The sequence below is a fragment of the Grus americana genome, chromosome 1 (assembly GCF_028858705.1).
Source record: "Grus americana isolate bGruAme1 chromosome 1, bGruAme1.mat, whole genome shotgun sequence".
Taxonomy (NCBI): domain Eukaryota; kingdom Metazoa; phylum Chordata; class Aves; order Gruiformes; family Gruidae; genus Grus; species Grus americana.
This window is the reverse complement of record NC_072852.1, coordinates 204,596,163-204,884,520: the sequence shown is the minus strand read 5'-3', so window position 1 is coordinate 204,884,520 and position 288,358 is coordinate 204,596,163. Positions and strand designations below refer to the sequence as shown.

At 39.7% G+C, this 288,358-nt stretch overlaps 1 protein-coding gene across 3 annotated transcripts; it reads right to left on the bottom strand.

Annotated features, from left to right (window-relative positions):
• Positions 1-80,124: 80,124 nt before the first annotated feature.
• TRPC6 (transient receptor potential cation channel subfamily C member 6) lies at positions 80,125-186,488 on the bottom strand. Of its 3 annotated transcripts, XM_054801520.1 has the most exons (13): positions 186,097-186,229; positions 125,767-125,853; positions 122,530-123,304; positions 113,910-114,095; positions 111,620-111,784; positions 106,097-106,310; positions 104,052-104,279; positions 99,148-99,412; positions 96,122-96,317; positions 94,270-94,473; positions 85,857-85,940; positions 83,939-84,014; positions 80,125-83,226 (listed from the first exon to the last, which is right to left on the bottom strand). In XM_054801520.1, exons 3-13 carry the CDS (start codon positions 123,214-123,216, stop codon positions 83,075-83,077), a joined length of 2,457 nt encoding a protein of 818 aa, XP_054657495.1. In that variant the 5' UTR covers positions 123,217-123,304; positions 125,767-125,853; positions 186,097-186,229; the 3' UTR covers positions 80,125-83,074. The 3 variants fall into 3 exon arrangements, with proteins under 3 accessions (XP_054657495.1, XP_054657486.1, XP_054657504.1); XM_054801511.1 differs by lacking the exon at positions 125,767-125,853 and having other exon boundaries at positions 186,097-186,488; XM_054801529.1 differs by lacking the exons at positions 125,767-125,853; positions 186,097-186,229 and adding an exon at positions 146,067-146,142.
• Positions 186,489-288,358: the final 101,870 nt, after the last annotated feature.

Here is a 288,358-nt window from a genome sequence, read left to right as displayed (position 1 = left end):
ATGACCTGCCAAATACATTCAGTTCTTTAATGGTAACAGTAATTATGCTGAATTGTCATGGCTTTAGGAAAACATTTTGGGTTCTGTATCTTTGGGACATTTATTGGACTTTGATTTACATTGGCTTCACATGATTTCCATGAACTTTCACTGGAAATTTTTGCTATTTTCTTCATATTATTCTGTCCATAACCTTCATGCCTCCTCCCTGGAAGTGTTCAAGGCCAGGTTGGATGGGGCTTTGGGCAACGTGGTCTAGTGGAGGGTGTCCCTGCCCATGGCGGGGGGGTTGGAACTAGATGATCTTTAAGGTCTCTTCCAACTCAAACCATTCTGTGATTCTGTGATCCATTCATTTCCTTTTGCTGTCACATTTTCTCACGTCATTTGGATGCTTTCCGTGCTATTGCTATGGTATCACAAGTTTTTCAATAAGAGCATTTCACAGTATGCCCTATCAAATTTATTGACATTCTAGTGTTGTTATTTATTCATTTTGTTGTTGTGGCAATCACCATTACAGAAAAACAGGTTTTCTTATGGTATTTCCCCACCTAATTTTCATTTACTGACATCTTCAGATCTAAAAATGACATTTGTTTATATTCAGTAAGCTTCTACTGAATAAAAAAAATTTGAAACCCAAACAGTATGAATAGATTTTTACTTCAGAATATACCTATTTTGAACCAAACAGTAAAACATTGGAGGGTTTGATTGACACCATTGCATTTTTAAAAATTCAACCAGAACTTGCAAATATTATATTTGAGAGCTCAAATTATTTTTGTGTCTCTTTCCTTGCTCTGTTCAAAATCTACGGATGGGTAAAAGCTGCACTTAATACTTCTCAGCTGTCTTGCTTTGCAGCACAATTCCTGTATAAAATGTCAACAGGAATAGTAATAGAATTTTACTGAGAACTCTCATTGTAATGCTGTAGATTTGCATTTATTTTTTTTAGTAGTTCATGAGCATTTGTTTGACCATGCAAACATTCAGCTGTACACTTTAAACAGTAAAAATTTTTGATAGATCCTTCAAAATATTTTTCATGTTGTTGGTTTAAGTAAAAAGAAAAAATGCTGTATGAGAAACAAGACAAATACGCAGCTGCCTCAAACACTACAAATATCAAAATCATAAAGCTTTTCTAGGACCACCTTTTCTTAAAATAATCTTGAAGCATGGCCTGAAGGTTGACAAAATCTAAGTTCCATTTCTTAGACTAATATGTTCCATTTGTGTGTCAAGAGCGCTCCATATAAACAGTGCCATAAAGTTAGTGACTTAATGGTTAAATCTGGGAAAGGACAGATTGATTACACTACAAAACCTGAATTAATGTCTTAATCCATACAGTACAAACCTTTCTTAATAGTGACCACAACACTGATCTGCACAGGCTCTTTGAGAACAGAGCTTAGAAGTTAAAAATAATATTTTATTTTTTCACAATCAATGCCTGACAATTTTGTTCTATCATTGTTTAGGATATGATACAACCAAAAATATGATTCACCTTTTATAAACAGAGGAAGAGAGACTATCTGCTTCAAAAAGCTTATGAGCTCATGGTAAAAAAAAAAAAAGCAGCTTGCATAAGGAGAGGCTTAGAGGCTGTTGCTTCTGTCACAAATATAACATTTTTGAAAAAAATTTAAATAAAATTAGACCTCTGTAGCTGCATTTTGCAATTCCTACCCTACAAAACTCCCCCACATTTTCAGCATGTAGTGGAGAGGATAAAAAATAGTAGTGTCATGCAAATAACAGCACATTCTTGGTATGTTACAGTTTCTGTGGTTGCATCCCTATTCTCTAAATATGCTAGTTAACTCCTAGTTAGCATGCTAAATTTCACTGACATTAGGATGCCAGCAGACATTAAATACGTATTTCTCAGGGGTCACAGTTTTGAAGTACCAGCTAAGTCCTGAAAGCACTTAACACTAGGGATGAGGTCTAATGGTAAATGTTCCCATCTAGGCCAGGTGATGAGGCTTCTGTAGTCAGGTAAGAGTCATAGACATCTGTGGGGACAGTTGAGTTCATCTTCTGGAGCTCTTTGGAGACACTTAATGTCTTCGTATTAAAGATAAAAAGGACTGCTGTGATCTGAAGCGCTCTGATTAAGAGCCATGATTTTTTTGGCAGTGCAATGTCTGAGATCAACGCTTAAAGTAAGGGGTCTGAAGAGAGTCCTAAATCCTTAAAATACAGTATCGAAGTGTTCTACTACAGTAATTAAAAACATTATAGGAATCATAGTTTTGGAAACTGCACTGTAAGCATACTTACTTTTCCCCTAAGCAAGCACATGCCACAATGTAATTGATCTCTGTCATCTGTTATCAAGTGTTTTGTTAGCTTAACCTAAACCATCAGATTAAAAAAAAAAAAAGCTATCAAAATTATTAGCTTATTATTAGCTTATTATTACTAAATACAAGGGTGCCTTGAAACAAATTTAAATGCAAAAGGGATCTGCAAACAGCAAGGTATGCAGGAAAGAAAGTAAGCAATAGAGTTATAAAAGGCGATCACAGTGCACATTACGTTATTTCTTGCTCTCAGGTCTAAAGTTGCCACAGGGATAATATCGATACAGGAGGTGAAGTGGGCTCTGAGACACTTTTATCTTTATAAATTGTCCAAAGGGGGGAAATAGATGGGTACTGAGTTATATTAACAAAAGTGATAGCTGCTCCTGGGACAGAAGTCATATATTTTATTTTATTGTTCTTTGTCTGTTTATAGTTTGGCTAACGTTCACTGAACTGCAGAACATAATACGCTTGTAGCTGACAAAATAAGCAGGAGCATGAGAAGTGAGAATAAAAGAGGAGAAGAGAGATGCTTTCTGGTTTTATGCTCTGCAGAGAATATCATTGCTTGCTGGACAACATCCTCAAAAAATTTCTCAAATATTCTGTCCTGTGGCTTTCAATGAATGCATCACCTCAAGGTGTCAAAGGGCACACGCTATGCATCCCTCAAGGCCTAGCTAGGAGACCTTTACCCAAACCCACCATCTTCCTCAAAGTGGCTTTGTTGCTATATTGTCTAGCCTCAGGACAAAGAAATAAAGGTTACTTTGTAAAAAATATGATATTCAATTATCTGTATATATGAAATAAATACATATTTCATATAAATATGTAAAGTGGCTGTATACAGACAATTGAACCCAGTGCTGCTAGGTGGAATGAGATGACTCCCAGCAGTTTAACATTCATGATAGTCAATGTATTGCACCATGTCTTTTTTGCTGGCTGGAGAGTAGGAAGTTGCAACGAGTGATACTAAACAGATGTTAGCATCTCTGAAATTCAGAAAGAAGTAGTCAATAATTCTTCAGAAGTATTAAAACTAATATCCTGATTAAATTTTGAGTCCTAAATAATCATAGAAAAGAAGATAAAAACTGGATAGAACCTGAGGAAATTTACAAGTAAATTTGGAGATCCAAACTGATGTGAAAATGCTGTTCAACACAAAGATACAGCAAGGGTTGAACCTAACTATGACACTTAAGAGTTCATAAGCTAAATGAAGTAGAGCTGACCTTGGAGTTGAGCCACACCCTAAGTGGAAGTAGGCATGATTTTCTTTTACTTTTGTGTAGCTTTTGCTGCCAACTTTAATTCCATAAGAGACATCCTTCCTATGTAAATCCAAATTGTCTTAGCAAGGGTTAATTTGCATCTACTTAGTATATTCCCAAATTTTTCTTCCTGTTTCTACTCACAGTCTGATTCCCCACCTGGAACTTGGTTGTCCCATGAAGTCTCAAAGTTGACTCTTCAGCCTTAGAATATTCACAAACTCCTCTGAATTTTCAGTTTCTTTTCATAATCTTGGGTTAAAGGCATGTATTCATTTTTACATGAAATACAGTATTAGTCAGTTGCATCATATTTAGCTATCCCAAAATTATTTGGAAATGGCTAAATGACGTCATATCAAGCATGTAAAAATAATCTGAGTTTCTTATCTGTGTCCTAGGTAAAGACTAAAGCATTGATTAAATCCCATCTGCTTTATAACAAATTTCCAGAGAGTTTTGGTTCTTCTGCAATTGCAGGTAATTTTATTTACTCTTTACCTCTTGTGCTATGTGTTGTTCTTGGTCCAGCTCTGTCTACCTTGCAGCTTTCCACAGATGTACTCTAGGAAAGCCGAGAAGGCTGATGTACCTGTACCTAGCTGTGCGCTTCTCACAGGTGCGTTTGTGCAACAGGAGGCAGGGAATAGTAAACTTCCTGTCTCAAAACAGTGGCACAGGCAGGCTTAGTTTATACTCCAGAGTAGGCTGGCCTAAGCACTTATGGTGACTTGAGTGCCAACATTTGCCTGATTCAGCTGTAGCTGGTATTTAAGTGATCTGGGTGCCCTGGTGCGGGCACAATATTTTTTCACATTTCTGTAGATGAACTGACTTCAATTAGATTACTCTTAGGTGACAAAAGAGGGATCAAAACCAAAAGCTCCATTCAACTTTTATTTTAGAAAAATCATGTGAAGTCAATAAGCATAATACTACTACTAGCAAGAAAGGGTGCTGCTTTCTTTGCATTGATGTCACCTCAGCTCTAAATCTTCCCTTTTTTTCTTCTTTTGCTTTTGCTTGAATCAGAAGGTTCTTGGATACTTCCTGTAATTACATCCTTTATAATTTTATTTCCTAATTAGAGGTCAGCATTAAAATTATTCAAAGCTTTCAAAACATAACTTCACTTTTCCAAAATATAACTTTACTTTTCTAAAATATATATGCCCCTTTGACATGATATAATCTATATAATCAATGTAATAGAATAAATCTTAAAAAATCATTCTAGCATTCTGCAAAATTCGGTTTTGTAGTAAAAAAATATACTGCCATATAATCCAGGAAAGAGAAGCACAAATAGATATTTCAAGGCATTCTCTGTGTATTAAGTTATACCATATTATACCTCTGCTGTAAAACTTTGTTGCATTAGATGTCAGCCTGCTCCATCTCCTAATTGAGAGAAAGATTCTACACAAATATGTCAATTTTAAAATGGCATAAATATTTTCCATGTCTGCTCACCTTTAACAGTTTCTATATCAAAATTTCTTAGTTTAAAAAATTAGGGGGTTTTGCTGGTCATCCTGTCTTCCTAAAGGTCAGACCAAGCTACTTTCTCCTGAATGAATGAGCTGCATTTATAAAACTTCTGCTGTGAGAATATCAACAACAGGAGTTAGGCTCCAGACTCTGCATCGAATGTGTCATACTTGCTATGTATATAGACTCTCCTTAGCACACATCAGATCTCAATATGATGCTTATTAAAGCTTTCTGTTGTAGCACTAGTCCCCATTTAGCTTTTATTTGTGCTTTTTAGGACATATTGTTATCTTAAATTTAAGCCCAGAATGTAATCTCTGAGTCTTACTGAGTTATTAATCATCATTAAATTCTTCAAAATCAGAAATTATCCAGTTTTCCTTCATGACTCCTTCACAAACAGATGCTGATTTCTCACCAGTTTACTTGGTTAAAGTACACTGAATTAAAGAGCAGCTAAATCAAATTGTGATATAGTTACTCATTACTATGAGAACTTAAATTTCTTAAGATAGAACATAAGGAATTCTTATTGTGTAATAGTTAACATCTTACATATATGTGAATTATTTGCTCATTGAAAACAGGTATGTCTGTGAAAAATCCATTTTCCTAAAAAAAACCCCTATAAAAAACTGTGCATGTGCAAATATGGAACCTCTTGTGTGTGGATAGTAATTTTGTAATTTCAGCCAGGTATATAACTATGTTACAACCAAGCTTTCATCTAGACATCCTTTTGGTCTTTTTGTGTTATCATAAAATATATTACTGTAGCAAAATAGTTCTTCAATTTTTTTTAGTGTTGAAACAACTCCTATCTTTCCCTCTGCTGTGTGTTGACAAGCTCTCCATGAGCCAGCAATGTGCCCTCGTGGCCAAGAACGCCAATGGTACCTGGGGTGCATTCAGAAGAGCGTGGCCAGCAGGTCGACGGAGATTCTCCTCCCCCTCCACTCTGCCCTGGTGAGGCCACATCTGGAATATTGTGTCCAATTCTGGGCTCCCCAGTTCAAGAGAGTCCAGCGGAGGGCTACAAAGATGATGAGGGGACTGGAGCATCTTTGCTATGAGGAAAGGCGGAGAGAGCTGGGGCTGTTTAGTCTGGAGAAGAGAAGACTGAGAGGGGATCTCATCAACGTTTATAAATATCTAAAGGGCGGATGTCAAGAGGAGGGGGCCAGACTCTTTTCAGTGGTGCCCAGTGACAGGACAAGGGGCAATGGGCACAAACTGGAACACTGAACTTCCATCCGAACATGAGGAAAAACTTCTTCACTCTGAAGGTGACCGAGCACTGGAACAGGCTGCCCAGAGACGTTGTGGAGTCTCCTTCTCTGGAGATAATAAAAATCTGCCTGGACGTGATCATGTGCAACCAGCTCTGGGTGATCCTGCTTTAGCAGGGGGGTTGGACTAGATGATCTCCAGAAGTCCCTCCCGATCCTTACCATGCTGTAATTCTGTTATTCTGTGATTTTTGGCTGGACTTTACAGATCTGGATAAAATAATTTTAAGTAATAACTTTTGATTTATACCATGCCATTTGAGGAAAACAGTTATCAAGAGGAAGATTTATTTTGCCCATTTTCTAATTTTAAGTTTTGGGTAAAATAGTGTTTATGTCTTCAATTAATATTTCCAGAAATTACATTAGTTTATTAAGAGTTAAACCCTCCTCAGTCTTAATCACTGTGCATGTGGTATAAGAGGAATCTAAGGACGAAGCCAGGAGGCACGCATTACTGCTGCACAGCAGAGTGAAAGTGTGCTGTTGAAAATGGCTGAGTTACCTGATTAAATTAAAACCAAATTATTATCCCGTGGTGCAGCAAGATAGTGTTTTTCCATAATTTATAGAGAACAAGACAGGTAAGCACATGTGTGTGAAAAATTTAGCTGCATGGTAAAAAAATGAGTGCAGTGTATGTGGATTAGCTTATGAAGGGTGCATGAGTTAGGCAGTTCTGCAGTAGAAATGCTAAGATGTGAAGGAAGGTGCCCTGCGATGCTAAAAGTAAGCAAAGACCAAGGCAGAATCACAGAATCATAGAATGGTTTGGGTTGGAAGGGACCTTAAAGATCATCTAGTTCCAACCCCCCTGCCATGGGCAGGGACACCCTCCACTAGACCAGGTTGCCCAAAGCCCCATCCAGCCTGGCCTTGAACACTTCCAGGGAGGAGGCATTCACAACTTCTCTGTTGTGAGAACCTGTTCCAGTGCCTCACCACCCTCACAGAGAAGAATTTCTCCCTAATACCTAATCTAAATCTACCCTCCTTCAGCTTCAGGCCATTACCCCTTGTCCTGTCACTCCATGCCCTTGTAAACAGTCCCTCTCCAGCTTTCCTGTAGGCCCCTTCAGGTACCGGAAGGCTGCTATAAGGTCTCCCTGGAGCCTTCTCTTCTCCAGGCTGAACAACCCCAACTCTCTCAGCCTGTCTTCATAGGAGAGGTGCTCCAGTCCTTTGATCATCTTCATGGCCTGCCTCTGGACTCGCTCCAACAGCTCCATGTCCTTCTTATGTTGGGGGCCCCAGAGCTGAATCCTCCACCTTTTGAAAAGTGCAGTTCTATCCAGATGATGTATGACAGTAAAATCTACTCAAAGTATTGCCAGTTGTTTCTGAGTAGTCCAAGCATTATGGAACCAAAATATTAGACTCTACATTTTGCATGAGATACTCAAATGCCATAAATCAGCACAGCTGCGTTAGATCCAGTGAAGGTATTCAACTTAAAAGCTGTCAAGGGACCAATATTCTTTCATTCTCCCAGTTCTAAAGTTCCTGTAAAGCATGTCATTTAAGGATGATAAGTGCCATGTCATTGTTCCCCAAGAAGCCTAGAAGACTCTCACATTTGTACCTTTGGGTCTGGATACTTGTCTTAGTAGTAAACTGGTGTCAGACACATTTGGCTGACCAAAAAGGACTAAGTTACTCCAAATTCTCAGGAAAGGGAGCATGACCCTGTATTGCAAACAGCAAAAAGATGGAATCCACAAGTGGAGATTTGTCACACAAACACTCAATTTAAAACTGAGCAGATTTTAATTTATTACTCACTATTAAAAAAAAAAAAAAAGCCAGAGTTAAGCTACAAGCGTGCTAGGCACTGATTTGGATGTGCGATATTAAACAACAGAAAGTGAAAGGAAGATATCCCCCTAAGACATGATGACTGCTCAGCTTCTTAAGTGAATCAGAGCAAATTAAATTTCATCACTGAAACTTAACATTACTACATGCCCTTTATAAATGAAATCAATAGTGAAACTTGTATGGAATATGAAAAATAAGAGGTCACCACTTGAATTAAATGGGATCTTCTAAAAGATGAGAAGGCTGTCTAAGCTGAACTGGTATAAATTCTGGGCTGTTTAACAGCTTGAGAAAACATTATTTGCTACAGAGTGAAACCTTCAAATTGCACAAACTATTTTTATGTTCACCTGAAATGACAATTTGAAAATGAATCCCTTAACTTGATATGGGAAGACATAAAAGACCTGGTTCCTTGTGTTTTATACTAATTCCAAAGCAGCAAATTTTTTCATGTCAGTAAAGATCGCAGACTTTCTAGTCCTTGATTATGAGAAAGTCTGGCTAAAATATTCCTGTGTCAAATAGCCTCGTTAATTCTGTTATTAGTTGTTGCTGGAGGCGTGTTCATCCCTAGAGGCGCCTCTCATTGATCAAAGCCCCCAGTACTTTGTTAAGTATTTAACAGAACAAGAAATGCCCTGAAAAACTCTCACAGTAAAAGGGATTCAGTTAATCTCATATAATGCAAAAGATGAATGTTAAGATGATGGTGTGGTTTATTGTACAAATATAGATACATATGAAGAAGACGTTCTTTTTAATCACAACTCCAGAAGCCTGCTACAACTGTTAATCACTCTGCCCTAAAATTTATCTCCAGATATGCTGGTTTTGAAATTCTGGCCATAAAGCATCTCTACAGGGGTATTGCAAGGTGTGATTTTCTCATGACTTCTTCAGCCATCTTGTTATTGCCTTAGGCTAAAAAATAATAACTACACTTTCACTTTGAGAGGCCAGTGTAACAAAAAAAAAAAATTGCATAGTGAGGCGCTATCTGTAGTACTGTTTGCCATAAAATTAAAAAAAGATTATCACTGGTAATGAAAAGTAGCTTAATGAGGTGGGAGCTAGGTTATCAGAGGTATCCCCGGAGTGGGTGGCAAGGGGGATGAAGGGCGTGATGAACAGAAAGGAGAAGGCCTGCAGTGACATCAATGCCATGGTTACATTTTGGGCACCAGTGGGAGCCTTCGCTGCAGAGGCAGAAGCCTGGCTGGCTTTGCGTTGTCATTGTCTGTGCTCTTCTTCATCATTTATTCACAACAAAACTCACATTAAGTCACAACTCCTAGATTTCTGCAACATTTCCCATAAATAGTCCACCAAAAATCTGCTAACATTAGCATACAAATCTGAATAAACAGATTAGATATAAAATCTGTCTGATATAGGATGTAAACTCAATTCCTAATAGAAGACAAATCGATAAATGACTATGGCACTTGTTCTGAGCTATGGGAAGTCACCAGAAAAAAGTGGAGGGGGATGAATAGTTTTAATATACAAATATTCTTAGATTTTATAAAATTTTTATAAATTATATATTATATAAAAATGTCTATTATATAATATATAGTTTTATGTAACATTTTATAGAAATTATATAAATGTATTAACCCCCCCAAATTATTACTTTGGATTTAAGGAATGTTACTACTACCCAATGATGTCCAAACTGTATCATTCTTCTCTGACCTAGGAGAAAATTTCCCTCCTAGTTCCAAATCCAAAATTCAGAACATGAGCAATATATGCCAACTGGGTATGTTAAAATCTACTAGCAAAACAGGGTACATTTAAGGTTAAAAAATATAAACCAAGCTTTTCCTATTTGACTTCATATCTGTTCTTAGATTTGCACATTTTTCTGGTCAGTAAATGGCATCTTTTCCTTTAGTCTTTAACCCTAGATCAAGTATGTTGCATGACCATTCTGTCATGAGTTACATTTGCCCAATTACATTTTTAGCATGTGTGCTTTCTGAGCTCACTTCTCTTTCTCTGGTCTTTCAAAACACAATGTTCAGTCCTGATTTTTAAGTAATGAAAAGTGGTCAACAGTATATTTGTGTGAAAGTGCTCTATCACAACAGATGGAAAATAAAAAAGCATGATGAGAAGCTGATGCGTTTGGTATGACAGTTCTCTAAAAGTCATCTATATTCTGGAAAATGAAGTACTGCAATTTCCAGGGTAATATATTATGTTGTTTACAAAACACTTTAATTACCGTGTTCTAGTTATATTCATTTTACAAGCATAAGGGGAAAATGAACATGACCAAAGCCACCATGTCTGATCAAAAAGGAAATCTGATTTGGAGCCACAGCTCTTGCTCTGGGCATCATTATAAAATCAAAGCAAAAGCAGTTTTTGAGTAAACAAAGCATAAATGCAAAATCAATCTTAAAACAGCAAATGATACTGTCTTATATTTAGATGCCTCTTGCAGAGGCATTTAACGTGCTCGTTGTTACTAATGCAGGACTTTGCTCTTCAGAAAAGGTTTCTATATCCGGTATAAACCTCAGTCAGTAAATGTTCCAAAGAGTTAGCAGTTGTTCAGAAAGGATATGAAGAATGTTCCATTTCACCAGAACATTAAAAAGCTTTCAAATAGTACAGAATGCAGTCACCCAAATAAGAACCAGGTCACAGCACTAGAACTGCTGTCCTGACCTGTGCAAAAGCAGCAGTTGTGTTTTTTGAAATCGTGACTGATACTAAAGATGTGACATAGTGACTCAGTAGATATGTGCACTGTGCAGGAAGGAGATGGACAGGAGAATCAAAAGTCATTTTTATGGAGAAAATTAAAAACGTGAATTAAAGCTCACAGTTGTTTCTTATATATTTATCACTCTCAGGCCCCATACAGTCAAGAATGCAAGAATCATGAGGACAAGGAGCAAGTAATGAAGAGGTTATTTAGGCTATCATAACAGTAAGGATATGTAGCAAAGAGAGCAAACTTGGAAGTTTTCCCTTGTTTTCCTTTCAGTCTAGTGATGGTTCAGCATAGACCATGGTCTGAGTTTTTAATTTGTGACAGTTTGTGGCAATTGTGAAGTGACAATAGTTTTTTCTTAGACTGATCTTATTATTATAAAAAGACAAGAAATTAATCTGACTAGAAATTGCACTTTCTCATCAAAGATGATTGTCTCAAAGGTTGATCTGAACAAAACCACCCACCTTTGTTGGAGGCCGTAGTTTCCTTTTTCTTTTAAATGTTTCATGGTGTAAAGCCTTTGATACGTCTCACCCACTCTGAGATGTGGAAAAGCAGCCTGCTGGTTCTGGAAACATAACTCATCAACCAATGATGATGTGGCAGGGATCACAATATATGTTGAAATACATGTACTGTAATGCAAATTATGTTTCTTCCTTTTTCAGTGACTGTGTGGTTTACTCTCTTAAGGAGTACTATATGTTTTATTGATCAGGTGAAAAAAAAGAGAAGAAAAAAAAAAAGAAAAAGGAGATCTGTCCAAACTGGCAGCAGTTCTGGAATCTTACCAAAGCATACTGGGAGCTGAGGATGTAGACTGAGCTCCAGGAAACTCCTCCACAAATCATAGAACCAGGAATATTTATTAAGTAAAATCTATTTGGTGAAATAATAAGTAGAAATGTGTTCTCTTTGTTTTCTTTTTTTTTCTGCAAGTGTCCTGAACAAATTGGAGAATTTTCTAAATGTCTTTGCTCTCCTCATATGAGGATGAATGCCCCCTCTGAACTCGTGTATAACTTCATTTCGCCTAGGCTGGGATAAATATTTGATGAAAAAACAGGAAGACGCACTGATTAATTAAAACCAAAACCAAAGCTACCTCATTAAAAAAATGTGAATTTTCTTCATGGAAGATATTATAAGGATGTCCTGCCTTAAGGGTTTGTATTTTGCTGAATCTTTCATTTCAGGTTGAACAGAAAATTAAAAGAGCATGTTCTCACAGATACACAAAAGCAGTCCAGCCAGAATCAGATCAAGGTGTGCTCATGAAACGGTCCCCTAATTGACAGGAAAATATGAGCGAGGTCTTGAAAGAAATCTGACCTTGTGAGATGCAGCCTTGCATAGATGGAATAACCCCAGGCAACAAGTCAGCCTGGGGGCTGTCTGTCTGGGAAGGAGCTCTGCAAAAAGGACCTGGGTCCTGCTGAACCACAAATTGAACAGGAGCCAGCAGTGTGCCCTTGAAGCAAAGAAGGCCAACATCATCTTGGGCTGTATGAGTGTAGCAAGCAGGTACAGGGACGTGATCCTTCCCCCTGCCCTGGTGAGACACATCTGCGGTGCTGTGTCCAGTTCTGGACTCCCCAGTACAAGTAAGACATGGATGTGCTGGAATGAGTCCAGTGGGGGCCATCAAACCGATCAGGGGGGCTGGAGCACAGAACATACAAGAAGAAAGCGCCCAAGCTGTGTTTGTTCAGCCTGGAAAAGAGAAGGCAAAGGGGAAGCCTTATTGCTGTCTATAATTACCTGATCTGAGGATATCAAGAAGACAGTCACACTCTTCTTGGAGGTGCACAGCAATAGGAAGAGAGGCTGCAGACACAAACTAGTACATGGGAAATTCCAGTTAGTCTTTTTATTTTTTTTAAATACCAGAAGAGTTTGCTCTGAGAGGCTGTAGGATCTCCATCCTTGGAGGCGTTCAAAACTCAACTAGACAAGTTGAGGGGCTTGGATTAGGTGACCTCCAGATGTGCCTTCCAACCTAAATTATTGTATGATTCTATGATTCTGTGCTGGAGCTGGCACCTAACAGGTGGGGATGGCCACTAGATACACTTGAATGGAGATAAATGAAAGCTTGTATGTATTTAAAGAGATTCTAATGTGTTTATCTGTAGCATATTTGCACAGTTTATATAGATGAGCATATAATACATATATTTAGGCTACATATACATATATGTATACAGATATGTAGGATAGGCAGAATTGCAATACATTGCAAAAGCAATGGCCACAGTATCACTATGATGGAGACTTTCTTTCTCTTCATCATGTAAAATGAGTCTAATGCCATCAGATGTCTGTTATTTCACCTGAAGGATTTCTGTGTGAAATCCACAGTATAGAGAGCATACACCCAAGTTATCGGACAGAGGGAGATGGGTCAGGCTATGGTGAGAGGTTAATCAGCTGATCAGCCAAGATACACCTAACCTGTGGAATCCAGAATAACCTTCAGGGTTCTTCTGTGCACCCTAGAGACATCCTGAGTTCATGTCAGGATGAGAGCATGTTCCATGACGGACCTTTTTTCTATTGGAAAGAAAGAGGAATGCGGGCAGAGAGGCAGTGACAGTATGATTCAGAAACTAGGGCTGGGAGGCATCCCATAGCACACATCTGCCCTGCCGTTTCGATACAGTGCAGGGACCAAACCTGAGTACAAGTGCCAGAACTGCCAGGTCTAAGTCAGCACTAATAGCCCTTTGTGACTAAAGTCATGCCTGCACTTCCTAGTGATTTTGGGACTTAAGGAAATTGTGAGAAGACAGAAAATAACTCCAGAAAATTTATTTCACGACAAAGTTTTATTAGGGTGCTTATGTTTAATAATGGGACAGAGTTCCAGTGTAGAAATCTATTCTTGATATTTTCACATTAGCATCTGCTGGTCCAGCCTTATTATTTGTCATTTTGTCTGTCCTGAATTAGCCTAGTGCATCCTTCATTGAATCTCTACTCAATGATTCTCACCTAGGTATCTCTCCAAAATGTGCCACAGCATTTAGATACATTTGTAGGTGCTAAATTATTATTTGATTTTTTGTCTCTGAAGCTAGCTGGTGACCATAGGAGTTTTTGACTGCTCCTTTGATTCTCTCATCCCTGAAAAAGTAAGAAATACTGAGTGCTTCTTTTGATTCTAAAAACATCTCCAAGTAAAAAATTGAATTAGAAATCCATTTTCAACAATACCTGCTGTATACGGCTTGCTAGAAAAAGCAATTTTCTATTTTCTGTTCAGAAACAAAATGTAAGGGTAGAGGTGTATCTAACAGAGGAGCACAAAGGAGAGGGAAGTTAGAACTCAAGATGTCAAAAGGAAAGAGATCTATCAATGCATATCCAGTAAGATCCTGTTCTTTCTGACATCTAAATGAATGGTCCTTAGTTAAATTCTGCTGGCTGTGTCTGGTTATTCAGGTGAAACCCAATGGTCTGGTTTCACTCTGTATTGTTCAGAATCTGTGAGCTATCCAGATGTTGAAGATCCTTGTTCTGGGAGAATTACGTCTAGTGATACTATTAGTGTGGCTATTTTCTACTACCTTGTTGAATGATAAAAGGATTACCACCCTTTGACGTGGACTGGGAGAAAAGTTCAAACCTCTTCCCTTTTCCAGAATGGAAAAGCACTGGGAAAATAAGAAATTAAAATTCTGTAATTAAGCTCCTGGGAAGAATTGAGCCACCAAATTAATTAACAACAATTCTGATGGATGAACCTTGGAGTTTGCAGAATTATTTATGACTATAAATCATACTGGATGTTCTTCCTCATAGTAATATTTCATTATCATTTTACTTTTTGAAAAGTAAATTTACAGACAAGTAAATTTAAAAACAATTCCAAAAAACATCCATTAAAAAGGTCTCTTAAATATTTGATTGAGATATTACATTGAGAAATAGATGATTGGGCAAAGGATTTAATAGTATTACTAAATAATAAGACTTTTTCAGAAATATGTTCCCTGACATTGATAATGATTATTGCCTCTTTCATTTGATTTTTATAAGTTACTTCCCAAAGTGAAGAAATATTGTATACATCATTTAATTTTTAATACTTATATTAAAGAGTCTTTAGTGACTTACCAGGCAGTTTAGTTCTCCTTTCCCTTCTTTTGCCAAAGGAAATACTTGGAATTTTTTTCTTCTTTTGCTTCTTCATACAGATGACCTGTTTTGGCTGTTGCACACTTCTCTAAGTTAAATTGTGTGTTAGAGAACAGTGATTCCTTTAGCTTGCAAGAGCACAGGACAGAAGCCACCAGAAAAAACTATTTTTTCACAGTCTGAGACTGCACATATAGAAAATCAGTAGACATATTAACGAACAGGATGAGTTTTCGCCTTTATAAAATCTTGAGCTATCTGTAAGGACTTAAATACTGACAGTAAAGAAAAGATAAGGGAAGTATTAAGTTTTATGCAAACTGCTTCACTTCAGTCATGTCCATAAGACAGCTTAGTTCTGAGAACTACTGTCTGTGCCTCAGCTCACGTGTAGTCAAAAAGATCTTTTATTGCTAGAGATTTTCACAAAATGTACTCTAAATTAATGTGCAAACTCTGTCTGCTATTCAAGATTCCAGAACGTGCAATATCAGCTAATGCACATCGTCTTCCAAAATTCCTCGGTTAGATATTCATCTTGTGAACGGTAAGACTTTCCGAAGCTTACAGATGAAATGCTTTTGCAATTTGCTATTGCCTTCATTCTGTTAGCCACCGGAACGATAACCTGGTTAGACTGTAGGCAAAAATAATAAAACCAACAAACAAAATTATGCTCACAGCAGAAGCTGTGGAAGTCATCAGTTCAACAAATGCTACCCATAGCTGGGTAGCCGGGTTTGCAGTCTGTCTGTATGTGTGTAATTAAGAGAGTATGTAGGTGTTTTGAACACTGAGAAGATAAAGTGAGCCAGTCAAGTTTTCCAGTTTTGAATCTGAAAAAGGTGGGTTGGGAGTCATTAAAAGTTATTATTTTTTTCCATTTGTACATCTGGCCAAATTAAGGATCTTCTGCTTTCAGTATCTTTTCCATAAGTAAGTCTTATGTGACTCACATCCTCTCATCTGTTAAGTGGCATGATCCTGGTTAGTAGGTCTCTTATTACACGGGCTCAAATCTTAAAAAGATGGCTCTGTGATGAAACAATTATATTTGTTCTTGCCCTCATTTCTCATTAGTCATAAAAATAAGATTAAAGTATGCCAAAGACACACTCTTTATGATCAAAATATGTCCCTGCTTTGTTATTTCTTTATATTGATTCAGGTTTGTTATTTAAGGTTGATCTTAAGCTTTTACTTTCTTAATTTTTAAATATGTCATTAGTCTTTGCGTATTGTGCAATGTGCTGTGAGCTACAGCTAAAATGCTCTACAGCCATCCATCAGATCTTCTAAGGATGGGATGTTCAGCTCATGTGTTATCCATGGGCAAGGGCAGAGGTGCGATACCAAGTGAATGCAATTCTCTACCTCCTGGAGCAGGAGTACCACCAGGTCCATCAGCGTGAAGCCCAAGGCCATAAACCCTCCCAGGACTTACCTGGCCCCACACAGGCAATGGAGTTTTAGTAACTGAGGAGAAAAGATGGGAGACTATCAGAGCCAAGGGAGGAGGAGTTAGGGTTTCAGGACATGCAGGCATCCCTCTCTCCTGGGTGTCAGTAGCATTAACTGGGAAAGCTCTGGACTATCTGCTCCTATGTTTTAACCCCTCAGACCACTGCCAGGCTGTGTGTGAGTCCACACAGCAATTAGTGTTGCACTGTTAAAAAAACAGGCTTCATCTAGTTCTCTTGAGTGTAAACAACATACAAACATTGTAGTAAAGATCTAACGTACTCAACACCACCTAGTAACTAACCTTGGCCGTCTTGGCAGCTGTCACTCTCGTCTTCATTATTATTGACACAAGCTGGATAGGTTGTGTTGTTTTGATTACACCTGCACAAGCCGTAGTGAAATCTCCATAACCACATACACGGTATGAACATAGCCACACAGCTTGGGTAGGTGCCCTTGTTCATTTTCACCAGCCGGAAAGACAATATGCCCTTGTCTTAGTCATATAGGAGGGGAAATAAATGTTTAAATATGTTTAAGTTTATGATTTGGAGAGCTTGGCAGGCTATATTTTGTGATTTTGGAGACTGGACCTTTCTGGGGAACCTTTATTCACCAAAATGTGTGAGGTACATTTTAGGTCCAAAGATATGGTGTGTTTTCAGCTGCTGTATTAGAATTGCTGTTTTCACTGTTTCTTGATGGCAACGTAGTCTGCCAAACTCTTTGGATCTGATAACACTAACTGAGAGATTGAATAGGGCAGCTAGGTAGGAAATGAAGTTACAAATATTTGCAAGGTACATATTTGCGAGTAAGAGCAATGCTGACTGCTTTGGAAGCGGGGTAGGCAATACACACACAATGAAGCATTCTGTTTTCTTAATGGAGCGTTGCACATACAGAAATCAAATCACCCATCCCCACTTTACTATTTTTGCACCAATCACTCCAAGTCGCTTATATTTTCACTGCATTTTGAGAAGCAGAACGAAACAAAACAATCTGATTGCTATTAACCAGGTCATGCCTTCATCTCTGTGTCTGCCAGAACATCAGTATCATTCTGATGCTCCGCTCAGGCCTGTATGATCAAAATATTTAATAGTATCAGAATATATTTCCAAATGTAAGTAATGCTTATATCTGAAAGAGTCCCCAAAAGCATACTAAAAGCCTAAACATCTACAAACGCATGAAGTCCATGTACAGACTCCATCATCACATACTGCTTTGCAACATCCCCCTTTTGTGAACATCCCCATATCAGACTGCCTCCATAATCCCCACTGTATTTGCTTATTTATTTATTTAACAGTTGCCTTAATATCCCGATTTGAGCTGTTGGGGTGTCTTGTACTTGTTTTCTTTTCTTTCCAGCATTGGCCTTGTGCTGGTTTTGGCTGGGACAGAGTTAATTTTCTTCATAGTAGCTGCTGTGGGGCTATGTTTTTGTGCTGAAAACACTGTTGATAACACAGGGATGTTTTTGTTGTTGCTGAGCAGTGCTTACACAGAGCCAAGGCCTTTTCTGCTTCTCACCCCACCCCACCAGCGAGTAGGCTGGGTGTGCACAAGGAGTTGGGAGGGGACGCAGACAGGACAGCTGACCTCAGCTGACCAAAGGTATATTCCATACCATATGACGTCATGCTCAGCATATAAGGCTGGGGGAAGAAGAAGGAAGGTGAGGATGTTTGGAGTGATGGCGTTTGTCTTCCCAAGTCACCATTACACGTGACGGAGCCCTGCTTTCCTGGAGATGGCTGAACACCTGCCTGCCATGGGAAGCGGGGAATGAATTCCTTGTCTTGCTTTGCTTGTGCACGCGGCTTTTGCTTTACCTATTAAACTGTCGTTATCTCAACCCACGAGTTTTCTCACTTTCACTCTTCTGATTCTCTCCCCCATCCTGCCGGCGGGGAGCGGGCGAGCGGCTGCGTGGGGCTGAGCTGCCGGACGGGATTAAACCATGACAGGCCTGAGTGGGGGATCTGATCCTGAGAGGGACCAAATTCTCTGTGCTTGTAAATGATTAGGCCTCATTTTAGACAAATTTGCTGTTAGGTATCTCTTTGAAATTGAGAAGAACTTCCTCATATTACTTATTTTCTTACTTCATACAGTGTATTTGTTATTTTGTGTATTGTTTTCCAGTGACGTAAGTCCTGTGCCATCTGCCATCTCTCGTGGACAAACGATTGTATTTTATTTCTTGTTACTCATTCTTTGTTTCACTGTTCAGTCTTCCTGTGACCTTAGAAAAAAGTTTTTCCCTCCTCATTAATTGCTCCAATAAAAATACTGCTCCCATAAAGAACAGTAATAATTAGCACTTTTACGTATTAGTTTTCATAAACTGACATTTCATATTTGGAAAATGTGAAAATTGTGACTGAATTTTGTAGAAAGGAAAATACAGACAGGAGAGGTTTGCAAGTAGCTTTTTGCCACTAATGGTAGTACCTGTCAAAACCAGGAAACTCCTGCTACAGGCAAGTTTGTTGAGGTTGCTATAATTTTTTACCTCCTGCTACCTTGTTCTGAAAAAGTCTTTTTTTTCCTTTCCTTCTTTCTCTCTTACCTGATCTTCTGGCTGGTGCTTTTCCCAGCCAGCCAGCTGGCCCTTTGCAGCAGCAATGAGCAGCTATCCCTGTGACTGCCTTTGGATTTAGTGGAATTTTTCAGGCAGTCATAGTGATTTCCAAAACCTCAGGTATTCTGAGCAGGAAATGACAAGGAAAGTGTGTGCAAAGAGAAAAGTATTTGAGAAGGTGGATCACAAATCTGACTGGGCTCTGGATTCTCTTAAATATTGGTAGGTATGTTGCTATCTGCCTCTTCTGTATATCTCTTTCCTTTCAGGTCAGCCCTTGGCATATGGCCTTTCAGTGTTGTCTCTGCATATACACGAGAGTTACACACGCTGCTCACATTTCACTATTTTCTCCATTTCACAGCTGCGATCTCATATTATTCCAACTAGTGTTGTAACAGAAGCAGATGGTGATAGCATGGATGTTACTTGTTAACAATCATAGAATCATGGAATGGTTTGGGTTGGAAGGGACCTTTAAAGGTCATCTAGTCCAACCCCACTGCAATGAGCGGGGACATCTTTCACTTAGATCAGGTTGCCCAAAACCCCATCCAACCTGACCTTGAATGTTTCCGGGGGGGGCATCTACATCTTCTCTGGGCAACCTGTTCCAGCGTCTCACTACCCTCAGAGTAAAAAATGTCTTCCTTATATCTAGGCCGAACGTATGTGTTGTTTTATCAACAGTATTAAAAGAAGTGCCACATAAAGGACATCCCTACTGTTGGCTACTGAGATGAATGGGACTGTCTTGCACACACCCTGGAGCAATGCGAGCTAAGTGTGGCCTGGCTCCTGGCACCCACCGGCAACGCAGGAAAAGGTGTCAAATATTACCACGTACACAGCACAAAAAAATCAGATCACTTTTTACAGAAACAAATGCTATTATAAGAAGTCTTTTCCTGCTTTCTGACATCCTCCTTGTTCGCAGATCGGTGGTAACATGCATCTTGCAGCACCCATTGCTATAAACCCATTGTTTACACTTGGTACCATCCAGGTGGTATCTTTTGCCTAGCTGATGCTGTCATTTTTCTGAGGGTGAGGGAATTCCACAACAACACCCAGAGTAAAGATAAATGCAGACTCTACACTCACCCTGTCCCCATGGCCAGCAGCACTCCGCTCTGTGCTCAGAAGCCTGAATGCAACGTTTGGTCTCTATGGTTTGTGTACTTTTCCGCTTGGCAGAGGAGTGAGCTGAAGCACTGGCCAAGCTGGCTTTGTTGCATTTGCGGGCTTGTCTATGCACTAACAACATTGATAATGTCGACATGGCTTTAAGAATAGTGTTTGCTAACTCGTTCTGGCTCTGAAACAACAGATTATAAAATACTGTAGCATTTTCATAAACTCGTATTTCCTCATTCAGCATTAGAGCTAACATTTTAAAAACAACAGGGACATTCCTCACTAAACCATAGCAGTGTTGAAGAAAACTTGGTTAATTGTCAAAAGCAGACTGGGGATCTCTTTGAATCTTTGAATCCATGACTAGCTCATATATTGATTATTTTTTGTAAGCTAGGTATAGTTATATCACTTTTGTTCACTCATTCCAGAAGGCAAAAAATATCAGCCCAGAGAGGACTGCAGGTAGGGGAAATGTATATTTAACAATTGCAAGAGTTTGTGGGAAAAAGTGCTATTGATTTGCAAGATATTATTAATTTTTAATTATTATCTGTATAAAGTGTCAAGATATAATCAACTTAGGCCTCTGTTGGTAGTTGTCTCCTTTGTGTTTTCACAGGACAATAACATCTACATACCTACTTCCATTACCTTGACCTTGGCTGTTTATTATATATATAACAACAACAGTGTAGTAAACCAATCTTCAGCCAGCAAGGAGGGAAAACATTCTGTAAATTTAAGCACACAGAACAACACTGAAATTAGTTATCCTATTTTTTTCCATGATCAAATGAAAGCAGGACCCTAGGAAAAATTCATAACACACTAATTTTTGTTGTCATTGTTTTAAAGTTTTTAGTATTGTACATATGTGCAAGCACATTTTATGTGCTTTGCTTTACAGCAATTGTACATAGATGTCATAAAACATATCAAGTGTCCTAATTAGTTTTGTGAATCAACAGCACACATTAAACCAAAGGATGATATTAGTTGTATAAAGCAAAAAAGATCTTAAGGTTAGTCAGTTAAATGCAGGTTTCAAGAGTGTTCAAAACTGCCAATTCCTGTTCCTTATTATTTCTGATTAATATCCTAGAGTTTTGATATGATTTAAAAGTACGAAAAAAACCCCAACCAACCCCAAAATCAAAAAAACTGAAAAGGACATTCCTTTATGGTTGGTTTTGGGTTTTTCTGGGGGAAAACACCTAGTCAATTTAAAATAGTTTGGTGTTCAAGTGTCATCTGCCTATTTGAACTGGACATTTTGAGGTAGACCCCGATTAACAGAGGTTGTGGGAAATTTTAGATAAGCATGTATGCTCTGCATAAATTCTTACTGGCTAATGTGTATTTGTACAAGCAGGAACATGATGAGCTAGTGGAAGATAATCTGTAAAATAATTTGATAATTCTACTCTAATTTGTTCATCCAAAAAAACTACAGAAATTCTAACAAACCTCTCAAAATGGTAAATTTCTAGATGGACAGTAATTTTATGGATACATTCACATTAACTGAGCAGTCACTGCTCTATGTATGTTAATGTTCTCATGTGCCTGAGAAAATGACGTGTTCGGATGTGTCCTTTTTGACACTCAATATAAGCAAGTGTAAACTGAGGTACTCAATGACTTTTTTGCCTCAGTCTTCACCAGCAAGTGCTCGAGCCACACTGCCCAGGTCACAGAAGGCAAAGGCAGGGACTGGGAGAATGAAGAACCGCCCACTGCAGAGGTTTGAGAATATCTAAGGAACCTGAAGGTGCACAAGTCCATGGGACCTGATGAGATGCATCTGCGGGTCCTGAGGGAACTGGTGGATCAAATTCTGGGCTGCTGTTCACCGTTGGAGCTTTCAGTTTCCTCAGCAGTAAGGGCACTGCTTCTACATCATCTTAGTCTTCTGGGAACAACTTCTGGGAACTTTGGAGAAGTTCTGGTGCAGTTCTAGGAACTCTGAGGTGTTCAGGGGAGGCCACCAAAATGGTGGGGCTGGAGCACCTGCCCCATGAGGAGACACTGTGGGAGCTGGGCTTGGTCAGCCTGGAGCAGAGATGGCTTTGGGGACACCTAACAGCAGCCCGACAATACCAAGGAACAGATTACCAAGAAGACAGAGTCAGCCTCTCTATTCAGATGCACAGTGGGGGAACAAGAGACAATGTTCTTAATGCAGACAGGTGGGCATAAAGAAAACCTTCCATAAGAATAGTTAAGCACTGGAACGGGTTACCCAGTGAGGTTGTGCAGTATGCATTCTCAAACATTTTCAAGACCTGACTAGAAAAAGCTCTGAGCTACCTAGTTTGAATACAGTGTTAAACCAGCTTTGAGCAGGAGGTTGGACTAGAGGCCTCTTAAGGCTCTTTCCAACTTGAATTATCCTATGGTCCTAAGAACAAGTCTGTTCTGAAATCTCACCAATACTGTTAAAATTTTTCATGTATGTGTGGATATAGTCATATTTCAAATGAGCGAGTGCCACACCCAGTGTCTTCCAGGCCTAAGATCAGGGGCAAAAAAACCCGAGTGGCTTTGCAGCTGAAAGTGGCAGTAGGTTCAAAAGGATGAAGCTGACAAAAGTTTTATTTTCCATTCAGAACAAGACAATTTTAGGTATATAGGTGCTCAAGTAGTATAACAGATGTAACATGGAAATCTGAAGAAAAGTAGGCTGAAGATACAGAACACAATTAAACTGGCTCAGACCATATCCTGTTATGCAGACTGCAGAGGGACATTTGGAAGCTCAGCCCTACATCATTTGGAAAGAATTTCCATTTCCCTCTCAAAGAGCTGGAGCTATTGTCACACACAGGTAATCTGCTCTCTGAGGCAATTACTGTGTTCCTGAAGCACTGAACGAGGTCTCAGGGACCCAGTGCAATATTAAGTAAATATAAATGATGTCGCTAGACCGTGCGATACATCCTTGTATCATCTCAGCATGTTTGGATGAATGGCTACTATTATAGTGAATAGCAAACAACAAAGAATGTTGTAAAAATGTACAAATGTGCCTCACAATCACATAAACTGCATTGGCTGGATTTTCTTTTGGTGTAAACTAATGTAATCTACTGACTTCTTGAAGTGAGCCCAGTTTGCATTCATGGTTTAGCCTTGGGTTTCCACATACTCGGCCTGTGCCTTGTCCAACTCTCTCCAAATCTAGAAATGTTTCTAACATCTGTACATCATCCCTATGACCTCCCTACTTGTGTACTTGATGGATAATCCTTTTTTTTTTCCAGGTCACTTCTCAAAACTAGCTTTTTCCATGATGCCTTTTCACAAACCAAGAAACATTAATACACTTGGAAGAAACTACATGCATTGTTTGAATACTATGCCTTTGATCTGTGGACCTTGTGCTTTAGTAGTCTTCTGGGAACTTAAACACACTAACATGTTGACAGCATTCAGTAAATAATTCAGGTGGAAAGCTTCCAATTAATTATTTTACTCAGTGAAATATCAGCCTTGAATTACAATCAATTTCCTTTTGGTTAGGAAAAAATAGACCACATATTAGTAATTTTCTGACATCAGATGATATTAATTTACTCTGGTCTCTAAGTGTCATACTTCAGCAATGGCCTTCTATTTAAGCATATATGTGAAGGACTGCACACTATGTGCTTATGGAAGGATTAAGATAGGAAATTTTTAGTGTGCAAAAGGAACCTTTAAGTTTTATGTTGAATTCTGATTAGAGGGAATATTTACATTGCTTGTGAAGTTACTCCCAACTCATTTGTTGCATAAAAGCTATCTTGAAAGAGTGTAAACAAGACATAAAAAACTGAACAAAGCAATTTCTGTTTGTTTTCTTGTTTGTAGTGTAAAAGGAGTACATGTAAAATCACCCTTAGATTACAAGTGGACATTTTAGTTATTAATATGTTTTCTATAAACAGAATTAATGTTAGTGATAAAATTACAGTGGTTTTTTCACTTGTGAAAATGAATAGTCTTCATCAAGCATGATTCAAATGCAAATTTCTTAGTACTATGTAATCTGCTGGCATACTATCTTGTACTAAAGAATCCTGCTTGTCTAACCTTGATTTAATTGTGCTCTGTGCATAAGCAATGACCTCACTTGGGTCATGAATTGCTGAATCAATGGAGCAAAAAGTACCATGTTTGACCTTGCCATTAATGGCAAAGCCTTAAAGAGTGCTGTATTATGTTCTTTTATGTAATATGTATATTTTCCTGACATTATTAGGCAGTTTTAATTTACAAAAAAGAATTAAAATAAATACAAGTGACATTCTAGGTACTGCCCTCTCTACACTATTTAACTGCTAATAGAGTTGTATGTAATGGAAAGATTTTTTTTTTTTATAAGGAATTAATGATTTTTAAATTTAACTTAGTTCCAGTCTGGGAAAAAAAACACCACTGACAGATATATAAAGTGTACATAAGTGAAATTGCAGAACTGTCGAAGAAAAACTAGCTAATGATTTTAGCTTAATGAAAATGGATACATTTGACAAAATTGAAATTGGATCATATTGCTTTGGCATTACATTACAGATAAAATAAAATTTTAAAATAAACCTTTAAATATTTTAAAATAAATTTAAACATGAACAATATCTATCTCTTTTCCAAAATGTTATGGTTTACTTCAGCAAAATTTTCAGTATAAATTGCAGATTAAATTAACACAGTTATTTAGATGGAATTAAAATTTCTAAAGGAATTCTTTTCTACTGCACGTTCTTCCATCGCCTTTAATGATTAAGCCTGATCTGATTAAATGGTCCAGAAATTTCAAGGGCTATTTCATTACTTAGGAAAAAACTTTAAAAAAGTAGTAAAATCAGAAAATTTCTTCTTGCCCTTGAGATTCATAAAACATGATCTCGAAGTGCACACATAGATGCAATGGGTTTGGGAAAGACAGATAAGCAGAAAGATATTTCATTCATTCATTCATTCAGAAAAAATAAACTTTTTCATCTATTTTTGGTGTATTGTAGTCCAGTTGCTAATCCCAGGTCCAGGGGTAGTAGAAAGCAAATGGAGTGTGCTCAAATCATAGAAACATAGAATCATAGAATGGTTTAGGTTGGAAGGGACCTCAAAGATCATCTAGTTCCAATCCCCCTGCCATGGGCAGGGACACCCTCCACGAGACCACGTTGCCCAAAGCCTCATCCAACCTGGTCTTAAACACTTCCAGGGATGGGGCATCCACAGCTTCTCTGGGCAACCTGTTCCAGTGCCTCACCACTCTAACAGTAAAGAATTTCTTTCTAACATCTAATCTAAATCGACCCTCCTTCAGCTTAAACCCATTCCCCCTTGTCCTGTCACTACACTCCCTCATAAACAGTCCCTCACCAGCTTTCCTGTAGGCCCCTTCAGGTACTGGAAGGCTGCTGTAAGGTCTCCCTGGAGCCTTCTCTGCTCCAGGCTGAACAATCCCAACTTTCTCAGCCTGTCCTCACAGGAGAGGTGCTCCATCCCTCTGATCAGCTTCATGGCCTCCTCTGGACTCTCTCCAACAGCTCCATGTCTCTCCTGTACTGCAGCCCCCAGAGCTGGATGCAGTACTCCAGGTGGGGTCTCACAAGAGCAGAGTAAAGGGGCAGGATCACCTCCCTCGACCTGCTGGTCACACTTCTTTTGATGCAGCCCAGGACACGGTTGGCTTTCTGGGCTGCAAGCGCACACTGCCGGCTCATGTTGAGCTTCTCATCAATCAACACCCCCAAGTCCTTCTGCTCAGGGCTTCTTTCAATCCAAATGTTTCTTTCTTTTCCAGAATTAGTTAATAATAATATGCTGGAGCATCAGTTATTTGCAATTCAGATGCTATGGCAATATGGGGAAGCCTAGTAGTAACAACATACCTAAAATCAGAGAAAAAAAAAAATCAGAAAATCAAGATCTATCAAAATTAGGAAAGCATAATATAACATACCAAACAGTATTGAAAATTCTCAAGTGAAGATAGTAGGCTTCCACACTAGTAGCTTCATCACTGATTCAAACTTGGGCTATGTATGAATGTTTCGCCACGTTTTTTAATATGCAGGGAAACACAAGCATTGCTGTGAGGGGGAATATCATCACTTCTGGCAGGTAAGGAGGAACGCATAGTGAGCAAGTCCCAGGTCTTACTGCTGCTAAAGCAGGATCTCATGTCTCTGCTGCTCTGACACATCAGAAGAATACCTACTTACTATCTGTGGAAAACGGTCTAAACGACCACAGGTTTAATACACTATTTCTAGAACCATAGAATCATTTAGGTTGGAAAAGACCTTTAAGATCATCAAGTCCAACAGTTAACCTAGCACTGCCAAGTCCACCACTAAACCATGTCCCTAAGTGCCACACGTCTTTTAAATACCTCCAGGGATGGTGACTCCACCACTTCCCTGGGCAGCCTGGTCCAATGCTTGACAACCCTTTCAGTGAAGAAAGTTTTCCTAATGTCCAGTCTAAACCTCCCCTGGCACAACGTGAGGCCATTTCCTCTTGCCCTATCACTTGTTACTTGGGAGAAGAGACCAACACCCACCTGGCTACAACCTCCTTTCAGGTAGTTGTAGAGTGCGATAAGGTCTCCCCTCAGCCTCCTTTTCTCCAGGCTAAACAACCCCAGTGCCCTCAGCTGCTCCTCATAAGACTTGTGCTCTAGACCCTTCACCAGCTATAAGCCAGTGTAGGTATAGATGATTGCCTGTAGTGCTAGGCCAGGCATTATGGGCTTTGTTTAACTGCAAAAACATTCACTCCAGGTAGAGATTTCCCCTGTGGTCAAGAGGTGGAAAGTGTCCTGTCCACACTGTTCGGGGATAGCTGTACTTGAGAAATTTAGCTGTGTCTACACTGCATGCCACTTGACCTTCATCACTGACTATCCTGTGGCATACCAGGGACTCAAAGACATCATTTTTGTTGTTTGGTTTTTTTGTGGTTTTTTATAGTTCACAGTAAATAATAATGTGAGAGCATTTACTTTGTATAATCTGACCCCGAGAGCACATCATGTGCCTTAGAATATGGCATGAGAGCCTACTGAGATGTCTGATGTGTTTGGATAAGGCTGGAGGACTTTGTATGGGCAGACAGGGCCAAATCTGTCAGAGTGAAGTGCCCTTAAACCACCCCTAGATTTTGCACTCTGGGGAGCTAGAGGTTCACCCTAAAAGAGATGCCACGGTGTGCATGGTCAGGAGATCCCACCCCAGAAACCAGCATGGGCGTTAAGTTATTGATGCCGTACCTGCACCTGACATCCATCCTGCATCATGCTGTGGCATATTTTGCTTCGTTTACCAGAATTGGATGCAGGGCTGAAAGTAATAAAACAGAATGTGTTGTTATTGGTTTAAACTTATCTGATAACTTCCAATTGTGTTTGTTATTTTGGTTTTGGATGACCCAGCAACATGTTTGGGAGCTGTGAGGACATTCAGGCTGATGTGACAGTGACACAACTGGTAGGAGACACATTGTATAAGCATGCCCTTTCCTATCAATGTGCAGTTGGTCAAAATTAATTCCCCCCCAAGTGTGAGTAAAGGTGGTTTTTCTTTGACAGGACACAAAGCAGGAAACTGTATGGGTTTTGCACTTCCATCTTGCATGTGGACAAGGTCGGTGTCAAGTGACCATCAAAATGGATATCTAAGTGAGCAGCTTCAGAGACCTTCTCTGATTCTTATACTGAAGCCTAGTAGCGAAAGTAAATTTAGAGGCTTTCAGTCATTTAGAGAATTCAGATAAGATCTCTCTTTCCTCTGGAAAGAGTTTGGTCTGTAGGCACAGTCTTCCACAGATATATCAAACAGCAAAGGGTCTCGGTGCTGGGCAGCTCGTGGGCTTCCTGTGTGTCATGACTTAAACAACAACTTCTAATCTTTGCCTCCTTGTCACGTGGTTGTTTCCAGTACCAATCTGCCCTGCTGATTTTATCAGCTGAAGTAGTTATGTTAAAATATTTGGACCAAAAAAGGTAATAAAATAGCTCTCTGACTATTTTTCAGGATTTTTAGCCAGAATGAGATGTCGTGTTCTTTTATCTTTGTACCCTCACAGGACTTGGATGGCACTCTGTGGTGAGCAGCCCATCTGAGAGAAGGTGCTGTCTCAGAATAACATTTTTGTGCCACGCCAAGAGAATGCATAGTTCTTAGCAAATTAAAACCTACTGAGCTGAAAATGTACTGCTGAGAGGCAAGAAAATAGAAAGGTTTTCTTCCTCCATTATTATTACAGAATATTAGCTGTTACAAAGGATTCTTTGTAAGCATAATACCCCCAGCCCCTTCTATGCCATCTTATCACTTTAGAAGAGTGGAAATGAGTAGAATTTTTCTCCAGTAGTTATGGAGAACGGTTCTATTTTGAGGATTTTTACTGCGTTGTAGAGGTCATGCTGGCATTTCTAAGAGCTACTTCAGACTTCTCCAAAAATTTTTCATTATGTTGTTTTCTATTGGGGACTATAATTCTTCGAGCTAAAAACAGGCTGACATTAGTGCTCAAGAAATAAAATCATGGGCACAAAATTCGTATTCTTATGGTAGCTCCCCGAACAGTGGAGTGCTCCACTGTTATCATCTGAAATGTCATTTAAAAGAAGTTTACTGTTATTCAGTTCAACTTCTGCAAATGTAGCTGTCTGTACTGTAATTTTGTTGTGAAGTTCTTGTTAGGTTTATTGTAATTATCACTACTTGCATCACTAAAACAGAAGTGATTGATAATGGCATTTTTACATTGAGCTGTACATAGCAATTGGGCAATCATGCTGTGTAGATGGAATATTAAATTCACTGGAAACTGTTTCTTTTCAAAATGAGTTCAGAAAGGAAACTTCAGTAATTGCTAAAAGCATCATTAAAATTTTACAGACAGTCTGGAACCCTAACATTATTTTCTACAGAAAGACCAAGTCATTTTCCCTCACCTTCAGCCTCTCTTTTTGTCTAAGAGTATCTGCTAATTCATCTGTTCTGCCAGGTAAGTAGAAAGTTAAGGCTTCAGGGCTGAAGAGAATTGAGCTACACTGTATGGGTTACAATTGCTGGTATATATTTCAATAAGAGTGGAACACAGGAGCAGAGGGACTTTTTCAGGTCATCCAGTCATCACAAGCACTTGATGATCACAAGCTAATAGGTCATTCAGTTTAGTGCTATTGATACACACATCAAATTCCCTCTTTGCATTGCTATGCTTGTATTAAAAACTTTTCCAGCAACCCACTTATAGCTTCTCCATGTTTATCTAGCAATTTCCAGCAGTGATAGCTATAGTTTTATTCTTAATATACACACTATATCTAAGCTGTATATAGATATACACCTGTAGTATATAGTTGTCTGTCAGGAACTTATATAGTATTCTCTTGAATCTATATTATTAACTTTAATGATCTGCTGTCTCTTCAGACCTAAATTCCACAGGCCTATTACTCCTTGTGTAAAGAGCTAGTTCAGTTCATTTTCAATGGGTATCCTTCTAGCTTCATTTGATGCCCCTCTTATTCTTGTACTGCAAGAAAAAGATAACCAGTGAACCTCTGTCCCTCCTCCATGATGCTCATCATTTAATAGACATCTATCACACACCTCTCTTCCTACACCATATTTTTCTCTGTTTTAGTAATTCCTTTGATGGGAACTGTAGGATCCCTTCACAAAACCAGCTGTGGTAATGGTTATGTAGTCATATTTTCTATACTGCTCATTTTTTCCTCTTTGTTAGCCTGACAAAAACTTTGAGTGCTGAATTCCTGCATTCCAAGTTCCTTTGTGCTTCTTTCCAGCTTCTGATTACTTCAGTATATGTATTTCTGTATTCTGATTTATTCTTTTCATACAAAGAAAGCAAACAGTGCTATATATGGGGTTTTTACCACCAATTAAACCTGGAAAAAACAATAAATCAAAATGAAACCAAACCATAAAACTCAGAATCCAAACAAACTTTTTCATATGCCCACCTCCATTCCAAAATAGCAGTCCATTCCTGTGTACTTTCCCTATAATCATCAGAAGATACAAGGAATAGTAGACCAACAAAATCAGAAGTTTTCAAACTCAAATCAACTCCATAGCTATTGCCGTGGCACTTTCCATTTCCAAAACTGCTATTTAGCTAAACCAATATAAGGGAGAAAAGGGAGGATCCTTTCTGAGAGGTTTTATGACCCAAACCCTGCCCTTACATTCAGAAGTGTAATTTCAGTGGCAGTGAATAGGCTCTCTCATTTGTGAACTAGAAATCAGCATTAAGAGTCATTATCAGAGAGTGCTTAAAAATGTAGTGTAACTGAGGGAAAGACCTATTTTTTATTTGCCCTTTGTTATTTCAGAACTGAATCCAAGTTCTTGAGCAAGCAAGCCCCTTGGAAGCGCCAGCGGTTGATGAGCCTGGAGTTGAGCTGCTGGCCCCACGTTTTGGGGTCATTTCCTGTGGCTTTCGCAGAAGCTACGTTCTGGTTCTGCATTAGACGTGCAACCTTGCATTGCCTGAACTCCAGCCTACTCTGCAGAGGCTAAATAAAGAACTTGGAAAACATCAGATGATTCACCATTGGTTTCCACAGGCCCGTTTACACTTCAGATTCGCTGGCTGGAGGGTGGGTTTAATACGTGGTTGTAAAAGTCACATCCTGGCCCGAGGCTTCCCTTTGGCATTTGTAGTGCAGCAGAGCTGTTGCAGCACTGTATCACTGAAAATGTCCTTGACCTCTGGGATTTACAGCACACTGAAGTGTGCTTTTTTATCTCATTTGATTAGTCATTTCAGATAATGTCTCTATTCTCCCCTCCTTTTCTTAGAAAGGAGAATTTAGTGTGGTAATTTAAGTACTGCATCTGTGACCTCTGAGTTACAGGAAAAAGTAGGCATTGCCAAGAGGCAATGACAGAGAATCATAAAAGAAATGGTGTGGCAAAGAAAAACAATACCATAGACAAAGTTATGCAGTTTCGCTTTTTATTTGTGCCTCTTCCAAAAAATTTCTTTAGTCCTGTCACACAATACCTACTCCCATGGCTTTAGGGAAGCAGTGCATCTCTCACTGAGGAACCACCTCAGTTTTCAGTAACAATGATGCTGCGGGCCCATAATATTGTTATTGCTAATAGATTTTGATTAGCAATGATAATAATATTACTAGTAATAATTATCAACAGATTTTGCCCTATGAAACCATTAAATGGCACAGAACCTAAATCAGGATGGTTTTTATTGCTTATGCCTTTAGAGGGGGTTTGTTTTTGCCTGAGCACTGAACTGTTTGGTGTCTGGCCCTGGAGAAGAATTCCCTGTCCAGGAGAAAACTAACTCTGTGTTCGGGTTCAGTGTCAGGAGAAGACAGAGGTCACTCAGAGACGCTCTCCAAAACACTCTCACACTGAAGTGTCCGCTACGGTTGACTTTGCCGGGTGCAAATCTACCTGATACAAAATATACTAATACAGAGGAAAATCTTGGCTACTTCTTCATATTAGAATAAACCAACAAAATAGGCACTTGAATGCACTTGGGATAAAATGGCACTTGGCACAGAATATAGGAGATAAATAAATAATATAAGTATAATAAATAGCCATAATAATAAGAAAATGGAATGACATTACAGTTTTCTAATGTCTGTTTTCAATTTCTTTTTTTCTTTTTCATATTAATATGTTTGTGATAAAATAACACTTTATTACAGTTAAATTGCGCTCTGTTAATTTAAGCTTCTTGCCACGGTGATGGTGGAAGAACCTTTTTGTCCAAAAGAGCACCTACTCAAATTAATAATGATTGGGCAAAAAGAATCAGCATATTACTATTTTCCTCTAAATTAATCATTAAATTTAATTGGAGTGGAGTAAATAATCAACTCCTGTTTAGAATGGATTTGCCTTTGAAACCTGCTGGGATTAACACTTGTAAGAACAACTGGCAACTCCTGTAATAATTGATTACATGCAGTGTATGAAATAATTGTAATAATATCCAAATAATGAGTAGCTCTTTGGGCAAAGTCTCTTCTGGATTTGCAGAGTATTCACCAAGGAAAGTCTTCTTTTAGAGTCTAGCAAGGCTGCTGGTCAGGACTGCAGGTTTTATCATCAGGACTGCAGGATGGTTACAGCTTCACGCAGCAGGATGATAGTGATCCTTCACCGAATCCTTAATTGGGTAGCCTAGCTATATAAAGTATTGATTGCTGCTTATATGACTTCCAGCATTTTATGTGTGTACTGTAGGCTGCTGAAGTCTTAGCCAAATTAAATTACTTTCTGCCCAGCTGTCCTTATCCAAGTGAGAAATCTGGGGGTTTGCCATTCTCTCTTTGCGACAAAAAACCATGAACTGGATCTGAATCTCTTCTGAAACATTCGCCTGAATAAAATAAAACATCACTGGCATGTTGCAGCAGTCTGCAGTGGCAGCATTTACTACATTATCTGCTGAGAATCATAACCCCGAATCTAAACATTCATGAAAAACATGCATTGATAGTGCAGCTGATCTTCTAGATATGAAACCCGCATACACTAATGATTATTTTTGTTCTACATGATAGCCTGTAGCAAAACCACTGAGATGTATAAGTGGTTGCTCTTAACAAATCACGAACACTTTTTTTTTTCCTGTAATTTTTAACTGCAGTATAGTTTTGCAGAAAATAGAATATTCTTCTGTGATTTCTTGGTGCAGATGCAAACACAGGGATGGGGGTTTTTTGCTTCAGGTGATTCCTAGCTAAAAGTGGAGAAGTAGCTCAGATATGAGGACAATCATATTTCTGGGTAAAAGGAACAGGAGCATAGAGAGAGTGTGTATGTGAGAAAAATATTTTCTTTTTCATCGAAAATTTAAATACTGTATAGCTTGTGCCTCAGGGTTAACAGGGGATGTTCAACAACTGTGGACACAAATGGTAGAGTATATGCTTGGTAGAAGATAGGAATTGGCGCTTCTGAAGGCATGGTCTTTCTGGAAATGCCTGCCTTCCTTCAGAGACTGCTTTCCGTGCTGTGCTGCCTGTTTTCTGCCAACCCTAAAACAACGCGGAGGACTTGATTTAAAATATTTTACAAGGGCATCTAGAATTAAAAAGAAAAAAATGGATTGATCTGTTCTTCCCAGGACTGAGTCGAGATAAAGGGTCAGGGAAAATCTGCTGTTTGATTATTCTGTATCAATCTATACAAAAGTAAATCTATCCTCAAAAGACATTTTAATCTCAAATTCCAATTACTGAGATTCTAAGGCTATCAGCCAAATTTGAGTCAGGATTGGAAACCAAGAACAAGATCTATTTTTTTCCTCTTAATTAGTCAAGAAGAAATTGATAACAAACTGATTATGCATATTTCCTATATGAAATACATTCTGAATTCCCAGATAATATTACAAAACAACAATACTTTGATGCTGATGTTCCAATCTATGTATTAGTAACACTCACTTTCCCGAGACATATTTTAACTACAACTCTAGCTGAATACCACCACCAGTAACCTTACAACGTTCAGCTGTAATACTAGGCAGGCTATTTTTTGTTTGCACAATTACTGAAATTAAATAATCCAATCAACAGACAGACATAGGCCAAAAGTAAGAAAAATTTATGTCTGCCTGTCTGTTTTGATGTAGGACTGCAGCTTCGGTGGCTGAAAGTTGTTCAGACCATCAGTCTTACAATTTCTCTCCCTGGCTATTTCTCAGACATTTAATTGCCCGTATTCTGAAATTAGATTACAATCACAGGTCCCCTTTTCCTTTTCCTCCCTCCTCATCACAGGCCCTCATTCATATCTGAGTATTACCAGGGTTATTCTCATTTAACAAAATTTTCATCCTTAAAGAGCTTTAAAGTATTTTCACTCCTGTTTTGTTACCTGCAGCTGTTTTGTGGGATGAGCTCACTCTGCCTCACCGTCTGGTGAGATCAAAGAGTTAAACAATTCAGGAGTCGATTTATTTTTTCATACTTTCCCATCCATCAAAAGGCTCCTCTTAGATTCAGCCAGTATGATTGCTGCTGCCAGATGTTTTTAGAGATTTATTTTAGAGCTACCATCTCTCTTTTCTTTGGTGGCATTTCCCAAGTCCAGAAAATGTAAGATTAGGATGATTCATCAAAAGTTTAAAAGTGTTTTTGAAGGGAATTTCATAGAAACTAGTATTTGCTAAAGGCTGTACAAGGCAGAGAATAAAGGCAGATCCTGCCTGAAAGACCTCAGTTTACAAGTCAGAGTGAAGAATCTCAGAAAAGCCTGGAAACCTTCTGATTTTAATTTTATATATCAACTGTCAAACTGCAATGCCTTAGAAACCTGAAGCGAGGAGGGAGTTATGCCGCAAGCGTATGTAAAGGTAGAGCTTACCTGTTCAAATGCGAATCGCAGGCAGTTTTATCTGAGCTGCTGAAACTGCGATCTTGCTATGGTTAAAGGAGAGTAATAAGTACTTTTAGGGCACAAGTCTTCTCATCCTAATGATGAGAGGACTTGTCCTAATCTGAAACAGGACAACTGAATCACCCCCCAAGGTGCCAGCTTCTCTCTGTTGATTATGGAGTGAGCCTGGGGTGGCTGCTCAGGTGTCTCTTTTTCCACCTCTGCCATGTGAAGCTGAGAGGAATCCCACCCTAAACGAGGACCTGGTCCTTGCAGACAAAGCGTGGGAAGGGACACAAAGATGTAGAGCAGTGAAGTGATTTGCCCAAGTCATGTGGGACATCAGAGCCAGAAGGAAAACCAAGCTTTGCCTTTACCTTCTCTTTAATGCTCTGGTAACTAGCCTATCCAGCAAACTCCACACGTCACTTGTTTCTCCTTTCTTGCAGATGCTGGGAAATACTTCACTTTTTAAAAGGGGGGTTGGTGATGGATGATGACTAAAATAATTGAATCAGACCATGGTCATGATTCATTTCTTATTCTCCATATCGCAAAAATCTTGGCCTATAGATCTGAAGAGATATTCCTCTTGCTATTTTTCATTTTCACCTTAGATTCTACAAGAGATTTTACATGAATTTGTACAAAGTAGAAATGTATATCATCTCAACAGCATTTGGTTATCATTTTCTATACTATTCCATTTGCATTTTTTACCCTTTGGCTAATCTTCTCCCATGCTTGCCTTGGAATATGCAACAGTCCAGTATAATCTCACCATTAATAGGCTCTACTTTATGGCTTGCATCGCCTCCCGGTGAAGATAATGTAAATCTTAACAATGCTTTTGAGAAGAACCTTTACATACTTTCCCTTCAGATAAATTGATACTTTATTTTAAATTCTATGCCTTCAGACATAAAAATAAGTTTATATACCTGAAGGTTTACCATTTGAAATAATGATTGTGTCCAATTGCAATTGGATCTATTTAATTTCTTGTACTTGTAAATTGTATTTAACTGAATTATCTTGTGAGCTTGGTTTCCATGAAACAGTTATAACCTCAGTATTCTTTTAAAAACACATCCTAATTTGATCTGTAACCATCTCCTAATTCCACACACTAAACAAAACTAAAATACTTGTCTTTGAGCGGAATGTTGAAAATGTACAGTTGGGCAGAAGAACAAACCAGAAAAAATGTACTCTATAATTTACTACTTTGTAGTTAAAGTCTCAATAAGATTTGAATCAGGTCAGTAGTATGGTTTAGGTTGACAATTATTTTTATTACAATTTATGTTGTTTTAAATGAAGAATTGTTTTGAAAAACACCCTGTAAGGACCTTAAATCACCTGTCCTAAACCAGCTTATATCAGTTTGCTTATAAAATACCCAGTAATGGTTTTAACACTATGTTATTTTTGATCTTCATCCTTACCAAGTACTTGCTCAAAACTCTGTGTTCTGCTTTTTTTATCAATTTGTCACTATCCAAAGGTAACTTAACACTTTAAGCCTTACAGTCATATTCACTTATTTGGGAGAGGGAGAATATGCAGCACGGTTTGGAGGAAGAGAAGGGAAGAAATGTAGGAATCATAGAATCATAGAATGATAGAATAGTTTGGGTTGGAAGGGACCTTTAAAGTTCCTCACCTGGTTTTGCAGCTGTAGAAGGTACAGGTCCCTGCGCACACTTCTCCTAAGCTGGGACAGAGAGGTTATTCGGGCACCAGCCACTGCACACAGGCAATGGAAAACTATTTTCTTTTTCTGCACTCCTTTCTACGCTTGCTCCAGCATGAGGAACACTGAGGACTGATCAGGCACTTGGAGACTACGCAGACAGCATGAGCCCATTGCTAGGTCAGGAGTGGGTTTGTGGACGGAAAAGAAGTTTTCCCCTTCTTCCACTTATTTCTGAGGGTAGGGGCTGCCTGCGTGGTGAGATAGGTTTTGTCCCGGACCACCCACCCCAATATATGTGACTCCCTCCGGGCAGCAACCGCAGAAGCCATGCGTTGCCTCTTAGAGGCGGAGGTGGTGAGAAAGGGAGAAATCTCCTGGGTGGAAGATTCTGGCGTTATATTACTGTCACAGGTGTCACAGGTGTCACATAAAGTGTCATGAAGGGTGGGAGGAAACACAATGATATCATGGAGCCTTTCACAGGGGGAAAAAACCAGCTGGCAATGCCCAGTTCCACTGCCTGCCAGCTGCCTGCTTTCACAGGCAGCTGCTTATATTACATGCACCCTAAGCTGTAATTATATGCAAATACTTAGTAATTTCCCATCTACTTCCACCAATTTCTGAAGGATATTAATATAATCCATTTCACTCCTGTATATATTAATAATAGTCTGTAAATACAAATGGGAAAATTCAATTTTAGAACAGCAACAGAGCTTTTCATATAGTCCATCTTTAGAAGGTTATTGTATGTCTTGAGTGGTTGATGTCACACTGCCATCAACTTCAAAGCTCATAAACCTGCCAGAGCTGTAATTATCTAAAACTGTGCCACCTGTGATTTCTTTTTGTTTCCCAACACCTCCATGCACAGGCACCATCGTGGCAGCTGCCCGAGCATCCTGGGTGACTGGTCCAGGGGTGCTTGCGGGCACGTGGACACCAGCGGGGAGCCTCGCCTGTGCTGTCCCGCTGCCTAGCAACGGTCACGCTGACCGCCTCAGGTTGCCATGGTAACACCTCCAGCATGAGTGTCACTTGATAGGGGATCTGAAACAATTTGCTCTTGAGAAATAAAGTTCTGGTAATGCCGACCTCAAGAAATGGGTAATTTTATTTCTGTCATCAAGGAACTGTGCTTTTTAGAGACAAACCAGCTGACTGGATTTCTTGGTAAGAAGTTATTAGATTTTTAATAAAATTGGATTTGGGGTATCCCTGCTCTGCTGAGCATGGCCCATGGCCACAGTCCCTCAGGGATGTCCCTGACTGGCACGGGTCACCTTTGGCCACAATCATGTCCCTGTTCCAGTGCAGGTCACCCACAGCCACAGTCCCTTGGGAATATCTCTGTCCCCTTGGCCTGGAATGTCCTCAGCAGGGTGTCTGCAGCCCTTCATGGCTGTCCATTTCTTTCTGAAGTCTGAGCAGGGGCACTGTGTACCTCTCTGACTGGCTGAAGTTCAGCATGTGATGTGTTTTGTTTCTGTAGGGTGCAGACCTGGCTAGAGTAGCTCTTGACTGGCACCCGGTGGATCATGACGTCTCAACCCATATCAAAACTGCAGTTCCTGTCTGCAGTAACTTTTTCACCTTTGCACATTACAAGTGCAATGCTTTGTGTCCCTCCTCACCCCAAAGCCTAGCACCAGGCCATTGCCTTGACCTTCACTGAGCCTTCTCCAAGTTCCCAGCCATGGCACTCTTGAACAAGTTCTCAGGGCAGATTTCTTCTAATAGCCCAACCCTTGCTCATCCCCTTTGCAGACCTTCTCCAACTGGAGCCCCAGGATTTGTTGTCCTCCAAACTGTAACCCTAACAGTGGTCTGAATCTGATTCTAACCCTGACATAAATGCACAAAAGCTGCATAGGAAAAGGGTAGGCTGCAAAAAGTATTCTCTCTTGAGAACTAGTTTATGAGGGCTGTGGCTGAAGGATTGATGCTAAGGCTCAGCTGTTGTCAAGAATTAGGTTTACATGCAAGGTTACAGTAACAGAAGCTGCAAAGGGGCTGGAAAGGAAGGAAGGATCTGCAACAAGGTCTCAGGAGAAATCTCATCTGACACCTTGGTCAAGAGGGCCAAGACCTAGGGTGATATTTACTTACAGCTTTAGGAGAGAGAACACGTGTAGGGTTCCAGTTGAAGCATCAGTGCAAAGGGGATGCTAAAGAAAGAGCTGGGCTGCAAAACCAATCTCCCCAGAGAACCTGTACAACAGGGCAATGGCTCAGTGGTGTTGGGGTAGGATTCAGCCCAGGTCAAGATCTACAGTTAGTCTAAGGGTTAGGACTAGGATAGAGACAAAGCCTCAGGCTCCAGTTGGAATGGGACTGCAAAGGTGGCTGTCCAAGGAAGGGGGGACACACAAAAAGAAGTCTACACTGATAACTTGTTCAAGAGGCCCATGACTGGGGATCTTGGGATACAGCTGACCCGAGGCCCAGATCTTGTGACCTTGGTTTAGGATTAGTATTATGAGAGAGACAACGTATATGGCTTCAGTTGGAGCGTTGTTTCAATGGGGCTAATCAAGAAAGGATAGATTGCAAAGTCAAATCATTCATCGGAACTTCTTCAACAGTGCCATGGGTGAGAGTCTTGAGATAAGGTTATACTGAGGCCAAGGTCTTAAGGTCAGAGTTAGGTTTAGGATTAAGTGAGAGAAAAGCCTAGGGCTCCAGCTGGAGTGAAGCTGCAAAGGACCTGCTTAAAGAAGGGGTGGGCAGTGAAAAAAAAGGTCCCCTTAGAACTTTGTTAAAGCAATGAAGTCAGGGGGTCTTGAGCTAAAGCTTAGCTAAGCCCAAGATTTAGGATTACATTTAGGGTTGGAGTTATGAGAAACCCAAAGTCTAGGGCTCAAGTGTGGGAGGGACCTAGGGCTATAGATAGAGTGGGGCTGCAAATAGGCTGCCAAAGGACAGAGTGAGCTTCAAAAAGAAATCGTTCTTCAGAATTTGACTGAGGGTCTTGAGGTAAGGCTTAGTCACTGACATATCACTGGATTATATTTAGACTTAAGGTGTAGGTTAGGGTTATGGTTAGTACAGAGACAAAGCCCAGAGCCCCACTAGGTGCAGGGCTGCAGCAATGTTACCAGGGGAAGGGGTAGGCTAAAGGCAGAATCATTACTGACATCTTGTTCAACCCTATAGTGCTGGGCATCTTGGGCTAAGGGCACAGCTGAGACCAAGAGGCCTCTGGTCTCAACTGTGCACTACTTCAAATCCCACATGATATTGCTCTTGAAAGAGTTCCCAGAACTTTTGGAGTGCTTTTGAAGCCCTCCCCTCCCTTTGGCAGCCTCACCCTCACTGGAGCCTCAGGTTTTGTCTCTCACTAACCATAACCATAGCCATAGCCATAGCCATAGCCACAGCCATAACCATAGGTCCTGGCCGCCTGCTCAGTCTCAGCTGAAGTTGCCCAGCCATGGCCTTGTTTAAGAAAGTTTCAGAGGACTACTGCAATGCTGTGCAGCAGTATTTCTGTTTTCTGAAGACTGTATTCATGGTATTCATGGTATTTATAATGGTGTATACCTCACTGTGCTACTTTATTTTCACCAGCATAAAAGAAGTGTCTCTGAATACGTCTGTGATCCCCTCATTCCAGTGGTGTAAGGGTACAACTTTTGATGAGTTTTTACCTAGTGCAGTAATAATAAAATACATAGCATTCCCATAGCAGTTGGCAGCTTCACAGAGCTCCATAAAGATAAATCGATTTATATCTGTTGTGCTAATTTTCCTTTAGTGAAATATATTTTAATGATTAATCTGATCAGCACTTTTGCATCCTGCGCGCTTACTTTGAAGAACATGAGTGTAACTCAGCCACCCCTCTTGTAATGCCAATGGGTCTCTTCAAGGTGCTGCTGCTGCTCTGGACACTGAATGTGCAAAGGGGCCATAGGTCTGTGGTGGCAGCCAGGGCAGACAGTGGTTGCAGCAGCTGGAACAAATCTAGGAAGATAGGAAGCGACTGGAAAGGGAGGGAGAATAATTCCTGGATAAAAGGCGATTGAGAGTTTGCGGGGGAGAGAGAGGATCTGTGAGAGTCATGAACTCTAAACTATCTCACTGAGGTCCTGGGCAGTTACATTCTCCTCTTGTTTCCTCTTACAGGAAAGTACTGAGTCCAAATATAGTTGTTTCTCATCTAAATTAGGTCTTCTTTCTTGACTAGGAGATAACATTTTTTAATCATTCAGTTACATTCTCTTTTTTTGTTTGTTTTGGTTTGTTTGCTTTGTGGTTGCTCTGAATGTACAACGAAATATTTCTGAATATTTCAGACATTTGCTTTGCCCCAAAAGCAGATGATCACTCAGTGAAGCAGTGTGCTTCTACTCACACTTCTGGGGAAAATGCCTTGTTTCTACCACATATTTCAGGAAAAGTGCCAGTGAAATAGCTTGAAGAAGCATAATCATGTGTGTTACACATGGGTAAACATGTGTGCTGAATTAAAAAAGATTATAAGCCAAGACAGGAAGAAGATAGAGAAAACAATAGTGAGAAAAAAGCAAAATGGCAAATGAACTAAAAGAAATAGGTTAATTCTCTGTAAAAAAAAGAGAACCACAGAAAAGAACATTCTGAAGAGACAGAAGTGGAATAAAAAGGGCAGTGACTAGCTAGCAAGGGAGTGGGATGTGAGGGAAGTAGGCGGTTGACAGAATAATCGAACTACATAGGACCAAGTCACGGTTAAGAAATAAGAAGAGAGACAGCCATAGGAATGAGGAAGACAATGCCAGGAAGAAATTATTTAAGTGAGAAAATGTGATCACACAGAAAAGATGGGTTGATTATTATACTACCAAACAATTTTCCCTTGACTTGGACATTTGCATCATCATCTTTGATATATTTGCATAAGAACTGGCCCTAATTTAAATTTTATGCGTATCTCAAAAATACAGTTCTTATCTGCAAGTTCTTATGTTAGATTTTTTTTATATTTGCAACAAAGTTAAAAGAGAAATCCTGGCTTGCAACTCTCCAAAACCAATGCTTACATCAGTCCATTGTTTACACTTATCACGTAAGGGATTTTGATGCCCAACATCACCTCCAATATGAAGTTACATTTTGTTTCTGGAAAGTCATATGTGAAGCAAGGATATTCTTCTCAGCCATTGATTTCCTCTTCCACTTAGAATGATAGGTAGAATGAAAAAAAAATATGACGCTTTCTGTCTCAAAGGCCATTCCTGAGAAATCAAAGTGTAGTTCCAGTAAAGCTGAAAAGATCAAAGGCTGCCATTTTTAAATGTCTGTGCCCAAAGTCCACAGATTGAAGTCATTAAAAACTGATAGACACTGATAATTCTGACAATCTCATTGTTTATTTAAGCTGCTAAAAATGAAGATGTCTGACTTAGTCACCAAGTTTAGAAATGTCAATTTTATTCTTTTTTTGCTTATCACAATATTATAATTATACTGCTGTGGCACATGCCTGTGTAAAACTAATCAAATTGAAGCTAAGTTCTGTACACCAAACTGTGTTTTATGAAGATTACAGCATAGCAAAATAATTGACACATAGTATACAGTGCATTTTATGGACAGATTACTGACACAGATTAATAACTCTCGTGTCTCGAACTAAATTATTTTTAGATTGATTTGTGAATTCCTTCTTTTATAGAATTAATGTTTTAATAAAACTAAATTCTATAGTAGTTAGAATACTTTGTATTTTGATAATATTCTCTCACTTATTTCTGTGAATCCAAAAGCAAGCACCCAATACACATTTTAAATCCAATGCAAAATCTTAGCAAGTTCCTGTGTGATGGTAGAAATTTTATGATGAGATGTACCCACAACTCCGACTCTGATGATCAGCTTCTGCAAATCAGATTCTTCAAAGTATGTGTAATGTTTATCTCAAATACTCCTACATGGATCAATACTTTTAGGAAGCAGTTATTTTCTATTGCCTGATGAGGACTATTCTGGCAGGAAACTAGAAAGTTAAGTCAAACCGTGCACAGCTCAGTGCTGCTGCAGCAAGAATGTTTCCAGCACACGAGCTGGTTTGCTCGAAGCTCTGTCACACACCTCTGCTGTAGCCTGTGGCTTGCAGGATTAGCACACTCCTAGCTTCACGTGGTAGAGGAAAAGGAAAGGAAAGAGGGAATGTGTGTGACTTCCTGAGAAGGTGACACTGTGGGCAGTGGAAGCTGGGAACAGTCCTAGCACAGGGGAGGTTTGAACTAATCATCTATTCTGTTATCTTTATATGTTTTATTAACAAGTACCAGTAAAAACTGGGGGGAAAAAAGGTCAGGATGTGAACGAGTTGGACTTCAACTTAATGTGTGGTCCGTGCTTGTGAGTTTGGACAAGTGCTTGAATTACTGTTTCTGGACTGTTCCAAATTCAGCTTTTAAGATGTGAAACTGAAGAGAACCTGACATGGGTGATGGAATAGCAACAACAAGTTTACTGAAAGTTATAAAGCAGCTGCAAATATTGGCTTCAGTCCTGTAGACACAGCAGAAACCGTTCCAGCAACAGATGGTCTAGGGGCTCTCATTTATTCAGGGACTGTTAGCGTGTACTTGCCTGTTTCTGTCTGCAGTGGAAGGATGTCATGAGGACACAAGAACAATTGTACCGGGTCAAAGATACATCAGCCCTGTATCCTGTCTCTGACCGTGTCCAGTGCTATCTCAGAAGAAAAGCAGCAAGAGCAGTTCCGGGGTAGAGCCTTTTCTCAGTAACCTAGATCTTGGCTGTGCCTGCTGCAATAATTTGCCTTGAATATGTGCTGTCAGTTCACTCTACCATCTACGCTGCTCCAATTCTTAAAGCAGCTTTTGTGCGGACAAGCATATTGTGTTCCAGTGGAAAGCACAATGGGTCTTTATGCTAACTGCCCTTCTACACCAGTGGAGATGGCAGTGCTGAACTCACTTTTGATCCCCGGACTGTGTAAAGGACCACCTGGGAAAAAACTATGGATCTTCAGCCATCACGAAATGCTGTAAGTGCTCTGAGAAGCCCAAGAGTTTGCCCACTTTAGCTATCACCCCAGCTAGCTTCTCAGGAGATGTGCAGCTCACAAGGAAGGATGCAGATCTTGCCAAGCCCATACATCTGTTCTTGAATTGTCCTCAGCTAAGGGTGAGCTGACATAATTTCAGTTGGTCTGACCCTATAAATACTACTCTGCAAGAATGAGAATTGTAGAATCAGATGTGTAAGCTCCCATTCAGCCAAGCATTTAAGGATGAATTTAAATCATGTTGACTTACATGAGAAATAAGTGTATGTTTAAGAGTGTTGCTGAACAAAATATGGTGTTATCATTAAGCGATATTCTACTTTCAAACTTTTTAGAGGTGACATACATTGCCTTGATATTATATTTTATGTTTAATGTAATTAATATTATTAATTCATTTGATCAGTTGAATAAGCTGTTCTCTGCAATTCTTCCTAAAAGTAACAGTTATCAAATTGGCAAGGCAGGCAGGAGATTAGTGATCAATATCAAATTAGTCTAGGTGACTAAGACTGCAGCTTACTTACAACCTGGAGAAAAGAAGGCTCTGGGGAGACCTAATTGCAGTTTACCAGTACCTCAAGGGGCCTACAGGAAAGATGGTGAGGGACTGTTTATGAGGGAGTGTAGTGACAGGACAAGGGGTAATGGGTTTAAGCTGAAGGAGGGTCGATTTAGATCAGATGTTAGAAAGAAATTCTTTACTGTTAGAGTGGTGAGGCACTGGAACAGGTTTCCCAGAGAGGTTGTGGAGGCCCCATCCCTGGAAGTGTTCAAGGCCAGGTTGGATGGGGCTTTGGGCAACCTGGTCTAGTGGAGGGTGTCCCTGTCCATGGCAGGGGGTTGGAACTAGATGATCTTTAAGGTCCCTTCCAACCCAAACCATTCTATGATTCTATGATTACGTAAGGGAGGATTTGACTGTTGCTGAGTCAGAGCGTAGTGGTTTCAGCTTGATGCAGAGTCATTAGTTGTTGGGTTTTCAGTGTAAAACCATCCTATGAATGGATTTTAACAAAAGGCCTCATAAAAACTTGAAACATTGTTGCATTATATTTAAGTAGAAAATTATGAAAACTTTCATCATAGTTCAGCTCGAAGTGGGTGAAACACCTTCTAAAAAGCTGTGTTACTTCAAGCTCAGTCAGAGAACACCTGAACTTGCAGACAGCAACTGATGAAAGGGAAACGCAAGAAACACCCGGGTATTCTGCAGCTGGGCAGCTTGCAAGAGCTGTGCCTCTCGTGCAGCACAAGCAGGGCAGTAAACCGCCGTCAGGGACTAAGAGCTATTGAGTGGAAAGAAGTGGTGTAAACAGCTCAGCTTATCCCAGGGGTGGGAAATTGGTGGTGGTGGTGGACAGCCAGGCAGCCGTCAGCACTGCGTGCAACCTCTGCCCAGGGAGGTTCACCAGACTGGCTGGTGAGGTGCCTGCCTGGTTCCTTCCTGAAGGATGCCAAAGAAGTTGTCCTGCTGGTCCCATGTGTGGGCCATTAGTTGCACGTCCTTCTATCTGATATGCCTGTGGAGCAGGGCAAAGATCCCTTGATGGACCGTGGCTCAGTGGCAAAATATTTTATATGCTGGGCAAAGTGCCCTGTGTTTGTAGTTAATACTGAACAATCACCAGGAAAACATACCATGAGTTATCACTAACAGCTTTTCTCAGTGTGGGAGCTAAACGGCAGAGGGGGAGATTGGCAAACCACCCAACATATATGTAGGGCTGGTAATTTATCACTCTGTATCAAGAATCAAACACAGGTTGGAACCAATGGTCAATAGGCAAATTGCTATAAATGCAGTCCAGTCAAGCTGTACTGGACACCGTACTGGAGAATCCGGGCTAGCGTTGCAGAGGGAGAAAAACTAAAGGGAGCAGCTGCCATCCCTGTGCTACTGAGAGGATTTCTAAATTACTGGAATAAGGATAACCCAAACGGTGGTGTAATCCTCACCTTGGAGTCAAGGTGGTGAAAGTAATGCAGAAGGAAACAAAAATTATGGAATTATCAAAGGCTGAGACTGTGGAAAGCTAAGTGTTGGTTTTTTTAATTCAAATGTCCCCACAGTATCACTGCCACAGGGTCAAAATAGGCGGGAGGTTTATTTGTCAGTCCTGTTATTAAAAGGACTGAGCATCTCACAAACCAGCCTGATACTATCAGGTCTACATACAACCTGGCCCAAACTGCTGATTTATGCTGTAATTTAGTTTCTCTTTCTCCTGATGGATAGCCTTATCCCAGGTTGAATCCATTGCAAACAGCTGCTGGATAGTGGTTAATATTTGGGTTTTTTTTTTTTTTTCTTTGAATTTTTGGAGTTTAACACACATATCAGCTTGTTAATTCTTCCCTGTCCTGCCGGATCCACATCCTGTGCATCCTCTTCTACCCTTCACAAACCTAATGGCTTTAGACAATTTCCGTACCATCCATTTTATTGAAACCTCTTTTGGTGCTTTTTGAGGTTATAAGACGACTCTGGTTCTGCTTTGACTGACATGCTTGGGTGGGGTTCATTTTGCTGTCAGAATACCAAGACGTGGGTGTATGCAAGTAGGTGGCTACAGATCACCTAGGTGGCTAAGCTCCCCTGACAGATGATGGAGATAGAGTCAAACAGTCAGTGTAACTTGGAGGTAATTCAGTTTACCCAGAAAGTTTGCCCATTGGGTGTTTCTATAGTAGACACCTTATGGCTGGGCAGATGAACTGTTCTCTCAAGAGCAAAGAATGAGCAGATTGTTCATCCATTAGCTAGGTGCCATCCATAGGTTGTGCTGTGCCTGAATAGGATCATGACAGAGGCATAAACTTTCCTGTTACAGACCCTTTTTTTCCCGGTAGGGATTACGTCAAATACTGATTCACCCTCACGGGGTTCTTTCAACCTCATTTCTGACAGTGGATTCAATCACAGCACCATCTTCCGTTCATGCTAATGTTACGCTGATCTTTGGCGTTTGCTGCACGACGTGCTATTCCTGCCAGATGGGCTCAGCTGATTCGATGTTTCGATGACTCTAGACAAAGTGGTTTTTTCTATGTTTATACAAAACTTTGCAAGTGCAATGCTTTTTTTGGCCATACACTAATGCTTTGCCTGTTTTAAAAGTATATGCTTTAAATTAATCACATCCTTCCAAGTAATAAATATTTAAAAACTTTCACAGCTCCCCTATTATTTCTAGCTCATTCTATTATATTTTATAAAATATTTGGTGAGAGAGCAAGGACTCTTGGCTAATGATTAGACAGGATAGCAAACATGTTTTGGGGGAGTAATAATGTGTTTGAAGTAGGTGATGCCTAAACATGGTTTGCTGGACCTAGGGCACAATGACAAATACTGTACTTTGAGGTTGAGCAGTGGTTATAAATTAGCTATACCTACTTATTTTAAGATGTTTCTGGTGTATGAGTATTGTTGGTTTCCTAAATATTCCCGTTCCTTTTCAAGGTAGCTTATTCAATGAAAACAGAAGCACGTGGTGGGGTCAGTACACCCTCAATTTTTTCTCTTAATGTACATTGAATTTAAAAATATTTGTTCTGGCTTCCATTAACTATAAATGTCATGCTGCCCCTTAAAAATATGCCATAAGCCATTTCTTAACCTTCTTACTCAAATCTTATACCTGTTCAGTACAGCACATAGAAATGTTTCATTACACACAGTTTACATCCATGAGGGAGTACTGCATCCTCTACTCTGACCTGTATCATTGCAAGTCATTAAGTTTTGTACAAATATTTTTTTTGTAAAGACTTACACAGAGCAAAGTTGCGGTCATGAGGATGAAGAACTGCATGCTACTGGCCGACAACACGAATGCATAGGGTGCTACTAATCTGGGGCATCGAAACAACAGATATGCTGTGCCTTGCTCATCACAGATGAAGCACAGAGGAAAACAAAAGTACCCCAAGATCTCAGATCTGAGGAAAGAATTTTCCCAACCACCAAACCTAACAACTGGTATAAGTTGTTGTATCAATGCTCAAAACTTAGAAACGTGTTTTTAACAGAGAGTTTAACAAGCATTATTTAACCTCAGGTAGCCTGCACACACACTTGTGTGGATACGCATTAGACATAGAACTTTTTGCAGAAGAGTCTTCTAGAAAAATCTGACCTTATTTTAAAGGTTAAGTGGTGGTAAATTCACCATCCTGGTCTTATTGTGTATTACTCTGATAGGCAGAATTACCTGTCTTCGACATCTAGCAACAGCATTTTGTTACACCTCTATTAATTATGTTGGGGGAAAATACTTACAGAGTAGGATCCAAATCATTTCTCAACCTTCTTTTCAAGAAGCCAGATAATATTATATTCTTCAATATAAGAAGTAATTTTCTGTTTGTTTTCCAATGTGAATGTATTGCTTTGCTAAGGGAGATTAGAACAAGGCGGTTTATGTTATTTCTTTTGCTTGTTTAAAAAGTTTAAAAAACCAAAAAGTGTACTTACAAAAGTTTTCCCCTCTTTGCCTCTTGCAGACTCCTGAGTAAATTAGAAAATTATAACAATAATAAACAGTACATAAATTTACCTTATGTGTGGCAGCTATCAAATGTGTGTTTTGAGATGAGTCAGACTTTAACACGAAGCCCTGCTGCGTGACCTTTCAGTCTGATTGCAATCTCTTCTACAGGGTTTCACTAACACTACATACGGCCTTTTCCCAAATTTCTGCCTTCTAAACCCAAGTTTTTTAAAACTTGCTGGTATAACTTGTGTGCTTAGTTTTCAGACATTTTCTCTGACCTCACACTGAAATGCATTTTTTTTTTTGCGTGGTCACTGTTTGGATGGTAGCATAACAGTGCTGTCTGCTCTGTTGTCTAGTCATTTCCAGCTAACCCCTCCCAGACTATCGTGGTTCTGACAGCTGCTGAGCAGATATCTAGTACAATAACACAATTATTTGTTTCCTCTGTGGTTTCTGCTTTCAAAATTGTATCAATATAAGCCGCTGTTGTTGCTTCCCTATGGGTATGACTTGGTACATACGTTCAATGAATTTTTTTGGGGAGTCAATCTTATCCTTTTGCATATAGAGGACTCCCTCTTGAATCCCTAAAGCTGTTCTCTCTTGGGCTGTGCCCGAATTCCTGGATTCTGCTGAGTTAAGACGCCAGCAAGTGCTGAGGCATGAACATGGAGGAAAGAGAATAGCTCCAAGTCATTATGAAAAAAAAGGTCTGGACATTGACAGTGATGGAAGTCAGCAAAAAGGCTTATTCAGTTCTTAGGTGCAGCAGTCTGCATATCCAAATTACATTAAAGCACAGTCATCTTAAACTGAGTGTAGCTGTGATGTCATACCTTTACTTTGCAATTTCCCCAGGGAGAGATGATAGACCTGCCTTATCTCAGATTATGATGGTGCATCTGAAGTTGCTTTATCTGTGGAGAAGTGACTCACTGATTTTCTAATTTATGAGACAAAATAAATACATGCATCAGCTAAGAACAAAGTGATTTCAAAGGCCTTTGCTATGCAGAGTGAACAGAAACACGATGGTTGTGCTTAAGCTCGGTGTTGGGTAATCTCAAATATTTTGCAAGCATCTTCAAGAGATGCTGAAAAGTATTACCGAGGTAAATGATGAAAGAATATTTTCTCCTTTGTTGGAGTTTTTCTTTTCTTTAATGACAATGAAATCATGGCACTTATCTATGCTAACTGAAACTGATCTAAGAAAAGAAAAAAAATCCCAAACAGCTAAGTTTCTCCTTCCAAATCTTTACAAGATTGTTTTAATTTTTTTAAACACTTAAAAGCTTTCAAAAGCAAACATAAAATGCAGAGGTTAGGTATGCCTCCAGAACCGAATTCCCCATGCATCCCGTGTTACAGATGCAGTTAACTACCCGTGCAGTAGCACCTCCTGAGCAGTCATTTAGAAAGTAGGTTTAGATCCCCTAAAGGTCATTAGGCTGGCAAATCCGATAGCTACATTTCATGTAGCGCAAAGACAAAAGTATATGTCAGTAGCCAGGAGCTGATGAGTCAAGACTGACATTAAAGGTTTTACCCCACCCCCCCCCCCCCCAAAAAAAAAAAAAAAAAGCTGCTGTTCTTTCCAAAAATAAGGCAGCCATTGCCTGGTCATCCACTTTTGAGGTGAAAACCAGATATACAGAGAACTCTCCAGTCTTACCTTGTGACAGGTGAGGGTGCTGCATACATCTCTGGGAACCAGGGTTTGCCAGAAGAAGGGGAAACGTGAGGATGGAAGCTGTGTGCAACATCTCACGTAGCAAGACCCATCTGGACGCAGCCTGAGTTGTGTCACCTGAAAAGGCAGGGCTTTCCTGAGCCCAGCGGGCTCGTCAGGGTATGACACCAAAAGGAGTGTGATGGACTCACAAATTAGTAAGTGAGGCACAGGACGAAGGCTTCAAAGATCTTGCAAAAGGCCTGTGTGATAGTGCCATGTCTTCCGTATGGAGAAAAGCACAAATTCCCATGGGAATGAGTCAGCTAGCCCTAGGGAATGAATTCACAGTGCGGTCTAGTTATGGACTTACCCAGACATAATTAAAATGTAATAGCAGTATGTAAGTAATGTATATTTAAAGGATAGCAGGGCTGAAATGAAAAGATAGATTTCAAAATGATGTGTTTTTCATAATCATGTGGTTGGAAAGGCAATGGGAAGAGAAACCAGGAGTGGGTCTTATCTCCCTGTGCAAACAGACGGGCTCCTGTCCAAATGCAGGCATTGCATTCTCTTTGTAATACATCAAGGTATTCAACTCCTTGCGTGCCTTGACTTTGCATTTACAACCATCTTACTTTCGTAGTATAGGTGCTTATAGTCATATAATTAAAAATAACACATTAAACCAATGAATTACAGTGGCAGCTCAGTTTTCTGAGACGATATAAATTAATCGTTTTCTCATCCTTCTCTGACCTTGCTTCAGTAAGTAGGTAGGATGAATTCATTTGACATTTAATCTTTGCCAACTTTACTTCCTGAACATCCTCTGCAAAGCAGCAGGTTAATTCTTCAGGGTTAACTGTGATGTAGACAACACAGCTGTACAAGAGATGAAGAGGATAAGAAACCCTCTCACCACACACTCTACCATCCACCAAGAAATTAGCAGCAAGACCCAGCAAACCCTCTTCCTGCCAGCCTTGATCAGATGGGAGAGGGGATGACAGCTGATTTCAGTTCTGTCCCTGAAGTATCATGGCTTAGCAAGTGGGTACATTCAACGGCACGTCGCTGCATTCCTCCCCATGGCTTCACCGTGGGGTGGGGACAGGGTGGCAAGGGAGGGCAGGGCCCCTGAAGGGTTGTGCAGTTATGCACAGATCATTGCTCAGCGCTTTCCCTAACCTCAGAACAAAGTGTTCACATGAGCATGACTTGAATACAACTTGAAATAAGTAAAAAATGACAAAAGAGGATTAATAGAAGCTGTTCTAACAGAAACAGCAATTCGATGCCACTTTAAAATTGCTGAGACTCATCATTTTGTCTTTCTGATACTGCTTGGGAGAGGAACTGCAATCAGTAATAAACTATTAACAATACAGAGGAAAAAAACAACACCCACTCTGTCTGATGTTTTGCCATGAGGATCTACTGGCTACCAACACAAAGCTTTTCAGGTCACTGTGTTCCATATTTTCCTTTTGAAATGTACTGTGCGCTTCGGTCACTTGAATAAATCCCTGTATGCAGTTTCCTAATAAATTTTTTATTTTATTGCCTAATAAAAGGGACTTTAAAGACCACGTGGATCTGTAATTGAAGATTCTAGGCTTAAAGAGAAAACAATTTTATAGGAGCACAAGGGACATGGTATTTGTTATGAGAGTAGAGCTTACCCACATCATAATTTCTGCACAGCAGATGTGGAACAAAGAGATGCAGAGAAATGGTTGGAGACAGACTCCAGCTAGCCCTGGATCGGTGCTGGAGGAGTTGGAACAAAACCAAGTAAAAGGAGCCTTTCCCAAGTTTTGCTCTGTGCGAGGTCATCTTGCCTCCAGCCCCCTGCTCACCAGGGTCACCCGGACTTACCGACCCCTCTCCTGCAGCACGAGCTCTGCTCACGGCTCTCAGCAGCCGTGCTGGGGCAGCGCAGGCACCTCCCTGACCACCAACAGCCCCAAATGGCTCCTCTCAGCCTCAGCTTTGGCAAACTGAGCCGAGCGGCAGCTTAAAGCTGTGCCCTTTCCCCACCCCGCGGGTGTCCACCTTCACCCTCTTGCTCCAGCAGAAAGAGAAGGGGGGGTCTATGGAAAAACCCCGGCATGAAAATGATACCCTGCTACAGGCAGGCTGATTGCAGGTGTAGGGCTTGAAATGAGACTGTTCCAGAGGTGTGCGGTGCTTGGCCAAGTGATGATGGTGCTCTGCACTATGTTCATAGAAATAACCCGAGCGATGCTCCCTCGCTGCGTCTCCCCAAGCCTGAAGCCTGCCTGCCGAGGGCGATGGGTTTCCCCACACCTCCTGCTCCTGGGCAGAGGCTCTATTCTGGCTGTGGCCTGCCCAAGGCAAAGGTTTAAGAAAGGCTTTATTTAATCATGGACTGAAAGTGTGTGGATTGCAGAGTTCATTCGATATTTTACTTAAAAAAATGCATGGAAGCCAGTCCATACTGGTTCTCTTCACTTATGAGCTTTCAGATAGATGTTTTAAAAGTTCTGCAATCCAGTTGAGGCTGGTTAACTACAAAGAACATCGGTTAACTACAAAAATAAAGTATTCCTCAAGTAATCTTCTGTCACTGATACCTAATTTTGTAAATTAAAGTATACTACACAGGTTTGTGACTACAGTAATGAGGAGAGTTAGTGTTGTTTCCCTTTCAGAAAATGGTTTGGTTTATAATTTTTTTTTTCCTAATATCATACTGTGCCATCCTGCGTTTATTTAAACAAATATGGACAAATGTACTTTGGGGAGGGAGTAGATTTATGCCTGTCATCATATATAAACAATACATTTCCTATCAAATCATACTTTATTAGTTTGTATTTCTCCAGAATTTCCTGATCTGCTCCTGTTCTGGAGGAATCCTGACTGATTTACCCTCACGGGCTAAAAGATCACAAGTTACAGTTTCATGGTGACTTAAAATGTGTGGAAATAGGAAAATTTCAGCTAGGTCTCACTTTCTTACTATTTCAGTCAATAGTTCAAAGGAAATAGTGGAAGGGAGAAGATTGTTGTAATCTCCTCTGCATCAAAATCTGCCAGCCTGGTAATGCTATCCAAAGTCAAGATGATACGGTGCCACAAACACAGGCTCTAATCTGGAAAAGATGGACATCAGATCATAGATTAGAAAATGATCAAGAACTAACTGAAGGGGAGACTTTATGGACTGGGCATCAAACAGAAATGCAAGATTAAAGACTAAAGGTGAAAATCTTGAAGGAGCTATTTTAGGATCTTTTTTTATCAATGTCTTGAATGATTTGTCAAAATACAGGAGAATAAATATATGAAGTAGTACCCTGAGGACAGGAAGAAAATTTACTAGTAGAAAAACACAGAGTTGGGCATGAAAAGGTTAAGCACACAAAAATTTGCTGGAAACTGGAAGCACATTGATTTGAAGAGGAGGGACTTCAGAATATTACACTATTTTACTAATTCAGTAATGTGCTTTGATGGCGTAGAAAGCAAAGGGTGTTCTAGAGCGTATGAAAAAGTAGAAATTTTCAATATCAACTGAAATGTGTGTTCCAGTGTAGAAGGCAGTGCTATTATCTGGGATGAAAACTGAATTTTCACCATGACTGGAAAGGATTATGAAGCTGATCTAGGGAATGGAGAGCCTTGCAGAGATCAGAAACTAGAAGGGATTAATTTTTTTAACACAATTAAACAAAGGAAGAGGGAATATGTTGTTGTTTTTATCAATATAGTCTGGGGGGGTGTGTGGAAACAAGCTAAATGGCAGTATTGGCACAAGAATGCATAGGTATAAATTCACCAAAGAGAACTATAGTCTTCAATTTAAAATAATGTTTCTGATCATAAGAGCAGTTGAGGATGTGGAGTAACCTGCCATTTGGAGTAGTGGAGACAAAAGAATATACACATCTAACATTTTAATGCTATTTTAATAGATTTTGTCTTCTGTCACCCTCAGTAAGTGAAAGTACCTTACCATCTAGAATGGTATACAGCTGCTTCTTCCCAGGACCAGAGCAAGATTAGTTGCTGAGTGGTTTGGGGTTTTTTGGGGGGGCATTATTCATTACTGACTTTTTCTGACAAATATTAGCATTAGGATTTCTTCTATCCCTTGCACATTTAAAAAATGGACTTAGGTTGTACTCAGCCCTGCCGGCACATTTTTCTACCTGATATCTTGTTCCCCTTCATAATTTCTAATTTAGAACAATCATGACATTCATTGAGTCATTGTACTTTATGGACCAGGTTCTCCTTTCACTTTGCACTTGGTTGAAAAAAAGAATCCCCAAACCTCTGTTTTGATAATCCAGTTTGCTTCCTAATAAAATAGACGGGCAAAACTGTAAAAGTGGGACAAGCTGGCCGGGGCAGAAGGAGGAACAAGCAGCCAGAGACTAGAACTTCTGGTAACATTGCTCTGCAGGTGGTATGTTGTAAAACTGTTTGTGGGTATTGGTTGCTTTTACCATGTTTTCCCTGTTTCTGTGCCAGGGAGATGTATAAAGACAACAAACTGTCTCATCTTCACCTGCCACTTCACAGCAAATCGTTATGCCTGCCTGAGCACTCAGAAAATTAACATAATTCATCTCAAGTCAGAATAACTGTTTCCAAACTGTGCTTGGTGTGAAAGTTACCGCTCCTGTTTTAGGCCTCACAGAGTCCTTGAGTGAACGCTTGTCTGTATTTACAGACTGTGATAACTGCTGAAGTACAAGTATTACCTCCCGCTACAAGCCTTGTCTTCCTTAAAACTGTCTCTGGGAGCCTTCAGAAGGCAGCTAAAGGGAGCAGAAATGTACTTATTTGTGACTATGCAAAAAACCAGACAAGAATCAGCACTTAAATAAAAAAGCAGTTAAATAAATCAGCACCGGTTAAAATACTTTGCTGGTTATCCCAACTGCCCCCCTTCCCTGGCTCACAGCTGGCAATGCTCTGATGGTAGTTACTAAGTCCCTGCTCCTGCTCGCCGTTTGCAGCGACGTGCCGCCCTTCCTCCCTTTGAATGAGAACAACCCAAGCTACAGACAATTTTGACCTCGCGCATGGTGCATGTGCTAAGACTCTATAGCCTCACATTGGGCTGTGAAAAATGCCTCTTATGAAGAACTAGAGGGACAGCTCGGATCTCACATAATTCGTGCAAGTTTTCCCTAGTGCTGGATTCACCTGTGCATCCTTCTCACTCACCTGTGCCATGTTTCATACCCGTAGGAGTCTTTGCAAAACAAATTGGCTCAGTCACCCACATAAAGTGCTTATCTGTACTGCTAGCTTCAACATCTCCTGGAGGTTATTTCTTTAAAAATACTTCAGTCGTTCAGCCTGAGACCATCAACTAGTTTAGTCATCCTACGAAATTATTCTCCAAAACTCAGGAAACTTGAAATGCTGACCATGAAACAGAAGAGCCCTTAAGAATTTCTGTTCAAGGAATCAAACGTAAGAAGATGCTTTGTCCAGGTGCTGTAAAATGACTTGCCCTCACTGAAACAAGTAATTCGGCGTTGCTTACGTGACTGATGTGCCAGCAAAACCATATTACTGTCTTTGCCTAGTGAGCTGTGTGACATCGATGTGGTGAGTCAAATGTGAGGGACCTGCAAAAATGTAACACCTTCTATTGAATGAGCTGTGAAACTTTCCATTTGTTCATCTATATCTCTGGCATACGCTGTAGCTATAACTTACAGTCAATGATCTGTCTGAAGCGTTAAGCTGTACATCCAGGTAACTCGCCATAGGGAAGAGATTATGCCACTGAAGCAGCATTCCCAGAAGACATCTTGTGTGAAACAGATATTAATCAAAGCAATTCCAGCAGTTCCTGGAGGGCAGCAGACTATATATCATCAAGTGTTGCTCAAACCAATACTGGCCTGTGCACACTCTCAGCTGTGTACATAAGGGCGGCTCTTGCAGCTAAGGAAATGGCCAGCTGCACAAAAAGACAAAGCCAGGGTGTTCTGATAAAATTTCCAGCGAATTTCAGTTTGTCAGAGATGTTCTCCCTTTTTCCTTCCAGAAGTATTATTTGAAGGCTAAGAAAAATGCTTGAAATCATCACATTATATGACATGAGACATAAAATGGAGAATGTGGAAATCAAACTAGATTTGTGGCTCATTAAATGCCATTCACCTTAAAATGCACATGCTCCTCTCATTCTGGTTTTGCTGCCTGACTACACCTCTGTGCATCACTGTCAGCCAGAGGATGAGCTTCCTGAAGCATCCATAGGGCATCCACTTTGCTCACTTGGCAATAATTTCAGAGGTTATTGCCCAGCAATAATTTATAGTAGTCATATACAATAAGCTAAGGAGCAATGAATGATATTTTTACAAGCCAATTTTTCATTGTCGCTTTGTGTTTCTGTGGACTGTTATGCATTTGGCAAGCAAGCATTTACCCTTAAAAATGTTTCTCTCCTCCACCCACAGCAGGACAGAATGATAAAGTTTATGGATTCCTAAAAATGCTACACTGAAAGCTGTGAGGAACCTAAATTGTCCTTATTTACACTCACCCTCATCCTTTTGCAGTAGTGTGATGGAGACAGGCATTGTTCAATAAAAGCCAGCAAACCATGGTTTATCACATTGAGGTACACGTGACTTATTCAGCTGTGCTCTTTTTTGTCTTTTCCTGGTTGTTTTCTACATGGAAATTATAAAACTACTTATGCTTTGTTACATCCCTAAATTTGATTTTTTCATAAGGCTTTAGAACATTTAAGTACTTTAACAATTCGATTTAACTTCAGTTTAAGTTGTATTTCTTTTCTGTGTTAGGTGGAAAGATGGAAGAAAGGCCGAGTTAACTTGTTGGAGCCTTACTCCCACTGTGGATTTAAGACTTACAATTTGGACCCTCAGATCTCCACCCGCTGCTGTGGAAATCTGCAGACAGAAGGCACCTTTTCCAGTGGGCATGTCTCCTGATCACATCTGTCTTTGAGGAAATATTTTGGGGGTGGGGGGATTATACTGTTATATGTGGGCCCAAACCAGATAGTCTGCAGAGCAAATCACTCGTCTATATTTCATCAAGGCCTTGAAAAGTGCCTCACAAAAGGTGAGGAACAAAACCAGTCCCACTCCGACTTCCAGAGATTTGTTCAGAACTTTTTCAGGCTCAACCACTGATACCATAACAAGTATTCTAAGGTTAATTATTCTTGCTTGGCTGCCTGTTGCACTCAAGTCACCCTGTTGGATCTGCATTTTGTAGATTCAGCTCTGTGAAGCACAAATTATGTCACATTTGCCTTTATCTAAAGATATTCTTAGTCTGCAGCTCAAATTTTTGAATCCTATATCACTGCTCAAAGGAAAAGGGATTGTCTTGGAAACAATTCTATTGTTTCTGGGCCTAATCCATACAAAACCCCCACTCTTGACACTTTTTCATTTTTCATTTATTTTTTCTTAGCATTATTTTCTTTCCAATTTCTACCTGAAGCTTGCAGTCATGACAAGCGTAATGTCTCACAGTCCACTTTTGAGATTCCAAGTACCTGCTGCTGTTTTTGTCAGTCTAACTTTCTTCTAAGAGCTTCCTAAGTATCTTTTGTTGTAGCTGATCTGTATACATTTTTCCTCTGATTTCTAGAAACTGTGTCAAGCTGACCTAATCAAATACAAAACTGGATTCTTTTCAATAGCTCTCTCTGTTAGCAAGTTCTGCTAGACTTTTCATAGGTATGGTTTCAACCTGTTTTACCCTCAAATAAATTAAAGTGCTGTTTAACATGTAGGCAGTGCCCTGTGCTATTGGGGTAGATGGCTATACAATATTTGCCCATCTGTCCACTTTTATCTCCATTATTACACTAACTGAGTTCTTCACAAGCGCTGAAGAATGCATTGCTCCTCAGAACACCCTGTCGCTTTGAAGTAGGAACTTCATTATGTCTGTGGGGAATGAATGGACAAGACAGATTAAGGGCTAAACCCTAAAGGTACTTAAGGCTTGCAACACTGAGATGAACAGCATCTAGGGGCACTGAACACAGGGTATTCTTGTCTCCAGGTCAATCAGCCCTGGGGAGAACCTCCTGGAACTGATCCTGAGAAACCTCTGAAGCTCTCAAAGATTTAATTTCAGAAGGAGGTGGAACTTAAATGCCTCTGTGGGTTCCTGCTCTCATGAATATCTACACTTGGTACAACAAAAATAATAGAAATGATTGGAAGGCACTTATCAAAAATACCTAAAAAGTTAGGCTATACCTAAGGTGTAGGAGGGGCAAACCTGGTTTGAAAGCACCCAGTTAGACAGAACAGAGATCTAAACCAAGTCTCCTACATATCACACACAGATCTACCCTAACTACATGTAGACCCTTGTTGTCCCCCAGTGCTCACCCACTTGTTCTATTTAGTAGGATTTTCAGTTAAGCATTTCTGAAGTCCACAGTAGCTCATTGGCTGTAGGACCGTATCAGTGCTTATAGCACGGTAGCTTTGTACAATCTTAGATATGTGGGATGCTCAGGGACCTAAGCGGTTTGGGGACTAACCAGTGCTTCCTCAGATCATCCATGGCACCTACCTGGACTTTGGCCTTTATTGTCTAAAAAGAGGTATCAGATACCCCTTGTCTACAGAAACTGAACCGAGTCTTCTTAATGCAACCTGCCTGACTCCTGAGCACACTTACCTAATCATCTGTGCCACGAGAGATCATGAAAAGGAGAATACAGTTTTCCTTGAACTTTTGATTGTCTTTCCTAGTATTAATTGGTGTGAACCAATAAAGGCATGATTTCCAGTTGCATATTTCTTCATTAAAATCTAGGATAGAAAGCTGAGAATATGCTAATATTGGTACGTCTGTATGAGTTACCTGTTTCTACATGCTTCATAGCCTTCTGCCAAAAATATTTTCCCCTAATCATGAAAGAATATGATTTTATAGTGTTGGATTTTTTTAAATAACCATTCATTTTCACCAATACCATTTTCACTATGAATTATTTGGAAGTTGTTCACATTGCTTTCGGTGGCATGTTTGCTCATTTTCAGTAGTCATACCATGCTATCCAAGCCAAATTATTTTATATCTTCTCCTCTATGAAAGCATGACTTTCAAAGCTGTCTTTGTCTCAGTAAACACTTCTGAACGTATCATCTTTGCCATAACACGTGCTCAAGCTAATGCAACTTTTCAGTTTCCTCCTCCTGGTTAAAATATCTATAGACTGCTATACTGGAGAGAACTGTTGATGCTAAGAAATCAGATTAAATTATCTGGAGTATCACAGTGTAGAATCTACCATCCAGCTGGCCAGGAAGGAACAACAGCTGGAAGGGCCGAGATTGCAGTCAGTGAATGGATTCCCTAATGTCTTGTTAGCCTTCTGCCCTAGGGAAATCTGGCAGTGGGCTGGACGATACTGCTAAACCAGTGTTCGGGGACCTTAAGCAGCTAAAGTCATGGTGGGAGGATCACTTGACTAATTCTCCCTAATTGTTATTTTATTTCATATAACCCCTTTTCTTCACAAGTATCTTTCTTAGCATTTTCTATCATTTAAAAAGAATTGTTATTTAAAGGAAAAAAATCTCACATTACATTTTCTAGTTGAGTGGATGTAGTGGAAGACAATAGGACTGTGTTGGGGCTTTTAGGTTACTTTGTCTATCTGTACCACAGTGTCCTTCTTCAGTAAAACAGGGACTACACTATTAACTTCAAAAAGTAATTTTTTTTTATTGATCACTGCAGAACAGAGCATAGGCTAATAAGGCAGACTTTGAAATAACTTTGTCTTCCAGACAGCAAAGTAGTTTTCATTGATGCCAAAAATGTATTGGGGAAACAACCCCAAAACCAAGAGGTGTAATTTCACAGCATCTTTGAACTTAAACTTAGGAGAACAACCATAGAAAAAGATGCTCAATTATGGAATAGTGACCAAAGAGTGGAGGAGAAAACCAGCAAACCAAAAAATTAGCAACTGGGCATATGGAAGCAGCAGCTGGATGTTCACTATTTTTTGTCATTTCACAACGCACAGGCTATTGCTACACCTACAGCAAGGAATGTTCCCTTTACAATATTGCACGCTTTACAACAGCCCTTTTGCTGAGATGCATTATTGATGGAGCTGGCATAAAAATACAAATGGGAAATGAGCACGGAGTGAGAACAGGTTCTTTGGGAAAAAGCTCTTACAATATTTGTGACATCTAGAGAAATATCTACTAAAGCCGCAGGTTTTTTTTGGTTGTTGGTTTTTTTTTTCCCCTTTAATACAGAAAAGTGTCCAGGCTGTATGTTTAACATAGATAATTTCAAATTTTAAAATTAATGAAGTTTTCCTTAATTAGACAGCTACCAAAATTTGCTTCCTTAACATTCTCCACCTACAAGTTGAGGTTGATACATATAATTTCTCCAGGAAAAAAACTATTCAGAAAGAGACAGAATTGTGTCTGGCTTTTCTCTATTGTGTGGCAATGACCTTTAAAATGAGTCAGAAACAGCTGTTGAAATAAACACTGTATTTTCATTCCATGAATCCTCTGGAAAGACATATTTGCTATTCATATCTAGAAGGTACATGATATCACAAATTAGCATTTCTAGAGCAAATCCCAACAACTCTTATACTCATTTTCTTGTCATTATTATGGCCATCCATGGTAAAGGGTAATGAGGAGTCATGAGATGATATTTCTGAATCAAAGAGAGCATTTAATGTGTCTTACCCTCAATCTTATGAGGAAAGACAGAATCCACCAGATGCAGAGGGATACACAGAAATTCCTCAACGTCTTCCCCATCAAATCAGAACAGGTCTAATTTAGACACATAAACTAATTATGGTTGTCCTGCATGGAAATATTCTCCAAGCTGAAATAATTCCTCAAAGGATTTTGCCTTGGGAAAGGTACCTTTTTTCCAAAGAACATAAATAAAATAATGTGACTGCCAGGAAGACACCCAGGACCAACGAGTCGGTATCCCAGTGAGGACTGGCATGAGAAACTTCTGACACACGCAAGTAAGGGAAGGCCTGTATGGGAAATTTCCTCATGACACCTCCTCAGTCAGAGGCTGGATAGCAGCTAGAGCTGTCACATCTTCTGTAGGAGGTGGTTTTACATTAACAGTAGCATATCCACTTAGATATTATATAGATATTATATAGATATCTATATTATTTCCAGCCCCACAGGAATAAAATGTTTTCACTCCATGTCACAGGGAAGTTATATTCTAAGAGCTCCCAACAGATGTTTTCTGAGGTGAGCCATCACATGGTGGGGGCATATGTGGGGAGGAAGTATTTCTTAAAAGGAACGCAGCCAGGGCAAAAGGGGCATAAAGTCCAAGGATCAGAGTATCTGAAATTTTGTACGCAACACCTGGCATAAGTGATGATGCCTAAACTGCCAAATCCCATACATGCTTATCTTCAGTTCCTTCTGACTTTGCCAAAAGTGAGTGAAGGAAAAGATCTTTTGATCCTAGAGCTTTAATACTCCTTTAACAGCAAGTTTAGTGACTAGGTAGGACAGTTAGAGTGGGGCACCCTGTTGTCCTCAGGGCATTTGCCCAGAACCTGAGTAACACCTCACCCATCTCTTGAGGTGCTCTGGCACAGACACGACGTGCTAGCAACAGTTCCAGAAACACAGAGGAATCCAGACACTCTCCAGGATGCTGCTGGGTAAGCATTGATCCTAGAGTCTCAGTGCATTTGGATTCACTAGTATTAAAGATCAAGCACAGTAAAACCCAATCATCTCCTGGTTATAGCTCTGTCAGCAAAACACCACATCCATTCCTTGCAGAATTACGCTTTCTTTGGTTACATGTGTCCAACAGTTTTTTCTAGTTCCTTTGAAATCAGCCAAGGTATGAATGTGTGTAGAAAGACAGACAGACAGTTGTGTCAGCTTTCCTCTTCTGTAAGTTACACATCTTTTACGTGAGAATAGACATTTACATCTGTATTCATGACATTTCACTCCCTGATAGTTCTCAGGTATGTTCCTGAGCAGTACAGCATGACAGTACAACCCCTCACATTTCCCAGACAAGTACAAATATTGTACTTCACCTACTCATTCCCCCCTCTACAGCTTCACCTGGCATCAGCCACAAACATTTTAGCTGGCTGATTTGTTTCTAAGAAAATTAAATTAACCCTTGAACTCAAAGACGAATATCATGACTTGCTGGAGGAATCACTAATCAAGCCTCTTAAACAGATAATTTATTAATTGTTAGAACATATTACAGCCAGAACTTAATACTGGTAATAGTTATGGAAAATTTAGCCATGAGCTTACAAGCTGAACATTTACCAAAGGTTTTTGCAAACAGGGAGTCAGTTGAAGGTGAATTGCTTGCAATTCATAAAAATAAGTGCAGAAAAAATGTAGAACAGGTAGAGCTAACACCTAGCTAGCAGACACCACCACACAAAACCCACATGAAAAATGACATACAAATCCTGAGGGATGCTGCCAAGCCACCCGACTAAAGCAGAGGGCCACAGAGCCAGGGTCAGGCCTCCACACCAATAATATTGCCAGTTCCCATCACAATAAAAGATGAAAATCCTAAAAGACTTTTGACACACTGCTCTATGTTACAGCTGGAAAAAGGTAAATATTAAAGCAGCATAAATCAGTTACAGAACATCCGTGCAACCAGGTAACAAAACCAGTGAACTATGAAAACTATTTTGGGGATTTTTCCCCCCAAATTATGAGGAATGTTCCTCACATCATCAGAAGGACTATAAAGATTTCATCAAGAAATCAGTGCATGACACTCAGAGAAAGACAAAAAGACAATTCTCGCATAGATCACGGTCTGCTGCCAAATCGCGAATCCTCAAAGATGGGTCATACGGGAATAAACACCAGATTTGCTGCAAAGATTTTTTCTCAACAAATATATCAGAGAGCTATATTTAGCTCTTCTTGAGTGATCTCATGCCTTAAATTACCTTTTTATTTTCTGTAGCAATACGTGTATAGTCTGTTCTGACAGTAAATGATCTGGATTTGTAAAAAGCTAACCAGGCTAGAGCTGTAAAAACTTAATAGGGCTCCTGGCCTCAATTCAGGATGCACAGAAGGGCAAAGTGATTGAAAAGTATTGGTAGAGAAAAGTATCTTGTGCTAGTTCCCTTCAAGTCAAGTTGAATGGTGGGCACAGAGAAATAGTGTAGAACATGATGGAATAATGGCTTTAAATATAGCTTCAAGGAGAGGCTAGGCTTTACTGCAGAAGATTACAAAATGTATCTGAAGGAAGAAAGCAGCCCAGAGAGAACTCCACAGAGATGGAGTAATGCACACAACAGGCTCGGCAGAGTTAGTCATGCGAGGATGGGGCAAGTCAGTGGTGCCCATCCTGAAAAATATGGCTGTTCCCCTGCAGAAAAGCAATGAGGATCACAGAAGACGAGATGGGAGGGCACTACACACAACAGGACAAATATGTGCATAGCTCACACAACTTCTAGTGAGGAAAATGTTATACTGACATTGATACCACTGTCTCCTTTGCATCATTACTTCATCAGCAAACTATCTTGTATTCCATGTTCCCCCAATGGTGAAAGAGAGCGGGTATTGCATTTTTTTATCTGTTTGCTGTAGAAGAAAATTGTCTGTCCCAGAAACTGCAGGAAGATTGAGAAAGACCATGTATGAAGTTATTTGGCAACATCAGCGCTAGGGGAACCTCCAGCAGTCCTTCCTGTGGTTGCTCATACTACCTGGAAGAAGGCTCAGTGGCAGCTGGTGGCAGCTCCCACACTGCATCCTCATCCTCCTCGTCACCCAAAGGAGAAGGCAAACACAGAAAGTTGCCTGCGCTCCACCACTAAAGTCGTGGAGTGGAGACAGCCTTTCGCCTCTTTGCCTAGGCAGCAAACACTCCATCCCAAACAGGAGGCTGCATTAGCACCTGCATGAAATCCTGCATTGCTGCTTCTATCAGGTATGAATTTCACAGGTGAGCTCAGCAGCTGAAAGAAAAGAAACGGGCTGATCTGGTGACTTTAGGCACCTGGTGAGCTCAGGCAGCAGCTGAGCAAGGATTTATGATAACAGTTTGAGATTTAGGCGTTGATACTTCATCTTAATACTGCTTTAGTATCTAAGCCTCTTAGGACTTTTCTGGTGGGCTAAGAAAGAGACCTGTAGATGAGCAAATTCTTTCAGGAAAGCAGATGGAGCTAGATCAGTTTGACAAATGAGAAAGGCTCAGTTGGAGGGTGATGATAAATGTAAGTTTGCCCCTCCATTTCTACTGCGCTGCTGGGAATGTGAATTCAAGCTGCTTTGTAAAGAGCAGCCTTGAAAATTCCAAATTTGTGATGCATTCCCGCAACACTGCAGCTAACAGGAGGCTTCTCATGTGCAACACTGCGGATTAACAGTGCAGTTATTAACGGCGCCTCGAAAGCAGGCACTGTGGGAAGGGACGGCTGCTGTAACAGAACCCGAAGAAAATAAACTCTGGCCTTTTTTTTTTTTATATATGCTGCTATTAAAAGTGATCCCTAAAATAACTGGAATTGAAACATACGGGGAGGATGAAGGAAAAACCTCTTTTGTTTTTATTTATTTATATATTCCACAAGAGTCGGACCTTGCTCCGATCAAGGTGGAATTAGTCACAAAAAAAAAGTCCTTTAATTTTAGTGGAGCGACTCCTTGTATAAATAATTACACATCAAAGAGATAAATGGTTCAAATCCAGCCCAGGACTTCAGCTGGCCTCCCCAGGAACTGCTGTGCATGTCCAACATAGCAAAAAATCCCAGGGAAACATGGTCTTTAAAGCCAGGAAGAAGTTCTAAGGAAGCTCAAGCAGCAGGTGCCAGCTTTCAACACCATGCAGAATCGCTACATAAACGTGTATGAGCTGCTGCTGTCCCTTTAACTTTGCACCAAACCGCTCGCCCATCTCAGATGCCGGAATAGGAGCACGGCCGGCGGCAGATCCTCCTTCAGGCGGCCGGAGCAGCGGTGGCTCGCTCCAGCCTTGTAAGGGAAGAGAGGAGTTCCTTGGGCAGGCTGGACGGCAGCGTCATAAGACCTCTCACAAAACCTGATTTATACGCAGCAAGCTCCGAGCCTGACAACGTGAGGAACAGCAGGCCTCAGCTGAAGTCAATGGTGTTATATCAAGCAAGAGCTTTGCCCGGACTCAGGAAGGTCCTCAGGCATCAATTCTGCAAAAAAGCAGAACATTCAAGACGGTCCTTTCCCAGAGCTGGCAGGGACTGCAGGGCCACTGCAAGGCAGGCTAAGTGCAAAATCATGTGGGCAAATTAGATAAATCATCTAGGGAAAACCCCAAAGAGAATGTAATTCAATTAAAATGTGAGCAGAAATCTACATTTATCTGCAGATTCATGTTGGGAAGCAACAGGCTAGGTAGGAATTCTGCCAAAAGAAAAGGGATCCAGAGGTTATGGCAGATCAGGAATGAGATGAAAGTCACCTGTGACATGGTCTCCAGAAAAAGACCAGCACAAGCTGGAGGTGAGCTTGGAACAGAGTCATACCACAGCTCTGTTTTGTGTTGGCAAGGCCTCAGCTGGATAGACGCACTGAGTATGGGACATAACAAAATGCAGAAGAAAAAAATCTTAAATTAGAAGAGTTTAAATCCCATGATTTTTGAGGAAAAGAATTGAAAGAATTGGTGTTTATTCAACAGGAAATGACTGACATTACAATAGTCCTCAAACGTGTAAGAGATTGCGGCAAAGAGGAAGAGAATAATCTGTTCTAACTCTCTGTGCGGGGATGGTACGGCCTGAAAATATAGCAAGAAAACTTCAGATCACAAAAAACCAGACAGCAAAACCTACCTTTAGGGACAGTAAAGCATGCGTACGGGTTATGGTTGCTGTGGAGTCGCCGGCATCGAGGTTTTAAAAGCAGACTGAGATGAGATATCTGTAAAGCTGATCCCATCTCAGGATGAGGGGTGGACTTCTGAATCTATGGGGTTTTAAAAGACCCGGCTGGCTCCTGGCTGCTTTTGTTGACCCACCAATGCAGATAATATTTTAAAATACTTGCAAGTCTTTTTGTGCCAGAATGCACTGTTTTAAGGCAAAGCTGATCAGCAGCACAGCACCTAATAAATGAGTGGGAGCCTGACCCTATGGGAACAGGGTTTTCAGTAGATTTTAAAGTTTTTTACGAGCCGTATTCCCACTGAACTCTACAGGAACTTGTGGCTGTCCTTATAGATTTCCCGAGAAAGGTAATGCTTATATTCATGCAGAGAGAAGCAAGAACTGGTAAAGATCCTAGAGGAGGTCTGGAGTACTGGAAAACAACATTTCACTTTAAACACTCACATTCACATCTCCTCCTGTAAAGCCCAAAGGAAATATATGAACAGAAAACAAATTACAGACAGAGAAAACAAAACTCCCTCTTTCTGGCTCATGGCTTCTTTGACCGTGTCTTGACAGGGATTGCTGGTGCGGCTGCCAGCGACTCCCTCATCCTAGCCCCAGCAAATCGCTTGGAGCATCGAAATGACAAGAAGGGAAAAAACACTGAAGAAGCCCTTTTGGCCAGATGGTTGGCTTGTAACAGCGTTGCATTTCATTATTTATTCCTATTTTTGTGGTTGTTGCTTGTGTTATTCCAGCCCTATAGACTTCCACTTGTGAGAAACACAAGAAAGAACAAAATAAAACTGTCACCGGAGAATTTATAAGAGACAAGCTGCGAGTGAAAAACAAGCTTTTGTTTCTCACATACCGACAAGAAACAGGCACAGAAACATTAAGTCTCTGCAGTTTTCCACGTGAAACCCTGCTAGTGCTTTCCAGCACGTAGGCAAACTTCTGCAGCACGCAGAGGCTCCGCTGTGGCAACTTCACCTTGATCGGATTGTGGCATCAAGGTGCTTGCAGCTGGTGCGAGATCCATCAGTACCCACACCTGCAGGGGCACTGGGCTTAGCTTTACCCTCTCTAGTTCGGACACTTAGATTAACGCAGCTGTCGTAGCTGTGTAACGCTCACCCACAGACACGCTCGGGGCACTAGTCCGTGCTGGCGTCTGCGGCGACCTGTCTGCCTTGAAATGTGGGTTGGTTTTAGCTGGATGAGCGCAAAACCCTAAACCTGAGCAGCACCAACAAGAGTTTGCAATGTGGGCACGGTCTAACGTGAGGTGGGAAGTCTGCGCAGAGCTGGAATCAAACTCTGCTTTCTCTCCTCCGCATCTTGCTGAGGAGCATCTCTGCCTTCTTCATTTTTGCCTTTGCTGCCCTGGTAACTTCTGTGTACTTGAAAGGCAAACTGAATGTCATACGTGTTTGCCAGCGATCCGAAAGAGCCTCACACAGCTTAAGAACTGAAACGTCTTTCCTGCTCGATCTATTTTCATCGCAAATATTAGCAGATCAGCCACCTCTGCTTTTTTTTTTTCTGTTTTGAAACCATTTCCATAAAAACCACCACAGGTAGTTTAATCAATGAATAAATTTTTTACCATGTGCTGGGACGAGTTAACTCCCTGCATGTTTTTTCCCTAAACACTGACAACTTTGAGCGTTACTTACAGAATTTCTTTGGGTATGGCAAAGTGATGCCATTGGTGTCACTGGGAGCTGATTATGGAAAACTTTCTAAGACGATTGAAGAAATTACAGGATTTGAACTTCAGACCAGAAGAAACCTGCTCCCATTTGATTTTTCAGTTGCAATATATCTAGTAGTTCTTTTAGAGTGAGCTCAAAGTATAACCTAGTACCCAAAATACAGAAGCTGTGGCTGTTTTTGAAAAGTTAATGACGGTTTTTCTGACAACTTCAACCACTTTGTATTCTGTGGGTCTCAGTTTTAATAACATCTCCAACAAGGAAAAAAAAAGATTTATTTTGACTGGAGATTTATTTTGCTCTTGGAATTTGGGCCTTCATTAGGCATTTGTAGTGAAGGATTGGGGAAAAAAAAAAAGTTAGAATTCAGTTTTTTGAGTTTTAATCTACATTAATAGCACATCACCATGGATGAAGTCTGTACAGCAATGGCAGCCTAGGTTTAGGAGTGCCAAAATCCTGTGAGCCAAATGTCTCCGTGACATTTCAGGTCTAGAAGACAGATATATTTTGCCAAACCATTTACTCACAGAAGGCTGAATTCATAGTTTATTTAGTTCATACTAAAAATGGAAAATGCCTTTTTTTCCTGGGTCTGGATTAACCATGAAGTGAAAATTCTTCTAGTTTGGCCTTGACAACCATTGAGGCGAGTTCAGTGATTTTTTAATCAGAATATTGTGCCCTAATATTTTGAGTCTTGTAGACATTTGATTAAATTCAAAGTGTGTGTTTGTATATGCAAGCATGTATATTTATATAGAATTGTATGTATTTTATAAATTGTCTTTATATATAGATGCATATATACATAAATGAATTACATTGTATAGATACATATATACAGAGACTATATACAGGATATTTTACATATTCACAATATATTGTATATTTATTGCACATGCAAGTTTCTAAATATACAAACAATGTAAGAATATGAGAAGGTTAAGAAGGAGGTTTGGAAATTCCCAATAAGGAATTTGGTCTGGTGTAGTTATAAATTTCTTTATAAGAAAGTAAAGTTTCTGACCTTTCCTATACAGAAGCAATAGGAAATGGTGCTGGTCAAGAGAAGAAAAAAAAAAATTTTTTTTTTTCTGAAGAAAAAGAGAGTTAAGAAGCCTTCTCCCATTTCTGCCTACTTCATCCATTTCCAGGGTAAAAACACACTGAGTGCTTCTGGAGCACTAGCAGATTGTCACTCCAATCCCTCGCTTGTCATTTTGATGCTTTCTGAGGTCAAACTCCAAGAGCTTTATGTAAAAGTGCAATAAATCACAGTGTAGTGAGTAATAATGTGAATCTCTGCTGGGGATCCTGTTTGGAGGTAAGGACACACAGACCCCTTCCCAATGCATTCCTCATCCAAAAAGTGCTCTTTTTGATGCTAGAAATCAGGCAGCCATATAAGGTCTAATGACAGTAGAAGCTGGTGGCAGCACCATACCTAGGGCTAAACTCCAAGCAAGTAGAACTTACTATTTTGTTTAAAAGGATATCTTTTCTGCCCCAGCAATGAAAGCCTTCTAACACCCCCTGTTTTGCTCATCACAAAGCACTAGCACCAAATACACCCACGGCAGCCCTATCTGGGTTAAGAGAGGCTGTAGCCTTGCTGTTTACAGCTGGGGGGTGGCTGAGCGTTTTCTTACTGAGCATCGGTGTTGTGCAGAACATACAGCACAACGATGTGCTGACATTCACACATTGACCCCCCTGATGTAGGTTAAAGAAGGGGGTTTTGTGCCAAAACTCAATCAGGCAAACTGGTTGGGTCATTTTTTCAGTGGGAGGACATGTCCTTTATCGTATATTTGTTCCACACACCCCCCTTCCTTCCCTTAGGACTTGGGAAGCAGCCGTGCAGACCTTTCAGACAACATTATGCTACCTGTCCTCTGCAAAACCCCAGTAAAACCAAGAACATTTCCCAACCATAAATAGGGGAGTGTATTTACTAAGTTCTTCCAAGTCCTCCTTAGATTCACAAATCTTCTTGTCTGCAGCTAGATACAAAACTTCTGGGGAATGATAACTCACAAAGTTTGCCAAAAGGCCACCTGCTTGGTTGAAGAACTATCGCTAAAACTCTGAAAAGTCCCTGTTCCTTTCTGAGCTGCAGTGTGCAAATTGCAGCGCTGGCTTTAGTGAAAACTACTTATTAAAAGTGTTAAAATGTAATACAGCAATAAATCGTTGTGGTTTTTCCAGGTAACTAGCAGGTTCAGCTTAGCTTCTAGCAGGCATAGAAAACTTGCGGTCAATTTACTCACATCACTCCTCAGCCTGCCAAGGCTCAAGAGCAAGGGAAGGAAGCGACTAAGCACAAGACCGTGTCACCTAATCACTTGTGTGCAGAATAAAACCCAGTGACAAGTAATTGAACCCTCATGACCCTACCAGGACTGGAGTCATGCCACCTCAAAAGAAGAAACTAGACATCAGACCGAGAAACCTAAGTCACAAGGACAGTGAACATTAAAATGAGATTTCATATTTATAAATGAGGCAATGGGCAGCCAATTAGCAGGTGTGGAATTGTGGAATTGGGGGGGGGGGGCTGTATAAAAATACAGCCTGAAGCCTGACAGCGCTGCAGTTGTCAATGTTCACTATTGCAGCATGACCCATGGAAATATATCCAGCCCAAAATCATGCAGCCTGTTCAAGCCGTGCCACCGCTCTGTTTTCCTGTGATGTTTCAAGATGGTGGGACAGGTGGCTGGAATGTTTTATTCTTTATGGGTAAAACCAGGACAGGCATTAGACCATTCTGAAATGAGAGCCACTTGGGAGCCAATGAACAGGTCTAACATGGGAGAGCCAAAAAAAAAAAAAACCAACACCCAGAGCTGAGGGTTGTATTCTCCTACGTCTCTGCAGGCTCAATCACTGTAAAACCAGAGCACCTGAGAGCTGGGGTGAGGAGGAGCAGCCACCGCGTACGTGCAGAGCTGGCCGGAGAGCTGGCCCCGGTGCTCCTGCTCTCTCCCGCCTGGGCAGCGGATCTGCTGCCTGCACGGGGCAGAGGCCGGGGCTGTGTCCTGTCCCTGAGCTGGGTTTGGACTCCAGGGCTGTGGGGACAAATTCCCTGCTCTGTTTTCCAAGCTTGTATGTGCCCAAAGAGGCCATTTACACAGGGGCATCTGTCAGAAACCTCTGGCTCCATCCTTCTTGATTGAGGAAAATACAGCACAAGACCTGTGCAAATCTACAACACTGGCTCTGTTGGAATTGGGAAATATTTGCTCTAATGAAGAAATAATGAATGAAAATAGAGATCATAGAGTCTTCTTTCTTTTTTTTTTTTTTTTTTTTTACAAAATCTAAATAAATCTAGTACAACTTCAGGAACAAAGGAAAGAAGAAATCAAAACATTTCTCATACTTACCTATAAACTATTGAAGCTGATCTGTGGCAATTAAAACATGCACACAAAAAATCCAATTCATTTGACCTTCTGCTGGAAATCCACAGTAGATTTTCTGCTTCCCTCTCTCTTGGCTTCTCCTACCCCAAACAAGCTCTGTCAGCTATTCCAAAACAGCTGTTTCAAAATCCACGTCAAACATGGATGAACAAGGATTTATTGGGGGGGGGGGGGGGGGAAGGGAAGAGCATGATAGGAAACAAGACAAAAAGAATTAGGAGTCATGTTTCTAGAAACAGGATAACATGAAAATAGCCGAAGTAGATTGAGCACAACCCATTTCATGCTTGGAGTGCTAGCCTTAGGAGTGACAGCAGGTGTATTTTACAACAAAAGTTTCCATGTTCAGGGATTTAAAACATTTATATTGAGTTATACTTGAGGTGTGACTTCTCTTATAGGGCTTCATTTTGATGCTACTATAGAAAATTTATATAGGATCTTTCTAAAGAATTGTTAGACAATTTTCTAGGCAACTTTTAAGCTCTGCTGCATCAAGTTAGACTAGTATTTTTTTCTGCTACATAAAAATGTTACATTCTGCAGTCTCCAGCCTTCCCAAATAGGGATGGGCCCGTGTTCATTTGCCTGTATTGGTTTGTCTGCTTGGGGCTTTTGCTTGGCTGCTTCTTCCTTGGTTATTTTCCTTGGCTGGGAAAAGAAAATAAACAAATACTGGAAAACTGCTGTGTTTAAATGAGAGGGAAGTGATTAATCACAGATCTAGAAGCCATGCATAAAAATTAATAAATTTCCCAAACTCACCAAGGGAAAAGCGAAATGTTGAAATCTCAGAAGATTTCTTGCATCCCTTCAATTCCTGGAACACAAACCAGAGGCTTTACAAGCGTGGCTGGTCTAGGATCCCAAAAAGTTGCTTTGGATAAATGCAGATAACACTTTGAATCACTGAGGCTTGTAAATGCCTATAAAGGTATCCATAATATAATCAGAGAGTTACAGAATTATCAAAAAATTGAGTTTTGCAGGAAGCTCAATAGATCATCTGGACCAGCCTTCTGGTCAAAGTAGATCCAACCCTGATAAAGTGGCCCAAGGCTTCATCCAGTCATTTTTTTCAAAAACTCCAAAGATTAAGACTACACAACCTCTGCGAGCAGCCTGTGCCAGTGTTTGAGCATACCCAGTGGAAAAATACATTTCCTAATATCTACCCTGGATTTACCTTCTTGCAGCTTGTGTCCATTGCCCCCTTATTCTCCTCGAGTGACTGAGATGCACAATTGTAAGTCTGAAAGGTTTTCCGCAGCGTTTGCCGTGGCCTTGGAGTGGTTTAACTGAGGTCTTAGTCTCACTTGACAGCCTGCTTTATAGGAAATATTGTATGGGAATGTCCAAGACACCGTAAAAATCAAATAAGAAAATTTAGTGTATGTCTGTGTGTATGTATACTGCATATATATACATAGTATATAGATATGTATATATGAGTATACACGTAACAAGTAAATTTAAGCGTACATACATGCATATGCATAAAACAAAGTGTGTATGTGTGTGTGTGAGAGCGTCGGCGCGAGCGTGTTCTCCCGGCGCTGCCAGCGGGATGAGGTGGCCGGGTTGGGAAGGCCAGTGCAGCCAGTGCATGGCCGGCTCTGGCACCGAGCGCAGGGAATTACTGCCCCGGCGTGGCGCGTTGCGCTCTTGCACGCGCCTTCGAGATTGCAGGTCTTCAGCTCACTGAACTTTTTCTCACTTTTTTCCTTGAGTCTTTGCCACATTGATACAGAGTCAAACGGAGTTTTGGTTTACATTGCACTTGCAGTTTGCCTGAACTTCAGATAATGGGTTTGCTTTTTAATTAGGCAGCTCCAGAGGTGCTATACTTTGCTTTTCGTTTAAGAAGTCATACACCAAAAAAAAAAACCCCAGACAAAAAAAATACTGTGAATGAATATAAACGGTCCGAACCAGATTGTTGAGAACATGTGTAGGCAGCGAAGCCTGTGCTTGTGATTTCCTGTGGTCTGATCGGTCAGTCACCTCGTGCCTGAGAGACCTCATGGAGGCACTAACTCTAGTTACACCGCATTGCCCCCTCTTTTTTCACTCCTGGGTAGAAAAGTGATGTCATAGGCCCGCATCACCCAAAGCATGTGCACCGATGTGTTCTGTGCATCATTGCTGCCCTTAGATGGCTGTTATTCTTGTACCCACGTAACTGATAAGGCCTTATTGTACCTGATTTATGGGGGTTTATGCCAATTTACCTGTCCCGAATGAGCCATATGGAGTCAAATGACGGTATTGTGGGCATTACAGCAGTGACCTCAGGCCAGGTGAATATCATATTCCTATGTCAGGCCCATACACACTTTAGCTAGGAACACTCTTGAATCAACTGAGCTCAGCCTCCATGCCTGGCTTCTTCTTAACACCTTCCTCCAAATAATCAAAGTGGGAGGCAGGTTTTAGCTTGCACTAAGGCTTGTGTTCATGCTTGGCAGGTGGGTTACACGCACACTCCCAGGAAAACAGAGCTCATGATTGTAGGAATAGAGAGAGAGCCACCACACCATCAGGGGCTGATGAGTTTTATTTACGCTGATGCCCAGTCAGAACATCCATTGCATCCACTGCAGCTACAGCCCAAGGGCGCAGGTAAAATATGAAGCAGGCTATCAGGTTTGAATTTTATAGGGGTGCAACCTGCTGAAGGGGATTTATCTATATTGCAGTTGTTTACAGCCACTTGTAGTGCTAAGGATAACTTCTCCCAGCAGAAACTGGGCTTTTAAGGGCCTGTTTGTAATACTGAAAACCTTTTACACTGTAAACAAGAAGAAATAAGAATGAAGACAGTGGTTCTGATTTCCAGAATTGAGTTTGCTCAGAGAAGTGGGGTTTTGTTTGTTTTTCACCCCTTTTTAACAGCAAGAGTTCTGGAAAGCTGATGCACTTAATGCAATTAGCCATGACCTTGATAAAGGTACTGCACAAAGATAAGTAGGTTATATTGTAATCATTACCGAATCAATACATCTATTTTCTAACTGTACTTATTAATTTAAACCTCTGGCCATGGTATAATGAGTTTATGTTGGCAGAGCCAAGGCACTGCTGAAATTATTGTCTTCAAGCTCATTGTTACTTAGGAAAAGAGTAGATGAAGGAACATGGAAAGACAGTTGGGAAATAAAATTGTTGAAATATTTGCTCTATTGGAAAGAGAATGATACTTCATGTATTTACATACCCAGTTAAGATAATTACAGGGATGGACTTAGCAGAAGATAGGGATTAGTGGGGCTCATGTAGCCAGTGTTAGCCTAACAAAAGGGAATGCAATTCTCGTAAAATGGAGAAAATGTGATATGCTTCTAGGCTACATCAAATCCTCTCTTTGATCCAGACAGTAATTACATTTATTTTGGGTAGCAGTACAAAAATGTGTTGTTGCAACTCAACTAAGTTGATGATGAGTTGTCAATGGTTTCTTTGCCTGTTGTCCACAGTGGGCACCCACTACCAATGGTTTCTGGCAAAGAAGGAATTATACATCTAACTCTCCTGAGATGTCTGGTGGACCATACACCTCAGAAGTCGTAGAAGCTGTCTTTCAGACAGTCGCTACTACTGCAGTTACATTAGAACTATCCTTAGGTTTTGCTTTGCAATTTTTGGGACTAGAAATTTACAGTTGTTTCTGAACTTTTTCATTAGAGATTCCAGAATGATTCTTGCTGAGCTCTGGGAGCCTACCCATAGCCCTGCATTGTAACTCTACCCCCACTGTAAGAGTTGCCTCTTTCCCACCAAGTCACCTGAACTGAGAAACACCTGAGATTGCATTTGAAGACTAGTTCCTCCAGGTTGTTTCCACCTTTGCTGTTAGATTGAATTTACTTTGGACAAACAACTACAGGTTTTTATCGCACAGAACAGCATGCATAGAGATAATTTTCAGTCCCATTATAAAGTTAATTTAAATTGTCTGGGTACACAGGAAGGCAAATTCACTCTTTGTATAATGCCATTGAAGTCACTGGGACGGATTAATTTGACTTAGGGTCTGCAAAGTCTGGTGTGGCAGCTCTGCTACAACGTGCCCTGTGAATTCAAACACAATTTACCTGCCAGAAAGTCCACGCTGTCTTTGCTATAGCCCGTTAAATAAGATGGATATCTACCACCATCTGTCTTCTTCTGGCATGCATCCTGTGGGCTGTGGGTACGCAGAGGGCTTTACCTACCATTGCATGAACTGATGTTATTTATTGTGCATGGAAGAAGCTTAGCATGACAAACTGCTGGCTAGCAGCTGCTGACTATGCTGCAACAACACTGTAAAATTTATAGACATTGAAAATGATGACTTGAAATATATTTATTTCAGTCAGAATTGAATTCCTGCCTAAACCAAGTATGTAAACCAATAAACCTAAAAATAAATGGGTAAGCTTAATAATTGACTTTTCAAAAGAAGTGTTAGGAAAAGTTTAGCAGAAATGGTTTACTGGAGAGGCATGCATATGTCAACTTAGCAGTAACCAAGACTGCTTCAAAATTTTTCAAGTCTTCTGTTTGTTGAAGTAAGGGAAGAGCCAGGATTATTTTTTCCAGACCTACTGCAGTACACTGCAATCCTGTGGCTCAGGAACTGTTCTCTGTATAAAATAAACTAGAAGAAATACATGCATTTGAAGTAATTTCAAGCAAGCCTGACAACAAGAGCATTTGTTAAAAATAATTTTAAGTCTCTTAAATATGGATAACTCTTTTTGTTCCTATCAAGCTCCTGGGGCAACTCATGAGGACCATGGCGTGCCATCATCCTATGAGAAACTGTTGGGACAGGGAGGTGAGGATACCTCAGTGGGATCATCAACATACATCCTATCCCAAATACAATCTCCTTCAGATTAAGTTTGGGCTGGTGACTAGGAAATTTACCTGCATGAAATAAAAACATCTTGCTGCTTGCTTAATGCAACAATTGAATAATTTGAGATTGATTGATCAGCTACTAGATCAACCGCAACTGATGGATTTTATAGTGTAAAGTCAAGTGTAATGGGAATTGATTTGTAAGAGACATAAGTAATACAGGTGTCTAAGTCTTACTAAAGGACATTGTTTGAAGCTGTGAAACCATCAGGACAGAAGAGCGCTCAGTGCATTTTCATGTGCAACTTCTTGTTAGGTACCTACTTCCATGCAGATCTCATTGGTGACCCAATAAGGAATTCCCATTTTCTCCAGATATTGACCTACAAATCATAGAACCATAGAATCACAGAATGGTTTGGGTTGGAAGGGACCTCAAAGACCATCTAGTTCCAACCCCCCTGCCATGGGCAGGGACACCCTCCACTAGACCAGGTTGCCCAAAGCCCCATCCAACCTGGCCTTGAACACTTCCAGGGATGTGGCTGCCACAGCCTCTCCAGGCAACACATTCCAGTGCCTCACCACCCTCACAGTGTAGAATTTCTTCCTAACATCTAATCTAAATCTACCCTCTTTTAGTTTAAACTCATTACCCCTTGTCCTACCACAGTCACCCTCCATAGATCTCCAAATAGAGTGGGCCAAGGCTGTGTCTCCACCCTAAGCCAAGATTTACCTCTGAAGCAGCATTCAGGCAATAGAAGTCTGTTGAGTGAAGGTCCTGAAGCAGAAGGTGCTGGTGGTCTGTGCTTGCTTTCACACAGACATTCACAACTAGGGTTTTGTGACAGTGGGTGGGACTTACCTGAGTAATGGAGACAAAGAGGTATTTTGAAAGCATGTTTTGCTGGCATATTGTAGACATCTGAAATTGTCTAAATTTTTCTGTCTTTTCAGAGACTAGCAGAGGAGCCTAGATGGCCCACTGAGTTGTCTATGTTGTGGATATCCAAAGCAGAAGAGGTGAATTCTCCAGACACATGGAACATTCATGGGTGGTTACAAGCAAAAGAACCGTAAGCTCTCTGGGAGTGATTTTCTCTTTATTTGCTCCCAGTCTGATACTGAGAAATCTTTCTTGGTCCAGCCAGGGCTTGGGTTTAACATTCTTGATGGTACTACAGTCAATGGCCTCCTGTAGGGTCAGAGAGAAGTCTCTGCTGAAGGAATGGGGCTGTATCGGGCAGTTTAGTTTCCTCAAAAAAAATGCAAAGCAAAGTGTAAGGTCCGCTCCAGAGGGAAGAAACTCACAATATTCTTAAATGACGCTGACGAATTTGAGCATGAGGCCATTTCTAGGAGAAACTTTTTCTTTTGAAAAATAGAACCACCATCTCAGCAGAGATCGTACATGCTCTAGCACAGCCACCCAAGGTAGTCTGGAATCTTTTACTACCAAAGTGATTTGATAGCAACCTGATATCATACCTTATTTTCTGCCTGCCAGAAAGACTTGCTCAGGACCTGTAGTTTTTTAAACAATTTACTGTGTCAGTAATTTTTCTCCATTCAAAAGCAGGTATGTTATCAGCCAGCTGCAGAGCCCCATGAGGAGATGAGGCTGAGTAACTGGGCTACAGACAGGACAGGCTCAGTGAGTGTCTTAACTGGAATTTTAGAACTGCAGTTCTCAAGAACAATCCCATGGCAGTGCCTTTTGCTGTGAAGGCATTAATCTCATAAAATCCTGTGTATCTTCTCCATTGAAGTGGATTACACCATTGAAGTTCTGGTATAATTAATCAAATTCTTTTTTGGAAGCAAGGAAAAACTCCCTTTGAGAAAGAATTGAAGTTTTCTCTTTTATAATTCCTCAAACTACTTATTCAAGCATGTTTACATCAGTTAGTACCATTCCTGGCATAAATGAAGCTGAAGAACAGAGAGTTGAACTGGCTTGACAAAGGTCGTGGGAAAATAAATTTATTTGTAGAAATCAATTCACTAGCTGACAGTGAGTAGATTTTGCCTACAATCAAAAGGTTTTTGGACTGGTTGTCATTTTATTTATGCCCTTTTTGTCAGACTGTGCAAACCTACCAGAACATACTCCTTGTTGTTTATAAAGCACAATGAAATATCAAAGCAATATAGAAGTGCTTATACAGAAAAGTACATAAAAATATTGCTATTGATAATAATTTATCTGCTAAACTGTACTTTGCATACTATACGATCTGATCTTTTTCAATTATTTTGATTTGAGGTCCATTGATTAAAGGAGCAAAGAGTAAACGTCAGGAAGCTGAATCACAGAATATTGAAAAGGTTAAAACAAAACCAGCTGCTACTAAAATACAGTTGCTTGAACACAGAAAGCACTGGAAGATTGTACCTTGTGATCCCTTCTGCACTGCCACATTAAGGATGGTGGCAAGAATAGAAAGAGGAACAGCAGAGTTGGGTTTTGCAACAATGGAAACAAGAGAATAAATGAGGTCATATACAGCGGGGAAGAGCAGTGTATGGTATGGGATTCCCTGGTCTTCTAAGCACATGGAGTTTAAGGTATGCTCCTCAGCTTCACCTAACTTCTCTTTTGATATGAGCTCCTGAAGTACAAGCATTTTTCCAAACAGAAACTTTTTAATCTATGAATTCTATTTTCCACAGGCCAAATTAAAATTTAAGCAGGAACATAAGTGCTTAGAAATAAGAAATGTTATTCACACCAAGCATTTTCTAATGAATTAAAAAAATCATTAAATATTTACAAGAAAAATGAGCAATTTTCAACATAAGGACAATTTCTACTGTTCTGCAAATGAGTACAATTGCACATTATGTGGTTTATAATGTATTCATTATAATGTTCAGTTACAAATTTCAAGCTTGAGGAAAATCTCTGAGAGGCAAATGCAAGATTTCATTGGACTAAACTGCATTTTGGGACACTGGAGTCATGAGAACATGTTCTTAGTAAATTACATGATACAGCTGCTATAGCTGAAGTACTGCCAAGATCAAACTGCCTATTGTAAACTTTAAAGACATAATATTGAAAATACATGCTCACCACAATGTACTAAAACATGGGATATGAACTTCTCTTTATCATAAAGCTTCTGGTTCATCAACAAGAATTTAGTTGCCATGTGCGCAGTATGTTACAGCTTTTCTCATGTCTGGGTAGATGCAGTTAATGGGTATTTTCATTTATGTCTACCCACAATTACATTAATGAAGAAGGACAAAAAAAATGTAATATTGCCGCAGAGTAAAGAACCATACTTATCCATCATCCCTGGGGGAGGGCTGGATTCTTCCGGAGGCAGGTTAGGTCCTGCCCCTCTCAATGACTGGCCTCATTGGTTCAAGCGCTTCCAAGTAGATGAGCATTTGTGATGGTTCATGGCCCTGCAGTGTCCTGCAGTGCTCATTTCTGCCAATGTGGGACTTCTCACACTTCATTATAAACATTGGTAACAGCTACAGTGGCTTCTTTAGAGTAATTCGAGTGAAATGGTCACTTCTACTGTATGACTCACCTGGGATACTTGTCTACGTTAAGCTAGGTCTTTGACCATTTCTACCCACTGAATATAAATAAAGTCTAGATGAGCTCAGATGCAGAAGTCTTCATGGCTGGCATCTAAAATCAAACTTGTGGATCTCACTTTAAACCCGGTAGGATTCATTGGCTTGGCAGTCCTCTAAAATAGGGTGGAATACAGCAGATTTTAACCTGGAATATCTGAATCTAAATACGTGAAACCTTGTAGCTCTTACTCAGGACCTGTTGCTGTAAATGTTGAGTACCTTAGGCTTGCATTGCCGGTCAAGTATTACTCCCTAATATTTGTAGTCCTCCATGATGATAAGACTTTTTCCCAATAACTAGGTGTGACTTGGTTTCATCCAGAATAGTGAGAGAAACCCTTGGGCAAAGCTTTGTTGATTTGGGGATTTTCTTACTGCATTTTCCTCTGTTCAGAATTTTTTAAGCCCTCTTATATTTTTAGTGAAATATGTTTGTATGAACAGAGAGGAGAATGCCTAAGAGATGACAGATTATACTCACCATGTCTCATAATTCAAGCTTAAGAACTATTCAGGGGGAAAAATTATAAAAGCCAATGTCTTCATAGTAGGTCTGGTTTAGATGTTGAAACTGCTGCTGCAGAAACTGTGAATTGCTGAGATCAAAAATTAACAAGATTTAAAGAAACAATTAAGCAAGACTGTCTTGTTATCCTAGTAATTCACAAAAACTCCTGGAAACACTTCCTCATCTAAGTTATGTCAATCTTTTTGTACTAGAAACCAGAAGGAGAACTATGTAGGATGCATATTACCTGTTACCCACTACAGGGTTCTTCTGAAACATCTGTTATCAGTCAGTCACACCAGACAAAATTCTTGACCTTGAGTCTAAACAAGTATGACAAGGCATTTGTTCTTTCTGTGAAACTTTTTTTTTTGTACTAGTGTTGCTAACAAATGAAAGTATTTTACCATTTTCTTCCAAGCAAAAGCAGCCAAATGTTCCCTGTGAAGGACCAACATGTTCATACAGTGCATCACAAACTTATTTTGAGTCTGGTACATTTAATTTTTTTTTAATCAGAATAATATATTTGGTATTGTGCTCATTTTAAATACTACATTGCTTGTCACACTACATTTGGCAATAGACCTCTTCAAATATAATTAACAAATTGTTCCATGAGTAATAACTACATATAAAATATCTTCATTGAATTAAAAAAATCCATATGTATTTTCTTCATGAAATACAATATATACACTATGATCTTATAGTTTTAAGGTAAGTCAAAATTTGGGCTTAAAGAAATTCACAGTGTCCATTTTAGCTCTGTAATAAAAATCTTGAATTTAAAAGTGCCTGGATCTTAAACTGTGTTTACAGATTTCCTTACATTGCATTTATGGAGATTGAAGGTTTTACCATCATCTAGGACTAGACCACAGATCCAAATAGTACATTACAATGATCAAAAATAAAGATTTTTGATTACTGAAAGCAAACTTTGACTGTCCTTGTTACCTCAAGTTCTGCCCAACAGATTTTCTGAAGAGCTTGTCAAAGGTGGAAGATCTGCTTTGAGCAGTATGGCCTCTAACGTGGTCATTCAATGGAGCTGTAATAAGCGCTCACTGCTTCAGAAAACCAGGCCCAAAATACTCAAGCAGGAGCTCAAAATCAGTGGCCAGTCCTGGCCAAGGGAGATGGGCAGGAGCCATCCAGGAGCTGAAAGGCAGCGAAGTTACCTTCACGCTGCCTCCTAGCCCGAGATCACCCTAACTGCCTTCGTTTTCCACACAATGGCTGACACAGAAACCAGAGTGTTTCTGCCAAAGACCAGCCAGTAGGTCATCTCAGAGTCTGCAGTAACCCTGTTGATTACCGCAGGGAATACTGCAGGTTATGAGGTAATGCTTTTTCATGATCAGAGGTGAGTTCTGAAATTGGCTATTCTGTAGCTTATAGTTTTTCAGGCCAGCACACTGTGATTTTTAATACAGACTGTTGTACTACCTTTGAAAATCTCACTTTCCTTCTGCTCCCTCAGAGGAAGGAGCCTTAAAAGTTCTAAACCCTGCGTTCATTATGCCTGAGGCCCACAGGACACGGATTGTCCCATGTGCTCCGTTTGTGGCTAAACTAAGGGGCCAAGCAGAAGGCTGAGGAGTTCCCCCAAACCATGGCAAACACCCTCAGGGCAGGCTGACCTCCACAGCAGCTTCCATTGCTCTCCAGGCAGGACAGAGCCCCTCGCCTCCACCTGTCTCCATGGGATTTCAAAACCTGCTCTAATACCCTCTTTTTTTCCCTGAAAATACACAGTGATTTCACCATCAATTTTTTAAAAAAGGACACTCAGTGAATTCAGCTCAAAACTAATCTAAACCCATTAAAAATAACCTCCAGCCTAAAAGGGAGAGGCAGAAACGTTCTGATACATCCCAAAATAAATAAGTTTCACAAAGCTAATTTAAAAGCAATTACTGACAAGCCATTTTCAGCCTTGTTTCCTAAACATACAAGGCTCTTACAGGTGCATTATATGTCTTGATGTTCCTGCTACAATTTTTCACAACCCTTTCACTAATTTCAACCAAGCTTAAAGAGGAGCAGAGATCCCCAATATAATACATGCTTCTAACAGTCTCAGAATTGGTGATTGTCAGAAGAGAGAAACCCAAATTACTGTATTATTAACTGAGGGAAAAATTAGATGGAATTTCAGCTGTATCTGTCTGGAGAGATAGAAACCAGCTGACTGTCCTGCATGTCTGTATTAGCTGGTCAGTCACAGAACTACCAGCCAGACATGGAATGGGCTTTCTTTTGTCCAGCTAAACAGATGGAGACACAGAGACGTATTACAGTGAGAAGGGAGGAACAGTTTGAAGGCTGATGATGATGACACGGAGTAAAGATTCTTCACTGAAGGAGTTCTAGGGAATACAGCACAGAGGCTGAGCTTTCTCCAGTGGAATAAAGGACATGGGATGCAAATCCATAGATGAGATTTCATGAACTTTCGAACAACATGTTTTTGTTTGCTAAGGATAGGTCTGAACAAAATTCAGCAATTTAAACAAGTTTAACTATGGGGAAACATGGTCCTAATGCATGACATTCCCAGAATTCAGAGAAAGAATTGGCACCTAACATTTTAGTATCTTTCACCTTAAATAAACATGTTACCAGGTTTACATTCAAACCCCTTCCCTGCAGTTCGCAGGTTTTAGTTCAAGACATAAAAGCTGGAGAACTTGGGAATTCTGGAACAGATTAGAACTTCAAGGATTAATTATTTTGGATTAAAGAAGTTTTCTTCAGGCCTCAGCAATAGCTTTTCAATAAACTTGGTGAAAAATATTTCTTTCTTAATGCACTAACTCCCATTGGAACCTAGGTATCTTTCAGGATACTTCAGTAGTGACAGGGATAAGTAGGGAAGAGTATAACATAGTGCTCTGAGTATTCTGCTATCTGCCTCTTCAAGGAAATGTTCAAAGAAAATACTTTAATATCCCACACATTTTTAAGAAAGTCAGTTAGCTTTTTTTTTTTTTTTGGTAGTAGGGAATGCTTGAAAAATTAAATATCTTCTGATATAAATACGTAAAAGTCTGGAATTTTCCTCTTTTGCTTCACTAAAATATATGTTAAGAATGTCTACAAAAGGAAATTTGCAAAAATAAGTAGTTAATGTAGGAAAAGTTTAGATTTATGCTTTTAATCTTTCATGACTGGGCTTACCAAGATTCCACTGGAATTCTAAAAGAGGTAAATTGAATATTAAAATGATCTAAAATTAAATCTTCTTCAGCAGGTAAAGAATAAATAAATATCTTTACTCAAGTGGTATTTCCTCTCTACCATTGACACAGAGGATTTGCCACTGTGGTTTTTCAATAAGAATTGGAATGATTTAATTTCTGAATCTGTTGTAGAAATGTGAGCTAGACTTGAGAAAAACAGAAATATGGCTTTAAGTGAATTGTTAATGTTCTGTTGCATTTCTTAAATGTTTAGGTTATCTCTTGCTTTCTTCTTCCTTAGAGTCAATTGACAGTTTTTCCCCAAGTTTCCTTATAAGTTCTGCCAGATCTTCAGAATTCTGGGATTTTTCCTCAAGGAGTTCATAACGGAGACTTGAGATGTCCTGTTTAATTTCCTTCAGTTCACCTGTAAGAGACATTAGAAGATCACACTATTAAAAAACAAAGGAAAAAAAAAACCCCGCACACTCAAATATCTTACAGTTATCATGGGATTTCTCTGGATGTCTTTGTTGAAGGAGAAGAAGTGGATGTTCTGTGGCCCATTGGCAAATGGTGGCTTAGGAATACAAAACCCAAATGATCTGTTAGATGGAAGAGAGATCATGCAGATCGAGAGTGCCTGAGTCCTCGTGGCCAGCAACAAGTCCTCTCACTGTCCATAAGAGAGTGGTCCTCTCCTTTTCCTGCTGCACTAAGTGTCTTTCAAGCATCAGAAGGGTGCAAACAGAAGACAACATTTCCATGAAGTGCATTCACCATCTGTTTCCAGCTAAGAAGCCACACCAAAACCAAGGCTGAAGCATGTGTATCACCATGTATGCATCTCCCACACAACGGGGAATTCCTGCTGGAGTGCCCCAAACCAGCCAAATGCAGCCTCCCTACAGGAAATGCACGAGTATCACCAGAGTGGCAACACTCTTTACAAGAAGGTGTCCGATCAGTGATAGTTGCTGATGCGAGAGCAGACAGAAAGCCACATCTATGATTCTATGATATCTTCCTTAACTTCAATTTCCCATTAATTTTACATCTTGCAATTGTAAACTTGCACTTAATTAGTTTGTTCTGACTCTCTGATTAGAGATAAACATACAATACATCAACATACCCACCTTCATTGACTTCATCACTTTCCTTATCTATCTGAGCTTTCAGTACATATCTTTTAATGAGACGCTTCATTATTTTCTGCAGAGAAAAAAGAAAGAAAAAAAAAGAGTTTTATTAGTTGGACTTTCTAGTATTGCTATGAGCTCTGTTATCTTCTGTTGCATTCAGACATTTCAGTGCAGGACTTGCCAGGTTGAAGGAATATAATGTAAAAATCTCTGCTTTCATCTGCAGTAGATATTTAGACTTTATGATTCTAGGAAACTAAACACATCTTATGAATGTAATCATTCATGAAGCTTAATCTACTACTGGAGTCTATGACTATGAGAATAGACTCCAGAGAATACAGTTGCAGCTTTGATCTCCATGTAGGTGAAACCATCTAGCCTTTATTGTTACCAGAAGATGATAATGACCCTGATTAGCAGGGCTAATTGCTAAACCCTTTTGTAATCAGTTTAATCTATTTTTATATTTTATCTGATAAGTTATCTTTTCCCAATATAAGGCTTAGAGAAAATGGGACCCATATTCTAAGGGTCATGCAAGCACCTCGCTGGGACTCATCTAACCAAATACAGAATACACGTATCTGTGGCAGTCACCCTTAACTCCCTCTGTGGAGACAAAAAAGCAAACCTGAGAGGACAGTTCATCTCAGACTGCTAAAATTGATCAAATAAATCACGCCATTAGAATGACTACCCTCTCTGCTAAAAATAAAGGGAATGTAGGCCAGCAAATTTAGATGCAAATTTTACTTTTCCAGCAAAAATTAATTCTTCCCCTGATTCTCCCATTAGTTGAAATTACTTGAATACGAACAAGGTATCTAATTACCTTTGAGGATTTATCTTTGGCTTTAATATTTTCATATGGTGTAGCCCTTGACAACACAATACTTTTTGTTTTTCACTGCAAGATAGAAAATATGCATAGATTTATGTGTCTGCTTTTGTCTCCGCAGTAATAGACCTGACCAGAGGTGGTCGTGAGGTGAATCATCCCAGATTAGTGGTTCCAGACCATCACTACAGTCATGCTTGCAAGGTCAGCTGCTGTACTGTTTATTCTAATAACCTGAGAATGTTTCAAATACAAAGCCACACATCCTCATGTTTATGGGTTAAAATTGTCATTTCTATCGCTGCATCATAATGAAATTGGCTGTGAAAAAGTCAGATTTTTTGGAATAGACTTGTACAGACACTGCATAATGTAAAAGTGGTGCAGAGCTAGCCTACCCAAGGGGAAAAACTTTTTTCTGTCTTATGATTAAAAAATATATACTTAATTTCACCTTGTTTTCTATACCTTTTTGTATTCAGACAATCTTGTTCTAATGCCCAAGCAGCTCTTGCCTGTTCCTTTCCACCTGCTTTGTAGTATTACAGGAAGGAAAGGAGCAGCTATGCGGACTATGCTCGGGGTCTCTTTATGCTTAACTGCACAAAAGCTTACTGTGGTTGTTTAGGAGGCAAAAAATACATAGATTATATTGATAGCATAGAGGGTGAAAGATATTTCAGTGCTTGAGGTACTAGAATATAGCGGTGTGGCACAATAAGCTAAACTGTTTCAGGAGTGGGAAGATTTTGCATTTCTTTTTGGTTTTCTTAATTTGCACTGCGCAGTTGAGGACTCAACCTGTCTCTAAAATAAAAAACATTTTTCAAGCATTTTGAAATATCACACTATAAGGGCAGCATTCAAGAGACAAAGAGGAGACAAAAACACCTTCAGATTGTACTGCAAATACCTAAATAATTGTGTTTATTTCTGATACATACAAGGTCTGTGGATTTATTCTTGATTCATGTTGTTTAACATAAATTCAAAATTGTCCTCATGCTGTCAGTCTGATCTGCCCAGTTCTACTACTTCTTGATTTTTTTTAAAAAAGAAACTGGTTTTTACCTGGTATTGCCTTGGAGGATTGTTTAAACTGTTTAAGTGGATTTCATCTGAGCTTCTTATACTTGATTGCTTCCTTTGGCCAAGCTGAAACAGAAACATTATTTATAATACAAAATAAAGAGAAGAACAATATGGTTAAATTACCTCATGCATATATCTTATGATATATTACAGAACATTAACTGTTAAGCTCAATTTGGGGAGTATTAAATGACTGTGGTAAAGTCCTCCTACCTGTGTAGAATTTCATCACAAGAGCTGAACCAAACCATTTCAGAGGTTTTCTCCCTTTACTCTGCCTCTCACCTGTTCCTAACACGCTCAAGGGACCAGAGCAGAGCAGCCACGTCCCTGCGGGCCTTCCCTCGCACCTCAGGTGCACAGGAGGGGGACCCAGGTCGGGAGGAAGGCAGCACTGCTGCGGCACAGCTTTGTAGGCAATGGCTGAGGGAGAGACAGGGCAGGGTGTGGGAGAAGCCAAGGAAGGAGGAGAGCATTCCTGGAAGGCAGCATTACCCCTTCCTTTCTTTCATAGCGCTTGTCTGTACCTAATGTGACCTCCACTACCACAAAATACACGAGGAGTTTGCACTAATGGGTGAATGTAACCGGTTATGCAGTTCATGCCAGGGACCACAAAAATTATCAGCTGGCATTTTTGAGTAGCATCTTCTTTACTACACGTGCTGAAAGAAAAGGGCACCACTCCCCAATGAAACACCAAGGATGCAATTTGCAGGCTTTGTTACTGATTTACATCTTTGAGGAGGACTAAAGCATCACAAAATAGTGAACTGAGACTCAAGCTGAATGACTAGGCTGCAGTAAGAGTGAATGGCGACTATCAAAACAAAATGAATGATACTACTTTAGACTGATAATGGGGCCTGTTCAATGAGTAGTAGTGCAAGAAATAAAAAAATGTGAAATAAAAATCATGATTGATCTGGATGAGCAATAAGTGGGACTGTCAGTAAAAAGTCAGTTCTCTGTAATTATACATGGTCCAATAAAAGTGTTACTGTTTGAAAACACAGGGCTACCATTGCCGTGTCTGAGATCCCGTGGACTCATATTGTACTTCGAGTGAGCTTCTCCATGTTGGTTATCTCCGTGGCTTAATGCATCGAGGACATACAGATAAGCAAACGGGGGCACTTTGAAGCCTGGTAAGCAATATGTGGAGTATTCTGGGATATAGTTTGATGGGGAGGAAAGCAGGGGAGGGTTAGATGCTTATGCAGCTGGACAGGCGTGTCACACATCAAGGGAGCCCACAACACAATGCCTGACGTTAATGAAAGCTAAAGCCTTCATGTAGCCATTTCTCCTGCAACTGAAATCATTACAGCCTCTTGAGGTAAAACGGGAACTTCTCATGGTTGAACTCTGATAATAAATGGAAGTAGAAATACAGAATATGTGATAAATATTCACCAGATGTAAATTACCAAATGATAACAAAATCTAGGCAGAGCGCTTTACTGGGGCTTTTCTTTACTGGGGTTGTTCTAACACACACGCACTAATACAAAGGCTAAAATAAAAAAATGTAGGAATTGTATAGGTATAAAAAGGCTGAATAAGGCATCAGATTCAGTTGTTTAACTAACAAGGAGGACATCAATTAAAATTCTCAATTCTCCCAGTTGCTGCAGAGCTTGCTCCTTAAAAGTCTAGTTTTCTAGAATTCCAAATAACCTTATATTTGCTTTAACAGTAAAATAAATAAGTCTTGAATCTGCAAACAGGGAATAATTTAAATGTTTTTAGATTTTTGTCTAGCATTTCATAGAATCATAGAATGGTTTGGGTTGGAAAGGACTTTTGAAGATCATGTAGTCCAACCCCTCTGCCACAGGCAAGGACACCTTTCACTAGATCATGTTTGTCCTTTGATATTTTTTCCCGAAGAAAATATTATGCTTATTGGTAAAATATACTAATTTGCAATTAATACAAAGTTTACACTGAATTTGTAATTTCTTTTTGTTCTTTAGAAAGATTCACAACATCTATATACACATACTTTTAAAAACATTATACGTCTATTCAGACTATGTTTATTTGACTAAGCAAAAATAATGATAGAAGATACATAGTAATATATAAGTAGATATATAAATAACTAATATTTATCTCTAACCTGTTAACCTAAATTTGGGTGGAAATTCAATGAAAGGTGTAGAAGAAGGCCAAGTTATTGTTGCTTTTTCTTGCTTGAATAAATCTACCTTAAATGATTTGAATGTATATTAGAAAACATAAGCTTTTAACTTAAGCTATGTATCTGACATATAATAAAAAAGAGTGGCTAGTGAGTTTAAATGACTGTATAATCACTATCTCTTTCAGGATTTTAGAACTAATAATACTCTCTTGGACCTCACCTTTATTACTAGATTAAAAGAGGAAAAAAATCTTCATGCTTTTTCAGCTGCTGGTTTCCTAATGCACAAGTTTTTGAAATAATGTAGTAGCCTAAGAGGAAGAGTATGCTTCCTCTGCAGCGGCAGAGGAACGTCGCCCTGGCCAAAGCTGCTCTAGGGCATCAGCCTGGGCTCCAGCTGTGTGGCTGGTGTCCCAGCCCTTCTGTATCTGACTTTTTCTGCAGCTCTGATACCAGTCATGATCCTGTTACTTACCAGTTTACATATCATCTACAAATGCATTTAATTGTATTATGCATTTTTTAATACTTATTATGTATTTTATTATGTATTTTAAATGTAATTTGTCATGCCAGCTACCAGTTTCAAATTTATGTTACATTAGTTCACTTCAAAAGTTAATCCAATGTGTAACTAAAACATGATTTTTCGCTTGAAATAGCAAAATTGGTAATATGTGGTGAAATAAGTGAGACACCGCAAACTTGTAAAACCAGACACACTGTAACATCTTAACATTGACTCTTCAGCACTCTGCATTTTTTGAACAGAATAATGTACTTCGGATTAGCTACAGACTGCAGCTGGAAAGTTGGCAGGTAAATCAGAAGCGTCTAACTTCGTTAAATCTGCTTATGTGTATCAGTAACGGGACAGAACATCTATTGTACCTTGCTGAACGACCACTTGGTGGCAGAGATTGCCAAGATTTCATTATACCTTTGATTTTACACAAAATGTTTAAACTCTCTTTAAGCTTCACACCTATGGCTTTTTCCTCTCCCCAAAATTACTACTAGAGTCAACTCAGCCTGTCACATTAATGACTGAACTATAATTCATATTTTTAAATTAATATCTATTGAACACCCACACGAGTAACTGGAGGGGAAAAAATGTGATTTGAATAAAACAATGGTAACAAACGTAACAAATAACAAAAATAACTCTCCTCCAGGAGTGTTGTGTGAAAGAAGAAATGCAGCATACATGGACCGTTGCTCTTAGAAAACACCTTCTTCTTTAAACTTGCTTCTCTATTTTGTCATTCTCTAGTATGATTTAAAATTCGATGCAATCAGAATAGCAATGTAATTACTGTAGCTGTTTTGTGTAGCACTTTGTTAACGTCTTAAATACCAGTTTTCAGAAGCAGCTGATGACTTGGAATGCCAGTAAATTGTACATGCTTGGACCAGAAGGGATTGCTCCCAGAAAATGACTCAGTTTGCACTCCCATAACCCAAGGTCACTTGTGAAAAATTCAGAAACACTGTTATATACTAGAAAAGTAAAAGTTAACATATTTTTTAATTGTCTAAGTGAAGGTTTAAAGCTATTTCAATAATTAGTTGTTCCTTACTTCTATTCTGAAAGGCCATGTTTTAAGAAAAAGGCTTAAATACATCATCCGCCACTATAGGTTTTTAGCTCAGGAAGATGAACAAGTTCTGTGACTTTTAAACCGCCAACTTTCTCATTCACAAGGCAATTTTTAAATTTGGAATAAAACTCAAAGTAAGTCTTTAAAACTCTCATTTTTCTTAATTTATTTCTCTCCTTTTTTGGTTTGAGTTTCTTGTTCACTTGATGTTTAAAACACTAATTCTAGCCTGAAACAGAAGAAATCTGCAGGGTTTAATCAACAGCCTGAAAGAAAACATCTTCACAGCCTTTATTATTATATGTAGATGTGTCTCAAGAAATTAGTTTCTGCCGTGCCACACTTCGAACACAGCTATACAAATCACTTGCCATTTAGCATTGACGGCATCTGGCTTCGTTTTCTGCAAGCAGTAATCAGGGCAGAGCTGGCTCTAGGGGCAGAATTTCCCCACTTCCCACCCTAATTTACTCTTTACACTCACCCTGGTGCTGCTACTGCTTTTGCACTGAGAAGATGCAAGCTTGGCAGGAGAAAAACCCACCAGCTGGGTCTGAATCAGTAAACTCAAGCATTTGTTAACATAGGTACCTTCCAGTACCTCAAGGGGCCTACAGGAAAGATGGAGAGAGACTGTTTACAAGGGCATGGAGTGACAGAACAAGGGGTAATGGCCTTAAGCTGAAGGAGGGTAGATTTAGATTAGGTATCAGGAAGAAATTCTTCTCTATGAGGGTGGTGAGGCACTGGAACAGGTTGCCCCATCCCTGGAAGTGTTCAAGGCCAGGTTGGATGGGGCTTTGGGCAACCTGGTCTAGTGGAGGGTGTCCCTGCCCATGGCAAGGGGGTTGGAACTAGATGATCTTTGAGGTCCCTTCCAACCCAGGTCATTCTATGTTTCTATGATTTCTGGGTACTGCAATGCAATGTCTTCTATCAGTAAACTTTTTGTGTCCTCCCAAGCAGGACTTGCACCAGAGCAACTCTCTCTCCCTAGGCACAGTCTGGAAACTGGAATGGTCTGGGGAGAGTATCTTGCAGTAACCCTACTTTGGGAGGAAAACCACTTGAATAGGAGCAAGCCATTCTTGAATTTGCCTCAGTGCCCAGATAAGCTCCCTGTCACATTTAATTTACTAGCACAGACAGTCACCAAGTCTTGAGTCTGGTCTTGCCAAATCTTTTCTTATCCTTGCACAGCTCACTGCATTTATAGTAGTTCCTTGCACAGGTAGCTCCTTGCTCAGCAGTCACAGCAGCGCCAACCTGCTCAGCACAGGATGAGTCCAAAGTTAAAACCCAAAAAACCTGAGAATACCTTTGAGAAGACGCCATAAAACAGCCTCAACAATAACAAATCATCAACAGTGGGTCAAAACGTGACACAAAAAGATTTTAGTTACTTGTTAGAAGTGTGAAGGATGGCAGCATCTGATAGATTCAGATAAAGTCAGCTCTACGGTATGTGGCGGTCCAAAAGGTAAATAAAAATGTAATCATCTGGCAGTATCAGTATCAGTATCAGTATCATTCCCCTGCTGGAAAAGCTGAGGACTGAATAGATGCGACTCAGCTGCTTTATGTTTTTCAATGAAAAAGTTTTGTTTTGTTTTGTTTTTTTTAATTTGATTTGCAGTTTTATAGCTCCTTTGGCTGGAGAGTAAGCACATTTCACTTAGCATTATACTACAGTCTGCAGTGAGTGGAAAGCATTAATATTTGAAGACTAAAAATTAATTCAGGCTTAGGGAAAAAATCTGATAAATGATGGTTACATCCTTACAGATTTCTTTCAGAGGGACTGCTGTAAAAGACACAACTGTTACTGTTTTATCTAGAATTGGTAATTATTACACTTTGCACGAGGTTTGAATGTAATTTTGGAAAGGAATTATAAAAACCCAGTTTCCTTCCTTAGGGTGTAAGAATGGGATTTTTAAGAGTACCTGTTTTATGGGAACATAAATTTCTTTTTAAAAAGTCATTAAAAATAAGCTTCTTACTTATGTGCTTTTCAAAGTCACAAATTAAGTGAATTAGAAGGAAAAAAAAGGCCTTTGATTTGTTATTTCTAACCATCACTCAATTAGAAGTTTTTATGCATATCCTTCAAATCATAGTTTTTCAGTGATGACTTTTTCACTCACAGAAGTTGTGAAATCGATTTGCATCATGGAGCTTGATGGAAAGTTTTGCAAATGTCAGAGTCATTAAAAATGCAGTATCACCTCTGTTGGGTCTGTGAAATGCTAGAAAAATTACTGGTAGCACACACGAGACATCTGAAGTTAATAACAATCTTGACTTTGGTGAGTGTTTGCAATATCTGTGTTTGTTTTTATAGACTATTATGAATGTAACCAGAAGCAGAGGCTTGTCAGCGGCATGGTATTTTTCCCTATAGTTCCATTTTCTCCTTCTAGGATTGCAACCCAGTTTCTTTTCTCTTTTACTCCTCAACCGGTAACTGTGATGGAAAAAGTGCTTGCCACATTGGTGACAGAGAGCTGACAGATGCATGTAAATTCTTTACTGGTCCTCAGTCTAATGAGTAATGACTCTTGACTATGGACTCAAGAACTCCTAACATTGAACGGGCCTCTGCTCAGACTACTGCTATTTTATCAAAGATCCTTCCACATTAAAATTTCCATAAATGACGCATTTGTTTCTGCCACCACGACAAACCTGTAATTTCTTTTTTTGTGTGAATGTTACCATATGCTCACCTTTCTACTCGCTACGTCTGATCAGTTGTCTTGCAAAGCTCTTCTTCCTAACGTGTTACAATAGTGCTAGTCCTTACACTTCCAGTACCACCTAACACCATGTGCTCCTGAAGCAATTAATTTGATTTATACCAAGACACTGCAAGAAAACCTGACTACAAACTCTTTAAATAAGCCCTTGAGATACAGCAAGGAATCAACTCAAGTGCTTTTTACTACGCTTGTCTTGTAAATAAAACAGATAACAGAATGCTTTATAATAAAACTAAGATGCATTCTTGGTGGAAGCAGAGACAGGCTGCAAAGGGGGAATTTAGAAACTAAGCCCGGGCATCAACGTGGTGGGAGGAAAGACAAAGCTCACCTTAAGCTGACCTTTGAAAAGGCAGTAAGAAGAGCTTCTACTGCTACAATAGCAGTATAAGGCTGAACAAGGAAAATGTGGGCCTGTTGCTTAGTGGGGCAGGGGACTTAGTGACAGCAGACTCATGTAAGGCTGAGAGACTTGATGCCGCCTTTGCCTCAGGCTTCACCAACAGTCCCGCAGTCCTCTGTGTTTAGTGAAGGGATTCAAAAGAAGAACGACCAGCTGTGGAGGAAGGTCAAGTCAGGGGTTACTTGAGGGAACTTGATCCAGGCAAGTCCATTGGACTCAATGGGCTGGATCCACAGGTGCTGAGAGAACAGATGAAGTCCTTGCAAATATTGTATCATCTCTGAGAGATCATGGAGATTGGGAGAGGTCCCCAAAGGCTGGAAAAAGACAAATGTCAAACCCATCTTCAAAAAGGCCAAAAATTATGATCTGGGCAATCAAGCTCACTTTGGTAACTGGCAAAATAATGGGTTGATACCTCTTGGACTTGCCCATTTCTGGGCAAGTGGAAGAGCGGATAGTGACTGGGAACAGTAAGTGTGGGTTTATGAAGAGTAAAACCTGTCTGACCATCCAGATGGCCTTCTGAGATAAAATAACTGGAGATGTTGGAGCACACTCCTGTCAAGCTTGCAGACAAAGCCAAATTTGGTGGGGGGAAGCTGACAGGCTTGAGGACAGGGATGCCATCCAGGAGGATGGGGCTGACAGGAACCCTATGACTTTCAGTAAGTACAAACGGGAAGGAATAGCTCTTTCAGCAACAGACGGGGGGCTGGCGGCTGAGGAGCAGCTCTGCAAAAAAAGACCTGAGGGACTTTGGGGACAGTGAGAAAGATGTTAAAAAACTGCAGCAAGTTCAGCAGAGGGTTACCAAGATGTTTGGGACTAGAACACTTGCCCTGTGAAGAGACACTGGGGAATCTGGGCTTCTTCAGCCTGAAGCAGAGATGGCTTCAGGCATACTTAACAGGACCCCCCCAGTGTGCACGGGGACATCATCGAGGAGAAGGAGCTGGGCTCTTCACAGTGCTGCAGGACAGGAGGATGACAGACAATGGACAAATTCAAACAAGAGGTAAAAGAAGCAACTTTTTCCCCATGAGGGACAGTCAGGCAGTGGCATATGCTGCTCAGAGAGGTTGTGCAGTCTCCATCCTTGGAGGTTTTCAAGACCTGACTGGATGAAGCCCTAAGCAACCTGGCCTGACCTCAGACTGGACCCTGCTGTGAGCAGTAGATTGGACCAGAGACCTCATGAAGTCCCTCCTGGCCTGAGTTATTCTCTGATTCTGTGACAAGAAGCAAGAAGAACTGTAAATGTACAATGGTATTTTTGGACTTTACTGATTACAGATGTAGACAAATATATTAAAAAACAAAGCAAGAATTTCAGCCTGTACATAGTGACTGACTTCAGTATGGACTAAGTGTGTTGGGAAATTAATCAGAAAAACAGGTCAGCAAGAAAAATGAAGTTAAAATTAGTTTTATCTTTTCAAATTAGCAGTGCGTATACACACTATACAATTACCTTGTTCATTTCTGCATCTTCCTGAAAGCTCTTCTTTTGGCACAGAAATGGTTTTGAAATCCATTTTTTGATTCTGAGTAGGAGATACAGCAAAGATTTTGGGCTTGGCACTAAGTTGAATGGTACTGGGAGAGTTCTCCCTTCTTCAAAGTAAGAAAACCAAAGTTTAGCCCTTGCAAATTTCCATTCTACATCAGCATCATCCTATAAAACAGAAAGATGGTTGTTAATACACTGTTAATACCACCTTGACTATTAAAGAAGCTCTAGCTAACCTTTATGTGTGTTTTGAATGTAATTGGCTGAAGTTAATCTCAAACGGATCAAGAACTTGTTTATAATCTGTGACACCCAAATTTCAATGAATGAAACTGTTCTTATTAATCCATTGTAAATAATGCAATTACAGAAGAATAAGGTGGATTTGATTTAAACACTGGTTACTCCCGAGTGAGTGCTAATAGACTGCAATACAGGATCACAAAGACAGACCTCTTTGGTGCTCTTTGTAAACACACTGATAAGAACAAAAGCTCTGACTTAAAAGCACACAATAGAATGCTCAATTTAGAGCTTCATGGCAACACTCAAATTCATCCATTAGGGCTTGACTAACTTCCCTGGAACACTGTCACACTCAGTAAATAAAATGGAAAAATTCTATGTTAATGTAATAAAAATGTAAATCTCTCAGTGAGACTACCAGCTCTGATTTGTTATCTTAATGGTTTGTTCTGTATCAATTAGTCAATTATCTTTTTCGTGAAGAAGACATAGTATCAGAATTTTAAATTAAAATTTTATTCTAGTACTTTAAACATGAAGTTAAAAAAGATTGGGTGATTCTTACCTAATTCTTTCCAGTTACTGGAATATAAGATTAAATCAAGTATGCTATCATCACCATGGCTTATGTTTAATATTTATGATAGCCAAAACACTCACTTTATTCCTCCCTATAAAGTCAAGAGAGTTTTCTGCAGAAAGGACTGACGTCACGTTCAAGGACATGACTCAACATTACTGTAGCTGGTTTTTCAAAGCTGTTTGCATCCAGTCACCGTATTTTTTGAGAATAGCCTGGGTTTTTTTGCTCTGCATCTGGTAGTTTGCTCTGTGGCCTCCTGAGTCAGAAGAATCTGAACATCCCTAGACATTGTGTGTTGCTCTTGCTCAAGCTGGACAACACTACAGTCCCAAACCAGAGCTCAGAACCTGGGAACAGAGCGGTGTCAAGCAACCTGAGTCTGCTGCTTTGTGGCAAAGGCGTCACCTGGGAAAGGCTGGGATGGCTCCTGGAGAGCTGCTTCCTTTTTTTCTATACAATAATAATGATTTAGCCCTTTGTTTTCCATGGCATGCACAAGTGCGTGCTGATTTTCAGTAGCTCTGCTGATTACTTTGCCAAGTAAAGTTTTGCTCACTGCAGAGGACTAGAACAACAGTTTAAATAAAAGAAGAAAACAGCACGTTATAGACTTGCTTGCAAGGTCATCAGGCACAGGAACAAGAACATCCTTGCAGCAAGAGGGACACCACTCAAATAGTAACTACAAATGAGGCAAATGAAAGATTCACAAAGTCACACAATGTAGCCCTTCCTTTTCAGGAACATAACACTTCAACAGCAGTTTCTTAGTCCAGTGTAGTTCTTACTATTGCAAGCACATGCAGGGTAATTTCCAGGTATTTTATAATAAAAATGTACAGTGGAATAAAAATTTTCTCCTAATATATTCCAAAGCCTAAGTGTTTTTTTCTAAGATGTCAGCAAGATAGATTGTCCAGGAGATTTAGACAATTAGCTGAAACAGTAAATGTGGTGTTATTTAATCATAAAAGGAATTTTTACCTCAATTTCCTGGAATGAACTGTTGATCATTGCAATAAGCATGTTCAGTAAGACAATGACCATGGTAACATTATAGACTCCATAAAGGACATAACCAATATTTTCAATAAATTTGTGTTTATAATTGATGACAACTGATTTAACTTCTGAAAGTCCAAATATAGCCCAGAACAATGTCTTGAAACTTTCTTCAACACTAAAAGGAGAAATTGAACACATGCATGTTACAGAAAACAAGTTGTATATTCTTATTGTATAAATTGCCAGTTACCATTTTTATACATTTTTACACAATTTTTCCATTATCATAATGTAGAACTCTACCATAGTGATATTATGCAGAGCAAGTAGACTATACTATCTAATTTCATAGGTACAGGCTGTTTCATAATATAAGTTTTCTACTATTTAGGACTGACAATAAAGCCATCTGATTCAGTTTAGAAATTATATATATGCCCTCAAAAGAATATTACAATGGTTCACTTGTTAACTACTTTAATCTACATGCTACACACTTGCCTGTAATGTGAATGTAAACAAAAATAATTAACCTGTAAACACTTTAATTGCACCATTAGTTCACTTAGTATGAATTATTTCACCATTAATATGACTAACATTCTGAAACTGTGAAGAAGACAGAATGTTTGATTGCAAATCAGCATTTTTCAAAAAATGAGTCTCACAGACCATAATCCTCCAGTTGCGTTTTCACTATTCCACAAACCCAGGGTAAAGGTAAAAAGCCATGGTGTGGGGATACTGGGAGGTTTTTTTCAGGTTAGTTCATTTAAATACATGTATTTCCTCTAGATCAGTTTATATATATATATATACACACACACACACACACATAAACGTAAGTCCAAAACTCTGAGGTATCTTTTCCATCTGTTTGAAGACATATTTTCTCTTGCTTTGATGAAGAGATCTCAGTTTCCCATATCCAAAAATGCAGTAGAATTGCAAAGCACATTTTAGGTTTTATTGCGTCATTGTTGAGAAAAAAAAGTTAAAAGAAACTTGTTATTTTCGGCTGTGAAGTTACTTCTCTGCTTATAATATTTTATCAGTATTCCATCTGTGAGTTGTAGTTTTAGGTACTTTATCTATTATGTGAACTGCAACTAATAAAAAAGTAGTAACAAATTTTTCCCTCTTAGCCAAGTTTGCTCCCTGGCTGAGTATAGTTCATAACAGCTATAGATTGAATATCGTGACAGCCAGAAATTAAGTGGGCAAGGGCTGCAGAGCATGGAAAAGAATGAGTTTCCACTCAAATGATTTATCTTAAAATCACATGCAGAAATGAGAGGCATGACAAATGTATACCAAATAACTCCTGACATACAGGCTAAATTCAGAATTTCTCTTTTTATGGTGGGAGATGAAAAAAAGAACATTCGAGGAAACAGTCAACCCCCCCCCCCCGAAAAAAAACAAACAAGGGAATATATTTTCTCCTCTCAAGATGGAATAGGTTATTGCCATTGGAAACTATGAGAGCCAGAGCTTAAAATAGGGATCAGATTTTTTTGTGACTGGTAAGAATATAGAGAGTTGTCTGAATTAAATGACAAGTATTTCATAATGTGTATCACGCTGAAGTGATTAGCCTGCTTCAATTACAGATGACAGCAGCAGCTGATGGAGGAACCAGCCTTGCTCCCACGTGCTGCAGGGAGCCACTACGCTGCTGTCCCACAGGCCCAGGGCCTAACACAAACTATGTCCCAAAATCCCTGAACAGCAGATTGCACTGACAGGTCATCTGACATATGTGCAGTGTTGTGTAAAGGGTCTGATGTACTTCTGGTTTTTTATAAGCCTCCCCAGCATAATGTAGCCCAGGAGGCCATTGGGCTACTTTGCCACAAGGGCACATTGCTGACTCATGGTCAACTTGGTGTCCATCAGGACGCCCAGGTCCTTTTCTGTCAAGCTGCTTCCCAGCCAGTCAGCCCCAGCCTGTCCTGGTGCCTGAGGTTATTCCTCCCCAGGGGCAGGACTTGGCATTTCGCTGTGTTGAACTTCACGAGGTCTCTCTCGGCCCATTTCTCCAGCCTGTCAAGGTTCTTCTGAGCAGCTGGCCTACCACTCTTGTTCATCCATACAGGCCTCCTGATATCTTTGCATGATTTCCTGTCAATTGAGATGGACCAATCTTGAGCGCTGAAAAGGCAATTCTTGAAAACCAACCAGCTTCCCTGGACTGCCCTTCTCTTCAGGGCCTTATCCCATGAGATTCTTTCCTGAACAGCCCAGAGTCTGCTCTCCTGAGGTCCAGGGTTGTGGTCCTTTTATTTGCCTTGTTCTCTCTTCTCAGCAACCTGAACTCCACTGTCTCTTGGTTAGCCAAGGCTGTTCCAACCTTCACATATCCAACCAGTTCTTCCTTTTTTGTAAAAGTTAGGTGTCACAAAGCTCCTCTCTGCATCAGCACCTGTGTCAGAAATTTATTGTCAATGCCCTCCAGAAACCTCCGGGGTTGCTTGTGCCCTGCTGTGTTGTCCCTTCAGCAGATATCGGGGTGGTTAAAAAAACCCATAAGGACCAGGGGTGCAAGTGTGAGACTTCTTCCAGTTGTCTGAACAAGGCCTCATCTACTTTGTCTTCCTGAGCAGGCATTCCATAGCAGATATCCACTACAATATCACCCATGTTGGTCTGCGCTCTAATCCTGACATACAAGCTCTCGCTGGCTCATCTAGCCCTAGGCAGAGATACAGGCATTCCTGCTGCTCTGTCATGTAAAGGCCAACTACATCTCACCTTCCCAGCCTGCCTTTTCTGATCTATCATAGTATTGTTGGGATCAAGAGCTCATCCTCTGATTTCAAATATATCCTTTAAGCACCAGAACAAGAGAGAAAATCACTACTGAATCCAAGATGAAGAAATTTTTAAGAGATGCAAACTGCAAACCTTACAAAAGAATTAGTAAAGTTAATACGCACAATACAAGCAATCAACTTTCCATAAAATTGGCCCACAAGCATTACAGTTTAATCAGTTGCACTTACGTTGTGAATGCTTCATTTTGTTTCGCTCCCAGATAGTAGGAATAGAGATTAAACATGCCTATCATGAAAGCCACAAACACCATGATAAATATCACCATAAACTTGAAGATGTCTTTCACAGTTCTGCCAAGTGATATCTGCAGTGGTCCAAAGCTTTCATTAGCTGGCAAGATGTAGGCTATTCTCGAGAAACTTAGTACTACTGCAATGGCATACAGGCCTTCAGATATGATCTGAGGATCAGACGGATCCCAGTTTATTCTGGCTAGAAACAAAAGATGAGAATTTTGGTCACTATTTCAAAGTCTACCTTAGGCTGTTCACTGAAGTACTCTCTTTTGGTGAGTAAAAATGAACCAGTCACTGTAAATTGGAGTTGAATGTAACGGTGCTATGCAAATTTAGAACAGATAAGATGCAGTCTTCATTTTTTTTCCCATTTATTGTACATTGCATCATGAATTTTCAGTTATTTTCACTTGCAGAAAAATTCTAAGACTTTGTTCTCTAGAAATAAGGAGCAGTTACTTTCTACCCTTTCAAAATTAACACATAGAAAATCTACTTCCTCACTGAGAGCTGAGAATATTTAGGTATTAACATGGACTTTCATGTGCCAAGTATGACTGCTCAAAGAGTGCCAGTAGTGGTTGTCCACTACATCACAGTGCTCATCAAATGTCTTACATGAAGATGCTGCTAGAAATAAAAGCGAAAGAAAGGAAGAGACCTTGTTAAGACTGAAACAGTAGTGGGATACTATTCCATTTACTATGCTAGGGCTGGGGAAGCATTTTACTTTTTGACTTATGCTTTACTCTCTTCTTTTTACACCTTCATCAGAAGTGTAATTTTTAATTAGAAGAAACCACGTGTGGGCTTCAGTTTGAGATTAATATGTCTACAGACAGCTATCCAAATGGGAGGTATAGTCTGCAGCCTGGTGAGCGCTTGGGGCTTGATTCAGACACCTGACCAAAGACATCCATTGCCATTTGAGATGCCCAGGGTATCCAAGATGATTTGTGCAGATCTCTGCGAGGTCTTTTTGGAGCAGCACCTTGGCAATTCAAATGGCACTAGTCACTTATGCTTGGCCAATTGAATTGAGACAGGTAGCGCTAAAGGCATTTCACAACTCCACTGTCTGTACTGATTAGATCTCCATTGATTATAAAGATGGGCTGTAAGATCACTGAAGTAACTTTTTAGGAGTTGAATCCCAACCTATTAGAGAATTTAAGTAAAATTCAGCTTATAGTGTCAGGTGAGGAAAATTGAATAAATTAAATTACAAAAGTGATTTGTTTGAGCTATCCAAAATGAACTGTTCTGATGTGGGTGGGAATGTGGAATCATTAAATGCTATCCACAACTCCAGAACTGTGGAAACAATGTTTCTTTACTTTTTCTATTTAATCCATTATTACTGGTAATAGCCCTTTCCTGACATACACCAAACACCCATTTCCATCACCTTTTCTATCATCATTTCTATCAATCTCTTCTGTTGAAGCTAATCACTTGTGTGAATTACTTGAACATCCTTTGGGTCATAAGAGAAAGTGACACTGCTGTTTGATAGGGAACACATTCAACTGAAGAAGGGAACATTCAAGTTCAAACCTGTACTTAAAGAAATATTTATAGACATGTGTCAGAAGGAGAAATCCAAAACAATAGCATTCAGAATACTTCCTAGCTGAAGATTAAGGCATTCTCTCATGAGGTGGGAGGCTTAAGTTCAATTCAGTACTGTGCTTAACCTGGGACAGGTTTCCTACATCCCAGGAAACTGTCGTCATCTGTGTTTATTCTACTGTAAATGCCAAAAAATTAAACACATAATTTATACTGCAATGAAGGCAATCACTGGCATTTGGAAAAACACTAATTTGAGATGTTAACAAACAAATAACTGTGTAATAAAGTATCTGAAAATTATATTCTTTAAGGAACATACTCCCATGCCAGTATTCATGTATCATGACAGGTAATGAATGACTCTGGTTGTAGGCATAGCAAGGCTCAGGTAGCAGATATTCATTCCCTTGCTAGCTGCTGTGTTTCTTGTAGGTACATGTATATTCTTTTATTTATTGAGCTCCTCACTGTAAAGCCTACTACACACTACATTCAAATGAGAAAATGTCTGTATGCCAAAAGACTGCTCATTTTCACATAAGCACACGTACTTACATTAGCTTTACCTCAGATTTCATGGATAACTAAAATCAAAGATGGCAGATATTTCAGTATGGGCTAGTAGCCAGACATCTTTTAGGTTTCCAGATGAGTTGTACTATCACAGAAAGTTTGAGGTGGGAAGGGACCTCTGGAGTTTATCTGGTCCAAACCCCCTGCTCAAGCAGGGCCAACTAGAGCCAGCTGCCTAGGATCATGCCCAGATGGTATTTGAGTATCTCCAAGGATGGAGACTCTACCACCTTGCTGGGCAACCTGTGCCAGTGCCTGGTCACCCTTACAGTAAAAAAATTGTTTCCTGATGTTCAGAGGGACCCTCCTGTGTTTCAGTTTGTGCCCATTGCCTCTGGTCCTGTCACTGGGCACCACTGAAAAGAGCCTAGATCTGTTCTCTTTGCACCCTCTCTTCAGGTATTTATATACATTGACGAGATCCCTCCTGAGCCTTCCCTTCTCCAGGCTGAACAGTCCCAGCTCTCTCAGCCTTTCGTTACAGAAGAGGCCCTCTTTGTGGCCCTTCACAGGCCCTTCTCTCCAATGTGTCCATGTCTCTCTTGTACTAGGGAGCCCAGAACTGGACACAGGGCTCAAGGTATGGCCTCATCAGCGCTGAATAGAAGGCAAGGATCACCTCCCTTGGTATGCTGGCAATGCTTTGCCTAATGCAGTCTAGGATACCATTGGCCACCTTTGCCACAAAGGCTCTTTGCTAGCCCATGATAAAACCTGTGGCATTAAATATTCACTACTAATATTATTCACATTAATATGACCATACATAGATGTTCTCCTAGAAGACTTCAGTGTACATAATGGCAGAAAGGCTTTACAGCGGGATCTGGACAGGCTGGATTGATGGGCCAAGGCCAATTGCATGAGGTTCAACAAGGCTCAGTGCCGAGTCCTGCACTTGGGTCACAACCACCCCAGGCAACACTATAAGCTTGGGGAAGAGTGACTGGAAAGCTGCCCACTGGAAAAGGACCTGGGAGTGCTGGTCAACAGCCGGCTGAATATGAGCCAGAGTGTGCCCAGGTGGCCAAGAAAGCCAACAGCACCCCTGCTTGCATCAGAAATAGTGTGGCCAGCAGGACCAGGGCAGTGATTGTCCCCCTGTACTCTGCACTGGTGAGGTTGCACCTTGAGTACTGGGTTGAGTTTTGGGCCCCTCACTGCAAGAAGGACGTTGAAGTGCTGGAGCATGTCCAAAGAAGGGCAACAAAGCTGGTGAAGGGTCTGGAGCATAAGTCTTATGAGGAGTAGCTGAGGGAACTGGGGTTGTTTAGCCTGGAGAAAAGGAGACTGAGGGGAGACCTTACTGCTCTCTACAGCTACCTGAAAAGAGGTTGCAGTAAAGTGGGTGTTGGTCTCTTCTCCCAAGTAACAAGCGATAGGACAAGAGGAAATGAACTCAAGTTGCACAAGGGGAGGTTTAGATTGGATATTAGGAAAAATTTCTTCACCGAAAGGCTTATCAAGCATTGGACCAGACTGCCCAGGGAAGTGGTTGAGTCACCATCCCTGGAGGTATTTAAAAGACGTGTAGATGTGGTGCTTAGGGACGTGGTTTAGTGGTGGACTTGGCAGTGCTAGGTTAACGGTTGGACTCGATGATCTTAAAGGTCTTTTCCAACCTAAATGATTCCATGATTCTATACACTAAAAAATGACTCAACTCTGCTTAAGTGCATAACAAAGTTAGAACTCATGATTGATGTCAATGGAAAGTGCCTTGCTAGATGATACAGTATTATATAGCACAAATGAGTTATAAGACTTGTGCTTGTCATACCCAGATACTGTGAACATAACCAGTCCCCGTTTGCAAATTCTTTAAGTGGCTGTTACTGAAAACGGAATTAATATTTAACTAACTGCTTTTGTAACTTATGTGAAATTTGTAACTTTCCAGTAAAATTTATAAGACTACAATTTAACAGATTTCAGAATATATATATTAATTTTTCTGCTTTTTGTACAGCCTGGATAATGAAGAAATGCAACTTTATCAGAAATAGTGTTTGAGGCATAGAGTAGAAATAGAAACTGATGTAATTCAGTATCTAGACAAAAATATCTAATAAAGGGAAGAGAGATGTGGTGGTGTTGAGAGTGAGCACAAGTAAACTGAGCTTATTTTTTTCTCATTTGGGCAAAATAGCTTCTAGTCAATTCTCATATATGCCAAGCAAATTTATTAACATTTTTATCTCCTACTGGTAAAGACAGCAGATTAAGAAATATTAAAACAATATAACAATCTCTGAGCAAAGAATATATAAAAGATGCATTGGTTATGCTGGCAAAGCAGGTTTAGGAAGTTCCTGCATCTCACTGCTTAGTTCTGCCCCTGCATTACAGTACATCATGTTTACAGTTGCACCAACCCAAGTGTTTGCAGGATAGCATTGCATAACCGAACAGATGAAAGTATCTGGATTAAAATAATTTTGAAAAGCAGTGGGGTGACAGTGGGGTTATTTTGATCTTAGATCATTTCAGTGCCTGATGTCTAGAACAGTCTCCAAAGAGATGTATGAGCACAGCCAAGGGAACTGGGATCAAATAGTAGGGATGAGAAAGAGAAGGGGTGGGAATTTCTTAAGCAGTATATTGTAGAACTAAGGCACTGCAGACATAACAGCACATCAATTCATCTTGGTTCAAGAAGTAAGTCTAATCATGTGTAATCAACTCACCCAAGGTGTAGTATTTTATGTTGGGCTCCAGTGTTGGACTTGTCAGATCTTTCATATTTGCATCAACGAAGTTCTGGGCTCTAGACGCATGCCAAAATGCCATAAACCTTGCTATGAACGATGCTGCAAAAATTGCTAACATACCAAAATCAAGCATATTCCATAACTCAAAAAGGTATTCCTTTGGACCTTGAGACCAAATTTCTTTACATTCAGACCATATCATGCCTGTATAGGACAGAACAGAGAAAACAGTGTTTTCTTTTATCTTCATGTTTGTTTTATTTGATATTTTATTATGTATAGAACATGCTGTAGGCTGCAGTCAAACTCAAAACAATTTTGGTCAGTGGGAGTTCGAACATAAACTAAAATCCTTGAACCTGCCAAGTCATATATATTCCACTACTTCTTTCTCATGTGAGTAATAATAACACTCTTTCATACTGCTTCTTCCTGTACAACTACAAAAGCTTTCAAAGAGAAGAATGGGATGTACTATCATCTGTTACAGACACAGAGACTGAAAGAGCAGAAATGCTCTGGCATGATCATATAGTGGTATAACTAATAGCAGAATTCACATTTTCTTATTTGCAGAGTACCCTAGTACAGTCTATTTTACTGAAATTGCAAATATATGTGACAAATGAGCATGAAAGTAAGAATCAGATCTAATGTTTCTTCAGTAGAGCAAAGGTGTATGTTTGATTCCTAATTATTTCCCCTTAATAATAAAATACAGGAGTACCGTATTAGTTTATGGTATCCTTTTCATGATAAAATTTATTTAATCATGAACTACATTTCCAGGATTCTAAAGAGAGTTAATAAAAAAATGAATTGGAATAATGTCACTATTTTTTGCACTGATCGAATTGTCTGACGGAACTTTTCATCATTTTCAGATAAGGACAATTGTAATGATAATAACAATAATTAAATTCAATGCTACATTTGTATGCACTGAATTAATTTTTCATAAACCGCCTTATGCATGACACTGAAATAAATAAAAATATATTAAATTAGCAAACTAGAACTTCAAATTGGAAAATTATTATTTACTCCTTTATTAGGAGATGAAAACACTGATATTTATAGAATATTTGGAAATCTAAGTGCCATATTATTCCCGTAACACACGATTACATTAATTTATATACAGCTATATGATGAAATAAATAAAGATTGTCAACGTCTTTTACAGCTATAAGAATCAGTTGTTGTACAAATGGCTCGGAGAGCTCATAAAAGCAAAATATTTTGAATGCTTAAGTTCTTGAATGGAAACAGATTTTACTTAGCTTGAATTTAACTCTCCCATATTAATGACTTAACTAACAACCAGAAACCAGATCTTTGAAATATTTGGGCATTTAAACCCCATTGGAATAAATGGTATTAGACATGTAAATAAGAATCAGACAGCTAAAATATTTTTAAGCGTTTGTGCTCAAGTTTTCATGCTGACTAGTACTGCATCATCAAATTGAGTGGGACAGCTCAGAGAACTATCCATAGTATTCATTTCATCCCTATGTTGGGATGGAAAAATCTACTGCTGAATATTCACAGTCTATATTCTGCTTCTCTTTTGTCAATAATTCATTCAGTTATACACTATTAATTCTGCCAGCATACTTGTAAAATAAGAGAATTTTAGCAGAAAGAGACAATCGGACACAAAAAAACCTGGCCCATGATGTGGAAATCTTTCCCCTTGGGAGCTGACACAGCCTGACTCAAAAAAACCCAGAAAACTGGTAGACACTTTCCTTTGATATTCATAAAATTCAATTAATTCATATTCAGATAATGTAGATTTCACCTAAGTAAGTCCTTAACCTGAATGTGATTAACTAGGCACATGTGAAACCTGCTGACATCAAATGAGAAACATGAGGCCAATATGGGAACGCAGCCAGTTGAATAAACTCCTTCTGTTGCAATTGTTACACATAACTTTAATAGCAAAGGATTAAATAGGGTCCAGCTTCACTGAAAGCATAGCAAGACAAATTTAAGCAAAAATTAATCTTTACCTATTACCCAAGAAATAATGAGCATCTCCATCCATGAGAAACAGGATGTTTTCATCCTAAACAGCTGTTTTACATTGCCTGTTGTTTCATTAGGTCGGAGTTTGGTGCCATCAAATCTGTCAGCTGCATTCATGACAAGTAGACCAAGAAAAATGGTGAAAGAGGCTGCATGGGCTACAAACTTCATAAATGGTCCACGCATTATCCTCCCCAGCTGCAACAGAGGTTATGAAACACAGGGATATTGCATTGCCTTCTTCCAAAATAAAAATGTATAAAAAGAACAGTAACACAGAGAAATATATATTTCAATAACAAACAGGAACAACTATTTGGAAAAAGTTGTATACTATGATGCCATGCTGATAATCACCTTTAAAAGTTTCTACTTATTTGCTGTTTTCAGAGGAATAATCTATCAGTTTCACCATATATGTATTTTTACCTCAGTGTTTTGAAATAATTCTGTAATTATTTTGGGCATCCATGTCTATTATAGGTAATCAAGAGAAATGAATGTTATAGCTGTTCAGTTTCTTACATGCTAGTAATCTTTATTAGGCAACAAAGAAAATGTGATTTTGACACTTACTAAAAGCATTAAATTATCACCAGGAATGAATTATGACTAAAGAATTCTGGTTCCTGTGCTAAACTGACGTGATACTCAGTTTAGCACAGTTATTGTTCAGTTTTCCTAACTTATTTTCTTTTATAATAGAAGTCATGAGGCCTCAAAAGGTTACGTTTATAGTTCTGTAGTGTCTTCATTTCCTCTCTGACTCCTTTAATGGAAACGTCCTCAACTCTGTCACGACCAAGAACAACTTTAAAATGGTTTAGTGCAACTTAAAAAACCTAAAAGTTCCATAAAAACTCACACAAAGCTGAACTTTAAGCAATTCTTTATTTTTGAGAATGCCTGTATGAATAGTAAAAGTCTTAGCATGTTCACTTAGTTGGTGGCTGCAGAAAAATACTTTTCGTATGTTAGATGAAGACAGTATTTGTATCTGACAAAAATTCCTTGGGTAGAATTGAAAGAAAGTGTCACGAATCTCAGCTGCAACATAGAACAATCTGTGGTCTGGAAAAGGGAAGGGAAAGCAGTTATTTGTATTCAGATTTTTGCTACACTTATTGCAATATCAAAGTGAGAATTTTGCTGTCCTTACAGTCAGCTTTTACAGAAACATAGAATAAGAGGATGCAGCCAAGGATGTGATGGCAAGGTCTCAAATACAGGTAACATTAAGAAAACTAAACAAATGTAAAAAGAAGATACTGCTAAAGGAACACTGTCAAGGTTAGCAGGCACAAAATTTGATCTTCTTTCTCCTTTATATTATTTTGCAAGCGCATGCAATTCATTACGTTTCTCACTCAATAAAATTAATTTATCCTTTATTAAATAAAATATCCCGTCAGCCTCATGAGATGAACTTCAACAACCAATTATTTTGCGTGAACTACAAAGAGAACAGGTAATCGTCATGGGGGAAGATTTTATTTCAAGCTAGGAAGGAACAGTCATAAACAACACACAATAAAGCAGAGCTGGAAAATTATAAAGTACCTTGACAGTGTCCTTTTAAATGCATTATTCTTGTGTTCACAAACAAAGATGGGTTAGGAGACAGATGCCAGAAAGAGAGAGAGCCAGAAAAGAAGAAAAAATACTGAAGGAGGTAATGCTAATATACCCCTTGATCAAAAAAATTTAAAATTGTGATTTAACCTGGCTGGCAGCTAAAACAACCACACAGCCATTCACTCACTGCCCCCACCAGTGGGATGGGGGAAAGAATCTAAAAGAAAAAGGTAAAACTCATGCACAGAGATAAAGACAGTTTCATCAGACAGAAAATAGTAGTAGTAATAATAATAATAATAATAATAATAATAGAATATACAAAACAACTGATGCACAGCACAAATGCTCACCATCCAGAACCAATACGCAGCTAGTTCCTCCACCGCCCACCTCCCAGCCAACTCCCTCAGTTATATACAGAGCATGACATCATATGGTATGGAATATCCCTTTGGCCAGTTTGGGTCAGCTGTCCTGGCTGTGACCCTCCCGGTTTCTTGGGTGCCCCCCGCCTTCTCGCTGGCAGGGCAGTATGAGAAGCTGAAAAGTCCTTGACTGCTTGGCAACAACTAAAATATTAGTGCGTTATCAACACTATTCTCATCCAAAATCCAGACCACAGCACTATAGCAGCTGCTATTAAGAAAATTTAACTCTATCTCAGCCAAAACCAGGACAGCCTGTCACTCACCAGGTGAACTCCACTGAACTACAAGACTGAACTCCTAGCACCCCTCCCTCCCCCCTTCAAAACAGAGTCAAAAGTATTTTTTACATATCTATGGTAAAATCTCCCTGGAAGCAGGACTATGCTTGAACTGATTACAGAAATGATGGAAGTTATTATGACATTGTCATATAACAGTGATCCAATACAATCTTGAAATGACACTTTTAAAATTCTAAAGCTCTCTGTGGAGAAGATATAGGTCAGAAAATACAAATCAGGGAAAGAAAGATCAACATGTAAAGACAAGGCCATAATCTTGCAAGTTTGGACTTTTCTGTAAGCTAGAGTCCCTCCTTAATACACTTTCACTGTGCATTTTGACATAACACATTCCCTCCCATTACACAGACCAAGGACATGATCTTGTAAATGCTCTGAATCTCCTTCTGTAATTTAAGTGGGTTTGGGTTTTGGTTTTTTGGTGGTTTTGTTTGGGTTTTTTTGTTTCTGATCCTCTGTGTTATGGTCTTTGGTTTGCTATAGCGTTTTGGAGAGTGTTTTATAGGTTGGTTTGAGGTAGGATAAGATATACAATAGTTATACTGTGGATACTTCGTCATGTATTTGTCTGTGTATAGGGTCCCCTGAAATCGCTGGGGACCAGAGTCAGTGATCCACATTATTCCACCTTCGTGACTGTGCAGAAACAATCAGTATTGTCACATTAGGGAGTATGGCATTGATAAAGAAATGATAAAATAGGGCTCCAGGTAGCATATCTATCACAAAGGAGAGAAGGCCTGATAACAAAAATGAGATAATGCATATACTTTTTTAGGAAGAACGATTTCCTAGCTCCTCATATACTGGACAAAATGTTCAATTTCTTTTCCTCTACCACAGTGCAAAACAGGGATGTGTATAACCCTCAGAACATGCTTCTAGAAAGCATGTAAGGACTTAATTAAGTTTCTTCTTTAGAAATGCCAACCCCAGGTGGCTGGGAACAGTGAAAGAAGACTCAACTTCAAATTCAGATCCCTCATCTTGGCCAGGGGCTGACTGAATTACTTATGAATTCATAAAGCTAAATATCTAAATTCTATTATTAATTAGAGCCGAACAGCACAGACATTAGAGATTCTTGGAGATAACTGGGAAAAGTTTTTTACTCTTTCAAAATGTCATATAATAAAATAGTATTCTAGAAGTTTGGGGTTAATTATGTCAGTAGTTAGACTGAATTACTAATTAGAAATGCAGAGCAAACAGTTCACAAAACTTTGAAGTGCCTTCATGTTGATTGCTGGCTGAAACTCAAACAAGAGGCAATTTTAATTCCTTTCAGCATGTGACATTAGTGAATTCCTGCCAAATCAACAGCACTTTGTCCACATATTTCTATGAAATTTCATCCAGATCTGAAACTCTCTATTCAGTATCTGTTGTCCAAGCTCAAATTAACTTTTTCTTAAAGAGGAAACTGGTCATCTATACAGGTAGCTAACTGAGATGTTGCAAATGTCATAAAGACATTTTTGCCTTTCTCAAGCCATGGCATGAGAATACAAAGAAATGTGTCAGAGTAACTCCATTGCGAGCTGTTATTTTCACCACAAATACCATATTTTCTCTATCTTCTGTCACTGTGCCCTGTAGTGCCAAACCTAGAAAAAGAATGGATACTTTATCTTGGTAGAAGGAGAAGAAATTTATAGAATTCCATCAATTCATACACAGAATGGGCTCTGTTGATACACATCATGTTCTGTATTGCAGTCATCCTACCCTGAAATTAAACAGTGAACATTTTTGTTTTCAAAAAACAGAAGAATACAATTTTGAAGTATGAGTGAAGAACAAGATACTAAATGGCAATTGGTGAAAAAGGTGGATTAGATTTTACATTTGCAGAATATAATGAAACAAAAAGCATTCAACACATAAATCACACAATGAAGTGATTAAATAGCAACAGAGGAAGTGAAACTTTAAAGGATGTTGTCCCTTGAACCTTGACTTTAAAAAGCTACTCTGAAATAGCTTTTTCAGAGTGTACGATGTTTCAAAATTACTTTAAGATCCAATAAATCATTGAAAAAGGAAAATGACAAATAGACAAGTCACTGCTATAGTTGAAAACCAATTACTGAAGTACGTTGAATCTCAAGGTGTGTTTTAAGACAAAAGTATTCATAAAAATCCTAGTCACTATACAGAAAAGTGAAAATTAAATAACTGATTTTTATTGTCCAGACTGAAAGAAATGAAAAATATGGCAAAACAAAAAAGGCCCACCTTTCTCTTCTCAGAAAACAATAAAAAAAGCAAACCACAAAGACCTCAGTCCTCTCTTTCAACCTTCCTCTTCCCCTGGAATCATTATATGTGCACAGGATTTGATGTGCTAAAATCATGGATGTTATACTGTAACCTGTTGAATAATCCCTATAGGATCCCATATACTTTCAAGGGAAATTTTCCATCAGTGTCCATTTAAAATGGATAGTGACCAACTAAAACAGAGATTCAACACAAAGTTCAGAGAGGTCAGAGCTTCCAACCCCCATCTTCAGTGGAAAGGCTTTCCATAATATATGTCATCCAAAACAGATACGACGGCAGCATCCAAATCCAAATAGCGCATTATAAATGGGTGCAGGGGAGGCTGTGTGACTGCTTTAAAAGCCTCGTGAAGTATAATGAGTATTAGCACTGTCTTGACAAGCCAACACAGTTGACTTTGACTTCTAGAAAACTGATGATGATTGTTGTAATTTTTGGCATTCATGTTTCAGTGACTTCTATCTATTAATTCTTAATTGTCAAAAATAAAATTGCCTTTGAGGTAACCGTAATCAACCCACAGCTTGAACTTAGTCTAGCTCTGAATCAGTGGGAAATGAGGATCCTCTGCCTCTGCCTAAGGCAACTAAGTGAAAAATAGTTTGACTCAATGTTTCCAAACTACAGTTTCTACAAGGTAGCACTTGCTCAAACATTATAATTTAATTTAATTTAATTTAATTTAATATACATTGAATTTCACACAGTACAATTACCTGTCTTTCTTACAATTGTCAGAACATGCAATCCTGCAGCCAGTCCATTCTAACTCAGCTTTAAAATAACACATTTCTGAAGTATTATTTAAGCACGTCAGTAATTGATACTCATGCTTCATCTTTGACAGACAGGAATCTACACACAGACAACGGAGGAGTTAATAAAAGGCCATTACAAGATTTCACAGACTGACCTTACTGCAAGGAGCAATCCAGTAAGCCATCGAAAGGAATGGCAGTCCTACCGCAACAGCAAGGACAACCAGAAACTTCACTGCCATGGTCTGCTGCCGTAAACCCGACAAATTCTCATACCAGATTGAAAGAAGTTGTTGCTGGCAGTTTGGATGTGCTACAAACTGTAACAAAGAAAAGGAGCACAACAAAACAATATTGCTATCAGAGTATCTTTTATTAAAATAACAGCTATATGAAGCGCATTACGAATGTGGGAATAGTGATAACTCAGCTTACATTCAAAGGAGCATTAACAAAGGTTTAAGAAAAAGTTTTTTGATGAGCATAATCTCCTAGCATGCAGGTATATTGCTATCAGCAACAATAAATCCTTTAATTTAAAAAAACTGGCTTTTTATTGACACTGTGTTCCACCACAAACTGATAATTTCCACCTAAGTGTAATTAAACATAAATGTTATCTGGGCAAACTCCACTTGTTTCTGACATTTATAATTTTCATGTCACTACCTCTGAAATTCCAAAACTTTAAGTCTTTCTGTTCTGTAAAGGACGCTATATAGTCTTTAGTTATGAAAGAAAGAACATGCCATATTTGCACATGCTAACATGGAAAATACCATTTTTTTCAGCTGGCATAAGAAAACAGCTGTCACTTTTGTAGGAAATCAGCTGAAGACTATAACTTAGTTCTGGAATCTTTTGGATAAACTCTGCAAAACTGAGAAGTTTGGCCTATAACCCTCTCTTCTGTCAAAAACTCTGGAAAGTGTAAGAAGCATCTTGCAAAGGTAGATAGTAATAAATAGGGGATTCTTGTGCACTGTAAATTTTTAAGTCTAAACTTGGAAATACAATTAAAAATTTAACTGAATTCAGTATTTTTTTTCCTAGAATAGTTCTCTATATTTAAAGGATGACTGGCTGAAGGTGAGTGTCTTTATTCAGGCAAGAGAAAATGTTGAAAGAAAGTTCACATTCACGGAAGGATTAAGACTCAGATACTACAGAGGACAAAGTCAGTGTAGTATCTTCCCTTCAAAAGTTGTTTCAGCTCTCTCCAGGTGACCGTAGCTTGCCAAGTGTTTTGCAGGTTTATGTTCATATGCAGGTAGGTGCTCTTCGGTCAAAACGGTTTTCTTCTTTTCCTCCCTTCATGAACACATAAATACTCCTCACATATATATGTTTAAGGTTCACTCCAGAGAAATGAACTTGATTTTTGTAAAAAAATCTGCAATTCCTCTCTGATAAATTAGATCTATATATTCAGTCCATACTGGATTTTTGAGAATCCCGATTCCCTTTTTTTTCTTTTTTTTTGTTAAAATAAGATATTGTTTATTTTCACATTGTTGATCTGATCCATTTCATTATGTTGGAGAAGTTTTATCAAAGGTTTTACTGCTCTGTCAGGAGATAGTTCTACTTTAAGGTAACTTGCTTTTGATGTGTATCCTCAAGATGTATCCTCTTGATCTTCAGTTGTACAAACTTCATCACACAAATCATTTCTCCCTGGTTGACACACGTCACCTGGAACTATACAACTTATGTTATCCAAGAGAAGTTTTCTGGGTAATTCAAGGGTCTTGGTGCAGCTACTAACTGAGTTGGTTCCACTGAGTACTTTTCATATGCAGACCAGAGTATTAAATGGACAGTAGAAATGGAAGCAAGCCCAAGAAAGGACAATAACTGCTGTATTCAAGACTGGCTGTAGCCCACTGCTCTTCAGAAGTGAGAACCACAGTACTGTTACTCCTAGACTGCGTCTCTGATCATCTATACAGACAAATACACATTTTCTGTAAGACACTCAATTTCACTAAGTTTTCTCAACTTTCTGAGTAAGACACAACAGCTTGACAAAAATGTGTATCAATATTTGTTATCATGCAGTGCACAATGCACTGCTGTGCTACCCTGGTTTTTATTAAATCTTACACTTTTCCAGGCTGCAGTAGTAGTGCAAATTTCTTCTTTTTTTAAAAATAGATTAAAACTAAACCCAAGTAAATATCTAAAAATTGTGCATATAGATACACATTTTTTAGAGCCATTTGCTCTCATACTGACTGTAACCAGTATCCACCCTGAATAACTGCTTCTTGCTTATATTACAAGCTATTTGGGGCAAGGATTCTTTTGTTTGTAAAATACACTGTGCAGAAGGGCCCAAATGTTCACTTAAGTGTCAGAGGCTACCAAAACATAAACATTTAATAATAGCACAATTTAATACCACTATCATGACATGTATGTTTGATCAATGTAATAGCTTACTTTTTTAACTTCATACTTAATGGCAAGTTTTAAGCGACTAAGGCTGGGGCGACCACGTTCTCCATTATTATGGCTCATCTCTACATCACCATTCAAAATAGCTTCCACTTCTTCTGTATTTCTGCACAAATCAAGAAGTCCAACTACAAAATCCTTGCATTGCATAGACAATTTCTTGTAATCATTCTAGAAAAGAAAAGAAGAAGATAACTTGCTATTTCAACCTAACACGAGAGAAATAGTTCTACATCCCAGCTACACATCTGTGAGCAGCAATAGTTTGTTTGCATCTTGTTATGTTTTTTTTTTCTGGTAGATTAATAGCACTTTGTTATCAGGCATCTACTTCCCCTGAATGTTCAAAGAGCAGGATTCATCTCACCTTGGTCACCTGGCACATCTACATTATCCATTTTTATACCTGAGCTACTTCTCTAGACTTGCTTTAGAGCCAATATAAAGTAAGAAAACCCAAAACCAACCAACCAAACCACTTTCAGAAATATTGTATGACGTATTTTAATGACTATTTCAAGTTGAGATGAATAGCACAGGGGAAATTTTTCTATTCACTGACTGTCACAGAAGTCTAGATAACTAGCTCAGATGTAGAAAGTTACCCTGTAGAGATCTCAGTTCGACAAGATGAGTATCCTGCAGAGAACACATCTAAACTGCTTCCCAACCTTCTTGAGAATTACATAAATATATTGAATTTCTTAGGCCTTGAATTATTCTTGTAAATCTTATGTTTCTCATTTTCCAACATCTCTTTTAGCTTGCAAACACAAGATTTGATTGCTGTTTTCCAGCAACAGCCGCGGCAGTTCTACAGATAGCATGGTGATACCACATCTCTAACTTCAATTCGATGCTCTCTAGCTCAAATCTCATGACAGATTTTGCTCTGTGAGCCAAAATGTTGCTCTATAACTGCAAGTTCAGTTGCTTATTGATTTAACTACCAAATATTAACTACCAGCAGGTTGAGAGAGGTGATTCTGCCCCTCTACTCTGCTCTTGTGAGACCCCACCTGGAGTACTGTGTCCAGCTCTGGGGGGCCCCAGTACAGGAGAGACATGGAGCTGTTGGAGCGAGTCCAGAGGAGGCCACGAAGCTGATCAGAGGGCTGGAGCACCTCTCCTGTGAGGACACGCTGAGAGAGTTGGGATTGTTCAGCCTGGAGCAGAGAAGGCTCCAGGGAGACCTTATAGCAGCCTTCCAGTACCTGAAGGGGCCTACAGGAAAGCTGGTGAGGGACTGTTTATCAGGGAGTGTAGTGACAGGACAAGGGGTAATGGGTTTAAGCTGAAGGAGGGTCGATTTAGATTAGATGTTAGAAAGAAATTCTTTAGAGTGGTGAGGCACTGGAACAGGTTGCCCAGAGAGGTTGTGGAGACCCCATCCCTGGAAGTGTTCAAGGCCAGGCTGGATGAGGCTTTGGGCAACGTGGTCTCGTGGAGGGTGTCCCTGCCCATGGCAGGGGGGTTGGAACTAGATGATCTTTGAGGTCCCTTCCAACCCAAACCATTCTATGATTCTGTGATTCTGTGATATTCTTGTCAGTCACTGTTTTCCAAAAGGCGTAAGTCAAAACAGAAAAAGATATTTTGATCATTGCAATCCACAGTTCATTAGCTATTAACTCCTTACTTGCAGCTGTGTTTGGGTCATAAAAGATGAACAGAGCTAGACAGATAGGGAGTTATATGGATATAGATATAGATGTGTATCTAAAGCTAAAATATGTGTACAGATATATTTCCTCTGTTCCAGATCTCACAACAGATTTACTCATACATGTGTCAACAACTTCTGATATTTTTGTGATCTCTGCAAATTTTAGTGTCTTAAAAAGATGAAATTATTGTAGATTTTTTTCCAAACAAAAGAATGAAAAAACCCCAACCACCCCAGACCATACAGGACTGCTCATGTAGTATCTATTTTACACGGTCAAAGTAACTTTCTATGAATGCTTTTATTACAGTTACACATTTCCCCTTCTTCTGGTCTGTTCTTCATAGCATTCCCCCTTCACCCACTCTTAGTCTCTGTTTAGTCCCTTCTTTTTAATTACTTCCTTCATACTAACTGCTATCTAACACACTCCTTGGAAGAGAAACCATTATTTTGAGTATACAGAATACCACAATTTATTTGCCAAGGGTGTACTTCATGTGTGTTTGTGCTTTATTACCCACAACACCACAAAACCAGTTTATTACTTGTATATATTAAAGAATTGCATCCAAGTTTCACATTTCACTTTACTTAGATGGATGCAAACATTCACAGACAAGTAGTTATAGACACTATTGTACTTCCACATAAAACGGCTAGTGATTTATTTTTTTAATAATGTAACGTAAGGAAGATAGCTCAGATCTGTCATAAAAGAGAAAGGAATGTTAATGTCATTTCTCTACAAAGAGAACAGAAGCTAAATACTAAAACTAACCATTTCATGACATGCATGCTTTATACTTTACTGTATTATTTATTTTCCCTCTCTTCATAAGATTAACAGTAGAGATTAACCAAAATCCTGACTTCTTGGCACTACAGAAAGACATTTTTTGAGAGTAATATATCACTTTCTGTTTGGCTTTCATTTTTGTAGCAGCAACTAAGATAAGATTCAGCATTCAATCATTCTCATACATAAATGTCCTCTTGAAAATGCACGGTGATAGCTGAGCTGAGATCTCTTTGGCGGTCAGGTTACAGCAAAGGAGCTTTGGAGACTTGAGCAGTGCCCAGCATCGCTGCCACGGCCCCAGCCGCGGCGCAGGACAGCTGTAACACGGCACAGTCAGCTGAAGGCAACGCACGTCCCTGCTCCACAGCCTGCTGTCTTGAGACATACTCACTTATGAAGAATTTATCCTCTTAGGGAAGGTTACGGTGGCCAGATGGAATGATAATGTCTCAAACTGCTACAGGAAGATTTGTCACGGTCTGAACACAGGGCAGGTAGCTCTTGCCGGGCAACTTTGTTTCTAAGAAATCCAGAAATTTGCAGAGACTACTGCACAGGCTGCCTTTTACCCCTTGTCCCCTTGGTCCACTTAAATGTGTAGTGACAGCAAAAACGATTACTACACTCTTCTCACCATCTCAGTGTCTCTGTCACACATGCACAGGAAGTTCCCACTCCCTCAGAGTCTCACATGTCTCTTGCCATTAATGTGAGCCAAGGGAACGTGGTAATTTGTTTGGCTTAACTTATATTTGAAAATGGCCAAAGGCACAAGGCTAATTCCACGAGTTCTCCTTTACTGCAAATTGTAAACTTAATGAATTAAAAAAGCAGTCCTGGGAGACTTGAGAAGGTAGTTAGCAATTAAATTACAGTTGGAGACTCTAAAAAGAATCAGCCTTAATTCTGCAATAAAGCATGCGTGTGCTTTATTTTATGCATGTGACAATATTGGTTCAGGGCTCCTCAGCAGTTTAGGAAAAACCCAATTTTGCCAAATTTTGCCACACTGAGGACAAGGGGGCAGCACTGGCTGCTCCGACCCTGCGGAAGGAAGATGATGATTTGGGGTGAGCGCTGTGGGGGATGAGGAACCAGGGGAACAAGATGCTGGTGGCAGAGGAATGACAGGAGGGGTGGGGGTGACAGTGGCTGCTGCTGAGGGGGGTCATCTGCCCTTTGTGGTAGGAGCAGCCACAGACTGTCTTGGTGTCCCAGGTCAGGGAGCAAGCAGGTCACAGTCACTCTGAAAACCTCAGCTGACCATGATTTGCCTTATCTCTGACCATGTAAGCAGGAGGGCATGCACAGGAGAGCAGCAGAACATCACCACAGCTGCTTCTCCCAGAAGACAGGGGCCTTCTCCATGCAGCCTCCTGTGACTGGTCACAGGCTCCTGCTGTCCCCAGACTGTGCCTGGGATGGAAATGCTCTCAGGGCGCTGACACTGAACCCCACAGACAAGATGGAGCAGTGCTCCAGACCACGTCCTGGCCCTGCCAGTGAACTGTAGAGGCCAAGACCAGAAACACAGGCACGGCTACGCGAGGATTTAGGGTTTCAAAGTGCCTTATGAATGTAAGTGGGACCTAAATGTTGGATTTAGGCATCTTAGGAGGTAGATAAATGCGTTACTCCCCTTACAAAGTTGCCCCTTACTCCTTCAGTGCCTCAGTTATTCTCTAAAAGGTGATGTTACCTTTTCTTTAAGAGAACTGACAATACCTGTAATGAAGACTAGGATCTGATTTCTGTAACGGGGGCTGTATAAATGGAAACAAATAGAAAATCACACTTTGAGATGATAAATTGAATTTTGCTTCTCATCAGAAAAGCAAACTCAGATGACCTTATCAGGGGTACTAATTTACAGTAAACAGTAACATATCTATTTTTAATTTAAAAATACATTTTCTACTCCATGCCATTAAACAATAAAACGCTCTGTTGCCCTTATACCTGCAGTGGACTTTGTACTTGTGCTGGTTTGGGCTGGGATAGAGTTAATTTTCTTCATAGTAGCTAGTATGGGGCTGTGTTTTGGATTTGTGCTGACAACAATGCTGATAACTCAGGGATGTTTTTGTTACTGCTGAGCAGTGCTTACACAGAGCCAAGGCCTTTTCTGCTCCTCACACCACCCCACCAGTGAGTAGGCTGGGGGGTGGGCAAGATCTTGGGAGGGGACACAGCTGGGACAGCTGACCTCAGCTGACCAAAGGGATATTCCATACCATACGATGTCATGCTCAGTATATAACGGGGAGGAAGGTCAGTGGGGGGAAGGAGGGGAGGCAGCAGTTACTGCTCTGGGACTGGCTGCATCACTTGCATCACTTTACATCACTTGTCTTTCTTGGGTTTTACTTCTCTTTGTTATTTTCCTTTTCATTACAATTCATTATTATTATTATCCTTATCATTACATTTTATTTTATTTTATCTCAATTATTAAACAGTTCTTATCTCCACCCACAAGTTTTCTTACTTTTACCCTTCCAATTCTCTTCCCCATCCTGCTGGGGGGCAATGAGCGAGCGGCTGCGTGGTGCTGAGCTGCCGGCTGGGGTTCAACCATTTTGAAAAGCACTGGGCCACAGCTGTCCCTCTCAAAACTCCAGGCCACATCTCTGCAGGACAGCATTTGTCAGATATCATCTAGATCCTTATGGACATAGTAGACATATTAGCTCTAGGGTGGGCAAACACTTTTGAGAACATACAAACACAATCCCCCAAAATAAAAATATTCTATACAATATCAAACCTTGTTAAGCTGCACACTTAGCCATGTCAGAAAAAGCTAAATTAAATGGCATTCAGAAAATCCTGAAGATCTCAGAATTACTCAAGAAGCCTGAATTAGCTGTTTGCTTGATACAGAAATATTCCTGCACTGTGCTTGACACATCTGTCCAGTTAGTCTTCCTTCAGAAGTCATCTTCTACTTTTTTTCTAGTTTTACTCCTAATAAAGAATGATCTTCCAAAACACTTGTAAAACAGTATCTGCAACCAAACGCAACAGGCATGTAATGCTAGATCACACCACTACAGAGATTTGAAGCAAAGAAAGGAGAATATTCCAGAGAATAGTGGTTTCCACTGATTATGACATTTCCTATTTTGCATGAATCAGTTTCATGGTCAGTGTTATCTCTAGCATTAAATGACAGTGTGAGACAGGAGAGAGAAGTAATTTATAAGATAGTCATGAAACAATCAGCATCAAAGGGTTGAGCACTAACCCTTTCCATTGCCTCTGAGGAAGACCTGGGAATTTTCAGTGCCACTGGTTGCTGCAGGCACCCACCAGGAAGCTCCCCTGTAACAGTTCCCCATCAGCACTACAAAACAGGCGTCTTTTTAAACACTGTATTACCAGAAAGTTCAGTTTTCATTTATGTAAGGTTTGAAATATTTTAAATGGCTCAGGGACACCCTAGGTGGAGCTAAAGATTTGCCATGTCCAGCTAATCTATGCACTAAGAATATACTGGATTACCCTAACACGTATAACATGTTGTTACAAAAACCGCACTCTTACACAGGGACTATCCTGTCCGGATGATTGTAGCAAACTTCTGAAATAAAGTAAGGGTAATAATTTTTAGATAAATTGCTTGAGGCAGGGATATGAGCTTGTGGAAGCACAAACAAGCCCAGGCTCAGTGAAGACGACAGCATCCATTTCCTGCAGCTTGTAGACACAACCTTTGTACTGCCTGCACTGAACCTAAGCCAGGTATTTCTCAGTCAAGCCCCCAACCTGTCTAGATATTGTAAATGTTATCACTTATCAATAGTGTAAATGTTAACTCTTGTCAATGCACATATAAATGTACTTAATGGTCTTTAATATTTATCCAGAACTACCACATGATTTTAGTACCTAAAAAACGTTCCCAAGAGACCTTATGCTGCCAGCCGCCTGCTCCTAGTGAAACCTTAAAGTAAGCGAGAGTTAAATTTCCATGTTGCCTTGTGCTCCCATTGTTCCCACTCACCTCCACTCCACTCGAAAGAGTAGGTACGTTCCCAGCAGAGCTTGGCCGATAAACGCCCAGCAATGTGGAGCTGTTCAGTCTCTTGTCTAGCCTCCTGCTTCTGCTGAGGGACAGTACTTCAAAATCCCTGTTGCAATTCTTTATGCAACACTACCCTAGAAACAGAGCTCTAAATTTAGAGAAGGCAACTGAGGCAAAAGGGGAACTAAAAACCCAAAAGTCACTCAGGATAAGCCAGGTCACAACAAGGAAGGACCTCCTCACGGCACTTTGGGGCAGGCTGCAGAAGCATGCTTTCCGAACCAGCCCACCTGTTCTCACCCGCATGCGCCATTCCCTGCCCTGGTGGCACCAGGGACAAATACTGTGCTCCCAGTTCATGTCACTGGTTGTGTACTGCAGCACACATTTGAAGGACACTTCTTGCTGACTGTTCCAGATGATGATTTTATTTATCTTTATAATAGTCTTAGCTTGTGTCTTTCCAACCGTGGTAAACGGAGCTATACAGTCCCTACCAATCAGACATGCTATTTATCTTAACATAGCTGTGAACTTAACAGGCTGCATTTATGGTGTATGAAAAATGTTTTTCTGTTCTGTTCTAAATTTACTCCCCTTTAAGTTAATCAAGTCCTTTTGTTCACATCTTCAGCAGCTGCTAACGAGAAACAAAGAGTATGTGGTTTAAATACTCTTCTCTGAACTGTACGTGAAAGCAGTGGATGAAATCTCAGTCCACTGAGGTCCAAAGGATTTCTGGCAGACACTTCATGGGGCAGACACTCATCCTCTGCATTAAGCAGAAATGCTCTTCCCAGCATTTTCTTATTGATGCAAAATAAAAATTCTCCTCTGCTCGTATTCCAGCTTTTTAACTGCTGTTTTTAAGATCCCCTTGCCCATTCCTCCTCCTTCTTTTCCCTCTCCAAGAAATATTTCAGCTTCTCACAACAGATTGGTGCCACAAAGATAAACCTATAAGCAGTAGTCAGGAGTAATTAATTCAGAATTGCAGCATCTCAGGTTGGCTGAGCAGAGACGGGTTCACGGCCTTGCAAACTGTGCCACTGCTAAGAAGATTAACATTAAATATTGATCATGGCAACTTCAAACTCTTCCTAACACAATGTTGGAAATTATTCTCTTACTGCTTTGGAGGGGGGTTGATCTCCTGCTAGTGAAGTCTACACATCTTGCTCTGTCACAGTAGTATCATATACTAGCACCTGCTTTCAGCAGGGTCCCATAAGGTAAACTGAGTCCAAGGGCCTTTAGCTAACCTAAGTCATAATTAACCCTGCCAATGTTTGCACAAGGCCTGACTTTGCATTTACTGAGAGCAAAAAGCTTACATTCTTACTGTCTTAATGCAAATAAACTGTGGTAAATATTTTTGTAGGCTGCAAAACCCCACAGAACACTCATGCTTCAAGGATCTAAGGGGTCTTCAATCTCTAGGTTTCTAAGGGGTCTTCAATCTCTAGGTCTCAACTATTAATTTTTGGGGTTTTTTTTCCATATCATGTATTTATGAAGCATTAAGAATTCTATGTACTACACTGAAAAAGTCTTCAACTTCACAGAGTTCACATACAACTAAGTACAAATAAGTAAAAAAGAGGAAGAGAGGAAGAGAAAGGCAGCACATTAAAAAAGGAAAAGAAGGACATTCTTTAGAGTCCTTTTTATGAATAAATGCAAAACATTGTGAGGAGTGAGAAAGTTCAACTACAAGAAAATAATGAGAAAGCATGAACGTTTAACAGAATCATGCAATTTGTCTTGCATAAGTGACCAAAGTGTATCACTTCAGTCTCTTCTTTCCCCTGTCCTAAGCCAGCTTCACCCATGGGTTTGAAGGGCCTCCTTTACTATCCTGCCTGATAGGAAGTGGAAAATGAGTTCACTGGCACATTCTGCATAAGCAGGATGAACTACAATCAGCACAGAGCATTAAGACATTCCTAAAGATTTAAATCTTCCATTCATTAAACAATTACATTTTTCCACATTATCCTGCTGATTTATGAAGATGATGTTCATCTTTTACTGCTCAAGGAATGAAAGAAAGACCTTTGATTGAACTTTGCAATTCTGCGTCTGTCAGAATCAGTATCCATCTACTCACCTTAAACTCTTTTTCAATGTTGGCAAGTACGGCCAGCTCATTGCTGAGCTCTAAGGCAGTCATTACAGGGTCTTCACTGGACAAAGACAGATAAGCGGGGCTGGCTAGACCTTTGTAGGCATTGATTCTGGATCTAGAATGGCTGAAAGAGTCATGCTTTTGTTTCTGATTGCATTCACTGCACTTGCAGAAATAGTCATGTGGCCTATCGATCCGAGCTCCTTTTCTCAGCAGAGTGTGGACGATCTCATATTCATGGCAGTGAGCCGCCAGAATGATCGGTGTAACGTCATGGGAAAACCGTGTGCCATCTTCATCGTATGCATAGAAGTCATCGTGCTGGAGCTCCGACTGGCTAGGACTCAATGCAAGCCTCTTCCCTTCGGCAAATGCGGGATGATTTAGGATGGCTTCCACTATCCGAACGTAACCTTTGCTAATAGCCAAAAGCAAGGCATCCCCAACCCGAGACAGGTTCTCCTTCTTCAGCAGCAGTTCTGTGATCTCCAGGTGCTCATTGGCAACCGCCAGCTGTAAGGCATTCTGCCCCATATAGTCCACGCAGTTCACATTGAGTGAGGGACATTCTTCCAGCATTTTGCGAATCACTGGAATATTTCCATATTCTGCTGCATCCAAAAAGCGCTCTTCCTCAAGAGAAAGACTTGTTGAGTGGTCATTAAACATATACGCTGGCCCTCGACTGGCCTGCCTCCTCCCCTTCTCCCGGAGAATGGTCTGTCGTCGTAGCGCTAGTCTATTCTCATTGCCTCGGCTGTGTGGAAATAAATAAATTATTAGTTCTGGTGTATGCAAGGACATATCCATTTTAAATAATGATTAATAAAAATATTTTAATTATTTATCTGCTGGATATTCTTAATGTAGCAGGGAGACCAGAAACCCTGACTCTGATGCACTTTGTAACCACTGGCACTACACAGATCTGGAATCAGTAGCCAATTACATTTTACTTCAACAAGAAGAAAAAGCCCTAGTCAATCATCATTTAAGACTACTTTGTTCCCTATTTCATCCTCCAAAGCTTTTGCCTAATTTTTAGCCAAGTTGGATTTTGCTTCATGTTACATAGGTAGAATAATAGTTTTAAAGGTAAGGTTCATTTTCAAGTTTACACAGCAACCCCTCTCTGTTTTTCCAGCACTCTTCTATCCAAACTTCTCATCATCATTTGGTATCCCACACACCCCTCTCATATGTACGGTCACTTCATGAAAAAAGTGCTTCCTATTTTAATCTAGAAAAAAAGAAAGCATTATAACACTTCTACATCTAAGATTTCACTTTCTGGTTACAAGAATACTTTCAACAGAAAACATTCAGCTAAGTTTGAGAATTGCTGCAAAAGTGAAACTTTTTCTGTGAATGTACTACTTTCTGACACCTTTGCTAGACCTAGCAGATATTTTAAAGGACTTCATTGGAACAACTGGGTATCAAAAAAAAGAACATCAGATCTCAAGTTCATTGTTTAAATACGTATTTTAAATACAAAGATGACCTGGAGAATAGTGATGACGTACAATGACTGCCTCAGTCCAGAGACAGCCAGTATCAACAGCGCAAAGCAGTGAGAATAGCCCACATCTGCTCAGCTGGTAGGAGGAGTCCCAGTGACTCCACACGAGCCTAGGTGCCCTCAGGTGGCCCTTCTGAAAGCCACCATCCCCTCAGGATGCCACTCACCCAAAGCTCTTTACTTGGTCTACTTTGGTGCTAAGTCACAGCTCAGTGAAGACAAGTCACGGTATGAAAGGAGTCAGCAGTCGTGGACGAGGGACAAGGGATTGCACAGGACAGCAGGGCACACGAGCATGGAAATTCTCCAAATTCCCTTCTGCCTCAGAAAAGTAGGCAGGCTGACTTCGCTTGGTCTTATTATTCTTACCCTTATCACTCCTTCAGCAACTATCTAACTTAAATTTTGGATGCGGCTTCTCCTCCTCACCCTGCTGATGTTTTTCTGACATCTATAATTGAATGCTCAGTTGTAAATTGAATCTGTACAAGATAAAAGCATATTGACTACACTGTCCAGCATTTGTTACTCCCCATCTCCACCATCCTTTTCATTATTACAGTTCATAACCTTGATATCCTATTTATTCCTCCACCCAGTGGCTTGCCAACAAATCCTGCCAGTTCTTGCTTCATGATAACTCTGAATTGTCCAATCTTCTACTACTGAAACACTCATCCATTCCTCACCTCTTATATGAATTACTTCATTATTTAATTATTCAAACATAAAGTGAACCAAATCAAAGCTAAGTTTGATAAGGAATCCTACAAAATATGCCACATTCTCTTTAGTAACAAAAAAAATCTAATTCATGACTCTATTATTTCAGTCAACTAAGATCCCAATCCTCAATAGAAATTAAATTGCAAATCATTTTCTCTCCTAGAATTACTCTGCTAAACTACATAATATTCATTACAACTTCATCTTTTTTCTTTTTGAATGGTAGCTTAATGATTCTTTATATACATATGCTCAAATACACTTCACTATTTTCCGTATTTCCCACAAAATAATAACCACCAGCAATATTTTATTCATTAAATACTTACAAATGAACATGAATTTAAGTATATAAGTAAAAAAATTAGTCCTTTGTGACTCAAAATGTTTTCACAAAAAGTAACATTACAAGGTATTATTTCTTCTAGATTGTTTATATTTAACTTTAGTATAAATTTCCTTTTTGCCTCTTGCCCTCTTAGTTCCAGAGATATAGTCCTCTGCAGCACTGGAAATGCTTCAAGTTGCCAAAGTCTTAAATCTACGAGGACAATTTATTTGCAAGATAATCACAGGTATGGAATGTAGAATATATCAAAACTGACAACTTTTTAACATTGTTCAATATGCAGACAGTACTAATACCACGCTACATTTTCTTACTTCTTTCGCAGTAGAAGCTATAATGCTGTTTGGATTCCACAGACTGGTGGACCCAGTGGCCAAGGACACAGGTGAGACTGAGGTACTCGGTTTTCACCAGCAAGGTCTGTCCCCAGACCTCAGAGCTCCCCAGCAGTGAAGCATTACCTACATTCAAGGAAGACTGAACGGGGCTACAGTTAAGCCAACCAGACACACAATCCTGAAACCTTGCATCCAAGGGTACAGAGGGAGCTGGCAGATGTCATTGCAAGGCTGCTCTCTATCATCTTTTAAAGCACATAGCGATTGGGGGAATTTGTACTTACAGGAAACAGGTTTTCCAATTTTCTTAGCTCACCCCTGGCTTCTCAGTTTTGAATAAAGTAATCATTGAATTGCAGTAGCACAATAATCTGAAATGCAGAAACCACCCTATTGAGCGGCACACTGGCAAGTTCTGTATCTATCTTGAACTGCTTACTTCTTCGTGATTTTCATGTAGCAATCACTTACTGCTAAACATTATTTCAATAATTTATACTGAACTTATTTGAACAGAGAATAAATTCAGCCCATTAAAAATATCATAATCATTTTTTAAAACTTCAAAAATTAAAGATGCATTCAGTGTAGATTCAGATCTTATTTAAACTAAGTAACAGTAACATTATAATTGATTTAAAATACATATCCTTTAGGTACCCTGCAAAACTAATCCAGTATAAAATTATTGTGCTAGCGTTTGATCCTTATAAAAGGAAACAAACCCTTCAAGAGGATCACAGTCATTACTTTTTCCTGAGATGTTAACAACTCCTGTTAACCAGCCAAAAACTGCAGTTCATTAAACACTTTCTCTTTCATTTTTTCAAATAACACAAACAGATTGTATTTCTATTCCAGCAATACATTGTGATTTATCAAAACAAAGAGTAATCATTGCTAGTGAAGAATACTTAGAATTAGCTTGTTTGTCCAGTAGCATTTCCTCTTTCCTTGCCTGTATTTAGAATAAAATCATTGCTTAAATGGGAGATTAAGTACCTACATTCCCTAGACAGTAGTTCATCTTCTGGAGTAGAACTTATTACAGAATGAAATAGAAGATTTTTGCATTGTTTGCTGGACTGTAGCACATGTCTGATGCAGAGTTCTGGAATCTCAGTCTAATCCATTTTCCATGCATCAATATATTTTGTATGTATGAAATAAATTTCCTGGTTTGCCCATTTGCAATTACAGTTAATTAAAGTTAAGGGTCTGTAATTAAAACTGGTTCTTGCAGCACAAGACTATAAATACATTTAATCGTAACAGAGAAAGCAAATTGTTTCACTTTATTATTTCTGCTTAATTAGATACACGCAATAAATATTAATTCAGGAGTTTGTTAAGAAGAGTATAAGATATTTGATTGCCTCCAGGAGCAGGGAAAGGAATTTGATGATCCAGAAGAGTATGTTCAGTCCTGGTACGTTCTGATGTTCTTACATGTATTTCACCATTATTAAAGTCTTTTCAGTCCATTTTTTATCACAAAGATGCCCAAGTTAGCATCTATTGTCACAGATTTCAGCCATGTAAGTCTTAAAGCCACTTGAAACCTCAACTCTCCCAGACTACTGAGTAACTGTTGGTTGCAATAGATTCTTAATGCACTTTGGGGGAAATGCAGCCTAAATGACCATAGTTATTACTACTTATTACTTATGAGCCAGCATGACCAAGCCTGGAATACTGTAATCATTTTGGATACCATATGACAGGAAGGAGTTCTACAAAATAAGAAATTAAATGCAAGAGAGCAGCAGGGTTCACACAGTCTTTACTGTATTTTCCACCTTCAGCATAATAAGGTTGATTCTGTGAATTATATAGGGTGGTATTTCACTCATCTCACTTCTACCATAGGAACAGTAGGATTCCAGTATAAATTAGTTATCTTGATCTACTCTGTAGATAAAGGGGAGACAATTCTCCTGTCTACCATTAATATTTATTTTAGGATAGCATAAATTTTCATGTGGAACACCTATATTTTTCCATTTAAAAAAAAAAAAAAAGAATTCTAGCTTATTAGGTGATATTAAGGCCTCCTTTAATGTATATAATTTAGTAGGAACACAGACAACAGAAGGATAATGGAGTCAAGTCCCTTACAAGTACAGATACCACCTCAAATAGTTCCCATTACAATAGCAGGCTCTGTCTTAAAGGAAATTCTGTCTTGCTGGAACTGTATTTTCTCTCACTAATCCCACTGAAAGATAGAACAATGTTAGAAACATTAATCTGATTTTCAGCCTAAATTTAATAATGGCCAGTTTTTATCTATCTGTTTTTGTTTAGGAACCAGAATTAAGTAGCACTTTCCCCTGACAATGGTTACCTACAACACACAAACATACAGCAATCGTGTCCCCTATCAACCGGCATTTTGCTGAGCTAAATCAAGCTCATTTCCTGCTACGTCCATGCAGTTAAATCTGCCACTGAACAAAAACCCCCTTGAGTACACTTTCCTGAACTACACGGCAAACACATGTGGCAGTGTTTGCAGTAAAATGATTAGAAACCATTTTGTGTTAAAATGTACATCTTTGGCTATCTCTCTGGCACATTTACATCCAAGAAAACATTTAGGTATTACGGATTCCTCTGTGAGCCAGAGATAAGTCCTCTGCCTTCACTGACTTTCCTTAATTAGGTGTCAGACAGTAAGTCTCTGATTTATGAAGTGAAAGAACTGTGCTGAAAGATCCAGTTTCGATCCTCACCTCAAGTTTCGCCACAAATTGTTGTGGAGCTGGGAAAGATTGGGAGTGGGAAAGAATTGTCAACATCCACAGCATTATTATACAAAGAAAAAAAAAAACTTTTCAGGACAGTCTGCAATAGCTGCTAGAGGCTGAATGAGCTTGCATAGTGCCAGGATAGCCTCCTCCTCTTTTTTCTTTACTCATGTAAAAGAGTTTATTATACTCTAGACTTACTGAGTAAGAGTACTCTGCTAACTCATTCAAACTGAGGTTTGGCTTACCTTCAAAAATGTATTACTTCTGGAAGAAGACTATACAACTTCTTAGGAAATTAGAACATATAAACTCACAAAATCCAATTATGCTTCTGTCTTCAGGACCACGCTTTAGTAAGAGACACCACACTGAGGTCCCTTACTTGTGTATATTACTGCAAACCCAGACATAATGCCTGTAGTTCTCATGAAGAGAAAATAAATACGTACTCGTGCATAGTACCAGCAATGTAAATCTACAGGCTGGAAGCACGGCAAGGAAAAAGGGGGGCTGAGACTGCTGGCAGCATCCTGAAGAAAAATATTAAAGTCCTAGAGATAAATACTCTCAGAGCAAAGTAAATGGAGAAAGCAGAGTTATGCCACCACACTGGCTTAATAACAAGCTACTCAATCTCCTGAAGTTCAAGAATTTTGAAAATTGGCCAATTACTAAGCGTGACAATAGCATCCACTGCTTGTTGAAACTCAAGTAACTGGCCGAAACAATGATGAAACCATTAGTAATCTCCTCTGAATCACCTCTGTGGGTGAGCTTCCAGAAAACTTGAAAGGCCATGGACATTTTTTTAAAAAAAAAAGAAAAAAGCCAATGTAAACTAAATCAATCATTTTCAAATTTAATTCTCCTATGCTGTTGGTAAACTGTCAATAATTAGCAGTTAGCTAGGAGATCAGGTAAGAAGTAATACCAAATCAGACCATCAACACCAAGCACCCAAGAATAAATTATCTTAAACCAAACAAATTTCCTTCTATGACAGAATAAGAAGCTGTGTGAACAAGATGGACCCGTATATATGTTACAGGTCTTTAGTAAGACTTTTGCTGCTGTCACACATGATATTCTAAGAAGCAAAACAGAGAAAGAGGCTGAATGAAATTATGAAGAGGGAGCACAGTTGGTTGGAAAACTGTAGTTGTCAATCCAAGGTTATAAAGACAATTTACTCAGAAAATCTGACTTAGATGCGGTATTATTTAATATATTCATTAAATGTCATGGATGATGGAATAGTAACTCCATGTTTTACATTTGCACAGGAACATAGTCCGAGGGGAATTGAAAACGGGAGGAAAGCAAGGCTAGCATTTTGAATGGGACTGACAAGAAGTGACCTGAAATAAATGCTATGCAGTTTGAAAACAAGAAGTAAAAGGTTTTCCAGCTAAGTAAGAACAAGCAAGCACACATTAAAAGGTGGGAATGGCCTAGGTCAGTTTGGAAGGGGTAGGTATGAAATAGTATTGGTGTTACACGAACTTGTGGTGACACAGGCCCCGCACTTTGAGAGCAATACAGAGCAACTGCAATTAGTCTAGAGAATGAGCTGATCAAAGGTCTGGAAGACATGAAATAAAGTACAAGTAGGTTTTGTTTAATCTAAACAAGACTGAAGGAAGATCGATAGTGTTCAAAGCAATGACGTAAAAGGAAGGGAATAATTTGTCTCTATTCAGGTCTGGGATTGGTAGGTAACCTGTAGCTCCAAAGTTCCTAAAACTTGGTGGTGAGAAAAGTATTTAAGAGTAAAGAGGACTATTTGGATGTTCTGTTCTTCTACACTTCTTTATCATATACCGATATAAAAAATATAACAACATATATAGTATATAAAATAATTATATATTATATAATTTGCAATATATACATTTTATAAAATCATATACTCATATATATAAAATATATAGTAACATGTATAACATTAAAAAAATATACTCAGTCCAATCAGAGATAGGATGTGAGCTTAGACAGGCACATGGTCTGAACCTCTATGTGATGCCATGCTACAGGACAGAAAATGATTGAAAGGAAGATTAAATTAAAATTGTAAGTGTAAAGACAGTGAATGTCTGGAAAGAAATATCTGAAAAAACCTTGGGTTTTCCATCACCAGAGATCCTGAAGAACAGCTGAGATATAAACACGTGGTAGGAATGGCTAGGGGACAGCTGACCTTGCCTGGTGGAGAGGAGTTGTCTAAGATGTCCATGTCTCTCCTAGCCCTAGTGTCTACAATTTGATGCTGCAAATTATTAAGAGGGACACATCTGTCTCATGAGGGAGGGCAAACCCCTCAGACCACGTTATTCAGTACTCACGCTTCTGCAGTTCTCTGTCATCAGTCAGTCACTAAAGCCGATGATGGTCCCACATCCTTTACTACTACCATGTGCATGCAGGTCTCAGACGATACATCTCTCTCAGGAAACTAGAAACAAACTACAGACCATGACAACTCCCTCACTTGCATCTGATTGTCAAAGTCAGAGCCTGTACATAATGAAGGTATGCAAAGTGTTGAGTGATGATAAAGGCCCATTTCACAGATCTGGATGCTGAGTCAGGGCACTGGTTATTGCTATCTACAGGTCGGAGCTCAGCAGAGCACGGCTGGGAGAGCTTGTGGGGCCACCACCATACAGCGTCAGAGAGACATTTATCTTTTACAGGTAGCAAGATGGCTTCTTTTGCTGGCATTTTCTAACTGGAATGATTTTTGATCATTCCTTGATCTGTTTAATGATAATGGGAAAGGCCTCTTAATAACATCCACTTTGGTATAAAGGCTCACAGTTCCTCCATAACCCTTAGAAGTTGGTGCTAAAATGGAATTGGGCTAGAGCTGAAGCACTGTGAATCACAAGCCAAAACCAGCTGTGGACATTTACAATAAAATGTCCAAGTAATCAATGACAGTGACTGCATTACAAGTGAGAAAAGCCCATAATGAACATCCCTCAGGTGTTTCATTTTGCAGCACTTGAAAGGTACAAATAAGAGTATTTCTACTCGTGTGGGGTTTTTTGTCAGAAGATGCACATCTAACGCCAAGTACGAAATATGTCATCTTTAAGACTGTTATTTGACATTATGGTTGAAACTGATGCATCTTCTGGGACTGCCCTAGAGGCACTTCTGAGACCTGAACTGTCAGAGCTTTTTGTTTACATACTGCTGAGAAGTGTTTTCTCCAAGCTGATTTATTATGTTGTGCAAATGCTTTTTCACAGAAGGAGATAAAAACAATTTAATTTTAGAGAGTATTTCCCCATCCACAGCTTGGTGAAAAGTTCACATCTGTTGATGTGAACCTGGAAGGGTAGTGGTCCAACAAACATTCTCTTCAGGGAATAGCAGATTTTTCTCTCTCCCCTGGAAAGTAGATCAGTGGCTATTTCACGGTTGATGGAGGGAAATCACACAACATAGGGCAAACAACGATTTCCCAGGCTCCCCATTTGTCATTCTCCCTACTTTTTACCCTGCTCTTTCACTCCAGAAATAAAACTGGTGGCTTATTATTGATGAAGCAGCTGCCCAACACTGAAACAGGAATGACAAGTAAATAGAAAAAGTTAGGGAAATGATTAAGAAAACAGTGTCTGGAGAAAAATGGTCCAAGGTAGAAAGGCAACTTGGAAAACTGTAATTGAGTCTGCTTAAAGGAGATTTATCAGAAACAACAAATAAAAGGTTAGAGAATTCTGATTGCTTGAAACTTTTAAACAGAGAAAGGGGATTTAAATTCTTTCCTAAGAATAAAAAAGGAGAGAAGAAAGTGCTTTACTAGCCCCGAACCTGTTAGATACCATACTTGCAAGGCAAAAAAACCAGAGCAGATTAAACAGCATAGGATGGTAAGGCAGGACAGAGGACACCAACAAATGGGTGAGACTGCTTAGTATGGAGGAGCAAAAGATAGCTTTTTATTTTTATCATCCTTTTCTTTGGGGATTAGTGTAATTTTAAGCACCAGAAGACTACTGTGGAACTGGATTTTGTAGGTCTGAAGATCCTGTTGTACCTGAGCACATGTATAATTCCATGCTGGCTGCTGAAAAGTTTTGACAATAAGCCTTAAACATAAGCTTTGAAGTCTAATTTTAGGGTCATTATTGAAAACCTGAATTGCCATTTTCCAGTAGTTGACCTTGCTCAGGTGTCTAGCTATGTCTGCAAAACTACTTCCTTTATATCTAATATATATTCGCTAAAATATTTTTCCTCAACTGTAAAAAAAATACTGAATGCATTCAGCCTTTAAAACACATTTTAATTTAAGTGTAATTCCCTAGTTTCACAGACTATTTGATCAATGTCCTACTCTGAGGTTGTTGAAAGCCAGGAAGCGTTTTTTCCCGGACTTTTTCTTGGAGAAGGTGGCCAAGAATACCAGTCTTCGCCCACCAGAGGGAACTCCTTACTAAGCTTGGCACTTGATAACACCAGTATTCCCTTTTATACCCAACTTCTCAATAAAAAAGTTGTAGCTCCACGTTCCTCACATGTTTTTCAGGAAGTACCTTTTGGTGCCTACTGCATAATTTTGTTACATCCTCTACCCCTTCAGAGACAGACCGTCCAAAGTGTATTGGTTTCAGCAGCAGTAAAACAAAGATCAGTGCGTCTTAGTAATTCAAATTAAAGCTAGCATTTTGGCTACAAGACTGGAAAAAAAGAAAACTTAGAAGCAAGTGAAATACAAAGTATGACTTTAGCATAAATTTAACAGCTGGCTACTCTGCTAACATGTTTCTTATATGGAATACCTAAAGTACATCACAGCCTTCATTGCCATGTGTTTATAGAGATATCCCACTTCCAGCATATTCCAATGGATATGCTAAATTCTGTATCTATTCCTACAGTCTTATGCATAGCCATTTTGAGACTAAGTAAATCATTCTGCAATTCCAGAGGTATCTACGTGCCTTTGGAGTTGGGGCTTAAACAATTTGTGCAGGTCTATCTGAGCTTGCATGTTTTGCAAAATTGAATGTCCTGTGCCTGTTCACTTCTCAGTTACCAGGCAGTGTCTAACTTTGTCACTGCAGCTGATGGTTCTTTTTGAGGTTTCTTCTGTTAGTGCTGAAAACTACCTCCTCTTTCAGAAATACAGTCTTCTGGTCAAGTGCTTGCTGTCCAGTTCCAGCCACGTCTTTTACAGAGTTATTAATACTGTACAGTATATGTGCTATGTGTGCTATGCTCACAATCTCTCGTGAGTTACTGGCTTTCATTACTCGCCTCATTATGGGATCACAATCAGTAGCTGCTGCTGTCACAAAGACTACAGCAGATGATAACAATTGCTAGGTGACTGGCTGCCTCAAGTAAGCTTCTCCTTTCCATTAATTATCATAGAATCATAGAATCATAGAATATCCTGAGTTGGAAGGGACCCATAAGGATCATCGAGTCCAACTCCTGGCTCCACACAGGACCAGCCGAATCAGAGCATATGACTGAGAGCATTATCCGGACGCTTCTTGAATTCAGTCAAGCTCGGTGCTGTGACCACTTCCCCGGGGAGCCTGTTCCAGTGCCCGACCACCCTCTCAGTAAAGAACCTTTTCCTAATATCCAACCTGAACCTCCCTCATCGCAGCTTCATTCCGTTCCCTCGGGTTCTGTCACTGGTCACCAGAGGGAGGAGATCAGCACCTGCCCCTTCGCTCCCCCTCGTGAGGAAGCTGTAGGCCGCGATGAGGTCTCCCCTCAGTCTCCTCTTCTCTAGGCTGAACGAACCAAGGGACTTCAGCCTCTCCTCGTACGTCTTCCCCTCTAGACCCTTCACCATCTTTGTTGCCCTCCTTTGGACACTCTCCAATAGTTGCGCGTCCTTTTTGTACTGTGGCACCCAAAACTGCACGCAGTACTCAGTGAGGCCGCACCAGCGCAGTGTAGAGTGGGACAATCACTTCCCTAGACCAGCTAGCAATGCCGTGCTTGATGCACCCGGGGATACGGTTGGCCTTCCTGGCAGCCTGGGCACACTGTTGACTCATGTATCACTGTGGTTTCTGTGTTAATAAGCTACTGTAGTTAGCAATCTAAAAATTCAAGGTCTGACTTTATCTGAGATGGCAATTTAGGATCCATTTGTTTACCTAGGTATGAGCCCACTGAAAAGGTCTATCTGGTTCCTATTAGATGCACCACTGAAATTTCCATAACTCTCCTGATGTCACTTCTTTCTATTACTGTTCTTTCATTATTACTATCATAAGACTATTCTCGATGATTTGTAGACTAAATCACTAAAGCTAACAGGTCATGTTTTTTAAAATGAAGCTAAAACATTGTCCAGTTAGAACAATCACAATCAATATAATGACTGTAACACAAACACAGCTGGCTGTCTCTGACAAACATGCCTCTATAAACAGAACATTATTACATCAGTTATGAAGTAGCAGACGTCAACAAGATAGCCCTTGTTATTTTCTCAGAGTTCCTTAGGAACAAAGTGACAAGAAGTTAAAATAAAAGCAAAACCCACTTCTCATATAGATCTCTGGAATGTTATGTTACTGTGTAGTATGTGCTTCAGTGCTGTGTTCCTCTGGTTATAAATAAAAGTACTTAAAATACAGCATGAATATTTGTACCAATGCTAAAACTGGATACAAACAAAGCAAACTTCTACTATATACAAGCAATTTGATCCTGGTACTCCCCTGTTGGAAACTCCAAGACTCTTAAAGAGAAATTGTCGTTCAAACTGTACATTACAGACAAGGTTCAGTGTTTCCTCTCTCCAAATCAAATCTGGTGACACAAAATGTTCATCCCATACAGACAGAGGGACAAATACAATATTTTTTAGCTCCAAAAGGATTAAATTTGGTTTCTATTCAACTGAACAGGTTAATTTCTATACTGTCATAATTTATGCGGTGCAGCAGTTTTGCTAACTGCTTAATAAATTAGGTCAGGATGTTGTTTCATGTGCAGTCTTGCAGAAACACTCCCGCACCATGCCATTTGTTATTCTGACATATGTACTGGGGCATCTCCAGGTTGACCTCAATCAAAGAGCTTACCTAAATGAAAATTAACATTTCTGAAAAAAAAAAAAAAAAAAATGCTTACTCTAAGCTGAGGTCCCCAACAGATACAAACACCTGTGCTGGCCCATGGTAGAAGGCAGCATGAGGACAGGAATCAGTGGCGGGGAGGGAAGCAAGAGGGAGACTGGATTCTTGCGGTGACAGTGGTTGTTAAAGTCACCCTGAGGTGTATGGAAATCTACAGACTAATGCTACTTAACACCTACAGTAATACTGGTCTGTGCCACAAAGACTACTGTCTACCATGTCTCTCAGTACAACTTCGTTTTTCCCTTGTGCTCTCCTCTCTGTCCATTCCACCATCCTGTTTTGCTCCATATTATATTCATATTGTGAGTGTTATGCAGAACAATAGGCTACAATGCAAAACATACTATTTTCTTTCAATCAACATTTTGTATTCACTCATCAAGTGAATAAATAGATGATCTAGAAGACATGTGAAAAGCAGAATAGACAATGTAATCTCATGTGGACTTTCTCTATCAAGCTCTGTGTTGTGGTTACCCATGTCACAACCACATAAACAGAACCTGGGCATATTATTCATATTTAAATCAGTAATGTGGTCTGTCAGCTGAGCTGCATTAAACCTGAAAGCAACTACATCTCTAGTTTTAGATAATACTAAACAGAAAACAGACTGAAACCTATGGGTCCAGGATATTTTCTGAGAATGTAATGTTTTATTATCTGCTCACTGTCTAAAGTTCACAAATGCAGACATTTGTGGTCCCCTTATCTGACTCCCTGCCCCCAGGACAACTCATGCACAGTTCTCTTGCTCAAATCTCTGAGTGATCATAAGGCACCTACAGAAGTTCTGCTAGCAAGAATCCAAAAGAACAGTCAGGAGCCTAGAAGGAGCAAAGACCCATTTACACACATACATACACACACACGCTCACCTTCCCTCTAGAGAGCATATGCCAATGAACTGACAGAATATGTTTAAAACTATCTGGCAACTCAACATTGTGCTTCCACAGTGTGTATTTTCCTTCTGTCATGTCTTCTTTGATTTTGACCACACATAGGCATGTTTTTAAATAGCACTTGGAGGGAGAGCTGATGACTTATACTGCCTGTTCTCCCTTTTTTTTTTCCCAAGAACAAGTACAAGCAGAGCCTGTAACTCTTCCCTACAAAGGAAATTGAAGAAAATAGAGCAGTAAGTAAATTAGCAGATAACTGGTCCAAAACAAGAAAAAGGAGGTGCTCCCTTATACTGTGCAGTTAGTATGTGGAACTCGCCACACAATGCTATGGGTACTGCAGTTAACAATAGGTTCAAGGGGTAACTACACAAATTCAGCAAACAGAAATCCAGTGCTGGGATTAAATAGAAAGTTTCTGTAGTCTATGAGCAGTAAACTGCAGGAAGCTAGGACAGTATGGCTTCTTGTCTTCACTAGTATCATAGTTATTCTTAGACATTGCTTTTGGTCCCTGTTGGAGACAGGATACTGTGAGGTCTGTAATTTACCCATCTTATATTTTTATATATATTTTTATATATATTTATTATATATTTACATATATATTTATATATAAAATCAAGTACATACCTAATCATATATATAATTGCATATAGGTGCCTGACTCAAAAGGTTTTCTTGAATCACAGGTAGAACTGAGGAGAGGTACTAGCTCATCTTTTGAATCCTTTACACTGGGCAGAAAGATTCCGTAAAGGCACTCCCATATCTGTAGCTGTTTGCATAGCCCACAGCAGATTCTGACAGTTTCTGTTATAATCTGTTGTGATCCCCACAGCAGTAAGGAGCACATCGCAGTGGCATTTTCTCTAGGGTTTGGAGGCTGATCAGCTTACCCTAAAAGGTGAACAGCTTTCCTTTCGGTGCCTCATAAACAAGAAAAGCACAGGAACCTCTTCAAAGGGCTATTTCTTTTCTCATTCTCTGACCAGGAGTTAGAATAGCTTCAGATTTAAGCCAATAATTTTAATATTTGTAAGTATCACATAGATGTGTGCATGCCGTAACAATGTAGCTTAATAAAAATTAATTTCTGAATGAGTATTTTGTTACATAAACTTGAGTATGGATAAAGATTATTAAATTAGGCAACAGGAAAGTACATCTATAAACTAGAGACAAAATTACATTTGCATTGCTCCTCTGAGTAAAGCTACAATCTATCAGAGACATGGAACCTGATTTAGTATAGTGGTAATTTACAGTTAATGGATTCATGTTTATAAAATCACTTCACACCTAAGAGAAAAATACACTAAATAGATTAGTGCAAATAAGTGTGAGGATTAGAAACTGGCCTGAGTTATGATTCTTCTTTAGAATCTGAAGAACTCAATTGTTCAGACACCTGATCTTGATTTAGGTTCCCTTCTAATAAATATCATAGAATCACAGAATGGTTTGGGTTGGAAGGGACCTCAAAGATCATCTAGTTCCAACCCCCCTGCCATGGGCAGGGACACCCTCCACGAGACCACGTTGCCCAAAGCCCCATCCAACCTGGCCTTGAACACTTCTAGGGATGGGGCATCCGCAACCTCTCTGGGCAACCTGTTCCAGTGCCTCACCACTCCTAACAGTCAAGAATTTCTTTCTAACATCTAATCTAAATCGACCCTCCTTCAGCTTAAACTCATTACCCCTTGTCCTGTCACTACACTCCCTGATAAACAGTCCCTCACCATCTTTCCTGTAGGCCCCTTTAGGTACTGGAAGGCCACAATTAGATCTCCCCGGAGCCTTCTCTTCTCCAGGCTGAACAACCCCAGCTCTCTCAGCCTGTCTTCATAGGAGAGGTGCTCCAGCCCTCTGATCATCATCAACGTCTGAAATCAAACAACAGCTGTAAAAGACACTACCATCTGAGTACAAAGTATCAGAATGACAGGGAGATCAACCGCTAATTGACTGGCTATGTTGTAGCCCATTCTTCATTAGCAAATTCCAGAGTTGAAATGTCAAAGTTCATTGGCATGAGCTCTTGATGCTCCAGCAACAGCCTATAAACTCTGCAGCAACACTGACTTACTATACCATCATCTATCATCCTCCATACCCAACCCTTCTTGCCTTTGCAAAACCTTATACAACTATGGCTTACAGCTAGAGATGAACACTGATGTAAGCCTCATGATTCTGATGGTGAACTTCCACCTACAATATTAAATAACTGTAAAAAATAGAGCTGAGGAAAATTTTCCCCTGTGTTCTCCAACCCCAGTTTGAAATTCAAGTCATTTAAAATATTTGACAGCACAGCTCAGAACCCTCTTCTGAATAGTACACACGATAATGTATGAAACATACTTTGCATAGCATATCTTGACCTTTAGAGGGAAAAAAAACCCAAGATGCAACTACTTGGAGTTTCAGTAAGGTACATATAATCCCATTTAATAGTGCTTTACTACTTGTAAGGCTTAACACTGCTGGGACCAGGAGACCTTGAAATAAAGGCAGGAAACATCAGATATCTGACTTGGAATAACAGGGCAGTTCATACTTCGTGGAGTTACAGTTTCAGGCTGTCTGCAGTCAGGGAAGTGACACCATCAGTATAGAATCAGAATAGTTTGGGTTGGAAGAGACCTTTAAAGGTCATCTAGTCCTATTAATATTTAAAAAAAATAACAATTTCATTAGTGCAAGACCGTATGTTTACCTGATTAAATAAAAACTCGTAAATGTCACAATTTAAGAACACTCATACAAACCACTTTTTTTCTTTTAAAAAAGTGCCACATACCGTAATTTCACTAAAAAACCTTACAAACTAAGGGAAGACTGTCTGCCTCCACCTCTTGTCAACACGGGAAGCAGTCACCAGCAGCAGTCACTAGCTCACACCCCCAAAGCAGAGAGCCCGGGCTGAAGAGGCAGGACTCTCCAGTACAGTTACGCATTTAGGAGCTCCAGCAAAAGCCCAGCTGTGGAACCGCAGGGGCCGTGACTCCAGCTGACCACAGCTGACCACTGTAGGTAGCTGCAGCGTGTAAAAGACTGCCTAAATCTGTGAAATGCTGGGTAAACCTAACTTAGCAGCCTTTAGCAACAGCATGTCACGGGGTATGCTGGTTTGCTTGCTAGAATAGGCAGATCTGTGGGAGACTGCACACAGGGACAAGAAAAAGTCCTGGTTGAATATTGTTGACAAAAAAATGGAAAGGAGAAAGAAAATTTGAGCAATGCTGGGGAAAGACATATTTAAGTTATGCCTCAGATATGAAGAGATGTCCTATTATGGTCCTGAGGCATTAGTCTTCTGATAACAGTGGAGTTGCATTTTTATAGATTAATTTCACTTCAGCTTGTAAAGCTGCCACGTTTGGGACGACATTTTAAAAGCAGAGAAACTTCAAACTCTCGCTATTATTGGCCCTCTTCAGTTTATTTTAATTGTACCTTTCTACCTTTTACCACAGCCTTTGTTCATTCTGCTGTTTTTTTTCCTAAACTGAACTCTGCTTACTGACATCTGTGATAATTAACCTCATTTGTGAAATGCTTCTCCCCAAGCACCTTCTTAACTCATTCATTTATTTTTAAAGGCACACTAATTAGAGACAATATTGTCACCTACTTTATCCATATTCAAAATCTGCCAGCAGATATCAATAAATTTGCTGGAAATAATAATATACAATAAAATTAAAATACTAGAACAAAAATTGAAAAATAATGCATCGTTCTTCCCAATCCTTTGGGTTCTCCGGTTTTATGTGTAAAATGAAAGCTATTTAGGGCAGCAATGGGCTGCACTTTATGTGGTTTGAGCCTAGAAGATAGCTGTTAAAAACAATCAAGCAAACCAGAACATGCCAAAAAGGCACCCTACTTTGACATTCCCCAGGGAATGCACACAGGGGAAACGTCGCACAAAATCTGCATGGCGATACACCAGATTCTGGCAGACAGCTAGCTACCTACCCAGGTAATCAGGGCTCAAAATCTCTTGCCATATAGTTGTAAGAAATAAATGTAAGGGCTTTACCTCTAAAAACCAACAATCCCAACCAGATTACATTTGCAGCAAAAAAAGATCATCTACCATTTCCATCTCTGATTCTTTGAAATACAGACGGCATGTTTACTTTCCCAGAGCACACGGTACGATTTTTTCAGGATGCAGGACAGCGTTTGTCTCTCCTCTCTGTATTATTACCACTCTTCAACTGTCTTTCACCTCTGAGACAGGGAGAAGCCCAGCAGTATAATAAAATCCCCCTTCCGACAGGAATAGGCTGATGGATGACTCCGTTCTTAGCTTCTATCCATTATGAAAAGATCCATCTATGGCTGTTTCTTGGTTCCTAGGAATAATCCTATTTCATCTTCACTCAATGCCATTTTACCACAGCTCATAATCTCCAGCGAGGAATCTTGTCAAGTGATTTTAGAAAACATAAATACGCTATCTCCAAGGAATATCACTTAGCTGATACAACATTTTTATAGTACTTAAAAAGGACTTCAGAAAATTAACAAGGCATGCTCTCTTGTTTTCAAACTCTCCTGGCTATTGATAGATAAATCAACTATTTGCAGGGATTCTCTGATTCCTCAAACCATAGAAACTTCAAAGTGTTCATATAACAAACAATTTATCAAAATAAAATATTATAGTTATATATAGTGCATATAGTTGTTTTTCCACGAACCATTCTTTCCCTTTGAACAATCCAGCAGCAGAATGAACGATGGCCATTGAAGTACAAGAACTGGAAATAACACAGAGGGAACACAAGCTCTGTGTCTAGATGGACTTGCCATACAGAGCTTGGATTCACTTTCCATTTCCAAGAATGCCAAATTTCCATTCAAACATTTTATAGCAAGCAGTGCTAAACCTGTACGAAGAGCAAGCCATCTTTTAGCGCTACTGTGATGGGTTGACCCCGGCTGAAGGCCAGGTGCCCACCAGAGCCGCTCTATCACTCCCCCTCCTTAACTAGACAGAGGAGAAAAGGTATAATGAAACGCTTGTGGGTCAAGATAAGGACAGGGAGAGATCATTCACCAATTATCGTCATGAGCAAAACAGACTGAACTGAGAGAGGAAATTCATCTAATTTATTACTAGGCAAAACAGAGTAGAGGAACAAGAAATAAAATCAAATCTTAAAACACCTCCCCCCACCCCTCCCATCTTCCCGGGCTCAACTTCACTCCTGGCTTCAACCTCCGCCCCCCTCAGCAGCACAGGGGGACGGGGAATGGGGGTTACGGTCAGTTCAGCACACGTTGTTTCTGCCGCTTCTTCATCCTCAGGGGGAAGACTCCTCTCATCGTTCCCCTGCTCCAACATGGAGTCCCTCTCACGGGAGACAGTCCTTCACAAACTTCTCCAACGTGAGTCCTTCCCACAGGGTGCAGACCTTCAGGAGCAAACTGCTCCAACGTGGGTCCCCCACAGGGTCACAAGTCCTGCCAGCAAACCTGCTCCGGCGTGGGCTCCTCTCTCCACGGGTCCACAGGTCCTGCCAGGAACTTGCTCCAGCGTGGGCTTCCCACAGGGCCACAGCCTCCTTCAGGTGCCTCCACCTGCTCCAGCATGGGGTCCTCCACGGGTTGCAGGTGGAATCTCTACACCCCCTCATCCTTCCTCCATGGGCTGCAGGGGGATAGCCTGCCTCACCATGGTCTTCACCACGGGCTGCAGGGGGATCTCTGCTCCGGCACCTGGAGCACCTCCTCCCCCTCCATCTGCACTGACTTTGGTGTCTGCAGAGTTTCTTACATCTTCTCACTCCTCTCTCCGGCTGCAAAAGCTCTCTCTAAGTGTTTTTCTTCTTCTTAAATATGTTATCACAGAGGCGCTGATTGGCTTGGCCTTGGCCAGTGGCGGGTCCATCTTGGAGCCGGCTGGCATTGGCTCTATCAGACACAGGGGGAGCTTCTAGCAGCTTCTCACAGAAGCCACCTCTGTAGCCCCCCCAGCTACCCAAACTTTGCCATGCAAACCCAACACAGCTACAGATCATTTTTTATGTAAAATAGCATGGGTATTATACTGAGTGCAGACAATCATTACTTTCTCTGCAGAGTAAAAAGGGGAAAAAAAAGAACCACATTCATTATTCTTCACCTCAAGCAATTAGTTCTGAAGACTAATTAAGCTTATAAAAAACACGTCCATTCCCTTATTCCTTTTAAAGAATTCCATTTGCTTGCCTTTTTTTTGTTTTCACTGAGCTTTCGCAGATTACTGATGATGCAGAGGAATCAGAACATGACAGGTCCCCAGCTGGATCTTCCTGATGCAAATTCCTGATTTTACCTACCATCATTATGAACATACTTTGTGAACATGCAACTGTAATTGATATAGAGATGAAGTAGATATATGGAGACTGAAAAGAATCAGTTTGACATCGCCTGTGCAAGTAAAAGGCACTCTCAAATACTTCAGGCTGTGCAAGGTTAAACTGTATTTGAGAACAACTAAACCATTGCTGTCTATCTCCAGCTCTGTTCTGCTCAGCAGGAAATTTCTCTTTGTATTACACTAAAAAACTGTCTCACAATACAAACAATAAATCTACCTACAATCCATGTGAGTCTTGACCTTCCAGGAATAAATAAAAAAGTGAACTTATGCTAACACACTGGGATGAAGCAAGGTAATTATGTCCACAAAAGCTGTCATCAAACAGGGTTTCAAATATTTAGAAACCCTCTGTTAAGGAGAAGAGCACCACAGGTCTAGGCCACTCCGCTCAGAAGGCTTCGCTGGAGCAGAAGCCAGTGGAGTGGCCATTCCACCTCCTTACTGAGCACTGAGCTTTGACTTCCATAGGTTCATCGGTACGTTGGTTGCTGTACACAGAAAAATCAGTGGATGCAAGATAGTCTGATATGTAAATGATAAAGTGGAATATCAACTAGGAGAGAATGAGAAAAAAAAATCCTGTCAATTTACTCTAGGAGTTTGTGCAATGCTTCAATTCCACACTGATACAGAGTATTAAGCAAATGTCTTGGATAATTTTAGAAGGTATCGAATCAACCTGTTCAACTGCCCAGCTTATTCAACATTAGTCAAGCTGTTCAATAGTCCAGGCTCACTCTGAATTGCTTTTTCTAGTAGTAAGCAGAGAAAGTGAACTATCCCAAAGTCAAAACTTCAGTTGTTTATGCAAAAAATCAAAATCTCCTCACATACCACTTGCACACTGCCCAAAGAAAACCTTTCTATAGAGATACCTGATTATCTGCACATAGAAGACAAGCAACAGAAAATGATCTCTACTCAGAAAATCAAAGTGAAAGCATTCCAGTACTTAATACTGAAGGGGGAAAAGTATCCAATTATCTCATTTGTGAAAGCAGAAAAAGTAATTCAGATCACCCAGAGCTTTGCTGAATTTAGCTGAAGAAGCTAGTGTTTGGTGTAACTGTTACCCTCTCCTTACCTTGCTACGAATCTCATTGCAGCTTGAATCTAGAGTGGTATCTTTGGAAAGACAGCCAGAACTACATTTCCTTATCCACATTTCATGTATATTGTATAAAATTTCCCATTTCCTTTTTTTTCATGTGACCTAAATAAAGAACTCTTGTAAGCAAAGAATGAGCTTTTTCTTTTTTCTAAAAATACTTTACATTTTACCTATAAATAAGTAATAGTGATATGAAGCATCTAGGCCAAGTTCACTGTGAAAAAACTAGTTCAGCTATCCAAAAAAGTGAATAGATTCATTTAATGCCACCTTTAGTTTCAGAATGGGTGAATTTCTTACTGAAGCACTTTTTGTATCCCCTTAAAGCTGTGCAATTCCTGGCACTAACAGAAGTAAGTTAAAAATAAGGTGGATGAACTTTTTTGAGGTCTGCATGCTTTTGGATATTTATTGTGTTTTCTATTTCTCAAAACATAACACAATAATGGAAAAGACTACTGGGGAAAAAGGACAGACACTACAAGAGAGTCCGAGAAGAATCATGCAGAAGAGAATAGACTTCTATTATCCACTGTGAGAAAATTTACACAAACAGTTAAAGAATGAAGAGCAAATTAAAAATAACTTCAAGATCCAATAAAAGGAAAAGATGAAAAAAAGTAGAAACAGTGGAAATAATAGATACAAAGAGATGAATACTCAATGTTCCTTATAAAAACTCATTCAATTTTACCTTTCTTCTGATTAACACAGTTTGGATGGAGAACAGCACAGTGCCCCAGAATTACTCGCAAATACAAAATGTGGGGACCTTGTTCTCAGGCCTTCATATACAACTTGTACTATTTGTCCTGGTCTCTATTCATCTGTTTCTACACTGGTTTCTAACCATGAGTCCTACAAACCTTCTGAAAATTAGGCCACAGATTTTAATTGAATTTGTTTTATTTCTTTTTATTTTATTTCATTCTATGGACAGGTCACTAATAGCAAAAGTATGCTTATATGCTGTGTCAACCTCATCTTTTCCAAGAAAATAAATGTGTTTTCATTGCTGTAGCAGGCAGAAAATAAGTTTAATACGTTACATTCCCTTTCTCTGCATCATCAATCATAACAGTCTATTTATCATGGTCTAGCTCTTCAGTGTTCCTGTGCATAACTTTTCATGTATACTGCACCTCTGTTGAAATTGTTGTTTACTGTAATTGCTAGAGCAATCATGACAGCTTTACAATAGCAGTAATGAACTTGTTGAAAGGATGTTAAACTTAATTGCAAACTGATTAGAGAAGAAAAACAACCCCAAGACAGAGACCACATATTTCCTTTCACTTCTGCTGCCTCAGAGGCAAGTTTTTTTTAAGCTTTTGACTCATTTCAGTTAACAAAAAAAAGAGAAGCAAACATTAACATAAGGCAGGGAAGGGAAAAAACTTTTAAATGAGTTACAGTCAGAAACAAATAAAGATCAAATATCAAACAATATCACTGGAACAACGTCAGTCTTCATTGGAGATTTTCTCTTAGAGAAAAAACTGAATGAAGTCTGAGAGAGTTTTCTAAGTAGGACTTGCTGGACTGGCCCATAAAAAATTGGTTGAATGACCTAAAAGGGTTGTGTTATCATTCCACAACTGTATCAGGAAGCACTGTTGACAAGAAGGAAAATAATGTAAGAAATTTGACTTACAAACATACTTCTCATGCTGGCACCTGGATTATTTAAGGCACTTGAAAAATGAAAAGATGGCAGTTGATCCAAAGGGGAAAAATGTTCTTTAAATAGGGCAGAGCATGAGAAAATTCAAGGAAAAGTTAACAACCAGGACCTCAGGTCAGGAAATTACTCAAGAATACAAACTCGGTTTCCTGAAGCAGTATATGATCTTGGATGTCTCTCTGCAAAACTAAAATCCATTGGTGTCAGAGGTGGCCTGAATTTGGATCATACACACTCCAGGAGAGTGCACTGTTGGGCCCTTTCTGGCTGCATGTCCTCCTCCTCCTTTTGCATCATTGAATCAACATTTTTCCACAAGGAAAGAAAACAAATGAAAACAAACTGCTCTGCTCTGTTCAAACTCTATGCTTCTTGTTTTACTTGAAGAGTTCTTGTGCCCTACAAAACATTTCACTGGATGTCAATGCCAGTGAAAGTACCCTGTCCAAACTCGTCACGTCTGCATATTTAGAGGGAATCCTCACACTATACCACCAGCTACAGAGATACAAAGAAAAATAAAATCATCTTTTGTGTTCTCCATTCCTGGAAGTACAGAGACTAGCAAGGTGGCCTAAACGTGCTTCTCCGGAATAGTGAAAGATTTACAGACCTGTGGATATACAACTTTGAAACGCCACTCCTCAATAGCCATGCTGCACAAGCTGTATGTAGGAATCCTTGTGGATAAATGGACTGCAAGAAAAGGAACAAATATACAGCTCCTGGTTGAAGCTTCAGTCCCTCTCTGGCATATCAGGATTTCACTGGTTCTACTCACAGCTGTACTGCTGCATTCAGGGTCTGAAACAGCAGGTGGTGAAGCATTTCGGTTATTATTTTCACATGAAATTACATCAATGACATATAAGGAAACAGTCTGAACCTGTTGCTTTCTTAGATAGCCAAAATTCACATGACCTCTTACCCCAGAAAGGCTTTTTACACCTATCATCACTTCCGCAAAACCACTGAAGACCTGCAAGCTGACCTCCAAGCTCAATTAGTCTTTGAGGGGAGAAAAAAGAAAGTTAGTAAATTGGAAAAAAGAAACTTGTAGATGTCACTACTTGGAACTTGGAACTGCCCTGGACATCCATAATCCATTTGTCTTTACAGCTGATTCTGTTTCCCTCAAAATAGCAACAACTCAAATCCAAGACCCACAGACAAGTAAGGAAAAAATTCCCGTTGATGTTAACACATTTAGGATAGGACCAAAAGGACTTAACAGATGAAGCAGCTTATTTTCTAGGGCAATTTTTTTTTTTTTTTTTTTTTTTTTGTCCTGAAGTTCGTTACTGAGGAAATGTAAGGTCTCAGTGACTGCAGGCATGGAGCAAAACCTTAATTTGGGATTCTCTGTAGACCCATCAGTGCAAAGTTTAAAGGAGTCTTAAGTGCTTTGCTAAGCATCAAAATGACACATTTTAATCCCGATCGTGAAGTTCACAAGCTAGTTGCCAAATTGCCATCTTTGTGCCTTAAAAGGAAAAATGAGCCTTGTGTTAGCATCTCATACTCGGTATTAGAGGCCCTGAGATGTAACAATCAATTTTTGTCTGCTTTTGCTTCGGGAAACAATATCATTGTGACACCAGATCCCTAAGCAACAGCGCGCTTTTCTTCAGGCTTTGCAAAAGTAAAACTTTTAGAGACTGAATAATAAATATTACAGAATAGTAAAATGCAATGGAGTAAAATGCAAGCTCTTACATCTATGTGGCAGTAAGCATTGCTATGTTTAGGGTGGGGTTTTTTGTTGAACACTGTCAGAAGCTAAATAATGTTCCCTAATCACCTGTTTTGCTAGGATTAAAGAAGTATGTCCTAAATGCTGCCCTTGATAAAGAACTAATAAATGTCCTGTGTTTTGTGAAACATCACTTTTCGTGTTCTATTTCCTGAGCTTCTGAAATTGCTTTTGTGATGGGCAGCCACAGCGCTTTGCATGAGGCACCCATATCTGGTGATGACTGCGAACACTGAAACCCCTTTTGACACTACGCCAGAATAAAAACTCACATCCATTTCGTGTGCACTGAATTCAATGACATAACAGAAGTTATTGGACAATACTACACATAACTAAATGAATTTCACTCATTTTATGAGAAAGGTTTTGCCCTTATGATTATTTACTGATGTAGTATTTAAAGCTTCCTAATTCTTATTTTGCAACACAGGCAACCCCACAAGTATCTCTCTGCTTAAACGTCTCTAAATATCTCGTCAATCTGTTCTTTAGAGGGCACTACAGGCTCCTTCCTACAGCTATCATATACACACATTTTAGGCCACAGGAAATTTCCGTTCACCAGTGGATTCCATTTCATTCCTTTAACATCTATATTTGAACCTTTTCACATTTAGATAGGGGAAATGAGCAAGGGAGGGATGTGTATGCATTTGTGTGTTAACAAGGTGTGCAGGAATCAGGATGTGAAAACTGGTGTCTAGGGAACAAGCACTGCAATTGTTTCCAATGCTGAAGTCCAGACACTGGGCAATAACTTGGGAGAAATATCTAAATATATCATCAAATTCAAATCACAAACTTAGCGGAGCTTAGTATGATTGAGTCTATAATGTTAAAAATTTATTTCCAAATTAATGCTTTTTTTTTTAATTACAACTCAAAGAACAACAAATTCCTTATCACCTCTTATTTTGACTTTATTTGTTAAATGTTGTTAATAGAACTTATCAAACTCCAATCACCTTCCTTTGAATGGTTGAATTTTTGAAGGACTGTTTGGATGCCAGCAACTCTGCCTATAAGGACCAAATTAGCCTTTGGTCCTCATGCTGTTACACAGCAGATTCCAACACACCTGAGCAGAATGCCCCAAGCATTTCCAAGTACTCCCTGAAAGGACTCAGGACTATGACTCATTCACGTTTGTACTGCTAATGAGATCTGGAGGGAGCTCTTTTGTAAAGCGTGCTCTCTCCTGTTGTACACAGTCTACATTACTACACTAGGTCTTTCTGACTCAAGCTGCACAAGAAATCCACTAGTAAGAAACATACTGTATGTCAGTATGGTGTAGTTTTCTTCAAAAAAATTTAAACATTAGTCATTCAGCACAGTAGAAAATAATCTGTCATCTTTTAATGGAGTATACTCATGTTGACACCAGAACTCACTTGGAAAATGAGATAATGTCTAATCATACCCATTATGTGTGACACAATCAGATGGGATTGATTTGACTAAATATAGATATACACAATGCAGACATCTGCAACTGAGCTAGGCACCCCAAACCACCACCACAGTTGATGGATAGAAATAAGCCCTTCCACAGCATGATTCATCACCCCAAGTAAATGTCTAAATTGAACTGCACATTAGAAGTGCCTATTCATCTCCACTGATTATAAAATGAGCTAAGCATGCCTACATATACTTCACTAAAGTTATCTGAGAAGATTAAGACAATTTCATGTTCTGACTCAAGTCTACACTAATTGATTGGTCCAAGAAAGGTATCACCTCTATCCACAAACCTTACCTTGCCAACATCCTTAAATCATTCGGACTATCACAACATTGCCTCTGGAACCTGAAGGATACTAGTTTTTCAAACTGTGCCTCTATCTATAAAGTAGAATACCTAGAACTATGCTTGAAGTCGTACCAGTAATCAGATTTAAAGCATGGATCCCAGAGGTTTACATAAGAACCAATGCCCTCTTAAAAACATAGTTTTCTGATACTCAGTCTAAGCTTTTGCAAAAGGTCAAATAATGATGTGAAAATTCCCCAGGCAGTTACATTTGTACCATGTCAGCATAAGCTAGATAAAGCCAAACATCTCTTTGGATCTGATCCAAGTGTTACTGACTTGTGTGGGAACTGGTCTAGACCTTTAATGCTCAAAAAGGGTCTGAAAAGTCCTGTGATAAGATGAAGTAATACTATCTGTTTGGAAGAGATGAATCACTTAAAATAAGCAGGCATCTTACTTTAGATACCACACTGTATTAGAACATCAATATTAAAAAAAAAAACCAAAACAAAAAATCCAAAACACAAAAACCAACCAGGATAAAACTCCTACTCCATCAAAGACAAAAGTTCAAAAGTTTTGCTGCTTACTTTAATGAGGCTGGAATTTCACTGTATGACTTGGCAATGATCAAAATTACAACTCTTAGAAGACAAATGTATTCTGCTCTGCTGCATGATGTAAAACATAAGTCAATATGTGTAAATTTAGAAAAATTTTGCATATCGCATTTTTGGTAGAGGTGTGCACGTGATTTTAACCCTATAGTTAAGATATAAATGTTCACAGACAACTGGAGATGTAAGTTTTACTGACTTGTAACAACTTACTGGCATATGTTTCATTATATTTCTACAGGAGACAAAGACAATAGGTAAATTCTAAGTGAATTCCTGAAACAAAATTTAAAATGTGATTACTAATGCAAATTGGCAAGAGAATAAACTTTGTCAATGAAAAAATCAATTAGTATATCTTTCACAGCATTTAAAACAGCCACGTTCTATCACTACTCTATACCCTCTTTCAAACCCCATAGAAGAGATCTTTCAAAGACTTTATGAAATACTTTGATCCCATTTTAAAAATTTTCTGCAATTTCAAACCACAGATTTCAAAAGCAGCTTTTTTTAGTTTACAATTTTCATAGGCATTTGTGGTTGCCTATCTTAGCACTCTGGTTTCAGCAGATAAGTATAAAGAACTTCAATCAGAAAGTTGTTCAAGATTCATCTTTTCATATAAATAACTTCTATTACATGAGGCTGGATTTGAATGAGCATGTCCCATGTTTCATGGTAACCTAAAAACAAATAGCACTGCAATAAAGTATGAGGCTGAGGCAATGAGAAAGTTAAGAATCTTTTCCTCCTCCAGTAAATTCAGACCTGAAAAGTGAAGGCAGGTTTCTTGAACATTCCCCAAAACCATTCCCTGAGGATTACATAGCACCAGTGAGATTCTGTGGTGACAGGATACAAGGATTTATACTTCAGTATAACCACTTCGAATCCACTCTATGCTATCAAAAAATGTGGGAAAGATCCTTGCCTAGCTAAAAATATCGTACTTCATGGAACTTCAAGAATCTAACTTCTCAGTTATAAGTAGTCTCTTGGTCTGTATTCATAAGAAATTACTTGGCATTCTCATTTTAATTCTGCAGGTACTATTAGCATATATGCGCTTAATGTTTTTGGCTGTCTACTAAATCAGGCATTTCATAGGCATAGTATAGATGGCTTACGGTTCCCCCAGAGAACCGCTGTATGGGTGTGTATACACAGTCCTTCACACGTGGATGCCAGCTTGGCCTGGACTTGCTCTTAGCTTGTAAATGCCATTGGTATGGTGCAGCATTTGGGTTACGAGCTCAGCTGGAAGGCAGATGGCTCAGACTGAACTTTTGGGTTAGCTGTGGTTACTCAGCTTTGCAGTTGGTGGAGGTTCACATCAGGCCAGCTTAGAAAGTCAGCAGAATGAACGCTTGCCTGCAGGCAAAGATTAAACAGATGCCAGAGTGTCATTTCTGATGTCCATTAATGTGTCTGCCCAGAAACTTCAATGTGGCTGTTTCTACCACATGAGGAAAAAGAAGAATCTCCAGTGATTAAAGGTGTATGATCTATTCTTCTTCTACCACTACATTAATTTAATTAAGGCACTGAACTGTCCTTTATCAGTAACATATTGGTTACAATCTTTGGCCCCCACCAAAACATTCCTTTCCTTACAGTTTTGTTTCGATTTCACATTTAAAAATATTTTCAAAGCCTTTGTTTCTTCTTACTGCTCTATTTTTTCCATTAAGCCAGTGCTCACCTTCCTGAACAGGTGAAAGACTGCAACTTACCTACATAGGAGGATTCAAAAGACTCAACGATCCTGACGTGGCCATTAGTTAGGATGAAATTGCTGTGCTGTCTTTTTTGGGTAACTTTTCCTCACGTTCTGTTTCATTTTCTAGAAAATATTTTAACATATCATTTAACAACTGTAGTCCTAGAGATATCATTGTTGGTTGAAACTTCAATTTCTTTCAATTGTTTTAATTTTCCATTGGTCGAACTCCCTCCTGTTTACAGAATCTACAAGTTTCACATATACATTACTGCAGACACCGCCCTTCTTTTATTAAGTACAAACTATCTTTTAACTGTAAAATAATATTTACATTTTTACATTACAAACAGCATGTCCAGAAAAAATAGATGGCTAACTTTTTTCTAATAGGTGTAAATCTGAATTGATTAAAAAGGAATTAAAGACGACTGAAAAAAAAGCTGCTTTTAATTCTAGTAGAAAGGACTTTTTTTAGTTTAGGAATATTATATATTCATAATGGCTGTGAGACCTCAGGTTTTTTTGTCTCCGTCTCCTCTCAAATCCATCAATAACAGCACAGCATTCTTTCCTCCTCTTTGTTTCGTTCCATCGCTTGTCTTTGGAAATATATGGAGGAAAAACAAAAATCTTGTCATTCAGCTAGCCATGTTTCCTGGGATATGCAAGGTTTATTATTTGTTTTGGAAACACAGGAGCTTTATTAGGGTTATTCTTGGGCATCTGCTCTCTCCACATTTTTCTTTCAGGACCCAATGTGCTTTTTTCAACTTTTTGTGAGTACCCCGGAGTTTCACAAAATACCTGCAAACAGAATTAGTAGGTACTTGGAACCAAAACGAAATTTATATTTTTGTCTCCCTCATAAACCTGTTGATGACAAAGGTACTGTGTTTTCTTACACGTCTGGACAGCATCTCACACAAAGAGCTCCTGCTCAATGACTAGAGTCCTTAGGCTATATCTGTACTAATAAATAAGTGCCAGGGAATGTTCCTGGGCAGCAGAACTCCGTCGTCTGTACGGCTAAATTGTTAGCATGGTCCCTGGTATGTTTTTGGGCTTAGCCAACTTGCACTCCCAAATATTCCCACGCACTGCTCAGAGTTAACCCAGGCCATAGAAAATTTCCATTAGGCAGTCTGAATGCTGCCACCCTGTTTTGGTAACTAACAGAGTTTAATAAATGGTCACGGGCTGTTCAGCATCAGCTCACATCAGTGGCCCCAGCACACTTCATTTTTTAGTGTCGATAAGATAAGAACCTTAGAGCTCTTCCTAGTTCCCAGATGTGCATCCCATTGATACTCTAACTCCACGTCAGAACAAGATCCAAGAACTCATAATTTTCTTCAGATTTCATGCCCATGTAAAAGAAAGTAAATGAGAGTCTGTCGGCTGGAAGGCAACCACAGCACGCTCCAGACAGGTCCTCCAGTCTGGACAGGGACAGGACCAGGACGATGCACACAGCAGAAAGCTCCTGCCATTCTGTTTCTCTATAGCCTTACATAATATGTCCCTTTCTGAGCCTAAAACAATTATTTTAGCTCTTGCTTCCTGCATAAAAGTCTGTATTTTCTTGGGAAATTACTTTCCCTGTTCTTTCAGAGTATTTTCTGGTTTACCTGTTTTTAACAAGGGGAATATCCATACTGCACCCAACAGTAAGAAGATAATCCGTGTTTAACAAGCAAAAATTCCCATAAGAAACTTTTGCACAGCATAAAGAAACAGTTTATGAACCTCACATGTGTCTTGATTTGTGGATAATGCTTCTCTCAGTCATGATCTGACTGCTACTTAGATCTTCAGGAAATCTCATTCCATGATCCCTTGTACAGAAGCAATTTTCATCTTCTTCAAACCAGTATTTCTACATAGTTAATATAGCCACACTCCCATCAGCAGCGTATCAGAGCTCTGAGATGACGAAGATAATGAAAAAGCTGTGACAATACGCACAGTGGGTGTGTGCTGCAGAGACCTATAGCCTGCACTGCACAAAGCCAGCCTAGAGCTACCATGCTGGCTCAATAACTGAAGTTATTGAGTCCACAGGACTACTGTAGTGTTCCAGCACTCTGGATACATGAGAAAAGACCGACTCCAGCAATGGGCCAGTACCTACGTACCACGTAGTGTACAGCTGTGTCTCTCTGGCAATACTGACTGGTGCTGAGATGGTCATTCTGCAGGAGCCGGCTTTGGTCTGTCCTGGATTGTGAGCTCCAGTTCAGTACAAGCCATGGCAGAGTAGGATACCTCCATCCAGACTGAGGTATCCATCACTGCAGAACTACATCAATACACAGATTTAAACCTCAGCCCTACAAATGCAAAAACTTCGTAAGTAGTTTCAATAAACTTACAGAGGGGGTACCATTTGGAGGGGTACTATTTAGGAAGTACTGTATAGAGGAGTTAATGGAAGTAAAATATCCACTAGAAATACAGCAAACTGAAAAAAAAAATCATAAATTCTACCTAGAACACTGTGAATAACTTTTCAGTGAAATACTATCATACAATAAATTCATAAGTGTTCCTCAGGCCAATTTCTCTTTTTTGTTATCATGACATATTTTGATTTTATTAGAAGGATTCAAGAACACATTTCTACTTGTGTCGTACAACCATAAATGCATTCCCTTTCAGTGCATTGTCAGAGATAATTTTTTTCAATGGTTATATTGTGGCTTTAATATCCAGCTAAATTAAACTGTCATAGGAGATGTATTTATTAAGACAGTCAAAACTCAGCACTGAGTAAAGTCCAGAGAGTTATGGCTCCCTCGGAGCCTGCATAGGAGAGTTCCTTTCCTATAAAACCAAATGGAGACAGGAGGGGTGTGGGGAAGGTGGGGGGGGGAGGAAGGACACTGTGATCCTGAAAGCTTCCAGGGCACATTTTAGATGCAGGGCTTTGGAAGTGAGCACTGACCAGTTTAGACAGAGTAAGAGAGTATCAGCTACTTCTTCAGGCTTTCCTTCTAGAATTAGCATAGAGCAAACTTAAGCTCAATGGAAAACTTCTGGAGGAAGGAAAACCAGTATAGCAACAGAGGTGTTGGGGGATCAGGCAGAGCGCTTGTTTCTTACCAGCAACGAACTCTGTATTTACAACTTTCCCAGGTCAGGACTGGCTGAGTGCTCGGGGGAACATACACACACAATCTAAAACACTTAAATTTCTCTATCATTTCTTATGTATCTTTCCCCTTTCTAGAGCGAAAGAAAGTCTGCTTTTGCAGAACAAAGAAACATGTTCTTTTCATTGGCACTAGGTGGTACAAAATATTTCACAATTTTTGTCAACTGTTTGCATCGCAGGCCTGTGAGACTAATCCTCAGCTACATCTGCACTAGTAAAAATGCCCATGAATGTTTCAGGTCACTCATGCCAGTTGATATCTAGTAGTCAACAAGTACGACCGCTGTTATCTGTTCCAGCAAACTCTCCCACTGTTGAAAACAGAGTGGCTGCATGAAAACCAACAACTGGGAACAGTTCCAGCAACACTCTTAATTCCCAAACTGTGAAGGGAATTGTTTGGGAGACTGTAGATAGCTTAGGCAAAAAGCACGCCAGGGAACCTTCCAACTCGTTACTCAGAAAGAATTGGTTGAAGATATGAAAGTCAACAACGGTCTTGTCTGCAGGGACTGTGAGGTTGTGCAGTTCAAAACCCTGAAAGAAGGCACCAAAATGAACAGCAGAATTAGAGCCTTGGACTTCAGGAGAGCAAACATGAGCTTGTTCAGAGACCTGCTTGGCAGCATCCCGTAGAAGGGCAAGTAAGTCAAGAACTTGTTGATCTTTAGGACATCCTCCTCAAAAGTATGGAAGCATCCTTTATGATGTACAGAAAGTCAAGCAATCATGGTAGAAGGCCAGCATGGATGAACAACAAAGTCCTGACTGACCACAGGTGCAGAAAAGAAGCATAGGGGTAATGGAAGAAGGAACAAGCTATTTGAGTGCAATACAAAGGTACTGGCCTACCAGGCAGGGATGGAGTTAGGCAAACCAAAGTTCAGGTAAAGTTAAAATTGGCAAAGGATGTGAAAAGCAACTAGAAAGGCTTTTACATATACAATGGTGAAAAAGGAAGGCTAAAGAGAACGTGGGTCCATTACTCAACGGGGGAGTAAACCTAGTGGCCAAGGACATTAATAAGTCTGAGGTACTCGGTGTTTTCTTTGCCTCAGTCTTTCCCAGCAGGTCTTGTCATCAAGTCCTTCAGATCCCTGAACCAATTATCAGAGTCTGGGGTAGTGAAGCATTACTTACATTACAAGAAGATTAAGTTGGACAATACTTAAGCCAATTCAATATACACTAGTCCAACAGACCACATCAGACACATCCAAAGTTGCTGAGGGAACTCGCTGATACCATTGCAAGGTTGACCTCCACTATCTTTGAAAGATTTTGGCAATCAGGAAAGGTTCCTGCTTCTCAAAGCAGGGCTTCCCCAGAGGTAGGATATGCAGAGCTGTAGGCTAATCAGCCCAATCTCAGTTCCTCAGGAAGGCTATGCAGCAAATTCTTCCAGAAGGTATTTCCAGTACATAAAGGATGACAAGGTGACTGGGCATAGCCAGCATTGGTTTACTAATGGGCAAATCAAGCCTGACCAATTTGATTGCCTTCTGTGACAAGATGATGGGCTTACTGTGCTGAGGGACTGCAATGGCTGCCACTTACCTTGATTTTAGCAAGGCCTTCAACATGATCCCACAGCAGAACAGACAAAGTGGCAGGATATGGTTTGGAGAGGGACGTGATAACATGAGCAGAAAATTGACAGGACATTTGTGCTCAAAGGGTAGTGATAAGCACTACCAAGTCCAACTGCAGCTGGCTACCACTGGCATCCCTCCAGGAATGATACTAGTGTCAATAGTGTTTAATGTATAACAGGGATGATTAGACAGAATGCACCTTTAGCAAGTTCTTGGACAATACCAAGATGGCGAGGAGTGTCTGATAACACTGGAGGATAGGGTTGCTATTCAGAGGGTAGACTACAGAAATGGGCCAAATGGAATGTCATAAAGTTCAACAAAGCAACTGTAAAATCTTGTATCTGGGATGGATTAACCCCATGCAACAGGCTGGAGGACAACTGGATAGAAAGCAGCTTTCTAGGAAGAATCTGCAGGTCCTCAAGGTGAAGAGGACTCAGCAATGTGCCCTTGTGGCAAAGGCAATCAACCATGTACAATGATCTACCAGCAGGAGTGCTACCAGCATGTTAAGATCCTTCCCCTTTACTGGGCACAGGTGAGACTCTTCTGGGCACATCTGGAGTGCTGTGTCCAGTTCTGGACTCACCAGGACAAAAAAAAGACATGAACATACTGGGGCAAGTCCAGCGAATCCTCAACGGTGCTGGAGCACAAGAAATGAAAGCAGAGATTGAGAAACTGGACTTGGTCAGCCTGAAGAAGAAAAAGCTGAGGTGGAGATCTTATTGTTTTCTATAAAGACTTCCTGGAAGGATATAAAGATAACTGAGCCATACTCATCTCAAGAGTGCACACTGAAAGGACAAGATGCAACAGGCAGAAATTGCAACACAGGAAATTGAGATTCAGTGTGAAGTAAGAACTCTTCCCTGTGGCACAGGCTGGCCAGAGAATTTGTGGAATCTCCACTGTTGGAAACTGACACTGTTGAAACTCAGCTGAACAATGCCATGAATTACACGATCTAGTTGGACGTTCTCTGAGCATGGGTTTGGTCTAAATGACCTACACAGGTCCCTTTCAACCTACACTGTTCTATGATTTGGTGACTCTATGAACAATTTAATAGTATAGATGACCGCATTCCAGTACTCGGGAATGTTTTCAGAAGCTGTTTTATTTACCATTATAGAGGTAGCCTCTCTTTCTACCTAGAAAATGAATAATTATATTTTGGGAACACAGAAACATAAGAAACAGGAACTGTTTCCAAGAGGAAACTTCTTTTGCAAATGATTGAATAGGGACCCAATCACCGCAGGCAAATCTGTGGTAATAAATTATTGGAAGTCCAAAAAAGAGCTCTTGAGAAAAGATTGAAGGAACTGGATTGTTTATTCTCAATCAGTGAAGACTTTCACTACACAAAAAAGTTTTCAGATAGGTAATGCTTCAAAGAGGAAAGGAATAGTTATTCCCTTGGACTAGGCAATGAGTTATATCAAGAAAAACTGTAAAAGTTAGACATTTGGAAACCACAAACCAACACTCTATTGTCTTCCATTAAACCAATTCCTTCAATTACAACAATCATTTTTAACTTAACAAACAATGTCCTACATGATATTATATCAAATGCTTTACTGAGTTCTCATAAATTAACTCTATTGTCCTTCCTATTCATATACAATTAGTCTTATACTAGCCTGCAATGCATTTTATTTCATCTTGTCTAATTGTTCTTTCCTTCAAAATTTTTTCTAAAACTTTTTGTACTGTTCTTAAAACAGGGTTAGTGTATCTACTATTCACCAATCATGAAATATCACCCCTATTTGATAAATCTATTAAAACCTGAAATGGCAAAGGAAAGATTGACTTTACAAGCTGAAAGCTTCTGTTAGCCTTGGAAAAAATGATTGTAGTATTTTCCCTATTCCTTTCACAACATGTTTTGAATCAACACTACCAACATGAAATTTCATTTTAAGAGATAGTCTTACAACTGTTCTTCTGAGCTTGTATCTGACCAATCTGATAGCTTTCTATGATGGCATGACTGGCTGGGTGGATGAAAGGAGAGCAGTGGATGTTGTCTACCTTGACTTCAACAAGGCTTTTGACACTGTCTCTCATAACATCTTCGTTAGCAAGCTTAGGAAGTGTGGGTTGGATGGGTGGACAATGAAGTGGGTAGACAACTGGCTGAATGGCAGAGCCCAGAGGGTTGTGATAAGCAGCGCAGAGTCTGGTTGGAGGCCTGTAGCTAGTGGTGTGCCCCAGGGGTCAGTACTGGGTCCAGTCTTATTCAACATATTCATCAATGACCTGGACGAGGGGACAGAGCGTACCCTCAGCAAATTCACTGATGATGCTAAGCTGGGAGGAGTGGCTGACACACCGGAAGGCTGTGCTGTCATTTAGCGAGACCTGGACAGACTAGAGAACTCGGCGGAGAGGAACCAAATGAAATTCAATAAGGGCAAGTGTAGGGTCCTGCACCTAGGGAAGAACAACCCCAGACACCAGTACAGGTTAGGGGCTGACCTGCTGGGAAGCAGCGCTGAGGAGAAGGACCTGGGAGTCCTGGTCGACAAGCTCTCCATGAGCCAGCAATGTGCCCTCATGGCCAAGAAGGCCAATGGTATCCTGGGGTGCATTCAGAAGAGCGTGGCCAGCAGGTCGAGGGAGGTTCTCCTCCCCCTCTACTCTGCCCTGGTGAGGCCACATCTGGAATGTTGTGTCCAGTTCTGGGGTCCCCAGTTCAAGAAAGACAGGGAACTACTGGAGAGAGTCAAGCGGAGGGCTACTAAGACGATTAGGGAACTGGAGCACCTCTCTTATGAGGAAAGGCTGAGAGAGCTGGGTCTGTTTAGCCTGGACAAGACTGAGAGGTGATTGTTGTTGACATTTCAATACCCATATGAAAATGCATTACAGAGCCTTTCTATTGTGAAGCAGGAATAAATTCATGGAAGTTAAGATATTCCATTCAATTTGCCTGAAAGATTAATTTAAACACAACTGATGTATACATTTGAGTGTTACACCCCCATTGAGATACGCTGTGCTTTGCATTTCTATATAGTTATCTAACATATACATAGTAAGCACAGCTTGGAAAGGGGCACATGAGCTAGACCACATGCTCATACTGCAACTGACAGAGAGAACCAGAAACCCCTGGGGTGCAGCTCACCTACTTTGCATTATTTTAGACATCTTAGAGTTTTACATTTAGGCTGATGTAAACTGTGCACTAAAAATGACTATTTCTCTCTACTGACTATGCACAGACCTTAGGGTAATTCTAGTGGTCAAATGAAGTATACCAATGATACTATGTACAATATATTGCAAGCTGTTGTTTTTTAAGGAAAGTGATGGCAAAAGTCATGTCCAGTGATGATGAAAGTTCAAATCAGAGAACTGGTCTTTGAAAACACCCATGTTTGGTTTTATAACAATTTATCTCTGCTAATTATTACTGTATTATCATTTAAACCACTGTAATTCTCATATAGAGTTAACCACTGTAACATTTCAGTTTGAGTATGTGCCACTCTTCTAAGAATTTTTTGGGACTCCTCAATGTAGCACTTCAGTATCTTTCAGTAGTTCACCAAATGATGTAATTAACATTGCCAGATACACTTCCTTCTCTTTCATCTTTGTTCATAGTCAAGCTATTTGACAACTGTTGCAGATCTGTGAAGTTTCAACCACGGAGCACGACATTCACACCTTGACTCCACTCTCAGGCTTCTCCCAGGCACTGGCCAACAAGGCCACTGACCTCAGAAGTCTGTGGGGGCTCTGCTTCTTCCAAACTCAAAGTCCCTGAAATGTCAATTGTATTTCTAATGCTTTCCAAGAAGCTCTATTAGAAATACCGTACCTGACATCTTAACTGGGGAATGAACAAACTTTTTCCCCAAGTATTATGCTGAGAAGAGCTATATGTTGCATCTGGGTCTTCCCAACATACATAAAAGGATCAGAATCAGCCTTGTGAATGAGAAGTAAGACCTATTTTAATTGCAAGTTGCCCCAGTTTCTGTGCAATGTGCAGAAAATGCAATATATGATATACAATAAATATTTTAAACTTTAAACGAATGCCATACGTGGAAAGATACTTCCACACAGCATATAATTAACTGTTCCATTTCTAATTATCATGTCAAGTGAGATGATGCCTTCAGGCCCTAAACAAAAATTTTTGTCATACTGAAACGTACATTTTAGAATAAAGAAAGCATAGATAATGTCTGCCTCACTAAATTTGTCCATGTAATCAGGAATCTACTCAGACTTTCAGCCTACACAATGACAAGACAACTGGTAAGCATTTGGAGTAGTGCAGAAAACATATCACGTTTTATAACCAGAAAAGAAAGTCTTACATAAGACCAAGCAACACTTGGTCAAATCCAGTTCACCTGCAATAAATACGCTGAAGAGATGCTAGATGGCTAAATTAAGCTGAAACTTCTATAATATAAACCACAAATTTCTGGGCTAATTCAGGAGAGCTATAAAACTACAGCAGCAGTGTTCCCATCTTCACTGTCTGTCTTCTGTAAGAATGTTTTTAAACACTTCCTCAGACATATTTAGGCTCAGGTTTTAGTGCTTAAGTACTCTCATTTGCTCTTTTAAATTAAATGAGTGGCTGATTATTTACCTGCAGTCAGTAGTCCTTGTTTTCAAATTCTTGTTCTTCAACTAGGCATGAAACATTGTGATTCTCTCCATTGACTGTGCTGTCAGTTAACACCACTACTCAGTGACGACATGTTTAAATCGTCTCAGAGAGCAAAAAGAAAGCATCAGTATTAAATTAATTCTCATTCTAATACCTTAATAGAACCTCTTAGCAGATAAAGTCCTACCACTCATCTACGCCAAATCACCTTTCAATCTCTATTTATGCAAATTAACTCATAAGTGTTTTTATCCCCTTTTAAATTTGCAAAACTCATAACTGCTTTAAAGTCTTATAACATGCTTTATAAAATCCACATACAGAAACAGGTCAGTTCAATGTATGTATCTTTGCCTACCCATCCTTCTAACATACCATATGAACACTGCTCACTAATGTTAAATACCAGAACTTACATTTTTATGTCTTGCAAAATTTCTCATATTATTATCAGCTTGATTAAATGGCTGATTAATATTCAAAGAAATACTACAGAAAACTTAATCTATTGCTTCCCAATGTAATAAACTACAAAAGAAAAATAAGTATCAGCATAATTTAAAAGATTTAAAAGCACAGAATGCCAGAATCGTGTTCAGGAATGTTATGAATGATACACAGTAGGGAAATTAAAACAGTTATTTTAATATATTTAAAACTTTTTGTTTAAGCTTTGTACAATGAAAATACCACACAGATTCACAGAATCACAGAATGGTAGGAGTTGGAAGGGATCTCTAGACATCATCTAGTCCAATCCCCCTGCTAAAGCAGGATCACCTACAGCGGGTTGCACAGGATGGTGTCCAGGCAGGTTTTGAACATCTCCAGAGAAGGAGATTCCACAGCCTCTCTGGGCAGCCTGTTCCAGTGCTCGGTCACCTTCAGAGTGAAGAAGTTTTTCCTCATGTTCAGATGGAACTTCCCGTATTCCAGTTTGTGCCCGTTGCCCCTTGTCCTGTCACTGGGCACCACTGAGAAGAGTCTGGCCCCGTCCTCTTGACATCCACCCTTTAGATATTTATAAGCATTGATGAGAACCCCTCTCAGTCTTCTCTTCTCCAGACTAAACAGACCCAGCTCTCTCAGCCTTTTCTCATCAGAGATGCTCCACACATGTGAAACTAGAAAAAATATTTCAGAGGAGCATAAGAGTATTTAAATATCAGAATGAGTTCTTTCCAGTTCCTCTTCTGTAGCTAGTCTTCAGTTCATAAACAAAGCTCTGTGGTTTTCCCTTAAGAATACACTTTAGTTCCATTAAAACCATTAAGACTTAATCACAAGCTCAAGTGCTTTCTGAATTGGACGAATCTTAAATATGTGTTCAACCTTATGGGAGGGCTTAGATAATTTACATTTTCATATTACATCCACTGCTCCCTACACTTTCTGTGTATGGATGAATTCAAAAGCAAAAGAAGGTTCTACAGAGCTGCAATTTATGCACATATAACCACTTTTGTCAAAACAAACTAGTAGTTGTCAAGTGCCTCATAGTCCTCTTACATTTTTATACTAACAACAATCCTTTCACGCTTTCCTAGTCAGAAATTAATCATTTTGTTTGCATGGAGCCCCCATACTCACAGCCAGACTCAGAAGAGGCAGCAGCTTCTGCAACACCATCTGCCCCTTTCCCAGGCCTGGGTTTTCGCTTCCCCAGACACAAAAGTCCCTCTGGCTGGCATCACTGATTAAGCAGAATGAAGAAACTGGGAAAATCAGATGAACAACTGTGGCACTCTCCAGTTTTAACATTTGCATTATAAAGCTACTGCTGGTTTCGTCAAACTGGATTTTATGGCATTCTCCTGGACTGCACCTTCAGTACTACAGTACCACATTTAGCATGTTTCTCTTAAAAAAAGTTCACAAGCTACATCTCTTATGCTTCAGTTTTCAACCTCTTCAGCATATGCTTATTTTCCAATATTTAAACAGTATTTAACTGCTCTCTTTAATAATGTCATGACCTACCAGCAGTAGGTGAGCTCTACAGAGCACTATCTTTTCCTAGCCATAATAACCTGAGGAGTTGTAGAGATAACATCTTGTGTTTGACAAGAGAAACAAAGTATAAAAACATTAGCCAGTATACACTGAAACAGCAGAAGTAAAACTGATTTCAGGCTTGCAAAACAGACCCATCTGTGATAATGCTTGCTAGGACTCTTAGCTTCTCCCTTCCCAACTTTATGCCTGGTCAACATAAAATTCCAAGAGTCTTCTCTTCTTTCCAGACAATGGATTTAAGCTCAGGCAGTAAATATTTGTGTCTTTAGCTCTGTAGCGCCTTGTTTGAAAATGCCGTACTCTGACTCAACCGCTTTGCTTATGTTTGCAGTCACTTGCCCATGCTAGAGCATGGCACCTCACCATATTACTGCAATAACCAGGGGGTGCTCCAGCACTGAGAAGACTTTCTGCTTCAGACCTTCTTGTAGGCTTGTATTTAAAAGGTGTGATGCTAGGACACGTCAACTCCCCATAAATTCATGTTCAGACTGTCCAAGCCTTTAGAGGATGTGAATTGTGAGGTACTGGATAACATCCCATTTCAAAAACTAACCCAGATAAAACAGTTCGGTATGTACAAGGTACAAAATAACCCTTCCTCTGCATCTCACAAGGCTGGCTACCTCGGCCACCCCTTTTGTGAACCTGTGGGACAGAGACATGATCCCATCTTCTCCCCACCCTTCTCCACATCTTTCGGTAACCCTGCTGAAAGGTATCCCGGGAGCAGTGCCATACATTTCCTTAGCTCAGAAGCTGCAATTCCCCTCGGAGGCGCCGTGTGATGGGGAGGGAAAAGAAGCTCCTGACCGCCCTCACACAATTCATACCCATGTAAGGTCCAGCCACCGTCTACCCACAGAACTCTTCAGCAGATGAGGAGGAACATGATGCTATGTTGACAGGATAACACAAGCCTGTGCTGGTGTTGCCAAGAGCTCTGCTGAGCTCTCACTGCCTTGATCATTTAATGACAAGGGGGAATTTCCTTTAATTCCATTTAATGCCATTTGTTTTCCAAAAGAGAAAAAAAGGGAACGTCTGTGAGTGTATGGATATATTATATATATATGTTTATAAAACCCCAGTCATTGAGCATACCTAAATAAAACTGTAATACAGCAATCCAGGAAATGCACGGGGAGATTCAAGCACTGGGTGAAACACTGGCACAGAATTCAGACCCAACTCACAAGGTCGCCTTTTCCTCCTTTTCCCTGTTCTCCCAGTGGTGTGAATTACTTCCGGCATGAGTCAGACACAATTTTCACCATTGCCTTTAGCACGGTTTATTATACAGTTCCAGGCAACAGGGTACAGTATCAGCAAAAAGGTCAGAGAAACACAAAAATCATCTCCAAGAAGAGATGGAGAGGATTAGAAAAAGGATGATAAAAGTAATGTAAAATGCCTTAACAAGACAGCATTTCAGCTAGCTGCATCCTGTGCTATTTGGTCAGACAAATGCTGCCAAAGGTAAGAATTCTAAATACAATTCTTTCACTTTATTTTTGTAAACCTTTATTAAATTTAACTATTCACATTTTTCTTGCTTGTCCTAAACTGAGACTATTGGGCATCTTTTAAGGAAAACATGCACAAAGATTAAAAGCATCAGCACAGTAATTCTTATCCTCTATAGCACAGACTTGACAATAAAAATCCATCAAGTTGCAAAGTATGAATTCTAGACAGGAAACAATGTAGAAACTAAAATCACCCCAATATTTCCACATGCAATGCAAGTAAAGATAGAAGATAGTGGACGAAAATTTAAAAATATATTAATTGAATAAGGGGAAATACACCTGCATGGTTTATCCATAAAACCTACAGCATACAACACAAACCAGCGAGCCTGTAACAGGCAGATCAGCATGCCCTCCAGTCAGCACTGAACTTACACTCCAACACAGGAATAAATTGTCCTTAATCATATTTGTCAGCTTCTGGATTGTAACCAAAAGCTGAGTAATTCTTTTACCCTCAGAAGATCTATTCAGTCTCTATTTATTTCTTGAAAACCTGACAATCAACATCAAATGTAGCTGAAATCAATCTAACCCATTCATCACTACCATTGACAATAAGTGTGTCTGATTTTGTCAGAGAACTGCAGATATGAAATATAGCAATCCTAAGATCTTATCAAACAGCATCAATTTATAAGTATGGTCCCTAAATTCAGAGTTCTTCATGCTGAAATATTATTCAGATCCTATTCTTTTTTAAAAAAAATATAATATCTTTCCAGATACCCTCCTTTGTATCTCTCACTGATCTTGACCTGTCATGGGTAAGGGATCTGAACTGAAGAAAACTGCCAGTAATATAAGGATGGGAGAAAAACATGGAATTTAACATCATGGATCCTCCATGCTGAATACAAATGTCTCATGTGATTGAAGGAGGACTAATACGGTAAGTTATGAGTGGATGCAACTGTGGATAAAAGGGACTGATATGAAATGAAAGACGTGAACAACTGATTAGGAAAATGACAATTGACAACCTCAGGACTACTTAGAATAAGAGAAAAAGCACTAAAGGTCTTTTAAATGTCTGAAAAGGAAATAGCAACAGGAAAACCTGCTGGAACTAGACAAGTGACTAGGTTTGGTGACCGAGAACTCACTTCTGCAGAAGCAGCCGTTACACATTCTGCTCAGCACCTGAGGAAGAACGGACAATAAGTCATCCACACTTGGAAAAAAAACAGAAGAGGATATAACTGTACTAACAACAGCAATTAGCCTAGAGATAATTGTGTTTCCCCTAAAACAGATATGCAATAATACATCAAATAGAATTCCAAAAAGGTGGCATGTATGATTATTCTAGGAGTCACATCTGACTGATGAAGGATCTTAAAATATTTACCCATTCGTTCATTCATTATAATATGAATGCTGGCCTAACCAAATATTTCTACAAAATGAAAATTTCCCAGAAAAGTTGATGCTAACTAGCAACTCTATTTTTAACAAGTTCAGAGAAAACAATAAATCTAAATCAATTTTTTCCTTCTTGGATAAAATAAAGATTTCCACAATAATTCTAGTTCCAATACAGGAGACATTTCTTTTTCCTCCTCTGCTTGTGGGAAAAAAAAATACATGTGCCCATCTATACTCTTCCTGCATTTATGTTAGGAAGAAGTAATTTTCATTATGTAAATGTTATATATAGCTAATTAAATGGAAGAAGCAGCAAGGCAATAAGATAAAATTTACTTTAAAAGTGCTTAAAAAACAAAGTGGTATTCAACAGAAAGAACAGCTGAGTGGTGTTACCCAGAAGAAAACTAGAAACAGATAAATAGCATGAAACTGAATTCCATGAAAACAAGGAGCAAGCAGAGTTATTTTTGTAGATGTTACCCACTATCTGCTGCAAAGTAGGCTGAAGAAATATGCATTCTGCACCAAAAAAATGAGAATTCCACTAAAAATCAGCACTAAAAATAAACCTTCAGGATAAAGAAGAGTCACTGCAGAAGTGCTTAGCACTTAAATGTGTGCTTACTCAAAAGAGAAAACAATGTAAAAAAAGAAATTACTTTGGATTACTTCCAATAACTGTAATTACCATTATTAAAAAGTAATTACTTTATAAGAATACAGAAACAACGATGTTTATTCTTCCTAGCTATGCACAAATAAAGTACTTGCTATCTTGACCTCAGGGACACTTTTAGTGAAAACAGAATTGGTGGCAAGTCACACACGCAATTCCAACAGGAAAAGACCGTTTGCCTTTTTCAGACTTGAGATACAATAACGATTCCAATACGCAGCACAATGTAAAACAAAGACCTGAATTGATAGATTAAGGACATAAAATGAGACCTTTAACAGTTACTGTTACTTCATAATTGCAGAATATTTTCGCATGACATTTGTAAAATTTAAAGAAACTTCTGCCTTCTCTACCCCTAAAAGAGGGTAAAAAGCCCTGGCATCCGCCGAACACCGTGTTGCCTTTGATCCCACAGAACAGAAGAAATCTCTGACCTAGTATATTTGACAGTATCATTAGTGGTTGTAGCTGTCCAGTTAGGTGATGATAATAAGAGAATAACATAGGGAGGCTTTTAGAATCATTTCACAAAGACTGTTATTAGATCTAAATGGACTTTTTTGTCTCAGTCTTCACAGGCAAGTGCTCTAGCCACACTGCCCAAGTCACAGAAAGCAAAGGCAGGGAGTGGGAAGATGAAGAACTGCTCACTGTAGGAGAAGATCAGGTTTGAGATCATCTAAGTAACCTGAAGGTGCACAAGTCCATGGGGCCTGATGAGATGCACCTGTGAGTCCTGAGGGAAATGGCAGATGAAGTTGCTAAACCACTCTCCATTATATTTGAGAAGCTGTGGCAGTCTGGTGAAGTTCCCACTGACCGGAAAAGGGGAAACATAACCCCCATTTTTAAAAAGGGAAAAAAGGAAGACCCAAGGAACTACAAGCTGGTCAGTCTCACCTCTGTCCTCCGCAAGATCATGGAGCAGATCCTCCTGGAAACTATGCTCAAGCTCATGGAAAATACGGAGATGATTGGTGACAGCCAACATGGCTTCACTAAGGGCAAATCGTGCTGAAAAATTAGGTGGTATTCTACAACGGGACTACAGTGTTGGTGGATAAGGGAAGAGCAACTGATGTCATCTACTGGGACTTGTGAAAAGCATTTGACACTGTCCCACATAACACCCTTGTCTCTAAATTGGAGAGACATGGATTTGACGGATGGACCATTCAGTGGATAAGGAGTTGGTTGGATGGTCACACTGAAAGCGTCCAAGTGGAGACCAGTGATGAGTGACATTCCTCAGGGGTCAGTATTGGGACCGGTGCTGTTTAACATTCTTGTCGGTGACATGAACAGTGGGACTGAGTGCACTCTCAGCAAATTTGCTGACAACACCAAGCTGTGTGGTGTGGTCCACACTCTGGAGGGAAGGGATGCCATCCAGAGGGACCTCGACAGGCTGGAGAGGTGGGCCCATGTGAACCGCATGAGGTTCAATGAGGCACAGTGCAAGGTCCTGCACATGGGTCAGAGCAATCCCAAGCACAACTACAGGTTGGGTGGAGAATGGATTGAGAGCAGCCCTGACGAGAAGGACTTGGGGGTATTGATTGATGAGAAGCTCAACATGAGCTGGCAATGTGCGCTTGCAGCCCAGAAAGCCAATGGTATCCTGGGCTGCATCAAAAGAGGCGTGACCAGCAGGTTGAGGGAGGTGATCCTGCCCCTCTGCTCTTGTAAGACCCCACCTGGAGTACTGCATCCAGCTCTGGGGTACCCCAAGTACAAGAAGGACATGGAGCTGTTGGAGAGAGTCCAGAGGAGGGCCATGAAGATGATCAGAGGGATGGAGCATCTCTGCTATGAAGACAGGCTGAGAGAGTTGGGATTGTTCAGCCTGGAGAAGAGAAGGCTCCAGGGAGACCTTATAGCAGCCTTCCAGTACCTGAAGGGGGCCTATAAGAAACTGGAGAGGGACTGTTTACAAGAGCATGTAGAGATAAGACAAGGGGTAATGGCCTTAGGCTGAAGGAAAGTAGATTTAGATTAGATATTAAGAAATAATTCCTCACTCTGAGGGTGGTGAGGCACTGGAACAGGTTGCCCAGAGAAGCTGTGGATCCCCCCTCCCTGGAAGTGTTCAAGGCCAGGCTGGATGGGGCTTTGGGCACCCTGGTCTAGTGGAGGGTCTCTCTGCCCATGGCAGGGGTGTTGGAACTAGATGATCTTAAAGGTTCATTCCAACCTAGGCCATTGTATGAAATCAAGAGGTTCACTTCACAGTGGAAAAATAAAGTTTAAAAATACACCAAGAAAACATTGAGACCTTTATCTTCAAGAAGATAAAGGGCTGGAAGGGGAACTACAGGCCTGTCAGTCTGACATCAATGCCAGGAAAGGTTATGGAGCAGATCATCTTGAGTGACATCACACAGCACGTACAGGATAACCAGGTAATCAGGCCCAGTCAGCAGGGATTCCTGAAAGGCAGGTCCTGCTTGACTAACCTGATCTCCTTCCATGACAAGGTGACCCGCTTAGTGGATGAGGGAAAGCCTGGGGATGTTGTCTACCTGGACTTTAGTAAAGCCTTTGACACCATTTCCCACAGCATTCTCCTGGAAAAACTGGCTGCTCATGGCTTGGATGGGCACTCTTTGCCGGGTGAAAAACTGGCTGGATGGCCAGGCCCAAAGAGTGGTGGTGAATGGAGTTACATCCAGTTGGTAGCCAGTCACAAGTAGTGTTTCTCCAGGGCTCAATCTTGGGGCCAATCCTCTTTAATGTCTCTATCAATGACCCGCACGAGGGGATCGAGTGCACCCTCAGTAAGTTTGCAGATGACACCAAGTTGGGCGGGAGTGTTGGTCTGCCTCAGGGTAGGAAGGGTCTACAGAGGGATCTGGACAAGCTGCAGGCCAAGGCCAACTGTATGAGTGAGGTTCAAGGCTCAGTGCCAGGCCCTGTACTTGGGTCACAACAACCCCAGGCAATACTACAGGCTTGGGGAAGAGTGGCTGGAAAGCTGCCTGGGGGAAAAGGACCTGGGGGTATTGGTTGATGGCTGGCCCAATATGAGCCAGAGTGTGCCCAGGTGGCCAAGAAGGCCAACAGCATCCTGGCTTGTATCAGAAATAGTGTGGCCAGCAGGACTAGGGAAGTGATTGTGCCCCTGTACTCTGCACTGGTGAGGCTGCACTTCGAGTACTGAGTTCAGTTTTGGGCGCCTCCCTACAATAAAGACATTGAGGTGCTGGAGTGTGTCCAACGAAGGGCAACAAAGCTGCTGAAGGGTCTGGAGAACAAGTGTTATGAGGGAACTGGGGTTGTTTAGTCTGGAGAAAAGGAGGCTGAAAGACGGTTGTAGCCAGGTGGGTGTCGGTCTCTCCTCCCAAGTAACAAGTGATTGGACAAGAGGAAATGGCCTCAAGTTGTGCCAGCAGAGGTTTACATTAGATATTAGGAAAAAATTCTTCACCAAAAGCATTGTCAAGCATTGGAACAGGCCACCCAGAGAAATGGTTGAGTCACCATCCCTGGAGGTATTTAAAACACACCTAGATATGGTGCTTAGGGACATGGTTTAGTGGTTGGACTGGACAGTGTGAGGTTTACGGTTGTACTTGATGATCTTAAAGATCTTTTCCAACCAAAACGATTCTATGATTCTAAGAAACCCAAGGAACAGACAGAACAGTTTCAACTTGCTGATGTTTTTCTGGGAGGTAGCAACTGTTCATTGAGATTTCTGTTCTGCCCGAGTTGAAACAGGTCTTGCAACTCAGTATGTGACACCCGACAAACGTACCTTTCCGCTAAATAAGTCACTATGGTGAAATAAAGAAATGAGACATCTTCCTAAAGGATATTTATTCCAACTGACACAGAAATGTAGATTTTGGAGCGCTGACATTGTGGTGCAATAGTAAATACACACTGAAAAGAGTTTTTACTTAGTTCTACTTATTATCAAATTATAGTGGTTTTGCAACATACTCTAGAGAAGAACTATCATTTAATTAAAACTTTTAGTTACATAGAAACATCATCCTTTATCACTTAACACTAATATCCAAAGATTTCAGTGAATCAAAGCAGAATAACAATGTAAGGCATTTTTTAGTGTAAAATCACATCTACAGTAGCAGAATTAAGACCCATATGGCATCAGTTCTTTGGGATGGAAGGAAACTCTTCTGCTGGAGAAAAACTAAACCAGAAGAAACGAGAATCAAAGTGGCCTTTTCATTTATTCAGTGGTGCATACAGGTTCTGAAAAGCAAAAACTTTAAACAGGAATTTTTCTTGCTTGTCAACCGTCTAACTTCCCTTACCACATTTTAACCAAATACGTTAAAATGAAGGGAACAAGAGGAGGTCGTGTAACTTGGATCCAAATCTTAATATTGTGGAGAAGAAAACATTCATATGGTTGCTTTGTAACTCATCTGAAATATATCACTTTGCATCAGCTCCACAGAACAATTAACTGCATTTTCCTAATGTAAGGAGACAGAATTGTAGTTTTGGTCACAATGGCCTTGCCTGAGCTGGTCTCCTGAGAGAACACCATCGGCCAAACATATACACCCAGATACACTCCGAATGCTGCTGCCTGCCAAGGGAGTCACATCATGTATGTATTATGGGAAAGGGAGTTCAGCAGCGAGCTGAAACCATCCTCTACACAGTCAGTCGGGGGGGGAACAAAAGCAGTTAATGTTGAGTTGACTCACCTATGATTTAGGGTGGCTTCAAAAAGCCAAAGTTAAGCATTCTTATTGAAGACATATTGAAACACTTTGGATCAAAAATTAAATGATGAATATTTCTAAGAACAGTGTTGTCAAGACTTATTTGGCAAAAAAAAAAATTAAATTGTGACTTTTTTAACCATGAAAACAGATACAAAAACAGTAACGTTTCACATGAACAGAAATTCTGAACTTACTCAGCTTTCACTTTTACTTAGGACTTGGGAAAATGGGAACACAGTATTCATATATATTCTCTATTGGAAAAATGAAATTGTTCTGTTTCACCAAGTCTACAAGGTGACATCTCAGAACAAGGTGGGGGGAGCAAAAACCCACACACTTGCAGAGTTTTACTTACAGTTTTTGTTTACTTAGTTGTTTTTTCCCCCATGATCCTCTCATAAGTGTTATAACTACGTACTCTCTGGAGCAGCAGTAAGTGTAGAAGAGTGAGGAATGGAGAGTCATGCTCATGCAGAAATAATCTCTGGGATATAAAGCTAGTCTAGTCAACACATAGTTTCTCCAGATGCTGCATATGAAAAGCGTCATGATAATAGTTTCACAGTCCCTCCTCCTCCATCCAGTTCCAGGGCATGAGAACGTACAGCAGCTTCAGCTGGCTTTGTTGTTTTCTGGAACTGACCTTGAATTTTTAGGAAGATGTTGATTGATGATTGGGAACAGGTGGTTAAAAGAGTCATTCTTATTTTGTACATTCCTAACCTTCCTTTGAAACATTCCTTCCAGTTGCATCATTTGTAGCAGTTATAATTTGGTACTTACTGCCTCTTACATTCTCAGAACTGATACTTTCAGGTATACATAGCAGCAATAGATGCTTTCTTGTTCTCTTCCACTTTGTGTCTCAGTCTTGAGGTCAGGGTTACTAAGCAGAGCAAGAGGTAAGGTGATCCTACTCTTCCGCCAAGACTATAAAGAGATTCCGAGGTTGTGCCAAATGGGATCATGCTAACTTATTCAGAACTTCAATGGGATCTCTAATTTTCAGTTTCCCATAGGATAGTAAGTTATGAAATAACAGCGCGCTACATCGATGCTAACAGTTCAGAAGTGTAAAACCCCACCCTTCACAACCGAAGGCATAATTCTTAAGGGCAAAGTCTGGTTAGTTATACTGCTGAACTGTATCACCCCAATATTGCCAATACTGCAGCGGGTATCACCGAACACAAGACATTCTACTAACGACCCATTGCCTATGTTCAGGACAAGCACTGTAAGTAGAGCAAAGTGTGAACATGCCCAAGGAGCACCGCAGAAAGATATGCTTACCTAGTACAAACAGGTGGGATGTTATGCTGATAAAGTTGCAACAATCTTGACTGTTACCATCGCATAGTAGGGCAGGCACAGAGGCAGGATCCCAAGTCGGCCACCCCCAGGCCCCTTACAAGGCAAGGAGCAGCAGCGGCCTGCTGCTGAGTCCAGCTGGGAGCTTGCAAAGAAGGATGCACTCGAATTTTCAAGCAGCATTCAGTGCTCCAAATCTTGTTCCATATTTCTTAAAATAAAAAGCAGCCACTGTCCAGGGGCTGTCTGGCTACTAATTCATATTTGGGACAACATTCCTCCTCTCCCAATACAACATTGGTATATTTACCCCTCTTCCATATAATATTGTTATATTTAAAAAAAACTATTCCAGATAAAGTAATAAATATTCAGAAATCACCTCTCACTCAGAAAAGACATTTTGCTGCTGCATCTCTCATGAAATTCTGATGCTCCAAAATTGTCCTCACGTCTCTAAATGAGACTTTTATCTTCGGTGTCTTTCAGCTTTGAGGAGAAAATGGCATGCTACCCTATGATTAGTAGTGGGTAGGATCCTTCCTTAAACTCCAGGGACAGTTGCTAGCCACTTGAAATAAAAACCTATATACTTGGAAATAATTTGTGAATGGAGGAAAATAATTTCGAATGAACACTCAGGTCACCAAGATATTGAAAATGAAGACTTTCTTTCATTCTTGAACAGAAAATATTGTTTTCTATGTAAACGTTATGCAAATTTTATGCAATTAATATTTTACAATTTTAAATAATTGCTGAACGAAATCTTGTTTACAACTGAGGTACATTCTCAACTTTAGTCTGTACTAGCTTGCATGCAGACTGCAGAAGCATTAAACTAATTAAAGGTTATGTCAGTGAGCCATACATGTAACTCAAGAGGAAAGAATGCAATCTGACATCACAGAATGTTAGTAAACAGTCTTAATTGTAAGAAATTCTATTTTAAGACAATTTACATCACCACTAACAATACTACTTTATCCATGCCAACCAACTAAAAAATCAGGAAAGAGGAACTGAAATCCTGTAAAATCTTTCGTGATCCTTATGGAATCTATCATTATGATTTATTTAAAAAAAAATCAGATTTAATACTTTTGCAGTTTGTAAGTGAAGCTTTTAATGAAAATTAAGGATTACTCTCTTATTGAGTAGCTCAAATTTTAATTTAGGATTTTTAACAAAAGGAATTTTGTTTCAAGATAAAGCTGTTAGGATCTACATATCATGTTCTTCTTCCTGCCTCTGTTCGCTAATGCAGTGCAAATGATTTATGTGCAATATATCCCCCTTAATTCTCTCAAAATTTTCTCTCAAAAAAATTAAGTCGATCTAAATTTTGTGTAGTTCAGCAGCCAAAGGTCAGAAAATCTATCCATATATATACATGTCAGAATTTAGCCTTAGTCAAAGAATTACATCCTGGTTTTCACTGAATATCACTTATTTCTCATTTCTATAGTCTCTTCCTGAAATGCATCATCTTTTCTTCCATATGTAAATTATCAACCATTGATACACACTGTAACACTGAGAGCGAAACACAGGGAAAAATATACATTCAGGGATATTGAAGACTGAGGATAATATTCTCCACAGGCATATGAACACAAATCCCACTGAAGTCAGTGCCAGTGCATCTGCGTGCTGTGGAATATAGATTTGCTATTCATCAATAATCCTTCCACAGTATTTCAGTCACCAGCGTGATTCACCCAGTTCTGCCACAGACCCCATGAACCAGCCCCTGAAGGGGCCTGTCTCTTTCAGGCACCACAGGAGCCCAGACCACAAGGTCAGGCTGGATCCTCCATTTCAGACAAACCCCTCGGCCTCTCCTACATTTTTTGCCATTCCTGCCACGCCAGCAGCAGTCTTCAACTAAGGGAAAAGCCCAAAGACCACCACAAAGATGACAGCAGGTACCAGCAGGATTTCCACCTTCCAACCTCAAATCCCACATCTAAATCAAGAGCCAAAGAAGATGGTAAAGGTCCTGACATTTTTACTAAAGGATATAGGATTTGAAAACAACCCATGGATCGATGTGGAGTTTCCGTCAATCCTACTGTGCTCGATCCACAATATACAATACCAAGGACCTGATCTAGCAGTTCAGGACTCATGAAATCTACTTCCAAGAGAGGTAAAACTCAGGAATAACAAGGCAATTGGAAGTTGCCCATACATTACTAACACCAGGAATTCTCCCATGTTTCTGCACCTTCCTCTATGCATGCATGCTGTCTTTGGGGTGATACCTGGATGTGCACCATCCCTCCCACCCTGTACTCAAGTTTCAATTAAGAGGAAATCCAGGTAGGAACTGCACCATATCCCCACCACCACCACTCAGTCCCCCTATTTCCTCTCCTCCTCACTGTGTACCTCCACACCTTTTCTGATCCTCTGATCAAGACCTGCATGCTGGGCATAAGTCAGTCTTGTCACAGCCAGAGGTTACAGCCAGAGGCACACGGATACCCAGCAGTGCTACTAGCCCTGTATCAGCACCTTCCTCATCGATTCATGGAGACATGTCACAAATCCTGCACAAACTGAAGCGGGTTAATCCACAAAGGATATTCTTTCCCTTTAAGGCATTATCAATGTTCTCACTGATAGCTAGGGAAATTTCTGCTGTTTTTCAGATTTGATGTAAAAATCAATAACATAGAAACCTCAGGTCATTAAAGATCCTCAGACAGCTTCGTAAGACTAGAGACATTAGCCTTGATGTCTCTGTGAATCCCTGACTAGATTCTTTTTTAAAGTTTCCCTTCCTGTTATATATTAAACGCTGTTGCTGATTTTAGGCTGGAAGTGGCTGTGGGGTAAGAAATCCCAGTGTATATTTTATATATCAACTTGTTAGGTAAGATCATTATTATTTTACCATACAAAGCAGAGCTGAAATTTCACTGTCACATCAGCTGCTGTTTACCTACCAACGTGACCACATCATATGTTGCTAAATGATTAAATAGCTTTCTGACTTAATCCTCTAAAATTCTTTTCTGAAGAAAAGTGGAGAACATTAACTTCCACCGCTTCGTACTGTAGGCAGTGTTCATTCTGCAGACCTTCTGGAGATACTGCTATTGCTGACTTTTTTGTTAGCAGTGCTGTACAAAATGGTTTAAATAATATAGATCATATCTTCAGAAACTTATGTTCCTCTCCCACTCTAATTTTTGCTTGTTTTATTTGTTGCTTAGATGTCAGTTCAAGATACTGCGGAGGAAGAATAGCAGTATCTGCCATGCTGCCGTAACGCCTTAGCCTTTCCTGGCCAGCAAGAGGCTGTTACAGACTCTCAGCCTCACCAACCTGCAGGGACTCAAACAGTAACACACTGACTGCAGCCCAAACTGTCCAGCAATTTTGATGTTGTGTGGTTTTAAGATCCTGAAGTAAGAATACTAAAGTGAGGCCATACAAAATATCTCATATCCTTGGAAAATTCCATCCCATCACCACTACCTGCAAATGAAGCTGGTTTAACTAACTTTTGTCAGCATTACTGCACTTTGATACAATTTTTTTAATAGTCATTGTATTTTTGAGTTCAGATTTCTACACTTACAGAGACAAGAGGAAAATGAAATAGTACATTGTAAGGGGAGAAGATTCTAAGACTCACTTGAGAAAGCTATGAAAGCAGCAGCCTTCGAAAACTGTCCTGAGAAATTAATACAAAACTTGTTCATACAGGGAGAGGAAACAAAGAGCTAGAAGAGAGGAAGAGTCATTGCTGCCATCCAGCAGGCTGCTCTTTGCATCTGTTTTTCAGATAATTTTGTCAGAGCAAGCCTTAAACATCTCAGTGGAAATTTTAGAAGTTCTACTGCAAATATTCCCAAGTATCCCACTGCACTTCACCTCCTTGGTACAGAGGAATATTCTGACCAACAGAGCCTGTAGCCTCTGAGCAACCATTGTAGTCCATGTGGTCCTACCAGGACAGAGGAAAGCAAAAGCCAGGCAGTGGACATGGTGCAGGCAGATCCACGAGCATATGGATTCATCCTTCGATTTAGAGCCGAGAAGCCTGAGAGTTCTCCAAGCACAGGATTTCCCTTTGAGTAAACGCCACCAGTACCATATACATTTGTATTAACTTCTAAAAAGACTCCTCTGCCACATGTGCCCAAAATAAAACTTCCATAACCTTTAAATTACCATTTCAAAAATCTTTCTCTATTTGATATAGCTGGGTCACAGTAGGTTTACTAAAGATAACCATAAATTAATAAATCCAGCAAGATATATATCTTTCTTCAACTCATGTATAATCCAACAAACTTAGCAAGTGCAGATAATAAACTAGAAGTTTCTAGTACATGTGATATTTCATTAATAAATCTTAAAAAACACTTGAAAATTGAAAGTAATTTTAAATTAGCTTAAGAAAATACTGCATAAAAACAAAGATTAGCAGAGTGGAACTAAACTAATATAGAAAATCAATTATTGTATTGCAAAGCAGAGGGGAAAATTGGTTTATAGTCTTCGATCATGAAAAACAGTTGGTTACGAACAATTCTCAGAGGCTCACTGTGTTTTCTGAAAGGATTAAAAAAAATATCAATACAATGATTCTGATCCTGCATAAATTAATAAACACGGTTAGAAACTCACAGAATTGTCACATACTGCAAATCTTTAGGAAAAAACCTCCACAATCCACTGTCTTAACTAATATCTGGATTTTTCATGGCACTAAGCTCCCTGCGTGGTGGGGCTTGTGAGTCAACACACATCTCTCAAGCTCAGCTGTTTCATGTGGGACGGATGTGGGAGCCCACTGCTAAGTGATCAGACCTATCAGACACCATCCCCATCACAAGCCCCCACTCATACGTGTGCTTCTGCTACACGTGACCCTGCATGTGCATGGGCCTGTAGGGAAGGCAGGGCACTTTCCCACACCATGATTAGCTGAGAAATGGTAATCATGACATTTGTGGCATGAGTCTCCATGGCACAGACCTTCTCAGCTTTGCAATGCCAGTTTCCAAAGCATCATCCCACAAGCTGTACCTCAGTTAAAAGTATTTCCTGGATTCACACTGGTGTTACCGCTGTTACATTCTCCTGTGATGTGCCAGGTGCTGTAGAGGTGTTTAATTGACGCAATCCGTGATTTAAAACGCTGCTGTTTTAAGAACTGCTCTGTCTGCTGCCAAGCACCCAGAGGCTGGAAGGCTGACAGCTGGACTGCATGCAACGCGCCTGTTTGCAATGCACGTCAAGAGCCCTACAAAAAGCACCAAGTATTGGATTATTACCACTTGGCAGGCCTAAGATGTGTACACAGAGTAGGACTAACAAAGTTTAGCAGTCTGACCTGGCTACCTGTTCTAAAAAGGAGAGAAAAATCACATCTAGAACAGCTGAAACACGTATACCACAGGGAAAAATCTTACAGAAGAGAAAGAAAATACAAATCACTCCTCAAAGATGAGGGACTCTTCCCTTTTGAAAGGCTTCTAAGCAATCAGTTATCATTCCTAAATTCAGTCAATGGGCACGACAGGAGAAACCCAGACTGCACCAGGAGGAAAATCAGCACAACCAAGCGTCTGTTTGAACTACCACCAGCGCTGACAGAAGATGATGGGAGGCAACAGACCAGCACTGTAGCCCACCCTGTCAGTCTGCTGGGCACATACCTATCTGCTAGTGAAGCTGATCAGGATGCATAAAAAAGACATTTCAGGAGGAACCAGGATGGCTGTGGCTGCCAAGTCTTTTCAACACCTCCTCAGTCTCAGGCTAGTTACGGTCCAGCTCCAAGTTAGACAGTGCCTGCTTGGACATGGTGGGTCCTTACACGTCATGGTGAAATAAAGGTCCTCTCTTTTCAAAGCAACAATTCAACTGGCTCCATAGCTGTTTGCCCTTCTTAGCAGCAATTAACCAGCATCCGATTAGAAATATATGAGGTCTCCTGTGCAGCTCTGGGATTACAACACAGCTATCAGCGTACCACGAGCCAAGCCTAAATCTGTTGGAACACCTCTTTGTGCACACGGTCAGCAGGGGTGGCTGCTGCTGGTTGTTTACAGCTGAGGTCAATTTGTGATATAAACCTGCTAAACACCCGGGCTATCCAGCAAAATTCCCACTACTTTCAATAAACCAAGACTTAAGCATGAGGTGCCATTTGTAGAGATGCACTGTTTCATTCAAGATATGGTAACGGCACCAAAATTTCATGGAAATTCTCCAGTCTGAATATTCTGTAAAATGGCTAGTGCTGCATCATACAGACCTTGTGATCTGTACTCTGTTTTCTGAGGTATTTTTAAATCCAATTTGCATCAGCCGTGATCTTCTGATTCATGAGCCTTCTTTCTACCTGCATGGGAAGGCCTCACAGATACTGATTTTGAAAAACCCTCAGTTCTTTAATCTCTTCACTAAGGTAAATACTGACATCAAAACCAGTATTTAATAAATTTCTAAGGGAAAAAAAGAACACCAGTCACGTTCTTCTGAGCTGGCAATGGGCATAGTTGGGTTTGATTTTAATTAATGCTGTATAAGGGAGAACATTAACAGCGGTATGAGTAAGGACACTACTGAAGGAATGTTTGAGCGAAGAGGCGGGCATCACATCTACTTCTTGGTGATTCACAATTACTATTATTTGACTTTTTTATTTGATCACTAATTCCACATTAAAAGAAAGTGGTCCATCCACAACAAAGCTTTTACCCAGCAAATCCACATCCACAACACTGCCATTTTGTTAAAATTAATAACTTTTTTTAAAACAAAAGGAAATTACATTCAGTTCTTGCAGAAAACAAGCTATCCACACTTCCCACATAGCTTTGAAAACACACCTAAAACGACAATTCTCGATATGCAGTTTCTCTGCTACTCCACTTACTTGGGGATTCTTCTACCCAATCTCACATTTCATCCCTAGTGCCAAAGCTTGCTTTTTCTTTTTTTTTTTCCCCCCCATATTGACAAACGTTTATTTAGAGATGTTAGGTTGGGAGGGACAATAGAGCTGTGCTGGCAATTGTACTAATGGTATGAAAAAGTGTAGTTGTATAGAAATGGATATAGAATATAAACCCAGACTTTAATTAGTCATCTTCACACTATATTCCATAACTTCTATTTCGCTAAAAATAGTATAGTTGATTATGCATTTAAGTTGTCACTGCTAAACAAATAATAAACATTCTACTGCAAGATAAAAATGTTAATCTATTACAGAAAAAACTGCATGTAATTTAATTATCACTAAGGTTTTCGTCTACATTTAATTATCAAAACTTACCTTTAAATACTGCTTATCAACCCAAATCCTTTAAGCCTCTTGTTGAGTAGACTCCATGTGCAAGCATCTACACTCACAAGTACGTGTGCAAACACCTATGTAAGACTCATTGTATGCACTTTAAGACTGAAGCCCTTTGCTAAGTCATTGCCTTGCACTGTATCACAGTTTGAGGTATGAAACCAAGTTATAAAGAATTTCATGAATATAGTTTAACTGCCAAAATTTTCTTTCGCTCATGTTCGCAGAGCTGGAAAGTCTAAACACAGCTTGATGAGGTAGACCCACCATGCCAAGTCACCTTTATTTGGGGATACTGATAGCTGGCAGGAATTCTTCAAGTAGCCAGTTATTATAACCTTCAGCTTCTGCAGTGGCTAATGCTGCTGGGAGGGTGTTTGACAAAGAACATACTTGTTATTAACATTTACAGTGAGAAGTATGCCATGCATATCCCACACATTTCTTAATCACTACTCTACCTTCCTCATGCAAATTTAACAAATTACTTGTATTTACGTGGAAAGCTTCCAGTTTTATAAAATTAGGTCCTACAGGGAGGTGACTTTCATTCGTTCAGTAACCACAGAAGAGTGATCCGCAAATACCCCCTTTTCTTAAGAACGGGTATAAATAAACCTACATAAATACTGCTATGGGTCAAGCAAAATAGATTGTGAAGTATTATCACAGGAAACCACCCAGGTAATATAGCTGTCCAAATGAAGTTCACTGTTAAATTAGTGAGCATATACAGCAAATACAAAAGTGCCTAACAACCAAACCCAACAAAACCCACAAGTCTTTACCATAAACGAACAAATGTGGTTCAAATCACCTTTCAGAGGTAATTTTCAGGATGTGTACCAGCTTCTGCAGAAGTTCACTGTTTTTCAAGCAGCTTCAAAGCATAAAACGATATGGTAGAAAACTCCACGTACATAATACTGAGTCTGCTCCAGGGACATGCCAGAATGGAGCATGCTGAAGACCACCAAGCCAGCACCTATCTCTGGCCAGTACTGTGTACTTTATGGACTGAGCTGCACAGGTAAGCTAGGGCAGAACTCACTAGCAACAGACCTCCGCTCTCCAGTGTAAAATAAATATTGTCAGTCTGCTCTGCCACTCTTTTAAAAAAACCTCTCATGAATGTTTTACCCCTAAATAACATGGTTATGGTTTCTTTTTCCTCATTTCTGATGAGGCAGGAAACATCAGACTGTGTGACTGTGATTTGGGTTTTTTTACTAATTAATCTGTCAGGCTGAAACATTAAAATAAAATATTTATTATTCTTCACTCAGATAAAAAAAACGCATTTAAGAAAAAAAACGCATTTAAGAAAAAAAACAAACAGAACTCAAAATAAAGCATATCTTCAGTTCACAGTGAAGCATTATTTAACAGATACGTGTAGGAAATGCAAAGGGAACTAAAAGCTGGATTTTCTGAGGCTTGGTAATAATGGTGATGTTCTTTTACCCAAGACTTGAGGGATTAAATTCAGCCATCCAGAATATGAGAGATCTGGATGTGATTTTTTTTCTGTGCCCAGTAGGAAGTAGATCCAGTAGTCCTAATCCATAGGAATGTGTTCCATCCACGAGGCTATAAAAGGAAATGACACCCCTCCATACTAACTCTTCCACCTTTTTGCTGTCAACAAAAATATTACAACATATTTTCAGAGGATATAGCATCTCAACAAAAAGACTAGCAATCAAACACAGCTGCCACATTGCACAGTAGTCCCTGAAGAGATTACGTCTAATGAAGAGTCTGGAAGATAATTTTACAGGTCATTTCGAGCAAGATAGTTGAGGCTGGAGATAAAAATTATGTTATGCCAACAGCAGAAACTGTTATATTGCAGGCAGGAAAGAAATTATTAAACATATTATTTAACAAAGAAAGGGGTTTGAAGTATGTGTTGGGTTTGATAGTGCCGAGAAACACTCGATCTAAAACCCACAAAAGCTAAAGAATAATGTATGCCTCAAGGCAGTTATGCACACCCTTTTTTCCCCTGTTTTCATCTGATAATTTGTGTGCCTCATTTACTTTACAACTGACATTTTACTGCACCATTGTCCTTCCTCACATGTATAAGAAAATACATTTCTTTTTCATGATGCAAAATATTTCAAAGTATAAATAAGGAATATAACCAGATGTCTTACTGAATTAGTGTATTCTCACTAGCTTAGTACGCTGACAATCTGTTCTTCAATAACATTTTTTTAGCAGGAAAGTTTACATACAAGTACTTTCACTTTCAAATCCCACTGCAGATCAGCACTCAGATTTGGGGTTAGACCTTAAAATGCACTTTCTGTCCTGTTTTAAACTACAAAACCAGGCTCTTTGCCAATGAAATACTTGCATGGGGGGGGGGGAGGGCCAACAAAAAAACCCCCACACAACCAAAAACATATCCACATTTTTGTACTTCAGGAGACAATCTTCTGACATGCATGTCGCAATGTATTTTTTTATATATTAGGGGCCAGACTTGACTAGATGGAAGAGGACTACTATAAAGAAAGTGTTTACTTGCATATAATTTCTAATATACAATTATTAAATTCTTAAAAAATACCTTCATCTTTTGGAAACCATTTAATTACAAATTCTGCAGATAGCCTGCAGTGTGTTCTTCCTACCAAAGGTTCTGAATTCAACAGAAAAGCAAGATTTTTCAGCACAAAATCCCATTAGAATTTCATTTTGCACCACACTGCAAATAAAGGTAAGAGTCTTCTTACCAGTCTACTTACTGCCAAAAGACTGTGTGACCCTACTTGGCACAGCTGCTGAGGCCAAGGAACCTTGCTGAAGTCTTGTTTGCAACTAAGGTAGCAGCTACCCCGGACACAGTAATGCTGGTTCTTCATAAAGAGTGGTACTGAATGCATACATATTCAATATGATGCATGTTGGTAAGCACAAGTACTGAAACTCAGAGAAAGTTTCAATATAAGTAAGTCTGTCAGGTCTCTTGCTACTCACAGAGTCAGTTAACATTGACAGGTCAGTATTTCAAATATTTTTCCAATTTACAGGTAATTTAATATTTAAGTACATTATAGTGTCTCAGCCTAAATGTAATAGAATAACCCAATCAGCACTGCTGATGACACAACATCAAGCAAGCTGTGTTGATCACTGATAATAGTTCTGATTTTAATGTGACCAGGCTATTTTACAATTAATGAATCATCTGAAAAATCATCTGGGGAAAAAAAAAGGCAAACTCAGTGTCTTTTATTAGACAGATAATTGCTTGCTGTTATAAAGGGACTGTATATCAAGGCTCAGGAGTAACATCACTGAACTGAAGTAGTAGTTTGATGGATTAGGGCTTTAGCTACAAATAAAAGAAATAGTTCTCTTAAAATCGTTATTTTATAATCCAGCCACTACACCACTTAAAGGCAGTCACATAACAACACATGAAAAACATGTTCTACAAACAACACACACGGTAATGTCAGCGTTAGCACTAAATCACCACTTGAGGAAAACTATTCCTTCATCTCAAACTACTTTTTAAGCAACAGTTACATGCCATATTATACCAGTAAGCGTGTTACCCTCTCAGTAATGTTTAAAAGGAGGCACACTTCAGCTTTTTGGGGACATCAGCTGTACTCTGCATTACTGTTCTGCATTAATCACCATCACACAAGATGTTCTTGGGGCATTTTTGCACATGCAAATGATGCCTATCATTTCCAGTTAGTTTGAAAAAAAATACCCTTAGCAATTGGATATACCTAGAAATACTCTAAGTGAAATGTAAGTAGCTTTACTTAAAACATTTTAACACATCAGCTGATGTGATCTGAAGGCTTATTTTCTTGTGTTCGTATTTAAACACGGACATATCGTTTGATCTCAAGGGACACATAGCTCTATATCAATGACGGATAGACCCACAGACTCCATGGTTTAGACTCATAATCAAATGGTCACCAAAAATTCATACAAGGACTTTCAAGGAAAAATATGGCACCTGACAACATGACCAGCTCCCTGAGCTGCCACATTTCTGGAGAAGTACCTAAAGAATAAACACTGACAAAGCATGTATGGACAGACTTGATAAGGTACACACACTGAATCCAAGTAGATTCACAGCATGTGAAATACTGATTTTACATAGTTTATCAGTCAACATAAGACCCTTCATCAGCAGTATCCTCAGGATCTCCAGAGACCTTATGACTCTACAGATAGAAGGTAAGATTCATATGATACTCTCTACCATAACAACATCAGGAAATACTGGTCCTCTGAGGATTTTCAAATAAAGTAGAGAAAAGTATTCTTACTGCATGTGGATTACAAAGATTATAAACAGTATATCCTAAGTATGGGCCATCTGATTATGTTCTTGGCCATACGAAGGCCACTAGTAACAGTAATGACTTTTGGCTGAAAAGACAGATCCCTAAAGTGTCCCTAAAATATGACATAGGTGGAATTTAAGAAGGAAAATTCAAAACCTCTGCTTAGTAATCACCATGTCCTGGAGGAGCCTATACTCACTGCATTCACCCCTGCCAGCTCAGAAAGTCCATGTAAGTGGTTGTGTATAAGCATTGTCTAGAGGTGCCCGTAAAGTGTCTCCTTTCCATATGACATATAGCAAATGACAGCTTCCCCATGCCTAACATGCACCTAAAAACAAGCACTGCCACTAAAGCATCCTTTTTAGTAGTAATTATATAAAAATTGAGAAGGGCTACATTCCTCAAATTTATACCCACCATTCAGATCAGGCAGCTTCTGTCTATTCTGTCAAAGACTGATGGAAGTACCCTTCATCAGGGAAGGATGTTAGGGTCCTGTCCTGGACCTACCTGTACCACAGAATTAGTCATCTAAGGCCTTGACGTGGCATAATTTGAGATAAATTCCTGCATTTAGTGCCACCCTAGTTCTACAAAGCAACTTGGTTAGGATGTAGGCTTTCCTCATCACCACTCTGAGATGATGAAAGGCGATCTCTACACTTGTGTGCTGGACCAAGAGCCACTAGCACAGGCTTACGCTGCTGAAGTGAAAATATCAGCATGCCACAGACCTTGCAGATTTTGTTTTAGGAGATGCTTTGAATGATGCTTTGCCATGGCAAGATATATCCTCTCACAGCTGCACAACCATTCCAAATGAGTACACAGAAATGGAACTTCAGAATTGCCCTGTTAGTTCAGAGCTGAAGTCCACCAGTCAGAACCAATCTCTGAACTAACCATCATGAGGTTTTTCTTTGGAAAGCATTCATTCGACTCATGCATTCATATATTCTGAGTTGGGGTTTAAGTCCAATGTGCAATAACGTATGCTCTTATAGCTATGTGAGCATACTGAATTAGTACTCTAGAAAGACACTTAGGAATAGCAATACAGCAGAGAATTCTGAAAGCTCTGGTTGTTCTTAGCTGAGTTTATAAATAATCAAACACTGCGAGTGTTGCCAGTTTCGCTGCTGTTATTCCTTTCCTATATCCAGGTAGTTGGTAAGTGGCTGGTAAGTCCTCATGGGTAAGACAGCAAAAACTAGGAGAGGTCAATAACTGCAATCTACCAGTTAAACAATAAAATATATTTTGTACAAAAAAAAAGTTCACACCTTCTGGCAATCACCTAAGATTTTAGGACTCATCTTGCATCGCTTAATACCCATTTTCCCCCTCTGTGGGATAGCTTCTCCTCAGAAGGATTAACAAGTGGTAATTATAGGAGTCATGCTGACAACACATAACCAGAGGGACACTGTCAACGCTGAAAGTCATTTGACCTGGATGTTAAAAATTGCGGTTCCTGGAACCTTTATAACTTACGTTTCATTTAGGTTTCAGTGCGTATGTTCTTACACCCTACTTTAAATGATAACTACCTGGCAAAACTTAGAGCATGAAATTACAGAAGGCTACAAGATTTTGACAAAATGCAGGATTATGGGTTTCTGAACACGACTGTGAAGTGCACTCTACCTGTGGGAGCAACTGATCGTAGGAGTTAAAAATTCTGTAACTATATTAAACCCATTAGATACTGCTAGTTTTAGTAAAACCGATGTCTCCGCAGCAAACTGAAGCTATCCTTCGCCTCCCTTACAGCGGGGCAGGTATCACGGTCTGCGCCTAGGAAGGAGACCTCTGCCAGCTGGGAACGGGGCTGCTGCTGCCGCTCCTCCGTCTTTGGCAACCGCAGTCACACCGCTCCTCTACCGGGGACACGAGGAAAGGTGACCAAGTCCCCACCGCGGCTGCCCAGCAGCGGGTCCCGCCACCGGCTCTGCCCCAGCCGGGGCGCAGCCGGCAGGCAGCGGCACCTCCCGCCGGCCAGACCCGCCCCGGCGGGAGTTAGCGCAGAGCCCGGCGCCCCGGCCCGCTCCGCGCCCGCGCAGGGAGGAACCCCCGGGTCCGGCCGGCGGGACTTACACGGGGTAGAAGGCGTAAGGCGGCAGGGCGCTCTCCTCGCACGGCTCCGCGTCGAGCAGCAGGTAGTCCTGGCTGTCGTTCCGCCGGGCGCCGGCCGCCGGGGAACTGCTCTTCCGCGGGGCGTAGGGCTGCGCCTGGCTCATGCTGTCCCGCGGCTGAGGCGCCCGGACGCGCGGCGGCTCCCTCAGGGCGCCGCGGAAGCAGCGCGGAACCGGCCGGAGCGCGGCACTGCGGTCTGTCTCTTCGCAGCGCCGCGGCCCCCAGCGGAGGGAGGGCAGCGCGGAGGACCGGCTCCCTCCGCGCCCCACCGAGCCCGGCGAGGGGTTACTATGTCAACCGGTGCTGCCGCCCCGGGAGCCGCCGCCCGCCGCGCCGGAGGGGAGGCGCAGCTCGGCACGGGGGCAGGAAAGTTTGCGGCGCGTCAGCGGGCGCGGCTGTCCCCGGCCGGCGGGAAGGGGCGGGAGGTGGGAGGGCGGCGGGCTCCGCTCGCCTCCCCTGAGGGGCTGCCGTGCCCCCCCGCACCGCCCTCGCGGCCACGCCGCCTGCCCTGGCTCCCGGCCGGTCCCGCCGGCTCCGAGCCGATCCTGCCCCGCGGTCAGCAGCCGCCCCCGTGACTCGCCCGCTGCGGTGGCACCGTCATACCTGCACGGTGCAGCCTTCCGAATAGAGGTGTGCGTGCCTGTGCTCCAAAACAGCCCGAGAAAAAGGGGGTTACACTCTAAAAGCAACCTCGGCAGGGACAGGGCTCACCTTCAGCCACTTTGTACAAAACACAGCCCACGGTGGCCTGAAAAAAATCACGCAAAACTCTCCCCTAGGAATCTGCAGGACTACGAGCGTGCAGCTGGCGGCTAACTCCCGCGGTAGGAAGCTGGAGCTTCCTTTATTTTAGCTTGGAAATAGAGCGTGTGCTGTGCTTCGTCCTTTTACAAACCCTGTTCACCTGTTTCACAGCAGAGTTTGTTTTTATCACCTCTAATAATTTCAGGTAAGAGCAGAGGCAAAATATCACCTTTCTTAGCAAGAAAACCAATAGTTCTGCAGTAACAACGCTTTAGGGAAACTCAGTCACCTTGTATTTCTCAGTTCTGCTTCACTGGTAGCACTTTGATGATATTCTGATTTTACTTATGTAGACTGTAATAGCTTAAATATACTAAAATAATTACAAACTTTTCTAGGAAACAACGTAAGACACTGAAGACAGAACATATGACCTGTAGGCATCTTTCACATTGAACATAATAGACCTACTATTTCCCAAGGGAGTACTTATAACTAAATGTTGTAAATGTACAGTTAAAATAAGTGCATCCAAATAAAATCTCTCCCTCATCTCTGGCCATGCTCACATATTGAAACTATTGCCAGGGTTTGTATTTAATCGTGCACAGCCCTTTACTCTCCAGACACGCACACCTTCCCCTCATTTGGTGATATGCTGTGCAAAGCCCAGCACAGCCCTTTCCAAGGCAGGCTGACGTTGCCTGCGCCCCCCGCCAGCCCTTGCCAGCCCTTGGGTTTAATGACTGCCTGAGCCGCTGAGACTCGTTTCACCAACCAAATTGCCAGAGGAGGAGATATATAGAGATCCGCAGCTCATTGCAGTTATGACGGTATTTACGTGGTCTTTAGATGAGGTTCAGAAATACCTGCAGTCAAGGGTAATTCCACAGTTGCTCAAAGTTTCTGAAATTTTTTTTGTCGTCATACTTATGGCTCTTAAAATTAGACTCCAATGGGTTTTAGAAATCTTCCTTTCATTGCAAAACATTACTGTCTCTTCTTCTGTGGCAGAACATTTTATTTTAAATAGGGGGTTTAGTGGCAACATTAGCACGTGTATTTTATAGTTCTCATGCTAATTCTTATTTCTGTAAAACAGATAAAGTTATGTGCAGGCTTTGCATTTGAGAAATATGCTGTTGATAATACCTCACATTTTTATTGTTAGACAAATGTTTGTCAGTAACAGAGAGCTTTGTGATGGGGGGAATTTTAATGTGTTCCACTGCTCTTGTCCATACCATTTCATTTCACTTGTCCTACTCTGTTATAAAGACATAGTGCTTCTCTGCTTAGTCTTTTCTTGTATATTCCCAGAATATTTGCAGATATTTTTTATTTCTCCATTTTATTTCAACTGCTCTATTTGGTACTAGACTGGTGTCTCAAATCATCTCTTCTAGGTACTTTTTTTTTTTCCCCTCTGTTCTTTCTTGCTTACCCTCTGGTATATTTAATTATTTTTTTTCAACTCATACCATCCAAATTAGAATAGAATAGAATAGAATAATTTCAGTTGGGAGGGACCTACAAGGATCATCTAGTCCAACTGCCTGACCACTTCAGGGCTGACCAAAAGTTAAAGCATCTTATTAAGGGCATTGTCCAAATGCCTCTTAAGCACTAACTGACTTTGCTGCTGGGTTATCAGATCCTTTGATTTCAGAGCCTGCTCAGCTGCTTTCTCTGGGGTTTTTTTTGCTGCTTCTTTCAAACTTCTACTTACTGTTGGAATGCCCCTAGGATTATTTCCCATCTTCCCCCTGATACTTTTGCATCTCTCTCAGCTTCGAGGTGACATTTCCCATATTCTAAGGTGCTTCCCTTCCTAGATCCCAAGCCTTCTTTGGTCTTCATCCTTATTTCAGCCTTGTAAACTCTGGTATCACCCCAGGCACTCTTATTTTCTCACCTCTCCCAAATTTTCCACAAATTCTGAAGCCACACTCATAAGTTGCAGTGATGCCTCTCATGGTTTCTTTCAGATCATACCGCAACAGTGTTTTTATTTGTGCATGTTGTAGAACTGATATACCATGAGAATATCAAACTTCTTCAACAGGGAAGCCTACATCAGTGCTTTTAGTGAGTGCCTACTGAAAGTTAACCACAAACCTGCTTCTGAGTATCTGATAGCTCAGAACCGTGGTAGCATTGTGAACTCTTCCAGTTCTTGGTCATCTCAGTACAAGCTTTTTCAGTATTTCAGATTAACAGCGTGTGATGGTCATGGTCATTACTCTTGTGATACAGGTTGGCTGTTTTGGTCCTTCATGTTTCATAGCAGTGCTATTAAAATGAACTATAAAAAGAAATCTTCATAGGGAGACAACTGAATAGGCACTGGACAATACGTTTTCTCTAGAACAGGGAAAGTACCTTTTGTCTTGGGAACGGTGAAAGAAACTTGTACTTAAATTGTCTTTTTGAATTCACTCCAGTGATAAATAGAATATCTATTTTTTTTCATCCCTACATGCTTTTCAAGAACAAATTACCTCTAGGAAACCATCTCAGTGTAGCGCAGTTTTTATTTGCTTCATCAAGGACTGGCAGGACTTGTTAAGTTAAACAATTGTGTAATAGGTCATAATTTTCAGAAGCATTGGCCAGATCAAGTCAGGGGAACAAAAAATGTTCATCATCCTCAAAAAAAAAGATGCTGAGCTGAAACTCTGAATCTTTACAACCTGATTTTTTTTTTTTTTAAAGAGTGTTTTTCAATGTACTGTAACAATTGTCTAAGTCTCCATCCACTGGTTACTGAGTGGAACCATGCAGCACTGTGGGGTGGGCCACACTTCTACTGGAGGTTAGATATGTGCATGTCTTCAGAGGTCAGTGGATGTTCCAAGAGTCACAAGATGATGGAATCCTTGACCAGACTGTGTCCTCTTGCACTTATTCATTTGTCTAAACAGTTCAGGATATAGAAGGAGTGACCTTGCATCTGCTTCCTTCTTTGAGTGATAGTCTAGGGATGAAGATCTGTTCTGTAACTATCTGAAAGCTCTAGTGAGGTTACAGAGAATTGTTTTGGATGGCAAGATGCTGGGATGAAGAAGCAATGAGTGCTTTGCTGCTGCGAGAGAGAAGAGTTCAGAAAGTATGACTTTAACTGTTCCTTACACTTCATAGTATCATAGAATCATAGAATGGTTCGGGTTGGAAGGGACCTCAAAGATCATCTAGTTCCAACCCCCCTGCCATGGGCAGGGACACCCTCCATGAGACCACGTTGCCCAAAGCCTCATCCAACCTGGTCTTAAACACTTCCAGGGATGGGGCCTCCACAACCTCTCTGGGCAACCTGTTCCAGTGCCTCACCACCCTCACAGTAAAGAATTTCTTCCTTATATCTAATCTAAATCGACCCTCCTTCAGCTTAAACCCATTGCCCCTTGTCCTGTCACTACACTCCCTCATAAACAGTCCCTCACCAGCTTTCCTGTAGGCCCCTTCAGGTACTGGTAAGCCGCAATTAGATCTCCCAGGAGCTGCCTTTTCTCCAGGCTGAACAATCCCAACTCTCTCAGCCTGTCCTCATAGGAGAGGTGCTCCAGCCCTCTGATCAGCTTCGTGGCCTCCTCTGGACTCACAGGTCTTTCCAACAACAACATGAAATTTATATATTATTCTGGCTTTGCTAATGCCTTGGTATTTCTGTTGCAAAGATGAACAACATATGCTATTTTTTAATGAATTTCTCGTTATTTATATTTATGCAGTGTTTCATTAGATATCTAAATTGCAAATCAAATTACAATGAAATCACTGCATGTGTTCTAGAAAAAGTTATCAGATCATCACTGCAGTCTTTCCTGTCCAGATATATATTTTAAATCAGAGTGAATACAGAACTAGACAAAAGAGCTTTTCTTTAATGAGTCTTGATCTGACTTGTGCACATATTAACCCTTTGTTCTTTTGAAATAAAAAAACTATAACCCTGACTGATGATACAAAAATTGCGATATTTCTCTGCTTAATATTTCCTTATGCACACCTTTTTTATTGCATAATCTGAAAATACATCTGTCTTCTTGGACAAAAAGCACTGATGTATTTTAGTGTGAAAGGGAAGTGTTAATTTAGAACTGGCTCGATTGGTTTTATTACAATAAGTTACAATCTATTCCATCATCATTCACTCAATCAAGTATAGGACTGAAATATTTTGCTCAGAAAGATGAAAAACAGAAACTGAAAGCTCCTGTTCCTATACAGGGGAAAGGATGAGAGACAGAGGGAACTCACCTGGTGAGTGACAGGCTGTCCTGATTTTGACTGGGATAGAGTTACTTTTCTTCCTAGCAGCTGCTGTAGTGCTGTGTTTTGGATTTAGGATGAGAATAACGTTGCTAACACAGTGATGCTTTAGTTGTTGCCAAGCAGTCAAGGACTTCAGCTTCTCATACTGCCCTGCCAGGGAGAAGGCGGGGAGCGCCCAAGAAGCTGGGAGGGGGCACAGCCAGGACAGCTGACCCAAACTGGCCAAAGGGATATTCCATAACATATGATGTCATGCTCAGTATATAAGCTGGGGGAATTGGCTGGGAGGTGGGTGGCTCAGGAACTGACTGGGCATTGGTTCCAGGTGGTGGGCAATTGTGCAGTTCATCTCTTGTTTTATATATTCATTATTGTTATTGTTATTATCTTCCTTTGCTGTCCTATTAAACTGTTCTTATCTCAACACGAGTTTTGCTTTTTTTCTTTTCAGTTCTCTCCCCCATCCCACCGTGGGGTGAGGGCAGTGAGTGAACGGCTGTGTGGTTGTTTTAGCCGCCTGCCGGGTTAAACCACAACACAGGCACATTGCTTAATGCGCTACCAGAAGTCACTTGGGTGCCATGGCAATGAAAGCTGCAAAAGAAGCCATGCAGAATAGCACAGTACCGTGATTCAACCTCACTGAATAACTTACATAAAGGTTATCTCTATACAGCAAAATATAGGTGCAATTATATTGCTCACTTGCGGACTAATCTAAACCTGTTCAGGAACAGAAGGAAGTGGCAACATCAACCTGTACGTGTAGCCAGGAAGCTTTCAAGGATTCATAGAATGATGTTTAGTTGCTCGTGTTTAACCCAAGTCTTGTTCTGTGAGCTGGTTAGATCACACTCACAAAGGTACTCCGGCACTATGACGCCACAGTCACAGTTTCCTGGCGCTCTGTTCTGCACTGGGAAGACTATCACAGATTCCCTTGTATAAACCAGGAAAGGGGTGAGTCAGTGTAATTGTGCCACGGCTAAGCAGCGTCACTGCTGTGGGTGTGAGCATCACTTGGAAAGAAAAGAAGTGTGCTATACAGAAAAGAAATGCTGGTTTCTCTGAGGTGTGAAAGATGTGTAACCTGCCTGCTGGAATTCCTTCCTGCTTGCTTTTAAAAAGCCAGCAAACCATTGCTACTTGGTAGTTTTGTTAGTTCTCGTCATAAAAAAAAAAAGAATAACCATTGCCAACTACTAATTCTAATCACAGCTAAAGTCTGTCTTTGTCTAAATGTGATGAGGACAAAATCATGTTATGCCACCAAGAAGCCTTCCCTATGTCTAAAAATCTTCCCTAGTATAGTCCCTTCTGGCCATGATCCAGCCTACTGCTTTGCATTCATCTCTCCTACCTGTACTCCTTTTCTTCCCACAGAATGCTGCCTGGATGCATTTATGAAACTGAAGTGCAAATTTTAATCACTGTCAGAAATTACAGCTGGCCTTTTTTCTACAAAGGAGAGCTCGATGAGGAGGTGGGCTCAGATGGGTAGTGGATATTGGCACCCAGATGAGAGCACTAGGACTGGATCACAGAAACAGCAGAAACATTTTCAAAAGCTGTGCAAAATGTCTTGGCTATGAAGCCTCTGGGATGTTCAGGGGCAGGAGATACTGAAGGACTGTAAGGGAGAGGAGAAAAGTAGAATCTGGGATGAGAAGGAATGAATTTAAAGATGTATTCCTGCCTGGGTGTTTATACTCAGGACTCTAGTTTCTGGGGAGACAGAGATTTCTAGGAGCATCATTATTGTTGGACTGCCAGGGATGCTCCTACCTCCATCACATACATATGTGTGCACACACCCAACTTACAGGATCCCACTCAGCCATTATCCTATTTTTTGCTGTCAGAAACATACAATTCTTCTCTACGCACTTTCACACAAGGACTGTCATGCTACATTTGTCTTGGTTTACATAGTATAATTAATTATTGTCAATTAGTTTTAAAGATCTGAAATGCACTAACACCCACCTGTACTGTATCTACACTGTGAAAGTTAGCACAACTGAAATATTGTCATTAAATCCATTGCAGTTTCATTACACATAATTTTGTGGGGTTTGGATAAATACTATGTTTCCAACCCAGTAGTCTGAGGCATAGTGCTCAAAGATAAAGAAAACTACTAGTCATCAAGCCCTTATTCCCATTACAGATAATAAGATACTCCTTCTGTATTATAAGTGAGTAGGAGGATATGTGAAGTCAAAACTAGATAGAATTAAGTGGGAAATGTCTTGCTAGTTTCCAAGGAAGTGAAAAAGTATTAATCTTCCAAAAAGAGTATATATGTAAAGGGACGTTAGACAAGAGATAGTGTAGGTTGTGAAAAGCAAGAATAATCTGCCAGAAATCAATAGAATTACAGCATTATTAAATCAATATAAGTGAGATCAAAATTAGATTTTTTCCTTTGTCTACCTTCTGTCATTAAATAAAGAAATGAAATATTTTCAATAACCCTTTGTCCTTTTAATGACTGACATAAGAGCTTTCCTACATGGGTTCCATGTTCACTCAAGGTAGTGCATTAACTTCTGCGTCCTGCCTAAGTGGCTCAAACCATCGCCACTTGTCGCCTAATTTTATCACAGGAGTAAAGAATGAGATACATTGAAGCCTTTCACGTAAATACTTTACAGAATCAGCATGTGGCACTCATGTTGGAGATTTGATATTTAAGCCTACCAATGTATAAAGGATAAACAAGTATCATAAATAGTGAGAAATAAATTAGAGCTTTAGCAAAAAGAGGTTCTTAAAAATTCAAATAACTATTGCTGACCTTTAACCTTTACTGGCAAAGAAGCGTGTTTGTACAAACGAGTTGTTTAGCTTGGCATGATCACTTACTGCCATGAAAATTATGTGGTTCATAACAGTCACAACATTTTCTATTTCCTTTTCATTTTACTTCAAGTGATCTTTATAAGTTGAAGGTGTGAAACTTCTAATGATGAGAAAAGAATGGTCATTTTTTTCTGGTGAGTACTGGAAACCTTGAGTTAGCCCTGTCAGTTTAACATTCAGGTATTAAAAGATGACACCAGTAGTTACTCTAGTTCTCAACCCAAACATCACGCACCGGGATATTATTTTATGATTTTGGGAGGGGGGTTCCCCATGCTTATTGATGATACTTGTATAACAGTTATCAGTTATCTGCCCAGCATAACACTAGCAATTTTCTGCCTTCTTTGAGAAGCAGATAAATACACAAAATGTGAAAAATATGTTGACAGGAGAGCACTAGAAGAGACGTGTTATATTTAAAAGCAGACTGACTGTAGCGAGTACCCCCCAAACATGTCTCATTACTATGTCAGCTTTATCATTCAGAGATTCTGACATAAAGGATATTAGTCTTGCAATGGTGCCTTCAAGATGGAATTTATAATCATTGATATCCCATTGTTTTCATCCTGCTGTATTAAAAACAATAACTCAGAACACTTTATCTGTCAAAGATATATTTTCTAAGTTATCCACAAATGATCTCTTATTTATGGGTTTGGGGTTTTTTTTCTGAATTACATATGTGCATCGTGTTCTTTTATGGTAAATCAGTTTCTACCCCAAGTTTTTTGTTAGTAATGGTCTAAGAAATAAAAATAATCCAGTCTGGAATTATATTCCATTGTGTATTTCCGTTTCTTTTGCTACAAGTAGATGCTGCACCATCTTATTTAGTGACTTTGGTAGTAGAGTAGAGGGCTTTAATGCTTCGCGGAATTCATTTTTTGAGGAGATTCCACCTTTTATAACGTAAGATGCTGGGGTTTTTTCTTGTAATTCTAAGATCTGAGAGCATCAGTGTTACAGACAAAACATGATCTGGTATCAACTGGCATCAAGCTGAGAATGTCTTTGAACTCTGCCATGTCCTTTTATTTGTTTGTTGATGCTGTACATCTGCCAAGTATCAGAGAGGCTTTCCCTGCTGGCTCCTGCAGGCTGGCCTGTATTTTATATATTTGCAGTGTAGTTCTGTCACCCTATCCTCTCTGTGTTCTTGCTGCAAATGATTGGCCTGATCCATTTTGTTTGGAAATCAGGGAAAAGCGAGTTAGGAAATAATGTGGTGTTGCATGAAGGGATGTGCCACCTAAACAGCTCCACCTGAGGACCATGGGCTTCCTTCCATTATGCAGTGCATCATCAGCCTTCCCATCTGAGTGACTCTGGTTCCTCTGCATTCATGGCTTCCATTATTTGGCATTCACATATTTTTATATTGGTAAGGGTCTGTTGGAGTCACAGAATCACAGAATGGTAGGGGTTGGAAGGGACCTCTGGAGATCATCTGTTTTGAGAGAAAAGTCATATCTGTAATCACACATCAGTGATTACATGTGGCTGAGATGATTGTTCAAGAAAAGACAGTTACCAGCCTTTACTTGTTATTATCTTCCTTTTTTTTTTTTTGAAAGTTCCACCATGCATTCATAAAGAAGAAATAATATCATAAAACTTGGCTGATTATTTGCTTCTCATAACTTTGGAAAAAAACCCCACAAAAAGAGATTTCTGGGATGAATTTTGTTTACATACATTAATTGTTGAATTCTATGAACTAAATTATAAAATATGATGTATAATATATGTAATCTATCCATATATATATATATCTTGAAGAAGAAAACAGGGCTGATATAGAAAATGTAAGACAACTCAATCTCCTACAAAGTGGGACATTTGACAAGCTCTACCCAACATTCTGGATAAGATGAAGTCTTGTATAAATATATTCTGCTTATATACGTCCTCCATCCAACAGTTTGAGCTGTGGTGGCATCTGCCAGGACATGCTTTGACAATCAGTTCTGCCCATCATTACTTCAAACCTCAATGGGCAATCACTTGGTGTCCTGACACTGGACAGGGCAGTCAGGTGTTTAATTACATTTTACCCATAGTTTATGAAAATTAAATTGCATGTGGCATCAATGCGTGAACTAGTAACTGTGAGATGGAGCACAGAAGATTTTCATGTCATTCCTTTCCTTCAGTTTTATGTCATAACAGTTCTGTTCATGATCTCTTTTGGGAAATTGGTCGGTTGCTGTAGTAATTGGCCAAAGAAGGCAGGGTCTTATTCACCTCATTTATTCTTAAAGTGTTAGGCTTGCTTTCTAAAATCCAGATAAATACAGACTCTGGAATATGAGATGTTAAAACGTATTAGATGCTACTGGTCTCTACACAAGTGTTGAACTGTCACAATATTGGTTTGGGGAAAAAATGGCATGACTTCAGGAGACCTTCTGTAGATTTTGTTTGCTTGGAGCCATCACGGCTGTCTGGAATATTTCTCTGCTCCTGGGGTGACAGATCTGGCAATCAGTGCACCTCTGGGAGGGAAATTCATGTGCCTTATTCCATGAGTGCCAGCCTCACTGTTTTGGGCATCCCTGAGATGGTGTAAGTGCTAGTGAATGAGCACTGCAGGGCTGCCAGATGGCGAAAGCTCGGTCTTCGTAATCAGAGAATTGCTATCATGACAGCTGAGTTTTTAGTTAAATGCATTAATACCAATTTTCACTAAGCAAAAGGATATTAACCCTGACTCCAGAAATGCTTCTGAGACACAACTCACTGGACTTTTAGAAGAAAAGAAAAAAGAAGGAAAAAAAAAAAAAGAAAAATAAAGGGAGATACCATTCTATGTTTGCCCAATTTTGCACTGTCTTTAGGCATCTATTACTGTCAGATGCAGAACACTACGTTTGACAGATTGCTTGATCTTGTCAAATATGATAATTGTTGAAACATGAAATTATTATCCCCTTCGGAGGTTACATCATTAACATACTTATGCAAGATGCTTATTTGTTGTGTCTGGCTATGGCACCACAGCGTCACAAAATACTTTATACTGTTGTTGACGACACTATTTTAGTAATTCACAGGTGTCACAGGCCTCTGGTTTGACTACATCACAATGCAGAACATTTTCCTACTACTTTTACATCATGGCACTTCAGGAATGATGGTCACTACTTATATAGCTAGTGAAATTTCTTTGATCCAGGCCAAACCACTTAGTTAAAAAAAAGTACTACTCATACTCTTTTGTTACAACAAAGCTTCTTCTGCAGTTGAAGTGTGTTATATATACTACACTGGCACTATTAGCTTAACTGATGGACAGATTTAAGCTTGCTACTTCTAGTTTTGATATAACTGTGATGTTATAAGCAATGGTAAAGTCTAATGATTTGAGGATTTTCTTCCATAATACTTCCAAGAAGTAAGGGCAGAGCCCATAGAACAGCCTGTGCTTTAACATAGACTTTTCATCTGCACCTAAGGATACAAAACATGTCTTTTGGACTGGATCACTACTGTTGTGGAGTCAGGAAGTTTGCTTTGAGAAATTTGCTATTATTTGTTCTGTGAAATTCTGATAGTATGGAAGGATTTCCACCATAACATGGAACTAAGAAATTTAAGGCACATACAAAATTGTTGCAGTCCATGGAAAGCTACAAGAAATACATTCATTGAACACAGCATCATGTAAGTAAAATTTTCAATCTAGAAAAGTTAAAATATGATCATGGCACATGTGCAGTTTCTCTAAAGAAAACTTTGCTCCTGATGGACTTTACAAAATGCATGGCAGTGTTCATCTGCCTAATCCTTTACCAAACCATCTGCAGTATCAAGGAAGTGATACTGGCTGGGTATAGAAGAGAGGAGTTATGTTTGGAGGCAGAGATACGTCATCCTTGGGCTTTTAAGAATATCATGTGGGTGAGAAGTCATTTTCACTTACCTTTAGATGTTTACAACATAGTCATCTAGGTATTTAGACTTCTTCCTTAGGTAATTGTCTGTCCTTTCAGGTTAAGACTAATTGCATGGTGCAGACAGAAATTTTCCCTCACCAGTCTTCAGGGAAGCCTAGATAATTACCCCAGAAGAAGATGTTTTTATACTGCAAATGTGTAAAAGTTAAGCAAAATAAATTCTGCTAAACAGTTCAGCATTCACCTAGTACCTTTTAGGCCCCCACACAATAGTCATCACATAAAACTTAGGCCATGTTGTAGTAATAGATGTATGCACATCCCATGAAGTCATGATACACAAAACTGGTCAATGTGTTAAACTGGAACATTTGTTTCCAGACTCCCCTTTTGCAAATGGTAATGATGAGATATTATCTGTGTTGCATGCCATGGTCACTTAACCCTCAAAAGAAAAGAAAAAAAAAGAAAAAAAAAGGCAATTCTAGGATTTAGTAAAGACTCTTTTTTTTTACACAAAATTAAGCTGCTAAAAGGAGTGGGATGAAGTAAGGGCAGAGGGACAGACACAGTAGTTCTAAGGAATACTATTTTTCCCTTCTGATTAAAAATATTCATTAAGAATTGGAGAAAATCTTCTTTTTTAGAGGTGATTTTTTTTACCATTTCCTTATGACAACTGATATGCAGTAAGAAATCTTTCCAAAATTCTGATCTCTTTCATTTAGTAGTGATAATTAATAAAATGGCAATATTAAGATCTAGTTGGATATTTTTTTGTTCAGGCTTTGCAAAATGTCCTCATGGTGTATTTGTAAATAATGCTAGCAAAGAAATAAAATGTGAAAATGAATGCATTCAATTGTTATGCACATTTCCTTTTCAATAAATATGCAGGGATCTTCTTTTATCCCCTGAGACCAGATGTACCACATGTAATGAGATTCTGCAAAGTATCAATACGCACAAACACCACAAAAGGAATCTGGGGTATTCAGTTCATTCCTGACAAGTAGGATTAATGAGGAATGGATAAATATGTATGTAAAAAGCAAGATTGGATTGAAAGTTAAGTCTTATGGACATGATCAATGTTTAAAAGAGTACTGATGTTCAATATATCGAAAAAATTCTCCCAGAGAAATTTTCTCTGGGGAAAAAATGTTTAAAAAAATCATTTTGAATAAAGCAGGCCTACTTAGAGATGAGCTAAAGTTATTCACTCAATATTTCCAGGTAAAGTTTAACAGATTTTTGATTGTTTAGTCAGCAGGTCTCTGTGTTTTCTTCATCAAGCTGAAGTTGCAAGACAAGTTGCAGTTGCAAAACATCTTGTCCCAGACTTCACAGTTCTGATTCTCGCCAGTCTTCTGATTCCCCAGTGCTTAGGAAAACAGACTGCAAAAAATACATTAACTGTATGCGAACTACGGCAGGGATCTACTGCACATAGCTCAATTCGGAGATGTTTTTAACTGAATTAGATTTTACCGGGATCCAAAGGGAGTATATTTGCCATAAAAAACTATGTAATTGTCCCGCACTGACTCTGTAAATTCCATGCCACCTATGTGGAGCTACAGTCATATGATATATTTTTAATCCTGTCTGGGTCCTCCATCGTGGATTAATCTCCTCTTTTGGATTAGAGAAATCCTGCTCGTTGATATAAATAGATGAACCACTGTATTTTTAGCTCCACATGGTATCTTGGAAAATATGGCTGGTAGAATATTCTGCTGGTGTCCACGAGATCATTTTGGTAGGTCTCTCCTAACTGACAAAAATGTGTATAACAAGGCCAAAAAAAAATTACCTGAAAAAAATCTCACCCACAAAACTATCCATATTGTGTCAAGTAGGCAACACTCCTAGTTTTACTTCATAATATCAACTAATAACAACAATAAACTCATACATAAAGGGATACATTTATTCTGTCAAAGCACTTTGTGTCCCTAGCAAACAATTCCAAGAAAAAGTCAGAAAGAAAGTATATTGAAGACTTAAAAAAAATCCATAAATGCTGAATCTTATCCAAGATACGCAAGCTAACCTGCATGAGGTTTATTACATCATGACTAAAACTGATGTAACTTTTCACACAAAACTCTTCTCTCTCAATGTTCAGCAGATCCAGTGTCTCCAAAATGGTCAGTTATTACTTGACAGGTTTGGTTTTGGTTTTTGGTTGGTTTGTTGGGGGGCGGGGGATTTGTCTTGGAAAGCAATTAAAACCCCAACTGAAAAGCAGCCATTCTCGATCACTTTAAAATGTATTCTTTGATTACTTTTTTATGATTACTTTTTTTCACTTTTAGTAATTACATTTGAAAATTTGAAATCAGAATGGAGTACTTCAAGTGCTCTCAGAGTGAAATACTTCAAGGAGCCATATAAACCTGATATTTTTCCCATCAATTAAGCACTGCAACATTTTTGTCTTTTCAGACAGTGACAGTTAGTTTGAGCTGCTTGAATTACTGATAAAGAAACAAATTAATGGTTGTCACCCTCCTTAGATAGTCCACCAGAAAACTAATTATTGAAATGAAATTCTGATCCCACTGGAATCCATGGAAATTATGCCATCGATGGACTACAACAGAACCAAGTTTATCCTGAGTATTAACAGGATTGGGACAGAAGCTTTAAGCAAATCGCAGCTGTCTGGATGAGCAAGATCAGCATCTTTGTGTTATTAATAGTTCATAATAATACCAAAAACTCTCCCACAACTATGAGGCAGCCCAGCGGAATTCCATTTTATTGTTTTGGCCTTGCTTACTGGGAATCGTTGAAAATTACTTTGAAAATTATCATAGTATGAACTATTTGTGCTTGCAGTATTGCATTCTCTAATATCATGACTGTTCGATGGATGCTCTCAGAATCATGAGTTATAAATCCAGCCAACAAATTCCAGAGTGCCTAATGGGTTGCTATATCATGACATTTTACACCTACTAATGCCTGAAATCCTGCAGGGTTTTTTAGGTCTATGTAGGCAACCTTGTTCACTGTGGTGGCACTATGTAGGTGTTTAGAGCTATGTACATGCTTAGAGCTAAATACATGATCTTTGCAGGACTGAACATCTTGGGAATTGCTCTCCAAATCCCATATTTAATAGTGGGTTGTATCCATTTTCTGTGCCAAGGTACATACAGAGGATAAATGTTTATAAGTCATTTCAGCTATGATACTTTCCTGAGAGTCTGTTGTTGCATTGGAAAGGAACATACGAGTTATAAGGCTGGGAATAGGAAATCTCTACAACAAAATGAATCCTCAGGTTCTGTCCCCTTTGTTTTTTTTCCCTGAAACACTGAGATTTCTAAGAAGTTCTAAGGTTGCCAAGACCACAATAGTATTCTAGAGATGAGTTTTCAGGCAACAGTTTGTTTCAGAAGTTCGTTTTCACTGGAGACAATAAATTGTTGTGGCTTTATTTATTTATTAAATAAATTCTTGGATAAAACTCCCATGGAACTGCTTTCTGGACCACAAGAGATATGTTATTTGTCTCTGAGCAAAGTGTTGCATATTGAAAATCGCTATTTAGAAACTTGAGTCTTAAAGAATCTGCTCATCTTCTTCACTCGTCATCTCTTGGGATCATGTTATTTGCATGAGGGTTCTCACTGAAAAAAGCTTCTAGTCCTCTGGGTTGGAAAGACAGACTTCAAAATAAGAATCCACTTCATATCCCTTTTGGGATGAATGTTAAAAAATAATTTTCAGGTTTCAGTGTTAAAATTCATTTTGACTTCAAGCAGAGTGGGAATTGGTTCTGGTTATAAGGGAAATAAATGCTGTAGGCCTCCAGTTTGGAGACAACAATTCTGGGAAGTCCTTCGTTCTTACCCACTGATGCAGCAATGAAAAGGCCTTTTTGAGCCCTTTCAACAGTACTCCATGAGAAGCTCTTTCTTCACGTAGGTTAAAATTAACAGTAAATTCCATGCAGTTATGAAGTGTTGTGTTCAAAGTGAGAATACTTCTTCAAAACCATATCTTGAAACTGAGAAGAGCTGAGATGGTCTTTTGACAGATTTCGGGATTTAAATCAGAAGAGCTGAATCTCCAGCTGTGGGATTGAGAAGTCTTAAACTTGGTCTTTGACAATCAGCCAAAATAGATTTAGAAAATCTATACAGATTATCAGTAGTAAATACAATTATACAGTTATGTTTAAAATGGTACGTTACGCAATGCCATCCTGCTGAGAACAGGTAATGGCTGCTCAAGGACAGAAGAAAGTATAAATTTCCAAACACAGAGACATTGCTACATTGCATAGGATGCAAGTGGGAAATACAAGAACAGTACACAATCTAATATTGTGTTTGGGATGCTTTATGTCTCTGACAACTTGATAGTCCATAATTCATATGTTCCAAATTCTGCTCTTAGCAATATTAGCAAATATTTTTTCCTACACTCTTGACTTTCATCCTGATTAAAACAGAACTGTAATAATATAGTCCAGAACTACTTCCTAGGGGAACTGAGGGGACAGCAGCCTCTATAATTAACACTGGCTCGTGTCACCAACGCTCTCGTGCCACAGCTGCAAGGCTGCACAACCTCCCCCACTGCCTTGTCTTCTCTTGAGCAACTGAAAGCAAAATTCACCTGTTCTAGAAAATGGATGCAACCCATAAAAGCCATAAGCAGCAAGTAGATCAAAAGTCCAAAGCGAGTTAGTCCCCAAGCCAAGGAATGAACAAAGCTGTTAAGATATAGGATATTCCTACGGTTATGATTGTTTTGTGAATCCACTTCTACTTGCTTGCTGTCTTGTAACAGCCATCTGAACAACCCTAATAGAGCAGGTGTAACAGCTTTAGTCCTGACCCTTTGCCTGGACACTCATAAAAAGTGCTAAATTTGCATTTCAAGCTGATGCACCTTCTTTGTGTTTCTGCGGCTTTTCAGTGTCCGGAGTCCCTGCTCACAGCTCATCTGCTCTGGGTCCCAGTGGCAAGGACAGGTGCCTGATGGTTTTGTAGCAGCTTAAAGGTATTCCCCAAAATAGGTAATAGCTAAATCTCTTCACATCAAAGATTTCTAACACAGCTATTGATTCTTTTGAATACCGTAAGACTTGGTGAAAACCATTAAAAAAAAAGTATATCATTTTTTGCCTCTGTGTTCTCATCACTGAAAATTATTCTTTGGCATCTGATTGGATGTCCAGATGCCTTCCCTATACTCAGGGTTTTTTTCTCCAAATGTATGTAGTTTGAGTGTTTGCTGTCTTACTCATCGTGCAACCAACAACCAGTACTGTCTTGCAAAAAGTATTTCATACCACAGAAAGCCAACTGAGATTTTTTTCATACCTTTCGGGGTTGTCAGTTGATCAAAATCCTCTCTAGGTGATTCAGCACCCTGTCTTGTTCCTTATGTACCTGTCAACATTCTTGATCTTCATTTTGAAATACATTGTATTTCCAGATAGCTCTATTCAATTTGCAGTAGGTTTGAACTGGCTCCTCACTACCCCACCCATGCCTACCATACCCCAGACCATTTCCTTGCTGTCTCTAAGGACAAGACCATAAAAGACATCTTAAAAATTGGTTGTGCAACCACCCGGGAAATTTTTGGTGAAAGATGGAGAGGTTTACCCATTGAAACTAAATTAGCTTTTTTGATTGCAAAGTAGAATTTGTTCAAAATGAAAGAAAAAACCAGGAGAAGAATATTAAAGAATATGTGAAACAGTCAAACACAAGTCCCTGTTCTAAACCAGGGATTTGAATCTCATTTTCAACCAGGAGATGTAAAATTGTTTTCATTTACTTTTTTCATGGGAAACTTTTTAAAATTTCATTCTGAAGCAAACAACAAGTGTTGGAAAGCTTGAAAATCCTCAGAAGGCAGGAAAACTTCTTCCTATCCATCTTTAATATGAAAACGATAAGAGCACTGGCCCATAAAATCAAACTGAAATTTGCAAGATGTACAAATTCTCCAAACTGATGTAATGGATTTTGATAATGCTGAATCATAATATGCCCACGTAGTTGTAGCAAAAAGGAATATAAATATTAAAAACCCATGAATCAAATTTAGTGATGTAAAATCCAGATGCCAAAATTATAACATCAAGAGGCAGGTGCAACAAGTAGAGTTCGTATGGAAAAGATGAAGAAGAATTAACATTTAACTTAAAAATATATGATCACTGACATTTCTATAGCATGTTAAATGCTGTGGTTCTGCTTGTTCCAACTTAATTTCATTCTTGCATGTTAGCAGGACTTACCTGTTGATCTTTTTATTTGCCATTTCCCAATATGAAGGTTATTATTATTATTATTATTATTATTATTCTCTCATCCAGCCAGATTACAGCTATTATGTATGACAATATCTGTTTGTATTGATATTCATTTGGGTTACAGAAGACAAGGAGCTTGCAAGCAGGAGAACAAAGAGAACCAAAAGATGAGAGCATCTTGTCATCTGTATCTATAAAAGTATTTTCACAACCATCTACACTGTGATGGGGGAAACACGAAGGAGACTGAGTGCCCAGGTAACAGCACAGGCTTTGGAATAGGCTGTGAATGTAAGCTGGTGTCCCTCAATATTTTGATGCTATCTGTGATGAAACTCATGGCCTTGTCTTATCATCATCAGTATCTATGTTAGCTTGATTAAATCTAGCTGAGATGCTATGATCCCGTAACTCAGCTCCACCACATATAAACTTTAGCAAGGTGTTTTCTGAAGTCAACTTTCCCAGATTTGTTTTCTCTGCATTTAAAATTTGTTCATAGTGCCGCTATAGTCAGAGCTTCTTCCCTCTTCTCCTGCTGCTTCTTACTTACATTTCTCATTTCAGTTTTAAATGTAACATGTTGCTAAGCTCTGCTTGGCGGAAACAATTGCCCCTTGTGAGAAAAATCAATATGATACTCATGGGATTGGGATGACACACGTCAGGAATTCTCTTTTGTATCTTGTCTCCCTTCCAGTTAAACAGATCTTGGACAGATTTTCAGAAGTGGTGAACTCAGACATTCAAGACACAATTTCAAAAATGATGTTTTCGTCAAACTGAAAGTGGGATAAATTTCTGTGCATAGACCAATGCATGAAAGCACCCCAATTTCCTAAGGAACATGCATGGATCAGACATCTCTCTGATGACAGAGCAGTAAAAGACTGCCAGCATTAGCTTTAAGTCATTCAGTTCAGGTATAAGTCATGGCACAGTCACAGGCTCATTTGCCTTGCCACTTGGCTTCTGAAACTGTACCTTAGATGCTTTAGAAAATTCTACCTTAAGTGAAATTTCCTTCATTCCCATCTGGAATTGAAACCTCCACCTGGAAAACCTTCCCTTACAGCAGTTCCTCCTGAAGTGAAGGGGTGAGTTGAACAGGCGTATGGCAGCTCTCCAAGCTATTTTGGTGGCAGTGGTTTTCATATGATTCATTTGAACAGCAACACCTTCTTGCCTTGTGACTGTAAACGGTGCACTCATCTGGGGAATGACAAGTCGTGACAAGGCTAGTGATGAGTTGAATCAAAGAAGAAAAAGGTCATCTCTAAAACACTAATATTGAGGTTCAAATATTGTAATTGCCTCAGTAGAAAGGGATCTCTGACTGCCATATTTATCCTTCTTTTTCATGGGATGCACAGGATCTCATTTACCACCATAGCAACAGAGGGATTACAAAGCCTTCATTCAGGAGAGTGATGGAAAGGATTCCCGTTGTCATCTTCAGTCCCTCTGAAGCCATTTATTTGGACTTTGCAAAAGGCGTTCAATAACAGATGAAACACAGTCTACTGGGTTGAACACTGGCTGGGGATCTATTGGCACCTGACTTGGGAATTGTTCCCAACTCTGTCATTAACTGTGCGATGTTAAAGCATTTTTTTTTCTCCATGCCTTAAGTTCTCCATCTTTATGACACAGATAACACTCTCAGGCATGCCAAAGAACAATACTGAAAAAGAGCTAACTGCTTTTTTCCATCTTATTCAAGGAAAGAAAGGAGGTACCAAAGTTTATCTGAATAAGAACCCTTAATAATTTAAAATACTGTTGGCTACTTCATTGTATCATTTAGGCAGCAGCCACTGGCAGTTCTGAGACTCTGACAAAAGCCTAGAAATGCTGGTGGTATTTCATAGCATCATACTATTTCCCAAGTGTATTGACTGCCTTTTACTGGGCTATTAGATGTTACTTCTGGTATACAGCAGAGAGTGAACCCATTCAACAATCCTAATTAAGTGAATTTGTGATATATGGTATTTAAATATGGCAATCTAAGTTCCTGATTAATCATCCATTAGCAGTAAGTCATCATTATGAAATCTGTTTCTGAAGATATTGAAACACAATATTAAGCAGTTATTATGCACTCCTTCCTCAATATTTTATGAATCTGTTCCAGGGATTTATGACACTGACTTAGTGCTGCATCGCAGTTTACATTACATTACATACACATTAAAGCTGTCATATTAAACCCTTAATTCTTAATTACCATTGAGGTATTAGAACAGCCTGGCCAAACTTTAATTTCCCTGTGAAATCTTTAGATCTGAGAAGTTTGAAGAACTTTGTTTCTCCTCTCTTAATCATCAAACCCTAAACAAAATATATTGATTTTCACCTAAACCTTCTTCAGCTACTGGAAAATCCTCCCAGAGTGCTCCAGCGTGGCCCTCACTCAACAGAGTTTCCACTACAAGTTTCCTATGAGAGTCTGGCTGAAGTGATGGCTGAGCAAAGATCTCGGGGCTTGTCCCAGAGGATTTAGTACCTCCTGTGTAACGCACAAGTTTTGTTGTGCATGGCTTTATATTGTTAAATCGGAATAACTCAGCCATCTGTGTTAAATAACACAGAATTAGCATTTCAGAGATGTCTTATATAAAAAATTTCAAGTCTAGTGCACTATTATGTTTAACTTCCAGCATGTACAATTACTCGCTTGATTTTATATCCATATTTTTGTATTTTATAGTCTCATTCTCCCACGATCCCAATAATAAAACTGCCCACGGTGCCACAATCCTTGTATGGTATCTGATAAAAAGCACTATCGCTGAACTTCCTCCCTCAGTTTCTACAGGGTCCAATATCTATTTTTTCTATCATGACAGCACTTACAAATTACTTCAGCTAAGGACTTTAATTACTACATGAACACCAATTAATTAATGAATCTTTGAAGCAACTTTGGGAGACAGGAATGAATTATGGATAAATGAAGACACAGAAGAATTTTGATTTGCTAAATTTCAATAGCAAATGAGGAGCAGAATGAAGAACAGGACTGTCTGCTTCAAGGCTCCTACTTGTCTTTGCAACTCACCCAAATATATTTTCTCTATTTCTATTATGAATACTAACACTTTTGCTGTCCCTTCCATTTCATGACTTACCACTGTCGTCCATGGGGTAATAAAATCTTTCCTGTAAGATATGAGTCTTTGCTTGAAAAGCCTCTTAAAGGCAGCAGTCCCCAATTATATGTAAGCACATTCCTGCTGGATCCCCCCTGTCATCCCCCCCACTCCTTCCTCTTCCCCAAGCTCCTTATAAGCTGAGCATGACATCATATGGTATGGAATATCCCTTTGGTCAGTTGGGGTCAGCTGTCCTGGCTGTGTCCCCTCCCAACTCCTTGTGCACCCCCAGCCTACTCGCTGGTGGGGTGGGGTGAGAAGCAGAAAAGGCCTTGGCTCTGTGTAAGCACTGCTCAGCAATGACAAAAACATCTCTATATAACAAAAACACCCCTGTATTATCAACACTGTTTCCAGTGCAAATCCAAACCACAGCCCCATACCAGCTACTATGAAGAAAATTAACCCTCTCAGCTGAAACCAGGACAGTCTGGATTCCATTTCTTTAGTTAGCTTATTCTTCATGCCTGTTTAGCACCCTGTGGCAGTACAATCAATGGCTTTTACACCTTCCAGTTTTTATTGATGTTAGCTGGAGTTTCCCTACATGCCTACATTATTTCTGATCTATTTTTGTGTATGAATCCACCTCCCTTGCTCTCTCTGAAGTTTCATGGTGGATGTTTGAAACTGCTTTGAGAGATGCTTCCTTTAACATTGTACTGATAAATGCCCACAGAAAATTTGCAACCAGTAGATGCAGGTACTTGTAAACACATTTATAATGATGCCAATTAAAATAATAAACAACACATTTCAATCTATTTTACCTAAATAGTAAAGATGAGTTATCTATGAAAAATGTAGTCATATATATAGAAAAAAGATGTATTTTTAAAAACATAATAATAATTAAACAAATATACTGAAAAAAGATTTACTTGCCCCTACATAATCGTTTAGGCCATGGAGCCAAGAAAGCTGTTACACACAAGCACTTTTGTTAGTGCAATGCAATGTAGTCCATATGAATGTGTTTAAATCCTTCTTTAGATGAGCAATCAGTGCTTTAAAATATCTGGATACTCAAATTTATCACAGTGAAATTCAGGAGATCTACTCAGGTTAGTCATTAAATCCTATCTGTTTCCCACTAAAACAGAAATTCTTAAACCAAAACAAAATAATCAGGCCAAAGCCATTCAAAATTAACTCGATTACGAATCAACCCATCCGCATCTCTTCATCTTCTTAGTGTTGAGGAATAACACAAATTTAGCTTTGGGGAATGAGACTCCAACCATGTTAGAGCCATATTTGCCCGGCTGAAGTGAAGGCCTCAGAATTAATCCAACTAAAATAGTGAAGTATTGAGTCACATTCTGAGGTTCAGATTCTGCTTTATTCTATGTCCCGATGATTGTGCAGCAGGCATCCACTGTATGAATATGATCCAAAGAAAAGAGAATGGTGGACGAGCCAACATTTTGCTCTGCTTCATTTTGACCTTTCCACAGACCTGTGGAGACATCTAAATCCACCACAAATCCAGGGCTCTGGGTGTTTTGAAGTCATTAATCTGCAGAGAGCCTGGAGACAATTTATCATTCCTGTTTCCCTACTAGAATCACAGGGGAAAAAAAACAGAAGAATTGAGCTACTTCTTTGTGAATCTATTTTCTTGGCTCCTCTGAAAGTTTTCCAGGAAAACGCTGGCATTCAACCTGCCACAGGTTGGGTGAGGGGCTAATAAAGAGACACTCGTTCCCTCTGCATGTGGGGTCTGGTGGGATTCAACAGGATCACCACAGACCCCAGAGGTGCAAGGAAAATCCTTAGGGAATTCATCTAAACAGAACTATATGTTTCATTTATTTATTTTCTGGGTTTCCATCAAGGAATAAATAGCAGAAAAGCATCCGATTTAGACCATTACTCTTTTAAAATTTTCTTGCAAATAAGCATCAGTGTATTCAGTAGTTAGCTTTTGAAAAACAGAAATACTGCTCACCTGGTGCTGTATGTGTGATTTGCACAAATCAAGCATCTGATTTAGAGAAAAGCTAAATTTTCTAGTTAGGCTGTCTGAGATTGTAAGAAGAATGGTTTATCAAATCTCATACTAATTCTTAATAATGCTGTGTAATTAGAATTTTAAAATCTTATCTTTCTAAAGGTTGATGCACACAAATTCTTTCAGATTTATCTTTGTGATTTTGAAGTGTTGCCATCACCAACAGTCCTAAACACTACCAATTCCTCAACGCTTAATACGACACTGTAAATTTCTTTATATTTTATTAAAGGAATTTTTAAAATTCATTTTGCTAAGAAAGCACCTTTAAATACTAAATCTTCATTAAAAGTAAAACTTCATTAAAGTATTTCTGCTTTCTCCTTTGGGCGGCTTAAGGCTGCAGTCAGGCACACAAGGGTGAAGATTGTTCTGTTTCCATTACTTTTTCAGAGCTCCTTTCCTCTCCCATGTTGGTCCTGTTGTTGACACTAGACAACTTGCACAGCCCAAATAGTTGAGGCGGGATGAAATGAATCCCAACCCAGGACAGCTAATAGCAATTGTTCCCTGGCTAGATAGCTACCTTCCAGTGTAAAACTACTTCTTAAAAGGGGAATCCCACTTCCAGACTTATTTGTCCTCTAACGGGATATCTCTTAATGCTTCTTTATCATCTCCCCTGGTCTCCGGCAGAAAGGGCTGCACTGGTCAGAGCTGCAAACGGTCTTTACAGCGGCAGGAACAGAAAACTCCCTTGCTTGGCTGATGCAGAAGCTCTGCCCCATTTTTTCAGCATACAGACTTGTGCATGATGCACCAACACGACAGCATCAACTCAAGTGCTGAGTGATAAGAATACATTTGTTTCCACTGATTTTATGCAACAATTCAGCTTTCTGATGACAATATTTTACAAAAGTCTGATTTTGCTAACTACTCTTAATCTTTGCTCATTTTCCCATCTTGATGAAGCATTCAGTGCCTTAGAATAATTTTCAGCAGATTTCTTGAAACTATTTCATGCTCTGTGCTGTTTTGCAGATCTGCTACTGGCCTGAAATGTTTATAGTTCTGCAATGTGGATGAGCATTTTTGGTGTCGTTAAAAACTTTTGTTAAAGAAAAAAAAATCAGAAATTTCATCTTCATAATTTCTTGCTATTGTTTTATATTATTTTACACAAGCAAATATCTTTCAAAATTAGGTGAGACTTAAGGATCATTATATAGCATTTGAGATGCAAAAATATACAATCCTTACAAATCTGTGTTCCGTTTTAGCTTGTATACAGTTACGCATAGCATTTTGGGGGAAAACAGGTTTCTGGAAAAGTTATAGTAAAATGTATATGTACAGCTTTGCAGATATTCCCATGAAAAGAATAATAAAACTTGAATAAAGCTTGTGGGTTGTTTTTTTTTTTTAAAAAAAAGATCATCATTTCATGAAAAATGAATGCGAACTCTATCTGAGCTTTATTCTATATCCACCTTTAAGAAAGGATTACAAGGAAATATTTCTCAGCATGTCAAGTATTTATGAGGTCCAGATTATCTACAGTCTATAACCAAGAATGGAGAAAGAGCAAAGTGCCACGATTTACCCATGATTAATCAGGAATGCCTCTGGCAGACCTATCCTTCCTCCTTCTGGGTGTAGTGGTGCCTTGAAAGAGTATCAGGCTACACTTACATTTCAGTTAATCATGCGGTATTTTGGAAAATTCAAACACAACATTTCCTTTTTATACAAACATTCCCAAAATGAGATGTTTCACAAGCTGACAGCAGCTTCATTACATTTGAATTTATTTTTCTAGTACTTCATGAAGTGCTTTTTCATCTGACAATTTAAAATGCATCCCGCGGATAGAAATGTGCAGGCCGTACTGCACGTAAAGTGAACAGAGCCTTTAAACAATGGTTTTGCCTGTAAAGGAAAAGAACAGCAACTGAGAAATATAAATCAAATTGTGGATCATTAAAATACTGCAGTGAAAGGTAAAACTAACAAGAATAAAGAAACGTACGAGGCTGCTTCCATGCATCACCAGCCTCTGCTTGCTTGAAAACCAGACAATAAACAATCTTGTCATAGAGTAAGGTGAAAGGGTGTTGCTTTGTGCATTTCATGAGCCAAATTAACTATGCATGTACTCCTATCCAAATCATGAAGTTGCAGTGTGCCATACAATGAAGAAAATGTATAATGTCAAAAAATACGGCAGGCATTAGTAAAAATTCAGTGTAATTCGATTGCTATATGCTGCTTGTTTCGGTTGATTTCCCAGAGCCACAACCCGGGGAAGAAAAATAAATCATTTGATAACGTGTACTTGAAATTTTACCTGCATAAACTTCTGTAATTACACTTCCTACAGAGAAGCAAGTACAGATGACTGCATGCTATGCCAACAGCCAGAAAAATGATGCAGAATCCCATTTGGGCTATTTGTGTGGCCCAGAGTGAGTTTCATAATCTCTGAGGATTTCAGGCATTCCATCTGCAAACCCAGAGATACTAATACTCATCTATCCTGGAAATATCATAATACTCAAATTCTGGATTATTTTCCTTGGCTTGGATTTTATAAACACAATATGATATAATGTTTATAAAGGACTCTATGATCCTCTATGATGGTATGTGTACTGTAAAATACACAAGTGACTTAAAATGTACAGCTGTATGAATAATGGCTCTTTAGTTCAGTACCCAATTGAAGAGAAAAAAACCCAAACAGCTGAAACAAAGTTGATATGAAATGGGAATATTTTAGCATTTTTTTAAACTCTTAAAAACTTCATTTCAGATTAACCCACAATGTTTCATTCTCCCAAGAACGCTTGATTCCTGTTGAATTTATGTGAAGAAGTCACCATGTCCTACAGACACCCCCACCCAGAGAGGGTGAGCCAAGCTGAGAGAGCTGAGAGTGCCCGCCTCATGCCTCTGGCAGTTCTGACAGAAATATTTCATTAAAACATTTTGGCAAAGAGCTAAGGAAATAGTTGCACAAAGAAGCAAACTTTTTCAGGTTGAAACAGGACAATATTTATCCAGTGGGACTTTACCAGGTACATCATGGCACAATTACGACTTTGTTCTCCATTCGTAGGAGCAGAGTTTGCTTTTAAAAAAAGGCAAATGGACATGAAAGTGGTCAAGTCTGCAATAACATCTAATAAGTGGCAATTAACTTCCCTGGGGAAAAGCCAGCTCTGTATAACTACATGGTCCCTAATACCAAAGCATACTTTGAAACTCTTCTAGTTTGCAATAAAAACTCTTTAGAAGCATTAGCAGTTCTCCTGCCTTGCCTGTCTACGGTTCCCTCACTGTGCTCCACTTGCTCCATCCCCACTGCGTTGGGCTTTTTTACGTTTGTGAAGACTTTGACCTGAGCCAAGGGATAGGACTAGTCCCATCCCCACATCCCAGAAGGGCCAGCAAGACAAGGTGATTCCTACCTTTGCTCTATGTTTTATGTAAATGCATCTGGATGGGGGAGCCCAAGGCTAATTCACTTCATATCTGCATCATGTGTCATTGCCAGCCACTTTTGTCATTAATTTTCTTGGATTTATGCTGAGCACATTTCCAAGACAACCTTACCCAAACTCCCCAACACTACATAAATCAGTAAATGACTAACGAAGCTTTAAAAATACTATTATTATAGTTTAGTGAAACTGAGCAGCTATTACAAATCTGTGCCTGTCTTGAAGTTCAGTGTTTCATCTTCAGGTGTGAAGAAAGGGTCATGTACATACATGCACAACTTTTTCCCAATACTCTGGATTGAAAAACCCTTTAAGACCTTCTCTGCACAAAAATGGTTTCTTAAAAAGTCTCTGTGGAATCTCATTTGATCAGTAGGGGGTACCTGAAAAGTGATAGTACACACTCATACAAGACTATTCAAAATGTAATAATGATTTCCTGATTTTTAGCTAAATCAAGCTAAAATTATTGTCATTTCTGCCCTTCTTCAGAAGGGCTGAGCAAGGAAGTCTGCTTTACAGCATTTGTTAGGTAACTGGACACTGCTGATCATTTACAGCGGTTTTGCCACGTCTAGACTTGCAGACAACCAAAGTTATAAATCCAATTCTGGGCATGAAACATCTGTGTCACCTAAATCTAGATGCTGTTTCATGAAAGGGGATGAGCTAACCAAACTACTCACTGCCTCCAAGCAGAAGAGTTTCCATCCCTCAGCTCCACATTCCTCCATCCCCTTGACTTTCTACTTGCCTATTCCTGGCTCTGGCAAGTTGTGTAGATCCCTCTGTGAGCTGATTCAGCTCAACAGCCTGGCAGAAAACTGACCCATGTGTAGATTTCTGTTGGGTGAATGAACTGAATCTTGCATCTTGTCATGTGCAATAGAAGTAAAACACCATCTACATCAGAAATTACTTTAGCAGAAAAGGGAAAACATTTCCCTAAGAGTCAAGCTAAGTAAAATTACAGTTATGATCCTATTTTTAGAACATTTTCATAGGTCTTAGAATGAAAGCAAATCCCTGTATTTTCCCTAAAATATTAAATTCTTACTGTGAAGCACAAGTGACATTTCAGAAGACAGAGAACTTCCTTGGTTCACTTAGTTCCTGCATGGCAGAATGCTCCCATCGCTAAATTCTTAATGTTCACCTCCTAAATCCAAGAGACACAGCTTTCACTTTTGTAGTCCAGTGTCTTTGTCATGTTCCCTGATATTCTGCTACATTCCTTTCTAAAGTGCCTCCTCTGTATTTGGTTTCCTGTCCTGACTAGTGTTAGCAACACCTTGTGGTTTAGCATCATCTCCAGATGTTATTGAAGTGCTATGGACCTTATCTTTCATATTAAAAATTACTCTTAAATTAGATAATACTCCTTCTAAAGCATCTCCTAATAAATTTAATTGTCGCTTATTATAACAGTTTATTTTCAGGCTTTTGTTTTAATGTTTTGCAAGCCTGAGAAAAATGTTGTAGCTAAATTTAGTATTCATCAAATTGCAGTTTCTATTATCAACTACTATTAACTACAGGTGTGCCAGTCTGACCTTGTTGCTGGGGATGGTTATGGAGCAGTTCATCGTGAATGACATCACACAGCACGTACAGGACAACCAGGTAATCAGGCCCAGTCAGCAGGGATTCCTGAAAGGCAGGTCCTGCTTGACCAACCTGATCTCCTAATGTGACCTGCTTAGTGGATGAGGGAAAGCCTGGGGATGTTGTCTACCTGGACTTTAGTAAAGCCTTTGACACCATTTCCCACAGCATTCTCCTGGAAAAACTGGCTGCTCATGGCTTGGATGGGCACTCTTTGCTGGGTAAAAAACTGGCTGGATGGCCAGGCCCAAAGAGTGGTGGTGAATGGAGTTACATCCAGTTAGTGGCCAGTCACAAGTGGTGTTTCTCCAGGGCTCAATCTTGGGGCCAATCCTCTTTAATGTCTCTATCAATGACCCGCACGAGGGGATCGAGTGCACCCTCAGTAAGTTTGCAGATGACACCAAGTTGGGCAGGAGTGTTGGTCTGCTTGAGAGTAGGAAGGCTCTACAGAGGGGTCTGGACAGGCTGGATTGATGGTCCAAGGCCAACTGTGTGAGGTTCAACAAGGCCAAGTGCCGGGTCCTGCACTTGGGTCACAACAACCCCAGGCAACACTACAGGCTTGGGGAAGAGGGGCTGGAAAGCTGCCTGGCGGAAAAGGACCTGGGGGTGTTGTTTGACAGCCGGCTGAATATGAGCCAGAGTGTGCCCAGGTGGCCAAGGCGGCCAACAGCATCCTGGCTTGTATCAGGAATAGTGTGGCCAGCAGGACTAGGGAAGTGATTGTACCCCTGTACTCAGCGCTGGTGAGGTTGCACCTTGAGTACCGGATTGAGTTTTGGGTCCTTCAGTACAAGAAGGACATTGAAGTGCTGGAGCATGTCCAAAGAAGATCAACAAAGCTGGTGAAGGGTCTAGAGCACAAGTCTTAAGAGAAGTGGCTGAGGGAGCTGGGGTTATTTAGCCTGGAGAAAAGGAGGCTGAGGGGAGACCTAATCACTCTCTACAGCTACCTGAAAGGAGGTTGCAGTAAGGTGGGTGTTGGTCTCTTCTCCCAAGTAACAAGTGATAGAACAAGGGGAAATGAACTCAAGTTGCACAAGGGGAGGTTTAGATTGGATATGAGGAAAAATTTCTTCACCAAAAGCATTGTCAAGCATTGGACCAGGCTGCCCAGGGAAGTGGTTGAGTCACCATCCCTGGAGGTATTTAAAAGACGTGTAGATGTGGTGGTTAGGGACTTGGCTTAGTGGTGGGCTTGGCAGTGCTAGGTTAACTGTTGGACTTAATGATCTTAAATGTCTTTTCCAACCTGAACAATTCGATGATTCTGTGATCAATACAAATTTATGTCTAATCCCTCAAATAGTTTTGATTCTCATATAAAATTATTGTCCAAATTCACGGAGCTTCTGCACAAAGATACTGGGATCTAGTCCTAATTTAAAAGATCTAAATTTTTGTATGTATAGGTAGGTGTCTGTCTTTGAGTTATGTATCTCAGGATTGCTCCCACTGCAAGCAGTTGCAATATGCTCATCGTGCTCACAAGAGACCTGGAGAGCTCTGACATCTTTCTCAAAGTTACTCACTTAGCGCTATCTAGGACCATTTGAAATAGTTTGTTCTTTCATTCCTGGCCTCTGGCTGTCACTCCAGAAGGATACAGCTCTCCTGTTGTACCTGTGTTATATCTGTCAGTCTCCTACTAATATGAAGGATGAAGCACTGAATTCCTCTGTGAAGACAAATTAATTGCTCTCCAGGCTGCGTTGGCTCCCTGTTGGCTAGACATCCCATTGATATGAACCTAGACACTTAGCTCACATGTTGGAACCTAAATTAAGGTGTCAGACTCACCTCTGTGAGATGTTGTCCTTATCCTACAATTAAAGGTTGTAGCACACATTCAGAATATGGAAGACCTAGATGCAATTCCTTTTCTGTATTTAAGTTTGTATATCTCATCATTAGCCAATTGGCTATTAATTTCAGTTTCTCTGCTGGAATGGTTAGATTTTTTATACAATGCCTAGTGAGTACAGGGGAAATAAAAGGCAAATAATATTTTACCTCATGAGTTCAGACTTCGCAGAAGTGAGATACTTGGACCCCAGTGCCTAGTTATGTGCTCCAGTGAATGCTTAACTGTTCTCAGACAGTGGAATTATGTCAACAAAAAGTACAGAAATGTAAGTCTCATAATAATTTTGACCACTTTCATAGGAAAAGGAATATATTTTTAAGAATACCTTGGTAAATGAGTTAAAATTGATCCTAAATTTTAAACTTCCTGACTGATTATTATGAGCAATTTGGCCAAACAGGAACATAACTCTTTTTGGTGGCTTTTTTTTTTTTTTTTGAGGTAGGCAATTTGTATTGAATGAATCAAATACACTTCATTTTAAATTTTGCTGAAAACCCAAAATATCAAATGATCACACAGCTCTGATTTTCCATACCTATACTCGTTCTACTAGCTTTTATGCTATTATTTCAGTTTTAGAATTCTGATTCCAAAGGAATCCATTGTCAGAGATGGGTATGTCAGAATATCGGTGTTTATATTCTAGCAAGATATGATCTTCACTGTGATTTTTGTACCCAGTCTAAAAAATGAAACGTGCCAAATAATTATGCCGCACATCCAGTTTAAGCCAGTATTTAAGGGGTCTTGAAAGGTAAGATAATCTTTTTGGTTTTAGTATATAATGTTCATCCTCATCAGTAAAAGACTAGCTCTTCAAGCCTTCAAAACCCAGCAATTTTCATCTACCTGGTATCTTTTAAAAAGGAAAGAATTAGCCACCATAAGTAATGATTCTGCTGTCAGCCAAATGCAGAAAAGAGCAGTACCGACACTCAAGGGATTTAATACTGTTAAAATGAAAAAAAAAAAAAAATCATATGTTTTCATCAGGATAATATTCATAAGTACATCTTCTAAGAAAAAAAAGATACTCGAAGCCTCAAAGTTAATCAATTCCAAAAGAAACTACCAGATATGCTCAGCCATTCTTCTGAACAGAACTTGTATGAACTATGATTAATAACACAATTTAAAAATATAGAATTCCTAAATTAAATGCATCATTATTAGAAACACATGTGGGGTAATGTGAGCTTAAAGAAGTGATCATACTATTAATTGCTAATGGATAGCTTTTAAAAAGGATGTGTGTATCTCACGATGTAAAACAAGCATGCCATGGAATTTTCAAAAGTAGTTTAAGTATTTACATGCTTTCAGAAGATTGTAACAATTCCTCAACTTGACTATCCCTCTTTTTAGGAACCTAAAATGGCCTTGGGCAGTAATCTAGCCTTGAAGCCTCTAGAAGGAGGAGATTACTAAAACTGCTCATGCAGATTTGTGGGTAAATTCTTCTCAGCTGTTGTACCTCTCACAGCTGGAATAAATTGATCTAACTTGTCCCTGGTGGGCCAACTGTTTGAAAAAACTTCAAGAAAAAATTACATGTAAAATTTCAAATTGGAATGCATGATCAAAATTTTTATATTTTCCACCCTGAAAAACTGGACAGCACTGAAAAACTTTAGTTTGATAATGGCAAAATGTTACTTCTTGATGTTGGGAACATCTCCTAAAACATATATTTTTTACTGATGTAAAAAGTAAAATAAAAATATTTCAGCATTGCCTCAACAAAGCAAAACTATGTTTCAACAATTCCCAGTGCAATCAGTGACATTAACAGAAGCATAAGTGGAATACCCTGAAGGTAACCATCAATGGGTGAGTCAAGAGCAGAAAGAGATGAATTCTTCTGCTGTATTTGTCTAAAACTAGGGTTTGGGTTTTTTTCCCAGAAGATCCGGAGAGAATATATTCTTTCAATGTCAACTAGACCTGAAGAAAACTTCTTCTTTAGTGAAACCAAAATGTTTCCCTGAAACATATAATTTTCTGTTCAGAAAAGGTTTATTACATCTTGGATTAAAATTTTGGTCAAAGTAAGGGAATGAAAGAGAGACAAAAAAGGGAAGTGAGAAAGAACAGCAATACACACTGATGTTTCATCTTTACAAGAGTCAATAACCCAATGTTTATCTGCAATGGAAACAAAATCTAGGTTCAAACCAGTAGTCTAAATCATCCACCAGATCCTAATTCTCCTGTACTGCAAAGAAATACTAAAGATTTTTAGCTATGTTAGGCTTTCCCTGGATTTTTCATTAAAAAGTTAAAAAAAAAAAGAGATTAATTCCATTCTGTTATAGAATGAAAAACAATTATAAGTTCTTGAAATACATGTCCCCACATTATTAATGTTTTCCAGTCAGCTCCAGTCTCAGCCCAGTGACTTGTCTGTGCACCCAATGTTTAATAATGACCTGCAGGACTGGCTCTTGGCATTGAGGGTGCACTGTACATTTTAACAAAGAGATCACGGTATAATTAATTCTTAAGATACACTTGAACAAAGTATTTGCTGTCTTTAACTTCCCTCTTATTCTTAAAAGCTTCATATATTTTTTTGCGGAGGGATAAAGCCACGCGTTCCATCTCCATCCCCTTCCAACAGTGGTTCTGAGCAGCGCTCACCTTCACGGAGGCCAGTCCCCACTCGGCTCAGCTCTGTGCTGGGGAACACATTTGCCATTTTACATTGTGTCTCCGTGTGCGTGCACCTCCTTACAAATTCCGTGCCTTGATTCGTGTGCAGTTATAGCACTGGAGTGACTCAGCTTGGCGTGTTTGTGGAGTCACTCGAAAAGTCATAGTTGCAAGTGCAGATTAGCCGCACAATTATCCGATTTCATGGTGTATGCAACTATTTTAAGGTAATTTATGTGTTTCTGTCATTTTTAAGTGCTTTGGAAATAAAGTAGATATAGATAGCTAGATGACAGACAGACAGATAGACAGACAGATGTTTTCTTTGTGTGTTATTAACATCTAGTAGTGAGGAAAATTACCAAGAAAAGCACGTTCATGGCAAGAAAACCCAGAATCATTATGAAGATTCTTAAAAGAAAATTCAATGTGACTTTCTTCTAAATTGTCCTCTGTGTTAGTCTCAGAACATAAGAACAATAATTAATACATTCCTGAGTATGGCAGGCCTTTTTACATAAAAGAGTTCCATTGTCCAATAACGGGTCACAAAAAATATTTTTCTTCAATATTGACTGTACTGACTAAATGTTGCAGTTTAACATTATTGGAGGGAATGATGAAGTCCTGAACCACATCAAGGCATTAAGTGTTATATAAACAGATAATACATGTCTGTCCCATTATACTGTTCATTACTAACCCTATTGCAACACATAGGACAAACAAAAAAATATTCCTATATTGCCAAATCTTTCAGACACTCAATAGATTTAAAACAGTATTTTTCAATCAGGGTTACAGTTTTTCACTTTTTTTTTTTCTTAATTCCTCTTCTCAACAATATTTTATCTGCCTAAAAAGAGAAATGGCAAGTTTTGTTTTCTATGAGAATGGAAAAATTTCTCCGTATTACAGATCAGCAATTAAGACAGTCTTTAAGTAAGCAGGAATTGAGCTGTAACACGATACACCACATTTTTGTATACTTGCAAAAATTTATTACAAAGATTTGCATGTTAGTAACCTAACCTTCCAAAGACCTTATTTTCTACTGAAAATATTCAAATTAACTCCTAGAGCTGCTCGTGTTTCATGCACTCCAATGCTTTTGAATTACCTTTTTCTTATTAGTCTCATTTGTGCCATTTCATAGATTTTAAAGCCATATAACATGGAAAATTAATTTGATCTTCTATGTAACTTATGACACACTATTTCACTCAATAATTCTTGCACCCACCTTAGCAGTTCATACTTAAATTAAGCATGTCTTCAAACATTTAATCTCAGTGTAAAGACTCCAAGTTGATATCCATAAAGTAGAATTTTCCACTTTACAAGGACAGAAATGTGTTTGGGTTAGTGCTTAGACACTGTTTAATTTAGGGTTAAATGCACTACTTGCTTTGCTGACGACTATACCTGTGAAGAAGAGCCGAAAGACTGATAACAAGCATGCTTTGCTAAAGAGGATCCTTGAAGGGGAGCTGAAAAACTGATAAAGAGGAAAGATCCTGCCCCAGCAGGCGCCGAGAGCTGGGCGATTGCCAGAGAGGCCTGAAGGCCACAAGAATCGCCAGTAACCAGGGGATGGAAAGGTGGCTGGGGGGGCACGTTTACCACCACCCACCCAATTAAAGGACTATGCAAGTTACACCCCCCAAACCCTCAAGGAGCACGCTGGCTAATTTAAAGATGCTTGACCAATAGTAGATGATGTGGTAATTAATAACCAATTAGCGTAAATTTAGGCGGGTTTTTCTAATCCTGTAACAAGATAAATATGCAGTAGAGTCTGTGTGTGGTGTGCTAGCTTTGTGGAATTCCTACCTAGCACCCACCTCTGTGCGGACATGAAATAAATAAGATACCTCTGCTCTGTGTGTATATTGGTGTACTGCACACTGGGTAAACGATCCCACTTTTGGGACAACAAAGTGATGAAGAATTGATCAGACTCTTGGCAACGTGTTGTAAAACAGTTATATGCCAGTCTTTCCTTTGCTCAACCTTTTCTAACTTAGATTGCTATATGCTGTGTTTCACAAGTACTTTGTGAGATTAAAAGCGTTTTCTAATTTAAATATCTTTAGCATATGCAAATTAGTATTGGCCACGGTCATTATTTTTCCTCTTCTTCTCTTTTATGAGAAAATTACCTTGAAAACCTGAATGTCTTTATCAAAGCTGAGATTTTTTGAGTATGACCAGAGACACTTCAGTGTTGATTGCTACAAGCTGGCGTGTGTTGCTGTGGCAATCCACAAATCGGGATCTCTTTTTCAGAGCTCACTTTTGCAGGCATTTCAGAGCTTCTGTTTTGTCAATCCACAATCCACCTCACACAAATTTCGTATCTACATGACTTTACTGTACAATATTTGAAAGTTTTATGCAGATCCCACCTGCATTTTATATGTCAGAGTGTAGTTCTTCTAACCCAGCATTAGTTTGTAGAATCCCAAATATGTCTTAAACAAAATTTTTAGGTGCAATATGCTTTAAATGAAAATCTATTGATTAAAAAAAGAGCCAAGAATAATGAAAACACTGAGTGAAAAATCCCTTATAATATTTTTTTTTTTCTTTTTCCTCCCTTTAATATCCTGGAGAGCAGCTATTCAAATACACAGTATACCAGCAGTTAGGGAGCTTTTGAATAACCTTTGTGTTAAGATACAGCTGCTTGCTAAGAGAAAGCCTAATTTTTGTCACCAACTATATAAGGCTGAGGTTAGTAAATCCATGAAATCCTACTGCAATAAATATGAAGACCAGCTGGCATATGTATGTTTGACTAAAAATCGAACCAGTCCATGCTGATATGCTTCCTTTGTGCTATTCCAGAAGTATTATGGTCATAACAAAGGAATGATTCTGCTTTATCTTGAGCTCAGTACAGGGGCGATGCTGTTACAGGCTTCTGGACTAAGGAGGGATCACATCTAATAGTTATGTCTTTCAATGTCTGTAGAGACACGCTCTGAAACAAACTAAAGGGCTTTCCAAATCCCAGAAAGCTACTCACAGGAAGTCTGTAACAGAGCACAAAGTTGAATCCAGGACAATGAAGTCCCAGGCTTGCTCAACATTGAGGCAAGCATTCTTGCTCTAATGGGATGTAAGTGCAAATTATGTAACGTAGGTTGGTTAAATATATTTTAATTTACTCACAGAAATGTTGGTTGGAATGAATCTCTGAAGGTCATCTATGCCAGTTTTCTACTCGCAGTAGGACTAATGCCCAGACTAGATCAGGTCAACAATGGCTTTCTCTGCTTTATTTTGTCTATTTTCTCTCACCTTGATTAAAAAAAAACCCAAAACCCCCCAAAAAACCACAAAAAAACCCACCACAAAAAAACCCACCACAAAAAAACCCCAACCACCAAACCCCCAAAAACCCCACAGAAAATGGTTTAAAATTCTTTTTCATTCACATTTTTCTTGATTTTGGAACATTCAAAAAATCTTTAAATTAGTGAAAGGCCAAAACATATTTCAGACATCTCTGAGAAGTTCCTGATATTTCTGGTTTTTGGTGATATCCAAAATCCAATCTGAGTTCTTGGTTGTAAGGTCATATGTATAACATAGTTCCTAATGTTAACAGAGAAAGGAAAGCATAACACAGGATATCACAGAATTTCTCATACTTACATTAGGTCAGTGATCACCAGTTCTAGTTAGTTCTTTTTAGCATTAAATCATCTAATACCATATTTTGAAATATATTGTCACATACCTATCATCCAATCTAGTAATATGCATCTAGTAGCTACATACTTATGAGACATTAGAAGCACTAAGTGTAATATTGCAAAGTCAAATCTAACTCTGCAAATCATGCAAATGTTTTTCTAAAGTAATTCTGACTATATTACAATGCTACTCCTTTCTCCTTGTACACTCATTAACTTAATATGATATTTTTAAATTCTGTGTAATGAAAAACATTACATACTTTTTACCCATTTCAACAATAGATGGGCAGTGTTACTTTTGATTTCTCACCTATGCATGCTTTTCCTATGCTGGTTGCATGTTTGCTGTAGCCTTACTCTCCTCAAAACAAGAATATTTACTAAAATTGCTGCTATAACCTAAAGAAGTGCTGCAGCATCTCAGATAAGACGTTCTGAACAAAACTTTGCATGTCCGCGCTCTATTTCAAAAAGTTGCCGCAAGAACAACCAGAAATCTTGATGATGAAACATAATTTTATGGCACCTTTAGCAGAAACTGCATAGCATAAGTATTCCATTAAGGGTACCCTTTTCTAGGAGACCAGCGTGACTGAGGATCCCAAATCCCATTTGTATTTTCCATAGGAAAATCTCCTACTCATCAGCTGAGCTAACTTGAATTAGTTCTGGTCCCAAAAGGACTCGCTGTGCTTCTCATGAGCTAGTGTACCCTGCCAGGATGGACACGCACCTTCCAGTATCCCACCAACCCATTTAGCATTAGCTCAAGTTCCCCTGCAGTATTACTATATACAAAGTTTCAAAAACCCCTCTCTAAAGCCTCAGTAAGGAGCTATATGATTTTTTCATTCAGTTGCATTAACATCAACCTGCAGAATTAAAAAGGGGTTTTGGTGCTCCTTTGTCTACAGCCATTGCACGTGAAGGCAGTGGAAACACTCCGGCTTTTGAGTGATATGGAGAGAAGTTGAGCAGCACCCACCATTCCATAAACACACATTGTGTCTCAAAAAGCAGCAAAGCTGCTGTCCGAACGCCGAGTCCTGCGGCTGAGCCACACACATTGAGGAGATGGTATGGACCCTGGGTTACTCTTCTCCTGAAGGGGTTAATTTCCACCAGCGAAATGGAGATTTGAAACATTTAGCTTCAGGCTTTCCATGTAGCTTTTCACTATTTGAGGAATAATCCAATGCAAAATCCTGAAGATTTTGTTATCTCAGGATATTTGTTCTCATCTATTCCTAACCTTTCTCTTGGCAAACGGAGGAGTAATCTTATGGGATGAAATTCTCTGCTGTTACAGCAAGGGCACTACATCGAAAGGTTGCTAGGGCATCAGCACATGATAATTTGGCCTTTTTGTCATTTCTGCTAAGCTTAATGAAAATGGCAACATTAACCCTGCTTACTTGAGGCATTTAACTTTGTGCCTAAGCTGGGAGCCTGTGTGCTGTGTGGAGCAGGGAGCGAGGGAGGCTCCCAAGGCGGCTGCTCTCAATTGCTCTCTAAAGGCTACCTCTACTACAAAGGGACTCCGGGGTCCCAACACAGGCATGCAAGTCAAAGGTCTAAAATTATCTCCTAGCCCCAGTATATCCAATTTTTTTGCACTTCATAATGCCGGGCTGTATGCGACATTGTGATCAGAGCCACACCACACAAAGGTGCTCAGAGCCGCAGCCATCAGCTGCACGTAGCCTATCGCTCAGGGAAAATTCTGCTGCCTTCGTAAAATATAATGACCTGTAATTGTGTTTCTGGAGGACTGTAATTAGTGATAAACCAAAGCTAGGAAATCGTGTAGGTGAATTACAGTATATAGAATTATAGGGCCTGTTCTTTCTGCCATTTAATTTTGTAGGAACAGAGCCACAAGTAGTTGCAGCTCCACTCCTCACACCCCTCTGAGCGGGGTAGAAATTGAATCTTACACCATCTCCCGTTGGGAATTGTTACTGCTCAGCAAGCACAAAACCTGGAGAGGTGAACGTCATAACCCATGAATAATTTAAAGCTAGGATGTTTCCAGGGACAAAAGAGTCCTGAATGCACTTGTGTACAAGAGGGAATTAAAGGTGAGGATGCCACATTCTGAGCAAGTGCTAAGATATTGCACAGGAGCAGCAGCATAATACTGAAAACTCAATTTTAAAAGTAACTGTTCCTGCTTCTGCTTTAGAAAGAAAGACAAGGTGCCATTCCTGCGGAAGGATTCCGAGGTGAGAGTCTCAAGTGGAGAGAAGCACCGATCTGCCACGCCGCATGAGGCATCTCAGCCCTGGGAAGAAAAGACATTTAATACATACCCTGTTTTCAGCATTTCCCCCCGGCTGACTTTAGTCGGCTTCCCAGTCAGCTCACTGCCTTTTAGCTGCCCTCAGCTTCGGGCACTCTCTGTTTTGGGGCACCGCTTTTCCTTCCCGGGCACTTTATGGGACATTAGGCATGTATGCAGGTATGGGGGATTTCACTACAACAGTGAAGCGCCTGAACATTTGATTGCACCAGCACCAGAAAAAATTAAAAGTCCTACTATTTTCCCATCTCACGAAGGAGAACACCATTGAGAGAGTTGGAGCTGGAGCATTAAACATCGTGAGGTGCTCAGAAATTATAATGACCAGGGGCTGTAGAAGAGCACCAAGGTGTGCTCAGCTGCAACCCATTTGATTTAGAAGCATCTGAACTGGCCTCCGCCTGAAGTTACTGCAGCAGCGGTTTTCTGTGTCAATGCTTACCACCGGAGAATTCAGTTTAAAGTTAAATGAGCAGAGAATACTGTGACAGTTTTCTTTTACTAGATGTTTAATATTTTTTGATTGTGAATGTTAACCAATAACATATTTGATTTTTTTATTCATCAATTGTTTTTCACTAGGTCTTAGTTTCAATTGCAGCCTTCTAAATATGGTTCTATGTCATAGCAGTTTTACAGACTGAAAGCAAAATTGTCCCTGTTTGGGAAAAATTAGTATTGTGTAACTGACAATTACTCCTCAGGCACAGAGACCTATTAACTTTTTCATTGCAGTTAAAGTGGCGGTCATTTCAGTGTATAATTGGAGATATACTGGAGATCTATGGAGAACATGAATTCCTGTGATTGAAACCTTGGCCTTTTTTTCAAGCTGTGAAATGCTTATACGAAGGAACATTATTATTATGAATATATGTGCTTGAATTGTAAGTTCTTGGGGTGTAATCTCAGAGTTTGATATGCACATATGAGATAGTGATACAAGAATACATACGACTTTATTGCTTGAATAAACAGATGATGGAAGTAGTGATTTACTTTTCATGGTATTTTTGTCTCTTAGCAACCTCAATTGTTTTCATCATACTGCTTTTATGTTTGAGTTATGCATCAATTTACAGTACTTGAAAGTGGGTATTACTATAATCTTTCAGGTTATAAACTGTTCTTTTGGGCTACAAGTTAATTACAAGAGAGGCTGCCACTTTCTGTATCTTTGAAATGTTAGATCTGATATAAATGTTTTTAAATGTTATCAGATTAAACAATTCTCTTATTGGAGTATTAATGGGGTTGGATAACCTGAGAGACATCTTTCCTGGAGAATTTAGTCTCGGACCTTGAGCCTGCATAAATGGAAACACATTCTTAACTTTCACATATTGTTTGTGCATCATCTTTGGATGTGAATTACATCTTTTGAGCAAATATATGTTTCATGGTTCTATTTACTGGACGCAGACACTGACTACTTTTGTGCTTTGGCTTTCTATACAAGCTATTTTCTCTGGAGATTTTTTAATCATTTAGTTTAGGAAGATTAACCTGACATAGCCTAAAAGTTGTACCAGTCATATAGGAAGCTCAGTCATTAATTTTCTTATGGGATGTTATAGTAATCAGCTCCATCATAAAAATTGCAAGAGAAGGAAAAAGAAAAGCCAGTGCTGGCAAAGATTCAGGTTTACATTGGTGTCCTCTTCAAAGGACATATGTTCAGACGACATCCATGAAAGTATACCAGCAATATGAGAACTCTTAGATACATTTCTTAATATTTCTTCTTTCCTCATTTTAAAATCATGTATTACTTTTGAAGTGTGTTATTAAAATCATACAGTGTATTATTAAAATCATACAGAAATAATATTTCTACTTATGGAAATGGTATGGTCTTGCTAAACTGGGAACCAGAAAAGATTGTAATACAAACAATTTGAGTAATCTAAAATGGAACATTTCTGACTTCAGTAATTAGGTCCAGATCACTGAGAAAATATTCTTTCATTTTCTTCTACATCTATAATTACACTTCTTCACATGTTTCAGTAACAAAGGCTTATGAAAGAATAAATAAGGACACTATTCTTAAAGTAAGTGCTTTGGTATCTAAACTAGACATTCCACCTTTAACAATACAAGTGGACAACAAGAGATTAAAAAAAGAATAATGAACATTTGGGTATATAAGAAACACAGACACATTCAAATATAAAAGTCCATGCATTTATCACATGTGAAGAAAATAAAGCCCCCCTTTTTTTTCTTTTCTAATTTTACATCTATTCCTTGATGATACAACGTACAGACTGCTTTCAGTATATCACGCATTAAAACACGCAATATATTGCACTGCTTTGGACTGCTTTCTCTTGGGCTGGAAAATGTAATAGAATTACAGAACCACACAATCACAGACTGGCTGAGGTGGGAAGACATCTCTGGAGATAATATCATCCAACACCCTGCTCAGAGCAGGGTCAGCTACAGCAGGCTGCCCAGGGCTGTGTCCAGTTGAATTTTTAATATCTCCAAGGATGGAGACTCCACAGCCTCTCTGGGAAACCTGTTTCCTTTTTTGACCACCTCAAGCATAAATATTTTTTTTCCTATGTTTAAATAGGATTTCTTGTATAACAATTTGTGCCCCTTACCTCTTGTCCTCTCCCTGGACACCACCGAGGAGGGTCTGGTTCTGTCTTCTTTACTAACTCCCAGCAGATATTTATACACACTGATAGAAGTCCCCTGAACCTTCTCTTCTCCAGGCTGAACAGTCTGAGATCTCTCAGGCTCTCCTTGTATGTGCTCTCTGGACTTGCTCCAGTATGTCCACGTCTCTTGTACTGGGGAGCTCAGCACTGGACCCAGCACGCCAGATGTGTCCCACCAGTGCTGAGCAGAGGGGAAGGATCACCTCCGTTGACCTGCTGGCAACACTCTGCCTGATGCAGCCCAGGAGGCTGGTGGCCTTCTTTGCCTCAAGGGCACATTGCTGGCTCACGGTCAACTTGGTGTTGACCAAGACCTACAGGTCCTTTCCTACAAAGTTGCTTTACAGCCAGTTGGCCCCTGGCTGTCCTGGTGCCCAGGGTTATTCTTCCCTAGGAGCAGGACTTGGCCTATCCCTTTGTTAAACTTCATGAGATTCCTGTTGGTCCATTTCTCCGGCCTGTTGAGGTCTGAATGGCAGCACACCCATCTGGTTTATCAGTCACTCCTTCCAATTTTATATCATCTGTAAATATGCTGAGTCCATTCCCCTCATAGTCAGCCATTTCATCATAGAAGGCTGTCAGGTTGAACAGTCATGATTTCCCCTTTATAAATCCATGCTGACTACTCCCAATCACCTTCTTGTCCTTAATATGTTTGGAAATGGTTTCTGATACGATGTCTCAGCAGTGGAACATTTTGTGAAAGGAAACTGCAGACTTGCCACCCCTGGATATGGTTGAATGTAGTTCTGAATCATAGTACTAAAATAATAATGAAACTGAAGACTGAAACACATCATGACACGGGTCAGACTGATGGCCTGTCACAGATGTCCTTGCACCTCAGGTGGGAGATACTTAAGCAGTTCTCCTGGTGCGTGGACTTTACTAGTGCACTTCATCACTAGTGGACAATACTTGATTCAAAAAACCTAGCTGTGAATATGAAAACAAGTAAGCCATTTATTCGTGTAAATGCATACAAGTCATCATCTCATCATGGGACATCAGTTGCTTTGCAAACTGAGAATACAGTTAGAATTTATTATCTAAACTCTTTCAGTCAGCTACTGTGTTTTCTTGTTTATCTTAATACACGCTTTTTCAAAAGGCCTCAAGAGTTGTTGCTGGCTAAAATAATTTATTTAGGCAGTAATGTGGAAAGTGGAATCTTTTTTTTCATAGAAGGGACTTCAGGTTACATTAATGAACAGAATTTTTATTAAGATTTATAAAAGACTGTTTTGGATTGTTTAGAAGCTGCTGTTCAAGGAAAGTATTGACAAATCATAACACATAGCATGAAAAGTGTCAACTGCCTGTAAAAAGATTACAGATTATAGAAGAGGGACTGGAGTTTAAAAAAAAAAATAAAAAACCCAAACAAGCAAACAAACAACTGCAATTCTAAAGTTAGACAGGCCTGTAGGAAAGAAAATAGAATTTAGTTTTCAGCAACTACTTTCACGTAGGAACAGCAAAGCTTGGACTACTGATGAGGCATGGCTATCAAGTGATTAGGCTTAGAAATGTTGCGGTAGTTTTCTCTAGTCAATAGAATCAGTACAAAGATAAGAATAGCATGTAATCAAATAAAGAAACCTGTTAAAATAGCCTAAGCAGCTTGTTTATTTAGTTGGAAACAAAACCGGCAAAGAGCAAAAGAAAACCAAGATAGGTAGAAACAGAGTGAACTGTCCTGGATAGAAAGAAGACAAGTCTAAGCAGAAAGAATAGATGTCAAAAGATAACATACTGATTTTCCCTCATCTGGACACAAATTTAATTTTTTGAAAGATGTCTTCTTGCTTTTAACAATAACTTTCATCTTAAAGTTTAGCCATATGAAAAAAATCTTCATAATTTCAGGACCACCTTCAGTTATACATCATTGAATTTTTATATTCTGTATTATGCATCTGGCAGCACGTTTTCTATTAATTTTAATACAAAATTAGTTTGTCAGCTCATCCCTCAACTCAACTAGTGTCTTAAGCCAGAGCTATATAGCGCCTCTTCACAAATTTGATTAAAAGATAATTGCTTAGTCAGCTGATCTACAAACACATATTTTGACCCATTAATGAGCCAACATGAAGGCATGAGCTCTTATACTGTCCATTTAGACATGGAGAAAGTACAGACAATCCTCAGCTTTTCAGCTGGCCAAAGAAATGATTTCAAGAGCTATGTGACTAACCTGTAACAGGAGATGTAAGACTGCTACAGAGGTAAAGTAGTTCTGTGATGTCATAGTGATCAGGAAGTTTGTACCAAAATGAATCAAGCTATCTGAGCAAGGTCATATGTTGAAATCACAGGTTTGTTTAAAATCCATCTAAGGTCTGGACTAGTAGTAAAATAAGAGGGAGTAGCAACTGTAGTACATATATGTAAGAAAAATGGGGGAGGGAAGTGCTGGAAAAAGACCTATTACTGTAACATGGTTATATGCAAATACTTGTGGGGAGGGGAGGGAAAGATTGTTAAGAAGAATGTACTAGCAAATGGAAAAATTTAGAACATGGCATAATTTACTATATAATATTACTAGAAGCATACAGCCAGACTAATCTGACATTTTTTGCTTAAATAAAGTATTTTTTAGACAAAAGAAACATTGTAGTTTTGACTTATCCAGAACTTCAAATAAGAATTTGATAGATGATAAATGGGGAAAAAATATTTAAGATTGAAAAAATGAGGTTTGCTGTAAGAACTGAAGAACTGAAGAAGAGATAAAAGACAGAGACAGCAATTGGAGTTGTTACTGATTAAGTCACCTTAGGAATGGTTTTGGGAATAATTTTCAATATTTTCACTTTGGCTTAAAAGTTGTGCCCTTGAAATTTCCTGATGAGAAAGTTACATGACATTGTCAATCAGAAAAAGGCCTGATATAATAAACCCAAATGCTTTGAAGATGAGGGTATTAGGAATGGTATGCAATGTTGCTCTAGAACATCCAAATCATGAATAGAAGGATTAATAAATGTGATTTTTACTGCAGCAGGGAACTCAGATGGAATTTGTCAAGTAGGAGAGATCTAAAAATCTAAATCAAATCTTGGCATGAAGGTGAGTCACCAGTCTTTATAACCACGACAGAAGAAATGCAATTCTAGACTATAGCTGTCAAAGTGTTTCCTGTAGAGAAACAGAAGTACTGATGACTGAGTCATCGCGGGCTCACCTCAGTTGCTTAAACTCAAGCGGTCATTTGCAATACACTGACATATCCGAGACATCTTCACGAGGATGACATTATTCAGTACTAGACCATGCCTGACCTATGAACGGCAATGGGAAGCTAAATAAGACATCTCATATTGCACTTGTTACAGATGTTTAGGCAACTGAAATATAACCTGGGATTTGTATCTGTTTAAGGTTCATTGACTATAGTAGCGAAAAGACAATGGAGTCCAACAGAATAACGTGTGTCTTCAGCTTGATCTTCCAGAATAATCAGTTTCTTTAGGCCTACAACTTTTCAAGCAGTTCATTTTATTCCCATGCCATAAGCAAGCAAATCTTTCTTCTAAAAGCAAAGAAACAAAGTTTAATGTGTCTCATCAAAATATTTTTGGCTGTACTTAAATGAAACTACATCTTTTCAGGGACACTCTCCATCCCATTAGGAACTGAAAGCATTTAAAGATCATGAATGCTGCTTTGAAGTTTCTTTTAATAAATGGAGATATGCCAAGATGAACTGAAATATAGTTTATATTGTGCTTCATGAGCTGGTTACAGCTACACTGAAAGCTTCACCCAGACTTTTGCAAGAGCATGGGAAAGAAAATACAAATCTCCTCAGCTTTTCCAAGACTTAACTTTCCAAATGCCAGTAGCATCCACCATACACGCTCATACTCAACCACAACAGACATAGGCCGTTTATTTGCACACCTAAATGAAGACTGGTCTCACCAGGATAACTGTGTTTCCCTTTGTCAAGTCTTCTCACACCCAAAGTATGACACTCAGTGAATTTATATTGTTGTGTTTCTAATATTATTTGTTGGAAGGAGATGACAAAAAGAACACCCACAGGACAGCCAGCTTTTCACTTAGATACATGCTGGTGTTTGGCACTCCAAGTCAGCCTTATTTAAACGTGTTCAGACGAAGGGCAGCCTGTATTGGCTATTCTAGGCCTTTCATGACACCTCTGCTACGGTCAGAAATATTTTTCATTGCCTGAGAATCTCATGCTTGCTATACATAAGGCCAGTGAGGTGGAAAGAAAAGACAGACTGTGCCCACATTTGCTGAACATATTGTTTCATACATTTGAGCGTTTCCTTTGGAGCAGCTGCTCTACTTCCTCCTGTTTTCAAACCTAGTAGAGTATCATCCTGCTAAAGGGCAACTGACTGCAGCTGGCCTGTGAAAATGCCACTCCTTGTTCCAATATATAAGCAATTTCTCCCCAGCTTGTCTCTCACCTTTGCCAGAGCTAGCCCAAATTTGCATATGAGAATGCTGAAAATGGAAAATATGGAAGACAAGAAAAAGGTTGTAAAAGTATTATTTGCAATATGAACCTAATGCCCCAAATTAACAATGAAATCTGGTCACCACAGATTTTACAGAGCCACCACAAACTTCTAGTGTTTTAATAGAAGGACTTCCAAAGAAGGACATGCACAAGCTGGTGAAAGAAAGAGCACTACCATTCTTTCCATGAAGTTCACAGATCTTTATAGCCCAGCTCTCGGCTTTGACTGATTCAATTTGAATTGCCATAGTTTTTCCACTTATTAATTATCTTGTTTTGTGGTCATGCCTCAAAGCAACCAAAACAAAAGCTTACTGTGCTGGAGACTATATAAAAAGAAAGCCCAGAAGGCTATGGAAGGATACTGATAACAAGGTGAACAGAAGGGAGGCTGAAGACAGAGATGCCAAGAGGGAAGAGAAAGTCTAGCTATTACTGCAGAAAATCCTCTAAATGCTCAAAGACCCTTTTGATGACTACCACATCTGCTTCCACCAGCTGATGTTACTCACTGATTTATCTTCATGACAAAACCCCAACTAAACAAAACCGAAAAACTCCACCACACTCGGATAGGCAAGGGTGAACGGGCACAAGAAAGGGTTTCCCCAAGCACAAAAAGGGCTTCCTTGTGCAGTCATTTGTCTGAGAAAGTCTACAAGTAATTGCATTTTAATTGGACATAATCTTATTGGAACAGGGAATAGCAAATGTAGCAAATTAAATAAATAAAATCAAACTACTTTCTAATTACCTTCTTGCAATCTCAATAAGGAGTTCACAGTTAGATTAGGTTGTTTCAGGCAATTACATTAAAGACTTCCCAATTCAGAAGAGAATCCAGCTGGCACTTGAAAAGCAATATTGTCTTTGCAGTGCAAAATGTAACATGCTCCTGGTTTTGTTTTGCCCTTTTTATTTTTTTAAGAGGAAGGAAGCATGGAAGGAAGTGTTAGATCCTACATCAGTACCTGCTAGTGCAGGTTTCAACCCACGCCACGTGGCAAAGAAGTCATAACATCATAATAAACCTTTTAGTTTATCAGAGCTTTTTCTAGGCTTCTAAATATTTTGATATCTGTATTTCATATCTATGTAAGTTTGCTAAAACTGACAAATCCAGTTCATTCCCATCTTGGTCATTATTTGCAGCAAATTGTAACTAAGACTAGTCTACAGACTCAATTACCAGAATTAGCTGAGCTGTTCATTTCAGCTGTCTGAACAGAAAAGCATTGAAAATACCCAGATTTTCTCTCTAGAAACTCAGTGAGTGAAGTGACATGACAGATTCATGTGCTACTCCAGTAAGGGCAAAAACATGCTATGGTATAGGAAAGGTGCTTTAATGGAAAGAATAGCAATAGTGAAGCTTATACAAAATTAAGAAGCACCAAAGAGCAAGATACAGATTTTACAAAAGGAAATTACTGCTCACCCTCTTACAGCTGGAGGAGAGCGAACAGGGCTACAAGATCCTTCTAACACCTCTTTGGTCTTAGAAGGTATAAAAAGTCTTAAATCAGGAGAAATATAAAATCATTTAAGGGAATAATGTGAAGTGTTTTAAAACTCTGACCACAATTTTAAACCAGAATTACTTTTGAGTGACCATTTTTCTGTGATTTATTGCACCTTGAGAACAAGAGGGAAGAAGTAATGCTTGTGGCATTAAGTAGAGACAAGCAAGACCTCATTTTCATCGCTGCTTATGCCAGCATCTTCTTATATCAATACCAGCAAATTTTAATCTCTCGGAGCTTTTGCTCACCAAATCTCTTACTGGGAATATGAACTCTTCCCATTCCAAAAGTGGATATGAGAATAACTTGATAGCACAGCGATAGCTAAATAAAAAAAATTCAGAAGAAAAAGCATGTTCTAAAAATCACTGAAGTACATAGAATTTTGTTCTCAGACTGAAATTCACCCAGGACCCTTCATCACTACCTGCATAAAATAAAAAGTTATCTCAGTATTGGGCCCAAGAAGAGACTAGGTGTGTCACATACTACTTGTCTTATAATCAGTTATCATAGGTAGAGGTGAACTAAATGGAATAATTGCACAGTGGGCAATTATTCATGTCAATTCACCCTTTGCAAAATGCTAGAATTTTCTACTGCCATAGCATAAGGCTGCAGCGTTCTTGGGACAAGACTAACCAGAGTGAAAAAACAGGCAGGTTACTTCTGCTAACAAATAATCATAGACTCAGAACAGCCGGAGTTGGAATGGACCTTCAAGATCATCCAGTTCCAACCCCCCTGCCATGGACAGGGACACCCTCCACTAGACCACGTTGCCCAAAGCCCCATCCAACCTGGCCTTGAACACTTCCAGGGATGGGGCATCCACAGCTTCTCTGGGCAACCTGTTCCAGTGCCTCACCAGCTTCTCAGTGAAGAATTTCTTCCTAACATCTAATCTAAATCGACCCTCCTTCAGATTAAGGCCACCTTTGAATTGCCAGACCAAGAAAATAAAGTTATTCTCATAAATCATGTTGAGTCTATGTCAGAAGAGAAATTAAAAATCTTTAGTAGCATTTACAATTGTCTGCATCCATTTTGCTCTTCTCTGCAGAAGTTAAATGGAAAGGTGGGCTCCAGCAGTACTGCCAGAGCACACCGGCTATTACTCACACAAGACAGATGGCAGATAGCACCTTAAAAAACCCCAGAAAATCAGTAGAAAATACATAAAAGGTAAAAACATCTCCCTTATGGCCTAAGAAATCAAAAGTATAATGGACTAGAAAGGCCAGGTGTACAGCTGGGCTCGCTCACTATGCCAGTTTCTGTTGGCAAAGGTCTGACTGGCATTTTGAGAGCAGAAAAAGATAAACATTTTAGATCTGAACTGCAGTTGTCTTACAGAGATGAAAACGTTAAAAAAACCTATTGTAAAAGTCATTCTCCGTCCATTAAACCACTTGAATTAAATTTGTCCACAAGTTCAGTTCCTGTAACACAAAAGTCTGGGTAACGTTCATCTCTGGGAATGAAATCACAGATGATTTGTTCAGTCATGAACTCACATCACTGGACCTGACTTTGAGATGTAAAGGATCTTTTTCAAACCGACACAAGCAAGAACAAGAAGAGGCCCAGGTAGCTCAGCTGAAACTGAAGCCTCCTGAATTGGAAATATTTATAATATTTTATACTGTGGAATTAAGAACCACAAGATTCTCGTTACCTTGCCTACTGTGTAGTAACCTGCACCAGTGAGGTTTATGTCTATGTGCAAGCATTTTTTCGGGATCAAGACAGTAAATTCTTTTTTTTTTTTCAGACTGCCTCTTTTATGGTATGTATTGATATTGTTTCATAGTTGTTACATTAAAACAGAATGGCTAGCATTTTATAAGTTATAATTAAAGTTGTATCTGTAGCCTGCCAAGCCAATATCTGCTCTTTGTTAGTTTAATTAAGAATTAATGTCATTCCTTCACTGTGCAAAATTCTCTAAGCTGATAATTTGTAACACCTGGATTCTTCATTGAAATAAACTGCAGGTATGCTATATAAGCAGTGCAAATCAATTTTACCATACATGAAAAGATTTATTTTTTTTAATAAATTAAGCTTCTCTTGCCTCATTACTTAATTATCCCGAGGAACTGCCTTCACCAGGAGAGTAACATTGAAGGTACTCCTGTGACTCCGGCCAGAGCACATCCATGGTGCAGAAGAAATCCTCCCATTGGCATTAACAGGATTTTGTATGATGCGCACCAGCGTCAGCCCGTTCCCTTTGCTGCGGGGGACAGAGCCGTGCCGTAGGCAAGAGACACAGCCATACCCTCCCTGGCACCCCACATACCCGCTGTGCTGGGCTGCCGGAAGGGGCAATCCCCGCCCTGGGGGCACTTTCCTCTGCACCCACTCCCTCCTGCCCCGCTCCGACCGACACCGCGTGCATATTTGGGGACTGGGGCAAAGGGAAACACAGAGACAACGTGAGTGGGGAGAGATGAGTGGCATGTCTAGCAGGTTCCTTTACAGACAGGGCTCTGTCTGGCTCATGTGTTTTCCGGTAAGGCTACACCTGGAAGGGTGAACAGCCATCTAGATCCTGGTTTTAAAATTTTTATTTTTTTTTTGAGTGGGGTGTCATTCCTTTAGACTTTCTCTCCAGCCCATTTTGCTCCAGCCATCCAACTACTGAAATATTAAACGTACTTGACCACTTCTTTAATATGGTTGTTTATCTGAAGCAAGACTAAACCACAGATTTTCCTCCCAGAGTTTTTACAATCTGCACATGACATTTACATATTCTTTTTAAGAAATTAGAGAAAAGTATTAAAAGTCTCTGCCCTGTAACTTTTAAACAGAATACCAGTATTGGCTGACACACAGAGATAAAATATTTTATTATGTTGTGCTAAGTGCCTGAACTTTTTCTATGAGGTAGCTGAGGAAATCAGAACCCACATTTTGTCCAAAGGTTTTTCCACAATACCATGACCAGATGCTAGTGGCAGGATCCATTTTCCCAACCATGGGTACCTAGCGCCATTTGAGGTGCTCTAGCAACATCAAAAAACCTCCACAAAGGACTGGCAAATTGAAGCAGGGCCCACTAGAAATCCGTACCTCGCTGGAGGCCAGGCAAAATAAGCCATTGAGCCTACAATGGAATTAAACATTTATGATTAGGCAAACATATCCTGCCCAATGTATATGTCCTTTGGGTATCAGAGACATTCATATGGGGTTGCAGCTATGAACCATGACCTGTAAGTAACCCATGTCTCACTGGAGAGGTCTAGATGCTTATATATGAGTAACCAACTTAAACACCAAATCTCTGTTGACTCTAAGAGGAGCTTAGACAACATCTGTGTAAGCAAACACTTACAGACTTCTTAAATGAGGTATTTTAATTGCAGTCTGAATCCCATCCTCAATGGCTTGTCTTGTATTGTATTGTAGGGCAATGGCAGCACTCCTAGAGGTCTCACCTTGGGTTACTGAGCTTTTCAGCTTTAGCCTGTACAGGTTTGTGTCCTGTCTACTGGACTGTCCTCAGTATCTTCCCCAGTCACTTCAATGCCCTGCCAGTGGCTGCACATTAGGGGAAACTAAGAACTTCACCTTTATCTAACCTACCTTTTTTCCCCAGCATTGCTAGAGAATAGATACTTTCCCAGCTGGTATTTATCTGTATAATCACATCCTCCATTTTAAGATCAATGCTATGCAGCCCAGCTTTTAGCTGTTTATCTTCTTTGTAGTGCTAATATCACTGTTTCTGGCACAACTTTTGCCTGTTCGCCTTTCTTTATTCAACTCAAAGTTCGCAAATGCTGTGTGTGCTTTCAGGCTGCTAGTTTGTCTTTTGCCGCAGCATAACCTTTTGCCTCTAGGCTTAATTCTTTTGAATTAAGGGCACTGCTTCAATCCCCCAGTCCATGCTGTGCACACTGCTGTCATTTGCAAAGCCCAGCCAAATAATAAGATCCATTGCTCATATTACCTTCTCTTCTTTCCAGTCTCACCTCCTTACCCAAAAAATGCTCAACCAGTCCTGGAGCTACACATGGCAAATACATGCTGGCTGTGAGCTTTTACCTTGGGTCATTTTTCTTCTATTTCATGTTGCCTGTCATACCTACAATGTCAGAGCCCTCTCCATACCTCATCAGCTTCAGCCTGAAGGGAGGAGTGGCGTGTCTTAATTTTCCTGGCAAATTCTAATTAATCTGAAGGGTTAATTCTATTTCCTAGCATGAGTCTGCACATCTGCCTCTCCTGTTGGCATCCAAAACAAATCTAATTATTTAACTACAACATTGTCCTAATGACTGAGAGCTGTTAAAAATAATTGTTAAAAAATCCACCACTGGAAGCATAGCTACCCTCAGACTTCTTGCTTTCATGCTGCAACCCACTGGTGGCAGAGTAACGCGTGAGTAAATCTTCTCCACGCTTCACAAATGTCAAAGCTAGCAGAGCTTTTACCCTCACCAGTCTTTCTCTCAGGGTGTTGTTTTCATCACCATAAAACTGACTCGCTATTATTTCTTATTGAGCAATTTTAGAAAGGCATTTCACTGCAGGAACATGACTCATTTCCATCTAAAATAATTTATCCTGAACATATCTCAAGGTATTATGTTGCAAAAAATTTCCAGGCTGTTGATTCCACAAAGTACAGACAGAAATGCTTAAAAGTTTTACTGCATCAGGGTCGCACACCCTGTGAAATAAAGCACTGGTATCATCCTGTTTACATTTCTTTAGATCTGGTACAGTTATAAGAGTTTAACTTCATCTACCAGTGATTATGTCTCAGTTAATAGCAGAGTTAAATTATCTAATCATTTAACAAAGGTGTGATGATTAGCCTCCACAAAGGTGCTTACCACTCTCCCACAACTATACATCAAACTCCTAACTTTGATCCTCTGACAAGGACGTAGTAGAAGATGTGTCATTCCCTTGCATCCCCCATTTAGTATGCAAGTCCTAGTCCCCACCTGTTTGCAAAAACCATCTCTATGTTGAGGCATCATGTTGCCAGTTTGTGCAGTGAGTACAGGAGGCAATAATTTGCCGCAAGACGATCCACAGTGAAGTCTCATTAAAATATGTATCTCATTTATTACACAATAAAGTGACAGAGATTAAAAATCCCATTTTAAACCTCTTTGGATAGAGAAGAAAACACATCCTTTGGACAGAGGTAAGGAAACACCTCCTTAGTGCTTAGTTCAGCTTAGCAGACTTTTAGCCCCACTATAACAAGTTATACCACGAGTAAAATCAAAATACAAACACTTAGAGAAACAATACCATATTTTTCTCTGACTGAAATTAAGAATTTGTATTTACTTTACTTTGACTATAGCTCTTCCTTTTGGGTTTTTTGTTTGTTGGTTGGGGTTTTTTCCTGTGAGTAAGGCTTATGCACTAACAAGATTTGTTTGGTTTTTTACTAATTTTTTTGGTCTGTTTTTTCACTGTCATGAGAATCATCTTAGGTTAGCAGTTTGCGCAGTATTAACAGTTTTACTAGTGTACAAAGTATCAGCCATAGTGCCTTTATGAAGCAACCCAAACATTTTCTCGATATGGCATAAAATCACTATCCTTTATCATAGCATAAATATTTCAGCAGCCAGCATAGAAATGAGGACACCCCAGTGCTATAAGAACCATACATGCATTTAAATAGTTTAGTATCACCTACACAGAATTTAAAAAAAAAAATTACAAAAAATAATTTATAAAAGCCTTCTGTTGAAAACATAATCATAGAATCATAGAATCTTAAGGTTGGAAAAGACCTCTAAGATCACCAAGTCCAACCATCGACCCAACACCACCATGTCTACTAAACCATGTCCCAAAGTGCCACGTCCACACGTCTTTTGAACACCTCCAGGGATGGTGACTCCACCATGATGGTACAACCATCACTGGCTCCTCTTGGAAAGATGATGGCTGTCGAGGCTTTCAGATAGGTCCAAGGTATCTGTATCCTTTAACTCTCAGCTTCAGAAAGTGCAGCTATTCCTTTATAACCTCCCCATAAGACAGCTCCCATTACTTTCTAACAGTATATACATTTCCTGTTTGCTTCTGAGGGCAAACTGCGTAGAACAAGAAGCTTCCCCAATTCACTCGATAATCCCAAAGTCATGCAGCTGCAGTATTTTCTAATAGTTTCTTTGCAAGAAATGAGGCCATGATAAACACACATTACCCAACCCTTAGCCCAACAGCTTTCCCCCCCCGCCCTTTCATCTTTACCGTAGGAATTGGGGTTTTGCTTGTCCAGACATGGACTCCGTTTCCAGCTGAGACGCATGACATGCTAACATCTTCCTTAGGGTTGGTGTCCATTTGGAAGATCAAAAGGCCTCTGGTCCTTCTCTGGGGCTTTTCAGAAGTCAGTTCTTACAACAAATTACTCTCTGCTTCCTATGTCAGAGCAGCACCTTAGAGCTTTAGACATCTGCAGGAAGCGCATCTATTACACATGCTTTATGGACCATTCAAGGAACAGTTTAGTTGAATGGGGTGGGGGGGGAATCAACTACAGTCCTGTTCAGCATTCAAGTTTGATTTCAGTGCACAACAGCAGAGTTTGAAGCATGCTTTTCTCCCCTGAGTTGAACCATATATACACCTAAATACACGTACATGCAAGCCCACTTCACAACTTTTCCATGTATAGCTGAAGACTTCAGAGCATATGCACATGCAGCTCTTTGTTTCATTCTTAGTAATATTCAGCAGTAAACACTTTTAGTGATACAAGGACAAGGGCTGCTATAATGAATGTTTCTTCCTCTTCTTTCTTTTCCCCTCCCTCCCCCCCAGAAAACAGCCTAAAATGCAAAAAGTTATCCTATCTCTGCAAAATCTGAAATATTTATGGCTAATTTGGAACAGCATATTTTCTTTATCATAATTTTTTAATCCACTGCTGTAGAAATAATTGGATACAGATGCTACACAAATTACATATTGCTCACCATCAATGAAAATGACGTATGGCACACTATGGAGTTTGTCAATAAACAATTTTCAGAGAATACCTTTACTTCAAGTTATTTGAAGGAGGCTCGAAGAAGACCTCCTGAATCATTACACTTAGGCTACTGAATGCACCATGTCATATAATCCTCATCATAAATTTATTATTGAATATCACCTAAAAGTAGGTTCTTTTTTTATTCCTCTCCTCATTGCTCCAGAACTATTCCGGTGGCCATGTTTAGGACAAGCCTTTGGATTTTTAGCCATAATGTAGTCATTACCAGCTTATTCTTATCTGGTTTTATATATCTGTTCACCTTACCCTCACCTTGCAGCATGTGCCTTGGAGATATTTATAAACAGTCACAAGGGACTCATTTTCCTGGAGTTATACATAGATGGAATGTGAATACTTACTGTGTAAGAGGTCGTTTTTCCTTTAATGTACTCACATAATTCATAGACAAACATGAAATACTTTCTACTGATTTTCAAAAATGACTGACAGTCTTAGAAACTTTGTATACAAAAATTCTCTAAGCATTAAACGCTCCTTTTCTGCTGACTTTTTCCTCTTATATCCTACGTGCTTTCTCTTGGTTCATAAACATCCTCTGCTGTACCCCTGTGATTGATAGAGATCTAGGCCAATATGGATATCTTAAGACTTTCTAAAATACTCACACCAACAGGTGAACATTTCCAAGGAAAAGAAAGCACATCTTTAATGGAAGCCTTTGCTGTTCTCCTTCTGCCAGGTACAGGAAGGTCTGTGTAGCTACATCTGATTTTCAGTACAGGCATGCATTGCTTGACACTGAGGGGGGATTGTTGGTGGATCCGAGTACCATCTGCTGAGTTACAGGGGAAAAAGATTTATGAGAGAGGGAAATTGCATCAGGCCAGGAAGCCCATCAGTCCAGCTCCCCTAGGATCCGTATATACAGAAGTCTGGTGGTTGGGACCTCAAGCAATAGCAAGACCCCACATCTCCCTCTCCAATGATGAGCCCAGATGGCAGAGGAGCCGTCGGGAGGAGGAGAACTCTGTTACTGTCTGATGGATCAAAGGGAAGAGAAATGAAAGACATTGATGGACAGGCATAAAGCCCATGAATTTTGCACATGCTGCGCTTGTTACAAAGGCAACCCAGCTGGACTGCAGAGCAACCCAAGTTACAGCGCTGTAAGAGCTCAGTGTAATGCTCCTTGCTGGGCATTGCATTAGGGCAACGACACCAGATAACAGCACCAGTGACAGACACTGCAGGTCAAAATAAGGAAATGGAAGAAGGAATTCAAGAGTCTTGCAGTGAAGAGCTGTGTTTTGGTGGTGGTGCTAAGGAGCAGGCCTGCTAGCAACACAGCTGTGATGAACAAGGATGGTTACGACAGCAAGGAGAAGGAGGCAGAGCACATCCAGGGGCTGACACCAGCAACAACTGGCAGCACAAGTTATGCTACAAAATCAGAGTTACGGGGTTTTTTTGTCCACCTCTTCAGAATTCTCTTTTTCCCTTTAACAAAACTATTTGTTAAGCCAATTTTAAGGACTTGGAAGTGAGGAAAATTAGCTCATTTAGTATCAAAATGTCAGTTTAATTTTCCTTATTTCCCTTTTGCTGGGAGGCGTAAATCAGCACGTTAGCAGTGACCCCTTTAAATCTAAACCTGTCCCATTTTGCTTCCAGCCAGGTGCTGACAGAAGGGTTGTACACAGTATAATGAACCGTGGCTTTCATGATTAAACACATTCATCTTCAAACTTACTCTTTAAGTCAGCTTGAACAACAGTCCTCCCTGGAAGCTCTCTAACTTCAAACATACCTGCTTATTCACTCAGCAGTGATATTTTCATTAAAAGTATTAAAGAGTGATGGCCAGGTTTTCGTATAATTTTATTCCAAAACATCTCAAGAAATAGTCTAGGAGACAAATTAGGGGCACAAATAAGGCTTTAGGAATATTAAGACCACCCCTCATACCAACATCCAGCATGGGTACCTGTATATTGTCCAAAATGAGATTTACTTATTAACACTAAGAGTCCTTGAAGTACCTCTTCAAAAAGCATGGATCCAGCCCAAAAGTGCTAGAAATATTAGTCACTCCAATTATAGCAATTTCATATGCAGAGATGTCAAGTAGGAGCTGAATTTTTCCTACTTACTGCGGTGGTGGATGATTAATTCTCAGCCAATTACTTCTTGCAGCATATGTTTGTGGTTTCCAAAGATCAGAAAAAATTCTGATACTGGGTTCAACATTGTAGTTTCCCAGCCATCACTGTTACTAGGCACACAGTAAAGAAAGACAAATAAATTCTCTCATTCATCTCACATATCTTGCAAACTCCTATAATATTGGCTCCCATCAGCTTTTATTGGTGCAGTTTACCCTCTCCTTTGGTTACTCCATTTCACTCTTGCTTCAGTGTTTTCTACAAGCATCATCTGGTCTGAAATTGGCTTGGAAAACACCCTCCCAGGCCTGAGTAGCTTGCACCTGGGCATTCTCTAATCTTTTTTCACTACTTCACTAGCAATTATGTTTTGAATTGCAGCAGCTGGCACAGAGAAGAGTCAGCAGAAGCAAAAGATTAACAGCTAATACATTAAAGAGTAGCTTGGCCAATATGTGTAAGCAGGATGTTACTGTGTTTTCCTTTCATAGAATACAGCTTCTGTCTTAGTCCATTTAAACAGATGCTTAATGTAGATCCTCTGGAGGCTGATCCTGGGTGCTCAGTGGTGCCAGGCTTAGCTGAACAAGTGCTGCTGGATTCAGGTACTCTCTTAGCCAATGGAATAAAATGGAAATTAAAGTTCTGTTTGCTACACAATTATGTAGTTATTTTCTTTCCTACTATCTCCTACTATTGATATTGTACCTAGTATTTCCAGAAAACCCAATGCCTCCTTGCCTCCAACAAGTATTTACGGAATTGTCTGAAATATCCCCAATCCACTCTGTGAAACTGCTAGAGAAGTTTATGGAAGCATCATCAAAAATGCTGCAAGGATCAAGGCCCTAGGATAACAGCTCTTACACTGTCCCATGCTCTCTGACTCTTCTCCCGTATGAATTATTTTTGAAGGCAAAAGTCCTTGTGCCCTCCAAAAGCCACTTAGATTGGTTATATTGGCCTCCTGCAGGAAGGGAGGGTGCTTTGTGGGTTGCAGGGTGAGTAGACCAGTACACCAGAGGGTTGGGCACCACCTTCATCCCAGTATCTTTTAAGCAGCAGAGAGTTCATGGGAGTACAGAGATGTGATGGTGCAAGTGCTCTCAAGCCTTTCTTGGATCACTTGCCACAAACCTTGGGTTTTCAGAACCACTGTAATGCAAGACAAGAGACAGAACCCCCAAAGTTGGGTTTAATTTCAAATTTCCTTTTTCAGGAGCAGGGAGAGAGGAGGGAAGCAGAGGGAGAGGTGGCCTTATGTTGTTCTACCCCAGCCATTCATGGAGGTCTTATGGACACTGCCTGGGCTCTCCACCTGGGAATTCCTACAACAGGCAGGGCAAGATGAACTGCCCACCTGGGAAGTCCTCTGGGGTAGACAGCTCCTGGCATGGCCATACAACAAAGAGGTCATTTGGAGCACACACTGCATGTCCATTTAACAGTAATCTGGGACAATTAAAATGTTTGTGTGTCTCCTATCTCAAACTCCTACTGGGGAAAAAAAACAAACGAAAACCAAAACCCCAGTCTGGAAAAACAGCAATTACAAGTACTTTTACAACAAAGTTAAGCTTCTAAAAGGAAGCTAACAAACTATTTTAACCCCACAGCCTAGTTAATCTGATAGTATGAAGGCCAGTGCTATATAACAACATAATAAGTTATAACAGGACCTACATCTTCATTTATTTACACAGAGAAAAATATGCAATATATATTGATTTTATAATTTTTTTCTTACATACTTAAACTATATCAGATTCGTCTAGGGGAAACTTTTCCTCACATCTTCCCTCCCTGCAATTTATTATGCTGATTTTCAAGGACCCTGCCACAAATCCTGGTCTAGGCATTACTGGTTTTCGGAAGCTAGAGATAAGCTGTCATAATTTAGAGAGCCACTTACACCTGTTTGTTGTGGCTTAAACCCAGCCAGCAACAAAGCACCACACAGCCGCTCACTCACTCATTCACTCCACCCCCTCGGTGGGATGGGGGAGAGAATCGGAAGAGTAAAAGGGAGAAAACTTGTGGGTTGACATAAGAACAGTTTGATAATTGAAATATAATTATTCTAACACTAATAATAACAACAAAAAAGATAAATAAAACCCAAGAAAAACAACTGATGTACATGAAAAACAATTGCTCATCACCAACCAGTTGATGCCCAGCCTGTCCCCTAGCAGCAGCACCCCCCTGGACAGCTTCCCCCAAGTTTATATGCTAAGCATGATGTCATATGGTATGGAATATCCCTTTGGCCAGTTTGGGTCAGCTGTCCTGGCTGTGCCCCCTGCCAGCTTTTTGGGTGCCCTCTGCCTTCTCATTGGCATGGCAGTATGAGAAGCTGAAAAGTTCCTGACTTAGTGTAAGCACTGCTTGGCAACAACTAAAACATCAGTGTGTTATCAACATTATTCTCATCCTAAATCCAAAACACAGCACTACAGCAGCTGCTAGGAAAAAAAAAAACAAACCTCTATCCCAGTCAAAACCAGGATACTGTTTGAATCCAAGACTTCACTGTGTCTCTGCAACAAGACAGAAATAAGAAGGTAAAAAGGTAATTTGCAGTGACCTTAGTCCCTCCTCAGGATGCCCACATTTGAATTTTGTGTTGTTACAGTGAAAAGCAAAGGAGAATCACATCATGCATACTGAACATCCATTGTGTTATTGACATCCGTCATGGTATTGCAGAAAACTATGGAGTTATGTGCTGATTTCAGCTGATGAAAATCAAATTGTCTTAATAATTACAGAAATGCAGACTACACTTTCAGAACGTTATTTGTTTATTTGGGTATTTCCAAAACTTTGAAGTGTATTTTATGAATATATAGAAGTCTATTAGTAGAAAGTTAGAAACTACTGAAAGTATCTTAGGGTTTTCTTGGAAGTAATCAATTGAAAATTGGTTGATTACGTTAGTCACCTGGTAATGACTTTTGCATGAGTGTCTGTGCCTTATCAAATTGATTTTGATACCTTTTTCTACAGTCAATTTATAGTCTATAGTTAAAAAGGGCCTTGCACCAAGGTTGGATCAGCTTATACAGGGATGAAAACATACAGATTATTCTTCATGTGTTTGCTTGCAGACCATGCAAGTAGATTGTAAACAAAATATCATTGCAAAAACAGCTTGTGGTCACTTCAGAGGACTAAGATTTTCAGCTGTAATTGTTAGTACCAATGCTATGCTTACTGCTATCTGAGAAGCAGAATAAAGCTTGAGTCCACCTTCTCATTTTCTGAGACTGTCATATTCCCTCCTCCTCTTTCTCCACAAATATTATTTATATTATACAAGAAAACACTCCAGATGTTCTGAAGTCTAAGAGCAAATACTATAAGACACAACTGCTTCTTTATTTGTTTACCTTTCATGCATAAATGGTTTTAAATTAGCCATTTTATCATTATGTTTATTCACTGTTAACTATTATTTATGATAATTTACTTTTGGCTGATTAAAAGCTGAATTTTTCAAGTGTTTGCTTGGAGATACTGAAGTTTAATCAGCAGTAACATTTCTAGCAATAGTTTATGATTTTTCTGTCAATGCAAAATAAATTTCACTGCCATTATAGCAGCATTTTCAATACTCCTTTTTTGCTTGGTGCTAAACTTAGCCATTTTACAGAAGAAAAGAAATTGCACATTACTTGAGATTGTAGAAACTTCTTCATAACACTGCTCGCATCTGTTAAAGTCTCCTTTAAGGACACACACCTGAGTTACTAAGGTCTCCTCTGCAGCTGTGTGTGCAATAAGGTGCACACCTGGGCTAGGGAAGGCTTTAACCCCTTGCCCCAGGGACGGGGAATGCCAACCAGCTCCCCAAAATTTGAAACAGGTGAGAGGCAGCAGAAAAGGGACAACTTTAGTTGAGAACTGATTTTAAACATGGTTAGGGAGAAAGAACATGCTCTAAAATGAGACTTCTGCATTTACTACATCAAATTGTTGAGCAGAGCTTAATACTCAGTTTCTATCTGCCAGAAAGGGAATTTCTTAACATGTCTCTTTCTATATCCTGATCAAATGGTGCGTTATCTTTTTGTGAAAGAGAAAACAGTATTGAGGGCTCCATGGACTGGAGAATTCCTTTCCCGTATCTCTCTACCTAGTTTCTTCCTTTGGCGAATCACGCACAGCACACAAATGTACAAAATTCAGACACTTGACATGAAACCTGATATCTTGAGTATCAGCTGGCTAGTGGAGTTACTGATATAACTACAATTTATCTGTAAGTTGTTATATATGTCAGCCAAGTGTTAGGAACTGGATACAGCCTCCCTAAATAGAGGTACTGCTCAGAAGTCATCCACTCTCTTTCACCAACAACTAAACATTGCAGTCACTGGAGAGGCATGCCAAAAGCATAGCTGCATTTTCTAGATGTATAGAAGTTTTAGCAAGCAAGTACACAGATTTTTGCAGCTATGTCACCAATATTTCCCAATGCTTTAGAGACTGCCAGAAGACTTCTAAAACTCTGTGGCTGCTTAAGAAGTTCCACCACCTCAGTCACCATGCTCAAATCAGAGATTTGACTGAACTGTGATTCTCTCTCTTTTTTTTTTTTTTTTCTTTTTTTGTAAGCATGAACAAATATTGGAAGGTCTAGATCTTTTCATTTAGGAAGCTGTCAGTCCCAAGAAGTAAGTTCATTATTATTCTGAATATCCCTTCAAATATCATTTGTGATAAAAGCTCAGGGTGAAGTAATGATAAGCACCGCACTTTGAACACTAGTTCTAAGAAGTGATGAAATTTGCTTTTTGTGGTGGTATTTGAAAACGGCACTCCTGGAGCCTAACTGTCACTGTCTGTTTGGATCTCAAATTTATAGGACAATGTACTCTGTAAATTAAACTTTATTTTATGAGCTTATTAGGAAAGAAAACAAACAAACATGACAAACAAGGGCTCAATCCTCTTTGTACAGACTAGTCTAACAAATGAATTCAGTAATTCATTGCTTAATTCTTGAGGTTTCTAACTCACAAGTTCTCTAATTCGTAACTTGCAACTCGTAACTTGTGCACCTATGAGCCAGTTACCTGGCTGATGGTGAGAGTGCTCATCCTTTGTCCTCTGTCACAGTGTAGGCCTCCCCCGTACCACACCAGCAAGCACGAAAGCCTCAGCAGTCCAGCTGCTGTTGCATCTGCTTCAAAAACTTTTTGGGTAAGCTGGTATATTTATACCTTCTGGCTTGGAAGTTTGGTCTATACCATTTCCATGAGTTAGTGGATTCTGAAGAAACTGCCAGACAACCAATATGCAAGGAAGCTGTCTGCAGGAGACAGCACGCTGCAGGTGACAGTGGCTGAAGAGTGACATTTAGCCCTTCCTGGCCACCATGTCCTGCCTGTGCTGTCCTTACTTTGACCTAATGGCACTGCTCCCAGCATACATCAGGCCTTAGCATGAGCTGTGTCAGCCAAAATCTGAGCAGGAGTTGAGTGAAAAGTCACACCTCACTCATTTTCCCATTACAGGTAAAAGCCTTTGGCAGTTAAGTAACTTATGTGGTTAAAATTGCTTCTGTTTAAATTCCAAGTGTCTAGGATATTCTCTTTTCTTTTTCTCATACTCTCTTGATTTGCCAAAATGTATACAGAAGTGAGATGTTTGATTGACAATATGGCCTTACTTATCTGTTATGTCTGAGAAGAGATTTCGGTGCTCTTTGCACACAGCACATTTTGCAGAATACATTAGCTACATTAGTGAGAGCTGCAGAATACAAAAGGGACTATTTTCTTTCAGTAAGCTCAAGGGAGTTTCAGAACTGTCACTCTAGCCTCTATGTATTCTATAATATTTACTCTTGTTTTAGACGTAAATAATGAATTTACAAAATAAATGGGGAAAAGTCCAAATGTTTTCAACAAACTGATATAGAAGAATTTGTACCATATAGCTATTAGACTTGATCCTAAAGATCCTCATTCAACTAGTACTTACAAATATGAGAAAGCCCACTGCATTTACAAGAATGAAAAATACAGGGGTAAAATTTGCAATACTTTATATCCCCTCCTTGAAACATTTTACAATTAAATGCATTATAGTTCATTAGCTGAAGATGGAGACAGATTTTAAAGTCAAGAATAATATACCGGTGAGAAAAGGAAAAAAGTCTAAACGTGTTCTGTCCCAATTCTGTCTCCCACTGAACAGACACATGCCTTAGGCTTATGTGCCTTATGTCTGCTCACATACTCCCTTGCCAGAGCTTGGCTTTCGTCCTGTATACAAAACAATTCAACATCAGCCTCAGGTTTTTCTTCTGAGGCTGTCCCTGTAGCTTTCTGTAAGCCACCCTAGCTTTAACTCTCTTGTTCACGCTACCTTCAGGGTTGCTCCTGTCTCAGTTTCATTGCAGGAGTTGAATGGCTCTCAGCTGTGCCAGCTCCTGCAGAAAGGACTCCAGCACTCCCTCACAGTCACTGTCCCTCTCTTTCCTCCATGAATTTTCTTACCTAGCACTTAAGCATATTAAGCTATATGTCAGCTAATTGCTTTTCTGCCTTTATTCACGTTCCTGTAAAGATAATGCCTTTTTTTGTAGAATTTGCCAGACACTAATGAATTATTTGCCCCCACTCCTGGCAAAAAAAAAGTTACTACCTATTCTGAATTTATTTTCTGTACTTCTTTTTTATATTTTAGCCATTATATTATATATTAAGCAGAGTCATACTTTGCCTTGTATAGCATGTACTGCCTTCTTAGTGCCTAAACTTCCTAGGTAAACAGGAGCGCCATTAAAATTGATGACTAATGAAGTCATTCTTCACATTAGGGACAGGGAACTGTCTTGGGGACAGTGGGCTGAGTTCGATGTTTCACAAGAGGGCTGAGCAGATCTAAGAGCTATTACCAAAAGGTAAACCCTTCCTCTAATTCCCCTTCTTTCTCTTCCCTTTCCAATTCAGCTCTCCTGATTTCACATCCCAGCCCCTCCCTTGAAAACACTCTGGTCACCATCTGGATGAACCGATTCAGCTCACTAAATCGGCAAAGAACTAGCCCAGCATAAACAACTTAATTATTTTCTGCCAGTTTAAGGACCTGAATCAGCTCATCACAGGATCTGACAAGTGCCAGTGCCAAGCAAAGGAAGCATGGCCAAGAGAGGGGAAAGTAGTAGGACTGCACCTTTTGGCAGCTGCAGGCTGTCAAATTGCTCCTTGAGCTAAAATGACTTACTCAAGGTAAGTCTGTGGCAGAGGAGAAATCTAGGTTTTGGATCATTCATCATCTCTAGACCATCTTTGCTCTCAGCCATAATGTCAGCAGCTAGTTAAAAAGTAAATAATAGCACTATTCCAAAAACAGTCACTCTCATTTTTCACCCCTGCTGAAGTCCTATTAGCAAAACCTCATGCAATAATTCCTCTAAAGTTGGTGCTTGAGCGCCTTTTAGGGCTAGAGTCAGTAGGAAGCCTGGTTTTCTTTGTATAGCTAGATAATACTGGGCAGAATAACAAGATCATGTTATATGGCTTAGCTTTACTGGTATCTTTGCAAGAAAGTAAGTATCTCAACAGAACCTAACTTTGTATAAATACAGAAAATGTCTGTCCTATGGTGATGAGCAATTACTAGAGCAAGACAATAATTAGCTGTCACTTGAAGCATCAGCATTGCTACATAACTAGCAAATGAAGTCAACAGCTGACATTATCTGACTGCTCAATTTTTGCTTTAAAGTTAACTTTATCACCTATTAATCACATTTAAGTCCCTTATTAAAAACCCTTCAATGTTGGCAACTGCTCACAAATATTAAGGTAGATTGAGCTAATCTGTAAATGAAGGGAAGAATCCACAATGCACCCTGTCCACGTGCAGGTGCCTGGCAATAACTATATAGGAGGCTTGTTATCTCAGTGCTTTCTCCAATCCTGCTTTAGTAAAGCAAAAGGTTTTAAAGTTCTGCAACAATAAGATTGTGACAGCAGTACAAATAAAATTCAACCTGGAAAAAATAAGAGCCATTCCACAAGGCTGCTCAGTATATCCTCACAGGCTAATGTAAGGTTAGGAATTTTGGCAGTCAGACTCTTGAGGAGGTTGCATTTGCGTCCTCATGTGACCCTCTGTAGATATGCTCAGGATGCAAGTCGCTGAGCCTCTCAGCTCTCAGCTTTCCCTGCTAGAAATGACACAGCTTTATGCTGCTGTTGTTACCAAGCACATGTGCAAAACGGCACACGGCAGAGGCAATATAGGAGAAGGGGTAAGAAGGGAAATGAGAGATGAAACTTCTGACTCCAGTTCTGTCCCAATTGCTCACTGGTTCATAGTGTGCCAGCACTAAAATCCATTTCTTTGCAAATAAGGTTCTCCCTAAATAAATAGGAAATTATGTTGAGGTTTTCATATAAACAATTCATGTGGGAAATTGCAAAATACTATTTTTTGTAAAGCCCTTGAGATCATGAAATGTGTATTGCATATCTTTCTCATGTAATTTTATCAGACATCCTCAAATACCAGCAAGAATCTTCTGAAAGGCTACATGAAATAAAAATTTGGTATTTTGGACTCTTCTCAGGAAGTTTTCTAAAATTATGGTGTTCTCTCTCATTGAAGTTGTTTCAATATAGCACAGTATAAAAATCATAAGTGAGAAAAAAGCAATTATTTCCCATGGAAAAAATGCTACAGTTTTTTTACTGTCAAATGAATAGTTATAGTTTAATCCAATAGTTTTAGTGGTTGCTAAATGACCTCAGTAATTTACAAAGTTTAATTGTAGCTGCTTTTTTAGAAAGTCACTTTTCAATGAGATGGTTCATCGCAGACAGGCTTTTGGAGATATTACTATTTCATACACCAATGTAGGCTAGCATAATAAATGTAGATCTTAATTACACCAACTATGAAGACAACTGATGAGAAATGTCTTTATTCTTGTTAGGAAAAATTACAAGATTGTGAGGTGTCTTCGTGTTTTGAAATTGAGTAAAAGATCATGTGGAAATTGACAGATTATTTTTCACAATGAAAAAACAAAACAAAAGAAACCTAAAATTCCAGACCTAAACTAAACCATTGAATTTATTTCTAGATGAGTACTATGTCTTAAAAGAAATTTAGAAAGAAAAGCTCAAACTTGGCTGAATATTATAGCTATGTTACATAAATTGTGAAATAGGACAAACTATTAAAGGAACCAACATATTACTTTATCAGTTAGCTTGCTAAAACTGTAATTCAGAATTTTCTCTTTTATTAACTGTAGGAATGTGACAACTGAGCTCACATAAAAATTAGGTAAACATTAAATGACTGAAGTTTTTTGACCTTCAAAGGTTGCTGCTGTGGCAGACTACCATCTATTAGTGGTCCTTCCTAGTAGCTATGTCACCCATTCTTAGTATTTTACCGAAAGCTTCATATGGGCACAGAAGCTTCCATGGGCAGATCAATTTACAGGAAAAAGGCTGAGTTTCTAGTCTGTTCCTCAACAACAGCTACCTTGATAATCTGAGCTCAACTCAGTTACCTAAACACAGGTGCTGGGCTGAGACACCACAATTTTCTGAGAGCACCTTACAGAGCAGGCTAGTATTACACAGGACCTGTAAGAGCCCGGTGCCCTTCAGGAATGGCACCTGGAGGTCAAGTAGAAGGCTATCTCAAATACATCTGGCTAGGTGTTGTTGCAGCCTACAGTGAGCTATATGTTGCTGAGATTACACTAGCAAATTTAAGGCTACATCAGACATGTCTGCATAAGCAGCAATCACAAAGAGAATGATGGAAACACAGGAAAAGGGGATCAAAATAACCTGAAAAGAAAATACAGTGGTTTAGCAATTTCCTACAGTTTCCCAATTTGAGAGGCTGAGCCCATGGAATTCTCACTGATGCAATCCAAAAATAATAAACCATCTTTCCTGGCACAGAGGATGGCCAGATATAGATCCAGTGATCCATCGGCTCCTTTAATCTCTCTGTAACACTTTGTCCTTTAAAGACCTTACTTATTGATTCACATTCTCCAGAGTTTGCTCTGCATCAATTTCAATAATCCTTAATTAAAACTGAGCTGATTCTATAAAAGCTGTGGATATTATCATTAAAGGTTGCAACACTGATTTAGCGCAGGTTATTGCTTGCTTTTGAATGCATAGTTCATAATATTCAAGGAACTGGTGGCAATTCATAAAAATTAATATGAGTGACCTTGCCAGTAAACAAGCAACTCTTTATAGAGTCTATAATAGCTTCAACTCAAAGGTAACTGCTGGAGAGGTTCTCACACCATCCTTGATGTGCTCTTTGTTCTCCACCTTTTAAATGGATGACAGTGATTCATCTTCTTAGTTACCCAGATGTCTGAAAGCCTTGGAGATATATAATAGTGCCTATGGAGAGAGCCACATTTGACACTTCCAGTTCTGGCACTGACAATGCCTAGAGGGTTCAAGAGAGAGCAGATCTGAAACTCTATATTTGTTTCCCAAACCAAATGCAAGTAAAAGATTTGTGGGAGATAATGGTACTCTGGCATCTCTCAGTAGTGCATGATTTCCCTGAGATTGGCCCAGGCTCAGCTGCACATCTCGAAGAAAGTAAGTAAACTCAAAACATGCAGCGCGATTTAGCAGAATAAAAATTCTCATGTTTTTTAGATAGACCCTACGTGCCCTGATGCATTAGGCAACATTTGAAAACACAGTCAGTTATTGCCTCCTTACCTCCTCCAAAAAACCACTTCCCAAGATATACTTGCTACCATAAAATTGCCCCCATTCATCATTAATTACATTTTCCTACACTCCCCAGAGGACAAGTCTTTGAAGTTTAAACCTCACCCTTCAAACAATCAAATATCCTTCCAACAGTTCCTTCTCTCATCCCAAAGGAGTCAGCACAGGTCCCTCACTGCCTGTAGAGAAGCAGTATCAGTGCAGAGAGAATGACAGGAAGGTATGTTCAAGTCACACTGGCATTCTCAGCCAACGTAGCTGGTGATGTCAAATGTTAATAGACCACAGTCTGTGTTGGGTTTGCATGGCAGGGTTTTGGTAGCGGGGGGGCTACAGGGGTGGCTTCTGTGAGAAGCTGCTAGAAGCTCCCCCTGTGTCTGATAGAGCCAATGCCAGCCGGCTCCAAGACGGGCCCGCCGCTGGCCAAGGCCAAGCCAATCAGCGCCTCTGTGATAACATATTTAAGAAGTAGAAAAACACTTAGAGAGAGAGCTTTTGCAGCCAGAGAGAGGAGTGAGAAGATGTAAGAAACTCTGCAGACACCAAGATCAGTGCAGATGGAGGGGGAGGAGGAGCTCCAGGCGCCAGAGCAGAGATCCCCCTGCAGCCCGTGGTGAAGGCCATGGTGAAGCAGGCTGTCCCCCTGCAGCCCATGGAGGAAGGATGAGGGGGTGTAGAGATTCCACCTGCAGCCCGTGGAGGACCCCACGCCGGAGCAGGTGGAGGCACCTGAAGGAGGCTGTGACCCCATGAGAAGCCCACGCTGGAGCAAGTTCCTGGCCGGACCGGTGGACCCGTGAAGAGGGGAGCCCACACCAGGGCAGGTTTGCTGGCAGGACTTGTGACCCTGTGGGGGACCCTACGCTGGAGCAGTTTGCTCCTGAAGGTCTGCACCCCGTGAGAGGGACTCCATGCTGGAGCAGGGGAACGATGAGAGGAGTCCTCCCCCTGAGGATGAAGAAGCGGCAGAAACACCGTGAGATGAACTGACCGTAACCCCCACTCCCCGTCCCCCTGTGCTGCTGAGCGGGGGAAGGTTGAAGCCGGGAGTGAAGTTGAGCCCGGGAAGATGGGAGGGGTGGGGGGAAGTGTTTTAAGAGTTGATTTTATTTTCTCATTCCTCTACTCTGTTTTGCCTAGTAGTAAATTAGATTAATTCCCTCTCTAAGTTTGATCTGTTTTGCTCGTGACAACAATTAGTGAGTGATCTCTCCCTGTCCTTATCTCGACCTAAAAGCATTTCGTTATGCCTTTTCTCCCCTGTTTAGTGAATGAGGGGAGTGAGAGAGCGGCTCTGGTGGGCACCTGGCCCCCAGCCAGGCTCAACCCACCACACAGTCATAGCCCAAATGGGTTTGTTCCATATTTTGTCTAAAAAGAGTGGAAAATTCCTCATTTTTCAACCAGTTCTGCTGGCAGCAAACCGTGCCGTGCTCTGAGGAGCTACTGAAACCGCACTACGGTTTCTAAACATTTCAGTCCTGGGGCTTCCTGAGAAGCAATAACAGTAGGATGGCGATCACAGGATCAACATATGAAATTAAATGGCTATTGTTCAAATAGAAAAAAAAAATCATACTGTCCCTCACTCCACTTTTATCTAACAAAACCAGGGAATCTATCTGAATGCCTAGGCTGTGAGCTCAAATGGAGACACCGGCACAACCAGCTGCTCAATAACAGCTTCTCCACTTGCAGGTCAGGCGAAGTAAAGGAAAAAGGTGGAATCTCATCACATCCCACGATGGACCTCGAGGACTACTTACTGTCATGTGGAACAAGAACCTCTACTGATATATGGTTCAGGTTTTGTTGGTAGTAGATATTCGTACTCTCCTGATGTAACAATTTTATAGGCAAATATTAGTTATCAGAATCCAAATTCATTGATTTTTGAGAGATCACATTATTTTCTTGCTTATACCTTCCAGGGTTTTTAATGACAACTGCTCATTCAGGAGAGGCAGTGACTGAGTATGGACATGTTTCACTTGATGATCTGGAATGATGGAAATTTAGGAAAGACTTGTCTATAAACTGTCGCTGCCAACTCCAAAAAGGTGTAGGGGAAAGCTAAGCAATGATAGCTTGTATAAACCACTATTTCATTTTTGATTTATGTGTTGTTAAGTGGTTTTAATAGAGCCCATGTTTGACGGAGATGTTATTTGTGCACTTTTTAAAAATCCATTAGTCCAGAAGAGAAATGTAATTATTTTACAGATATCTGGATTTTACTGAGCCATCAACTCTGTGCTATTAAACAAGAGATTCAAGACTTCTTCAGGGATCAGTTTGGAGCCAGTTCTCATTGAGAACATGAGAGAGAAGTTAGAAGGCTCTTATGGTATCTTTTGAGCTAAATTCTAAAATTGGAATTGAAATAAGTCCAATGGAGAATATAAGCTATATTCGCCAATGTTTTGTGAAAACAGACTTTTGAGTTTTTCTTCAGATGAGGAGGTACTGGATTGAAATTAGTTTATTAGTTCTATTAAAATTTAATAATAGGCACTTTAAATTACTAGGAATCCATTTTTAATAACGAGTAAACGTCATTAAAGAATTAATTCCACATGAGATTAAACAAAAGAATCCATAAGGCAACATAATTAGAAAGGTATTTTTTATATTCTTGTCTTTTTCTCTTTTATGTTGCTGGCAACTTTCTTTGTTTTAGCCTGAGGCTTTGTTTATTGATTGTGCTCAACAGAAGGACAAACATGAAAAAAAATGAGGAAGCAAATAGATGAAGATCAAACTCCTATCACCTGATCTCAGGAACACAAATTTCCCATTATCTCTAAAATGAAATGCTACTGACACTTAGGCTGAAATACTTGAAAACTGTGAACTGATTTAGGAAATCTTCAAGTAACCTCTTTTGCTTATGAGATGAAAAATAATGGATGTGGAGTGAAAAAAAAAATAAAATCTGAGAAGTCCCAGTTCCCACCAGGTTTGGCGTCAGGCCCTGAGCACACACCTCTCCCCAGGAGGGCCGGCTCCAGCCACACAGCGAGGGGGCCCTGTCCGTGGGGACCATGGGTGCTGCCTCCAGTGCTGTGGGGAGGATGGCCTAGGGAGGCCCCTGTGCCTGGGGCAATGGCTGTGCTGCGAGGCAGTCCTGCCCGGGGCTGCCCACGGCTCCACTGACCCAGGCCCCAACCTGCAGGCCAATGTCCCGGCCCAGCCTTGCCTGTCCCTGTCCCCAGGGGGCTGCCCTGGTGCCTGCGGCCTGCTCTGCTCCTGGCTGGGGCAGCAGGATGGCCCCGGGCTGCCAAGCCCTGCCCCGCCCCAGCCCCCGCATCATCCTGAGCCTTAGCTTAAATACTATTTAAATCCAAACTGGTTTTGCAGTTTTATTAGCATCCAATGTCAAAGACTGAATAGTGTCTATCACATACTTTGAAGACAACATTGCAGTTTGAAACAGAGACAATAAATGAGTAGCTGCCCAAAAAGAAGAGCCGTAGTTCCTGATCTTTTCTATAGAATCATATTAATTTCAGAAGGTCAGCGCGATTAAGAAATCAAACAATAAACTCAATCCAGTTCCATCCAGCAAAAAGCAAGGCAATTGTAAATACCAAATTTGACCCAGAGGAAAAAGAGCATCTGAATGAAACACCATACTGATCTGCCCCAGAGCCCGGAAGAGGATGTCCATCTTGTGACTAGTCAAGTCAAAACTGGGTTTAACAGAGCTATGTGGATTTTATAACAGCAACAATAGCTCAGAAGTAAGACACTCCAAACTGCAACATTGACAGAGGCCTGGAGTTTACTTTGTCAAAGATTTTTAAAGAAAATTCATTTTAACAAGTAGATTTCAATAAATTTGTAAGAAACTTCAATGTTACATAAACTTGCATCTCTGGTTATGGGTGGATTTTTCTCCTAAGATATGTTCTCAGGCTCACAATGTATAATTTATATAAATTTCTATTATTTATATTCATATTTGGGGACAGTGGGGGGGTTTTATGTCTACAGGGTCTCATTTTTCAGTGACACCCCTATTTGGCCTAGATGTTTTCCCAGTGATGTTTGTGGAGGTTTTACAACTGGTATTAGCCTGATTTTGCACTCCATTTGTACCCATGGTAAAACTTCATCAGATTTCAGTGTAGGCCAAAGCTGAGGAACTTTGTAAATCCTATTTATCTGTAAACATTAAAGAAGATGAAACAGTCTGCAGTGAACCGTGCAGAGGGAAGCTAATCTGCGTATTTTGTTCCAGTGTCCAGCTGAAGTATGTAGCGCAGGACAGTCCCTGGCAACATCTTCAGCTCATTTCAGGGAGAGAAAGGTACCGGTCTTGCAGTTCACACTGGAACATCCTCAGCGCTGTCAGCCGCTCATGGCTGCAGGGTTTGGGGTTGGGCACATATTTAATTCCAGAGGTGTGAAATAATGTCTTCAGTCAACTTGATAAGCATTTTTATTGCAGAGTTTAGCCTTCAAACCCACAGATCTCAGCAGGAAGTACCACACAAATCTTTGACGTAAAATTGAGCAGCAGGTAGGACCTGCTGCTTTTAATTCTCTTTTAATCTTTGCTGAGCTGCTTTTCTTTAAATTGCTGTTACAGGTACTTAATTTCCCTCCCCAGCATTAGCAGTGGTTGGGTTTTGTGTTTGTGGGTTTTTTATTTAATTGTTTCTTCTTGCTTGAATGGCAGAAGATAATATCCACCCTGTGGCTAGCTGGAACTGCTTCCCCAAAATGGATCAGATCAGAGCTTCTGATCGTTTCTTTAAACTGCTTTGCCATAGTCTTAGAGAAAGCTGAAAGTCTTCCAAGCCAGGATTAATGTGCCATGGCTGTGGAGTGAGCAGAGGGCAGGCATTAATAACTCAGCATGACCATAGTTGTAGATTGAAGTACTTTGGACTATTGTCTTCGGAGTACTGTCTAAAGCAGGTTTCAGGTTTAGGAGAACCAAGAGAAGGCACTGGAGAACAGAGAGCAAAGGGCTGTGGCACTCTGGATGAAAGTCTTTAACTAAACTTCTGGATCCCAAGGCCAGAACTGCCTTTTCTTAGTCCGTCACTAATCCTGAAAGCCCCAACATTTGCTAGGTGCCCCCTGCTTAACTTTAAGGATCCTGAACTTTTGTCCCAAGTCAGCACACTCTGAACTTGGTTTCTGGGCTCTGAACTCCTGCCTACTGCCAATCATTCTTCAAAAACTAGGTGAAATAATGCTATATCTTCTGGGAGTCCTAACTGGTTCAGGTCAAAATCTCACAAAATCTAGTCATTGCTGCTTTCTTTTTAAAATGCATTCATAGGATTTATAACAGCCTAATGGCCAGTGCTCTCAATAAAGAAAAGGGAGCTTTGAATTTTAGATCCTTGTTAGCCTAAGGATTTCCACACCTTCAGATCTATGTTCTTGGAGAAGAGTGCTACTGTTGACTACTTCTGATGCTTTGGGGCTTTCTTGCTTTTTTCTATTATGCAAAAATATTTTTTCTCCCCTTCCAAAAGAAGGGTTCATATTTATCTTGTGTTTACTCAGCCAGTGGATACAGTTAGTTATTTGGTTTAGGTTTTCTTTTCCTTTTTTTTCTTTTTGTTTGTTTGCTCAAGTTTGTTCTTGTGGAACTGAAGACAGGATTAACAAAATGTGGAAGAACAAAAGAATATACTAGAGAATTAGCTACAAAAGGCAAGTAGTATCAGGAACTATGAGTTATGTAGGGAAAATGGTTTCTAACTAATAAAAATCTCTACAGTTCAGGAAAGAAAACAAAGGGGAAAATTATAAAATGGGAAAATGTAAGAAAAAGAAAAAAAAATCTTGCAGTGGAGGTATTTTAGTCTTGTTTCTATAACTGCTATCCTAATATTTTTTTCACAGTATTAATTTCAACACTGGCAGAAGTTAGAACTTAATCACATAGGAAAGGGGAGGTGAACTATGAGAGGAAACTGTCTTTAAGCACACCACTATATATGACATATAAACTCTGAATAACACAGATTCGTGACCAGTTACAATTCACACAGTGGTGGCATCTCAACTGTTGCAAACGCATCATGGCAACACTAAAGGTAAACCTTGGCTGATAAAAGCAGGGAACAAAAAATTTCAGTTCATCTTTAAAGAACCATCACAGTCACAAGCATGTTTAAAAATGAAGTTTGAGGTCGATGAAGAATTTCAGGTGCCTAAAGGGGCATTTGATTAGAATCAGATTTTGTTGTTCAAACCCTTCAGACTGGGAGGCTGAGCATGCAGGTGTTTTTCACCAGTAGATTCTAGTGCAGCATCTACCCTGCTTCAAATCTGACACTGAATAGAGAAAGAAATTGTGGATTACAGAAAAAAATGCCTTTGGGAACTAAGTCCAGACTCACAGTATTAGCCTCTCAGGAGTGCCTAGACCCAGGCTAGAATCAGACTCCCTGTGTCTGTTCTTCTCTTGGCTCAAGTCCCTAGATCCCAGGCTCAGCTCCATGAGGTGCTATAGGAAGCATTCCCACTCCAACATCGCACTTTCCTCTGAGGTGGGAGAGTGAGTGGAAACTGTAGACTGGGGAAAGTTTAAGGTGCTAGTGAGTGCTTTATCCACTCATGTTTAGTGCAAAAACACATGTAGTACTTCTTCTTCCAGGAGCTACATAGACTGTAGATAGCTGCCTGCCTAAACCTGGATTATGATGGAAATATAGCCTGGAGATATGTGCTCATCCTCCTAGACCAAGCACTTTGGAGCATGTTTGAAGAGCCAAAGCTAGATACCCAGAGGACTTTCAGGCGAGGTAGGTAAGTGCCTGCAGGACCAGGCAGTATTTGAAAGCTGTGAGTCTAGATTGCTGTCTAGGAGAAATGCACATAGCTTTCATTTAGGTGTCTACGTCTCAAATTAGATAGGATTTTGGCAGCCTGGTTCCTATCCAGAGTGAATATAAAAAAATATTTTACCACCTGTTGATGTGAAAAATTTTGTCAATACACACCCCCTGCTATAGATTAAAACTAAATTATTACCTGCATTTATAGCTAAGCCTAAGATGATAAACAAGAACAGGTAGGTAAATGATAAATAAATGCAATGTTGATCCTTAATAGTCCTTGATCTTCTGTGCCCAAAGGACTATAAGGTCAGGAACAGTTGCAGGTATGAGTATATGAGGAGCCAGGAGACTCACAACTGCATCACAAGACCTGGACTTGTCCTGGCATGCCACCTATCTCAAACCTTGTAATTCCTTCTGAGAAATCTGTGTCTGCATGCGCTTATAGAATTATTCTGGATCTCTCTAACCTAAATTACATTTCTAAGACTTCCCAAAGCACCCTATAAATTGTTTCATATTTTAGATTCTGTCTAAATTCTACTACTGGTTAAATGTAATGAATTTATCCTCTGAGTAAAGGTACAGTAGCTCTGAAAACAATTTATATTAAGACATAAATACATGGACATAATGAGGAAGGAAGGAAGAAGTGACTATTAGAACTAAACCTGTCTTCTCTGGAGACGTCTTTGCAGGAAATATTAAAGTTATTGTTTCCAGTCTTCAAGATTTAGAATCCGCCTGACAAGAACATGGAATTTTCATTAATGTTAGCGGAACTTAAGCAGATGCATCAAGTGAAAAATAGCCAGTGAGTAATGAAAGCTATAGCAGAGTAAAAACAGGTGGCACCACACAGAGATGGCTCAGCAAAGCCAATATTTAAATATGGATCTTCCATATTCCCCCAAATTAGAATATCCTAATCAAATCTAGGAAATGCTGGGAACACTATTTATCTGTAAAGATGCAAAAGGACCCAAATAGTTGGGCATCTCCTCAAATGGTTGATCTATCCCTTAAAACCCAGCTATCCCTCAAAAGAAAAAATCTCCTACTTTAAGCATATATGTTGCATTGTTTCTTTAATAAGAAAGCATCTATAAGATGTTATTTCTTCCTTTCCCAATAAGAAATTTCATTCCTCTGTATAAGAATAATTTATTTTTATAAATATCCACTAATTTTCTTGATGTCTTTCTCTATATATAGTTTACATATATATACAGTGGATTTTTATCTGTCACACCAAATTTAACTTTTTTAGCTGTCTGAAAAGCTGAATTGGAAAATGCTCGACACAAGGAAGCTTTTTTTTGAGCTTAATGTCTAAATAAGCCCAATTTTTGAGGCTGGATAGATTCTTTCTGTGCTATTAGTAATTCAAAGGCCTCAAGATTCCTCTGTGCACTTTCAAAGGGAAGCCAGAAAAGGTACTCTTCTGTATTCTGGTTGCTCTTTGTAGCAGTAAAATATTTACATCTACAAACTCAGTATTTTTCATTGTAAATTAATTCTGCACTTAACCACATTCACAGATCAGAAGAATGGAACCAGAAACCATCCTGCTTCTATGAACTAGACGTGGTTTTTTCTTTCTGTTTCTTGTTCCAGCTTTTCTGAAATGCTCCTGTGTTTACTAATGTTGCCTCTTTAGCCTGCAAAGTCAGAATACAAAACTGAGTAGCCTGGAAGAAAGTGATGTTTTTCAGAGGAAGGTGAATAAGAAGCTGTAAAAAAAAGGATTTTTATGCCCAAGTCAGATAGGGTTTAAATCCCATTAGCAACTGAACTGTTAGAGTCCCAAATCTGTGTCCTGGCTCTCCTAACCTTGTGTTTGAAAACCCACTGCTCCCCCAGGGTTAATAATTTACCTGCATAGTGAGACAACTGTGGGCTAGTTTAATTCAGGTACCTTCATTTTCCCTGTTTTCTACATTAATCTTTCCAGAGCTATTCAGTCAATGCTTGCGCTGTGGATTAAGCCTACAGTGTGTTTGACAGAGATGACGGTATAAGATACCCCATATCCCTCTCTCCCTCCTGGCTGCTCATTCCCAACCCATGCCTGAGATAGGCTTTAAGGAAAACCTTGAAAAACATGTTAGAAAAAGAAAGAACTAGATTTGATCCTGGTCTGACTGACAGAGCTGGCATAGAAATGCTGGTGCTGACACCCCGGGCAGTCGCAGCAAGGAGGGAAGGGCAGCAGAAGGGAGCGTGATAAGGCCTGTTGCAATGAACCATTTGTTCAGTAAACAGGGGCCTGATTTCCCATTTCACAGGTGCTCATCCATCCTTTCATAAATTGGCAGGTGACTGCACAAACACTAAAAAAACGAAAAAGCGTTTGTAGATGTTGAAATGATCTTTTAGTAGGTAACAGGCAGATGGACTCTGCCTGCCACGGGCAGTGAGGGTGGGTATGTTAGCGACTGCTAAGAACAGCTGGCTGGAAAGCTTTGTAGTTCTCTGCTCCTTCCCTGCTCTACACCATGATTGCCTGTACATTAAAACGGCAATTAGTTGAGGAACAGCAGCTGGCTAACATCAGTTATTTTGGAACACTAACAGTTTCATCGAGTAAATGATTAGCAGAATTCACAATAAACTGGAATTTCTTCTTTTGCATCTAAGTTACAAATGCTGTCTTGGATAATTCATGCCTGAATCGCCTATTTTGGCAAGTCAGGGTTCTGACCCACATTGCAGAAGTAATGTGGTGTATTTTCCCCAAATACCAGTCATATAGTCTTGACATTTCCTTCCTGGTTTTTATAATACACTTGGTGGCAAATATGACTCAATAGCTTTATAGTACAGGTAATAATAAAGAAAAGGGACATCTAAGTAGCTCCATGGAATGTTGCTCTGATGTTAGTGTTCAAAAGTTGTGTGATCTGTTATTTTTGTGTGGACACATGCTATGGTATGGGAAGGTTATAAGGCAATATGAGTGATAATATTTGGAGCTTTTGATTCACATAATTTGAATCAGTGAAGCTACACAAATGCTAGGTAATATTGGGAGAATTTCTGAAAATCCTGGAACTTTTTTGTCTTCTTATGGCCATAAGGCTGTAAGTCTTCATGTCATCTCAAATATCATCAGACACATGACATCTAGGGCAGCAGGAAAGCTATGGCAGTGCAAATAAAAAGCCTCATGTTATTGAAAACACTTTTTCTATATTCTGCAAAATCTGTAAACCCAGCCATAAATAATTGCTCTCCATATCTGGCAAAGTCCTAATGCCCTCTCATTGTTGAGTGGGATCCTTCTGAGCCCTAAAAAAGTTTAACTTAAGCAAGCCTTGTTGGTTCTTCAATTGTAATGGAGACAGACAGGCACTTCCAAAAGGTGTTTGATATCACATGTTTTAGACACCTAAGTTAGGATGAGATTAATCACCCCACAGAAATGCATTTTTATCATCAGGGACTATGGAGGAGCCTAGGCAGCTGGCTTAGACTAGACCCCTCAAGTTTAGAGAGCTGTATTTAGGTGGAACAAGTCTCATCCTTTAAACTGCTTTTCTGAGATGACTTTTCATTCAGGGAAATAATTTTTTTTAATAGTTTTTCAATAGAATCATAGAATAACTCAGATTGGAAGAGACCTCCAGAGTTCATCAAGGACAAATGCCTGCTCAAAGCAGGTCCAATTAGGTCAGGTTGCTCAAGACTGTGTCCAGCTAATCTTGAACACCACCAAGGATGGAGATCCCACAGTTTCTCCAGGACACTGTGCCAGTACTTGACAACCCTCATGATAAAAAAAAAAAGAGTCTTAATATGTAATTGGAATTTCCTATGTTCCAACTTGCATCCATTGCCTTCTATCCTATCACCATAGACCTCCAAAAAGTTGTGCTCCATCTTTTCTGTATACTCCAATCAGTTGAAACAGCAATGAGGTCTTTACTTTCTCCAGGCTGAACAAACCCAAGTCTCTCAGTCTCTCCTCATATATCTTGTGCTCCAGCTCCCTGACCATCTTGGTTATCTCTGTTGAACTCACTACTGTATGTCCATGTCTTTTGTGTACTGGGGAGCTCAAAACTGGGCAGAACTCCAGATGTGTCTCACAGATGCAGAATAGAGGGGAAAGATCACTGGATCTGCTGGCTGCAGTCTTACTGTCCTGGTTTCAGCTGGGATAGAGTTAATTTTATTCCTAGCAGCTGCTGTAGTGCTGTGTTTTGGATTTAGGATGAGAAAAACGTTGCTAACACACTGATGTTTTAGTTGTTGCCAAGCAGTCAAGGACTTTTCAGCTTCTCATACTGCCCTGCCAGGGAGAAGGCGGGGGGCACCCAAGAAGCTGGGAGGGGGCACAACCAGGACAGCTGACCCAAACTGGCCAAAGGGATATTCCATACCATATGACTACTGTACCATATCAGTATATAAGCTGGGGGGAGTTGGCTGGGGAGGGCTACAGCTCAGGAACTGGCTGAGCATCAGTCAGTAAGTGGTAAGCAGTTGTGCTGTGCAATCAATCTAGAGTCATAGAATCATAAAATGGTTTGAGTTGGAAGGGACCTCAAAGATCATCTAGTTCCAACCCCCCTGCCATGGGCAGGGACACCCTCCACTAGACCAGGTTGCCCAAAGCCCCATCCAGCCTGGCCTTGAACAGTTCCAGGGATGGGGCATCCACAGCTTCTCTGGGCAACCTGTTCCAGTGCCTCACCACCCTCACAGGGAAGAATTCCTTTCTAACATCTAATCTAAATCTACCCTCTTTCAGTTTCAAGCCATTACCCCTTGTCCTATCACTACATGCCCTTGTAAACAGTCCCTCTCTAGCTTTCTTGTAGGCCCCTTTAGGTACTGGAAGGCTGCTATAAGGTCTCCCTGGAGCCTTCTCTTTTCCAGGCTGAACAATCCCAACTCTCTCAGCCTGTCCTCATAGGAGAGGTGCTCCAGCCCTCTGATCATCTTCATGGCCCTCCTCTGGAGCTCCATGTCTCTCTTGTACTGGGGACCCCAGAGGTGGACACATCACTTGTTTTGTATATTCTTTTATCATCATCATCATCATCATCAATCTTCATTTTCTGTCCTATTAAACTTTTTATCTCAACCCACTAGTTTCACTTTTTTTTGATTCTGTCCCCCATCCCATTTCCGGGGAAGAGTGAGTCAATGGCTATGTGGTTGTTTTATCTGCTTGCTAGATTAAACCACAACACTGTGGTACAGCATGGAAGAAAGAAGCAGTTGTGGGGGAGGTATGGGTTTTCTTTAACTTTTTTCCTGTTGGAAAAAATATCAGTGTGACTACACCTTAAGGAAAATAAGTCTATCCTATTAGGGCCTGAATTTGTTCACTCAGGGTCCATAGCTCCCCTGGAAAATATTTATTGTTCCACATATTCATCAATGACCTGAACGAGGGGACAGAGTGTGCCCTCAGCAAATTCACTGATGATGCTAAGCTGGGAGGAGTGGCCAACACACCGGAAGTCTGTGCTGTCATTTAGCGAGATCTGGACAGGCTAGAGTGCCGGGCAGAGAGGAACCATATGAAATTCAGTAAGGGCAAGTGTAGAGTCCTGCACCTGGGGGGGGAATAACCCCAAGCACCAGTACAGGTTAGGGGTTGACCTGCTGGGGAGCAGCACTGAGGAGAAGGACCTGTGAGTCCTGGTGAACAAGCTCTGCATGAGCCAGAAGGGTGCCCTCGTGGCCAAGAAGGCCAATGGTATCCTGGGGTGCATTCAGAAGTGGGGCCAGCAGGTCAAGGGAGGTTCTCCTCCCCTTCTACTCTGCCCTGGTAAGGCCACATCTGGAGTTCTGTGTCTACTTCTGGGCTCCCCAGTTCAAGAAAGTCAGGGAACTACTGGAGAGAATCCAGCAGAGCGCTACAAAGATGATTAGGGGAATTGAGCATCTCTCTTATGAGGAAAGGCTGAGAGAACTGGGTCTGTTTAGCCTGGAGAAGGGAGGACTGAGAGGGGATCTCCCAGCTTCCCTTGCATTTGACAAACTGCTAAGATATGAAGTAAATTGTTTCTTCCATTGAGGACCTAATTGGTTTTGCCATAATAACCTCCTCTAGTGACAGCAGTAGCCTCCTTAAAAAAGGGATTGGAGGGAGGGAGGAAGAAATGTACAGATAAAGGAGTTGGCTGGTTTGCTGCATTGTCTCAGATTAACATTTTGAGCAAAATCTTTAGAGTTGTATTTGAAAGTTGGTAATTTATTGGAAGTACAAATATGGACTTGATTTTCAGGGATTCAAAAAGCATATCATTTGTGTCACTAGCAACTGCAATTGTCCAGCATTTTATAATGTAGTAATTGTAACTATTATAATCATCTTATGTTTATACTTCTATATTTAAATATAACTATAAATCAGGTTAAAGGTCCATCCAAAGCTGAGGACTCCACATTCCAGCTAAAGGTCCTCATAAAACAATTGACTGTAATACAATTTGGTATATAGTAGGAATCTCATTCTTCTTCCATCAGAAATACTTTAGTCACTGCTGCAAATACAATGCCTAGTGTTAAGTTAGATAAGGGAAGATCTATTGGGATTTAGTTTCTATTGGGAATTGGGATGCTAAATTGTTTTCTCAGTATCTCGGAGAAATTACAAGTCAATGAAAGATGGTAAATCTAACAGAATCTGATGAAAAGCACCTTGCCAAGCATATGGTGCATTGTCTCTCTGCTTATAGCAAAGCAAGAAGAAAAAGAAGAGGGCACTATGTTAAGAGGGCACTATATTAAAACCAGAACATTTGCCACTGGCAAAATTTAAATTACAATCTACAGAGCATGAAATAAGGAGAAGAAAGAGTGGATTCGTTTGCTGTCCACCACTGAAGTAAAGTTCATTATGGAGATTGGTCTCACCTTAGTTTAGGCTGACTGATTGCATTTAATGTTGAGCTGACAGTGCTGACATGTTAATGCCTGATGTCTTTTATATGTAGAAATTATGATGAACATACCCTACATTAAGAAGTCAGAATCTATAGAATGTGTCTTTGTACTGAGTGGCTCAACCATGTATCCGTTTGAGGAAGAATCAAAGCATCTTCTCCAGTAATAAAAGAGCTACCAGCTTTATCACGGCACACAGCTCCACAGAAATGGAGCTGGGGAGAGGCAAGATTTGGAGGGCAAGTGTATTGTCTCTAGCTCCACAACATCTCGGGAAAGATTTCATGCCTCTGCTAATGACTTACTAGAAGAGAACAAAGACAGATACCCAGACTGATAATTTAAAAATGTATAAGTCAAGACTAGAAACTTCAGGGTTTATGTGGCTTTGCATGTTCAAAACTTCTGCTTGGCAAGGTCAGGCCAAAAGTTGACAGCAAGCACATTATCTTGTCTCCAACAGTGAAAACCAGCAAATTTTGAAGGAAAGATTATGAGCAACAGGATAAATATAAAATAATAATTTCCTTAATATGACTTCCCAGCTAGGATAATCTCACTGAAGAATATAACTCATGGAGAAAACAGTACATCTGAAACTGGAAGTTCTCCAGGGTTTAGATTATTTCCCTAATCAGCTTGAGAAGGTGAGAACCTGTAACTTACAGTAAAAGCACTCACATATTTCTGATGAAACAAACATTTCCAGAAAACAACAATCCAGAGCTCTAAATGTTCTCTAGCTCTTTCCTCCCACATTACAGAATATATAAAGGAAAATGATAAACCCAGATAAAAAAGATTTCTATTGTGTACCCATGAACAATAATCCATCTGAAAAAGAAGATTCAAGACCCCACACCTAATCTCCCTCTGCAACGCCAAAGCAAAAAAGACAGTCTTTGCCCAGGAACACAAAAAAAATCTCTGAGTCTTTGCCTCAGTGTTGATTGAAAGGAATTGGTAGAAAACAGTGATTATAAAGGAAAATCATCAAGCTCCATTCAATTCTCTCTGCTGTCTACTGTATTATTCACACACTATAGAGCAAAGTTTATCTTCTTTGAGTAAAGTGTCCAGACTCGGATCATACTCTTCCTTCACTGGAACTCTTATAAAAAGTATTTTCATCTGAGTGTTTTATACTTAGAATGGAAGCAGTAGCCACTTGATCATGAGAAAAAATTAAATTAACTGTATCTTACCATCTTAACATTTTTCTTCTGCAAACCTGTTTGTAAAGAAATGAAATCAGTCAATGGGACCTCTGGTATTGCTCACTCACAAACTTTAAACTGAAAAGGTGATTTGGTCTATAGAAAGTCCTTACAGTAATTTAAAATTTAAATTATGTGATATTACAGAAAAGCAGATCTATATTTACAGAATTATAGTCTAAGTTGTTTTCACTTGTTTTTAGTATTGTGTCACAAAAATATGATTCTACTCAAAAAAAAAAATACAAAATATTCACTGTTTTGACCACTTGTGAATTTATTTATTTATCCCCCTGTCATTTGTGCGACGTGAAGAAAGGCTAAGCGAAACAGGTCTATCTAACATAGCAGGTTCAATATTCAGTGAGTGAACAGTATTTTCAAAGATTTAAGTCATAAAACCTAGGTTAGTCCTTTCAGCACAAAATCTCTGACATACCTGCGGAGGTCACTGATGTGAAACCCTGCTGTGTCAATTCAGAGTGAGGAGATTATTGTGACAGCAGATTTAGCTTGTTCTGAATACGTAACTGAAATCTTACATCCTCCTGTTGTTATGCGTGAGTCTGATCAACAACATAGACTCTAAAAGACTTGTCTGACAGCAAGGGTTGCTAAAAATTTAATCCTGATGAATTCAGTCTGCTTTTTTAAAGATGTTCTCTATAGGCGGCTCTACTCAGTCCTTGTTTGAAGCAATAATTTCAGTAAGTTACAGTCAGCTTCTTCGCACATAACAACTCATTGGACTCATGTCTTCTTAAGTTTAGACTTCCATTCCCACAACATTTTTTGTATATAGCTGTTTCTGGTTTAAATGATCTGTCCTTGCCTTAAATATTTCACATAATTCTTCCTCTTTCCAAATCCAGTCTCATTAAACCAAAATCCTGCTACACAATTGTACTAACATCAATGCAGTTTCTCTGCTGCTGCCAAAAATCCTCTTCCCTCTATGCAACATGAAACTTGTTGTCACTTCTCCCACTGACTCTTCCTCACTTATTTCACCAGAAGTTTGAATTCTTGGACACTATTAGAGAAGCAATAAAATCTTTTAATATTCCCCAAATTGCCTGAAAACGCATGTGCTGCACAGCAACATCATCCTACTGCCATAACCCCTCATCATCTGTTCTTCACCAGATTCTCACTGTCATTTCACATCTAAAATGATGCTGCAAGTTTTTAGGAAGGGAAACTTTGTTCTTTATCCATTTTTTGCAAACAGTAACTATAATAAAAATAAGGCGAGTGTGGGACCTGTCTGTCTAGTAATGCTCTGTTCCTGGAGACAACCTCTGGCCTTTTGTCTGAGTTCGTATTTGCACCATGGGAGTAGTAAGTCTCTGAATGTTGCACTATTTCTCTCTAGAATATGCATCTCTGGCACTTTGGAGCTGACACACCCTCTCTGCCATCACATTCATTCCCTTCTATCTCCCAGCAAAACTTTACAATATAAAGGGATTTTCAGAGTGGTCATGTGGAGTACGGTAACCATACATACAGGGCCATCCAGCTACGTGCCTGATCCTCATTTGAGACACAGCAGACCAAAATATAGGCTGTCTCAGTTCACTCAATCCCAGAGCTTAGCATTTCTCCCAGGCATGAATTCCTTCTTGCCTGTTAGTGCACTCTGAGTTTTCCCCCTGGAGCTCACCCAGAAGGTGTTGCTGTTCGGCAGAACTTTTAGCAGCAGTTTAAGCAGTTTCTCCCTGATGCAGAGATGAGTGAAGCTTACACACGTGCCCTGACACCCCTAGTCCCCTCAGCAGTCAGCTGGAGCTGAGAGGCAATGGAAGAAGCTCTGGATGTCTGCAGATCTCACATCCCAGCGGCAAATTCAGTGCTAGGATCTTAGTCGAGATCCCAGATTCCAATTTGGTCAAAACATGTTATGTTTTCAAGTGCTTTCATGTGCTTAAGGTACTGCTGCCCAGCATGTTAAGTCAGGACTAAACCTATCATTTCTATGTAGATGTGCTCAGTGTCTTAGGTTTTGTTGAAAGCCTATTTGGAGACTGGCTTATTTTCAGGATTTCTCACATTAAATATCAGGAAAATCACTGATGGGAACCCAGGGTACCATGACCATATTAGGAGAACACTGGAGCATGGCCGGACACTCTTATTCCTTTTCTCCCACTTAAAAACCTTTTCCCACTCCTGGAGAGAAGGACTTCATGAGCTTGGGGGTGAGAAAAAAAAAAAAAAGTAAGCCAAGCAGGAAAGTAAAAACCAGAAAGTGTCATTGAAAGAAATTCTAATTTATATTTCCTTTGTGACATATTTGGGGAGATTTATATTTCCTTTTGTGGGATGAGGGTGAAGAAAGAGTGGTGTATTGTGTGAGGTTAATATAAGCATTTTCCTATCTGTGGACCTGACTCTGCTTTATTTGTGAGTCAAAATGCTTGTACACACACAGCAGCGACCTGGGGAACCTCAGGCTGGATCTGAGGTTCATGTGGCATCAGTGAGGCAATAGAAATATCATCTAGCCATCCTTAACTGAACCATTTTCTGCATGAGAAAAAAAGGTTTACAGAGCAAATGCAGCATATGTTGAGCTATAATTAGTTCCTCAACTGTTGGGCAGGTTTTTTAAAGAATTGCTACAATCTATAGTGCAATAGAGTACAGAGCAGAGCATAATGTAATCACAGATTATTCTTTAATTTACACATTTCTCAGTGAGTATCAGGGCAAACAAGTTGAACATCTGGTAGCAGAGACAGCTACCAATGAACTTAGAGCTGTATTTTAATTCATGCAGCTGTCCTAGCTAGCCAGATTAAAAGCTTTTGTTACTCTTGATGTCTGCAACATATGTGTAAGAGTCTGTGGGAAAAAAGTAAGTCTCACATCATTTGCAAGCTCTTTTTTGTGAAGGAAACTCTTCCTCTCATAAAATATGTATTCATTCAAGCTAAAAATACAGCTTTGTAAGTCATGTTCACATGACCTATGTACTAAGAATGTGCCTATGACATCGGAATAGTGAATATTTTAGAAGGACTGACAAAACAGTGATACCTGACTCTGCATTGACAAAAGGGTTTTGTTCGCTTGTGAGCTTTTTTAGTATTTTTCCCAAGGAATCAAAGCATCATGTATTTCTTTCTATTCCTTGAAAATGTAATGTATTTTGACTTGATCCAGGTTATGTGCTTCCTGCTGTCGCACTAAAAGTTAATGACCTTGCACAGTGTGTGTGTCAGTAAATAATCTGGAGGACAAATATAGCATGATTTATGCGCATTGGACCCTTGCACTGGTTTTGTACAGGAGGACAAGATGATGGAGTAATCATATGAGAATTTTTCTTCTTCCCCAGGCAATGGAGGAATGCGTAACATAGTCCTGAATATACTGACCAGAGGAAAATGAGTAGTGTCTGTCACTGTGATCTGGGACCTCTTGGTAGAATCAAGCAGTACAGAATGGGTTTTATCCCACCCATTGCTTAGTGCAGTGATTTTGCAGGGGCATGTGGTTGAACATCTGGGAAACCCATTCCTGATATACTGAAAAACTGGTCTAATTTTGTCTCTAAATTTTGAACAAGAGACATTAACAAACCAATATTAGAAGCCTGGCATTCTGAGCTTTCATCTCCCTACCAATATGGGATTGCTTCAAACTGCAGGATATTTTGTCCAGCCTGGCTGCAAATGAGATACTTCACTTGGCTGTAGACATTTGACTGAAGTGTTCCAATTACATTATTCTTATTTCTGATTTAAATTATTCCTTTTTCTAGAGTTAGCAGCTTCCAAAAATTGACTGCTATCCTGAATCATCTTATTACCAATATATTATTTGTGTTGCAGCATGCATCAGCGGCTCCAAATCATTAGTCAGAATCCTATAGTTGTAGGAATTATATAGACCCATAAAGGCAAAAATGAGTCCTCAAGTTTGTATTCTAAATCTAGGAAAGTTGTAATTAGTGATAAGCATAGTTATAGGGACTGTCAGGCAAAACATGTATGTTTGATAGGATTTTTAAAAAATCTTAACAAAGTGGTGGTCAGACACCCTGCCAACATGCCAAAACTCTACATTTCTCCTAAGACATGCCTTATTGATATGGGCTCATACGTTATTCAGACACTGCATTGATTTCCAGGCAAGATAGGGTCTTCTCTTTAAGTCTGGAGAAAAAGAGACTGAGAGGAGACCTTAATGCTCTCTACAACTGCCTGAAAGGAGGTTGTAGCCAGGTGGGTGTTGGTCTCTTCTCCCAAGTAACAAGCAATAGGACAAGAGGAAATGGTCTGAAGTTGTGCCAGGGGAGGTTTAGACTGGACATTAGGAAAACTTTCTTCACTGAAGGGGTTAGCAATCATTGGACCAGGCTGCCCAGGGAAGTGGTTGAGTCACCATGCCTGGAGGTGTTTAAAAGATGTGTAGATGTGGTGCTTAGGCACATGGTTTAGTGGTGGCCTTGGCAGTGTTAGGTTAACGATTGGACTCAATGATCTTAAAGGTCTTTTTGAACCAAAATGATTCTATGTTTCTATGATTCTACGATTCAGTAATCAAGCTTTACACCTGAAATTCAAAATGCATGGAATTTTACTTGGGAGTGAGATCATAATGGCCTTGTTTAAAAAATGCCTCTCTTGCATTTATGGCAGTGTAATTACATATTAAAAAAAAAAAAAAGGAAAATTACTTTTTTGGGCTACCATTGCTATGTTAAAGATCCTTCATAATCAGTATGAATTTGTGCTTAGTACGTGCCATTCTGAACTGCATGATACTTATGGTCCTGGGAAGACGATTTTAATATCAACAAACAGGGAAATTGTCACAAAGGCAAGACTCATGCAGCACGTAGCCTCATTTCAGGAAACTTAGTAACATATGAGAGTTGGTCTATGTGGCTGGGTTGCTATTTGGGGACTAAGCTAAGGACAGTGTGTTTAATTAACAAAAACAATATTAATTTCCCATTTCCTATTTATTAATAGGCAAGCTAAAGTAAAATGCAATTGCCAATCATTCCTATTATCCTGAAAAAAACCACCTGGAAGTCAACCAGGTTCATGGATGCAAACAAGACTTTGTATTTTAGTAGTGCCTAGTCAGAGCTGTGGGCACTCTCTTGGAAGCATTTGGTAACCTGAATTCTCAGTGGGCACAAGGGTGACTATGCCAACAGCCAAAGCTACACACAGTACTAGAACCGAGGCAGTTTTCCTTGCGAGGTTTTATCACCTCTTGGAGGGACAGCTAACATTGTATTTATAGCACAGCTGAGAGCAGGGTTCTAGGATACTATATTTGAAAACAGGCATTACATGACCTTGTACTATGTTTCCTGCCAATTACGCTTCAAGACATATTATATACTGCTGTGAAATATGCTCCAAAACAGAAAGAAAGTTAAGACTTTTGAATCAAGACTATTAATAACTAATGACTGTGCTGCTCTGGGTTTTAGGTCTTTCTTGGCTTTGTATTATTTTCCTGTTTACCTGAGAACTCATAATTCCTTTTTACCATTCATGTCTTAATTTCCTGTAATGCTACACTTTTACAAAGCATCATCATAAACATTTTTGCATCTTATTACCTGTACTGAGCAGTCAGTTCCTCATTGTAATTTAAATCGGAATTACAGAAGATCACTTTGATTTGAACCACTTATCTGAAACTTTTAATCTTTAACTCTGCCACTCACTAATAGTGTGTTGATCTTTAACAGGTTCTAGAATCTACTTAAATTAGTACAGGAAATTCTGGAAACAGAAAAAGAAAGTAGGTAATTCTGAGGTAACCCAAAGAAATTGCTTTATCAAGTTTCTTCTCAAATTAAAAAACAAACATAAGAAATTATAAGCCAAATCTACAGAATCCGAAAGGTAGAAAGAAATGTTAAGAAGAAAAATCATGGTAACAAACCCAAAACATTTCTAAACAGTCATTCTGTTCAGTCTGATAGTGTCAGTTCTATCCTTTTTCTTTTCCTGTTTGACAGTCTCTTCTGTGTTAATAGACTTTGGGACAGACTGCAAAGGTGTAAAAATGGGAACGAGAGAGAGAAAATGGAACGTGAGAGACTGGGATGTGTGGAGAAGCTCTTGGATGATGCAAGCTTCTTCTTCAAGTGAATGGATAAAATGCAAGACTGAAAGTATTACAAATTAACTCAGAAACTATGGACAAAATGGGACTCACAGATGAGCCTAACCTTAAAATAGATGTTGGATGAGAAGGATACACCAGTGGTCAGATTTGGGAGTGTGAATGATACTGCTTTACAAACGTAATGATGCACAGAATACTCTCCATAAAGACAGTCCCATAGTCTCCCCAGACATAGGGGACCAGGGAATGTTTTCAGCAGCGTATGCTTCACAGTGATACAAACTGCTGTCTTGAATTAGTAATTTATTAATTTTAGTTCTGATTCATAATCAAGTATATCAGTGGAAGAGACTAGTAACTATAAGAGATATCCAGCTAGAAATGTTTGAAACAGAACACTAACCACGCCTCATGCAATAAACCAATGGAAACAAACACTATATAACTGTTCCTCTATAAAATCATGTGCACGTGTTCATGTACATGTGTGACCAGGACAAGCAGAGTTTTAAACATAACTTGGTATCATATGTTTATGATAAGAAGAAAAAAAGTTTTACAGATTGAAAAAGCTGCTTGAGAACCTTCAGTATATGCAAAGTCATACTTTTTTGAGTAACATTATTCTAATTCTGCTTATTAATTGAGAAAATGATTACAGTTTTTAATCTCAGAAAATTCACACGTATTGGGAAATCTATATAGTGTCTTGCTGGATGATACCTGGGAACCAAATCCCAGCAAAGCGTAGTCGAGGCATTAATGTATTGGCTGAACTGCTGGGTCGAAGAATTTGTTTTGGATGAAGAATACTGCTGAATAAATGTTTAACATTGTATTTACACATATGACATATAGCTTATTACCTGCAGAACAATGTAATGATAATACTTCAAAAGAAAAAAAAAAAGAGCCAGTATGCTGTCAAAGCTAATTTCAGATTTAAAACTTCAGGGTTTCTCAGGCGGTATTTTTCACAATTCACCATAATCTGCCTATATTTGTTTCACATTAAGAGTGCTGAATGCCTGAACCAATGCATGCAGTCATAAACAGTGAATCACTGGCGTAAGTCAAACTCCTGACATTTCAGACATTTCTAGCTGGATATCTCTTATACCCATTACTTGGGACTAGAGTATTCACTGGCTTTCAAACAATCAACACATCTCTCAGAATAAATAGACTAAACTAGAGCTATAGACTAAATAGACTAAAATAGAGCTATATTTGTTGCATTAATTATTGTGGTTGCCAGTTCTAATCAGGAACATGCTGGGCCCTTTCTTCTATAAAGCAAAGCTAAAAGTACTCTAGCAATTCCTGATGGCTCTGATGGCTGTGGGGCAGGTCAGGAGCACCATGAGAACAGCTCCTCAAGCTGCATTTTGAACCTTCCCTTTCTTGTTTTGTCTAGTAAACAAGAAGCACAGAGGTAAGCAAAACAAGTCACAGAAGAGTACATGAGAGTTTTTTCAAGACTTAAAAAAGTTTCAGTCTTAGTTTGATGCGAAAGTTCATGGGACTTACCCAAAACATTTCCACCCTATTAATAGCCTTGGTTTAATATAGGCACAGAGCAAAGGCACTGTGAAAACTTCCCTGCATGAATCTGTTAATACTCTTCAGGTTTGAGTTAGTTACATAATTGCTTTTCCACTTCTAGAACCTCTTCAGAAACTAAACAGCATTATGCAAAATTTAAAGTCTTCTATACATGGTTCAGGGCAGTGCTGGATAAGATATTTCCAAGCTACAATAAAAAAGCTAAGATACCAACTAGTTCTCCACCAGGTTAGTATTGTGGTGTTCACCAGTTCACATGGGTGCAGTACTACTGAGTTTTTCCACAACGTTGGGAGACAGTGTTCATAGGGAGGTAGTTTTTCAAGCCTGGCCTTAGCTTTTGGAGCTGCAGATGGTGCTACTGAGCTATGAACTCTTTTGAAAATCTGGCTCTTAACGGAAGAATCAAATTACTTGAAAAAATTATCAGGCATCACTCATCGTGCAGCTGCATCATGACTGATGTCACTCTTGATCTCAGTTTACCAAACACAGTCACTTACAGATCATTGCACTGTCATACTTTGTGCTGGAAGTTGCTGGGTTTGACAGCGGCAAAGAAGATGCTTGGTGGTTTTTAGCACCAGAGTATGCCTGTGAGTTATCTTGAGTTTTTGCATCTTCTTCTGAATGGAGATGAAATATTTTAAAATTTGTGAGAGGTTTTAATTCTTATGTTCCCAAAGTAGTAACTTTTTACTCTGAAGTTTTGTTTATTCCAAGTGTTCAATTTTGTAAAAGGGTAAATAAGTTCATTAGCTTTCAGCTTCTATTAAAATACAGTGAGATTCTCATTTATTTCAATGTTTGTTTTCAAAGATAACTGCAAATTCACCCCCTTAGGCTTTCAGCCCTCCTGTCAACTAGAGGAATTAAAATAGGATTTCAGTTTGCATTCACAGGTGATAGTCCTGGGTTGGGACCAGGGTATCTATGGGACAGGGAGGGCAGCCAGAACAGGAGGAGTCCTCAGGCATCCACCAGGACTGGGGGCGGGGAGAAGGGAGACCCAAGGAGCAAAGTTTAGGGGTCAGCCACAAAATAGGAAGGGTGTGGGGAGGAGCTATGTAGTAATAATTCTGCTTTGGGCATGAACTGAATCGTAGGATGATCTGGTAATGGCTTTTTCAGTGATTAACTTTCTGGCTTAACTTTCCGACTACTGCTGGAAAATGATAATGTCATTTTTTTTTTTGCAGTGGTTACAGAGAAATAAATGATAGTGCCAAAAAATGAGGGCTGCATAATGAACTTAACATCTGTGAGGCTCTCAGTGACAGATGCTCAAAACGTGTCTCCTGGGGAGATATGATTCCAGTGACCTTGACCCACAGTAGTCGTCTCTCAGAGATGTCCGGTAAAATGTTGTTGTTATTCACAGAAGAGAGACGTGTCTGAAACACACTGTCATGACATACAAATAAAAATGTGTTACAAAGAGTCTCATAGTGGGAGGGGCAACCCAGAATTTGTTTTCATTCCGGGTAGGATCACATTTCATGATGTCAGTTGGAAAATAACTGAGTATATAGCTAAGATGATGAATGAAGCCCCTGATTCCAGCACATGCTGGAATACTATTAACCCTGGGATCAATCCTGTGGGATAAATCACTCCAAATTAATGTTAAATCATACTGTATTTGAATTTTGGTGAGAAAGGCTTGAATATGCTTTATTTTTTTATTGCTTTAAGTATTTTTTGTTTAAACAAAAAGATATAATTTCTATTTCATTTTGCATAATAACAGTATTGATTTTCTATTAAAAAAAATTTAGACATTAAGGAAGAAAACACTTCTTCCATAAATTTCTCTCATTATCTCATGGCAAAAATATAATCTGTCCAGGACAAATCAATAAATGTGAGAAAGTTAAACAAACCACTCTTGATTTCAGGGATAAGGCATAAAAAAAGCCATCAAAACTCATAAATAATAGTTCCAACAATAGAGAAATTAATAGCCTTTTTCCTGGTATACTGCCTAAAAATAGGCAGAACACTAGGAATATTAAATAAATCAAGGGCAGCAAAATATTTGAAAGCTTTAAAACAAGCATTAGAACATAAAAAAAGAAACTTCAAAATCGGAAGTGTGTTATAACAATCAAAGAATTATTTTAAATGGTGGTACATCACTAACTCCTAAATGCTGCCACTATTGTCATCTGGGCATCCCGATTAAAAATAACGTCTCACTCAGCGGTTCAATAGCATACAACCTCTGCGAGCAAGATGAAGTACTTGTGAGGTCAGCCTAGATTCGTCTGCCCGTATGTAGCCTGGCTGTAGGTGCCGACACCCTCGCTCCGAGGCGTACCGACTCGTTACCTCCTCAGAGCTGGATTGTTGGAAGGGGAGGTAGGTTAGCACCAGCCAGGCCAGCTACGCACCACTCCTCCAGTGACCCACTAATGCTACAGGAAACCTTAGCTGGCCGGTTGGCCTTCTCTTCATGCTTATTTGTAGTACGAAAGGTCATACAAAGCTCACAGCCCTCCATTGGAGCTGGAGGTCAGGTGTATGACCATTTGAAAGGCCGCAGATATATATCACGTTGTTTTAAAACCTAACACATTGCAGTGGAATGGAAACATTCAGCTAACAGGAAAATAAAGGTCAGTCATGGCTGCTGCTTTGGAAAACAAAGTGTCAACCCTTTTCCCTGTTACTGTTTGGAAGCTGTGGCACTGATACATACAAGCTAGCTATGGCAGTTAATTCAGGCATCCGCATTGCAAATTGATCTGATTTCCTACATGCTCTGTCAAAAAAGGGAAAATCTGGACCTTTATATAGTGGTGCTGCTCAAACACAGCAAGAATGAAAGATGCAAGCATGAAAAATGCAACCAGAAATGTAAGATCTATGCAATCAACTCTGCAAATGCAGACTTTTATTCCCAAATGAAGCTCATTAGAGCACACACTGAATTCTACTTGCCCAGTACTGATTTTACTTCTAAAATCTAACTTGATAAGAGACATAAAATGAATAGGATAGACAGCAGAGGAAAGAAGAACCACAATCTCGATCTCAAAGTATGCCACAGATGGCCAAATTCTGGAATTTCTGTTCTGTGTGGCCATTTAGTTCTTAAACTTTTCATTTTGACAGAAATTGAAATTAAATGTCAAAACCTCCCATGAGGCAAAATTTCCAAAAAAGTTCACTTCAGAAATATTGGATATTATCTGGATTTTCATTTCAATAAATCAGAAAGATTCATTTCACTAAAGCTTTCCATGATAAATCACACTATAAAAGTCAACGTGATAAAGGCAGAACAAAGCACTTCAGTTTTATCACAACAGTCCATTAAGAAGCTTCTCACAGCGACTATGAGTATTGACAATTCCTGCAACAGTGTGATTTAATCCGATCTTTGCTTTTCAAACAGAAAAGTTTTCAGAGGCCTTTAATACAATAATACAATCATATATCAAGATTCTCAAACATTCTTAGAAATTTCAAGGACTGATAAGACCTTTAAAAGTATTTTTAGAAGTGTGTATTATTGTCCATGGAAGAATAATTTGTCTTCCTCTGTTTGTGGTTAGTTTCCCTTGATGCTCATATTTTTTCTTTTTTTCTCAAAAAACATTGCAGGACAGCAGCTGCTTTCCTCCAGTCCCACAGAGCCCCACAGCACAGCACAGCTGGCAGACACCACAGTTCATGCAGCGGTTTCTGGGCTCCACTTCGAGATCCTGTATGTCTTCTGGGAACTTTTACTGACACTATCAAGGGACTCCTGGGAACCCTTTGAGGAACCCCGGGGTGCCTGCTGCTGCCGGGAAAGGTTGGCTGTGGGAGGCGGTGACTACCCAGAAACTCTCACAGCAGCAGGAGGCCAGAAGCCTGCACAGCATCAGGATGAGGAGGGAGAGAATGGCTGGATTGTCTCTGAAACCTGCAGTCTCATCTGTTTCAACCCCAGCTGCACCGAGGGAGGAGCCAGCAGCACCTCTGCTTATTGGGTTGGGAAATGGAAACTCTCACAACAGGAGCTGGTGAGTTGGCCAACCAGCTCTCCCCAAACAGAGGCCAACTGGCTGGAAAGCAGCTTTGCAGAGAAAGCCCTGGAGGCGCTGGTGGAGAACACGTTGACCATGAGGACCAGTGTCCTCGGCTGTGTCAGACAGAGCATTACCAGCATGTCAATGGAGGTGATCCTTCCCCTCTGCTCAGCACTGCTGAGACACATCTGGAGTGTTGGGTTCAGTGCTGGGTTGCCCAGTACAAGAGAGACTTGGACATACTGGAGTGAGTCCAGTGAAGGGCTTGAAGCATCTTCCATCAAGGACAGACTGAGCTGGGACTGTTCAGTCTGGAGAGGCAAAGGCTCAGGGGGTTCTTAGCAATGGATATAAATACCTGATGGTGGCAATAAAGAAGACAAAGCCACAGTCTTCCCAGTGGCAGGGCAAGAGGTAATGAGCACAAATTGAAACATAGGAAATTCCATTTAAACTAAGAAAAAAATTACTGTGAGGATGGTCAGATACTGAAACAGATTGCCCAGAGAGCAATCTCAAGACTCCCTGCTTGGAAATATTCAAAACCTACCTGGACATGGCCCTGGGCAACCTTTAGCTGACCCTGCTCTGAGCAGGGTTGTTGAACTAGACAATCTCCTGAGGTGCCTTCCAACTTCAGCTATTCTGTGTATCCGATAAACCTACTTTCAGGTTATAATCATGTCTTTATCACTGCAATATTATTGCTTTGTGAGAAACAAAACACATATGGTGTCAAATCCTTTCTCAGTCAACCTCTTTTACTTCGTTTTCTGTCACTCATCTCCATATGAGTGCTATCTCATTCTCTTTGTTATCTCCACCCTATTCATTGGCAGACAAAATATGTTTGATTTTTCTGAATTGCTGAATTTTAAATAAGATTAAAATAGAATTCAATTTGAATAAAATAGAAAAAAAATCATAGTTTCATAAGAAGATCTAAAGTGATTTGAGTAAATTCTAAGGTCACTACATCTTTCATTCTTTTCATTAAATTAATCTGATATCAACCTGTCTGTTTGGCCTGATTTTGTTTGGTTGATATTTTCATGGTTTTAAGAGAAGAGGAAATGTCTTGACTAATATTTGCTTAATTTCTGTAGTTTCTCTCTCTCTCTTTTTTTTTTAATTTCTTGTACTTTACATACATTATGGGTCATTTCTGTTAAAAAATCCTACATTTTAAAGATGGGATTAATAGAATATCTGCATTGTTATTTAAGAGATTGTTGGACATCCTGCTCCATGCTGGAGGTGAAGAAGTAACACCAATGAGTGACATGGCTGTCACAGCAGAACGAAAATCTAAAACAAGGTAAGAAGCAACAGAAGAGAAAAACACTCTTCCCAGTGGACAGGAAGGATGAAGTAGAGGGCTTTTGTGACGCATTCCTCCCCTGCAGTATGCTTACACTGCAAATCACAGCTTTGATCTTTCAATTCAGACTGCTGCACACACTTTTCTGAATATTATAAATGTAATTTTAGGCACATAAGGTGAGTTTCCTCCAGAACATGGGAATGGCTGTACTGGGTCTAACAAAAAGCCCATCTAGGCAAGGATCCTCATTCTGTTAGCTAGTCATCTCCCATTGTTAGAAAAGAACAGGATATTCAAATATGATACTTCACTGTAATACTCTCCTCATTCAGTTCTCATCTAAATTTAGACATACACAACAAAGATGTCTACATCTGAGAAAACCACTTTGGGAACCCCATTATATGAAACATGCATTTGGTGAAACTTGCCTGACCTACTTTAAGCATCACTATCAGGATGAGATGAATCACGCTCTAAAAGCAGTTGGTTCTCCTTTAACTATAGAGGGAACCAAGCAATATTAGCTCAGATGTGTCTTTGTAAGAGACAGATGAAGTTATCCAAGATTAATCTCATTCAGAACACCTGTAGTCAAACTTGGATTTGAGGTTTTAAAGTCAAGAGGTATGGGCTAGGCCTTAGACCTGTGCTGTGACCCACATCTGATGTAGCTGTACCCCAAAGGAGCAGATATCTTGCTGTGCTGAGATGAGTTCAGCAAAGTGGGAATAGCAACAGCAAAGCAGTAACAAGAAACAGTGATAGAACCAGTGGTCAGAGGCAGTAACAGGGGCAGCAAGAGGATAGCAGGCAAATCTAATAGTTTTTCGAATGACATAGTGAGCTGACTAGGTGCTCCCTTCCTTGAAGGGATACCTTTCCTTCACACCTGACAGGAGTTGCCTCCAGAGGCTGAGGGCTTGTGTCTTTTTCCCAATCGCCTTGTCAATGCCCCCTTCCCTAGACAGGGATCCCAGCTGCTTGACTTCCCTACCCTCTAATTCCAGGCTACTGGCCCCGATATCCCAGCATCGGAGCAGCCAGGTAATAAAGTGCTCGCCTGAAGGACAGCTGAAGTCTTTTTGCAATGAGCATCTAGTGAAACATAAACAGGGAAGAAGGGTTGTGGCTTTAACCACATCAGTAAATCTCAGTTGGAGGAGTATTCATTTGAGGACTGTTAACCACCATTTTTTTTCAAGAATGACAGTCCTTCCCACTTTTATATCTATCGGTTGGTTTTCCAAGGTGATACTATAACTCTGCTTTCCTTCTCTCAGATAAAGGGGGACCTTTATCTTCCTTAAGGCCTTTCTTTACAAACATTAACTGTGTGTGAGTGCAATTCTCTCTGAAGCACCCGGAAGGTGTAATTTAGTGTCTGGAATGGAGCATGAGCTTCAGTTCTTTTAACTTTTTTTTAGTGGAAATCCTTAGAAATTGAACCTGGCTCTTTTTACTATTTAAACACATGGGACAGGAGGGTTAGGTCAGGCTGAGATTAACTAGTGCTTCCAGCAAGGAAGTTCTACAAAACAGCAGCTTCACGCAAAACATGAAGCATCTTTCATGCAAAACAAAGCAGAAATACCTCCAAAAGAAAGAGAGAATGATAGAATGATTTCTCTTAATGAAACACAACAAAATTGTAATAAAAAGCAAAACTAAACAAGGTCAAAGCTAAGGAAAGAATTCTAAGAATCAAAACAAATTAAGAACAGGAAGAAACAAGAAATCCTGATAGGTTAGTTCAAAACAAGCAAAAAGCAAAAAATGCATCTAGACAGTCATGGCACAAATACTTCACTTTAATTTACTTAGCAAAATGAGACCACGGCCTCCAGACTTTTTTTCTCAGGTAGCATTTGAAATTCAAGCTGCCTTATGGCAAAATAGATTGGGTAAAAGAAAACTACTAAGGATAAAACACAACTTGGTTATCTCAGGAACATGTAGTGTTGCCAACCGCCTGTGACACCATAAAGGTGATTCTCACTTAAGTTTGATGAGCATAACCTTAGCGTATGAATGAGAACATTTATAACAAAACTTAACTGTAAAGCCATTCTCATGAGTAAGGTCCTATCTCATCATTGTTCAATACTGGGGACTGGAAATACTGGTAATGACAAGACACAAAATGGCTGTAGATCAGACTTCCTTCTGATAATTGAGGCTCTTTTAATCATTCTTCCCACTGTTCTGCTTTCCAGGCTTAGACCTTTCTTTCTGCTGGTCTTAGGGAAAAAATCTTTTCCATGTTAGAATCCCAGACTCATTTTCGTAGATGCTTTGTTATTTGCCAAAAAGATAACTGCATTTTTCCTTCCAGCAGTTCTCATTCCACAATCATCCCTTCTGCCGTCAAACTAGCTTACTCTGCAATGACTCTTGAGCTTACTTTTCACTCAAGAAGGAAAAAAATTATGAAACTTGTTTCCCAGCTTTCATCCTTCTGAAACTGGTTGCTACCATGTCTCTGCTGATTTCCCTGTGCAGTGGACCATCAGTGGTCCTGTGTCAAAAGACTTCCTACGGTTTGGCTTTGATATTGCTTCTACTAAGCCGAGGTATAAAGGTGTGGGGGTTTAATGGTGCAGAATGAGTCTTGATCTTGTTTGCCATTCAGAATGAAATTCCCCGTGCAAGATCACACCGGAATGCAAAGTGCTAGCAGAGTGCAGCCTACTTGAGAACTTGAGTAATTAATCTCAGGTGGGGAAAAAAAAGGATTTGTACATATTTTTGTGCTGTAAGTATAGAAGAGTCTTAATTATGGAAAGTGAAATATTGCACATAGGCTCTATTACCATTTTTAGAATCAAAACAACTTCAAAGACCATCAAGTTAATCTGCAATGATAATATTTATTGTGGGTTTTCAAGAGAGGTCATGAGCAAGTACTCTGAACTTTAAAAGCCATCATGACAAATCATTTAAAGTGGAGATGCCAAGTGTTTTGACATCCAGGCCACATGGCGTTTACAAACCAAATGGTCTTTACAAATAGAGACTGTGAGCCAGAGTGGAATTACTCCCTTGGGTTATATGGTCTTTGTTTCCACGACCTGCTGTGATCCTCTTGTTCAAGTGTACTGTAAATTTCCTTTCTGTGTGAAACGCTACTATTTCCAGTTCATAGACTAATTTAAAAGGTCACTATCAAAGCATATTCTAAAATTCACAGGCTTAGTCAGATTCTCTTGAAATTTTCTGTGGCCTATGGCATAAGGTTAATGATCTTGAAATTGAGTCATTTGAACAATCCTTCCAAAGAACATGCTCTCCAACTGCTCCCAAATCAGGCCAGTATAAAGTCAAGTTCTCCTAACTTTTTTACCTTTACATGGAGCTTGCAAAATGGCCCAGATCAACAGTGCTCCATATTTTTCAGAGATTAAAATGTACAATAACTGTTAACCAGAATCTAACATTTTCTTAACAAAGGCCACACTTGTATTTGGAAGAACTGTACCAAACAGGCCTGATACTTGTCTAGTTTCAAACCCAGAGTTTCCTCCAGAGGAATACTTTCCAGAGTAAACATTTTACAGCCTCTTCACCTCCCCCGGGTACTTTTAACCCATGCACTTAAGAGGCCATGGAGCAGAGCACTCTGCCCTGAAGCCACCTAAATATCATTTTAACATATTCGTCAAAAGTCAGTACTGAAATAAAGGAAATCCCCTCCCCCAGGTTCTACATATATTTCTACCTTTTAACCCCAAATATGGGAGGAAGGGCAGGGAGCACTGGTAAGACACCTCATCTTGAAGGACTCTCACCACCAGTCACCTCCTATCTAAAGCCTGGGACACAGGAAAGATTTCTTCACTTTCATAAACTGCTGATCATCAGTTGAGCCAAAGTCACGAATTATGTTTATATTCTCAGTTTTGGGAAAACAAGATAATACATATTGATGAAGTACCTTGTACCTATTCCACATTATCTCACATTTGCAAGTAGGTAAGAGCACATACGCAGTCAGATATTGCTACTCCGTGATGCGCAACGACGTGTTAAATCACAGAACCCATGAGTCACTCCAAGGCAATCTTCTCCAAGCTACCACTCCATATTTTCTACAGCCACCTGAGAAAATTCAATGCAACTACACTACATACAGATTATTCCAAATGACTCCAGTGACTCTGTAACTTAAGGGCTTTGGCAAGTATCTGAACTCTCTACTATGCGAATCACAAAGCTGAAGACTAAAGGTTTTTGGTTTGCCTTGTGTCTACATTCAGCCAGTTTTCCAAATAGTTTATGAATATTTAATACTCAAAAATTGAACTAAGAGGTTTCTGAAAGAAGAAATCTCTAGCTATCAACATTACAAGGATCAGTGGGCCAGTTCTCCCCAAAATTTAGGTTTTCCATGTGTCTTTTCACTCCTGTTTTTAGCCCAGTTATTTTATGTATAAAAATAAAAGCTTATTGTGTGATCAAATGAAAGGTAGCTCTTTATCTAAGATGTAACAAACTAAGCAACAGAATTGAGTTTAATTATGGGGCATGTGATAAGGCCTGTCAACACTGCTTAAATATCAAAGCCAAAATCCAAGTCACACTGAAATACCTCTCAAAAATCTTAGGAAATTCAGGAGGCCAAGATTATACCTATTGAGTTACTATGTCTCTCTCTATTTGCTATTTATAGAGTATCTAAGATGGATAACCAAGACAGTATGTTGCTTAATGGGAAGCCATCACATAACAAATTATGTACAAATCATTAAAACGAAAGGAGTATCCAAAAAGATATCTGGTTTATATTTCACCAGCTCTTGTTACATTCTGTAAAGACAAGACTTGTATTGGACAGAACCCCTTCTCTGACCTTTTCTCAGACTATTGATGTTTTCACAGAGAGGCAATAGCAGTTATTTTCTGTTACGTGAGAATCCGTTATATCATACCAGAGACTATTATTCTTCCTAAGTGAAGCTGGAATGAAATCAGAAGAAATCTCATCCACTTAAAGGGGACTTGACAGAGTAAAATCCTGTGTTTGATAAAAATAAACATGTACTGAGTGGTAGGAACACCATGTCTGTCTTCAGCTTCACATTTAGCTGCAGGTTGTGAGCAGTGAAAGATCTGATGATTCAGCCAGAACTGACATACAAAATGGGTCAGAGGAAATGCTCATTATAAGAAGCTTTTATGGCTCTTACATTAATACAAAGAAGGCATTTCACATTGCCAGGTCACTTGCCCCCAAAGACCAGGGATGTTTCATTTAGAGGTATGGGCATAGTATTAATTTTTGCTGAGATACATCCTAGTCGCAGGAGTTTTGCTGTTGACCACAGGCCTCTCGGGAGATAACGTGCCTATATCAATATGGTTGATTTCAATCTCTACACTCTTCTCCTCACAAATTTGCCTTTCAGAGATATGTTCAAAACAAGCACTGTGGTTTCTGTCTAACACACAGATTCTAAGAACTACAAGACTTCTGTATGGAATTTTTTTTCCCTGAGGAACAGTTAAATATTTCCACATGCACAAACAGTGTTTTTAATACAAGTGCAAAAGTTTTACTCAACGGCTATGTAGAGTGATTGCGCCACAACTTTGTACTGGCTGCTTCAGAAGTGGCAACTGGGCTCGAGGCGAGTCAAATTGTACTAAATGAAAGAGGCAAAGACCGACTGGAAAACCACCCCAAAAGATCAATAGCTAGCACTTGATTCTGAATTTTAAAAAAACACATACCGCAGACTTGCCCATTGCTCCTAGTGTCTTTTAACAGTAGACAGGACTGTTCTGACTGGTTATCCTTTTGCTCCCCCAACAGCATTGCCTCTGCATGAAGAAGACATTCATACAGTCATTTACAGTGGTCATTTCAGATAATGTAAGTCATACATGTTCGTACTTCAGAAGAGTAGAATCAACAAAATAAAAACATAGAATGTGAAATGAGATTCTGGAAAATAACTGGATTTGTGCTTTAAACTGACTCATCAAATGAATGGTATTCAAAAAGTGGAATGTGTATACCAGAATTGATTAGGAAATTTTCAAAGACTGCTTTTTGTCAAAAAATACACCTTCATTTTAGCCATGAATTTAATGGGAAAACTGATGGAAGTAAAATTATGTTGTACTTCTGTTGCTTAATCATTTCATAATTGTCACAGTGGTCTGTTTTCCATATGAAGAATTCTGCTTTTAAGTCAAATCATTTTCGTTACAAAATCTAGTATATTCTAAGCGAAAAAAGTTTTAGAAGTATGAAAATCAAAGCAAAAGTTTCTACTGTCCGAAACAGACTATATTTTTAAATCTAACTCATTAAAACATTGAGAATTTTAAGGATAGTTTCAGACAAAATTCAACTTTTTCAAAATATGCTGTGAGGTAGGAAAGTAATTTCCTCCCCATTCTTAACATGCAACCTGATTCCCATTATTGATGCTGCATTTCTACAATTACTCTCCTAACTGCAGAACCTTGATTTTCTTTTCATGCTACTTTTTTTTAACAGATTATTTGAAAATGCGCACTTAATGGAGCTGGTTTGTTTTGACATACATTTCTGTAAAGGTAACCATCAATTTCTGGAGAGGTATTTTATTTGCTACTACAAACAAGGTCAAAATCAGTCGTCCTTACAAGTCATGTTGTAACAAGTTACATCAAAGTGGTTTTCTAAATCACAGTAACTAATTTGAAGCTGCTTTAACAGTGTTACGGTATTTGAAATTAGAGCAGCTGGCTGCAGTCCGCAGCAAGGTAGTGAAAGACTCAGCCTTTTCAGTCTGCTATGGTTCTTATTAACAAGTATCTTGTTTCATTTTACATTGTCT

Bases quoted from the DNA above. Each gene is read 5' to 3' on its own strand.
- TRPC6 (XM_054801511.1), bottom strand. From the start codon at position 186,239: ATGAGCCAGGCGCAGCCCTACGCCCCGCGGAAGAGCAGTTCCCCGGCG. The intron at 104,280-106,096 runs GTAAAGATTAAT...TGTCCTATACAG, and splicing joins CATTATTTCTTGGGTAATAG to GCATGATATGGTCTGAATGT. The intron at 96,318-99,147 runs GTAAGTGCAACT...TTCTCCTTTTAG, and splicing joins CAAAATGAAGCATTCACAAC to TGTTGAAGAAAGTTTCAAGA.